Source organism: Anguilla anguilla, chromosome 4 (genome assembly GCF_013347855.1).
Source record: "Anguilla anguilla isolate fAngAng1 chromosome 4, fAngAng1.pri, whole genome shotgun sequence".
Classification (NCBI taxonomy): Eukaryota; Metazoa; Chordata; class Actinopteri; order Anguilliformes; family Anguillidae; genus Anguilla; species Anguilla anguilla.
The window spans coordinates 30,545,339-30,833,696 of NC_049204.1; the positions used below are offsets into that span (position 1 = coordinate 30,545,339).

Consider the following 288,358-nt stretch of genomic DNA (forward strand, 5'->3'; position numbering starts at 1 on the left):
AGTGCCTTAGACCACCCTTTTAAAGGTATACCTTAATTAAGGTATACCTTAGCTAACGAGACGCTGGGAAACAGCTCGAGACCTAAAGGAAGAGCTTAAGGTATACCTTACGACGCACGTAGCGCTAAGGAGACTGGGAAACGCAGCCCTGACCTGTTTACAAACAAGACCTGCAGCATTTATTTGCAGTACTGGTCTCTGCGAGCCCTCCCACTAGGCGTACATGCCCAATCAACTTGGTTCAAAGTCCCTCTATAATCCTTTAAAACTTTTATCAGGCTGTCCCTCTTCTTGGAATCTTCCATTTCGTCTCACCAGAGCTCCTGCGAGACAAAGCATATACCAAGACCTTCAGTAGCATAAAAATATCAGTGTAATCGTATTGCAAGCATACTCAACTCTACCAGAAGCCACATATTAACTCCACTTTCTTATACGCATTCATTTTCAAAAGAACTGCAGTATTGCAAGCGTGAGGCACCCGGATTGTAAATGGAGTCTTCTTTCTGACATTGTTCGTCCTCCAACATACTTGTTGTAATACCAAGGATATCAAACAGTTCAGTGAGATCGCGAGTTTTATAGCATTTCAAGTTCTTGCTTTTTTATTTAAACAACGACAGCAACAACCATGTCTAGAATGCTCACCAGAGACCTGCCGGACATAGAGGTACAAAAATTAATCTCTTGTCTCCGACCGTTTCTCTCTTTCTGTAGGCTACTAATCACGATTATTTCTTTATTTTTCAGATGTTCATGTATTTTAGGGTACACTACATTGTTTGCTATTGGTTGTAGCTACACATGTACTCGACGATGATATTATTTACAAATAGTCTGTAGTGTGTAGATATTAATGAAAAATAGTTTGCAGTTTGCTGTAGTAGCCTAATGCTTTTCCTGGTAGAGAAGATGATTTAACTTTTGCAGCGCTGAGTTCGAGAAATTAATGTCATGGCACTGCGCTGTCACTGTGAGACCGTTAATGTGACCAGCATAGTGTAAAAAGGATTGACGTGTTTTGATATTTTTAGCATTAACTAGGTAGGCGGACGCTGTATTCAGTTTTAGAAGGCACATAACTCGTCTTTTCAATCATGGCGTAGTTTTGCGTCCGATGTATATCTAAAGGAGCGCAGTGACAGCAATTTGCGGTGTCAACTGTGTTTTGTGACTCGTCTAATGCATTTACATACGTGATGCATGTCTCAACATATCAACCTGTATTAAAGTAGCCTACAGGTGACGCGTTGTTTCCAACATATACTGCTTTTTGCCCTTGCTTAGAATTCCTGAGTGACAGTATCAGCATAACGTAGCCTGCAACAGTGAGTGTAATCGTTCATGTTGGCTATTACATAATAATAATAATAATAATAATAATAATAATAATAGTAATTAGACATGTGGGGATACCAAAGATTGGTAGGCTACTGGCTATGATAAATGGGGGGGACGGTACCAGCCACAGCTATAGTGTTAGAACAAACTCAACAAGTTTTAAATCAGCACTGCCAGATGTTACTATCACAAGTACTACCAGTTCCATTACCACCACAACTAGCAGGTAATCATGATGCTTTCATAATCGCTATAAAAGTAAGGATTAGGACAATTATAATGTATTTATAGTTTTCACTTCTTCAAAAATTTGAACATTTAAACTAAGGGAGGAGAAACTGAAGTCAGTTTTCCCAGGGATATGAAAAAGGCTGCAAGTACACTGTAATGCAATTCACGTGTGCATGTAGTTATTACGCCATGCAGTACATGTGAAAGTCACATGATTATATTTAATGCCACTGTGAGGGAGGGCACACAAACACACTAATACTCGAACAAAATTCCCCATTGACTGTTAGAAGCAGGTATATACATAAGTCTGTGATTTAATACTCTCCAGTCCCAGTTGTGCAATACTCTGTACGGCCACCTGTAGTTTTTGTGTCACATTTTGTACTGTACGTATCACAAGGTTAATTCTGAGTAATAGCCAACTTACTCTTCTTTGTGGTTCAAGGCATCTTAACTCTCTATCAGCGGTGGGTGTAACCAAGATCGTTCTAGCTTTAAAATGGTAAAATAAGCATGTGATAAAAGCAAAAAAAACTATTTTCAATTTGTTTATATATATATATATATATATATATATATATATATATATATTATTTTTCATTTTATTTAGATTTTTCTTTTTGAGTGAATGTGCATTTGAAGGCTTGGAAACAGAATTTTTGCTTTTTTAGAAAAAAACAAAGGTTGTCATATGTGTGGGTACACAAGCAGTTTTCTTTAGAGATAATGTTGGATATACAGTAAGAAATGTCTCATGCCCACATAGTTCAGTGAACACAAATTCATAAATGGACACAAGGAAGCATTGTGAAGGGATGGTGGTGGTGCCTGGGTGCACAAAACTGTTGTTAACAAATGCATCTGTCCACTGTGTTACCAAAAACCTATACTTAGTAATGTCCAGTGTGTGTACTATGGCATTTAAGGTTAACTCTTGTTATGAAAGGACCTACAGATGAACCAAAAACACACTCACTTCCTCTTCATTAAACTTGGGCGTCAGTCTGAAGTAACTACCAATCTGAAAGTGTGCTTTATGCTTGTGCTGCATCTGGGAGTTTGAAAACGTCTAAGGCAAGCCTTGCACGTTCTGCCTAAGCCTCATCTTGAGCTTCTCTCACTTGTTCTCTCATTGGCTTGCACCTCCCTTTCTTGAGCCTCTATGTCTCTCCTGTTTTCTTACGGGATCTGGTAAGCGTAGATATTCCACAAGGACCTCAACGATGTCCAACTTCTTTCCATGAGGCTCTATATCTCAACTGCAAAATTTTCAGCTGCAGCAATCAATTGGTTCTTCTTGAACTTACTTAGGCCACTACGATAAATGTCACTTTGACAGAACTGCCATTGTTCCTTAATAGGCCAGTGCAGGCAAAATGAGTAGCTACTAGTCAGACTGCACATCGAGCCCAGCGGTGCACAACTCCGGTTCTGGAGGGCCGATCTGCGTGCTGGTTTTTGTTCCAACCGATTTCCATAGATATAGTTTTCCGACAGCTGTATAAACTACGCTGCTTCATTCCTGCACTTGAGCTCAGTAAAATCTCCAGGATACACTTGCAGTCTGCGGCTGTAGCTGGGTGCTTATACACATGTCGGATCAAGATATGATTGGGCTAATTAAATAAATGTTGGCAAATGTTCACACAAAATCTTGAAATGGATTGGCCCTTGTTGTGCACCCCTGATCTAGCCTTACTCATACACAACTTAGACTAACTCACTCCAAATTAGCCTGGCTAACAAGCCAGTTAACGAATAATGACTACTTATGTAAATTATGATAGACACACTTTCACTCACATGCCTTCACACATGTAAGTGTCCAAAGTGAACTGAACCTACCAAATACTAATAGCAATTCTCAACAGCCTGCTAATAAATGACAACCTGCTAAGTATGTGAGTCCATGACTGAGCCCCAAAAACTTATGAGAGGATCTGCTCCACTGCTGTCTAATCTAAAATTAACCAGAGCGCTTCCTTAACAATGTGTGTGTGTGTTTAATATATGTACATAGGTGGAAAACAGAAGAAATGAACTGGCTAGAGGTAGGGTGAATATGCCTATCCATCAAAACACTGCTTTTGTTCAAAAAAGTTTTATATTATGGCATCTGAGTGAGGGACTATGTGTCTTGACATGGGTTACTTAATAGTTTATGCAATGGTACATTCTTAGAAGGTAGTATGGGCTGGTCAGGTTAAATAGGATAAACCATTTTATAAGAATGCGCTTGTGTATGGACCATGAACAACTACAATTTGGTAATTAAACAATGCACTGAGGCCCTTATAGAGAAGAAATTGAGTTGGGTGTCCTGGTTATCACCAGGGGACTCATTTATAGAACTTTGCAGAGGTTATACACTAAAATGTTATGTACAAAATTAGAAAACTGAATGGTCAAAAATATAGATTTATGAAGTCATCCGTACACTCATCTGCACTTAGTTTTCTAACAATCAACTTGAAATTTTGTGTACGTGCACAAGCCTAGAATCCTGCCCTGTTAACTCCCACAATTAACCATAAATTGTTACTGGAAAGTCCAATGTGAATATGATATGCACATAAAGTTCATTGTCTGGGAAAATGGAGAAGTCAGACTGCAAAACAAAGAAGTGAAACTTCACTGAGTGTGAAATTGAGACCCTCGTGATGGAGGTAGATGCCAGACGGGCTATATTTTTTGGTGGAAATAATTTTGGCATAACCAATAAAAAAAAAACATTTGCGGAGTGGCAGCATGCTACCACAGCCAAACCATTTTGAAAATTAAAAAGAAGGGGTCTGATATTAAAGCAAAGAAATTGTTGTGCAATGGCAAAAAATGACAAAGCAAAAGTGCCTGGTACCAGTACCATTGGGGGGCTATGCCCCCCTCCCCCTTAATAGGTACTTCTCCCCCAAATTTCATGAGGTTTCGCTAGCATAGCCTGAAATGAATAATAACTGTTGCTATTAATTGAGCCACGACACTTATCTGCCCGTGATGAGACTTTATTCAAAATACGATCAGACATTATAATAGTCTATTGTCTGATTACACTGATATGTAACTTTCATCTTAAAGCGGCATAGTTCCACATAGTTACAAACATGAAAGATGGATGCATCTACACAGAAGTGGAATTAGCAGGGCTGCTGTGGGCAGCCATATGAGCAACCATGGGGGGCCCCAGAGTACTCAAACACTAACTTAGGCCTAATTTATGAAAAAACATTGTTTAACGAATGTTGGCAAGTGATATTGTGTATCTTTCGCGTAAAAAGAACAAACAAAAAAACAAATAATACGTATTTTTTTCATGAGAGTTGACATCGAAATTTATCTTTAAAATGGACTTGCTTCTCCTTCTTGTTGTTCTAAGTGTGAAACTATTTTACCCTCTGAGGCTTTAGGGGAAAAAACGCTAAGGTTGAGGGTCAGGCACTCTTCACGGTAAAAAGAAATTTCAGGATTTTTTTCGATATTGCTTGTGTCGAAAGTGCTGCGACGGAAATAACGATAGATTTACTCAGGAGCCACATCTGCCCAAAATGTAAACAAGTCAGGCAGTTTTCACGGTCGGGAAAAATGTTATGTTCAACGTGGTCATTTAGCTAGCCAAACAGTCAGTAACACGGATACTTCCTTTTTGACATTTAGGGATAATGTCAAGGAGGAAAGGTACTGTAAAAGCCAAAAAACCTTTTTTAAATGTGCCCAGCATTCCAAGGCTTGTTGTAAGATTCAGTAGCCAATCAGGACTTGAATACGAGTTTTTTGTAGAGTGCAAAAACTTTGATATTATTTATTTAAATTTAATTTGATTTAATGTAATTTAATTTTATTTATATTTATTTTGTTGTTGATGAAAACACAGCATTTCAAGACTGTACATTGTTGTCAGATTCTTTGTAAGACTCTGTTATGCTGTAAATAGTTGTTGATTTTTTAAAATATGTGTTGAATAAATGACTTATTTATAACAACATTCACATTGCGTAGTCATATTTTCAAATCTCCAGTCAGCTTTTAGCACCGACTTGCTATGGAATCTGTGTTATAGCTTTTTTTAATTCTCAATGCTGCGATTCCGTCCGTGATTCTGTTATCACAGAAACTAGAGGGCCCTACCTTAATGCTGCCATCAGTCTGTCGCTGGCCCGCGCCGGGCCCCCGTCAAAAAAGACACTTGGCCGCCGGCCCCCGTCAAAAGATACTTGCCGCCGGGCCTAACAACTTTTCTGGAGGAAACCCTGTTTACCTTACTTAGGCTACATCTTATTTCCGAGTTCCAGTACATACACTGCATTGGCGTTACAATTTTTGCTTCTAAGTAATGAGCCAGACCCACCTCATCCAAGCCTAGTCGTGATGCAACATTTTTAGAGTTTATGCTGCAATTTGTTCAAAAATAATTTTCCTGTTGTTTCAGGACATATTTTCACTGTGATGATAATGATCATTTAATGTGATATTTATTTACATCATTTGTCAGCATGTCTGGTTACTCACAGTTTCTTGAAGAACATTCATAGATTGATCAACATAGTATTGTTACTGTACTGTAGCGATAAAATTGTGAGTTAGTTACCTACTGGTAGCCTAATACAACTGATATATTTTATTATTATGAGACGGAGCAGTTGCCTATTAAATGAACTCTGTAAAAAAAACTCTGTAAATATATATAAATGCCAGTGTGCTTGTAATCAAGTAGTGTTCTATAGTTTCCTGTTGGTCGGGCGGGCTGGATGCTTAAAAATGGACTTTCAGACTAACACCAAAAAAAAACAGAAACTACTTACCTGGATGTTTCTCTGATAAAGGACATGGTTATTAGAAGGCTGCGTATTTTGATATGAAGTATAAGGAATTGAGTGTAATGTGTCTGTAGGGTATTTATCTTTATTTCACTGCTTTGCCAATTCCCACAGTCTCAAAAATGTGCGTACGCATGGGTCATGTAAATTTGTTTTTATGAATCCCAAATCTTCAGGGAAAGTGGTCTACATATCCTTTTTGTGTGTATACAGTGTTTATAAATGAGGCCCCAGAACTTGGAGATTTTATCGCCTCTCTGAAAAAGCACCAGGACACAACACCACAGGTGTACTGTAAACATTTTTAGTTGAAGATGAATGCATTAAACTTAAAATTAGTGTAATCTCTTGTGTTAAATTTAAATATCAGTTCAGCTTTTTTAATGTCCATTTATCCTCCTGAGACCCAGCAGAAAAAGTATTTAAATTTTTTGACATAATACGTGTCTTGGATGAATAAGGTGCAATTTTATAACACTGTTGGAGCCACAAACAGCAAAGACCATACAGCACAGCTGGGAGAACAATCAATGCATCTGTCAGGACAGTTTCGCAACCCAGAATGTGTCAAGGGTAAACACATGACCAGGACAAGGCCTGGTTTAATGTAGTAAAAAGCTACTACAGGCACCCCTGGATCAGATGGGAGCCTGGCTAAAATAAATGCCTACATTCTGAGCTGAAAAAAAAGCATACATTACATTTCTAAAAGTATGTGGACACCTGAACATCACACCCAAAAGTATTTGTTGAACATCAGGACGGAGTGTAGCACAGTGGGTAAGGAACTGGGCTTGTAACCGAAAGGTCGCAGGTTCGATTCCCGGGTAGGGCACTGCCGTTGTACCCTTGAGCAAGGTACTTAACCGAAATTGCTTCAGTATATATCCAGCTGTATAAATGGATACAATGTAAAAATGCTATGTAAAAAGTTGTGTAAGTCGCTCTGGATAAGAGCGTCTGCTAAATGCCTGTAATGTAATGTAACATCGCATTCCAAAACCGTGGGCATTAATATGGAGTTGGACCCCCTTTACTGCTGTAACAGCCTTCACTCTTTTTGAGACTACAGTCAGCATTCCAGTGCGTCCCCAAGGGGTTTGATGGGGTTGAGGTCAGAGCTCTGTGCAGGCCATTTTTTATGGACCTTGCTTTGTGCATGGGGACATTTTCATGCTGAAACAGGAAAGGACCTTACCCGAACTGTCTCTACAAAGTTGGAAGTGCACAATACTCTATAATGTCATTGTATGCTGTGACATTAAGATTTCCCTTCACTGGAACTAAGGGGCCTAGCACAAACCATGAAAAACAGCCCCAGACCATTATTCTTCCTTCATCCATTTGGCACTATTCGGGCCAGTACAGTTGGTACTATGCATTCCGCCAAACCCAGATTCATCTGTCAGACTGCCAGAAGAATGCATTTCCACTGCTCCAGTGGTGGTGTTCTTTGCACCACTCAAACGTGACCCATTGCTTCGCGACTGAGCTGTTGCTGCTCCTATATGTTTCCAATTCCAAATAAGAGCACTTACAGTTGAGTGAGGCAACTGTAGCTGGGCAGAAATTTGATTAACTGACTTGTTGGAAAGGTGGCCTCCTATGACAGCTGCATGTTGACAGTCACTGAGCTCTTAAATACTACCCATTGTACTGCCAATGTTTGTCAATGGGGATTGCATGGCTGTATCCTTGATTTTATGCACTTTCAGCTTTAAGTTAATGGATGTAAGTCATCCATATCCATAGCTGGATCTGCAGCTGCTCCTGGATAGCTGTCCAGCTGGATGGATCCTAATGTTATTTCATAAAATATTAGAGAAGTCATGATCCAGGATACTTCGATAGTCTCACCCACCAGATGGAGTAAACTTCAGTTAGAGCTCCCTGGGATAACTGGTTTTGGTACCCAGATAAACATATTCTGCAGGTTAACCCCTTCGAGAAAGCCCCTGAGTGGCCAGGATGCCAGTGACCTGAGATTGCTCAACTCAGACATTCACTGCTCCTGCAATCAAACTATGAGTGGAAACAACTCTGTGTTCTAGCTTTATTAGAAGACATCACATAACAACTATGCCAAATACTAGTTTATAAGTGTCACCATTGTCGCATTTATCTGAATAATAATCAGACTGATGACAAGGTTCAATAAAACAGAATTTATTAAACAAATGAGCAAACATTTAAACTAAAATCCTAAAAGTCTAAAGAAGGGAGTATATGGTATGTCTGTCTCTAGTCGTGTGTTCACCATCTCACATGGTGCGGGAGAACAGAAGGACTCCTATCTTGGAGCAAATTATGAGTCAGCTTTTAGCATGTTATGTTAAATAGGGCCTAGAAATCTGGCAAATGTACTACTGAATTTAGCTATGTCTAGCTAATCTCAGTGCACCTTTGCATTCCAAATACATGAGACCATACATAAAATGAGTATGTAATAGTGCAGGAGAGATTGCATGTACAGATCTAGGTTAAAAGGAAGGCCAATTGTAAGCTAATGTTAGTAATTGAGTTTATGTTAGCTATGCGGGCTAAGAGGCTGTAGCTAACAAATAAGTGATGTGATATAATCTAAACACAATATTACATCCAATCGATAACACACTTTTTTTGAAAGCAAAGAACAAACAGAAGTTTCCTAAGCTACTTAATGTCTGGATGTTTGCCAGTCTTACTGTGGGAGTGCAGATGGTTCTCTTTTGGCCTGTGCCGTTAGAGAGTGCCTTATGCATGTCTCTCCTGTTGAGAAGCAAAGAAAAGAATGGCAAAGATGAGAGATTCTACAGCTGTCTACAGGAAGTACTCAGTTCATGTGATCAGTGTGAGCTGTTGATCCAAAATATCACCCAGTCCTTACATAGGGATATGGAAGGGGGACCGGAATGTTCTGTGTGTGTGTTCACCAGCACACGTGCAAGAGAGAACAAAGGATACTGTGATGGAAGTATTTTCGAGCCTGTGCCTTGGCGCACGTTCCCTAGACAGCCTGGCCAGTAGAGAAGAGAGAGAAGAGAGCATTTCTGTCACACAGTATTGAATTGCAGTGGTGGAAACATAGACTGTAGAAAAATATGGACTAAGTCACTGTGACTTCACCAATAGGCTTAGTGAAAAGTGTTCTGGAGCCTGGGAAGTACAGTTTGTGGGTGCCACCATCTTGTATAAATTGGAGCCAGCGACTATGCTGTAGTTTTGGCTGCTTGGCTGGAAATCATAGCTGGGTCCGTCCTGCCTCACTTGAAATGTGGTTGAAGAGTTTTCTGTAGAATGCATGGAATTTGTGTGCAGAAGTTCATGCTAAAAGTTCTTTGGGTATGATAATATATGAAGGAGAAGGGCGATCAGAACAAGAGACTTGATAGTCAGGTCTTGGCTAGAGATAAATGGAAAGTTGTCAGTGAAAGTTGCATTAAAACTGTGAGTACTTGTGAATGAGGAGGGAAACTCATTAACAGGAGAAGAAAATGACTGCATGGTTGATGGAAAAATTAGTGATTGTGTTGCATTTTGTGTGTAAGTGGATGCATACAAAGAAAGACAAGAGATGAGAGCAATAAGCAATTAAGTCAGTGGTTATTCGAATCGCCTTCATTTTTGTAAGTTCTCATCTATAATATCATATTGCATTTTAGTGTTTGAACAGTTGTTTTTAGTTGCTCTTATAGTTTCAGCATTTGTCATAGAACACTGTCAGTTAATTATTAAATAGTGACTGACTAAGCACAGAGTGTGGACATGTGGTGCCTGCCTGTGGCATGTTTGCTGTGAGTATAACTATAAGGATTAGGATTAACTATCAGGAGTGAAGTTCAAGTTCCAAGTTTGGTTTTAACGAATGAGAGCAGTCCAAGGAGAGGGTGTCCCTGAAAGTGATGATATGAATGGAAATTAAGAAAGAAACGGTTTCTTGGAAGAAGCCATGCCTATTTTAGAGTAAAGATCTTGTCTCAGTTTTTTAAAATTAGTGTATGCTAGTCACAGTTCAATGTTAAATGTAAACACATTACATAAAAACATTAAACCAAATTTAAATGACCCTATAATCTGTAAATTCTGTTACAGACTTAATTGAAATACTGTTAGTTATTAAAAAAAATAAAAAAGTGTAAAATGACTATGGCAGTTGTTCATTTTATTTGATTTAAACAAGTAGCCTACTTGTGAGGAAACATTTTCATGAGGAACCTGGTGTGTGTGATATGGCTCATTTAAGCTTTTTTGACATAAAACCCAATTTGCACAATACTATACATAAAAAAATCCTAAAAGTGTAAGGTAGAAATGTAAGTTAAGAACTAGCCTAATCTATGCATTTTTTTCACTGGTTCATGAACTATGTCTGTATGTATAGAAATGTGGTGGCACCAGTATAAAAATGTATAATTTGCAATAAACCCCCCATATTCCCCTTTATTCATACCATATTTCTTCATATTGTCCAATCACTATCAAACTGTTTTGGTATTCACAATAAAAGGTACAAAAAATAGAATAAAATGAAATTGCAAGAACAGTATTTGTATACTACCTTGGCCTTCAGCTTGGATGCCTAACAATACAGTCAATGTTTGTAGCTAGGGAATCTAATGCCACTTTTAAAGGGGAAACAGAGGAATACGGGAAGACTTTCATTAGCATCTTTATTCATGGAGGAATGACAACAGTGATGTGACCTTGGTTTCATAGTGCTCTTAAAGATGCAGTCTAAATGACTCCTGTCTGCCATTGAAATGCCTTTCTAAATGTCATAATTATTGCCATCTCTGGAGCAATTAAAATGTCAATTTTTCTGTGCTTCTGTCAGATGTATTATTTTAATATCCCAGCTTATGAAAGTGCTAAATGTGGGCCTTTTGTGTGTATGTGTGGATTCATTAAAATCCTCCTGAATTGCCATTAGAAAGCAACCAGAGCATTACAACATTAAAAAAAGAGGTATATCTCTTATTACAGGCCCTTAGACAAACTGCAGCAACCCTCAAAATAGCACAGGAAAGCCTTGACGTGAAATTTCCTACATTTAATTAAAAATTAAATTGAGCATTAAGGAAATACTATTTCTCAACAAATATGTATATTTTTTGTATGTGGTTACACTATCTCTTTCTTTTTCTTTTCATTGTTGTAGTTACAAATTGTACCACAAACCAAAATGCTTTCAGAAGCGTGTCTGCTTTCAAGAAAATGCAAGTCCGCAGTTTTTACATGCAATTAAGTCTTCATTATATAACAGGATGTTATATAATATATATGTTACATGTTTGTACTTATTGTGTAACATTGCAATTGGGTAAAGGGCGGACGTTAGGTGGAAAGCCTCTTATTGCTTTGATTGAAAAGCTGTTTCAGTTCATGTATTACAGTATGCAGTAGAACATGGTTTAACATTTGTAGGAGTCAGCCTGTGATGGCACTGGCGTTTTTTCATAAATGTGTAGTACAGAACATGAGCGGCATACAAACAGATGTAGCAGTACAGTAATTGTACTTCAGCCCAAGTTTGGTTGGACTGCTCTTTTCATCAATCAACAAATCAGCGATGATCCTCAGCCTGTCATCAGTCAGGTGCGTCTCCGCAGTAATGCTGGCCTGTCATTTGAGACGGCCCCTGCACAGCCAGCCGAGTCCATGTCCTCCACCTTACGATTTACTGCCACCTTCGTCCCCTGGGGGACCACGCATTCACCTGATCACGTGACCTCTCTGTCTTATGCAATCTCCATCTACAAACTCAATCCCCATTAAAGTTCATACTGTGGGCCCCAGGGCCGAGCAGTTTGCTTACACACCTATAGAACATGTGACATATTGAATGTTTTTCACCGCAAAGAAGATAAGACCTTGCCTATCAAGCCTGATATCTCTACACTTCATTTACCTTCTTGCCTTTTTTTGCTAATTGTTTTGAGCCTTACGTGGCCAGGGACAGTTTCAAAGGCTACATAATGAGGCTTTGGGGTATATTACCGAGCACCAAATTAAACTCTATGACCGAATGTGTAGCTTGCTTCAGAAATCTTCACTATTCCCCTGTCTGACATTTAATAAACAGTAAGAGCACTGAAAATAGGACTCGAAACAGCCTGGTGTGTTATAGGTGTCCAGGTCTCGTGGATTAGAACATTGCTTGGGAATTGTATGGAACTGATTAATATTGTATTGTACTGGCTCCTTCTCAATTGTCTGAGTTCACACCAAGAAACCAAATGGCCTCAGATGTTGTGTTAACCCTTTCATGTAGCCTACATTACGTTATAAAACAATAATGAGAACAGAATCAAGACAGCATCTGATAATGTCATTTGAAGGCATATGCATTTCTGGTGATGTATTGTACTTTATATCTTTCTGATATCACTGTGTAATGCCTTATTTTTTAAATCCCACAAACTTGAAATGTAGCTAGACAAGTAAATAATATCTGAATTCACAATACTAATGAGATACCCAGTTAATCCTCTGTTCATATACAGTGGCATTTTCATTTTTATTTGCAGCTTTTTAATATAGAATCTTTTTCACAGTAGGGCTGCAATATAATTAAGTTACTATGAGTGAACAGTAATGGAGTTTGCTATTCACTCATCAGAGGTGTCCATACACAGGGAATGTTTGAATTTCAGAGACCAAAACTATTGCAAAACTATTGATTTCTGAATAGTTATCAAAAAAAAGTAGTGTGTTTGGGGAGGAACAGCAGCTGGAGGCTTTAAACCCTTAAAGCCCAATGGCTATGAAATTAGACATCTAAATACAAAATTGTCTTTCATTATTGCTTTTATCAGTCATTGATTGAAGGTGCAACACCATAACCCGTATACCATTGTAAAGCTCAGACTCTTAGCACTTCTGCAAAAAAACCCTGTCTCGATCGGTAAAGCCTCTAGAGATAAAAAAAGAAATAACAAGGCAGTTTCCTTCCCCAACAGAGAGCTGAAATTAACACCCCAGGTTGATGATTATGGTATTTTATAATCCAAAAACTGTCCACAACAAGTCAAACAACTGCTAATTCTGCAGTCATGGAAATGACATGATCAAAATCGCCCTCTGAGCCAGAAGCAATCGATCCACTCTTTGGACATAGGGTAGGAAAATGCTCAATGGAGTGTTTCCATTGAACCAAAAGTGTTTTCAGGAGCACATGAAAACAAGCATTTCTATGTACCTAAACAGAATTTCAAGTGCGAGAAGTGCCCTTTTTCAAAAAGAGCAACTTCTTGCCTTACAAACATTGAAAAAATTATTTTAATTAGACATTCTCATGTGGCGTAAATCCTTGAAAGCAACCTACTTCGTGAAAAAATCGACCCTCTTCATGATCTACCCATTTTTACCGCTGCTTGCAAACCCCGCATAAGTTACCTTACAGCCTTGTATTCAGCTTTTGGAATTTCTTTCCGGCTTCTTTCTAACAGCTATACATGAGAAATAAAACGGCTTGGTTTATTTCGTGGAAGGAATGCGACGGAACCCCACTTGTGATCTCTGTAATGTGATTGGTTTATTAATTTGGCCACATAAACATTTGATTGGCTTGTACAATTGGAGCGGTCAATGAAACATGGATGGATAGACCATCTATGACAGCGTTAATGTTTAAGCTTGTTCAGTTTGGCTCTCCATTCCTCCACAAAGGGGGTGTTCCTTGCTCCAAGCTAATACTTAATTGATCATGCAGAGAGTTCATTGCAGGGTCACAAGAGGAAGGGGACAGGTGCATACTTCCTTGGTTTACCAAAAAATGATGAACGTGACTCAGTCCCATGGCCTGGGAGCCAGAGGCCCCAAAGTTCCTGTGTATAGTTATACATTGTTACACTAGGGCAGGGATCATCAACTCTGGCCCTCGAATCCAAATCCAGCCCTGGTTTTCTTTTCTCCTGGGTAATTAGTGCTACTGATTGGACAGACTGTCTTCACACCTGACTCCCAGGCAAAGGGTGGATGGAAAACCAGCAGGTCTCAGCCCTCGAGGACTGTGAGATGCTGATCCCTGCACTAGAGTATCAGCCAATTTCTAGCAAATGGCTGACACCTTAGTTGATCCACTAGTGAACCATCAGAGACACAGCTAGTAACTCGTCTTTACCTGTACTCAGCTCTGCACCTACAATACTTGCTTCCGGCAGCATTGAACATTTTTTATTGTAGTCTGCTGCATCAACTATGATACATCGGTTTGTGTTCCCCCAAGTTTGAATCTCAGGATGAATCTAATTAATATTTGAATAACTCCTAGACTTGAAATTGCTATAAAAAAATTATATCAAGCTCATGAGATGACCAGGGCTGGGAGAGGCTAGGGCAGAAAAGGCTAAAGGGCTTTTAGCGGGCTGCTGCTTGCTGGAGAGTGAGCCTGCTAGAAATGGAGGCTTACATTCTTATTGGTCCATTTCTAACAGGACTTTAGCATTCTTTGTACCCTATGTGACTACTTGAATAAGTGTATTACTTAAAGGCCATTATGCAGCTTAGAGGCCATTATGTGGAGATCCACAGCTTCTTCATTGCTGGAAGTCTCTCAAAGTACCTCATCGCCCTGGTAGAGAGTTGTATTCTTACCCAATGTCTTCTGAGTGCTTATTCCTCCTCTAAAGTATGTAGGGAAGATACCATTCCCTTATTGATTTTGCTGAGTCACAATTGCTGTGACAACTACCATTTGAATGAAGGCCAATGTTCATGGAATTATGTATTTGTATGCTCACATAAATGTCTAATTATATATCATGATCCCCGGTTCATGCATACTTAAGTATTGTTTATTGTAAGGGACATTTTGTGTCACAGAGAAGGAACATCAAAGTTTTAAATTCATCTTTCAATGCATCATTTATTTTAGCTATAGCAACTTATAGTTATGGTAAGATAAATTAAATACACACCCAAGGACAAACTAGAGCAGTGTTACAATAAGGTCTATTCAGTACTTTTTTTCAAATGCTTGTTCAAATTAAGCAAGCCTTTTACACATACTATTTATAATGCAACACATGAATAAAGTGTATTATACATATACAAAAAAGCTTTTTTCCTGAGCATGAACATGTTAATTACTCTGTAATACATTACATTGCACTTATTTGGCAGACGCTTTTATCCAAATTGACGTAATTTTGTAAATACAGATCGGAAGGAAATTATTATTTTTTTGCTTATTACTGAATTGTTCCATAGCGAGGATGAGTACTCCATTCTGATTGGTCCTTCTTACTTTTTTAACAATTATCCCCTGCTTGGGGATTTCAATGGAAGAGTCAGCATCACCCATGACCTCTGCATCACCTACTTTTAGGCTAAACCAATCACAAAGTCTTTTGGACACATTCATGGTCAGACCACTCGCACCAGGTAGACATGTTCCTAATGCAGCAAACTGATCTCAAAATCATCCTCCACAGCAGGACTGACAGCAGAATAACGGCAAGCCCAATAGCTGCAACCTTCCATTCTTCCCTCACAAAATCCCTTTCCCACTTGCCCCAGTCCCACTCTACCCAGAAAAAAATGGGACAATATATAATATGAAGCACCCACCTGCAAAATCCATCAAGGCTCCTCTCTCCGGGGAAGGAGTGGACCTGGATAGGTAGCTCCATTTTCCGAAGGAAATCACCACCACACCCCTCCATCCAGACATATTTTTGTGGTCTATGGCTGTCAAGACGATCTTCCTCATTGAGCTCACCATTCCGTGGGAGGAGGGAGTTGAGGCTGCCAATGAACGGAAGAGGTTGAAGTACTCAGAACTGGCTGCTGAGTGCAAGGAGGCTGGCTGGAAGACCATAATCTACCCTGAACAGGTTAGATGCCGTGTCTGTCATCTCATTAACATTGTCGCTACTCCATGACATGGGCGTAACAGGGGCGAAACTTTGGAGGGTGACTCAGGAGCTTGAAGAAGAAGCTGAGAAGGTCAGCTTTTAGCTATTGCTGAGGAGGAAGGATAGGAGTTTGGGGAACAGGTAACCCGAAAGGCAGCCTCAGGGGGTGGCAGGGAGACGTCCCTGTCACTGCTTATCCACCAGGAGGTGTACTGGGCATAAAAAGCGAAACATCGATGAGTGGTGGTCCTCAGCTGATGACTCTGCAGTTGACCCTAGGGGACTGTAGGAGGTGCAGCTAGCAGCAATGCCTAGCCGAATGTAACACATACCTGTACATGCCTCAGCAAGGCAATGGACAGTGGAGCTCATGAAAAAGAACCTGACAGTGATGGGATAACAGCTGTAGTGGAAATAGTGGGAAACCTGCTATGCTCCAACAGCTCTATGCATTAATTTGCTTGTTCTGGAGGGTATTGTACAACAGGATATCAGGAATACAACTATTGTCATCTTGTAGTAGAACAAGGGTGACAGGAGTGATTGCAATAACTTGTGACATCTCTCTTCTTTGAGTTACTGGTAAGCTCTTCACAAGAGTGGTACTACACGGACAAATCCCTTTACAAAGGATTCACCCATAGTCACAGGCAGGGTTCAGGATTGGTAGATCCACTATAGGTGTTATTTTCAGAGAAGATTGATCCACTCTAGTTGGGATTCATTGACCTCACAAACGCCTTTGACCTTGTGAGCAGAAGCAGGCTTTTTAGTATGGGCAAAGGAATAGGTTAGCCCCCAAAACTACTCAGCATATTCCAGTCCTTCCACAGAAACATGCAATGCTCCATCCACTTTGATGGGTCGACATGAATCCCACTGAAAATCCAGGGAGGAGTAAAACAAGGATGTGTACTTGCTCCCATCTTCTTTATCCTCCTCTAGCATCAAGATTATGGACAATCAACTGAAGGAGTCTACCCCCACACAAGAATGGATGGAAAACTATTCAATCCTGCTTTCCTCAAATCAAAAAAAACAAGGTATGACTACTGCTTGTCTAGGTGCTACCATTTGCAGATGGAACTACACCCTGGAAGCCATTAGTACCTTCACCTACCTTAGGTCCACCATCACTGACAACCCATCACTTGATGCAGAACTCAGCAACCAGTTTGGAAAAGCAGTCACAACCTTCGACAATTGAAAGTTGGAGTATGGAACAACCATAACGTACCACAAATACAGGTATACTAAGCCTGTGGCATCAGTACAGTCCTGTACAGCAGCAGTGTGCTCCCACCAGGAGAGAAGACTCTTTCCATAAGCACTGCCAAATGTTCATAATGGAGAAATCCTTGGAAAACAATGTCATACTCACCCATACTGGATGACATAGATATCAAGCATGTACTCTCTCCTGAAGCAGAAATGTTTCTGCTGGCTAAGCCACGTCCATTGGAAGAAGGGTAAAAGAGTCACGAAGGTGATCTTCTATGGAGAACTCTCCTCTACAAAAGATCAACAGGCTACCCACACCACCATGCATCAAGACATGACCCCCAAGGTAAAAAGGAATCTGTGTTCTCACAAGACCAAAGACCACTGATCAGAAAGAATATATACAAGTTTGCAGGAGCTGTAGGGCTCATTTGGATTGCTGCATATGATTGCAAGAGTGGAACTGTCCTCAAGCTCTACATATATGTCAGTCCATGCCTCCAACTTCTCACCAATTTTGCTATTGTGCCAACTTTAAACCATACAGTGAAGACTGCAACATTTTAAGATAGCTCTAGTTAGCTAAATTAATTTACCTTTGTTAGATATTTGATTCACTAGCTGAACTACCAATCAGAGTGCTTTTGCATAGCAATAGTTAACCACCACTGACACCAAGATGTAATTTCAAAAGCATTACCTTCAATGAAGATTGTAACAAAAATGAGTTGTAGCCTATCTGTTTAACCAATTTTTATTCACAACTAAAATAAAAATTGGTTAAACAGTGCGCATGATGAGAAAAAATTAGTAAATACATTTTCCATGTCGCATAGATTAGGTAAAGACTAAATAAGAATATTATGTTCAATAAAATTGTTAGCTAGTGTTAGATATTTAGTTTTTAGATCACTGTCTTTAAGGAACAGCTGCTATTTGATCTGATAAACTCACTCTGTGTGAAGACAGGAATGTTACCTGTTTTTTCTCATTCTGTCCCCCCTCGATTTTGGGAGGTTATGGTCACACCGGAGATCTCTCCTAAGAATAATGTCCTAGAATTTTTCTAGAATTTTTTTCCTTGGAAGTTTCATTACCTTATTACCATGGGGACCAGAGACCCAGCTGGCTAAGGCTGGCTAATGTAAAGTATTGAATGCTAAGATTTGTTTGTTTGCTTGTCAAATTGTTAGTATATCACATTAAAATTCCTTGTAACGACACTTATTGTCCACAATAAATTTATTTAAGGTTTAATATTTTAATCACAATATTTATATAGATTTTTAGAAATACATTTTTTAGTAATTGTCGTTCAGGCGTGTCATGTGTGACCTATGATTTATGAAAAATACAAGTTATACCATATATTGCGATGTTGTTTAGAAAGCATACCGAGGTATGAAAAAATGATACATTATCATTTTATTCTTATTCACATATATGCTTCAGATTTTGGGGCTAATATGACAAATGTTGTAGGTGATCACATAAAATACCTCCTTTTATAAATGTAGTCTGATTTACTACCTTTACTGTACAAATTTAACCTTATCCTGAATCAAAATATAATTGTTTCTGAGTACTTAGCAAAATAGATCTCTGTGCAAACTCATTGCTTTAGTGATCTGTTTCTCTACCACTTTATGAAGTACAGTATATTGGGGACTGAATGATATTCTGATACTATATTTAATATTGCTGACCCAAAGGCTGTAGCTTTATTTCACTAACGGCAGATCAATATGTGGAAATTCCTGTATTGATTTCAGAAGACGACTAAGCGCATGACGAAGAATAGCCTGCTCATTTTTAACCATTCACCACCTCATAGCAGCACATAATTTCTTATCAAAGATGGGGCTTTATTTGGGAAGGGGTTAAGTTAAGGCAGGGGTACACAACAAGGGCTGATCCATTTCAGGATATTGTGCCAACTTCTGCTCTTAATTATTTAATGAGCTCCATCCTATCTTGATTGTATAAGCACCAGCTACAACTGCAGACTGCAGTTTTATAAATTGTACTGTCCTCAAATACAGGAGTAAGCCAGCATAGTTTATAGAGCTGTCAGAAAACTAAAACTAAGGTAATTGGTTGGAACAAAAACCAGAACACAGACCGGCCCTCCAGGACTGGAGTTGTGCACCCCTGAGTTAAGGGCTTTTGCATACTAAGTCCTGGTGGCTGCTTGTACTGCAAGACAAGAAGGTCAAGGTAATTTATTGCACAATATGGTGCAGCTATTGATTAGTCCAGAAAAGGCACATCACCCTTCTTTACTAATCATGGTAAGAACCTTTAGTGAACCAAATCTGTTTCTGAATAATAAATAAATGAATAAATAAAGCCAAAATCTAATGACTTGGTATTACACATACCAATTTTTAATGTCACCTTTCATGACACAAACATAAAATATCAAATTATGTCTGCTGTTTTTCTTAAAAATTTTGAAGTGTTATTTTGGGGCATGCATCATATCTTAATAAGGAGGGGAGTTTGCATACTTTGTGCAAAAGATGATATTGATCGTCCATCTGTTCATAGCCTAGTGATTGGTGAAGAGTGATAAACTCAAACACCAGGTTCCCTGTGGAATGATCCAAGACACACATATGATCCCAGTTTAAAATGCTATCTGCAAATCCCTTGTCGGGCTTTTTCTCTTGAATGAAAAGGTCAGGCAAACAAGAAGAGTTTTATATTGTTTGATAACACACAACCAGTGTTTAGCCATGTGACTGTCTAGCCATTGTGGTATTTTGTGATATATCTAGAGAATGCAGTGTGCCGACCATAACATTACATACGCTTTATGTTTAGTGACAGAGAATATTCCCTCAGTTTCTATTGTGTATTGTGTTCTACCTACACATAAACTGTGTTATTCTATTACGGTGTGAGACTATTGGTTTTCAGTCACACTCTGTGTAACTGAAGGCCAAATAACTGAGCCACACACAACTGCTCAAAGGGGGGTTCTTTAAAATTGCAAAGAGGCTCCATTTTAAAGGAGATATTGATTAAAATGTATAGATGGATGCTTTCTCTTCCTTGCTCAGTATTGATCTCATTGGCCAAGATGCATAACATTTGACATTGCTGAAAAGACTGGCTGCACCCTAATATAATTAATTCTAATGTGAAAAGGACTGTCTCTGTCCTCCTGAGTGTACTATAGAGTATACTGTAGAATTAGTTTAAGTTTATATATAATATATGTATTATTGTGTTTATAGGCTATATTCTTGCTTTTTCCCATTTATGTATTTAGTCATTTTGTAGGTGTAACAAACTTCTCTTCATATTAACGGCCAGCTTAGCTTTCTGAAGAATTTTATTTGGATTTTAATAATGACACAGGTCATCACACCTTGACACCAAACATCTGCAGGAAGTGAGTAAATATTTACACTAAAATTGCATTGTTGTTCATTCAATGTATAGGCTAATGCTAGATGTTGTTTGTACCTCATTACAAAATAACGAGGCACATTTTATAAGCTTGCGGTGTTTTCATTCTCAGATGTGATGCACTATTGTTGTCATTCCCTTACCTTTGCAAAATCAGATACCCAATGTTCGCCATTTGTTTTTTAAGTCAGGGGGTGGGGGTTTCCCTGCCAGGCAGTGTTTTAAAATAATGTTGTTTCCAATTGCACTGTGCCCTCAGCTACTGCAGTGCTGGTGTCTGTACCTGCTACATATTAATAATGATATGAATAATAGATGTCATCCATAATGCAGAAAGAAATCACTACTCTTTGAATATATGGGCACTCATGTGCACCGTGTATTACTAGATCTATCAGCAGGTGGACAGCTAGCTACAGGTTTAATTCTGGTATCTATTTTCCCATTTTACTTAAACATTTTGTAACAACTGTAGATTAGACTCTGTCAAACAGTATTAGGGTTTCCTTGGCTCCAACATGGATTTGTTTCTCTTGTACATTTTCCACTTGAAAGGAGAAGGTCAATATGTGGCTATATGTGAGACACTGCTGTAAATTAAAAATGAGAAAAAAAATTGGTTATTAAAAATAGTATTTACATAAATAAATGTAATAAATGGGCGGGGGGGGGGGGGGTTGCAAGTGTTAATAACAAACTGGCAAAATGAAAGTCTCATCTCTGCTGTGGCACATTGTTAATGTTTTCCCGAATTTTTGGGATAAACGTTCCAATTGTAAAACATAAATATTTTATCTAGCTGTGAGCTATGCATGCAAAATCATATACCATTTTCAGTAAAGCACCTGCCCATTTCCTGGGGTTTGTCATGGTTAGTCTCTGCAGAACGATCAATAAGCACTCATGTTCTCTCCATGGCTTCATTAGCTCCTCATCTTCCGCTGTCCACATCTAATGTGTGTTTTTTGCTCTTTTCCCATCATGTTTCCATTGTGTCTTTCATCTTCCATGGCTCCCTCACTATTTCTTGTTAAAAATAGCTGCTGGAATAGCAAGGGACACTGTAGGTGAAGTGTGGGTACTCTTCGAATGCCCTCACCCAGGAGCTAGTAACTTCTCTATGGACTGCAGGCCGCAGAGAATTACAGGAGGGCTACAGTAGTGTCAGTTGGTGTTCTCTGGGTGCATCAAAGAAAGGAGCTTTTGCAGGTCACCTGGAGTGGAAACCCTGCCTGAATTAGTTACCCTGTGCAATCACTTTATTTTCCAATTTATACAAGTTCTGAATTTGTAATTTGGAAAATAAAAATGCATTTTGTTATGATTTTAAATGACATATTTCTGCACAGGAGAGCTGGAGGTTGTCCCTATGATGAATGATAACAGGTTATCTAAACAGCCCAGTAAAAGTCCCCCTTCTAGCATTTATTCAGCTACCTAGCACAACATGGAGAACTATATGGAAAACAACACTGACTAACATCAGTGACTCTGACTCTAAATAATAGGATAGGAACGATTCAGCCATACATTTATGTGCCAATACCAGTTAGTCCCAGTTATAGGAATTTTGCAATCACCACCTCCGGGGGGGGGATCTGAAGCTATTAGTCTGCTGACTAAGCATTTGTCACAATGTTGACTATTGATATCCGGGAATTCTGTAACGCACCAGGAAGACTTTTACCAAAGTCATACTAATGACTTGCCCACAGAGCCACCTTGATGGCAGTACATTCCCAATTCTGCAGTCAGTACAGTTAAAGTGACAAGCAGGCAGGTCATCTGTATAACGAACCAGTTTTTAAAAAAAACAACATTTTTTTGTAAATTGCCTTTTTGATGCCTTTATGATGAATGCCTTCAAAGGCCAAAAACATATCCTTCAGTAGTGCCCAAAGCATGCTGGGATAGGCTCCAGCCTACCCGCAACCCTGACCAGGAATAAGAGAGTTAGATAATGGATGAATGGATATGTATAAGGGATATGTACAACTGGCCTTCTCCTGAAATGGATAAGATGGGTTTAAAAACATTGTACGATATATTGTATAAGGCTTTTAAACCCATCTTACCCATTTCAGGAGAAGGTCAGTTGTGCCCTGCCAATGTTCTAATATTCAGATAATGATGATATTTCTGTAGCTGGTGTCAGTATGGACAACTCAGCCAGTTTAGCCCAAAATTGAATCCAGTTTGTTTTTTTGAATCCAAAAATTGAATTGAATCCAAAAATTTCTTAGCCTACCAGCCATTTACTCATACAGTAACTTCAAGTAGCTTTCCACTACCCCTTTAAATCACAGAGGTTATATTTCAGTAGTTCTATCTAAGATTAAAATGTGTCTGCTTCCTTTGGTCATGGTGAATGGATATATTTTAGAGGATCTTCCATTGAGTCGCCTGGCTGCATATCACCAGTTATTTTTAAAAATGCAGTATGTAAATCTACAATGGCTTCCAGGTCAATGAGGCACTGCCAAGAAAAATAATGTGAGATTAATGAGGTTCAAACAGAGACTGTTTTGCTCTGGTTATACAGTCCCATTTAACTGTCATATAGCTTGTTCGTCCTGTGCTTTATTCAGGCTTGGCTTACATGAGTGTGCCTCACTTTGATCATTTTCTTCCTGATGCACATTCACTTCAGCACTTTTCTGATGGATTTGACACTCTGACATCCCTGTTTGCAAGTTCCCTGTTGGTGATTTCTCTGAACCTATTGTGCTTTGCATTCTTGCCCTTTTGTTTGATTGAGCGTTTGAAATATAACCATGACATCCGTGTTAGCAACAAAGTCAAGGTTCATTATATTTGACCTCTCCTCAATGCAGCTGGTGACTAGGTGGCGATCTTTATTCCAAAACAGGACGACAATTAATTTAAACATACTGTAGAATATAGATGAATGTATTACACATTGCTGGTCACAGTGGAATTAAACTGCTCTTTAAGCTGTTTCATTGACCCGCTTTTAAAATTACATCAACAAAAAATAGTTGATCAGAAATTAACACCATACATTTGTCTGGACTCCATGTACATTTTACATTTGCATCTCATGTCTAATAAAAAATAAAGGCTTTCACCTTGCATTGTTTTGGTGTTGCATGGCTGTATAGGAGGCCAGTGGCCATAAATAATTTTTCACATTATTGTTTTATAGAAAGAATTTGCAGTAACGGTTTTAAATGGCAATTTGTTTTCACATACGAGAGGGTGATTGTGTGGTCGCGCCATTTCATAAAAGTAATGCTTTACAGAAGCTAGTTTCATATTTTGCAGGGATCCTGCTATCCAAGGCTCATTATCGCCACAGGATTCCAGCGGAGTTGCATCTCCTTTTCTAAATGACCTTGCTGTTATTATCACCAAGTTTACCTTGAGGCCTTGGCATAAGTACATTGGCTTATCTAGACCACATTAAATAAAAATGCTCGAGTATTACAGTCCTCAACACACAATAAAACAAGAAGTGTATTTTCTTTGTTTCGGCGTGTATTTCACGTGGCGCTTTAACTACATTTTATTAGGTGTGAAATTAAAGAATTAATAGGATAATGGGATGATGTTTGGTGTTGCATAAAGTAGTTGCATCCCATGACATGAGTCACAGGGGCCTACCCTACTATTGGATAAAGAGAATTGATATCATATTGCCTTATGTATTATATGTGATAAATATAGGCTATGTGCAGTACATTCATAATGATAGAAGACATACATAACAATACATTACTCAGAATTTAAAAAAAAAATGTTTTGGAATGTAACCTAATTGATACTGTAACAAAAATAGGAATAAAATCAATTTGATGGCCAGCTCTCCTCTATTGTATGCATGGCTTAGTAGCGATGGACAAAATGTGTAATCTTGTCGGGCTGTCTGGCATGTTTATTTATTTAAATGTGACTCAGGGTGTTTCGTTTAAGGGTTGTTGACATCCAAAATGGAAAAATGGTTGTTGTTGTGCAGTCACACTCAGATAATCTGGTGTAAATCATGTACAAATATGCTTTTCACGCTCATTTTTTATATTTACAACTATGGTACAGTGCAGTGGGCGAATCACATGGAAGAAGAGTACCTTAATTGTACTGTAGAATTGGGCTTTATTAATGGCCAAAAGGAAAATTATTTGCCATCAGCTGCACTACAGATATAAATAAGAAGCAAGACAAACAAACAAGCAATCTAATATTCAGTATACAGACACCTACAGTGGGTCATACAAATAAACATTATTTTACAGTAAATGGAAATTATGAACCGAAAAGAGCAAAATAGGATCAGATCTTTTTCACCATATGCTTAGATTAATTTACTCACTCTCATGCTCATTCAAAGGGATTCTTTAAAAAATTACAGTCGAAAAATAGAAATAATTGAAAATGAATAATAGTTCAGATTTATTTTCATACAATGTTTTCCTGAGCATTACAAGAGTGTTCATGCTACTCGAGCAACTGCATGCAAAAAAATAATATTCCTATATTTTTCGATGGATAAATTCGGTTACCATTTTTAGATGATTCTGTTTTTGCATGCATTTTCATATGGGAACTAACAAGGAGGGAATCTGTCACTGAAGACAATCAAATCCATGATTTGTCTTGAGAGAAGCAAAGATAAATCTCCTTTCTTCATTACGGAAATAGCCTCAGGTACTTCAGGTACTGAGTGTGTGCCTTACCTCTTCCTCCATAAGAGTGATAAAAAAAGACAAATTCATGTATGCTTTAAAAGTAATTTATTCATTGGTTTAAGCTTCTTATCTCCTGGCATGGTGTCAAGGATCAGTAATACCATGGCTTTACCGTTGAGTGCCGTTGTTGGCTTTGGGTTCATTTGCTGTTATAATGTTTGCTACATTCGCAAACAGGTCCCACTCTCAGTACAGGAAACTCCATACAGCAGTGTGTGATAATGTGAGGTACATGTGCAGTACAGGCCCAGATGTTTGAAGCGTTTTGATTAATGCTCTACCAGTGCTTAGTATGTGCAAGTATTTTTGTGTCCATTACCCTATTATGGCCCACAAGGGCAATTAGGCTTCAAAAGCAGAAACACAAACATAAAGGTAAAAAAAGTGATTTTTTTTTTTTAAACCCTAAAGCAAATGCAAGAATGTAAACATATTGCAAGAGAAGTATACTGAAATATAGCTGCAAGCAGTTATGCTGGGTGCCAAGCACCGAGGGTGAGCAGCAGAGCATTGAGTGCAATTCATATCTTTCTGAGATTTCTGAAAAAAACATGTGGAACAATTTAGCTGCCGTCATACCACAGTTACGTTGCTGGGATGCACTGCATGCTGCAATAGGAGAGGGAGACAAGCAGAGTGTGCAAGGTTCAGTCCTTTGTTCATTCCTCCCTGGCACATAAACACATTAGGTCCTAATAGTGCTGGAGCACCAGCACATTTACTCCTCTGGAGCAAGAGTTTTTTCTCCCATTGCCCTCTGCTGCCCATGCTTACCTTTCTGCCTGTCCTGTTCTTGCCCACAAGTACTCATGTGATATCAAATACAAGTAAAGTACACTGGCTTTGATGATGGCTTTCTTCCCTGGGTTTAACCAAAGTTGGTTACATTGCCCGCACCACTCAGTGCATGTCCTTGATTATAGTCTTTGTGCATGTATTGTTACTCTAGGCTATATTCAGTCCAACTTTTGGCGACAGTGATTATTGAGAATAATTCCTTCCTCAGGTTGGTTTAAGATAGAGAAGTGAAGTTGCGATAGTGATGCTATGAATAATTTATTTATTAAGTAAAGCACTTGCATGTTTACAATCAGGGACATAATATAAACCCCAGGCCAACTGCTATAATGTAAGAATACTGTGCTTTCGTTAAGTGTAGGCTAGTGATTTAGACACACAGTTCACTCAGATTGGACAGCTATAATGTTAAACAAGTGCATGCATTCTCCAATATATGAATACATTTTATTTATTTATTGAAATTAAATTTTCAGCTAGTGAAAATGCCACTTTGGAAAATCACTAGCCACAATGGCTGGTGAGCCAAAAATTCTAATGTGAAGCCCTGTATTCAGCCAACTCTTGTTTCCCTGCATCAGCTGGCCCTCCCCCTCCCTCTCATAGCCAGGGTACTCAGAGCAGAGCAGGGAGGACAGTGCCTGACCATGGACATAATTTGAAGGATAGTTGTGCAACCATATTTGTGCCAGGTAGCCTAACACCAAATTTGGTCAAGTTTTTCAAATTTGGTCAAATGTAGCCGTTGTTATGCATCATTTCGTCAAAATAACATGTCCTCTGTCCTAACCAAGACTGCAAATTTTAGTGTACAAATTTTGTGTACAAATCAGGGACAGCTTGCATCACTGCCGAATCACTGCATGTTACTGCATCTTGCGCTTTGTGGTCATATATCCCCCCTTTTCCCTACTGCACAGTCTCTGGCTATTCTATTTGGGAGCTGAGCACTATTAGCACACCCTGTTGTTTTTAGTTTTTTCTTCTTCTAAATATTGATACCTACTGTACCTTAGTTATTTGTGAATATTTGAATACAGATATGAATATTCTATTTGGGAGCTGAGCACTATTAGCACACCCTGTTGTTTTTAGTTTTTTCTTCTTCTAAATATTGATACCTACTGTACCTTAGTTATTTGTGAATATTTGAATACAGATATGAATATTTGTATATGTTTTTTGGCATTCAGACAACAGTGCTAATTTGCTTGCAACATGCTGCTAGGTGGTTCAGGTTCTGTTTCTTACATGTTAATGGGATAGTTTCAACATGTAACAGCATTGACATGTATTTTCTGACTATGATACTTAACAACATTGCATATGGTGTAAACAAATGAGCTAATTTGCTCAATTTTTATGTCATTGTACAATGTTTCCCATCCACTGAGTGCTTTGGGGTTAAGCGGATTAAAAACTAGGACAGTTTCTTTCTGTAGTACTAGGGCATGGTGGTTGTGGTACTGACAGTTTCTACTCTATGTTAAAGTACATTTTTGAGAAGTATGATTTATGTGGGATTTATGTGGATTGAACACTGAAGAGAGGAAATGTGTATCTTCTCTGTGTGATGAGCAGTTGTCCTCAGGAAGAACTGCATTTATAATCCAGGAAAACAAGTATTTAACAATGTCCACTAGAGTTTAAAGCATTCTGTAGTGGCTGGAGGCTGCATTAAAATTAGTGGTTTATTAAATATTCACAAGCTTTGTTTTCTTGAAACAAGAAGGACAATAAAGAGACTTGAGCTATTGAACTTTGTTGATGAACATGAATAAGGCCCATTAGGTACTGTAACTAAAACGTGTTATAAAAATCAAGCTGATTGCACCAGATTTCCTTTTGAGAAACAATTGCAGCCCTCAGTAATTTAAAATGGTTTTTAAATCTGCTGCATAAAATTCTGTTAGTAACTGAAACAAAAACCTAACCACCGAATTTACTTCCACTAGGTGATGTGCATGACTTCTGTATTTCCTGTTTATTATTTGCAACAGGTGGAAAACAAGTGATACAATGAAACTGTGCCAGTAGAAAGAAACTGTGGATATGGAGTCAAAAATGGATATACCATAAGCAAGCTGCAGTACTTCACAAACATAAATGGAGATTATACAGAACCAAAGAGTAAAACAGGAGAAAAGAGACATATTGAAAAAATTATAAACATACATACTAGAAACTAGAAACATATTAGAAAATGTATTTCCTTACCACTTATTTACATTTAGTTTGAATTATGAACTGTGAACTAGCTTTGCTCTGTTTACGTAGTATTCAGGGCTCTACGATGCTCCAATTTTAGGATCATTTGCTCCTGAAAATTGTGTGCTGACTGGAGAAATAATTTAAGAGCACATCTACTAATTGTGATGCATTAGTATGCCCCTAAATTTTCCAACTTTAGAGCTCATGTGCTCATTGGAAAAAATGTTAGCATAGAGCCCTGGTTTGTCTTCTTGGGTTTCTGGAAGTATTAATGGGCAAGCATGGCAATATCAGAAAAAAAAAAAAGGTCTGTATGTCTTTTTATTTGTTAAGATGAAGTTAAACCAACCTATATGTAAACCTCTGCAGTACTAAGGATATTCATTTGAATTGTGTTTCTATTTCTGCAGAGCATCCTGGCTTTGAACCCTAGGGTGAAGAACCATGCTACGATCTATTCGACAACTTTGAAGCAAAAAGAGAAGAAGCACTGGAAACGAAACCCGGAGAAAAGCTGCGATGTGAGTGTCAGTTTGGGCCATCCGTTTTGAACCCTGTCTCAGCATATACATGTGTCTCTCAAAACATAAGACTGACCAAATCCGCTGGGCAAATAATAATTTATTTGAAGGTAAGGGACCACACGCTGGTCCCTTAATTTGCACAAAGCTAGCTGTTCTCATACTGCACAATCAGGAGAGTTTATTTGAGGTTTTATTTGTTTTGTTTGCCTCTGGCGTCACACGCACATGTGTATGTGTGATGGATTGTATTGGGATTCCATGTACATATTGCCTATGTATCTGAAATATCTCCCAAGACTAGACTGCAACTTAAGGGTTTTTTTTTTTTTCTTGGCAAGTGTTTGCAATGCCTCATCTGTTCTTAAGACAGCTGAGATTCCAGTTAATTTGATGGAGCCACAAAACAAGATGGAAGTGTTTGGGGGTGTGATTATCTACTCCCTACTGACTATACTAGTCTTAAGTATATATGCCTAATTTATCACAATCTGCGTTGGAGGTTTCAGGACTTATATTAAGAATTAGGCTCATCACATAAAGCAATTTACACAGAACTTAACATGCAGCTCTTATCCCCTATAACCACAGTGCCCTGGGATTCCTTTCCTAAGCACACATTTCAGTCTACTTGGAGCACTTGTGTAACTTGTGCTTATTGTGCACATTTGCTTGCAGTTCCATCCAATAATCAGTCAGTGTCTGCAGTCTTGAAATTATTTTTAAATTGATAGTATAGTGCTGCCTAAGTTTGATGTTTTTTGAAGATTAAAAAAAAAACATCCAACTTGACAATTTCCGTCCAAGTGTCTTTTCCTACATATGCCCAGAGAGATTGATTCCAATAATCATATTTTTCGTTATTGGTCTCTTGTAACTCTACATTTACTGTAACATCATGTTTTCCATATCACCCTTAATATGTAGGTCTGAAGAAGTGTGACCAGCTATCTTATGCTGAGTTATATTGTGAAACTTGAAAATACCTTTTGTCTCAAAATTGTACAAAGAAATTCATTTTATCGTTATCATTTAAAAGTTTGGGTTGTTAACTTACCCAGGGAGCAAAATGTATATGAATATATGCTACAGTGGTAGCTAGCCCATAGCTTTGTAGGGACGAACTGTGCTCAGATAGGCTAGTCTGACCCATTCTAGTCCATGTCATGGCAGGTGGAAGGAATCGTTTTTGCCTCTGGCCTTTATTGTTGGAAAATATGACATTTAAAGAACAATGTTATAATATGATTGTTTTGCCCTGAATACAGCCAGTTCTAGCCTCATTTCATGACATGTCCTTTGATGACGACCTCCTTCAGGAAAACAGATTTCAGTCAAATGGAAAGAATGGACCTGAGTGTACTCTGAGTCAGACTTTCTTAATACTTGGGCAGGAGAAATCCTGGGGCATTTTTAGTGTGTATTAAGGTTTTTATTTCCATCAGTTACCCTGGCTCATTTAGCTAATTAGCTGAATAAACAAATAAGAGTTTATTCATATGCTGAGAGGCCACAGTGAAATGTTCCTCATGGGTAAACAAGAACTTCAGCTGTCATTCATGAGTTTATCAAGGAATTTAACTAAGTATCAGATCATGTGTTAATTGTTAAGTGTGCAGTACTTAATTTGAGAAAGTACAGTTATATTTATATGGCTTCTTCCACCCATTATTTCTTTTTTCTATTTTATCTGCACTCCACAATTTTATATTTGCAATAATACAATTAACATGTGGTTAAAGTTCAGATTCTCAGATTCTATTAAAGGGTCTTGGGATCCTGGGGTGATTCCTTTTGGCCTTTTGCTCATGAAGGCTTCTGCAGACAGTAGTCACTGATGCCCTTTGCAGTAGCCCTTCCCTCCAAGTGGACCCAAGCTATGCCAGGAAAATGACCCCACAGTATAATAGTCACCTGACCCCCTCACCGTAGGGGGTCAAGCATTCAGGGCTGTACCGTTCTTTGGTGTATGCCACACATGCCCTTGCCCACTTGTTGAGAATATGGTGAAGGATGATTCATCTGATCAGATCAATTTTTTCCACCACATCTCTGTAGACCAATGCCTATGGGTTTTGCTCCACTGAACTCTCAAATGTGCATTCTTCTTTGTAATGAGGGGTTTATGCACTGCAACCCTCCTATTATATCCCTCTCTACGTAGTTGTAAATGGACTGTTCTTGCTGACACACTCTGTTCACAACCTGCATTGACATTCTTAGTCACCTGAGGAAGAGTTGCTGTTCTGGTTTTCCTTACATATCGCACTAATGCACGAGATCATGGTCATCAAATGTGCTCTTTCATCCACAATTTCAGACCCTATTTACTGATCTACTGAACTTCCCATAGATCTAAATGCAGATGTCACTTTGGTCACTGTTCCTATTGAAACACCAGTCAGTTGAGCTCTGTGACTGAAGCTCCTGCCATCCATGCTCCAATACTGAACCCTCTTTTAAAGTCACGTATATCTTTTCCTCTTTCCATCATAATCCAAAATCAAGGTCAACTGGGCCTGCTCAGTATTTTTATACAGATCATGATAGGACGTTATTTGTTTAATTGCATCATGCAGTCCATTTGTATGGAAGCATCTGCATTCATTATCTTTCTCATTTTTTCCGATTTTGTCTCATAATTTGTCACTCGTCTGCATATATATATATATATGTATCTGTGTGTGTGTGTGTTTGTGAATATTGATTGAATTCACCTGACAGTGTTTGAATAATTTATTTCATGTACATTGTTTGCATGACATTTATGTTCGGGAACAGCTGAAGTTTAAAACACAAAGGTTAGGACTAGGCTGTACCTGGAAAGGATATTGCACTTTCAACTCAGCGTGTAAAATAATTTTCTTGCCATTGAATGTTATGGATGAGACAACATTAATCGGTCTGCCAGGTTTATGTGTCACCATTGAAGAGAAATTGATTGGGTAAAATGAGGAACAAATGTTTCACTCAATCATTTTGAGATAAAAGTAAATGAATCATGCCTGTATTACCCCAGTAATGTAAAGACAGATTGCTCATTTCACGATTTGCATTTTGTGGAAGTGGGGATTGCCTCTCATTCTAAAATATTAAGATGTTAAAATAAAGTGGCCAGAATTGGTTTATCAGGGATTTCACCCTTGAAAGAGTTTACACAGATGATTCTGAGCCAAGTCCATACGTATAATATAGAAGCAAGTGCATGGTAGTGGTAATAATTAAGGCTGCTTGTTTGTCACGGAAGTCACGGGGTTCATGGATTCCATGATAATTGTCATTTATTTTGGCAGTTAGGTGAATTTCACCGGTTTTTAGTCATTTCCGTGATGTCTTCCGTTTTTTGACCTTTCTGTGATTTTTTTAGCAGTTTTGAATGATTGAATGTTATTTGTATATGCATATGCAATTTAATGATATTGCCAAATCCTGGGAGAAACTAAGTGCAACAATGTATACAGATACATTTAATAAATGTTTTTTTTAACACCTGATTTCTTCCAATTTTTCCAGTTTTTTGTGATTTTCAAATTTGCCGTGACTGCTCTGTGACTTCAGCCAGTTTTCTTCATGACCAGCAGCTAACCTTATTAATAAATCATGTATTTAATAATATGTTTAGTTAGCTTTAATTTTGAAGCATTGGCAGTTGTACTGGAAGTGCATTCATCTACGTGCATCAGGTTAGCACAGTCTTTAGGATCAGTTCACTTTTTAACGTCTCAGTTGATTCTCCTTTCCCAGTCAAAGTAATGGCTGCTCTACAGGGTCTCCCTCCCCAAATAAGCCAATATCTCACAATTCCTCATCTCTTCAACAGCTACGTATTACACCGGCATGAAATTCAAGACCTTGGTGCTTGCCTAACAAACAGGGGTACAGCTTCTCCCTAACTACTGCTCATGCCAGAGATGCATTATGAGCTCATGCCAGGGATGCATTATGTGTTATTATAGCGCCCTGAAATGGGGGGCTATATATAAAAAGGCCTGTAATTTATACATGTGATGCCTATATATATATATATATATATATATATATATATATGACCTGCAAATCTGTATTTTAACCACCTATAAATTGTTTGATTACAAATGTAAAATTGTGAAATTGAGAGCCAAATCAAGAAAAAATGTTTTTGTCAAACATTATGGATCACAATGTATTATTATTATTATTATTATTATTATTATTATTACATAATGAAGATGAAGTGTAATTTCAACATGACATGGATTGGGTAGTGATTGGAGGTCTGAGGAGGTTTTACTGGTGCATGTAAAAGAGGGAGACGTGGGATTGCTTTTGTCAGCTTGAACATGGATTTTCCATAACTTCAGCTGTCCCTTTCGTTCCCATCATTAGTGCAGGGCAAACTGTGACAGCATTAGCATTAGGACGGGGATGTATGGATTACACCAGAGGCACATCCTCCCACAAGGCCTTTAGAGGGGCGATAAAATTAATTATGGTGAAGCTTAATACAAATAAATCCGCTCTCCAAGCATTTTAACATGCCTCTTAACGTACAATAGGATATACGAAAAGTATGTTTTCTGCCTAGTCAGCTAAGTGTGTTTAACCGAATAGACTAATATCCTGAGTGGTTTCATGTAAAAACAGAGACTTTCAGTCTGTCATGGGGTTTCATTAATCAGATTATCTTAAGTCAGTTATGTGTGTCAGGTGAAGTGCATTCATTTTTGTAAACGTGTAATGAGGGAAATGGGAGAGGAATCCCTTTAACTCTTATCGCACATTCAAAGGAAACAGCACAGAGCCAAACCACTGACTATATGTTAACGACACACATTTGAAATGGAAATAGATAAACCTATATAATGAATAAACCATTTTTTCTATTATGTCTCATGTTTCACATTAATGAAGGGTGTAGTCGGGTATAGTGATACGATTTTGTCCTATAGTTTGAAAAACATGCTTAAAATTCAACATTTGTAGTAACTATGATTCATTATAGTTTACACTGACCCTAATCCTCTGCACCAAAACTGAACTAATCAAATTGATGAATTCAACTAAATAAACAAAAGACAAGATAAATTAAGCTTAGAGAATGGGAGAAAATAGGTGTAAGCATTAAAACTCAATTGTGAATGTACTCTTGTAAAAAAAACGTGAAAGAACCTGGTTGAGGGACATTTTCAATATGTCCACCAATTTTTCTTACCGCATTTATTTAAACAATCTCGCATGCTGTATATTTCTGAAAGCAACACAGAACAGGATTGCCCTTATTTAAGTATTGCAACATCCAATACAAGATTAATTCACAGTCTAAATGTTGAGGTATGATCTTTCAAAAACAGTCCGGTTGCTCAGACAGACAAGATTGTTGAGATTACCAGGGAATAATGTATCCCTCATCTTCTTGACAATGTTACCAGAGATTGAGAAATGTTTACAAGGTCACAGCTGTAGATATGGCCTGCCAATGTGCTGATGGGCATCTTGCCATCAACTCTACTTTTTTATTTCATGGCAAGAAAGCGACAATATCATACTCCCACTTACAATAGTTTAGCTGTACTGGCAGTTGAGTTTAACACTGGTACTGTAGCTTTGGCAGGTCAAACAGGGAAGTATGATCCATTATGATTTTAACAAAATTGCCACTTTGTTAATATTGATTCATTAATATTAAGGTGCTTACAGTGGTTTGCCTGTGTTTAAAATCATTTTAAGTGCCAGACTGTGAGATGTCAGATGGTTGACCTTTGGAGAAGGAAAGCTTTGCACGTATTACAGTAAGCACTTGCCTTTCAGGGCCTCCAACAGTACATTCATCATGTTCCTTCTTTCTCTGTGAATATTTCTTAAAACAAGTTGGGCTGTGTAAACGCGTGCCTCTCTCCCCAACCGAAAGAAGTGCTCGACCTTGAACACAAATCATCTTTGAAATGTATTGGCTTTTCTCTGACATGCAGTAATTCTTTGTAACCCCTGAGCTCAACCAGTGCAATAATTATCAATTTCCATATCATTGTTTTTATTGTTTCAGCAATAAAAAACAAAACATTTGTTCACACTACCCAAGCATTCCATATAGAATGTTAGCAGAATTCAATTTAAAAATCACTGACTTGCACTTTGGCTGCAATCATGTAAATTAGGTGTCAGTAAGAATCTGTGCTTTCCCTATTATTAAAAATAAAATGTGAGCTGCTCTGTCTTTTTTTTGTGCATTGAATACAACAGAATGAATGTTCTTCAATGCTTCTAGCAAAAACACTTTAGGGGATAAACAGTCTCTATATGGATAACATCACTTCCCTTCCAGTATTATATTAGTTTCACATATTTTATGTATGAAGCTCTTATGTACTTGGTGTAATGCTGCTGTAGTTTTAATAGATATGCCTTAAAGGTACAAGCAAGGGATTTCAACAGCGCATCTTCCTATGGCAATATTGTAATGTGTATAACCATTGCCATGTTACACAAACAAATAGAGAAATGTGGTTTAAATATTGTACAGTTGGAAGAGTAACATAGTATGCTGGGGTAATGTACAGTTCACAGTTCATTTGACGCAATGAATACAGACCTTCGACCCCTTGTCATTTCTTTTGCGTAACGCTGTGGTTTAGGGCAGTTTTGAAGTTCATGGTGGTTTTCAGTCACAGCCATTTAAGATAATAAGCCCCGTTCCGTCCTCTCAAATGTGGCAGGGATTACAAACTCTGCTCCTGCCATTGGTGGTCATTGAACCTGCCTTGATAAGGGGGGGTTTGTTTAGTGCAGCTTGAGATTTCGTACACGTGAGGACGTGCTGTTTGTGTGGCGAGCAGAGGGCAGAAAGGCCTGCCGCATTAATTGTGAGCGTGTCAATAACAGCAGAGTTCTGTCCGAACAGACACTTATCCCCAGGGTTGTGGAATTGATAAGAGAGTTGCCATGACAACTGCATGTTGGATGAAGGAGGGGCTTTTGTTTAGCCCACAAGTTCACAGTGTCAATTTTGCTTAATCAAACGCTGTCTAAAAGGATAGCATGTCATTTGCATGATGATTTAGAAAAAAAAAGGAAAGAAAAAAGAAAGGCCCGTTCGCTGCGGTTTTGGGTTTAAGAGAACCGAATAATTTTCCTGATCAGTGAAATGCTGCAGAGCTAAACAATTTTTTTTTTTTGCTTTCTTCATCTCTCTCTCTCTTCCCCTTTGTTTCATTTTGTTTATGGCAGAGCTGCGTGAAGCTGGAGAACAATTTTGATGACATCAAACACACGACTCTGAGTGAGCGCGGAGCACTTCGAGAAGCAATGAGGTAAGGCCAGGTCACCATGGCAACAGTCACAGATGTGGCAAAGAAAAAAAAGTCATTCTTTATTATTGGGGGAACAAATGAGTTTATTGTCACCATTCAGCTTTCCTCTCAGTGGTATTAATTTGTCAGCGGAGAAGTGTCCCTTGGGGCCTGACAGGGGGTTCTGAGGCTTTGGGGACTCTCTACACAGTGAAACACGTCAATGTTTAATTTGCTGTTCGGAAATACTTTGGGGCATCCCAGGAAGATATTGAAATGATTTGAGATGTGTGGCTCGTGGGCGCACTCCTTATGGTTGTGCTGTTTGTTTTTGTTTATTGGAAACAACTGTTTAATAATTGGTGGTGCTTAACCGTGTAATTAATAATATGTATATATAAGGGCATGTCATGTTTTTGGGACAAGGGGTCCCCTATTACAAATGGATCACACAATTCTGCATGCTGGATTTCAAGCAATGCTGTTTTATGAGCATAAAATAACCTGCAATTTGTATCTTCCTAATGGGAAAATGTCCTACTGTGGGAGTAGATTCATCAGCAGTTGACTAAAGCAGTTGGTGTTGTTTAGTTCATAGGTCACATTGATCAGATTTATGCTGCACAGTACAAGTTTTTTTTCTTGAGACTGTCTTTCTTTGGAAATGGTTCCTTTAAGTCCCTTTAAGGTTTCGTAGTTCAGAAGACGTGTTTATTTTTAAGGAAACCTGGAAACACAGCACCAGAGATTTTGATAGACATAGATAGACGTGACAGAGAATTGAGGTAACAGACATTTTTTGTCTGGCATGATGATGGATTGTTCAAATTTTTTTATCTGTAGAAAGGGTTGTGGATTTAAATCTAAAGGCATAATTTATTTCAGATATAGGATTGTGAAAAAATGAGTGGGAAGTATACCATTAATTAGCCATCCTTGTCTACTGAGCATCCTCAGTTCGAAATTCAGTATGGTATCCTGAAAAGCCTGAATAGTGTGTTACCCAAAGTGCTTAATTTATAGTACTGATACCTAAGTGACCTGAGTGGTAATTATTGAAAAGTATTCTCATATTTTTGTGCTGTATGTGCTATTAAAAAATGCAGTAATGCATTTTACAAGCATTACATGCATGCTGGATCTGGTATGCTGTCATGAGACTATTTATGATACATGATGTGAATTGTTTTTCCTTTTATAATAGATGATCCATAGAGCAAAGGGTTTCATACAGTTTCGTTATTAGCTGAAACACAGAGTTAAGCAATAGCTGTTATGGCACAATCTTGCTTAATCTCCTTAGCTTCATTAAAAATGATAGAGTAGGATTACTGTGAACTGCATGTAAATGAAACAATTCCAAATGAAATTGAAACAGCTCTGAGATAAATATATCACCCGGGAGAGACAAACTTAATCAGAATAGTAATTAATTGAAAACTTTTTGAAGAATTGTCTGTTGTTTGCCAGAATTATGAACACAGGCTTATACATAGTCATTTTCATAACATGTCGTGGCTGGAATTTTGACGGAGCTCAAACATTTCTTTACAGAGAGGGAAAAGAAAAGAAAAAAAAAATCACATGCACACGCCACCACCCGCACAAAGCGGAGAGCCACTTTCATTAACATTCAACTGATTTTAATTCCTTTTTAATCGACCCCCCACTGAGATCCGGAACAAATTTGATGAAAGATTCAGGTTTTCTAAAAGCTATTAATGTAGGACATCAAAGTCTAAACTGGAAGCCTTTATCTGCAAATGATCATAAGAAAGTAGAAGCGTCTGTGGTCTGGTCCTCAGGAGCGGTGGAATAGTTGAGCTCTGACATCTAGCTTCATTATTCATCTCGAGCCAGACAGGAGGCTCCAGATGAATACTCCTCACTAACAAACACAACTTCTATTCAATACTGAATCGGAACATATTTCTGAATACATTTCTATTAAATTAGACCTTGCCTTTTATATGGTGTCAGGTGGCAGGCCTGTATGTTGTGTTTCAGCCATGTTGTTTCTTGTGTGGTGAAAGTCCTGTCTTTCTTCAGGCCATGTGAGTAAAGGGAGGCTTGGACAGAGCATTAGAACTACCACAGAAAGGAGATTGTTCTCTCCCTCTGCAATCAAGCTTTGCACCCAATATGCTTTTCAGATAATTGGGCCGAAGGTCAAATACATGCTTTTTAAATGTGCTTCCTAATGGTACCTTTTTAAAGAAAAAATCAAATTGATGTCATTTTAATTTTCTTTTTTTCTAAACTTTCTAATCTCACATCGTATGGCTTTTCAGTGTAGATGTCATCTGTCAGAACCACAGTCACACTGGCTTTTGACATCTTTTCCAGTTGAAAGATTCTATACAAATAGTTCCTTCATTTATTTGATTGTCTCCATCTCAGGCAAATGTTTCTGATGTTAGAATTCTTTTTTACCTGGTCTCTGTGAAAAGAGCTTGGTGGTTAATTATAAGTCATGGCTGATAAAAGTTTCAGTGAAAAGGGAACAATGGTAGGCTGATGAACACATACTAAATGTTGTTTGTGTAAAATTATACTTTTGATACAGATGAAAGTAAATCATAGTTTGATTACATTTTATCAGACATCATCAAACCAGGGTGTGCACATTTATTCCTTATGTGCCCTGCAAGTGCACTCTGTCAATTGGAGCTACATTCACTTGTATGGAGGGAGGATGTATACAGAATATAGCCTACAGGAAGTGAGCAGTGGCAGGGTGCAGAGTCACTAAGATACCTCTTCATTTCCGGGCGGTCTTCACATTTTCATTTATATTTTGAAATTTAAGTTATAGGATTCATTTAAAATGTGTGATTCCACTGATTTTTATTAAATAAAAATAGCTTAACAGTATTACTGTCTCTTTGAGAATCAGTATGAATAAAAATGAATCAGAATGTCAAAATGAATATCGATAGACCTTCCTCCACAGGGCAGATGTAGGAGCATAAATTGAGATTAATACTTCATGGATATGCATGGCTCATCGCTAAATGATGTTCTGGCACATGTCATACTTAATCAGCTGTGCTGGTCATTCTGCTATTCTGTTGGAAATAACTCATGATAATAGTAGACACAAACCAATAGAAAAAACAAGCTAAATTTATATAAGAAAGATATGTGTCACAATAAATGCAATTAATGTGTGTCAGTAAACACAACTTGGATAGAGTGAATAGTTCTTAATGAACGAAACGATGGATAATTTAACTGATTATTGTTTGTTTTAAAATTTCAAATGTATTTGCAGTAGTAATTAAGTATTCTTTTATTACAGTTTTTTACAATTGCTAACAAGCGTTTACCTATACTTAAAGTTACAATCTCGAACATTTCAGTTTCGTTCTCTTTGGCGGTACCAATGGCGAGAAGCGGTAATTGCAGGTGTGTTTTTGGACCTCACTTCCCATAGATCCAACCGGATCCAACCAGTGTCGCCTGTGTGACGTCAGTCAGTTGGCACCTGGGCCTCGCCAACTATTACGCTTATTATTTACTGAATAAAAAATGGTTGTTATACAAGTAAGGTTATGTACATACTCATTCATTGTCTAACATTAGGCTAACTTAAGCTGTCTTTACACTGCCATGCCGGGTTAAAATGCTGTAGCAGACCTGGGGTAGAATTAGTGATGATCAATTTCCACAAACGTTCTTTATCCACCTTTTGCTTGGTATGAACATCTTTACACTGCAGAGAAGAATTCACGGGATTCGCTGTGGCTCGTGCAATTATGTATCTCGTGCATCATCATCGTGAATGATTGTTGTGTGATATTTTTGAAACAACTGCCCTGTTTCTGGTTTTGCTAGCTAAACTGTTCGAGAATAAAGCTGAGCTGGGTGATAAATTAGCAATCAGAATAAGAAGAATAAAACAAAAACAAAGGAGATTTCATCAAAAAAGGGCATCAAGGCTGAAGGAACATATGAGGAAGCGTAATAAAATAATAACAACGCTAATCCATACTGCCGTATTCTTTCATTTAGTTTTCTCCGGCTTGACATCTTTACGCAGAAATCAGACCCGGCTCTGCTCTACCTATACCCCGGCTTATATATTGATGAACTTGATGGCAATGTAAATAACGGTAACGTTAAGGCCAGTTAAGATCAATGATTCGCAACGAGACTAAACGGTTTTAGAATGTTGCAGAGAAAATTGCAGCGGTGTGAACTGGTTAGTTGCAGAGCCTCTGAAGCCGTTGCCTAGGGTCTCAAAAGACCCACCATGTCAAATCGCCAAGTGCAGTTTTAGAACGTTTACAATCAGACCTCTTGGAATTTTGCAAGTTGCATCCAGTCTCGTTGCAAATCATTGATCTGAACTGGCCTTTAGTTAGCTACATTGCAACGCTGCAACAAGGTAGCATTGCATTCGAGAGACAGTTTGCGAGGTCGGTACCGGTCGGTACCGGTCGGTAGCTAGCGTTTTTTCTAATTGTTAACTGACATTAGATTGTGTTAATTACATTAGCTGGCTAGCTAATGCAACGTTACCTGATATGAGAGATGGATACTGTGCGGAACGTTGTCTAAACTAATGTTGCCTTTATTGACATGGTCCGGTAGCTAGCGTTAGCCGTGCAAATAGCTATGTAATTTAGTAACGTTACATTGTCATCAGATGTAATACGAAATCTACATCAACAAATAATATGACCTCTCACGTTACACAAAAACTTATTAGGGTTCCATAACCCCCCCAGCTTTAATGCTAGCAGACACCGGAAAAAACTGTACGCCGCTCACACACAAGTGAGTTGAAGAGCAAGCCTGTTGCGTTAGCTCTGCCTACCCTCTCTGGCGGACCAACCACTGATGGGTGATGGAAAACGCGTCACTATCTATGCGCTGCTTGTGATTTTTTCCCGGGAATGTCGCCACAGACACCCAGTTCTTTAATCATAAATTATAATAATAATAATAATATAAATTAATATAATAATAGGCTCAATCACCATTGTGTTACCTAATTAATTAAGTGATAGATAGTGACTTAACAGAAATTTATTTTAATGAAAATCTTTAAGATTATTACTTTAAGATACTTTTTCTAAACTCTTAACACAGCAACACACCTACATCACACAATCAGCCAAATAGTTAATTTTCTGCTCAAAACCACATTTTGTTCATTAAATACCAACTATACATTTCAAAATGCAAAACAACTTTCTCTACATACACTAACTCTATCAAAACACGGCAAACCCGACTCAATATCAAATCAAAATGTCAAAACACTAGCACATGTTTTCTATCCAAGAGGAACATCTAGTCAATCATAGCACAACTTTCAAAATAGTAACAGTTGGCACATTACAAAAACTGCATTAATTTTCTTGTTTCATTTCTACCTGCATACAATAGACAGCATGAAATCCATTGTTTTTTATAATTCAGTTTCCTTTTCCTGTGAACCACTCTACATTTTTTGGTTGAGTGTCAAATGTGTGCATTTTTTGCAACATACTATCTATAAAAGTGAACGAGTCATCTTTACTTTATAGAATGTAGTAGAAAAAAATAGTAAGTGACATAATTGCTGCAGTAAAAGCTTTATTAGCAACATGAAATTGCTGCCAGTGATCAACAAAAAATCCAACATACATGGCCTTTGGTTTCCAAATGTGTAAAAATAAAATACACAATTACAGTAAATCAGCTATTTCTCAATGTTTCAATGATCTGTTCATTCAAAAATGCTTATCAGCTATTTCAATATAGCTTCTGAGCCACTGTTGTTGCAGAAGTAGAGGCTTTATACTATATTTAAGGTTTTGAACATTAGGTTTTCATTTCTGGCATGCTGTGTGCAAGCATTTGTAAACAAGACAAGAAAGGTCCATAATTTTGGTATTGGGTAAGCATGTATGTAAAGAAACTTTAAGCATTTTAGAAACATGTTAATTGACTGCATATTCTGTGAAAACAACATGAATTGTGTTAATGGTATGGTCCACAACAGACGGATGTTGTGCTAATTGTGTTTAGAGTTTTGAAAATGTGACTACAGATTGGACAAAAGGATGTTAGCGATTGTAAAAAACTGTAAAAAAATGCAGAATTATAATTTTTATTATGATCTCAATAAAAATCTCATTTGTGTTTGAGGGAGCTATCACGTGTTTGTTTGCAGTATTCGAAACCAAAAAATAATTTTAATAGAGCATGTTTTTATGACAAAGGGGCTGATGGGTTTCAAAGAAGAGTGGTAGAAAAATTTACCAGAAATCAATAGACACGTATGACATTTTGCCAGAGCGCTTTAGAGCCGCTGATTTGTTCTCGGTATAACTCCGTGCCTATCTATGTGATAAGATTCAATGGGAATGAATGAGCAGACCGTAGCGCTTTTTTCATCACAGCTACTGGCCTGAGAGCTGCCTAATATTAAAAGCCTGGGTTCTGATCTTTAAAACCCATTTATAAATGAGCGTGAAACATTAGTCGTTTTTCACAAGGAGAGAGGGATTCTTGTGTGGTTTGTCTCTGTCTCTCTCTCAGGGATGCTACTTGCATTCTGTGGTGATGTTGCTCATACAGAGGTGTTGAATCCAAGAATAATCAGCCTCGTGTTGTTTTGTTACCGTGACAGTCAATACATGTTGTAACCTGGTGTTGATGGGGGGAAAAAGTCCTGTAATCAAATCTGTTCTGTTAATAGTATAATAGATTCCATCTAGAGTTCATTATTAACCATATTACTTACCCATAATTGCTGTGCACTCCAGGTTGCTGTGTGTGTGTGTGCATGTGTGTATGTGTATGTGCACGCATGAGGTATTCCTACTCCAGAAAAGTGGTGGGCGCACTAAACCGAGAGAGGTCCTGTAGTAGTGTTCACATATTTTATAGCCGAGATATAGTCAAGATGTCTTTCTTGCCAGGTTTGTCTGTTTGTTATTCAGTGTTGTGGAGAGAGAGAGCACCTGTTGGCATTGTGAGCGTCACGGCCCTTTCCCTTTCATGTTGCTCATCATCAGCAAACACTGGGCAAAATTGAACTGTGTGAAAATGAATGTTTCATCATTGGCTTGGGGAGAAGCGCTGACCCCAGCTGGAGGAGGGCAGAGGGGGGCAGGCGTCCGTGTAGCCCGACAGTGCGGGGGCCTTAAAAGAAAGGTCATCAATCTGGTCCCATTAGCGGCGGCGGGGGCCGCTAATGCATGCCGTCACATGCCCCTGTGCCACGGAGAGACACACTTTGCGCGCCCGCGCCCCTCCTGATCAACCCGAGGCAGGACGGCGCCGACAGGACCGCGGCACAGACGCCGCCGGGCCCTCCGGTGACGGACGGCTGCCATCGGCCACATGAAAAGCTTGCGGACCTCGAATGTGTCTACAAGCCGTTATCTTTCTCCCCCCGCAATTGTAAACTGCTCCTACTACTGCTGTCAGCGTTCAGAGTATTTCTCTAAGATGAGTGATGAACTCGCTGGAGAGGCACTGACCTGGGAGCACCTTGTGCCACGGTGAATAGCAATGTGCCGTCCGATTGAATTCCCACATCTAGGCATTGGTACGTACTTGAATGACCTTTATTAATGCTCCATCTATGGACATTATCTGTTTCCCCCACTTCATACTTAAATTGTCAAGACTGTAACCTTCCCTGTAGAATGGTGTCTACTCGAAGGATATTATAGGAGAATATTATGGTTTTTTACCTTATAGACATTAATGTTTTTTTTCAAACCATAATGACCATAATGATGTGCGTGCGTGTGTATATATGTGTGTGTGTGTGTGTGTGTGTGTGTGTGAGTGAGTGAGTGTGCATGTGTGTATGTACGTGTGTGTGTGTGTGCATGTGTGTGCGTGCATGTGTGTATGTGTGTGCGCATGTGTGTACGTGTGTGTAAGGAATAAACCATGACAAGCCGTGTTCCTCGTGATTTATGTGCACACGTATGGTGGTAATGCAGCGCAAAGCTGAACGCTGAGTGTCATTCCCACCCCAGAAGTGTGTATACATAATGAGAACCACGCTGCTAGGAGTGCTTCATTCCACTTATACCACGCCACTTATCTCAAACACATATAGGATGACAAACATACAAAAAATAAAATATTTATCAAGCAAAAATCATCACACATTTTAGTGTGTGTGCTTCCGCTAAGCATTACAGTTCCTGCATTGTCACGATGCAGGAAGTACAGCATAACGCTATGTTTCTTGTGCAGCAGGCAGTGGCAAAACGCAGGTGTTGTACAAGCGATCAAAACAAAATGAGAAAGATATTTGGAAACTGCTTGAAAACACACATTTTCTTTCCTACCTTTTAGGCTGAATGTGGGTGTCCATAAAAAAGTAAGGACATTTCTTTCCATTTGATTACTTATTGATACCGTTTATGCTACCTGGGGCTGTAAACACACCTTTGTTTGGAGAATGCGGGGAGAAAATATCAAAATTTACTTGAGATAGATGTGTGTACCACTCAAGTGCCCTGCACTTTGGTTTTGGTACGTCTGTTGTTCTTTCATTGGTTCGATCAGGTCTCCCCACAGTTATCTTTGTTTTGCCGCATTTGCGCATGATATGTTCTGTCACTGACTGCCAGGCTGTGTTGCCTCTTCTTTGTGTGGCTGAATTGCCATTTGCAGGGTTGCATAGGACTTTATCTAATGCTATCTGTAATCTGAGCTGCTCTCTGCTGTCCTCTGCAGTTGATAATTATTATGATCGTTTTGTATTGGAAATCTCTGTTGCTGTGTGGAACTTGAGAGCAAAGCTCTATAAACTACAATGTCAAATAAAAACTTGCCATCTGATACAGGCACACGTATAGTTATTTTATTGAATTAATTTAACATTATTTATTTTCTTAGCCTGTCCTGGTTTAGTCATTTAAAAAAAAACATTCATTTGTGCATTCTTTAAAGCTTATCATGTGTGAAGATGATCAAAGAATGGAACAGTGCACTTTTTCCCAGGTCATCTTGGGAAGCAGGCAGCCTGTGCTGAAGCTTGGTTAAATTAGTGCTAGCCAAAAAAAGAGCTGCAATTAAGATGACAGCTGCACCTGTAAAAGGGGCTTCTTCACCTTACCTCCCTGCCACCTCCTACAGGGTCCCTAGAGCTGTCATTATGACTGTGTGCCTTCCTTTGACTGCTCCCAAATTGAGCTCTTTACTCCCCATGATACAGGAAGAAATACAGCTTCCATGTAGTGCTGCCATTCCATTAAATTCCTGTTTCTATCTCCACGCTGTGTGTATATATATATATATATATATATATATATATATATATATATTTATGTGTGTTTGTGTGTGTGCATATGTGTTTGTGTGTGCTTGTGTGTGTGCGCGTGTGCGTGTGCGTGAGAAAGCTGATGGCATTAGTAGCTATATAGTGGAGTGCAATTCAAAACATGTAAAATGTCAAGTTAACCCATTAATAGTGATTAAAATCCATACGATGGGATCCTGTGGCCTTCCATAAAAATGTAAGCAATAATAGTAGTTGTAATAATCGTAATCATCATCATCATCATCATGTGTATCACACTTCATCATAAAAAAGCAGGCCAAAGTGCTTTGCACAACCATAGAAATACCAAGATAAACACGATCGCATGAAATGAGTGACTGCTCTTCAACAAAGCAGCTTCGAGAAGGTTTTTTTTTTTCTTTCTGCAAATGGAAAACATTGCTGGCTCTAATACTATGACAGTCAAAATGAAAATGAAAAGTGTTGTGATAATGGAGAGGTGCTCCACTGCCTACAATCAGAGCTTTCTGAGACAAGCGGCGACTCCTCCTCCCCCTGCCCCTCCCCTTCTGCAAAACCTGCAGAGACTCTCAATCTCCTCGCTGCCAAGCTTGGAAAAGAGGGAAGCAGCAACAGAAAGGTCACAAAAGTCATCCCAAGAAGGGTACTGAAGAGTGCTTTACTGTCTCTGGGACGTTTTGTGGTGGCAAGGGGCCAAAAGAAATGCCTCTCCACATTTGGGCTGCTGCAGCACCCCCCCCCCCCACCCCTCCCCCATCGCTCCCCCCAGACATCAGTAATAGTGGACTGGATGAGAAAAAGGGCTAAGCCACTGAATCTCTGAATATTTTCAAGCCCAGAATCGCAAACTTCTCAAAGGCAGGGAGGAATGATATCTAACAAATTCACATCTGGCATTCATTTGATTGCATTCTTTATAAATGTACCAATTGTAAAAATAGTAATCTTCCCTTTATATGTTATCAGATACAGTTTAAGATACATGTGTAGACCTGTTTTGCCTTTCAATAAAAGTGAAGAGATTTGGAAGGATACACCTATTGCATCGCATTTCCATGGTGTGGTGTTTGTCCCCAGAGGCGTAGTGCACCAGCAAAAACCTTTGAGGGGGCACAAACTCAAACAAAATACGGAAGGGTTCATCCATCAATCCATCCATTATCTGACATACTTATTGCTGGTCAGGGTCGCGGGAGGGTGGGGTGTGCTAACTATCCCAGCATGCATTGGGCAAGAGGCAGGAATATTCCCTAGACAGGTCGCCAGTCCATCACAGGGCACACACACCATTCACTCACACTGATACCTAGGGGCATGTATTTCGCATGTTTACAGACAGTGACTAGTCACACTCACCACTCTAGAACTGCCTCAATGTGCGCTGCAAATCGGGTACCAACAAAGCTGTCCCAATCTTAAGGTGTTGTTATGGCCGCTCATTCCTATCTGGTCCTAATGTTAGTTGTGGGTCAAGGTGCAGCCCTGTCTCATTAATGTAAGATACACACACACAATTATTATCCCTGATGCCAACTGACTGGAGGAACAAGAAACATGGGGGAAAGGGGGTTTTGCCTGTGTGTTCAGCCTGATTTCGAGTAATACTTTTGGCTTGTATATTGGAGATCGTCATTCATACATAATATGTATGAATGATTATTAGAAATGACACATTAAAAAAAAAAAAATTCATTTTATATCTGAGAGAGGCCAAAAATAAAAAAAAATCTGAGGGCCGCCTCAGTTTGAGTGGGCAGGAGGCCTCTGTTTGTCCCTGCACTTTATGTGAATCAATGCAGGATGGCTGTGTCATAAGGACAGGCCATTCCCATGCAGTTTGTGCACTGTCCCGTAATTACTCTAAAAATAACGAAAACTGATTTGGAAAAATAAGCCTAAAACATTTGTTCTCCTACTTTCTCCACTCACACACAAACACACTTGCACACAACCCCCCCCCCCTCTCTTTCTCTCTCTTTCTCTCTCATCTCCCTTTGGTAACGCTTTGTCCATATTCTGTGCAGCTGTTAGATTTTCCTACCTGATCCTCTGTAGACCTCCACAGGACAGCTTTGACAGCTCTGACGGTTCCTGTGGTAACCCTTGAATACACCATAATCTCTGTTCACCTGGCTTTGATTCCCCGCTGGAGCCTCCAGATCTACACTGACATCATTAAATATGTGCTGGAAACTGTCACAGCAATGTTTCAGTATTTTTTGTATTTTGTACGGCATGCCTGCTCTGGTATTTATTTTTATTATTATTTTTTTTAAAAATTTGCCTGTGATGCTACCAAAAATAAACCTGGTGTGCATGTGGTAATTTGGATGCGTTGTATTCAGAAAAAAATACAACCTGTAACCTTTTCTAATGCATATTGCTTTATTATTTCCACGACAAGCCAACAAGCTGAATGCCTTCTTCTTCATCTCAATTTGAAGGTGCTTTGGATGTCACCATGTGCTAATTCCAATGTAGACACTGTTCGATTCATTATTTGGTCAGGATGTTATTTCATTCAGGAAGTAGGTTTTTCAGTCCACAGGAGGTTTGAAACAAGGTGGAAATAGGACATGGCAGTGTTGCTTATGCAGGGTGTATAGAGGGCTGTAGGTTAACTTCCTGTTGCCATTAATTTATGACCTATTATTTAAAAAAATTCAGAAATAGTGAATTTATCAGAAGAATGAGAGCGTTGACCAGTCTTTTCTTTGTTCGATTCTGAATTGAGAATCCCAATGCTTGAAAAACACAAAGAAATACAGAATACGCATACTTCAGATTGGTGGGGGAAGAAGGAATACAAAGCAGGCTTGTTTTTATTACTTAGTGATGCAGCCAGGAGGAATTCTCTTGAGTGTCACGTTAAAAAAGGATTTTTGAAGTATGAGATTAGATTCATGTCATGCACAATCACAAAGTGGAAAATAAGAGAGGTTTGATTTATTTATTTATTTTTTGTTTCAAGATGACAAAAAGGCAAAATTAAATTGAATATTCAAACCCTAGAGATTAATTTAGGATTTCTCCCTTTTAAAATATTTTGGTACTTTTTTCACTCTGCCATCTTCATATTGTTAACCATTCATATGCCATGGTGCCCTATCTTATGTCGTGGCTTACCCATATGGAACACTAGAAGTAAAAGTTGGCTGTACTCTTGTACTGTTTTAGCATATTCTAACACGAGGTAATCACATAGTTTAAGGGTTGATTTTTCACTCCCTTTTCAGATGATGACATATCAAATAAAGTGTCAGCTGTACTTATCAAGTGTATAATGACTGTAATGGTTTCATAGCTAAATTGTCATCACCAAGCATCAGGGGTGCCACCTATGATTTTGGGTCCCATGAAAATATCTCACATTGGGCCCCACAACCCCAGATAATCCTATGGTCTAATATTTTTGTGAGGGCCTTTGGAACTCCCTTGCCCCCTAATGGCACCCCTAAAGGGCTAAAATCTGGTTTAAGTCATGTCCACTTCAGTCATTTTTAATACGGAACCAGTAAGGTATTTAGAATTCTCATATGGCTGTATTGCAGTGGAACATTGCTGTTACATTGCTTGCTGGTTTAGTGGATTCTGTCATCCAGGAGGAATTACATGGTTTATGATGGATATATTATCAATTTACATGGCTGTTTGTTTACCAGACATTACTAAAGCAGTTTAGGCCAGGTACCTTGCTCAAGGGTAGAACAGCTTAACCCACCTAGAATTCAGCCTACATCCTTAAGGTTACAAGATGAATCATCAAACCGCTGCAGAGATTTAAATTATGCTTGCCCGTCAGCATTATATTCACATGGACTTTTTGGGGGGGTAGGGTGAAGGTAGCAACATTATTCATCCGCAGATGGTTATGATTATGTTTACACAAAGCTGATATTAATGTTGGAGGAATCAGGATAGTTTGAAGGGTACATTTCAGGGGATGAGGGCAAGAATACGACCATATCCCCCCTAGTCTACTGAACTGGGATGAAATATATTGTTCTGACAAAGAATTAGGCTACTCTATGGGAAAATTAATTAAACTGAGTGAAAGCAATAATTTGAATTGCGAATCCTCTTGAAAATCTGGAGTATTCTATTGAATTGCACATTTCTGACGCTGGGTCTATTTTGGATAGAAATAATAGAAATGAATGAACTAAAAGAGATAGTTACTTCAGCATATTGTGGAAATTCTACAAAAGAGTCACACAACAAATTGAAAGAATGTATTATCAGGAGGGTATACAAGAAATGCAGAGCTTTTTTTATTGCTGTGTGGCTACTCGACTCCTTTGTAGCCTGGTGTTCCAAACATACAGCAGCTGTCCAAATGGTGATTTGCTTCACATCATTGGTACTTTGTGCCCACTGTAACAACATTTAATATCATTTCCCCAAAGACCCCAAATTTTTAATATTACACGTTCAATAAATGTTAGGAGCATTGTTGTAACTGTGTACCAACCAGCAAATGTTATCTGGCTAATGTTAGTCAAGTTAGCTAGAGTAGTGATCATTTTATTCAGTAAAATATTGAGCCTGCCAGAGAAGTGATAATGTTAATTGAATTATATAGTCTCTTGTGTTACTGCACTTATTGTTTCTCTATGGATTTGATGTTATATTGCAGGATGGCAGCACAGATGCCAGGGGTGCACGGCTGCATTGCTGTCATTTAGAAAATGGCAGAAAAAGAGGGGGGCCAACATTGTTTGAATAAAAAAAGAAGTCTTCAGATAGGCTTTGAGTTCAGACTCCTTAAAACGCATCTTGATGCTATTTAAACTAACAGGAGCCTGCATTCTGTTTTGAGTTTGTGTACATTACTTTGTTGATGATACCACACATTTATGCTGTATTGCATGAGATGGAAGTACAGCTGGCATTGAATTGGTTAGCTTGGTTAGCATCAGCAGCAGTGGCATATAAACAGAGACGGTAGTTCATCCGCTTCAGTCCTACGCTATTTTTCATTGTTAAAAATATAACTACATAGGTCTTACCAGGATATTATTTGTAAGGGTGATTTGCGGTCACAAGTGCTCCCAAGCTTAATTTGCAGGTCTCGCCGTTTAAATTCCGGTCACCTGTATGACCATAACAGCCACAATTTTGAGCTCTGCTTCAGTATGTGACAATGTCTACAGGAAACAAAAAAAAATCTCTACAGTAACTTGATTTTATTATGCCCTGCAAACCACAGGTGCTGTGCCTAATGCGCAGAGCAGAAAAAAAGTCCCTTTGTGGACAGTGCTCTGTATGCCTGCCTGAATTGCTGTGACCTAGAGCAATTCTTGAACAAATAAGATTGCCTTTGTGTCCGCATTATTTTCTGTTGACATTTGCTAAGCACTCAGGCTGCTGGCTGGGGAGATAAATGAGGGTCTAAAATGTGGCTGTATCATCCAGTGTCTTTAATGTTACCTTGAGAGGGGAAGAGGGAAAAAAAAGACAATGGAATTGTTTCTTGCAGAAAATCAGCACTGCCTCACAGTGATGGCCATGTGGTTCAAAGGGTTTCCCATTATATTTATTTATTTATTTTCAGGCTCTCAAATGTAGAAAACAAAACATCTAAATAATGATATTGGTTATTATTATTGTACTTGGTATAATATAAAAAAAGAGTAAAATTAGACCTGTGGTTGTACAGTCAAGGAACGACTGTGTCTTACAGTAATTCTGATATTATTTTTTGTTTGATCTTGTATTTTCTATACTGCTTTTTATGTAAAGCAGTTTTATGTTTTATGCATATTTTTCTATAAGATGAATCTACATATGTATGTAGTACAGCGAAAAATAGGAAATATAAATAATTGTTGAATGCAATTATAGGCTGCCTTTTGTAGAAAAAATAGGGAACAAATGCCCTTCAGCAAAAAGAGAAAAGGAATTCATATATCATTTACCATTTTCTATACAAAAGTCAATTATTACACAAGCCCTTGCTTCATTCCCTTATTTCACAAATATGATGACATGAAGGTAATCATTGAACAAATTTAATTAGCTGCTGATTTCGTTTTATTAGTCGAAGACATTATGGCTCCCTGTAAAATATTTGTGTTATATGGTAAATTCTACAAATCTGCAATTAGCACTATTAAAGTATTCCAATAAATTAGAATAGCAGGTTTATCATTGCAGTTTTATGCGCAATGACTAGTATTCAACAGCTGCATCTTGAACACATTGTATAGATACATACTCATCAGCATCCGTCATGTTACAAAAAAAAAAAAAAGATATGTGTATGTGTGAACATTTGTGGGTGTGTGTGCGTGTGCGTGCGTGCGCATATGTAAATGCGCTTACATGCACAAGTGTGTATATGTACTTAAATGTGTGCATGTGTGTGTGTGTTTGCTTGCACATGTGTGTGTATGCACTTACGCGTGCGTGTGCGTTCGCGTATGCACTTACACGTGCCTTTGCAGTGTGTGTATGTGTGTGGTGAGGTGTTGTTGTGTCGCCTTGATTTCCCCCCCCCCCCCCCCAACAGTATTAATCATGCTGAGCCAGAGAAGAGACAGGATCATGCTTAATATCTCCGGTGCACTTTACTTTTGCATGGTATTCTCCAGCCATTGTGTCGCAGCTGTGCCATTTCCTTGGTAAAGCCACATTGCAATCTCCATTATGCTTTGGGCGAGGGATAATTTATTGTCAAATAAAAAAATAGGTCAACACTAATGTCACTTGATGATCAACCACCCAGGTTTAATAAAACATCTCGCCGGTGCATATTCCAGCACGGCGCAGGGTGTTTCAGTGGGACTACCTGGCTACAGCACTGCTGTAATTACCCCGCTGTCAGGGTGATAAGTGGTATTAATGGCTGCCTCGTGCACTTTAGTCTGCACTGAGCTTAGAGAATTGCGAGATGGGATTATTATAGGAGTCTGGCTGTAGCGGGTGCTGTTCTCTCTCTCTCTCTCTTTCTCTATCTCTCTCGCTGTCTCTTGCTCTCTCTCACTCTCTTTATCTCTCTGTATCTCACCTACTTAAATGAAAAAAAAAATCCTAAAATTGTGTTACTGTATCACCCTGGCTCATTAACTTCTGCCATTTCAACAGCTGTTTATTTGCTGAACCTGTTCAATAATGAAAGTGAATGTGCAGCCTGTGAACTCCCCCTGCTACTGGCTTGTCACGCGCCAATCACATGGACCAACAAAACAGGGTGCATCCATTTTGATTCCGCATGAATATTTAATTACCCTGCACTAAATTATCCTATTTATTATTTAAAATGGGTATTTCATTGTCTACCAATATGGTGCCTTCTAGCTGTTATGTAGTCACCGGAATTTATAACAGCATTACTCTTTGGTAGCAGTTGCTGAAGATGCATCTCACAGCGTAGCAAGAATCAGCTAGCCTTTTGTCTTGAGTGATGGCATTTCATTTCAGACCAAGGGCAGAAAACACATTAACCAGATACACCACTACTGTGCTGTAGGACTGTCAACTGGGCCAAAAAATGACATTTAAATATTGTATTGAAACAATAACGGTGATTTGTTTGCATTCTAATATTTGTTGCAAAAGCTGCATAATTATTACATTACCATGAAATATACTGTATAGTGTAGTTTTAGGTGCCTCCTTTTGTGCATGTTGTGTCCACAAGGAGATGCAAGAAGGGCACCAAGGCGAAGGAAGGTAAAGATCCACTAAAAGTCCTGACATAAATCATTGACAGACAGCGACAGAACAGAAAGCAGGGCTGGTTAGCCCTTATGTACTGTAGGTAAATTGACTGAGAATATTGTTGTTTGTAACGACAACCTGAAATAAGCAAAAAGCTAGACAATCACAGTATCACATAAAAACTGTCTAGATCATGTGTTGATTGAATTGATACTATATTTTAACCTTACAATTACACCCTTATTTTAATAAAGAGCACAACATTCTCATTCTCTTAGAATGTTCTCAAGAACAAAATTGGCTACGCCATGAAAATATCATGAAAACCAGGTCTGCTTCAGTTTGGCTGCCTAGCAAGATCCTTTTAAATATTATTTACCAAGAACACAAGATGATCTACTTGGTTAGAACAGCACATGTATTTACATTATTCAAAAAGTTAATTTGAATGATTTTTTTTTTCCTGTTTTAGGAAAATTCGAATTTTTTAACTAAATCTGACTACCCTACTGTGACGTATCCTTGCCTGCAGTCCATCCTCATCATGTTACCTGACCAAGAGGGGTCATTTCTTGCTATCATAAATTAAAAAACAAAAAAAACAACAACTTAAATGCAGTTGTTGATAACACACACCTGTGCAACCAAAATGTTATTTATTTATTTATTCATTTAATTGTACATGCAAGGTTTTCTAAGCTGCATGACTGGTTTAATTATAATTTTTAATCATTACATCATTTATTTATCTTATAGGTGCCTGAAATGCGCTGATGCTCCTTGTCAGAAAAGTTGCCCGACCAACCTGGACATAAAATTTTTCATCACCAGTATTGCAAACAAGGTAAGTTCTTCCTCTTTTCACAAGTGAATCATCCCTATATGCGTGAGGTCTTCACCTGCTAATACTGAAACTGACAGACACTTTATTTCACATTTTATGACTTTCTTTTTTCTAGGTTTGCTATTAATTCTAGCTTAATTACACAGTTACATCAATGAACAACAGTGACTGGTGAATGCCATGACTCAAAGGGTCAGTATTTTAGGTGTAGGCTACTCATTTAAATGGATGCATTTCATGGTTACTCTGGTGTTGTACATGTAGTAGACCTGTCTTTCATGTGTATGGTCTCTTCGGTAAGTGAACAGAAAGAGGCTTGAAATAATTACTGTAGGTTCTCTCTGCTTCTCTACTCAGAGGCCTCTGCCTGGATGTCCTCTGTTTTCGGAGTATCTCTTTATAAATCCTCAAATCAAAGTGCTCTTGCGTTTTGTGTCATTATTCACATAATATTGCATATCAAAGTTTTACCTAATATGTTTCACTTTTCAAATAGGTGGATTTAATTCATACGTAGGGCCAGACGTGCGTGCATAAAACTTGCAGGTCAAAATGCGCCCTGATGAGGGTATGTTGGTGCCCACGCAGTCTGCGTGAAATGAATGTCTTATTTACTAAGGCTACAGCTAATTGCGCAATCAGCGAATGGAACTGCCTACTAATCCCATTTTGCGAATGAAGCAGAGCTTAAAACGCGCAATTCAAAAAACATATTTTCAGTGTGTTGAATATCTTCATTGGATGTGGGGAATTTGATGTATCTTCTGGTGGGACGTAAGATCGTATCAAGAACTACAAACAGCGCATGACAAAATGTGAACTGCTGTGGCAACTGTTGTGGCACAATGGCAACTGTTGATTGAAATGATTCAGATGCAGAATTGTGTAATATTGAAAGGAGCTTGACTATTGCCAAGATGGAATGGGAACATTGTGTGGGTGGTTCTAGGTCATCTTTTGTTTCTCCCAGAATGGTAATTATGTCTATGGCTGGGTGTTTGTAACAGAAGTTTCAGGTGTCACTGATTCCATGATTTTTGTCCCTTTTTGGCAGTTCCGTGTTTTTTCATGATTTTTCGACAGTTTTGGATGGTAGCTATAATGCAGTCAGTTGTTGCAATACAATGTTTGATGTCCCTGCAACAGTCTAGATGCTGAGTGCTCCTTTTCCTGTAGTTACGGTAATCTCATCAGTGACACTGTAACCATGTTTTTTTATTATTTTATTTTTTCTATCAATGTTCTGTTAAAAGAAAAAAACATTCTTTCTCTATGCTCAACAAAAGGAATTAAATGCAGCAGCCTATCAATGCATTTATTTTTTTTAAACTTCAAGCACTGTTACTGTTACAACTGCGCATGCTATTGCAGTCATTTTGCACTGCTGCACATGAGATCTTGGTTAATTCAGTAAATATTTTTTAAAATTTCTGCCCTTTTTTCAGTTACAGTGTTTTTGAAAAACTTTTAAGTGAGTGCTCTGTGACTTTATTCAATATTTTCCGTGACAAACACCCAGCCGTAATTATTGTATGGTTGCTTAATCTGTACCGTTTATGATTTCTTTCTCAGGGAGTTGAAATAGTGTGATTCTTGTTGCAAAGGTTCTCTCAGTGCATCTTCAAGGCCTATGCAACTCATCTAGGCTTCCAGCCCTGTGCGTTTGTTCGATACATAAGACTGTCATAGCTGAAACTAGTTGCAAAAGGCGTAGTAAATCTGACCCATATTGTACAGTAGACCTAGCAACATAGTCAAGGACTAATTCAGTAAAAATTAATACAGCTCTTGATGTACAGTACTTGCTTGCCATAAGTATAGCTAAAATACCTCAGCTATCTCGATGATACAAAATAATAACGGCAAAGTTTCCAACTTGTAATTAACTTGGGCATTGCATACGTCATAAGAAATAATGTGTACATCTCACTCATCCAACAGCAAATAAAAGAAGATAAAATACTATTATCGCCTATTGTATCATAAATGTATTTAAAAAGACGTTGAGGCAAGTGCATGTTAAAATAAAGGTGAAACAATGGAATTGCCATGATGCAGTGGGCTTTCTTGGCAAATGACATTATTCCAAACTTTCTTCACTGACATGTCAGTGTCTTACCAAGGATAAAAGAGGTTATTGCTGGTGCCTGGCACAATATCCAGATATTAAGGCTTTTTCTTCATTCAGTCTAATTCTGTACATCACTTGCTCCTGTATGCATAGCCATGGGCTCAAGTACATTACTTTAAAAAGGACATCCTAACTGTTTTAAAATACAGTCAACAAAGTATAATTAACTAAAAGAAAAAATAAACCAATCGCCTGAAATGATTGACTTGAATATTGAATATTTTAATTGACAATTGTTGTGTACATCTTGAAATGTGAAGTTTTTTCTGATATTCTAATACTATAGTGCAGGCACAATTAAGAGCTGCACACACCTCAATGGTCACAATTAAATTCTTTAAAATATAACTCCATATGCTTATATTTTTTATGGACCTTGCCATGATTTTTTTCTGCGCTTTGGTACATAATATTTTATTGCAAGGAATAGCACTTTGAGTAAAACACTTGCTTCACCTCTGTATTGAGTTTGAAAATGAGAAGAATTGGAAATGAGATATTAAAGAGTCTTCTTACAGAGCTACTATTTCCTTCATGACTGTTAATTTGCCATGCTGGGGAACATTATAAAACCATCAAGGGTCTTTAATTCTTTTTCAAGCCGCAAACTCATTACCACACATATATTGCAGATTTGAGTTAAAATCCAATTCTTTTTATTTTAAGATAAGCAAAATTCAATTTCTCCTATCAACTGGATTATGATACATGAAGAAAAACGGTAATGTTGTCAGATCTCGCTTTGTCTTCCCTGAAATGTGTTTTCATTTAGTTTTGTTTTGACAGGTTCATAAGAGCAGAAGTTGTACCAGTTATAAATATAGACTTCCTAATTAAATGGCTAGAAAGACTTAATGGTTCTACTTTAATGAAGTACAACACAACTAATGGGAAATTGAGACTTTCAAAAGTGTTTAATCTCTTCCAATGATTGTCATACTTTTTCTTCCTATTTAAAGGTATGGTTAAAACAGGAGCATAGTCTTGTATGATGCAAAATGTGAAAATACTTTTCAGTTTCTGACAGATCTGATGTTTCTATGGGCAACAACAAACGAACGTGCTGAAGTGGGAAATGTCTTTTGAAAGTTGTTTCAGCACTTACATAGTTTGTTTTACAGAACCGACTATTCATAGACCTTGCACATTAATCCTAAAATCTCATGTTTATTCCTTCAATTCATTTATCTAGTCACACTTTCAACTTTTTACACTGAAAAGCCCCATAGATGGAGAAATTTAAAGATTATATATAGAGGTATGGTAACAGTAGAGTGAAATTAGTTATTTTTGCTATATGCTTAAGGCATTTAGATTTGAGATCGAAAGTTGAATATGAGACAAAAGGCAATCAGCTTTTTTAATGGTATTTACCTGCCTATATGCCTATATGTTTTACCATTTTGCAGAAAGGTCTGTTTTTGTGTTGAGTCCCTCCAATTTTGGCTGTGCAAAAGTTGACTGACAGATGTTTATTGTTGCTCAGGTGTTTCCTTTTGCTTGGTTTTTTCGCACATAAAAGAGCAGTGAGTGTCTAGTCTTGGATTTCGACTTTTTTCAAATGTGGAGATTGCTTTTGGAGGCCAAGGCATACACCATCATGAAGAACAAAGAACTAAGTATGGCTGAAAAACAACTAATCTGTGAGCTGAGAGACAGAAGAATTCATCAAGAAGGATAGCGCAAAAACTGGGTATATCAAGTACAGCAGTTTGGAGAGCAACCATGGTAACACTGTACAGGTTGGCAAAGGAAGACAACTGCAGTTGATGACAGGTGAATCTTAAGAGCTGTGAAGAAAAACCTAAAACATTGGTCAGTGACATCACCTGCAGTCTCCAGAGGATAGTGGTGAAAATATCACAAGCCATCATGCAGACTTTGTTAACAGAAGTATTGAGGCAACACTGCACAAAGCAAACCTTTCATCAGCAGCAAGAATTAAATGGCCAGATTAGAGTTTGCCAAAGAAGAAGAAGAGTTCTGGAACAAAGTTCTATGGACAGATGAGACCAAAATAAACTTTTACCAAAGTAATGAAAAGCCAGAACTAAGGAGAACGGTCCTTCCTTCCATCCAGCCCATGATCCAAAGCATAGCACTTCATCTGTGAAATTTGGAGGAGACCATGTCATGGGTTTGACATGTATGGCTGCTTCTGGAACAGGCTCACTCATCTTTATTGGTAATATAATGGAGGGTGGTAGTGGTAGGTTGAATTTGACAGAGTATAAACAGATTTTGTCTGGCTATGTACTAAGAAATTCATTAGCTGGCAGCAAGACAATGACCCCAAACACGCTGCCTATGCAACCAAAGTATTCATCAATGGAGAAAGGATATCAAATATTTGGTGATATCAGTGGGCCATAGAGTTGATGCAGTTTTTGCATTTAATGGCTCTGCATCTTAATATTAAACTTTATTGCTTTGATTTACTTTCAAGTTCATCTGTTAGCTTGCTTTTGCACAGCTGGAAATGGGGGAACTGAAATGTATACTCATACCATGAAAATAGAAGGTAATCTGATCTCAAATCCAAATCCAAATATACTGTATATCCCAGTTTTGTATGTGCTACATTAATATAAAGTGCAATGGCTAACTGGTATATAGAGTATGTTTCAAAAGCACCACACTTCATAGTAATTGACCTTTTTGAATGAATTACATTTTCAAATAACAAACAGGATTTGTATTTTTATAAATCATATTTGAAGCAAAAAACAGAATAAGCAATAGTTCATGATTCAATTTAGAGTCCTCTTTGTTGGTACAATTTGGACAGTAAATTGAATCATGAACTATGAAGAGCTGCCACACTGAAATTAACTAAAGACTGTAGGGTCTGAAGGAAACATAAAAAGAAAACCTGCGAGATGCATACATAACAAATCAATCCAACATTTACAAGGACAGTGTGATTTGTGTGAATGGTGGAATTGTGCAAAAAATGCCAGCATACACACCCCCACATGCATTATTTCTCTCTCTCCCACATACAGCTATGCAGACATGCGCACACACAATCACGCACACAAATATTGTGCACTCACACACATACACCGCACACACACATTCACATTATATTGCAATATAGATATGGCCACGTATTCCAGTCTAATCAGCTGTTTGTATGTTGCAGAACTACTACGGAGCAGCAAAGGCCATCCTGTCGGACAACCCCCTGGGCCTGACGTGCGGCATGGTTTGTCCCACCTCTGACCTCTGCGTGGGAGGCTGCAATCTGTATGCCTCAGAGGAGGGGCCCATTAACATCGGAGGACTGCAGCAGTTTGCAACTGAGGTAGGTGCCATGCTGAGGTCACCTGCTGTGGGCCGCCTCTCAGAACCTCTGCACATGCTGGGTCAAGGCAAGGTTTTATCCAGCTTAAATGCAATGCAAAAGTCTAGTGTGTGTGTGCATGCATGCGTGTGTGTGTGCATGTGCGTGTGCGTGTCTGTGCGTATGTGTGTGTGTGTGTGTGTGTGTGTGTGTGTTTACTAGGTTATACTTCACTTTTTGTGTCGTTCACAATCATAAGAACAGCAGCAGTAGTGGTGGCAGCTGTGGGAATACAAGGCAACATAAGCAGGCCTGTTTTATTCATTGAAGCAACCTGTTCGATTGGCTGTTTGTGTTCGGCAATCCGGCCCTGACATGCACCCATATTTCTATTTGGTTTGTCAGTTGTAACTTCTCCCATCTCTGTTTAGTTCACATAACCCTTGATGGAGTGGCACTCTTTAATATCAGGGTTATATTAATGGTGCCTCCGAAGCCTTTGTTACGCCATTCACTGGGTTGCTGTCTTTCAGTCGTTACCATTAGAGCAATAATTCTCCCTTATGCTATTGTACAGCCCGTGTCCTGCCATGATAAATGTCAGATTCGCCATTATAAACACACACTTACGCAAAATGAGGAAAAATCTGAATGAAAAGCCGGCTTACTCTAGATGTCAAAGATGTAGAAGATCTAGCTGTCTCAAAACAGAGGAGCAAATGATTGTGTTTGGTAACCAAATGAAAGAGACATTTTTTCTGTGTAAAATTCAAGATTTAATGCCAAATTAAATTATATTTATATTTGAAATGGTAGGCAAAAAATGACAAACAAAAATAATTTAAATAATGTGAAGATCTTTGTGGCCATTAGAAATAAAGGACATTTTTGTGTTTTTTCCTTATTTTTCATGTGCTGTAATCGTTATCTGAAATGACAGGTTTTTTTGTTCAGCTGCATGTTTTTGAGCTGCTATGTGCCATTTTTGTTTGATCTTCTGCAGGTGTTTTTCTTGGTTGAATAATGATTTAGACTACAGGTGTTTTTTTATGGTATGGTATTGAGGCAATCGGGTTTCTGTTCTTGCCATTGCTGTTGTAGGTTTTACTTAGTTCCATGGTAACTGCTAATTAAATGAAAATGTCAAAGATAGCGTGTGGGCTTGGATTGCTGTTTTTGACCTGCAGCCTTTTGTACCTTGTGTTCAGGATGCATTTTTTGGTCTTAATGATGACTTTCCTTCTTTAAAGCATGCTGTAAACTTTGCAAAATGCAATGTCCATATTCATCAGTGTCAGTCTGGCTTCATGCCTCATCATATCAGTGCCTTTATGAATCCACTGCTCACTAAAGCATAAAATAATGAGTTCATTTCATAATTTTAATTTCCTAATGAAAAACGTTGAAACTAAGAGCGTGTAAAGGGTTTAACATTTATATTATTTTGATCTACATTATGAATTGTTTTATTTACGTGTGTGTCTGAGTAGGGGCAATGAGTTAAGTTCTTCATTTAATATAGTAGTTCAGTTTACTTCATTCTTCATTCAGATAATCTATTTAAAACACAATAAAAGAGTAAGAGGATTTTATTGCATTATGGAAGTTCCCCCAAAGGGAGACATTGTTGCAGCTGTAAGCCAGAATTTAGGGGACATAAAAATTAAACATACAATGTATTAAATATTTGGCCACATACCAGAAAAAAAAAAAAAAAAACAGAACAAAACAAAAACAAATGCAATCTTTGCACATATGCACATTGTGAGTATATTATATATCTTGTCTCTCCCACAAAACAAAATGACAAAATTCATTATCACACAGAATGACTTACTGTATTACTTTTTTTTATTATATACAAGTATTAATGCAGATGAATAGTGAAAGAGTTCTGCTGGAGTGCCTTTACCAGTGTGGAATGTAGCCACCAGCCATATAGCCTTAATGTTCTCCATTCTTTATTTTACTGGGCTCTCCAAAGTGCTTTTCTACAGATTTTAATAAGCTACGAAGCAGCATTACAACATTTTTTTTCAGCATGGTTTCTTCAAGTCTGTTCCTGGCAACTAATCTTGATTCTTTACTGTTCCATCTCTTAAGATCTTCAGCAAGTTTCACTACCTCTTTAAGAATTAAAAGGAATAATTAGAAAATCAGCCATTCCTCCCCACCATCCATTGCCAGTGTGACTTATTATATATCTCTGTCTTAGTGGCAGCTCCTGTTTCCTTAAATGTGAAAGGTCAGGGTGGTTGTCAGGGTGATAATTAGATAACCCTAGAAGAGGGCCATCACCGTCCAGCTCTGTTCACCACAGCTCCTCCAGTCAGATAAAGACATTGCCTTTTTCAAGTAAGTGAGAAATATGGTATTTCTTATGAGTCTTTAATCACATCACTGGCTCAAGGGCACTTCAGGTAAATAGTGAGCCCCAAGAGTGCCAACGTGAGTCCGGCTTCAAAAAAAATCATGTAGGTAGCTGCATATAATCTCGTTTATTGTTCACATTTGAATGGAGGATGTGCTTGATTGACACTTCAATCTGCAAATACTGTATACACATTGTACTACATTTGCATGAATAAAAATGGCAATTTTGCTAGATGGTAATACAGTTTGGTTTAGAGCAGGAGACAATACATGAAAAGAAATACTTACAATGTGCATAGTTGACTTTTCCAAAAAAAAAAAAAAAAACACTTACTAGCCATTACCCGTCATTTACTTTGCGAAATTTCTTTCTCATTAAAAAATGGTAACAATTATTAATTGACGCATTTTATGTTCATGGCTCTTTCTAGATTTTTAGCAAGATGGGAATTCCTCAGGTACGAAATCCAGGGCTCCCACCAGCAGACCAGATGCCTGAGAGCTTCCACACCAAGATAGCCCTGATAGGCTGTGGACCTGCTAGCGTCAGCTGTGCCTCCTTTCTGGCTCGCCTGGGCTATGACAACCTCACCGTCTTCGAAAAGCAGAAGTACATCGGCGGATTAAGGTAAATGGTCAGCGTGGAGATTGTATGAACACCCTCTGGGTTTGTACTGTATCATGCTGCTCTCGCAGAAGGTTCTACGTGAAGGAACATTGTGAGTTGAACCACTTGTGTTTTAACGGTGTTCGGACCAGCCGGCCTTCTGGACTCATGAGTGAAATTCGGGAATTCATTACATTTTAATTCAGCTTGAGGAGGTAAGAGTGACATTGCCCAAAAAAACATTGTGTGCATGTGGCCATGTGGTTTTGGTCTGTGCAATTACATATTTTTCAGCTTCTGAGACTAAAACACATTGTGTTGTAGATAGTTGTGCCATTGTTACCATCCATGCACTCTAATGCAGTCTTGTGACTGCTGTATATCTCACAATGATCAGTAAACGTACAGAAATGTCTCTAAATGCCTTTCTCCTAGTACGTATGCATCCTTTGGAGCTGTAGTGTGCGTACCGTAACCGCGCAGCAGTGTTCTAGAAGGTAAAAACTTCAGCAATAAGGCTCATAAGTAATGGGTCACATTCTTCCTTCATACATCCCTTCTATTGTCTGCTTGGACGGCACCTTCGCATCTCTTGTTATACAGTTCAGTCAGCATATGCGCTTCTCAGGGGCTCCATAGCAATGTCCAAACCAGGTTTTCAAACCCACAAGCGTCAGGGAACAGAAATAAGGCTAGTAAGTTCGCTCTTGCTGGGGGAGATGTTTCATTCCAAAAAACATCAAATGGAATAGGAGAAAAGAATGGGTCCTGGATCAGTGGGGGGAAAAAAATCTTTGTTTTCTTTTTCTTTTTTTATACCTCTAACTTTGTATTCCGTGGGGGCGACTCCTTCTCAGAGTTCTTTTTTGGCGGTTTGTGCAGCACCGCTGAGATCCCCCAGTTCCGGCTGCCGTATGAGGTGGTGCAGTTCGAGATCGACCTGATGAAGGACCTGGGCGTGCAGGTAATGAGCATCAGAGAGCGGAGGAGGAGGCGTCGGGGGCTCAGAAAAGATCACCAGCCAAATGTCAGCCGCATTAATAAAGAACAATTAAAAGCTGCATTAGGCAAGCAGGCGGCGGCGACGTGTCCTCCGGCTCCAGGCCTTCGTCTGTCTGCCGTCTGAATGCCACTGTGGTGAGAAAGGGCAATCGATAGTCCTCATCCAGCATACCCACTCCTGATTAATTTTGTGGAAGAAATTCTGGAAGTTGGTGTAGGGAGGGGGGCGGTGGGTAAAGTAAATCTACATCCTCTTCTAGATAATTTCTCTTAAATTCTGTGTGTGTGTGTAATACACCTGTATATGTTTATGTGTCTTTAGAATGTAATATACAGAGGCTAGGCAAAATAATGGAAACATGAAAAACTAAATCACATTTACAAAGGAGGCTGCACAAGTCATATTAAGTTGAATGCTAATTGCAGTATGCGTCAGCGCTAGTGACCGTCATATGTTAGTTTCCAAAGGAACATAAGGTAACTTACGAAGTACCAAAGATGCCATATAGACAGTGCCTGAATTTAAGATGAATCGATCGCAAAAACTGCAAAATTATATGATGCGACAAGGAATACAGTGTCATTGATAGGGAAGGAAGATGCACACCCAAAAATATGGCAAAGTGGCGACTAATGGAGAGCAATCATAGAAAGAGAAAGATAGTCGCACACTCTATTATGCTCCAAAATAATTTATTACAAAAAAGTCTTTCAAGACAGCAGTGTATTTTTCATAGTGTACAGTGTGCAAATGCTGAGTGGAGTCCTCACTTATAAAAAGTGTAGGTGATTTGTAACGGGGGAACCTATGAGCTTGGATCATATAACAAGTTGTTATCTTAGGTAAAATATTGAATAATGTTTATACATACTTATATGTAACCAATCATCTGTGCAATGTAAGCCACAATTAAATAAGCAAAAAATAAATAGATTTTCAGAGGTCTGAGCATTCCTGGTAATGTTAAGAGGATAATATAAAAAGATGTTTCAGACAACATACTGAGTGCATCCATGATCATGATCAGCTCTGATCTTTTTTTTTAAGTACTTATTGCAGATAAACATTTTTAGTTTATCCACAATAAGTAAGTATTTAATGTAGATAGATAGTTAATTCAACATTTCTGTTATAACCAAACAACATGTGAAATAATTGCAGAAATGGTCGGAAGTCAAGGTCAATATTTAACCCATTGGGGGTCAGTGTTCTCAATTAAAAAATCCAATAGGTCTTCCTTTGTAATAAAAGGGTATCAAGGTCTCTTCCTCTCCTGGGAAGACACAGTTTCTCTATCCCAGTATATCTGAGGGATGAGATTGGATGATTGGCATCTATAAACTGAGCTGCTACTGGGTAATCCGTGTCTTGACGTCTTATTGTGCTTTTATGTCCAGCCATTCTTTGCTTAAGTTGTCTCGTTGTTTTACCGACGTCAGCTTTTCAGCAAGGACATTGGATCAAATAAATGACCCCTTTTTTGTTGCAAGAAATGACACCTGTTATTGGTATCTTTTTGCCTGAATGAGGATGCCTCAAAAATCAATTCTTATGGGTACTATTGCATTGCACACAAACGCCACATTTATACTTACCATCTGGAATAGGGACCAATAGCCTTTGGTTCGTAGATGTCTTAATTGTAGTATCGCCAATATTGCAGCCACATTTGAAAATATTATGACATAATGTCAAACATGACAGTATTGGGGCTGCAGGGTGACTCATTCGGTTAAGGTACCGTGCTGTGGTGTAAGGATGAACCCCACAGTCTTGGAGAAAATCCCTGTGGCTGGTGGCTGGTGGTGGCTGGTGGTGACTCAGAGCATATTTTGCGATCATGTTGGCCAGGGTATGGGAGGGTTCAGTCGGTTTGGGATCCAAACACAAACAAACTGCTTCAGCACGGAGGAACAATGTTTGCAGGTCGAAGCTCATCTACAGAGACAGACCATATTAACAAGATAGTTGCTAAAGACAAAAATTGTTTTATCATTATTTCATGCACAAGGTTAACACGAGGTCTTGAATATAATTTGTAGTTTGTTGCTGTTGTCTCTCAACACAAGGACAAAATAAGTATCAATACCAGTGAAGCAGGCCATCATAAGGCTGAAAGCTCTGAATAAATCAATCCAGAGAGATAGCCAAAACATTGGGTGTGTCAGAATCAACAGTTTTATTCATTGTTAGAAGGCAATAATTCATTGGTGAGCTCAACAGTAGCAAATGACCTGGTAGACCATGGAAGACTACTGTAGTGGATGACCGTAAAATGCTTTCACTTGTGAAGAAAAACCCCTTCTCAACTGTCAGACTGATCAAGAACACTCTCCAGGATGTAGGCATTGATGTGTCAAAGAGTACCGTAAAGAGAAGACTACCCCAGCATAACCTCAGAGGGTTCACTCAGAGGGTACATAAAAAACTGTGATAGAAAAACCAAAATGATAGGATGATGAAAGTGTGGAGAAAGAAAGGAACTGTTCATGAAGAATGGTCCAATATCCCACTACATACCGTTCAGAACTTCTGTGACCATTCCAAGATTTCAGGTATTCTAAAGTTGGAGGGTGGTCCTGTTCTTTATTATTGTTTTATTAATTTATATTAATTATTTGATATTCATACATTGTTATGGTGTTTCCATTATTTTGTCCAACCCCTGTAAATGTATACATTTTCTCAGGACCTAATTGTTTTTTTAAGAAATTTTTGATCTGTTTAAAGTGCAAATGTTTAAGCGTGAAAACTAAAACTGAATTAAATTTTCTTCAATGCTATCTGATTTACTGTAGTTTTAAAAACTTTTAAAACATTAACCTACCCTTATGTTTTGGAATATATTGTATTGATACTGCCAGATTAGGATTTGTATTGTACCATGGGGCATATGACTGTATACAGCACTAGGATGCTCTTTATATTGTAATCCCAGCCACATTTGAAAATTCACCAAACAAATTAATATCCTTTGTAGTTTTCTCCTGTTGTTTCTACATGCCTACATGTTGTTAAGGTGTCATGCACAGACATGTGATGTGTCCTTCTACAGGTTGTGTGTGAGAAAGGACTTGGCCAGGATGGGATGACTCTGGCTACTCTGAAAGAGGAGGGGTATGAGGCAGTCTTCATTGGAATCGGTTGGTTCTCTTAATTTTCTGTAACATTTTTAGATGTAACCTGAAGCCATTGTTGCGGTGACTGTACATTTTTGAACAGAGGCTAGAAAGTGACTGAGGAACAGCTCTTCTCAAAGGAGGCAATAAAGTCCTGAAAATACATCAAGAGAATTTGTGATTTGACTTTAGAGCGAGAGTTCTTGGTGCACCTGACAATTTCAAATCCCTTAAATAGTCTGATGCGTGCATCATTGGGGGCTTCTCAGAAACTGCATGCATTCTGCTCATTACAAAATAAACTTTCAGAGCTGATCACCAGTTTCAGTTCCTCTTCTCTGATGATCTTATTGAAAGTTTGGTGTAAAAACAGCATTTCTCTTCTTTTCTGCTAATTGGGTCTGAGTATAGGATTATTTTTCATTCCTGTTTTGATTTGTGAGGAATGTATAAGTAACTTTGCAGTATTCACCATGTTTGTAAAACATATTAGCTCTTTTCTGAGCTTCTGCTTTAGGACTTCCAATTTAGTTATTTTAGCCAACAGTGGATAAACTGTAAATGCTAAATTCTTAAACTACTCTTTCAGATAATACATATTCATATCTGCAAATATGGCCTCTATTTGGAGCAGTTTTTCATGTGACTGGCATACTGTACAATATATTTTTAGTCTTTGAATTAGTCTTTGATTGTCCTTGCTGTACTTATCTTGGCACAAGAAATTCACTTCATAAGCCCACACATACTAGCAACAGTGTTACTGGGTGTGATTTCTATTAACCACCTAAACTGTATTTATTTATTTATTTATTTATTTATTTTGATTTGGTTTAGGCTTAACGTATTGCCTTACTGAGTTTCAGGAATGTCCTTTGGTGATCATCAACACTTAGCTGCTATTTCTTATTAAAACAAAAGTTGCAGTATTTATGATATAATATATTTTGAATTGTGAATATAATTCAGGACGTGTATTTGACAAAGATAATTTTTGCTTCAATTATTTTTTCAGAAGTAAAAAAGAAAAAGAAGTAGAAGCAAATACAGTTGTGCTGTATTGATCTGAGAAAATCAAACATTCCTTGAAACTGGCTGTGTGCTCTCTCTTATTATAATGGAAAAGGGAAGCCATAAAAATCCTTTTTTCAAAATGGTCTAATCTTTTGATATGAGAGTCTTAATTATACAGAGTCATTTACTTTAACTATTTTGGGATTTTCTCAACAAAGAAAGCAGGAAAATGAAAGCACTGAGTGTTTGCCATTAATTTCTGTGATTTCATACTAGTGCTTCACAGGCTCTTTAAACGTCATCCTTAGTGATGATTGACATGCAAATTTCTCCTGGAACGTTCTAAATTGGGCGGCAGGTTGAAAAACGTAGATAAGGGCTTTTTTTCTGGCCTATAAACCTTGGAGGCAAGCTGTGAGGTTCAACAGCTTTAAGGAGCGGGTTAACCTCTTAATGTTTGCTATGTGGTGTGATCTACTGGAGAGACCTTACCTCAATTAAGATTTTGGCCCCATGAAGATGGCAAATTTATTTGGACAACATCATCCAAGGTGCTTGAATTTACTGAAAGCTTTTCATATCACACTGCTTTTAGTGATGAGGGAAACCTGCTTACTTGAACTGGAACATTGCAGAAGGACAGTGACATCATTCTGAAGGATGCTTTAAAATTTTACATAGAGCTTATACATTTATATGAACTGATTTTCAGTCCTATATTATGTTCAATGGGCGTGTCAATCATGTTGCTATCAGTCCAACACACATATTTAATATGTTTTATATGTGTTATTGCATCTAATCGGGCTGGGCCTATTTGTGATTTGCAGCTATCAGAAGCATGCTTCGCTTGAAAACGATGTGTTGCTGTTTCAGGGTAAAGCAGGACATTGTCTCATCACATTACGCTCTGAGATTATTTTCTTATTTTGGGACAAGGTTAATGAATATCCAGTAAAGAGGGCATTTATTGTTTCAGAGGTCTTTATTTATGTTAAATCCTAATGTACTTAGTGTGCTTCTGCATAATTTAACATCATGCCCTTGGTGCTTGTTCATCTTTGCTGGATTCATAAGGTTCAGAGGGGTCAGGGACTATGTTGTGAATGAAAGTCAGGACTCAGAATGGAGTGCTTCTTGCTCTTTGCATCGTGTGCTGATAGGTTGTGATAACGTGTGATTAACGAGTGGCAGGCCAGCAGAGAATGAAAACATCTGTAAGAGATGATTTATTATTTTCAGAGGTATTGCCTGCTCACTGTATCTTTGCAATTTAAGCCTGTGAATCAGAACAAAGTAAATGAGATACAACGTGAAAAATGAAAGGACTTTTTTTTTCCAGAGGAGGTGTCAGAAATGGGGTGTTATTGTTAAAATACACTTTGTCATGAGCTTTTTTCTTAACCTCGACACCCCCCCACCCCCCACCCCCCCCTCGATTTGGTGCTGAATACAAATGGTTTTTCAGGTCTATTAAACCAACAGTATGAGCTTGTGGCATCCATCAGCATAGACACAGATGAGGGCAGGGTTAATGTGCTGTAACTTTGCTTAGAAATCCTGCACAATCCCGCAGCATCCAGTTCACACAGAAAAGTTGTGATACACAATGAATCAGTATTGTTTTTAGTTACTTTATCAGAACAATGAAGTAGGTTTAAAGATGTGGCTGGTTAGGAAGCTGAAACTATGGGCAGAATGGAACAGTGTACTATATAGTATATACTGTAGTATGTATGCATGGTTTTATGGAAGGATTAAGTTGGATACAGTATACCGTGTATGTGTGTGTGTGTGTAGAATAGAATTTCTTTATTGTCATTGTACTGATGTGTACAATGAAATTCAGTGTGTGTGTGTGTGTGTGTGTTGTGTGTGTTTGTGTGTGACAGTTTTATATTCTTTGAAATTTTCTTTCCAAACACCTTGTTTGTTCATTCCTAATAAGGTAGTGTGAAAATATAATTGCTTCCTGTAGGAGCGACACAACATCTGGTCTGAGAACACACAGATAATGTGTAGTATCACATTAGAATGGCTGAATGCAGCTGTGTTTTAGTTTACAGGCAATATTGAAGTGTTGCTACTTAGGCTGAATTGTGAAGCATACTGCATTGTTATTGTTTCTTGTCTTCCCACTGTGATCATTTTTGGCTCTGCTTCTTGTTCCTTTGTATTTGATAAAGTGCAGTACTGACTTTCAGCCAGTTTGTAAAAGTAAAATATTTTATTTCATAAACATTTAAGACCAATTTAGATGATATAGTAAGATTTGAAATGGAAAATCCCCAGATCTCTAACTTATAGAAGCCACTATTTATCAGACTGACTCAGACAGGAGATTCCCTGTCACTAGCTGTCCACGGAAGTGTGAGAATTATTCCGTGTAGTCTGAAGATGTATATGTTACACAGGGACACGTTTTTCTAATGTCGATATTAATATATGAACTCAGAAGTTGTTTTTGTCATTCACTGAAATTGTTTGTTACTCAGTTGCGACTGCTGACTAAATGTCTCCCACAAAATAATGGCAGTACCTTTGTTCTACCAGTAGATAGAGAAAATGTTCTGTGACAGGATACCAGCAAATCATGCTGTATGTAACCTTTGACTGTTCCTGATCATCGTGTAAAGTTGCTGTAATTACAGGTAAATCACATCAATTGATTTTGTTGCTAGCTACTGAAGAATATTTACAGTGCCCATACATGGCTTCAATAGGATAATGCAACAAGTCTTGTTTATTAATTTGAAAGACACCTTACAGTAATTTGACTGCATAATTATGTTGGGGAAAGTACAAATATACATGGACTCTTGCCCATGTGTTGGCACATCAGATTCAGTTGCATATAAATATAAGTATATAAATGTTGGTGCTGTTCAATTTTCTGCTCTATGACTCTCATATCTCTATATGTAACAGAACAGCAATGTAATAAAACCACAAGGCATCCATCTTAAAACACTGCTAGCTTGCGACATGTCTAGCCCTGGCCTACTGAGCAGAATAGTGACATTTATTTTATCGATATTTTATCCTGTCAAATATCTACATTTAATAGCTATGTAAGTAACATTCTTGACACCTATTATGATAGTGCTGTGATAAAGCTTTGTGAGAACCAGTCAGATATACAGTTACTTCCAAGTATAATGATCCTCGAAAATTAATCAAAGAAAAACATTTTTAAAAAATATATATATTTATTTTGAAAGTCAAGGTTAAGGACAAATGGTGGTCCTTTGAGCATTCCTCTGGCTGTCTTGCAGCAGTGCTTCATAACGCAGGGTATGTGTGTGCAAGTTACTTAATCTAGTTTATTCTGTGATCATAGATGATCATGGATTATTCTCTGCAATCCAAGATGACAGCATGCTTACAGTATGTTGCTATGTAAAGATCTGGGAGACCTAGACACTTCTTATTCTTATTTAACATGTGTACCCATTTGTACTGCGGCTACAACGGCTGGATATTTCCTCACAAAATTACAATTATCTGCTTTTCTCAGTTCGGAAATTGTGATTCACACTTTAGAATTTGAACCTAGAACCTCTGGATTATAAACCCAAGTCCATAACCACTACATTGCACTTTCTACGTGTTTCTTCTCTCAGCCACTCTAGAAATAGTATTGTTTCACTAGCCTGTGCAACGTTAAATGTATAGAGATGCTGTTCAATTGAGCCTACTCTGAATAATCACACTTGCTTTATTTAGCATGCAAGAGGCAAAGCCAACAAATAGAAGTGGGAAAAAACATGGTTTCTTCATTTTATCCCAAAACTGTATTTTATATTTCCAACAGAGATGTTGAGTGTTTTGGGATAAACTAAAGAATACTGTGTTTGGGGGACACTATTCTGCAATATCTTTATTTTGATTTGTATTTTTTTTTATAATAGGCAGACCTGGTTGATTCAAAAAAACCTTTCAAGCACCTTTTTATTTAAAAGTTAATTTGTCAGTTGTTTGCTTGCATTCAGTTTTTGAATCATTGGCTTATGAGGTCCATTCATTCTCAAAATCACCACCATTTGAAGTCAGGGTTGTGTTTTTGTGCACTGAATGAATATATAGTCCTAGTTACCAAATGAACTCACAGTTTAAGCATGTGGTTGTATTGAGCACTGTTCAGGAGACAGAAAGTCTTTATGGCTGTATTTAAAGTTCCGTGAGATGGTTCATTGGTTGCCCTTACTATGGATCAGTGTTGTTTTTTTTGCCCATTTAAAGACGGTGGTTGGCATTGCATTTCTCAAGGAAATGGGGTGACTGTGATTAGAAAGCCAATACTGATTTTGAACAATGGTTCAACAATCAGGCATTATTTATCATTGTGTGATCTGTGGTCGAGGTGACTGCTGAAATGTATTGGTCTTCTCTACTTCTGAGAGTGGCTCACTAAGACTACAAAATCTAATTTTTTTGTCTAGCTACAAGAATTCAGCTGTTCTGTTCATTTAAATTACTGTTCAACGCTTATCCAATTCGGCAATCAAGTCAGTGGTTAATGACTGTAAAAATCCCATTCCGGTGTTCTTGTCCCATCAACAGCAACCCTATAGAGCACTGCTCACCACAGGCTTCGAGTTGCCATCCTGCACAAACACTTCCTGATGCATGGCCAGGTTGAACAATGAACTATCACATTTTTAGCAATACTGCCTGACGTACAGTACAGTCATAAGATCGTATTGTCACAATGCAACCATCAGACTTCATTCTGTCCTTCAGGCCTTTGTCATACAAGGTACAGAACACTCTATTGTGTAACTGTCATGTAAAGAATACATGTCTACAAGACAATTCAGTATTTTCATATTACAGTCTCAGAAATGCACAACTCAAATGCTTAGTGTATAAGGAATGGGAATATCAGCAGTCTGTTGAGTGTTCTGATTTTCCACAAGATCTCACTAGTATGAACACTTGTGTCCATGGGCTTTACGTGGTTAGGCCCAGGGTTAATTGTGAAGTATGGATAGAGTACATAACTTAAAATATGTATTTCTTAATGCATGTTACAAGTATTATGGCCCTAATAGACCTCTTACCACCAACTAAAAACCACCATTATTTTATAAATACATACTGGTTTGGTATAGACACAAACGTTTTTAGCCTGATCGTATATGGGAATAACCTAATATCTGTGTGTGAAATTATTGTCTAGTGGAAATCTTTTCACCAGTGCAACAAAATTACAAAAGAAAAACCATTTTGGTATATTGGTATTTCTGCAGTGTGTGTTTAGTCTCAAATTACCTCAGGTCACTAATATGGTTGAATTGAGTTTATTTTTCAAACATGTCATTTAAAGTACACATTCCCAGGAATAAGACACATCTATATTCATGTCTTCTCCCTAGCGAATAGTGTTCGTACAGTGTATCATAATCCTGCATTTTTAAACACATAGTCATTTGAAGCACATTCCCTCTTGAAAATATGTGCCTTGGTGCTTTAAAATTTACAGTTGTAGTTGCCATTATTTAACTATACATATTCATATTTTATGAGCTCTCACCCATAAAATAATATCCCCATTACACTGTGGTTTTTTTTTTTTTTACTATTTAATAGGGCAGTATAGCAGAAGGCAGATAACCCAGAGCATGGGATTACACTGCTCAAATGGTCCCATTTATTAAGCTATGATAACACTAATGTTCTTCTTAGATGTATAGCTTGTGTGACTTAGGCAGATCATGTAGTCAGCCTTAAGGATGTTTCATTGAACATTTAGCATGGCGGTGAGCCAGAATACATTTAGCCTAAACCCACATGACAAGCTGGTAATGAGATGATGATTGATAACCGTCATTCCCTCTGAGAATGGGCTGGGAAAGTATGTATAATATTTTAAATGGAGGAGTGGAGTTGGATTTCTTTTTGTCTTTTTTGCTGGTTTTATTTTTACAGATCAGAGGTACATTTGTAAGGACTGATTTGTACTATGTGATTGGTCACTTACATGTTTTTACAGCTCGCCTCATGTTTGCTTTTCAACAATATAAACGGAGTACTTTTTTGGCAGTCTACAATATAACCAACTATTCACTTGGTTACCCAAGCCAAGTGAATTGAGTGATGAAACATTGCCCAATCGATACAACAGTAAGGAAAAAGATGTAGTAGGGGGTGGCGAGCCTTTAATGTACTATCTATGGTCATAAAGGCCTGTTACTGTAAATACAATTGGAATGAACTGTAGGAAGCATGTTTAAAATGCATGGAGGGTGTATTTCTTCATGCTGCAAATGCATTATGCAAAGATGTATCATAACTGGCATTTGCAAAGAGAGTCTTTGGGAAACTTCATGCATGGTGTGTTTAGTACTTTTTATTTCTTCTCAAAATTCAGTATAGCCTCCATATTAAGGAAACTTCGGAACTCCGAAGTGTATTAATGCATTTCTCCATTATAATAAATAAATAAATGAATAAATCACCCTCAGTATCATGGCATCTCTGTAACCTCATATGAATCATTATAGCAGTGCTATAATGAGAAAACAGTAAACATACGATACATGGGGCTTTTTTTTGAAGAGGTTGAATAGGATCGGGAAAGCACAAGAAATGAAGTCCATTAATGCACTATGCAAAACAGAACTGAGACAGAGCACTTCCTTGAAATCTAATTATCTCTGAAGAGTGTGGGGTAAAGTTAATTGATTTTGACATAAGAGGGGTCAGTCTTTCACCTCCTCAGTCATTCTATGGCTTGAAATATGAGTCTTGTTTTCTGTCTAAATCAAATGGGGTTGGGATCTGATTGTTCTTTTTCAGCTCAAATTTTAAAGGTTATTTAAATCAAACGGAGCGTAATAAATCAGAGGCTAGCAAACTTTTGCCATGTACAGCTCCCCCATAATTGTCTTTCTAGCTGAATCCTTTAGTGATTGGACCAATCTATTAGCCAGCACTATTTGTGAGTTCACTGTTTCAGTATAAAGGTTAAGGAAAGATTTGAAATATTTGAATAGCTTCTTAAAGTGGAGAAAGGCCTCTGTTTGATTTAACTGCAATACACAACATTAGTGAATTTTTGTGAAAAATAAAAAGAAAGTGCATTGTGCTTTCATTAAATTGAAGTCAGTTTCACTGGTTAAATTTTTTTATTTTTTATAATGGCAAACAATGGCAATAGAAGGATTTAATAAAGTTTTGCTTATAAAAATAAAACTTGAATGTATTCTTTACAGTGTATGGTGGTATATAATTTTTTAGTGACATGAAATATGAATTGCCACACTATGCAATACATCCAAATACAATTGTGTGGAGCACTGCAGACGTAATGTGTTTACAGTGCTTTAGACTGATTCAACAAATGCAATGATGGATAACACTGTTACTGGATAAGGATAAGCCACTGGATAAGGTTAATATCAGGTAAATGGTGAGCATAGCAGTTAACTGTGTCCCCGACTGTGGTCTGTAAAATATAAGGGGGAATGGTATCCTGTTTTTTCTTTGTAAGATGGCTGTTTTTTTTCTCCCCCTTTTCCTACTGCACAGGGATCAATTTGTAGCATCCTCTATGGTTTCTGGAATGGAGAGGGGGAAGGGAGAAGAGAGAGGGCTACTGCATGGAGGTGGGAGGGAGTGGGGGTAGGGCTTCCGCGCTAAGGTGGGGGAGGAGGAGAGTGGGGGAGTGGAGCGGGGTGTTGCTTTTTTTTCTTCCCTGGTCAGGAAATGAAAATTGATCAGGAAGAGACACATGGGAGCAGGTTGTTGTATCAGAGCTCAATATGGTTAACAAGTATAGTGGCAAGGCTTGCGTTCAGCTCTACTGTGCACTTACAAGTTACACATTATTGAGCGCACCAGGCTTGCAGGCCTGGCTGATGACACAGTATGTTTGGGACCCCATCATTGAGGCCAGGGAAAGTTGTCACAGAGCTCGGCCACCTGGGCCACAAGCAGTGATCAGAAATAACATTTCAGCCTTCCCGCCCCAGTCCACTTGGGTAATTGTAGGTCTAGACAGATACAGTCAGTGAGTCAGTTAGTCAGACTTCTCAGGTATTTAACTCCTTACAGCGTAGTTTTCTTCAGAAAAAACGTTAAATATTTCATTATTATTATTTTATTCTGCTTTGTAGTGCACTAAAACATTTGAATCATTTGTCATATTGTTTAAACAGGTCTGCCGCAGGCTAACAAGCACAGAATCTTTGAAGGGCTGTCAATGGAGCAAGGATTTTTTACTTCCAAGGACTTCCTGCCATTGGTTGCCACGGCCAGCAAAATCGGTAACAACTGAACGCTTACAGAATGCCAATGTTGATTTAATATTATCAGAACGATTGTCCATATAAATAAAATAATACCTCTGAATTTGTCACAAGACACATTTTATTTTAATCAGTTTTTAAGACATGAGGTGTGAATTCACAGTTCAGAGTGTATTGATGAATAGTAAGTGAATGTGTGTTGGACAATGTATGAAATATATATTTTGCTTGTCATCCTCGTTCATATTAATATACAACTAGGAAAATGGAAAGTGGTTATCATAAAATAGAATCCGTTTATAAATGTTGATATCCTGAGGTTACATCCAGGCGATTAGCAAACGTGTAAAATAACAAAAAATTAGATTTTTGATATGGCCACTGAAATGAATTTGAAGCTGTAAAAAATGAATTGGAGCTTGCAGTAGTCATATATGAGGTACTTCTATTACACTTGCGTGCATAATTTTAAAATAAACACACCGTACACAAAATATTCTATCAGTGCAGCTACACATTGTTGTGTGGGAAACCCTTGTATGATTTCATGTGCGAAATGTATCAGATTACTGGAATAGAGCGGATTTTGATGGATTCAGTGGGATGTGATATCAGATGCTGAAATCATCTGTGTTCAATGTAGTCCGTAGTCATCCATATCCAAGATAAAATAAAAGCAGCTCTGCTGAAGGTACCAAGTATGAAATTACCTATACGAGGACATTTGAGAAAAAAAGAAGGAGTAAAACTGCTTCTCATTGAAGCAGAATAATTTGATAGTGACATGCTGTGTCGGCAGACTCGAAGATGCAATTTTACACTGCCTTAAGTACTAGTATCTGTTGAGCCGTTAAACAGAAACGGTTCCGCAGACACAAATCACATTCTTTTTTTCCCCTCCCTTTTGTCATATAGGGATGTGTAGCTGCCGGTCTCAGCTGCCAGACCTCAGCGGCACCGTCATCGTACTGGGCGCGGGCGACACGGCGTTCGACTGCGCCACCTCAGCCCTGCGCTGCGGCGCCCGCAGGGTCTTTGTGGTTTTCAGGAAGGGGTTCACAAACATCCGGGCCGTCCCCGAAGAGGTACAGCGTCAACACGGAGGCCCGTGCGACAGAGCTTATTAATATTTGGTCTGCTGAGCTAATGCGGTGGCAATGGGGTTTATTAAGACATCTTGTCTACGCTCTGCTGACACCTCTCTTGAGCCTGTCTCTTTCTCTCTCTCTCTCTCTCTCTCTCTCTCTCTCTCTCTCTCTCTCTCTGTCCTTATCTTTTTTGATCTCTTGCTCTTTTTCTCTATCGGTCTATTTTTTGCTCTCTATCTCTCACTTTTTCTCTTACTGTGTCTCTTGCTCTTTCTCTTGCTCTCTCACTCTTGCACTCTCTCTCTCTCTCTCTCTCGGTGGCAGAATTTGAGCTGTGGTAACTGGATGATATCTGTCAAAACCTCCATTCATAGAGGAAGAGCCCTACAAGCTTCACAGCAGTAGCTTTTTTTTTGGATCTATGGGAGAAACCCACTCATTGCTGTCTTTGGCAGTTATATGAAAGACTTGCCTCTGAGACCATGCATTGACTGATACAAAGGATTGCCTTATCTTTTGTGCAGTCATTGTTTCTCATCAAATTCATAGGTACTTGCCGATTAGATTGCTGAGAACTCTTGCGCTGTCAGTAATAGCCCTTGGTGGGTTTTCCTCACGAGCTTACTGATGGTTGTAGTATGCAGTATATGCTTAAAAGTGTACAGAGCTGATGCATTCTTTTCCATCTCATATTTGAGCCTTTTAACTGAATTTGTTGTAACTCAGTTATATTTGGAGATCAATCTTAGGTTCCTTCCTAATATATATATATATATATATATATATATACACGCTCACACACACACTATATATATATATATATATATATATATATATATATATATATATATACTTTTTTTCTTGAAAATATTTGAAATGAGGGTTCAAGTGTGTGTGTGAGCGTGTGTGGTATCATCCAATTTCAAAAAGCAAAATTTGATTTGGACCAAATTAAGTTAGGGAATGTGTTGATTATGTGATCACTGTGACTGCATGTTATATGTGAAAGTATATTTAGTGTCTTTGCAATTTATAGTTGATGATGATGATAGCACCTCATCCATTTGAAATTAATGGAATGACAAGGTAATTGAGTACAGATTTCCCCACAGGGCGATCAGGTTGCCATGTCACTGGTTTCCACAGGTTTTCTCTTGGTGATTTCACGCATTCGCACAGAGCGCAACAAAGTGAATTCTCCACATGAATGAAGGCAGCCCACTCTAGACTCCACATAGCCCTGCGTGGAATGACTAGATCCCTCTGCGCTGCCCTGGACATATGCATGGAAGATATTGGCCAGTGCTTCGCAATCCATCAAGTTAAATTAATGCTATGGCTCTCTCAGTTATTGTGAACATGTCTGAAAAAAAAACATGGACATATATGCTGTATCTCCACAACTAAATCCACGCTCTGTGTTACCATAGTTCACTCACCTGGAGCCATGTAAACTATATTAGTATAAACGAACTGGGCTGCCCAGATCACCTTATGCAATGTACAATATATTGTGCATGTGTATATTTTATTTGTATTTTATACTTTCATCTTATAGTAAAAAGTCAACAATCTACTTCATCATGTTTCTTCAAAGACATACATATTTGAAACTTCCTTGTTCCTATTCTCTACTTGCTTCTCTTGGCACTATAACCACATTTTTGTAGAAATGGCACATTTGAAAATAAGGTACCTATTCATAGCTGTTTCCTTTTTTCCCTTAAAGTGGCATACAGCTAGTGCACTATAATAATAAAGTGCATTTATTGGGCCTAAGTTTAAAAGTCTTGTAGGCATTGGGTACTTTCATGTAATGGAGAAAATTCAACGAGATTGCACCAGCTCTGTATGGATCTGAATCGAGATAGAAAAACTGTGGGGGAAGAGCAAGCCGTACTGTATTGTATAGTTGTATAGTACTGTATACTTTTTCAGCTGTTGTCCATATCTTGATAAATCAACTGAAATATGATTGACCATTACGATAGCCGCATAATGGTCACTCAGATTTCTCTTAAACAGCAAGGCATTGCAGACTTTTGCTGTTGACACTTCATGCTGTATTATTGCTGTATACTTGTCCTGATATTTTCTGTAAAAATACTAAGCCTGTCCTTCGTCCTTGGACAGCTATTTAGAAAGGAATGTATTGACTAAATACTCAAATAAGTATTCAAATAGAGTCTGCCTGATGTCATCTCCAAATAGAATCTGAAAATAATTAGATGTGTACTACTTCATCTCTTTTAACTTTCATCTCTTTGTGGCAATTCTTTAGATGGAGCTTGCAAAGGAGGAGAAGTGTGAGTTCCTACCCTTCCTGTCCCCTCGCGAGGTCATTGTGAAAAACGGCCGGGTGTCTTCCATGGAGTTCTGCCGGACTGAGCAGACCGAGTCTGGAGAGTGGGTCGAGGACGAGGAACAAACTGTGCGACTGAAAGCTGATTACATCATCAGCGCATTTGGCTCGATGTTGAATGACCCCAAAGGTAAGTGTTCATTCACGATGGTTTTATCTCAAGTATATTCTCTGAGCTCCATAATGTTTGGGACAAAGACACATTTTTTCTTTATTTCCCTCTGTACCCCGCAATTTTAGATTGGTTCTAGTTTTGACTCTGGCCTTTTGATTGCCTTGTTGTGCGAGTTGTGCAAATGAAAGTCAAGAAAGACATTATGAGGCTGAGAAAAAAGAAAAAACAGCCAGAAATATAGGCTAAACCATAGGCTAACCAAAATCAACTGTTTGTAATATCATTAAGAAGGAAGGGCCTCATTCACCAACTGTTCTTAAGAAGAATTTTCTTCTTAAAACCCACTTACGCAGTTTTCACGAAGCTTCTGACATTAACCAATGTTTTCTTATTTGGGATTTGTTCTTAGGTAAGAACAGAATCCACGCACACTCAAGAGCACACTTACTCACATTTGAGTGCTGACATGTTTGTGCAAAATAATTGGTTATTGCGTTTTCTTCAATTCTACAGTTGTATAATATTATAGGATTTAAATTACAATAATATTTTTGTCATTTATAATATTTTTTAATAATTATTTTCATTATTTTACAAAACATTAAGGTACCAGGTTCCACCTCAGAGGGTGGTTGCCTCAGCGGGAGTTCATCTGTAAATACATGATAAAAAACAAACCATTGTAGTGACCTTTTATTTTTGGGGGTTACAATTATGCAATCTTTGGTCTATACTGCAAAAGCAAATGTTTAAATTTTGAACACAAACTGAGCACTTAGGTAACTCTTTTTAAACACATGGACATGTTGAAGAAGAGAACAATTCAGAGGCGTCACTAGGGGGGTGACACCAAAATGACTGGCAATACATTTTTTGTGAATCGAAGGGTTTACTCCGATGCAGTTTACTGCCGGTTGATTTAATTAGCGGTATTAATGTGACGAGAAGCTCTTTGTCGTTTGAATGCATAACACGCAATTCCTTGCGCCCACTCCCACCAACATTTTTTTTTTTTTGCCTCAGATTTGATCAAACCATTTTTTTTTACTTCATCAGTTTCTTCACCCTTCTCCGGATACAGCGTTCACTGAACGAGTAATAGCATCCCATGCATCTTTTTTTGTGTTATTTTATATCCACTACTGACGCTACTAAATATGACAGGTCGTTTGCTGTTCACTTCCTGCAGCAATACCTCCACTTCAGAACTACTGAAGTTTTTCTTACGTTTGGAGTCCGATGCTTCACCTTCTTTAGATATTCGTTTCGACATTATTGACTTTGTTCGCTCTCAATTTTTCTTTTCGATTTCTGTGTGTGCACACGGCCCTGCAGTCTCATGCCCTTTTATGGGGATTGGCGGGGCGTTTACCTATGCTAATTAGGAACAACTGGCACGCGCTTTACATTTACGAGGACGATGGGATTCATCATTTTAAGAACACATGTGCGAACAATTCTGCGGTTTAAGAACACGTGGTGAATCTGACGTAGATTTTTCTTCTGACCTTTCTTAAGAACAAATTTAAGAAAAAACTTAGGAAGATATTGGTGAATGAGGCCCAAAGAGAGCACTGTTAAGCTCAGTAATTGCAAAGAATGTGATAGGCCAAGGAAGACCTCTATAATTGATTACCATAATGAAGGAAAACCCCAAATACCTGTGGGACAGATCGGAAACATTCTTCAAGAGGCAAGCGCGAATGTGTCAGCGACTACTTTCTACAGAAGTACATGATTAGAACTACAGAGGCTACATTGCAAGGTGCAAACCACTAGTTAGCCAGAATATGTGTGTGTGAATATGTGAATTGTTTGGTTAAAAAATCTAAAACTGGAGTACAGAGCCAAATTAAGAAATAAAATGTCTTAATTTGTCCCAAACATTATGGAACTCATTGTAGCTATAATAGAGCAATGGCGTGGTATAAAACCAGCTTCATTGCTGTTTGAGTAACTAATTTCAGTGAAAAGAAATATCCAAATACTGAATTAGCATATACTGCTCGGATTCAAGTCATAAGTAATATTGATGTGGTGGAAATATTTCAGCAGTGTAATTTTGCATAATGTGAATAATTTTATTTTTATACCAGCCAGCAGAAATAGGGAACTACTGTTTAAATGTCTGGAGTGCCAGTCTGGCGTAATGAATATTCGAACTGGGCTTGCAACTGAGGTTGTGCATTCGATTCCCAGGTGGGGCACTGCCATTGTACCCTTGAGCAAGGTACTTAACTCAAATTGCTTCAGTAAATATCCAACTGTGTAAATCCATTGTGTCTAAAGAATGTAAGCTGTGTAAGTTGCTTTGGACCATTTGCTGAATGTTGAAAAATTGAATGAGACAAATCTTGGGCTAAACAGGAGCTTTCAAGCTTTCACATTTAGCTCCCCCAATGTTGTCTTTCCAGTTTCACTGACAAATATTACCCAGCACTATGTGTTGTAACCAAAATAATGGTCTTGATTGCTACAAGATAGATTTTTACATTATACCTCATTTCACTGTACGTTCAAACATAATCTCAACTGTTGATCCTGTAACTTAAGTGCCATGGAATAAGGCATAAGGTTTCTGTTGTTATATGGTGTGCATAAGATCTGAAAGTTATCTGGAGATTTAATGCTTTATTTTATATTTAATACTAATATATTCATACATGCTTTAATACTAGATGCTAAAATATTGTCTTATGTATATATATAATAATTGACACATTATTAGCTATCAAGTAATATTTAATTACTCACATGATTCTGCAGTGTATGAACTGGAATGACAAATTAAACTTAAGTCATTTCACTGTACTTGTTTCTTAAGAATCCATTAAAGTATGTACAAATATATAGTTTTATGTATCAGCACAAACGTGTTATGCAAAAGTTCTCTCCAAAATTTTATTTTATTTTATTTTTTTTTAGCATTTTTTGACTTAACTGGTCTTTCAGCATACATATTCATTTTTTCGTGAGTCAGTTTGAATTCACTTTTGTTTGTGTCTGAGAACAGATCTCTAGTGAACCACATCCAGCTGGGGGACAGACACAGGTCATTCTCTGAATGTTGTACCTGCAATTATTCCTGGAGATTTTCTCAGCACCATCATTGAGAAAAGGCTCATGAATTTACCGTGGCTCATCTTATCTGTATTTAGCAGATTTTAGCAGGACTTTATGTGATATATATCCCTTGTCATCTCATCAAAATATGTGTGGGGCTTGAGAGAATGTAGTAAACCTATCCTTTATTATCAGAGCCAGACATAATAGCCTGCATGGTCTGTGTTTACATTTGGGAGCACACAGATGTGGAATGAGTAATGGTGAATACATCTCTCAGGTTGTGTTTTTAGAGTAAAAATTGACACACATGAGCACATGCTCATACATTCATAAACACTTCACGTCACGTGATCATTACATGCAATTAGTCTGCTCTCTTTGTCTTATTCTTATCCTCATATTAACCGGTGCTAATTTCTCAGTCTGCTAGTATCTTCGATTATAAATTGTGGATTGTGCTAGGGATCACTCATACGTTATGATGAATATGAAATATATTATTTTAGCTCTTAATTTTTGTTTGTACTGAATTAGCAAACTGATCAATTTCTTTTTAAGAAGGCAAGTGTTGTTTAATTTAGAAATACTATGACATACTATGGCAGTATGGTACTAAATTATTTTAGGTTTGTGCTTTCCCTTACTCTTGACTTGATTAATGTCTGATTATGGCTATATATTTTAACTAGCAGCACCTCCCATTCTTTTATAAAAATAATTATGTTGCAGTACAATTGGCAAACCTGGCATGATTGTTAATTAGAGACTTATTATGTAAACAGTTTCTAGTGTCGTGCTGTGGGCTCACTGTTGAATGGACTGTCCAGAGAGGACAACATCACTCTGATGAAATTGTTTAATCTGAAAATGCAGGAATTTTGCCATTTTTTTGCCCATGTCAACTGTTAAACTGTTTTTTGAATCACTCAATATGCTAATGCATATTTCTGCTATTTAACCAGGTGCAAATAATGCTATGCATGGATTCACAATTACTCACTTCTGTAAAACATACAGTACAGTATGTATGAAACTAAATGTTTGCATGCCTCACTTAGCTACAAAAATGAAATATATTACTTATCATCACCATTTTTAGCTTTAATAAAGTTAAAGAAAATTCCATTGCCACAAAATATTTACCAAAAAATATTTATTTTATTGTTTTAGAGTCAACATCTGCAGTTTCACAAAGGTGCCTGTGAATTTTAACTGACTTAGCAATCATTGACTGATCAATTACAGAACACTCAATGTTTCCAATTTGCAAAAGGTGTGGTTGGAATGAAGGAGGGCATTCTTATAATTAGCAATTATTCCGCAGGGTTAATTAAAACAAGAATAATTGCTGATAACAGACAGAGTTAAATGTTCTGCTTCACTACAAGCTAAGCTATTAGATTTGATAAGGGTGTATTCTGTTATGATGAATTTTTTGTACACTTCTAAATCTTGTTTCTTGTTTTCATGACAGCAAATCTCTGATTATCTTAAAGCAGAATGTGTGTGTGTGTGTGTGTGTGTCTGTGTCTGGACGCTTATACATGATGCATGGACTTTTATCCACTCATGTGTCCTTGATTCAATCAACATTTTCTCTTAACCTTCACTCATAATTAAATGCATGTTTTAAGTTATTTTTTTCTTTTTTTTTACAATGAAGGCTAGATTTAGGGAATCACAATTAATGGAAAAATGATTTCAGCATATTTCTTATTCAAAGTTAAGGACAAATGTTTATTACATACAGGCTTTTGTGTGTATATGTCTGTGCGTGGTTATGTGTGTGTGTGTGTGTGTGTGTGTGTGTGTGTGCATGTGTATGTGTACATGTGTATGTGTTTGTGCATGATTGTTCATGTCCATTTTCTGAACATTTGGGCATTGGGGTATACTTGCTTATGCTTCACATGTGGTCACTGGACAGTGCTGTGCATTTCGTACCACTTCATGTATTTTTCAGTACATATACAGACAACGTCTTTGGTATGGTGTTGTACTGTGTGCTATATGTTGTTGGAGTTGTGATGAGTTTTATTCTGTAAAAGGATGAAAAAGAAGCATTTTGCTGAGAAATGTGTTTTTGAGCACTCTGTATTCTTTCCTCTTTGAGATGTGAATTACTTATCCACTTAAGTGTCTTGTCAAGTCCGCAGGGGGAGTACAGCAGTGTATACAGGGCGAGAATAGCTGACATAGCTGGAAAGTCTGCTGGCAATCTAGAGGGTTGGCCCAATGCAGTGACACAATGATTAGATCCTTGGCAACAGCCCACCGATGGGCAAGGTTTAAGTTAACTGGGGATCAACCACATGCTCGCTGTCTTCACTCCTCCTGTAGCTCTGTCCAAAGGCACAAAAATGTGTCCAAGTTGAATTTTCAAGTGCTATATACTGTGTGTGGCCCGTAGGTTTACTTTGTTATCTTTCATTTTACTGTACACTTCATTCTACGTTTTTCTGCAGCAATAATGTCTCTAGCATATTTAATGAGGTCATGTTCGTGGTGTGAGTAGACAATACATTTGTCTGACAAATAATTTTCAAGCTTCAATGACCTGTTAATGACCTCTGCAGAATGTCAGAAATGTGAGTAATGTTTACCTGTGCCTAAATGATACCTTAAGGGACCGTGTATTTACATATATCTTTGTTTGTGCTGGTGAGAACTGTCCATTTGCATAAGGTGCATCCAGAGCTACAATAACAAGCTTTAAGCAGAGATTCAAGATCTGTGTGATCCCGTTTCCAATAAATTGGGACTGGCTTGCCTTATTTGAAGTAATATGCAATATTTCATTCATTTTCCCCATCCTTCAGCATCTATTAATAGAATGTTACCTAATATATGCTGAACACCAGTATTACGTATTTGTATGTCTCTTGTCTTTTCGTGGGGGAAGCTTTCAACTAAGTCATTGTCTTTTCCCTGTTCATAATACCCAGTGACTTTAATGTTTCCTCAGCATGCACATACAGTTACAATAAGTTATATTTTTACATGGCATGCGTTTGTTTTTCTTTGTTTTTTTTGTTGTGCAATTTGGAGTTCAATACATGAATTACATAGAGAAGATGTGTATTGTATTCAGACACTGTGGCTTGGAAAAAGAAATGGATTGTGTAGAGGTTTTTGTGTGTGTGTGTGTGTGCGTGTGTGCATGGGTGCGTGGGTGTGTGTGTGTGTGTGTGTGTGTGTGTGCATGCGTGCAATGGGGTGAGGCATTAAAATTCGCCATTAAATGCATATGGTGTTGACTTTTGGGATGTCTTCCATCCTCCTCACAGAGTGTGTAATGCTGATGCATGCCCCTTTGTACCACATAAGACAGCATGGATTCCTTCGGTTAATGGAGCCAGGAATCTGCACCTGCCAGAGAGGTTTCCTTCCAGAGGCAGTCAGTGGGCTCTCCGGAAGCCGCTTTATTTAAAGAGTAATCTCTCTGGAGTACTGAAGCCCTGTCACACTCGGTAGCCTCTCCACGGCAGACAGGGAGAAAAAAAAAACAGCAGGAGAAAAAAGAAACAAATTCCTTTACATGGAGAGGTTTTTTGTTGAAATGATGATAAAGGAGATTATCAGGGCTGGGCCTTGAAGAGGTGAGGACTGTTGTGGGGATTGGGGGGGGGGGGGGGGGGGGGGCATTCAGCGGAGACTGAAACAAGAATCAAGGTCTTGTCCTGCACCCCTGTCCCCCTTTGAGAGCACTAGTCCCTTTTACAATCTTGACACAGACTGGCAGTCCCCAATATTACATTACATTGCATTCACTTAGCAGATACTCTTATCCTCAGCTACTTAAAAAAGTGGAGAACGTCCGGAATCTCAGGAATACAATATTCAGCTCATAGCCATGGGGGCTGGCCAGGCCTCTTATTTCAATCTTACCATTAATTATGTCTTTTATTGTTTTTTTTCCCTCAATTATTTGCACAGATATGCGTCTGAACTCAGTGTAATTAAACAAGATAAACCTGATGGGGCATCTGTGATTTGGGTTTTGTGTTGCGACCAGTCAAGAGTTCAAGGTTTTCTTGAAAAACCGAGCAAAGCTGCTGACTGCAATGTATTTGTGATGGGTCTTTCAACAGCAATCAAGCCTGTGTTGTTTCTTTTCTCAATTTCCTCTAAATGAATCCATTCATCAAAGCAGGAGGTCTGTGTGCGTGTGTATTTATTCCAGCACAATGTGTATAATTGTGTTCATGGTTTTCACAATTTCTACTGTCCTTGCTGAAAGAATCGCAAATTGCCGTGGCAATACATTCTGTATTATCTGTAGAGGACAGTGCAATGTGAATTTTTTCTTATTCTGTCATTCATGGATTTCATTTTACAGCCTAAGTATTTGTTTTCTGAGACCTTACTCATTGTGTGAACGCAGAGGTGAAGCAATTTCAGTAATTCTAATAGTCTGTAATAAATCTTGTGCAAACCGCAACTCTGTATTTAATATTGTCCTCCTCATTGATAGATGTTGGGCATCGTCCATGCTGAAAAGCATTCCCCGGAAGATGAATTATATAGCCATGCACGTTTTAAAAAGCACACATTTTGTAATGTAGATCAGCTTGACAGAGTATCTCCTTGTAAATGTACAGTGAATAGAATGCGCCGTGAGGTTTTACATTAACCTAGCGGAGGGGGAAGAAAAGGTCTCTCTCTCCCTGCCATTTGCTTTCTCTGAAACATTTTCTGTGTGTGATTCCTGGCGCCTCAAGCTCCCCTCTCTGATTCCCGTCCGTGTAAACAGTGAAAGAAGCCATGGCTCCCATCAAGCTTAACCGATGGGGTCTCCCCGACCTGAACCCCGAGACCATGCAGACCAGTGAGCCGTGGGTGTTTGCCGGCGGTGACATCGCTGGCCTGGCCAACACCACCGTGGAGTCAGTGAACGACGGAAAGCAGGCTTCCTGGCACATCCACCGATACATCCAGGTGCCCCATCCCACGCTCCACTCATTTGCTCGCTTGTTGTTGCATTTGTGCTGATTCTGATAGACTGCAGCAGATGTTGAGAATTAGGCCTTTCGACACGGGAGAATATGAAAACCTGATTAATCACGAAGACAAAGTTACAAGGATAGATTCTTTTTTGAGACACGGTGTTCATATATACATGCTCATAGTTACACATGCACAGCCATATACTTATTTTATATTTGGATGTTCAGAAGTACTCTTCAAATCTTTTGCTCTTATTTTAATGAATGCTGTTGAATGACATGATCATAAAATTCTATCATTTTTTTGTACTTGTTAATCACATCAAGCTTGCAACTTATAATTATAACCTCTGTAACCTTTTTTTTTTTTACATTACATGACATTACATTTATTTAGCAGATGCTTTTAACCAAAGCGACATACAAAAGTGCAGTGTATTTTTAAAAATAGCATTTATCTTAGAAGGGCCTAATTCATAAAACATAAATAAAAATAGCTCTTTTCACATAGAACATAAAAAGGTACCTGAACATGGCCAACACAGTGCTTTAGCCTACTTTTTATATTAAAAGCTTAAACAACTGTTTTCTAAATATATTTTAATTAGAATCTATTATTCCAACTTTTTAACCATGGAAAACAGTTGTTACAATTAAGGCCATCATATATTCCTATTAAGCCCAGTTGATAAAAATGGATTGAAATACACAGTAGGCGAGCAATGTTTAGATTACACAAGCATACGGTTTATAATAAACACAACTTATAGTAAACACAATTCAGCACAATGAAGAATAAATATGAATTATTTTCAGATAAGAGATGCCTAAAACACACACAATTGCATACATACAGTTTGTGTCCATGCATGCTTGAGGCATTTTGTCTTAATAAAAAGGGTACAACTAGAACCCTCTCTGCACTGAGTATTTTGATATGAACAGAAAATCACAAGAGGGAATCGGAAATACTGAGGAAGAATGAAAGATGTATGTGTAAGTGTTAAATTATTTTAAGTGCTTGTCAAGTTATGTCACTAGTGTTTTTCCTATACCACGAGGTGTGGCTTCAGAAATAATATTTTATAAATGATAATGTTTGTTTATGAGCAATCTGCTATTGTTTACTAATATCAGGTCATTAATCTTTTAATTTCACATTAAAGTCAGTGCTTAAAAACAAAAGTGTCAGAAAAAATGTAATTTAAAGGTCCCCTCTGTAGTAAAGTTTTATCACAACTTTCAAAATGGCCACCATGAGATGGAATGTGAACTAAGTGTAAAACAATCTGATACCAATGCAACAAAATGTGGTAAAAGGTCAAAAGGTTGTACATTTTTATAGGTTAAGTATTTGATCTTGTTCCATGTTCAGTGTTCTATAATTTGATTAGATTTTTTTACCGATTAAACTATATAACAAATAAATTAATACATTTAAAATGCATTTAAATATATGTTTCATGTATGTGATAGGCTTATTGGAACAACTATGGGCTTAACTGGTATGCCAGGTGCCTATTTAAACCAGTTTGGACTTTTCACATATTTCATAATATTTGTCAATCTAAAATGTTAAAAAGGCAAGAAATTAATTAAACTTCAAATAACAAACTAAATTTAGATTTGGCTGGACTTAATAGGCACACTAACCTAATTCTACTTTGTTATTAGAGAGTATGGTATCCATTTAATTATTTCCATGTACTGACTGAACAGAAGCACATTTCTACTGTAAGAAACATAAAATGAAATCTGACATTTGTTTTAGCCATACTCACGGAAAAATTGAGCTTTTATAAGTGTAAATATATTTTATGACTTAAAACACAAGTTGTGATTTCTAATTTAAAAAAAAAAAACATAAGTTACTATTAAAAGAAATAAAGTTCATTGTAAGTTTTCAAGAATAAAAAATAGATGTTTTTTCTTTTACATTAAATTAGCTCCATAGTGCTAACAGCTCATCACACATTTACCATAAGGGACAGCCTACTATGGGAAGCATTCACTGCTTTTAGTTGGACGCTAAATAGAGAGCTTATTTTCCTATGCCATACCTCTAAGGCATTGGCAATAGAAGCTCATTTAACTTAATTAGATTGCTACTAGGAAGTACCTGCAGGTGAGAGCACTCTGTACCTTGTTTCAGTGGTGTCTGCCTGGGGACAGAGGGACATCAGAGAGAGAAAGGGATAGAGAAAGAGCCTTGGATTAAGCTAATGTGGAACAAGCCATCAACAATTCCCATGCTTTTAGAGAAATAAAATAAAATGAAATATAACATGAAAACCATGTATTGTGTGCACTCTGTTCTACCAACAGCCTCACTACTTACTTGTACATTACACATTTAAAATCAGTCTCCAGTTTATACGTTATATTGCCTTGCTTTGTCACAGGCACTAACAGCACCTACTGTATAGCTTTCTGTGTGAATGTCTGGGGTTATGTTTACTGACAGGACAGTTTACTGACATAAATATATGTTTTATTTACTGTAAATAATCACTCCTTACAAGTGCAACAAAAAAAGGCCATCCAAACTAAAATGACTACATATGAAAATGACAAATCTGATGTTTTCTAATTACATTTTTATTTTCCTTTTTTTATAACATGGGCAAAATGGGAATTGCATATTAAGATAATGTATAACAAGATGAGGCCACGCTTAAACCTTAGCAGAGCCAAATGCATTTTGTGTACTCTTATAAATTACGAGTTACACACAAATTTAAAGTGCCACTTTCAGGTGGCAGGTTGTTGGCAATCTGAAACAGTGCATTCCATAAACGTGGCCAGTAATTCTAGGCTCGTGGCTCACTCCTTGCATGGCAGTGATCTTGTCGAGATCTTTGACCTCCTAATCCTTCCATTTGGTTGAAATTATGCAGTGAGCTTGCAGTGTTTGCCAGGCCTCACCAGTTGGGGCCTAGGTTAATTGCTGGAAGGCAGCCGTGGTCAGGACAAAGGGAAGATAAGTATTTATTTGCCGATTAAATTACCACTTGGACAGAGGAAGGAAGGACAGTAGATTGCTTTGCTTTCACAGTAATGGACTAGAGACGGGGAAATGAATCAAGCAATTTGCAGGGAAGTTCACAGATTAATATCACAGTCAGTCAAAGATCACTTGAACCACAAGCCCTAACACTGGAATTATAATGGTTTACAACTGAAAGTATTACTTTTGACTTACAAAAAAGGGCATTAATGTAGTGATGTATCTGTCTTTATTGAGCTTGTGATATTTCTACTCTTAAGAAGCAACCCAGTTATATTAAAATAGCACAAAATGATCAGTTGCTTTTATCACTGTGAAACAAAATGAATTTGGCTACGGTGGAAGTGTTTGAATATAACTGGAGTGTAACCACACATTTTAGCTGTAATTCCCAAATGATGACACAGTTGGAAAGGGAATTAACCAGCCAGTGACTTGAGGAGTACTTTCATCTTTCCGTAGGATCAAATTTCATATATTAGCTTTTTGTTTTCTATTGAAAGTACATATCTGTTTACAGACTCCTGTGTGCCAGTCATGTTAGATGATAATTGTTAAGATATGTTGTTGATAGTTTTGAGCATCTAGCCCGAGGTGCCCTTTAAATGTGATGTAAATTCCTAAGGAGAACTGGCGGTTGCTGGAGAACCCTAGCTGTCATGCGTCTCAGCTTCCTCTCTGCTTGACACAGCCTTATTCATTATGCTGATGTGACATCATTACAGAAGCAATCATAGCGGCTTGATAAACGCTTTGCTAATTAAAGCGAGTACTGATGTATGACTGCCATTGACTGTCTTTGTATTTTGATCATGCAAGATAAACAAAGTGGCAGAATATTACAAAACCCATTTAAATTTTCAACCCTTTCCTGGGAGGCAGTTGGTACTGACCTAATCTTCAAAAGTGAGTTTGTATTTGTGTGTGTGTGTGTGTGTGTGTGTGTGTGTGTGTGTGCGTGTGCGTATGTGTGTACATGTGTGTGCGTGCGTGCTTAGGTGTGTGTGTGTGTATGTGTGTGTGAGGGTGCGTGCATATGTGTGCATGCATTTGTGCGTACGTGAATGTGTGCTTGTGTGTGTGCATGTTTATGTATGCTATTACTTTTGTGTTTTTTGGTAGGAGACATTAGTGTAGACTTTATTATAGTTAATATCTATATGTATTTTAAATTAGATCTGGGTTAAGTGGATATGCAGTCAGAACTGTAATGAACCATAAGGTATGTAAGGACACTCCATCGTAAAGTGGATAAAATACCCTACCTGCTATGGTAACACAGGTTTCAGGCTGTTTGAAGCCTTTTCCTGAGTTAGATTGTCAGTGGCTTATTAGGGATGAACTATTTTTGGTTAAGAAAAGAATGCATTTTCAAATTGATTCAAATGACATCATGTACAGAGGTAATTAAGACAAATTTATGGTTATTGGGCAAAGGGAGAGAATGAACAAAACATTATTTTGATACCTACACATGTCTTTGTCACGTTTGTCTATAGAGAAACTATAGAATGACCGTGTCTGATATAATAAAGCAAGGTCAAAAATAATTAGATGGATAAAGTGCATTGCACATATTCCCTCAACTGTGTGATTTAGACAGTCCAGATGAGCTCAAGAAATATGAGACTGCTGCTCCAATTCTCCAGGTTTAACAGAACGATTTGTATGCATAAGAAATGGGTATTTCTCATTGCGTATATATATATTTAATTTATTTGTTTTTATTGTGGTAAATAAGCTCATTCTAAATGACAGTCAGTCTTAACCTCGAAGGATTCTGCCTTCCCAGTAGGCTTGTTAATTGAAGTTAGTGTGGACTTAGTGTCATGCGTGCACTTGTTTGGCTTAGCATATGTCATGGGATTTTTAATATTCAGTGCTATCAGTACACCATCTAAACATCTACAGGTTATTTACAGGCTTCTGTAATTATTACAAATGGTGCAGTATTGTACTGTTATGATGTGCTGTTCTCATGGGACTTTACTCATAGCAGTGTATTTTGGAATGCAGGTCGCGTGACATATATTTTGGCTGATCTTTGACAGCCTTGTATTTACTCCTTGAAAACATGCTGAGGAATGTGGTATTTTACACATCCTGCATCAGCATTCAACAGTATCTCACCTAGTCGAAGACAGACATAAAAACGGATTATTCACAGGCCTTGTAACATAAAAAGATTATGTGTAAGCATTTTAAATGTATCTAATGTCAGACAGTTTGGAAATAATGCATTCAGTCAAAACCCCCAGAAAGTTCATTCCAAACATGGAAGCCCTACCAGCGAGGGAATTTCACGGATTTTCTGAAATGTACACGCGTAGCGGCTCAGCAGGGGTTTTTTTTTTTTTTTTTTTTTTTTGGGACGCCGTGTGTTATTGATTGGCGTGGCACAAAAGCAAGTGATGTTGATCAAAGTGTTTTTTCCCTGCCCGTTCCTTTACAGTCCAAACACAGCCAGACCGTGGACAGTGTGCCTCGGCTTCCTGTGTTCTACACGGCCATAGATGCGGTGGACATCAGCGTGGAGATGGTCGGGATCAAGTTCCCCAATCCCTTCGGCCTGGCCAGCGCTCCGCCCACCACGAGCACGGCCATGATCCGCAGGGCTTTCGAAGAGGGATGGGGTTTCGCTCTCACCAAGACCTTCTCTCTGGACAAGGTACCGGACTGCTCTGCCCAGCAAATCGATTTTTCTGTGCATTCCTGCGCCGTATTTGCAATTATCATGAAGTAAGAAATGAATTTAATTTAGGTTTTCGAGCATAAATTGCTTCTGATTCAAGGTCTCTTTAAAAAAATATGGAATATTTAATGAATCGGGGTAGACATAAAGATATAATATCCTGAAATGATGCGTGTTTGGGAAATTATCATTTTGTTAGACAAAAATAAAAAATAAAAAAACACACACAAGAGACACATAAACAGAAAATGTGAATACATATTGAGAAGAACAAGCCATTCAGCCCAGCTTGGCCCATCATTTACACTATCACTGTCAAAACAGAGCCGATGAACTGTGAGACAATAAAAACGTCTGAAACATCAAAGGTAGAAAATCCAATCAGCTCCTTTTAGAGTGCAAGGCATCTGCCTCGTTTAAAACTGTGCACACCCTCTTTCCCCGTCCAGCAGGAAAAAAAAAAAAAACAGTTTATTTATAACAGAGTTGTTTATTGAAGTTTTGTTTTAATTTACTTTCTAATTGTGGTTATGTGAAAATTAATCAGTAACATATGTTTGGTTGGTGCTAGCTGACATCCCTTGATTAGTGAAGCTCCAAATGGAAATTCAGCAGGGGACAAAACAAAAGAAAACACGCCCCCTGTACTGAATTGGAACAGGCATCTTTTTAGCTGCACTTTGAGGTTTCTCTGCTCTGCTTCCACAAAGTAAATGGAATTCTGATAAATTATTTTGTTATCTTGACCTGTAACCGTCTCCCTTGAAGCCAAATTTTAGCTGTGAAAAAAGTCTTGGAAAGAAGGATAATTATATTAAATGTACAAATTGCATGAACAGTTTGGGGTGCTTTTTTTGATGAAAATCCTTCACCCGTTTCATGGACCACCTCCCTGTCAGTTTGAAAAGGTCAGCTCTTTTAATTTTTTTTTTACATGGTTGAAGGAATTGGCCACGTTAATTAGTAAAGATAATATGAAATGAAGATGATACTTTCTCCCTGAATAATGAAGAATACAGTTGAGACTCTGTATGTACGTTTGTGGGTCCAGACTTTTTGTTTCAAAATATTTATTTCTCGATTTGACCGAGGTATTTGGCAGATGGAGGACTGAGAGTGAAAGAGAGGAGGATCGCAAGAGAACAGGGAGAAAGAGAGAGGGGTAGAGATTGCAAGCTGCCACATAAAATATTAACATTTCAGAATGCAGTTTTGATTAAGTGGAATACGCCTTGCTTGGGCCTACCAGGGGAGTTCAATGAGAATTAATACTCTCTCTGAACATCTGCTTGAAATGGTATTATCCCAACTCACACACACCATTGCTCCCAGGTCGGGCTTTGAGATTGACAGCTGCATATTGTGCCGATTTGGTCTCAAATACAGTATGTTTATGTGAACTTTGTTTCTTTTTTTGATTTTTGCACATGTGAGCATCTAACTCACCCCCGCCCCCACCCATCTTTATTCCTGACATTTGTAGATGCCAGATTGGGGTCTAATATACTGTTGCAGCTATTGGCTGTCAGCGTGCAGCGAAATACCAGCTGATATCTCAGTAAACAGAAATCATATTATTCTTTATTGTGTGTTCAGTCTGCAAGATTGTATAGGGCTTTCTTTGGGGAGATAGATAAAGAAGTTCTTAATGTCAATATGAACGAACAGGCGGCACTCTGCTATCATTATACTTAAACATGAGGGACTTCTTTTTTAATATCCTGTTTCGGTGGCATTGCTCGTCTATCAAAACATTACCGTGGTGTGGCATTGATAGCATTCAAGATGCACAGTGGATTGTCTATGGATATGAAAATCTTCACGGTCTGTGCCTCGTCTAGGAGTGGGTGTGCACAGAATCGCAAATTAGCTTGTGGGTCCGGTGGAGAAGAATGTCAGAAAGCTTGAACGTGCAAGCTGTACCATCATTAATTAGGATTAATGAACTGAATTGCATATGTAAATGTACTTATTTTCTGTGGGCTTTGTTGGACCTCGTGGGTTGAGGGGAAGGAGAAAAGAAAAGGAGTCTTAGAGGTGGTAATACAACCCCCCTCCCCCCAGCAAAAAGCAGCGCTGCTCAGAAAGAAGTGACCCATTTGCACTGTTCACGTTGCACCAAATATTGGACGTAGCGTCTCTGATTGATATGTTTAGATGGTCTCTGGTTAATTACAAAGCCTAAAGATCTGTTTCAGTGTAGTGCTTTGAGGCTGGAGTAAGGGCCAGTATTTGATGGAGCAGACCTCAGGGGCCCAATTAGACCTTTAACTGATCAGAGTGAGATGAATCACATGGTCATCCCTCTGCCCAGGGCGGAGTTGGGGCTGTTGTCAAGGAAATCTCATTCGCTGAGAACATACCTGGAACTGTTACCGGCAAGTTTTTGGTTGGCAGGACTTCATTTACACCCCAAAGGGAGTCCTGTTGGCCTCTGTTATATAGCTGTTGCCCCATAATGATGCCTTTTAAAAAAGTTTTAATCTATTTTTTTAAATTACCTGCAGCACTTTACAACACATTTGCAAGGAGTACACATACAGTTTATATGATTAAATAAGCTTTTCATGTCCAAGGAAAGAAGCACATTTTAATATATTTTTTAAAGGATATATTTCTATCTGTGTTTTATAGGGTACTCCACCATAAACCTTTCACTCGTCCCCGCTTTCGTGTTTATTTATTGTCCATTAATGTCAAAATATGCTCCTAAAAGTTTCTATGGACTTTAATTCGAACTACAAATTGTAGTTAATGAAACAGTGTGCATTAAGCTAGATGTTGTCAATTTTTAATCCTGTTTAAAATGTCTAGAAATGAAAGCAAACACTTTAAAAACAGGTATGTCATAAACATTTTTACCGGGTAGTGAATGCAGTGGATACATTTGGAGACATTTTAACTGAGATAATGTGGACTATGTAGCTCAGTGTGTTCACCATCCATGGGTTATTCTTTTCATGTGCTGAATAATTATTAATGTTTTTTTAAAGATGTCATATATACAGTAAATGCACTGTAGCTTCTCAGTACAGTAGAGTACTGCATCCACGTTGGACCACACCAGAGTGAAAGTTGCTTAATTCTGGCAAAAACATTCTTTCTGGCTTCTGACCCCACTCGCATTGTTTCATGGCTTGTGGTGGCACATACTAATCAACCTACTTTATTCACGGAATACAAGTTAGTTGCTTAATGTCTAAAGAAAATTAAAGCAGAGAAAGCTATACAGGTCTTGAGCTTGTTCTGGAATGTTGAGATTTACAGTAATTGAACATTAGTTTCTATGTAACACTGCAACAATAGGATGCAGTTTTCTCTTCTATTTGTATGAAAACACAAGAAACTGAAACTAAACTTTAAAATATTTTTTAAATAATTGCAGTTGCTATAGTAGGAAAACTGTTTACAACCAAATTATCTATATTGTGTTTTAGTGTTTGTTCATACCTGTGCATCATCATGCATCTTATAGTCAATAAACATACACGTCTGTTATTGCATAATAGCTTGCTGGAAGCAAATGAAACCTTTTATAAACTAACTGCACAAGTTTTAGCAATGATATTCAAATATAAAACCTTTTTGTCTGTAAACCCTGGCAGATTTAAATAAAAGGCTGTATTTATGACAAGCACAGGTGAGGTTGGCCTTGTCCTTTTGTTTTTTTTTTTATGTAAGCAAATGAAATAAGTGAACCAAAATGAACTACTTAATTTTGCATAATGTTGCCAGGAAAGTAGATGCCATCTTGAAGTAGCAACGGTCTATTTTCTCATGATTTAATATTGTTCTGTGCTGCAGAGAACACTGAACTGAATTTAACATGCTTGAAAATATGTGACCCAACAGAGCTTTTAGCTTGAAATGGTGGGTATTTTATAGAGTGCTCTGACCAATTGATCAGACGCATGAGTGTCAATCTTTTCATTTAAACTAATTTTCATTGGCTTGAAATTCTTACTTCCTGTCTCCGTATTGAGTGCTAGGAAAGAAGCCCTTACAGAGATAAGGCACTGGGTTAATCTGGACCTGATTCTATATGCAAGTGTCTTTTATTAAATCTGATTCAATGACCTACATTTCTGTTCTTCCGCTGGAATAATGTATATCATTAACACTGGACTTCTATGTTTACTAGGTATTTACTTACTGGTCACTATAGTTGTCAGATGCACATGTGGGTAAAAATAAATAGTCTATACATAGGTAGTGGCCAACAAGTATATGCAGAAAAATGTATAAATGAGGGACTGAGTATATTGAAAGTATGTGCTTCCGCAAGTGTGTGCTCCATGAGTTACTTAATCAAATAACACTGTATCAGCATGGGTCATGCAAAAACAAATGCTGGGCAGGTCGTGTTGCCAATAATTAGTGCTTGCAATAAGGCAAGATTTCAGTGACTTTGAAAGAGGGGTGATTGTTGTGGTACTTTTGGCTGGAGGTTCGTGGATGAAGACAGCTCTACATGCTGATGTTTCATGCGGAACGGTGTCTGAGATGGTGTGGGCACGGAATTCTGAGGGAAAGGCATCAGTAACAAAGGGCAACTGTGGTCATAGCACACACTCCTGGATTGTGATGACTGAGCTTTAGTTTGAGGTGTAAGGCAAAACCAGTGAGCAACTCTTGGTCAGTTAACTGAAAACTAGGGCATGAGCAGGCAGTTTCATCAAGAACAGTCTGAAGAACTCCATAGACAGAATACCATAGACAGGTCTCAGTCATGACAAATTCATATTTTACAGTGGTGCAACGACCACAGACAATGGACTAATGAGCAGTGTGAGAAATAATGTACAAATATAGTCAGATGAAATTGTACTTCACCATGCTTTTGACAAATGGGTTGAGTACATATGTGGAGCACACTCACGGAAGCCTACAGGCTTGGATGCACACTGACGGGTTGTGGTACTAATGTAGTGATATGGGGTACGTTGATATTGCCAAATGATGATTCTTCTTCTTCTTCTTCTTCTTCTGCTGTTGCTGCTGCTACTGCTGTGCTGTAGGTTTTATGGATAGGTGAATACTCAGTGGTTATGTTACGGAGTCATAACCTCCCTTCCAAAACCAGTCGAGTATATGAACTTCAAAATGACAATTTGCCCTTGTCTGTACCCAGTACTGTAACCCACTAGCCCACAGAGTGTAAAATGAATTCTTCCTGCTCCTTTTATTCTTTCCCACATGTCTTTTTTCCCCTTACATAAAGTTTACAGTAAATCAGCGCATGTTCAACTGTTTCTGGCACTGTAGTGTGGACAGTTGCCTGTTTTCCATTTCCCTAACATAATTATTGAATAGTTATGCCCTGAGTGACTTCACCTCAGGTTTGCAATTATAACCTCATTCTTCTGCACATCCCTTGGATTGCCCTCCCCCTTAACGAATGGCCTTATATTATGTGAATGCCATCAGAAGTTTTTTTGCCATCCTAAACTGATCGCTGCGCTAATGAGATCTTTCTCTTTTATAATATGGCACCTTTATAAAGTCACCTTCTCAAACCTCAGTGCCCCCTTTTTAATAGCTACTTCATTGTCTTTCATCCCCCATGTGTACTGGTATCCAACAAAACCAAACCTACCATACCCATCATGTGAAGTCTGTAAACTGCCGTGTGCCCCTCAGTGACCAGGGCCTGTCTTCATAGCACTGCGGTGGACAAGCCTTCCAGGCCGGGTGTGAAATCTGATCATATTACCACCCAGTCTGGTCTGACCTCCTCAGCCCACAGCAGTACTACAATGATGGCCACCATTTTTGCGGTATAGACCCACAAGTTATCCCTCAGCTTCTGAAACACTTTTGTCTCAAATACAGGCACACATTCCTGATCCTACCTTCTCTGTTCCTGGGTAGCACCATCCGTTTAAATAGATACTAACGCATAAAATTCCTGTTCAATATGTTTTCATATTCACCCCCCCCCCCCCCCCCCCCCCCCCCCGTGTCTCCAATTTCCTCTTTCTGCTGGATTGTCTGTCTGCACAAACAACAGCATTATGCAGTGGAAGTAGTGTTCTGGTTTGGAGTCAATGGAATTTTTTTCCAACATTTTCACAATTGAGCTATTTTACCCACACACTAAGCAAACAATATATTTTGCGATAATTCATTTGTAATGCCTTGGCAGTTTAGTGAAAAGTCTGATGAAAATGTAAATGTGACAATAAGTCAATTTTGTGAAAAATTGTTTTTTATAACGCTACCCCCTGGTCTACACGGCGCGGCCTTTTGCATATTTATGCAGTAGGCCTGAATTTATTTGGAAAGTTGCCTTTTTGAATAACGTAATGAATTTTTTGAATGCTCTCCCATTTTCTTACGTGACCGACAAACGGCTGGGTACCTAACTATCTTCATTTCAGGCTTGTTCTCAGTATTGTTGTATCACTTAATGACCTCTTTCGGTTTGAATATTAATATGAATATTCATAAAATAAGATTGTTCGGTTTCAATGCAATGCGTGTTCATTTCTCCAGTGTTTGCAGCCTGACTACAGCTTGCAGACATTTTTCAATGGCCTCTATTAAAAAGTGTGTCTTGTCATTTCCTCCTCCATCGTTCTTATTGTCCACTTCTATGACCAGTTGGCCACAATACAAAACCATGCTTTGGTGTTAGTTTTTATTGAGGAGAGTTCTGTTCTCCTCCTCTGCTGTCTGTCCCACATGGGGAGAGGAGCCGATCTCAATGTACACCTCCACTCCTGTTTATTTATTTCTCTCTCAGTGGTATGATCCAGTGAGAAGGTAACAGTGGAGTCTCCAGGGGCTGCTGCGTTTCTGAGTGAGTTTGATTTCACTGCAGAACAGTACATCTGCCTGGAGAATGCTATGTAAACACTGCAAATAAGAGGAGTAGAGTATGCATCACCCTTCTAAATACCACCCGAAACTTTCATCTTTATTTTATTGTATTTATTTTGGATTTTACGTTTTAGAAACGGCTTCCATGCCATTGCAGCGACGTGCTGAAGTGTCATTAGCATAGCAAGGACTTCATATTTTGCTTTCATAATTTGGTTGTGAAACATGCAGTTAACTTCCCTGCGCCTTCTGCACCTTGCAAAGAATTCTTGCTCAGTGCTCGCAGAGATCAAGGCATTGTCAGAGCCTGCCAAGGCGAAACCCTTTCCAGCAGTGTCCAGGGTAAGAGACACTGCGGAGGAGGATCTTATATTTAACAAACCCGCGTCTTTAACCGCACACGCGTCCGTATTAGTAATTATGCACAATGTTCTGCTGTGGTTTTTACACCCCGGATTTAAGTAAAATCATCGTAGGTGATTTTGACTCCAAAACCCCGGCGTAGGAAACGGGGACTGTCAAAGCAGTCAGTAAGATCTGAGAGGTGTTGACTAATTGCCTGCTAATTACACAGTAAATTGTCTAATTAAGCTGATGGTTAATTAGGGTAAGCTTGCACAGCAGTCTTGTGGAATTTTTGTCGGGTGCCTGGGAAGCAGCTTGTGTAATTGGCACACTGGCAGTGAGTAGCGGAGAACATGACACGGGGAAGCGGCGAGGCAGAGTGTGACAGATTCAGGATACACTGCAAACAGAGCTCTTGTCATGTGTGCGGGGAGAGTTCCTCATGCGCCCGGCGCTCAGCGGTGACAGTCGGCGGGCCCGGGCCCAAATTAGCAACGAGCCTTCCCCGCGACTCGCTTTGTCTTTCTTCCGCTCTGGAAGTTTGTTTTTTTTTTGGCCCGTACCCCAGCCGTCTTTTTTTCCGTTAAAGGTTGTAAACAAAAATCAGCACGATGCGATTTTGTTTGGTTTGTCATTCCTCGGTTTTTTTTTTCTTTTTTTTTTTTTTTGAGCGTGGTGGTATTTTCTTTTTTTTTTGTGACACTTCGATTAAGGTTGGCAAGCCCTCCTTATTGCACCACTTTTCCCAGATATCGCTTGCCTCTTTAGAAAGGCGCCACACCGCTGATGGGAATAAATGGCGTACTGTGAGTCAACATGGCATTATGCTTGCACTTTTACTCTGAGTCACTATTTAAAACTGAGGTTTGCGTCTGCTGAGCTGGTGCATTAATTATCGCTGGTAAAGTAGGTACGGGCAAGCCCTGCAAAGCCTGCCGCCGGGCTTGTCAGTGACTGAGAGAGACAGCAGGGCCACTTTGGGCAGAGATGCAACAGCTGTCCAGGTAGCCCATCTGGCCTTGACACGGCATCAGATAAGGCGCCGTGCTCGGATAGAGGCCGCAGCACTGGAGCCCCCCCTCGAAGAGACCGACTCTGGCCCAGGAACACGGAGACATGACACGCAGGCAGGTGATCTGCTCGATATCCTGCCGCCTGATCGATAGGGCAGCTCGGCGGGGCGCGCTGGACGCGAGCGCTGCTCCTACGCTGCTCCGCAGACCCGAGCGCGGCTGGAGGGAGGGGGGGTGGGTGGTGGAGTGGGGAGGGCGAGGGGCGCGGGTGTGCGGCCGCGGTCAGTGTCGCCACACTCCATCATCGGGTCCGGGGGCAGGGCGATATAGGTTAAAACATAACCTTTTAAAAAAAGAGCAAAAAAAAGAAAAAGAAAATAAGAGTCTATAGGACGTGACCCTTGTACGTGTCATCGGCAGACACGGTGCTTGCGCCAGCAGTCTCTGGTGCTGCATCGGGTGGCAGCGAGAGCACTTCGCTGGGTTCCTGAGGTTACAGACGTGCCTGGGCGAGACGTTGGGCGCTGTGGCGGAGGCCTAGCGGCGGGCGTGGAACAGCCGCCGAAACCAGCGTTGGACTCAGCTCAAGGCTTTGTGCCGCTGCCCTTCGCCACTCTGACACACCGGCCCCATAATTCCTCTGTCCCTCACCTCCTATCAAAGCAGCAGATGCGTGTGGCTCACGACCTCAGTGGACAGGGTAAAAGTGCTCCGCCCTAACAAGACGGTCCATCCAATGGGAACGTGCTGTAAAAGCCGGAACGGTGGCCCCTGTGGTTTGCCACGGGAATTATCTTTCCCCGCTAGTAGAAGGACGTCCCCCCTGTTTGTTTTTCTGACTGATCTGAAACCTCTGGTCTGGAAAAAATGAAAAACAGATTTGGCATAGAAAGCACCAGTCACAGACCACTGGCTTGTATTTATTTAACAAGCAAATTAGTGAAAGTGGAATTTATGCTGTCTGATAAAAAAAGCAGAATTTTCTAGCCTCATTAGCTTTGGTTACATGTTTACAGTATTTAAATATACCCATTAATTGGGAGATCAAAGTAGCAGTGACTATCTTCCATGGGTGAGAGGGCAGATAAATTGTGCTGTGAAATCAGCTTTGTTTCCTAATTTCCTGAAAACTGTTCATTTTGCCATGCATTTTAACTTTTATAACCTCATATACATATATATTTATGTATTAATTGAGCACATGCACCCATTAGGCCTCATACAGTGTACCATTTAACATTTGTTGAATTTGTTTTGTGTGCCAAAATTCTCTAAATATTTCTTCTTGTATTTCTGTATTCCATTGTAATATATGTGCTGCAGTCGGCACTGGTCTTTTACTCATCAATCACTGAGGTGAAATCAGTTGTAAGTCTGTGATGAGTCAGTGTTTGTAGTCATTCATAAACTTTTCCTATCGTGCTTGAAACCTTGGATTCATCAAACATGTTAGACAGTTTGGAGCCATCTCCCCCTCCCTTGTGTTTGGGAGTGCAGTTGTAGCTGCGGGTGTTTAAAAGACTACCATTTGTCTACACAATGTCTTGAAAATGTATGTGTGTCTACACACCACACATAGGCAATCATAGCATAGTGAAGTGATAGATCACTCAGGAAAGAAAAGGCACTGACGCCCATGTGTTAAATAGCATAACATGCCATTTGTTCCCACTTTGCTTCTTGCATCGATTCCAGCACTGTCACGGTTTTTGGAGGAGATAGAAGCTTGTGTTTGAGAGGTGAGAAGAACGTGTTCTCATCACTGAGGAGACAGGGGGAGGTCCTACAGCATGATTGGCAGGCGCCCAGTATCCATTGTCTTCAGGCACAGCTTCCCCCATTTGTGTCATTAGCATTTTCATTTTCAGGAACAAATGCTGGGAGGAAGTGTGCACACGCACATACACACATGCACCCGCACCCAATTCCAACCTGTGGTTTACGTTATTGATCTCAAGGAAAGAAAGCACATCCCAGAACATATTCTCTCAGCATGGCAGTTTGAAATAATGTTGCTTTTGGTAATTGGTATACAAAAGGAAGCTGCATGCGCAATTTATCACTACGCCTCTTTACCCTTTTTTCAACAACCTGAAGAATCTCAAATTGCACAACTGAGTTTTTTATATTATCTCGTGAAAAATCTGTGAGAAGCATTAATGACTAAGCTGACAGACAATATCCTTCTTCATTCATCAAAAGGGTCTTCATATCCTCTGCTTTGACATTAATATATTAAGCCTCTTTTGGGCAGGGCTTAAAATGCACCTTTAGAATGACTTTCACGTACACAGTAATTGCTGGCAAAATGGAACACATGTCTAGGCTTGCTGGGGATGTGTTGTGAAACTGTGCTCATTTTTGAAAGTATTTTTTTTAGGAAAAATACTGTTTTCGGAAGCACTAAAAAGCAAGACTGGTCTGCCATTTGTTCTTTTCTTGTTTCCGTTGATATCTTCGTACTTCTTATTCGATGCTGGCAGTTTTTTTTTTGTTTTTTGTTTTGTGAGACATCGGCAAAGAAAGATAATATGGTATATCTCTTTAAACTAGCTCTTAGAGTGATTTATCAAGGAGTTACCTAGAACTCATAGCCTACCAGATTTTCCTGTTTTAAAATTATGCCTTTGTTTTCTTAAAAAAATAAATACTTTAATGCATTAAATATTTGGAAATCATACACGCCCACACACCATGAGGATGCCTGTTAAATTTGATCCTTAAATAAAGAGTCGGGGGGGAAAGCCCTGTTCATTTCCATTCCTAAAGAACATGCCATTTATGAAAAAAGGGGGATAGTTGAAACTTCATATACCTTTTCTTACCTGTACCTTGACCAATGTTCTCATAATGTATGACATTTTTACTTGCTGCAAAGGAAAATGCATTAGCATTAAAGAGCATAACCTGTATTCCGCTTTATTGACATTTGACTTAATTTGAACCAGTGTCTCAGGATATCAGAATTCATTTAGATATTTGATTTCATGGAACAAATTTTTTAATGGCTTTTATGTGTCTTTCCAATTCCGTACAACAAAAGAAAAGTAGAGGTCTCGTACCAGATGGAGTAGTTCTTTTCCTAAAGAGAATTCTATTCACTCCTGCCATTGAAATTAAAGGCTGGTGCATATTGTATTCATGAATGCTTTCAGAGTGCAACACATAGTTGTCAAATACTTTATCAAGGCTAACACTGCTGGGTGCAGATTTGTTGGTTAGATGTGGTTTTTTGATTGAAGGTTTCTCAGATTTATAAGTGACGGCTATACAGAGAGGCTTACGAGGGTTGAGGTTATCTGTCAGAAATCTAAACTAACATCAGCATGGATAAATCCACATGCTGGCTTGTTGCAGTGTATGTGCACAACATTGAATTTTCCAGAAGGGATTAAAAGAAGCAGAGTTTGATTTAGAATAGCAGCTTTAATAGCTTCTTTCCCTTATCAATTTGACTTGTGTCTGGGAAACGGGCTGAAGAATTGTTTCGTCATTGATTGTGAATATGTTGTGTGGAAACTATTCCTTTTTATTTAGTCAAAAGACAAATCTACTTACGAGTAAAAACTTTATTTAGCAATGTGACATTTGTAGATTGTACCTGAATTGGCATGTAAATATTTGTAAACGGACAAAGTAGATGTCAGAAATATGCTTTATTTGGTTCATACTTTATTTGGTGTAAGGTGTTAAGCCCTGGAAATGTATTTCAGGCTGTGCAGAATGCCCGCTGTACCCTATGCAACAGAATTTTTTGTCTGCAAAATTATTTAATGATATGAATTAGGTGTAACAAAGTGGAGAATGTACTGTAGCATTTTATGTTGTTATGCCATAGCAGAAGATATACAGTGTATCAATAAATAATGTGCTGGAAAACTGTTTTCAAGGTAGTTGTGTAAAACATAAATCAAATAATGGTTTTGTCAGGAAGCCATATGGCCTTTTGTTAAATTGCATCATTGCTAGCAGGGATCAAAGTTGCCCCTTTGTTTGAGAGAGGTGGAGTCCTACGCACTGACAAAGATTTTCTTCAATACCTATTAATAGCTGTATCGGGGGGAGTCTTGTTATCCATGCAGTAGCTAGTGCCACACATCCACCCCCCTGCTCTGATGCGTGCTATAAACAACAGGATTAAATGATGGGCTACCAAGTGTTAGAGCTGCACTTTGAGGACAAAGATGAATGGTTTTCAGAACTCCAGAACTGCAACAGGGCCCTTTTTTCTGTAAGTTTCGGAAGCGGCGTGTTGGACGGGTGGGCTGTGGAGGTGAACTGAAACTGCCATGCTTTGATTTTTCTGTCATGGCTATTTATAATGATTAATGTCTGGACTTGGGCTCCTTGGTGTAATTATGGTACCTCAAGATTTCCGCAATAAGCAGAGAGCTTGACTAGCCCCACTGAACTGAGTGCTGTTCCGATACCCGTACATATGTCTTATATTCGATTTTAAGACCCCCCCAGCGTTTTAACTGTGACTTCATTCAGTTGCATGTTTATGTCATTTGCTGTTAACAGCAACCACTAATATTTTTGCACTCACAAATGAGAAAATTACCTTTATATAACTTTTGGTGTTTCCTCAATGACGATTGTATTTAAAGGCGTGAAAACCCCAACACAAAAGGATCTCGGGCCATTTTGATAAAATGTGGCACCATTATCACAATATGATATCAGCGCAGCATAATAGAAGTGCTATATTTCAGAGTCAGGTTATGTGATCATGACCCTCCAAGTAGATAATGGGGACATGCACAGAGCACTATTTTGTCTGTTTTGAATACTGGATCTCATAATAGGAAAAATCTGTAAAAAAACAAAAAAAAATCAGATCGTAATCGTTATAGTTGCAGGCAACTAGACAATGCCGTGTGTGTATGCATAAATATTTCTGCTAGCCACACTTAGCAGAAAGAAAGTAAAAGAAGCAATCTGCTAGATGAATGTAGGCGGCCGCACTACTGCTTGGAGGGTAAAGAATTCAGGTAATGACTGAAACATTTTGTCCAACTCCAGAGTGTTATTTTTGTTCTGATTGTGATTGAATGGAAAAATGAAAAGCAATTTGGCCCAGCCTGCAGCAACAATTCAAGGTCATGGGCATGCATGTTTTGTGTGGTTTTTTTGTTTTGTATTTTGTTTTTTTCACTTAATGCATGTTTAATCCCAGGGAAGTGTTAAGGGGGGAAACAGTGCTCTAATTAGTTTAGAATTTTAATGCTGCAGATGCGTGATTTTTTAAAACAAGTCAATATAATGCATTTTTTGTTTATTTTTATTTGAAAGTGTTCATTTCCCGATTTACACTTTTATTCTTTGGACCCAAAAGTCTAAGCTCTGGGATAGTCAAGGTTTCATCCAGGAAACCTTAAAAGAATCCATACAAGAATTGCGAGAGACATGCAGTTTTGTTTTAGAGTAGTAAAATATTTGATATGGTATTAGCGCTATCCTGTGGTTTAATGTGTGGGATTATCTTCTGTTCATTTGTATGTGCCATACTTGACCTTCTCTCGAAGGCAGAGGCAAGACAAGAAATGAGGACAAAGGATGAGGCCGAACAGGACCTTCTTCACGGCAGTGAAACATATGTTTTAAAAATACCACTTCATTTTAATGTGGTGAATGGAAGGAGAAAAAAGAAAAATACAAAGTTTGTTTAACATTCATTGGCATTAACCCAAACCTCCATGGATAATGACTGTTATAGTCTCAGTGATAATTGTGGTCGAATGATTTTCTGTGTCAGCTTTGAAAAAAAAAAAAAACAGCAGATGGAATTCCGAGTGTATTCAAATTTGAATAAGGCTTTGCCGTGATAAGGTCAATAAAGGGACGGATGTAACATCCATATAATGATTACTTAGAATGTAGCTCTGAAGTCAGCCAATCAGAGCACGGCTTTGTATGTGGCATGAAGTAGTACACAATATATGATTACTATTTATCTTCTGTGTTCCCCTTTCAAAAGGCTGTTTGCAGTACTGAGGGATTAGGAGCCTGTGCTGGTGTGATAAAACAGTTTGCTTAAAACATATAAGTAGCTGTTGAAGAATCAGACTATGTGTGAAGCGCAATATGCATGCCAAGGCTATTTTCCAACAGGTTACAGCATTTGAATGGACAGTTGGATAAGTCTATGCGCTAACAGATAGAATTACTTCATCGGTATTAAGTCGAAAAGGACTGGAAAGGGCTGTGTTATGTAGCAGCGGAGCTGAACGGAAATGGGAGAAAAAGGTGAATCTTTTCTGTGAATGTCTTACTGTAGTACATGCACTGTAGTCCCTATGCTGGAATACTGTATGCTAATGTTTCTGTGTGGAGCACAAGTAACATCCATCTGAGTTCATTTTTCTTGGGATGCATAGCACCAGAAAAGGGTGGAAAAATATAAAGCTTATCGCTCACCACTGTGTGTGACACCTATGTTTTTCTAATGTGCCATTTCTTTCCCTTTGGGCAATTTCATGGTTTCTAGTTGTTTAATATTAAAACTCTTGTTCAGAATTGTCCTGATAATAAATAATGCCAGGAGCTAAATGTTCCTGGGTCACGTCTTCATTAAATACAGACTTGCATATTTGCCCCCAAGTTCCTGGGATGCCCATCTCAATTCTGCATTGTAAATTGACTGGAGGGTGCTGTACCTCAGTTACAAAAAAAAAAAAAAAAAAAACTGTTTATGTCTTAATTCACCATTTACAGTCACATTCTAAATCTCCATTCAAGGGGGCGGGAATAGTTCTCTACCAGTGTTGTAAGACTGACATTTTTTTAAATTAGTTTTTTTGTTTTACTGTGGTTTGCATGTTATGGATATTTTGCAGCCATAAAGTAAATATCTCCGTAACGGACACCTTTTAAATCTAGAGTTTAAAGTTTAGCTCTTGGAACTAAAGTTTAGAATAGTATGTTTTATTTTTAAGTAACAAAACATTACAAATTAAATGGTATTACTTTGTATAGCAACAGAATTATAATAACAAGAAAGCTGATTGTATGAAATTGATTGCACTGATCAGTACTGTGTTTTCTAAATAAGAGAATCATGGCAATCATCTTGTTCATCTGCAATTCAAACACAGTTTGAGCTACAGTAATGAGTATGTAGTGACTGTGTCTTACAGATGTCTTCACCCCTTTCAGACATATGCCCAGAGTCAACTTTATTGAATAAAGGTGACTCAAAATATCCAGAAATTACATGTTCAGTAGATTGAATATCTCAGTACCTCTCCATGTTTTTGCAGTGCTTGATTCAGTAAATGTTGCTAGTCTACCACTAGATCAGAAAACAAACATAGGGCCCAGTTTGTCATAATGACATACATAAAATATACAGAAACCAAATGAGGGTTCTTGAAACATCAATATCTGGGGTTAGTTTATAACAATGATTGAGAGAACTGTTATCAAAACCCCCATCAATTTTAAACAATACATATTCTGTTCTCTTCTTCGGTTGGTGGTAGTAATCCTCTCACTTACCTGAACTGTTAAAGCCAAGCTAAAACCTTTTTTATATTGACCCATGGCTATAACAATGTTCCTATGACAATGTTAAATCTGCTTTGACTCCAACTCAGAGGGTAGCAGATGTGACAGGGTAACAAATGGGAAATCACAGGGAATTTACTTGCTGTGTGAATTACTCTCTCCAACAGTAGCATTTGGCAGATAAAGGGCTAGATAATCTCAGATTTTCGCATTGCTGTGCCTTATCAAACCTATGCAAATTAGGTCTAATTAGTGCTAATTAAGGTTTCTTGTCTGTCTGCTTGGAAAAATGTCCAAATGTTATGAAATTAAGTTTGTATGCTATTATCTTAATTGTTTTGTATTGGGTAGTTCCTAATTAAAATATGTAAATTGTTCATAATTGCTAAATAGCAATTGGCCATGTTTTTTATTACAGTAGGGAAGACCAAAATGTCAGTTCATCTCTAGCTATGATCTTTCTGACCAAGTTAAAGCTTCAAGGGATATTTCATGTTATACAAAGTAATATATAATTTTCTGAAAATATCACAAAAATATCCTGTACTTAATTACACATTTCTCCAGTTTATCATATTTATTGATATTCTTGTAAATAACCATAAACAAGCTGTAATACATGACAAGATTGGCCTTATGCAACCCAGGTACACATCACTTGCTTTTTAGAACTCCTGCGATACCGTTTTTAGCTTTCAACAAAGGGATGTGGCATTTTATTGTCGTCGTTGTTTCACTCTCTGCCAAAGCTATTAGCAGGTTGGTCAAAGCATTAGCTTGGTTTAATGCCAACTGCCTTTACTGCCTGCATTGTATGTGTGCAGCAGACTGATTGCAGCTGCAGAGGACTTCAGAAATGTTACACTTCACAAGAATCTAATTACTACTGGACAGTATGGCTATTTGGCAGAATTTTTGTGGAGGAAGCGCTTGCCAGCTGGTGATGTTTGATGTATGTTTTCAGAACACAGGGTACAATCTATCACAGAGTGAAGCGTTGTCAGGTGTGAAAAATCCATGTTTTCTGAGGTGAAGAGATTTTCATTCAGCAAAATAAAACCTTATGCTAGAGAGAGAGAGAGAGAGAGAGTGAGAGAGAGAGAGGTGGGAGAGAAATGGGTGAAAGAGGGAAAATAATATATAGTAATATTAGATTAATTTTGAACTGGTAGATGAATTTATTTTGTAATGTGTAAGATTTTTCTTTTGTGTGCTGATAGACTTCAAAGAACTTGTGTCTACTGTATGCATGATTAAATATGAATTCAGTTCAGCTTCAAAGCCCCTTGAAAAAAAATTACGTTATCAAATTTATGTCATGTATTTATGTAAAATATGACCATAATTGTCTTTTTATGGTGTTTTACGGAAAAATTATGAACTAGGAACATATGCCCAGTTAGAGGCTTTCATTACCTTGCGAGATCTTTGTATAATAACTAAAGTAGCAGGGCTATTAGCTGCTTTGGAGATATATTAGGTTTGTAAGATTAAATACCTTTAAGAATAACTTGGAATCACTACATAGTGGAAACAAACGCAAAATGTTGAGCTGTTTTTCCTGTTTCTTAGGATTTGGTCACAAACGTCTCTCCCCGAATTGTGCGTGGAACAACATCCGGCTACAACTTTGGCCCTGGTCAGGGGTCCTTCCTCAATATCGAGCTCATTAGTGAGAAGACTGCAGCATACTGGTGCCGAAGTGTGACTGAACTCAAAGCAGATTTCCCCAACAATGTAAGTTCTGTTACAACAGATTTTTCTTCTTCTTCTGCTCCTTCTTCTTCTTCTTCTTCTTCTTCTTCTCCTTCTCGTCCTCCTGCTCCACATCATTCTCCTCCTCCAGTTCCTCCTCCTTCTGCTCCTCTTCCTCCTCCTCCTCCCAGCAGGTTAGCCTTCATGTTACATGACATGAAATGTGTCTGTGACACAATTTAACAGCATAACGACCCTTCATAACAGCGTGCATTGTAGTTAATTTGTACAGACCTTATATGTGCTTCACTTTAATACTCAAGAGCCCCTGAAAGCATGTATTGACCATATTTATCCATTCTTCCACTCATTTTCGAAACCGCTTTCCCCTGCTCAGGGTCGCAGGCAGGCTGGAGCCTGTTCCAGTAGACATTGGGTGAAAGGCAGGAATACACCCTGACAGGTCACCAATGCATCGCAGAATTTCTGAAGAATATGCATACTTATTAGTAGAGGACTCTCTATAGAAACCAGTCCCTTTTAGGGTATGTGAATGGCTGTATAATGAATGTGAACATTCATTATACAGCAAACCTGAGGAGAAATTGCAGCCTGTTTCACTCGCCATGTTGCTCGGTACACTGTGGCCAGTTTCTTTTGTTTTTCTTAATATTCCTGTATGTTTCTGGGCACCCATTCAAAAGAGATCACTGCATTCATGACATATCAGTCAACATTTTTTCCTCTCATCATTTTCCTCCTCTCATAAAAGGTTCTGAAAATGATAAAGAACGTCATTCTTCTCATTCGTCTGTGTGTGTGTGTGTGTGTGTTTGTCTGAACTGAAAAACCAAGAACTGAAACAGGAAAATGATTTTTTGATGTCGCGAATGCCACCATTAAAAAGAATTACAAAAGCGGTGCACTGTACTAGCTTAGCGGAAACATCCTTTCATTTCCTCCCTCATCCTCGGCTTCAGAAATCAGCACAAACACGCAAAGCCCTTCCAAGCCTCTTTCTACAGATATAACTTAGCAGGAACAAAGCGTAGCACCAAGGTTTTTCGAATGAATGGGATTTTCAAGCGCGTCTCGCTCGGACACAAAAGCGGCGGCTGCGCTGGCTGCGCTGGGCTCTGCGCGCTGCGCCGGACGGCGGCGGGCTAGCGCAGGGGGTGCGCCGCGACTGATGATTCCCATTATTACCTTTGTCAACACGAGGCGAACGGCGGGGTCAGGGTGCTGCGTTATTCAGCACACTTGAGCTGCCTGGAGAGAGAGCTGTCCTCACAGCTCACGGCCCTGTCAGTAGGAAACAGAGCCAAGCTCATTTCAAATACTGCTACACAAACATTTGAAGGTCAGGTTCTTGCTTGTTAAAGGTATTCATGAAAACGGTGCGTGTGTGTGTGCGTGTGTGTGTGTGTGTGTGTGTTTTTGTTTGTTTGTTTTTTGTTTTGGTTCTATACTCGAGCATATTGAATTTGAAATGAAACAATGAATGTGAGGTTAAAGTGCACACTATCAGCATAGATTGCAGGGTATTTACATTCATATTGGATGATCCACGTAGGAATTACAACCCTTTTTATATAGTCCCCCCATTTTATATATACCAAGTATACATTATATAACACACACACATGCACAGAGACACACACACACACACACAAACACACATAGTCCCCCTGTTTTTTATATACTGAATATATATTATATAACACACACACATGCACACAGACACACACACATACACACGCACATGCACGCACGCACACACACACACACACACACACACACAACACACACACATTCTAGGCTATGTAGGTCATGGCTGTCATCCATATTGCAGTAATTGTATTTATCGTCCTTCAGATTTTTTCTCATTACACAGCACCAAGAGAATAGATTTATGGAAGGGGGGCGCTTTGTCCCCAATTTTTTAATATTCCCATATCTGCTCAGATTGACAGTTTCCAGGTGGTGAATTTCCCTGGAGATGCTGTGTTCTGGGTGTTGGTGGACAGCATCACTTACTTCAGTGCTCCATTATTAAATTGATAACAAGATAATTCCTGTGCTTCCCAGAGACATGACAGGGTTTACAATGGTTAACTCCCTGAACGAACAGCATTGGACGTTCCGTGTTGGCTCGTAATAAGCAGCATATTTTCATACATCAACTTTCCTTATTGCCCTTCTGGATTCCCACTTAAATTACAGGTGATCTGAAGATAAGTATATACTTTATTACTACATTGCCTTATGGACCACTTCATGGACTACGTCATCAAAAACATACGCATGCGTTTTGATAATGGAAGTATGCTTTGTTATGGAAACCGATGTGACAGGTTCATGAAATCCTCTACCAGAGGCGTTGCTAGACTTAATGCTCTATTGGGGCACAGGCCCCCAGCACTCTTATGACTGAAAATCAAGTTTAAATTTACACAAATTATAATAACAGTGACAGCGTCTTCATTTGGGATGTCATTACCTGTGGAGGAAACTGTATATCTTCAGGGAACTGTATACCATTACAAAAACATAAATACTATTTATCCTTATCTTAAAAATGTGTTTTTTTTTTTGGCAACGTAAGCTAATTAAAATGGCCTTCTGTCATTCCACCCAGGTCCACTATCGTTAAGTTGCCCCTCGTTATGTTGTCAGCAATCGCAAATAAATATATGTGCCATATTTATTCAATTTTACAACTACCCGGGAAGTAAGCTGTGATCCCATCTCATTGAGTCACATTGGCACTCGTCATGCCCCTGTAAACATGATCTGGTAACACCCCAGTCGGTTATACTGTAGGGATCTATAACATTTTTATTGGTCCGTAGGGTTTACTACAATAACTTGCCTGATTCACTCAGCTTGCTTTCCAGAATTGTTCTATTGCCAAAATGTGCATGCATCTTTGTTATGTCATTATCAGAGGGTCAAGCACCAAAGGTGCAAAGGAAATCTATTTCTTTAGTGGATTTTTTTCCTGCCATTTAGAAAAAACCGCTGGGTCAGTTTTTACCGAACTTTGATGCTACTGCAAACGGTTGAAAATCCAAGCTTTGACAGGCCCATACTCCTGAATCATTTAACCTAGCAACAGAACTATTTTTTGCTAGATTCCTCTCCTCTGATGAATAGTCACTACTCCGAAAGTGCATTGATTAGGTTTTTTTCAATTTACAATTTCTTGAAAAACTTTGAAAATCTATCTCCTCCTAGACACTTGGACCTATTGTCACTTGGAATATAGCATCCAATCACAAATATCTAAAATCTTAACGCAAAGAATAGCTTTAAAATGAATTTGCATGTGGGTGTGGCTTTTTGTCTAAAAGCTAATAATTTCCAAGCAGTTTGACAAAAAGTGATAAAACTTGGTGTATCCATTGACACATCAATCCTGAGGGCACCCTAAATAATTAGCCCAAATAAACCTATGGAGCTCAATAAATGTCAAAAATGTCAAAACGAATTTCTTGTAGACATTGAAACTTGCTCAGCTGACTAAATATCTCATTAGGAGTATGCCTTTGTATGTTTTTTTTTTTTGCGTTTGCATATGTATTTCTGACTTTTAGTGCTTGGCCCCCTTAATTGCTGTTTGCAATTTTTTTCCACATCTACCACCTCATTTTGAACAAATAATATCATAGATCCCCAAGTGTCTGAATTCATGGAAACACATGGCCACAAACTTTTTCATACTTCTTGGCATGTTTGATCTTCAGCATATCCCATGTAATTTTAATTTAGATAAAACTGGCCGACCATGCCCATGATACGTGTTTTGTCAACTTTCTGCCGATTTTGATTATAGTTGGTAGACAGCAATATTGTGGACAATCACACACAGCCTTTTCAGCTAAATACTTGTGCCTTTAAATCCAATAAACACCTACTTTGATATGCATGATATTTTTGCAGTCCATGACAAAGTATAAATTGCTACGATAAATTTTTGCTGAACAACAATTACTTTTCTGATAGAACTTAGTTCAAATACACATACTGCAATCCTTCTCTGTAAGCCCTCTCCTCTCCCCCACATTTATACTGGCAAGCATGACTGAATCCTCACCTATGTGTTTTTTTGAGCTAGAATGTATGTGTGTTGCATACAGTATGTATATGTATGTATGTCTCTCTCTAGGTACAATTCTCTTATGTCTTAGATTCTACCACATGGCTTTTGGTGAGCTCCAAGTGTGACCTTTCCCAGAAGAGGCTTCCATCTAGCCACTGAACAAAGAGGCTAAATCTGTGAGGTGACTGATTGACTGAAATCAGAGAAACCATCCAGACAATAACAATCTTTTGAGTTTCTCCTATTTCAGTCATTGAGTTCTAAAGCTCTGTTGTAGCTGGCATCTTGGTCAATGCTTTGACAATTGCCCTGTCATCTGGTTACTCATTTTGATGTAACAGTTGGTTGTGTCTTGGTTGTGCCATATTTTTTTTTGCTACAGTGAGCTTAACTTTGCTGCTAGGAAGGTTCAAGGCATTGTCAGTCTTTTTATTCTCCAACGTTTGCGTCCTAAGAACTTAATGACAGTGCGAATGATCTGATCTGCTGTTTAAGTTGTGCTGCCGACATTTATTATGCAATCGTGCAACTGAACATAAGTGGATTCAGAATCAACATAGGTGAACCTTGTTAACATATTAATGTGTACTCTCAAAAATGGAATACACCAGGATCAATTTATGTGGGTATTACAAAGAGGGTGAGTTAAATGATTTCAGGTTTTTATTTTAATATTATTTTTAAGTCATCTTAATACTATATTTCATTTTGACCTTATGAAGAGCTAATTATGTTGGGGTAGAAACACTTCCCATTTAAATATATTTAGGGGCCAAGCAACAAAGCTGTTAGGCACCCTATTTTATTGCTTAGGGTTATCATTGCGATATCTTCTGTCTTTTTTCAGTTCTGGCTAAACCACCTTGTCGCTTTTTACGAAACTTGGTACTTTGGTTGAGAGTGACTTCAGACAAGCAAATTGAGTGATTTTAGCCTCATTTGGCTTCTTGGTGGCACTACAAGAAACATTATGTTATGGTTCAAAAGTAACAGGATGCAACGTGGTCACAATATATTTACCCAAACATTGAAGTCGGCCTGGGTGATATACCACAACGATAATTATTGTATGCTAATTATCGAATTCTACAAATGCAATATCACAATTAAATAGCCAGAAGAGTAGAGGTCTTATGTTTCCATAAAAAAGTGACAGGCAGCATTAAGTTGTCAAGTGTCTCCTGCCTATTGAACACTATCTAGCAACTTTCCTTTAGAAAGAGAGCATGCTTAGTGTAGTTAATGTAATCTGTAAAAAAAAAAAAAAACTCATCCACCAGCCTTAGATCACTACTCGGTGCCTCTCTCTCTCTCTCTCTCTCTCTCTCTCTCTCTCTCTCTCTCTCTGGAAATCTCATAAAAGAGCAATTTATGCATTGATATGGAGTGTAATGTAAAGAGATTCTTCTTTGAACATTTCATTACCTTTGACAATCAAAATTCGACTTATATGGCTCCCCATGGATATCTCACCTGTGGCAATTCATTTGTGATGACAGTGATTGCCACAGTCGCGTAGAACATGACATTTTGGGGGTGAAATGCGTAGAAATTGTGGTGCATTGTGGCTGAAATCGGATGCAAAATCCACAATATGAACCTCAGAAGTCAGACAATTTACTGTAATGCAGAAACCCGGGGAAAAGTGCCTTTGGTTTAGAAGGCCTGTTAAGGCAGTGAAAGGTCCTGTGTTTCTCACCCACATACTGTAAATATCACATTGCTTTGTTTTTCTAGACAGGTTGCTTGTTAAGGAGTTTGAATTGCATGCACCACCATTCTCCCTCGGTGGTGGAATTAAAACCTGGTGGTTCTGTGTCCACTGGACTTTTCAGAAAAAAGGTTTTGATCAAAGGCATTGATTTTCTCCTAATATGAATGGTTCAAAGAACAAGGATTGCCGTAACTTCTTCTCATTTTTTCCATTGCTCAGTAGCCGGCTGAGTTATTTACCCTTTCAGCATGGTCTGAGTATTAACTATGAAGTTGTACAGTATTTCACTATATTAAAATGAGAAAATCACCAATCATTTACGATATGCAGCATGAGATTTACACTGTGTTGTGAAAGTTACTCTAACTGGTGCTTGTTATGGATGTAGTTAAATTGAGGCTGGCATTCAAATCATTTTGAATTTTGAGGGGGTCTGATGCAAACTGTAGGTTGCCCCTGGCAACCGGGAGTCCACTGATATCCTGTCCCTATGATTTGCAGCAGACACTGGTGTCTACATTCTGCAATAATGTAAAATGCAGCCTTTAAAGTGACATGTGGTGGGGGTTGGCATATTGAGAGCAGCTTAGCAGGACATACCTCTCAGATGTCCATACTTAGCACACATACCATCAAAAATGTGTGGGGGTCTATGTGCATGAATGTATGCTTGTGTGGATGTGTGCATGGCTGCATGTGTTTGCGTGTGCGATTGTCGTTTTGGGTCAACTTCACCATAGTGCAGTTTGGTGGTTAATGTGTTGTTGATTTGCCGGCCATCTTCCACCTCATTTCCATGGCTCTCCAGTGTAATTGCTGTACTTGGTGGAATGGCAACAGGACCAAACAAAATGCACGCTGACGATTTCAATCAGTCGAAGGCCAGCCCCTCTAGGTTGTGTGAATGCCACTTCACGTTCATCCCTCAAACTTTTTTTTTTTTTTTTAACTTATGCCAGTTCCTTCCTCTGTTTGTAGTTGCTGTTTTCATATTAAAGTCTTTACGTACTTTCGGTACCGCATGAATAATTTGTTCCTTTTCAATTGATTACATGTCAATATTTGCAGCTCCAGAATGTGTGGTGTTTTTTATTTGACTGGTATTACAAAATCCAAATACAGTTGAGCCATATGTCATAGCAAACAACTCCAACTGCCTTACTTTCACCTTATGAATAGAATGCAGAAATACATCAGAAATTGGATGTGGTGTTCTTTATTTTAATTCTGCCTGTTATGGCAAGTATTATGTATATGTCAATGATTTTTTTATTTTTTTATTATTTCATATATATTTATATGGGTTCCAGTGTAAGTCTTTTAAATTTTTGGTCCCTTTTTTGCAAGAACACACATACCACAAAGACTGATTTGTGAGGAATCTCACCATTTCATAATTTGATTGAGAGTTCTATTTTTTTCCCTTTATTATATAAATTCTGCTTGCTTATCCATGAATCCCAAAACATTAAATAGCAAATGTGCAGTATGTGAACGAACAGTCTTTGGGAATAAATGTGTTTGGACCTGCACTCCCTATTTGGCAAATGCAGGCCATATAAAATGCTGCTGATCAATGTGTACACGATGGAACAGAAATACTGTCTGTTTATTGTGAGCCAACGTCAGGCATGACGCAGGATGCCTAGCGATCCCTCTAAACAGACAGGCTACATATACAAGCTGTGGTTGTAGCAGCTCGTACAAGCGTGCTATGAAGTAGTGCATCTCTGTCAATCTGGTATCATTCATGCTGTGATCAAACTTGTTTTATAGTGTTAAAATCAAACATCTGTCGGCTGATATGTGTTGATAATGTGTGGACCTCTGGCAAGAGACAGCCGATCCTCAGTGAATGCCATGCATGCTGTATATCTACGTCTGTATATCGCCTGTTTAGTTTTGTGATTACTTAAAACTGAAGCGTAATAACAAGAACCACCTTTTATATTTCTTGTTTTATAGCCAGATTATTGTGTCTGGGGGAGAGAAAAAAGAAAATAACACAGTCTTATCCAGGGATACCACAAGGGCTCTTTACTAATACCATCACTCCAATGTTTTTATTGTTTTAATAATGCTTGCGCGCCAGTGGATTTGTCTTGATCCTGTAAATTATAAATATTGATTTTGTGACTTTGAGGGAGGAAGGACGAGGCAGGCGCCTTTAAAGACAAGATAATGGCTTTCAGATCCATTTTATAATGTGTTGAAACAAGACCTGGATTGTGAAGCATTTGTATGCGATAAAATGGACTCTTTTGTTTAAGTCCATCAGGTGAAATGCAGTGAATCAGTCATGGTTATTTACCTTCTCTTCTTCTCTCTCTCTCTCTCCCCCACCACCCAGATTCTCATTGCCAGCATAATGTGCAGTTATAACAAGGCGGACTGGACCGAACTTGCCAAAATGGCTGAGGTTTGTTCAATCTTTTCCCTACATTTGTGCATGTATTATTTATTATTTCTATTGCATATTGGTTTACTGTCTATTCTGAATGCATAGCCTTTCTCAGCTTGTTATTTGACCATTAATAAATATAAAAAACAATCTTTGTCACTTGAGTGAAGTGACCCTTATGAGACAAAAATAGTTTTTTGATTATATTTTATTTAGATATTAATTCCTGTCCTCTGGATGTAAATGTGCATTTTTGGGCACCATGCTTGCCTTTTCAGGTTTTGTTTGTGTCCAGCTGTTTATGAGATCATTCAAAAGCATGTGGTTTGTTGTTGAAATGATGCTAGTCAACAGTGTCTTAGTAGAGACTCTGTAAATAGGCAAACATACATATTCATAGTGTAAAGCCTCATTGATTTATTGAAAACATTTAGAATTAATTTAGTCATTGGGGCACAGAGATATACTGTTATCATGCACTATAATAAATCACAGTTTGTAACCAGAGGGAATATTTCTGTAGAAAAATATATTCTGACTTCACTTGATTCCACTCTGTTACCGACAGTAGCCTGTGTTTCGTTGCGAAAATCTATTTTCCTGGGCCCAGTTAAATTATTGTCAATTATTTGACAATTGGTCAAAGGGTATATGGTTTGTTTTTTAATGAAATAATATGTATTCAGTTGCCCTAAATACATGAATACTGTTCATAATTAAATAATATTGCGTAAAAATATATTTATTCAGCTTGGCTTAGTAAAATGTCTTGCTTTACTCATTCATGATCTTTAGAGACAGCACTGCTCTGCTTTTCTGAACACACAAAGATGGAGCTATGATACTGTTAAAACTGAAATACTTTAAATATTGAAATCCTGGGATGTTATCCTGGAAACTGAGAGCTCAACATTTAGTTCAATGTTTATCAAGCCCAAGTTGTGGGGAGCTGCCAAACAGTTGAAAGCATGAGACAGATGCTACTGTGGGAGTGAGGCAAGGATGCAAGGGCGGAGGTAATGGGGGATTTTTGAGGCCAGGCAACTTCAGGTCTTTCCATCTGTGAGCTGGGAGCTGTCCAAACTCGGCTCTCTCCTGGTGACTGCCATTGTTTACCCGGCCTTAACCGTTTCCAGCTTGGTACTTTCAGCAAACATGTGCTGTTTGGGTAAGATTTATGTCTCCTTGCTCCACAGTAGGCCTGATGTTTCCTAAAGAAATTGAGGAGGTGGGATTGTGACCTTGAATTAATTTTACAGTATACTTTTAGACTTTAGATGCTTCATTATTTGCAGAAAATGTCAAAAAGTAAATGTCTTTACGTCCATGTGCTAATTCTCCTATTGGTTTCATTGATTTGCCACTCTAGCACCTCGTTAAATTGGAATGTTTCTCAGCACACACACACACACACACACACGCACACACGCACGCACGCACGCACACACACGCAGTCTCACTCGTATGAAATGATCTGTTACCTGAGATGTGCCACATTCTGGCGAGCACATGAATTCACAGGCTTGGTGTCAGGGTGCCAGCATCTCCCCACTCTGCGTGTCCCTAGCTGAACTGCAACGTCGCGCTCGCTTTCGTTCTCCGCTTCCCCACAGTGCCGCCTCTGACCCTGATCTCTGGGCCGTCGTCTCTGCAGCTCGGCTGCTTAATATTTCATTTACTTTGTAAAAGCAGGCGGAGGCAGGTCATCTGCTTCGGGGAGAAGTCCTGGTGGAGGATCAGGGGATGGTTTTGGAGAGGCTAGTTTAACGGCCGCACTGCCGCTCTGTCGGGTAGGGGGAACTCGCTGCGGTTCAGCCCCTCGTCTTCCTCGCATCCGCGGCACTCTGTTCAACTACCTGCACAAGAACGGGGAAATAAAAGCCCGGTTGCCATGGAAACTCCATTTTCATGTAGCGTAAACCTTTCATTCCTTCTTTGAAATCTGTAAGGGGACGCTTAACATTGTTCCTTGCCTAAGGACGCTACTTAAAAGTTTTTTGTTTTGTTTTTTTTGTTGCAAAATAATTTTTTTAAACTGATATGTGACATATCAGTCTGAAGAACATCTACTAATTTCAGTCACTTAATTTCAGTATACATGTTCTTATCTAAAAAAAAAAATCTGATGGCTTTGCGGAAAATATGACATCGTACACACATTGAGCACAGGCTATAAATACTAAGTGAAATATTAGGTAATGTTTTAATTTGATTAGGTTTGGTGCAGTAAAGCACTGCTGGCGTGTGCCTGAAAACAGGACTAAAGCTCAAGACTGAAATGTACTGTATGCAGTTTGTGAGAGCAGTCTTTTCACTGCATCTCCGCAGTTAAGACTGTGTGAAATGGATGTGATGCCGCACAGACGTCTCACTCGCACGTGGAAGTGGTGGCATGAAAACACAGCTGCCTGCCTTTTTTCTTAGGCATTGTTAGCACTCAAAGCAGGGCTCTTGCCATAACAAGGCATGTAAATGACTGGGGAAAAAAACTGACAAGTGCTAAATGTTGCAATCAGGCCTTGTAGGAGCATTAACAGGAGCCCCAATAAAACGTGAAAGCTGCGTTTTAATCATTCCTAATTTTCCGTTTATGACAAGAGCAACATGTGGTCCCTCGGCTTCTGCTCCCGGCTTTAATGCGACTCCTCGTAAAGTGCTTTCAATCCAATCAAATCCAATCAGCTTCTTTCTGCGGTGACTGTAAATGCTGGCGGTCTGAGACGCAAGGTGTGGCAGCAGTGTATTAAGTCCCGGTGTTAAATCCCGGCATCCGGTGAAGGGCTTTGCCCTGGTCTTGTGCTCTGCTGTCGGAGGGCGCCTCTCGGGGGTGAGCTGGCCCGCACCGTGTCCTCTGGGGGCCCTTTGAAATGGGGATTTGCGTTTTTTTTTTCCATTGGATTTTCTACAGGCACACCTGGCCCTAGATCACTTGCTGTCGACCACGTCGGCCCCTAGACGCTATTGATTGCTCCTTCCGTACCGGTGTTCTGCTTTCTTCCAGTTAAGCCGGTGGTGGCTGAATCACATGTAATTTGTGTTGCGCTCATGTTGAGTTATAGCAATAACACGCTTTCTAAAAACGAGTCTCAGTCCGTTGGAACAAATGAAGGGTTTAGCTTTGGGTAACGATGTGCATCAATATACAGAATGAAGCTGTGCCGCGTGTCCCTGGCCCAGTGCTTTGTCTGAGGATCCCAGAGGAGCACACCTGTGGAATAGCTGCTTTTAACAAGCACCCACACCACCTGCAAGTGCTACAGCTAATGTTATCACATGAGTTTCACAGAGGCTGTCTTGGGTTTACAGAGCCCATCTTGGGTTTCTCACGGTAACACTTAAACCCCCGTACTGTACCTCTTTCTTGGTGCAGTGTTTATTTATGGGAGGTTCGTGTATAGGGAAACGTCCTTATTTCTGATGCTAAAGCATCGCACGAACGCGAGCGTACTTCCATACCTCTGCTTGGTCTGCCTTGGCCACCCTGAGAATGGTCCTGGCCCCAGCAGTGAAGCTCATAATTCAAACTTCAATTAGTGTAAACACACACGTACCACTGTGAGCCATTACGAGTGTATTATCTTGTTTTATTGTCTCAGACAAAGACTAGCAAACCGCAAATATTGGTTCTTTGCTGGGATGGTTCATATGAGCAAATGCGTTTGGCTTTGTGTGATTGGTTATGGTATGGTGGAGATTCAGCTGTATAGCAATACCCAGACCTCCCTCTGCATGTGTTACCAAAATAGAGCACGTGTTGTTTTTACTACAGTCATATGGCAACAGTTCTATGTGAGATGTTCTTTCAAAGGAACCTTCCCGTGGGGGACAGAATTGCCCATCTGACCAACACTGATGCAAATAATTGTACTGCAGGGATATATAATTTAATTTATTTATTTATATGTTTATTTATTTATTTACAGAACTGATAATCCATGTCAAAGGTAAAGTCTGAAGTCTGATAAATGTCTACTGAAGCCTCTGGCTCTTTTAAGGCACGCTATCTCCGGGTTTGCTCTCACTCGTCCCGCAGCATTTCCAGCTTCTTTCTGAATCGTTTCCTCCAGGAATAGCAGGACTGAGTGTGGAGCCGTGCTGTATATAAATATTAATGCAGCGCCGGCCCCTTTATTTCCTGTGCTTACGATCGCCTTCATAAAAGGCGCATTTAGAGTCATGCAGGCAAAAACGGGCATCCTCCATCATTTATGGGGCGAGCATCTACAGTATATGCTCAGGACGCCTGCTACAGTTTGTTTTAACACTCATGCTTGAAATGTCTTTCTGCTTTGATGGCATTGTAATGTACAGGTTTACAGCGGTTTCAATGAGCCCTTGGAGCCTCAGCTGGTGGCTGCTGGGGTAGGAGGAAGACTAACTTTCGCAATGAGGACACAACCGCCCCTGTGCGCATTTTTTCTCTGCTCTCTGGCCCGGATTTGGTTCTGTGCTTTTCTTTCTTCGTAAACTAAGCTGACAGTAATAACTATCGAACAGCCTTTTCCCCCATCCTTCACAGAGCATCAGAAAGCTCCTTACTGCGATCCAGAATGATAGCACTTAATTTTACATCTGTGTGCCTTTTATGTGGTCGGGGAGAAACCCCATTCCCCATAAAGGACTTACTGAGGAAGGGTGAAATTAAACATTATTGATAATTGGCTCTGGGATCTCCCCGCATTGTGTCCATTTTGTACCTGCATTGGCCTAATTGACCATGAAATCTGGTGCTTAATCCATGCTTGACACGAGCTCTACCACTCTTAAAGCTGACTGAGATAAATGGCTTTATCCTGCCACTTGCTCCTCTGCAGTTTGTAAGGCTAAAATGCTTATTATTCTTTTCCCCTCTAATGGCTGTCAGTTTGAGGAAAATCATAAATCTGTGGCCGGACTCAACTCTGGCAGGTCTGTAGAGCTTTTGTAATTGTTTAAATCCCTCTTCTGATGCATTTTAAAACCCTTCCGGAATTGTAATTGCCTGTCACACGCTTTTCCAGCTCAAACACTTTCAACTCCCCACTCCACCAGCATGCGTGTATATATAGCATCTTATTGGTAGCCAAGTGGAGCACTTATTTACCAGATCTATTTATAGCCTGGCGTTTTTTTTTGTTTTGTTTTTTCTTGTTTGGTTTTCATTCTTTGGTATTGCTCACTATGAATGCATGACTCAGCACTCACATTGCTCCCAGTGACTTCTCCTGCTCTCTCATCATCAGGTCATTCCGTTATTTATTCATGTTTCCATTTGTGGGCATGCCGTTGTGGTCGTTTTTCTGAAATGTATTTGCTGGGTTCAATGTCCACAGTGTCACAGAATGCATTCGCATGTAAGGGAAAATGCTTTTTTTTTTTTTTTTTTAAATATCATAAAATAAATATTCTTCCACAGCTTCCACATTGTTTGATATCTCCTGTTGTTTAAAAAATCCGCGTGCAGACACAAATAGAATTGATATTATTTGTTTGTGCTTTTGTATATATATATATATATTTTCCTCTCCGCTAAAGTGAATGTGAAGAACACATGGGGCTTGTCATGGGAATTAATTGCATTTTGTGACGCGGACGATACCCAGTGACAAACATGGAGGGTGACCCTAAAGGGCTCACACCCTTCATTTATGCTCTGCCTTTTTATTTAAAGAAATTTGACGATTTTGTGCACTCCTTTTTCTACAGGCCTCCAAAGCCGACGCCTTGGAGTTAAATTTGTCCTGTCCCCACGGAATGGGGGAAAGGGGCATGGGACTTGCCTGTGGACAGGTAAGGCCTGGACTTCGATGTCTGACTTTCTAGCAATACAGCACTCTGCACTTTCCCAACTACACACTCCTGGAACGGATGAATGTCACAATAAAACATGTTGGGCATCCTGAGAATAGCATGTTATTGCATTTAAGTTTTTTTTTCCTTCACCCGCCAGAATTCAGTTCTTAAATTTACAGTTTATTTATTTCAAATAGGTATTACACGAAGTTGGTTTTTTAGTCTTTTTTTGTTTTAACCTCATATTAAAATAATGTTATAGTAAGGATGTACTATCAGAGGACAGTTTATATGCAGTATACTCAGTTGTGCAGTTATACTGTTCCTTGAACTGTGGTAGAGTGATATGAAAGAACGTGGCGAGACAGTCAATGAAATGCATTTCAAAGTGAGCTCAAAGCAGGAGAATATGTATTAACGGATTTCTACTCCAGTGGAGCGTTTCTTTTTTTATTGTCTGAATAATTCCCCCTTTTTCCCCATTAACTGAAGCATTAACAGGATTTAATAATCCATAAATAATCTCCTTTGCCATTTGTAAACAATTGTCTTTCATGTGAGACATTTGTATTCTCATGATTTTGTGCAGCATTTGCACATCACTATAACTAATTCAGTCAGTGGTTACATATTTTATAAATGCACCCCTGATCATTGAATGTTAGATTTGAAATGTGTAAGAAGTAAAGTATAAGTGTTGACAAGGGCAATTTTGCTGTTGAGTCCAATGTTAGTCCATTAGCAAGTTGGACATTGCAGTTACAATTTGCTGCCAACGTATTTTTTTTTTCTGACTGATAGACATTTGCTTAATGTTACTAAAAATAAAGTGAGAGTGCCATGAAATGAGGAAGGTTTGGTGTGGGAGGCATTTGAAGCACAGCATTTGTAAGCTTATTTAATTCAGTATTCTGAATGTAAATTTCATTTAAACATTTTGATATTGCTTGTCGTAGTCACAGTACTGCTGAGGTAGGACTGGTCAAGTAGATGGCACAAACCAGCTCTGCTTTTCCACCTAAAGTGTCAGGTTGTTAAAACAACAAAGTCATTAATGCAAACTACTGCTCCTGGGTGAGTGGATGAAAGTGCCATTTAAACAGTGGCGTAGTCCAAACAGAACACGCTCAGGTTGCTATCATTTAGCAGTGTATGGTAATGCTGATGCATTTCCTATGTGAAAATACAGGCCTCGAAGCATTTTCAATGCAAATGTCTTCCTGAAATAGAAGGAAATTTCTGTGGAGGCTAGCTGCCGGGAACATGTTTTGAATTCAGCACCCCATTAAGATAATTCTCCTGTTCCAGATATGCGAGAGAGGTGCTCAAATAATATTTTTGGAGTGAGGAATGGGAATGAAAAATGATGGCTAAAACTTTCATTACACTTTTTTCCAAAATAAACTCGGTTGCAAGCAGACTGCGGTGTCTGTTTTGGACAGAAACGTGGTGCTGCGTAATAGCATGTCTTAAAGGCTTTATCTCGCTTGAAGTGGCAAAACAAAGGCATGATTTTCTACTTTACTATTCTAACTATTTATTATAGTCTAGGGACTAAAATGGTTCCCTTCTAAACAGGACACAATGCTATTTTCTTCCTGACCTGCCCGTAAATTACTAGAGTTATATCCTGTGCTTTAGATTTTCTGCTATAAGACATAAAGCTAATCAAAGTGCTTTGCCTGCAGGCAGGTAACCTCCCTGTGAACTAAAGAGAGGCAATATCGTTTAATCACACCATTTGGCACTTCTCCTCATCAGCTATGAAAAACATTAGCTTTGACTATATGGAAATAAGTGGAACATTGCTAAATAGCATGCTCATGTGCATTGTACCCACACACTTCTTTGCGTAAAGGTACACAATTTTAAAAGCCCCGCCCCCGAGCAGAAGATTTTTTTTGTTCATTATAGTATTTTTATGTAGGCACGAATGGCTACGCTTCAAAACGGAACTGTTTTCTAATAGATATGAAGGAATTTGCTATGTGTAACTTATTATTCGTAATTCAACGCATACTGTGGTTGTTATTTTAGCAGGGTATCCACTGAAGCTCCTCATTCAGTGGGGTTATCAAAGAAAGTCTGTTGAATCTTGCTCCATCCTCGTCTGCTTCAGCACCTTTGTAATTCTTATTTTATTCCTTTTATTTTCACACCAGAGCCTCCAATACAAAGCTCTAAAAGCTATTTTCAGTCCACCAAACAAGTCCCGGTGACAAGCTATTCCATCACTTGTCCTGCTAGAGTCTTGCTCTAACGAGAGCGGCAACCCCCCGCGATCTCGCGGCGCAAAATGTAAATTTCAGGTGTAACCTGCACTTCCCCCGCCATCTCTCAGCGGCCCTCACCCCGGCGCACCCCGCCTGTGGTAATACAGGTTTCCGCGCGGCTCAGCCTCCACCGCCGTCCGCACCGCCGAAACTAATCCTGAGCCGAGGGGCTCACGCCCTCCGGTGACAGCGTACCGCGCAGTAAAAAAAAGAAGAGAAAAAAAAGAATAATAATAATAATCCCAACAGAATCTCGGCCCTCCTCCTTTAATTACATACCAGACCTCCCCGTTCGCCGCGTGGCCCCTTGTCGGGTATTTGTGTCGGATCAGCAGGCTCCGCGTTCAAAGTTTCGGGGGGTTTTCGTTTTACGGCTGGCGGAAAAGCAGAAGGAAAATATTGAAATAATAATAACCTTTAGAGTAGCGTATTCGCCCGCGGAGGGCTACGCAGGGCCCCAGCTCTCAGGGAGGTGCGCTGAGGTAAGCCGCGAGCTTGCGTTTGTCCGTGTGCCCCCTAACGAGGGCTCGCAGCGCTGTCCCTGCGTAAGCGCGTGAGCGAGGTTCTTACATACACTGCCAGGTGGTCCGTTTTTTTTTTGAGTCAGTTTTTTTTTTTTTTTTTTTTTTTAAGGAGAGTGAACAGTCTGCCCTCCTTTTGTGTTCATTTTTTTTTTTTTGCTTTGTTCAGAAAGGGAGAACGCTGAGAGGAGCAACAGATAGAGAAGGGATCGCCGGTCAGAGGGCGAAATGACAGGGGATCAAACCCCCGCTCCTGTGGAGGTGGGGGGGGGGGATTTGTATATGACGTACGGACTGCGCCACACTTCTCTCCAGAGTGAGATGTTCTTAAGTGCAACGTGCGGAGGGATCGGACCGGGCCCCTGTCCACCCCATTGTCTCCTGGTCTTGAATGGCCGTCAGAGGCTGGCCTTTAGCAGGCTAATCTGGCCGTGTCTCAGAGGGAGAGAGCCCCCTCTGCGGCGACACAAAGTTCTAACAAACAGCATCTGTTTCCACTGCTGGTGCCTGGCGGAAGGCCACGCTCCCCTCCCCCCACCTCGCGTTATCGCGGACGTAATGCAATTTCCCATGGCTCTGCTGGGGGAAGGGATGTCGCGTGTGCGCGCTTTTGTGTACGCACGGGTGTGTGCGCCCGGATGTCTTCACGCGCTGTGTGACACAGTCGCACTGTACAGCTGAGAAACTGTAAGGAAACTTCATTTTCTCAAGATGGCTGGAATCCCTGCAGGACAGCCTTAGAAACCCTCTCCTTGTAGTAATCTAGTGCTGCCAAAACCACTGCAGTGCTGCCTCCTGACTTTTTGCGTGTCTGTATTTTGAATCTAGTACGCAGAATTTTTTCAGCTGTCCCACTGCAGTGCTACCAACTCCTCAAAAGAAATTCCATTTCATATTTAGATACGGTGAAAGCTCTGCATGTGGTAAAAGCTCTCTACATCACAGCAATGTTCTCTTTTGTTGCAATAAAACACAACAGAAACAAGCATTTCAAATATCATTTCAACATTGCTTAAAACATTTAACCAATTACATTATTATTATTATTATTAGTAGTAGTATTATTATTAGTATTATTGATCATAGTAGTACTTGTTGTAATAGTAGTATTAGAAGTCATAGTCATTTTATTACTTGTTATTTTATTATTATTGTACTTCCAATATTTTACAGTGTGAAAGCTCTAAAGAAATAAACAGCACCATTAAGCATCTGTGGGGAGCTAAGATTACCGCTCCTTTCAGCCACACAGATGGGAGTGGAACAGCCGAATCCAGCGTTTCAGTCTTGTTTATCCTCTTTTTAAGTCTGGAATAAATCATGGCAAATTGCTGTGGGTGACACTTATACAAGTGCATAGATCGAATATCTTCTCAAAATCCTGAGAATGAATTTCATAGTCTCCGGCGGAGTAACCTTTCTTGTCCTCCTCCCTGCCTTTGGAATACATTTGGCATATTTTAAACAGGAATATGCTTTCCCTACATGTGAGTAATGTGCACTTCCAAAGATACGCAACATTCACTTCTTATCTGTCAATAAATGGCTGAGAATGTTTAAGAGATGCCATTGAACCCCACTGCAGGACCAGGTATGGTATATTGAAGGTGGAAATATCTCATTTTCAACAGTCTCTTCATACAAATCAATTTTAGCTCACATGTTTCGAATCAAATGTTATTCAGCGCTAACCTTTAGCCTATGTTGCTCTAGAGCTGACCCCAAGGCTCTGGTTCATACAGAGACCTTGTAAATCTCAATTCTTTATACACGAGAGCAAAAAAAAACATCGCTCAGGGGGATATGTGCCAACAGTTATTGGATGTGTCAAAAACGAACCCTATTTTGAGAAAAAGAGAGAGTTGCTGAAGTGAAAAAGCGCGACGGGAGGCACTGTAACCTATAAATTGACAAGTTCCCATAGAACAGTATTTAGATTTTTTTCCTTTGCTGCATCGAATGCACTCTCTTAAAGGGTACACGTAAAAGGAAGCATAAAAAAAGCAATGTGATGTTCGACCCCTGAGCGCGTGTGGCTTTGTGAATATATATTCTGTGTTTTCCTGTATATAAAAGGCACAGAGCTGTGTTTCATTTTGATGGACGTGCGCAAGTCATTGAACGCTGAGAGCTTTCATTTGCTTCCAAGAGTTGGCTTGGTGTGGGTGCTTTGCCTCAACTGAATTAGCAATCAGCAACCTGTTTCCAAATAACAGGGACTGGGAAGCGGCGCTCGGGCTGGGAAATCCTGTTTCATTATTCATTAGATTAAATGGAAAGATCACAATTAAAATAAGAGCTAATGTCAACGTTCTGCCTCGCCGTTCAAGAAGAGCTGCCCACTTCCTGCCGCCGCTGCCGCCGCCGTCGTGTTCCCGCCTCAGCCTCGTTCTTGATGTTTGCTTTCGCCTTCATCTGCAACGGCCTTCGTCTGGCATTCTTCTGCAGCGGCACAAAGGCCCGCGTTATTACCGACGCGTACGGAAGCGCAGGAGAATACAGAGCCCCGTGTTTGTAGCGAATAGCTTTAAAGAGTTTGAAAGAAGAGTAAAAATGTCTGCGATTCCGCTCGCCGCTGCGGCTTCCTGTGATCCGATGCGCGCGGTTCCCGTAATAAGCCGCCCCGAATGTCTCTCTCTGCCCCATGCAGGAGCTGACAGATTGGCAGCATTAAATTCTGGTGCTTTCCTCGATGTGCAAAATACAACCACGATTAGTTTAGCGCTGAGTCCCTGTAACTGACCCATTTGAACAGGATCCGGAGCTGGTGCGGAACATCTGTCGCTGGGTCCGGCAAGCTGTCACCATCCCCTTCTTCGCCAAGCTAACCCCCAATGTCACCAACATCGTGGACATCGCCAGTGCCGCGCATGAAGGTAGCGGGCCCCTTATGTAATTACTGGCTGCGGAAGGAGGGTGATGCGGAGATCTCATGTATTCTGTTAATATCATGCAGCATGAAGCCTAAAGATTGCAATGCATCATACCAGCTGGAACCAGTTTTACTACTATAATGTATGTGTGTATGTTTTTAGATATATATGTGATATATGTATACATGACACATGTAATATATATTATGTAATTGTGTGTATTAGATTGTTACATTTGCTTTTAAGTGGGTTGTTACTGAAAAAATAATTATTTGGCAAATGAGCTCCGCTGCATTCCCAATGGAAAGCCTTCATTACTGTGCAAGAGTCATTGTGCCCCTTGTCTGCGGATGGGGAGGGAGGCATGCATTCGGAGTTTGGCACCTCTTACACTCTCCCCTCCTCGGTTTAACCACTAATGCCGTCCATGCAGGTGGCGCAGATGGCGTTACAGCAACCAACACCGTCTCGGGGCTGATGGGACTGAAAGCAGACGGCACACCCTGGCCGAGCATTGGCCAAGGCAAGCGGACCACATATGGCGGCGTGTCTGGTAGGTGTCACCTCACTCACTGCTCGCTGTTCCCTAAGAGGCGGCAGAGCCTCACTCGGGGGGCGGGGGGGAGGGGTTGGGGGGGTTGGTTGTCTCCAGTATTGTTCAGGCTTCCACCGGTCAGTGCCTCGAATAGAAGTGACAGATGGAACAGATTGAGTGTGAAAGTGCTGGTAATGCATGCTTTCTCTGCAGTGATGAAAGAGTGGGTACTGTAGAGCGAGAGGCAGGGAAAACACAATTTGTGCCTGCTCTCGTGTCCACGCTCAGGCTAAACTTACCATCCCCCTCCCCCCCCCCCCCTTTTTTTTTTTTTTACTGTGCTCTATTGTTGTAAACCGTTTTGTTTAAAAAGCACGGTTCTTCCTCTATTTATAAGGTGATTCGTTGCTGATTTGGAATCCATGGGAATTATGCTTCCCAGTCGTCCTAAAATGCCGTTCTGTAACCATGGCCCTATGTAAATGTATGGACTATAGAAAACTGCGTTCAATAGGCTCCTCGGGCTCCCCTGACGGGGCCTACACGTGCAGGCTGAGCAGTAATGCTGCACTTAGTAATGCGAGTCACTGGGGAAATCATTGATGAAGTTCAAACATAACACGGAGTGCATTTCCATGCATTAGTATTACTGTATGTGTACACCTTTGAGCCTTCAGCTTTATGCAAATGTTTAAAAAATGCATTCAGTAAACTGCACACAGCACAATGTAGACTAGACATTTTGCAATGTGAAATGTAGCACATTTTGCTTGAAAGGGAGCCTGCTCGCCTGTTAAAGCGCTAAGAGTTGGTGCTATATTTAGAGATTTTTCTTTTTCGTTTTTGTTGTCATTATGAGCATTTTGATTTTTGCTCATCTTTGTAAGAGTTTATTGCGAGCGACTGTGCATGACTGGAAGCCGAGAAGATCACAGAGAATAAAACGTGCCGCGGCATAGATGTGCTTTCTCTCATGTACAAAGCCAGTATCAATCATTTCCCCAGTGATTGCCAGTTTACTAAGTGCAGTGTTACTGGTGCTCAGACAGCTGTGGTCTGTTAGGTGAGAGAAGCCTTGGAAAAACTTAATTCTGCTGAGCCCTTTTTCTTTTTCCTCTCGTCCTGTGGGGCAGACTCCCTTTGTTATCCGGGAGCAGAATATGGTTGATGTGTAAGAATAATGATTTTGTTCAGTCACTCGTCTGGATAGCGACAATCTGGATGAGAATTCACGGAAGCATCGCGTTCTCGGAGTGTCCCTGCCGGTTTTATCTCAGCTGCAGCGCCCTGTCATGCACTTGCTGCCTTTGACAGTGGGATTTTTCTTTTTCTTCTTTTAAAAAAAAAATTCAGCATGAATCAAGAGTCTTTTATGTAAGGGAAACCTTGAAATCCCATGAAAGATGGGTTTTGTGACAGGAGGATGTGCTGCGATTGGCTTAGACATTGTTCTCCAGTTCAAGCCATACAATCCACTCATTGGTTTTCAGTTAGCCTTTAGCGCTTGCCTGTGTTGTGTGGTGGTAGAAGGGGGTGGGACCAAGTGTAACATGTGACTAATTGCTGAGAAAATGCGGTTTCTGAAGTTAGTTTCCTCTTGCGGTAAGTTAGTAGTACCTCTTCGAGTTTCATTTTGAATATTCTCTCTGGTGTGTGCAGAAGAGGGAAAGGGAATGCTAATGTGTGGTTTGGATCTTAAGTGCTGTGTTTTAATGGCAAGTCTTGAAACAAAGAGAGTCTTGTCGCTATGGGACAGACATTTTTTGTCAAAGCATACAGTAGCTCTTCACTAAGACTTAATAAAAGCAAGAGTTTCCCTATTCTTTCTGCAGCGGCACCTTTTTTCTACAGAAACTAAATGCACCATTGATCCTACAAGAAGAATTTCTTTTGAACTTGACTTTAGGTTTGATAAATTATAATATATGAGATATCAATACATTCTAAGGAGTGAAGACATTATGTCAGACATGGGCTTTGTAAGAGGTCTCCACAGCCGGTGATGCTGCATCAGTTGTGTCTTTTCTTCACAATTGGTCAGACTGAATGCATGTAGTCGTACTTTTTTGAAACAATCAATCTTGCTGTGCTGGTGTCTCCAGCATTGCTGAACTATGAGAAATGAAGTTCAGGCCCTTTTTGAAAGTCATATATTCTCAATCAGAAGACAAGGGGCAGACCATCAGTACCAAGGCAGCATTCTTCACATTTAAACTTTACAAGACCTGTACAGAACATATTAATTTGTTTGCTCCACAAACTTAGGAGCAGTGTTGCCTAGAAACTGTGCTGAAAAGATAACACTGGTAATTTTTTTCATTATCACTAACATATCATATGCAAAGACCAAACTGATAGTGTTTCTGTCCAACTCTCAATGAATTTATCCTGTGGACAATTATTGTCCATCTAGCCAACGCTGATATACCATTGTTAACAAGTCAATGAGATGCTTTTGAACCAGGCCTTTGTACTTTTTACTGAAACAACTTCATAAAGTGACCAAGATTGCTTTCTCAATATGTGGAAAGTATTTTGGCGTGGCACCAAAATACTGAAAATTGAACGCCATCGAAATTAACAGTCTTCTCTGCTTTGAAGTAAATTTGATTAAAAAAACTAGGCTGGCTATGTTTTTCGTGATATAGGTAGCATTTTCTGAAAATGAAAATATGTCTTTCCAAACTGTATTTAATAACGTCAGCAGATACAGTAACTGAAATTAATTGCTTTCCTGGTTGAATGCTAAATGGGGGAAATACCAAAAAGTACTCAGAGTTGGACAGAAAGATTTTCGGTTTTGGTATTTTCATAGGATATGTTGATGAATACTGAAAAATGAAAATTACCGGTGTTATCCCTTAATTCGTAAGTCAGGAGGTGCCAAAACAAGAAGTGTCCATGTAAACGAGGTAACCAAAGTTTCTCAGAGGTCCTGGAACACGAAAGTAAAATAAATGATGCTCGGCTTTTGTGGATCGAGGATTTCCACTGACTATCATAGATGCAACATTTACATTTTTTTTTCAAGAGTTGCCGGAACCACAGACATAGTTCCAAAATGCGGGCGGGCCAAAAATGAGAGGATCTGACACAGATCCGACACTGCCTAGAGGGGTAACAATTCCCCATAGAAATGGACCTCATTTTCCCCCTTTATAAGAGAGCCACAGCTGCCATTATTTGCCTGTATTTTCCTCCATCCGCATTTTTCCCTGTGCAGTTCTTACCAGTAAAGTATTAGCCTGTGTTGTTTCTGCTGTTTTCCCACACCATCCACCACATGTGGTGTCTCCGTAAGGTAGATCCCCGCTACTGAGCCTCCCTGCACCTGGATGCAGGTGAGCAGCTCTGCCGGCCTGGACCGGCACTGAGCGCCCCCTACAGGCACTGTTCCTAACAGGCCATCCCCGCCCTGGCGCACGGACCCTTCATCAACTCCCTCACGCCCGGCTGAACTCGGGCGGGAATCGCGGGACGTCCCCGGGCCAGGCAGACCCTTTAGCTTCCCCTTAGGGATCGAGGCCCAGCCCGGCCCGCGGTTCCAGCCTTTTCCCAGTTACGGAGGCGCGCACCCTCCAGGGCTCCACAGGCCAATGATGCAATGCGATGCACAGGCACTCTCCACATCAGAGTTCTCCCCCACGGCCGTTCAGCAGGCTGGCACAGGGAACCTGCTCAGCGCAGTTAATGCAGCAAAGACCCATCTCCAGGCATAGCTGCCTTCCTGATCCACTAACTGAAATCCCAGCCCCACATACTTTCAGAAGTGGTATCGCGCTCCCAAAAATGGATTTGGCTATTTTTAGAAAAAGTCAGGTAGCCAGACTACACTGCTAGTGGGATTTCATTCATATAAATACCAGGTTCTTTTTATAATTAAGGTAGAATATCAGGAGAGAAAACTTAATTTTTACAAGAGATTATCAGATGTCGAGAGATCTCTTTTTTGTGCATCCAATAACAAGTATTAACTCAGAAAGAAGTACTTGGAAGTTCTATCATCTTTATTTTGTCTTTGCTTTTCCACTGTATGCCATGTACTGATCCATCTTCATTTGCAGACAACACTTGTCATGGAAGCAAGCACTGTCACACAAGCATAACAGTGCGTATTAGAGAAGCTTAGGGTACATCAGAAACTATGGGGCTACAGTGAGAGGAACATGCCCCTTGTTGTGTCTCTGCTAAAAATAAATCAGAGAATGCGCTGCTGTTCTGCTAGGATTCAAACTTAACTTGCATCAGTTTCCGTTAGGCTTCAGCACAGCGCTGGCCCACGTGTTATTCAGCTATTATAGCCTTTTTTCAATAATTCATGTAAATGTGTTTTTTTTATTACCACGAGACATGGAATTTTTATAAGGGCTGTAGCTATCATATTCACATTTCATTGCTGTTGCATAGTTAATGCCACTTACGACACAACCCTTTACGCTCAGCGGCCGGCCGCGACGGCGGCGCGGTCCGCGCACGCACGCTCGCTCGCGCGGCGCGGTCCCGCTACCTTCCCCCCATCCCCGCGCCTTTCATTTCTTACTCGGGAACGGTATTGATGGCAAGGGAAGGAGAGGGGGGTCAGGAAGGCACCGCGCATTAAAAATTAATATAGAAACTATTGCGGCAGTATTTTATGTAAGCAAAACTACTCAATGTCATATTTTTCACATTTAAGTCGCGGCGGCCGGGTTCCCCGACGTCCCCGAGGAGCCGGGCGGCTGTGGGGCTGTGAGGCGGGCCGAGGCGCGGGCCGGCCATTGATCAGTGGCCGCCGCGGGGACGGCGCGCCTCTCGTTCCGCTTTCGGCTGTGCCGCCGCGCTCACTCTCATTTTGCTTTGGTCTTTATTTTATTCTTTTCTTTTGAAAGGATTTATATCCTGCGAGCGTGAAACATCCGAGCTCTATCAGGACACTGGGAGAAGGGGAAAGCGCAGTGCCGTATGTTTTATAGATGGTCAGCCGCTGTTTTTGGGTATGCTTACCAAATCGGTTCTTTATCTCTCGTTTTCGTTTTGACGTTCCTTGACACGAACAAATTTTTTTTTTGTGTGCTTTTTTGAGAAAAAAACTTGTCGTCCTTTACATAATGCAGAGGTCAGAAATAGATTCTGCGGCAGTTTTTTTGATGTTTACAGACAGCAGTATGGAAAGAAAGGTTTGCTTTTACTTATTTCGGCATGCTTAGAAGACAGAACACGTACGCATGCAGTACAGTACTGTACTGCACATCTCAAAACCTGCCATAGTGCTTTGCGTTATGCTGCAGTTTTTTTTTTGTTTTTTTTTTGTCCAGCCCGCCTCCATTAGTGCCATGTTTCTCCGAACAGAGCAGTGTAAATGCGCGGCTTCTCTCGCCTGGCTGCCGTTCCCCGTCGGCGCGGCCCGTGTCTTCCCCCTCCCCGCTGCGTCTGACAGTGGCTGATGTGTTCACAGCTGATCAGCATCATGTGCCGGGGAGATCAGAGCCCAGATAAAGACTATCTGACAGACATGCCGGCTCGCTCCTGCCTCACACAAATCTCCTGCACTTGTATTTACTATACGCCCAACAAAGCCCAGCGCTACAAAAATGTCATGTGCTTGATTTGAAGTATATGCCTGTCTAAAGACTGACATTTCAACTGAACATCTTTTTTTTTTTTTTTTTTTTTTGTCATAACATGCATAATTTTTTCACCTGACGCTTCTGCGTTGCCCTCGGAAACAGGTTCACTTACGCTACAGCGGCAACCGGCTTTATTGTACAGAGTGACTGTTTCCCCTTACCGTGAATGTGCTTGCATTAGGTGGAAGAGCCGCTTTTATGGACACGGAAAGAGGAGTTTTGCTGTCGATGTTGCTGTCGCTATTATTTCAGGCCACTGTACTTTAAATAAGCGCATGCTTTTAGCTTGAGATTAAATTCAATGTTTGTGGTGACCTTAGAGAAAATTTAATGGATGAGCATTGCACTCAAAAAAGTGCCATTCAGTAATATTGCCAGCAAATCCAACGGATCCATTTTATTAATTGCCCTCAAGTAAACTGCAATGTTGTTAGTATCCATGGTTCTATAGTGTGTTTCTTTCATTTAAAAGAGGCTGCTTTGTCTTATGTACTACTGATGAAATAGATTGTAGAGACCAAAGTGCTAAGCATTCTATTGATATTCAGTTTGTTAAAATAATTATTCCCAAATCTCTTAAATGAATGCCAGGTTTGTATATCAACAAATTGCAGTTGACAACCAGTTATATGAGGTTTTGAATGATGCGGAAACAGGTCATGCTGAACCTTTGTAACTATAGTGAACGATGGTCGATGGTTCCTGTAGAAACAACCCAGTTTTGGCTATTTGATTCAGATGTGGTGGCCTGAGTTTGCCAAATTCTGTGCTGTGTTTGGTTTTTTGCCAGTAAGGAGATGGAACTTACAAAACAAACTACAACAAACAAAAAAACTCACATGCTCACAGGTTGTGTCAGCAAATTATTTGAAAGAAAAATAAAACAGAGATATGTTGCTTGCTTAAGTATTCACATTTAATTTGGTGGAAGCACCCTTCACCACAATAACAGCTTTTAGTCTCTTTTGGCAGGTCTGTACCAGCTTGCACCCTGGCTGTGCCAGCTTGCACCCTGGCTGTACCAGCTTGCACCCTGGCTGTACCAGCTTACACCCTGGCTGTGCCAGCTCGCACCCTGGCTGTACCAGCTTGCACCCTGGCTGTACCAGCTTGCACACAGCTCTCTCAGGTCGCTCAGTCATTGCTTATTTACCACAACTTGTGTCACAGGTTTTTGATGGGGTTGAGGTCAGTACTTTTACTGCGCCACTTAAGGGCATTCATCTTTGTTATCCTGAGCTGCTCCAAATGTAGCTTTGGCCCTATGCTGTGGTTCACTGTCCTCCTGAATTTTTTTTTTTTACCTCAACTTTAGCAGGCATACTTTCATAACTGAAAAGTGTCAATGTGTCATAAATGATAGCTTGAAAGCAGCAGAATGTGAACATTTGCAAGGGTCTGGGTACTTTTGCAAGACACTGTATAAGCAGTAGACACAAGCCTGATTTAAACCGAAGGGGGGGTGGGTTTCCTCGGCGAAGCCCATTAACGCATGGACTCAAGAAGACTCCACTAAGGGTCAATGGGGTCCCGATATGCGGAGGCAAATCACCTCTACGTTTTTTGAAATGGTTCTTGCGGGGAAGGCTGGGAATTGAGGAAAGAGGAATGCAAATTCAATCTCAAAGTGTTCCGCTGAGTGAGGAAGAGCGAATTTTCATCCGCAGGAGAGATCCTTAACGCGCTCGTCATGCTTCTCGATTCTGATTTTTGAAAAAGGAGAGTGTTTCATTTTATTTTCTACGCAAAAAAATATATCGATCATTCCAAAATTAGGCAGCTTTTCGCTTCCCTTTTTTCCCTCCGCCCTGTTTGATTTAAGGTTCTGAACGTACATTAAAATGACGGTTGTGTTAATGAAGCTTCTTTCTCAGTGAAGCTTTGTCCCCAGAGGCACTTATTGTGTAGGATAATAATGGGCCCCTCTACGAAATACACACAACAGGAGAAGTGATTGGCATGGTAATATTTTTAAGGAGGGATTCATTCTAAAGGGTATTGTGAACGTGATCAGTCTGTAATGATGGAAAACGCAGCTTGTTAGACTCTGTGGAATTCTTCTCCAGCTGAAGCCTAATTCACACACCTTATGTTAAACCCCATTATATTTTCCCCGTATAAACTAATGAATGGATATGTTCTTCAGCTTTTACAGAATGGGAAGTGAAGGAGAGGGTGCAGGCACGGGGATATTGTAAACAGAGAAAGTGTTCCTCCTTTACCCACAATGGCATCTATTTGCAGGTCATAATAAATGCACAGCATCCTGAGAGCATCCGGAGGAGCAGAACCATTTTCAGATTTGCATTTTTATTCACTAAACAGAAACCTTCCCCTTTCCCACCCCCCCTCCCCATAATAAAACACTACAGTGTGACGCTATATTTCCTCAGTCTTAGATGCAAGCTTGTGGCTGTTTAATTTAGTGCTACACGTCTCAGTAATCCCCGTAACAGTCCGCCATGTTAGACGACCATGGTACAGTAAGTCTGATTAATTAAAAATGCCTGGCTGAGAACTGACTTCTCAGTGCTGTCAAGATTTCAATTTTATGTTAAATATTTTCTAAAGGCCAGACCCTTAAATCTCAGGGGCTGTACCAAGCAGTGAGCTGTGAATTTAACCATAGGCTAACTGCTAATGATAAGGACACAGTCCAAGATGAGGCGTGTGTAATACAGTCATTGGATTAGGCTATCAATCACTGATGTCTCTGGGGAGCAAGAGAGGAGACGAAACAGAGAAAAGAGAAATTAGGAAAAGAGCATGACCAGAATATTTTCCCTTTAGCTTTATCTGTCAGTTGAGCTGAGCTGTTTTCTGCGGGTAACATTTGCAGGTGTGAGACTACAGCCTTCAGGATGTGGAATTCAGAAGAGATCCATAGACTTAATTTGTCCATTGTTGCCCACAGCTTTAAAAAGTGTGTTCATGTGGCATTTTTGGAACCCAGACAGGGCGGTGGTGAACTCATGTGGATGTAATCTAAATTATTTGCCTTTTTTCTTTTTTCTCTTCCTCCAGAAGTACAAATTAGACATTATTCATATTACACATCTAACCATCCAGCAAGTACATGTTTATTTTATTCACTCTTAAGATATTAAACAAAAATCCATTTCAAGTGGTTTATGCTTTGTACAAAAATGGTCATGGTCATAAATTATCTCTGTTTTATGTTTTTATAGAAGTATATAAAACTTATGGAATTGAAAATATATGCGAAAGGCACAGATACGTCAAAATGAATTGTTGCTGTTTTATTGATGCATAATCAGCGGAGCTTGAGAAGTTCCTGTGTGGGCTGTTTTATTCAAATGAAAGTGCCTCTAAGTCTACACTGAAAAAGTAAAGGTGGCTAAAGGAGTGCTGGTTTTCTGTATTTGTTGAATTGCTTATGTTGTTTACAGACCTTGGCTGAGTCCTCTAATTCTCCTAAGTAGTGCTGCACGTTGCCCTGCTGTGTGCTATTCTGCTTTGTGTTTTGTGTTCTTTCATAAAAAATATATATATTTGAAGTTCTTTGAATCGGAAACAGCAGCAATGCGGGGCTTTGCAGAAGTGGTTTCTTTAATCTCAACTAGAGAACAATCATCACAGCATTCGTTAAAGCCTGGGGTTAGGGCCAATTGGGTAAGGCTCCGTGACGCACTCCCTGGAAAGCCAATATCGACGAGCATGCTCTGGCAAGTGAGATCAAGCTAGCTAAATTAGCACCGTCCACGTGGCTGCTTCAGCGCTGTAACCCGGGAAAGAAGCCTTGATCTCTGCACGTCGAGCGCCATCCCTTCTCTGAGCCGTGCTTACAATTCACCAGCGCCATGGATGATATCTGTAACCTGATGCCGTGGATGATATCTGTAATCTGAGATTTCGTCGTCAGCCGACACTCAGGTGTTTTGCCTAATATGGCAGTGCGTTACGCGGGCATACTAGATTTGCAAGCAGGTTTGACTTAGCCACCAATCTGTTTGAATAATTAGCAAGTGGAAGTAAAACAATGATGAGTAAAACAATGGTAACTGAGGCATAGAGTCACTGATAATGTTTAACCGAGGCCAGTTCTTTGACAGTCACTTTTAAACGTTTTTTTGTTTGTTTGTTTGTTTGTTTGTTTGTTTGCTTGTTGTTGTATTTAATCAAAACGTGAACTATTCTGTTTGTAACTTATAACATTTATCACACTGCAATTGTCCATTGCATTGTGTGAAGTGATATTTACATTCCCAGCAAGGCATGTTATGGTATGCTGTATTTACAATTAATCAAGTACATAACTGTACAGCAATATAGTGCAAAAAATGCTTCAGTTTGAATGTGGATATAAAATTGCCTCCAGATATGGCCTTCTCTTGGTTTCCCCCATTATCACTTATCTTTATATGTTTTCTTTTCTTTGTCCATGTCATGGCAACAGATCCAGTGTACTGTTACAGAATGAACAGTCAACAAAACAACTGCTGTATCAGTATCAGAAGGAAAAAAAAGGTCGAAAGCTGGTCATTGTTGGATGTATTCTTCAAGAATCAGACATTTCCACTGATATACTTTTACCTGGATAACCTGCATGATTCTTTTATTGGCCAATATATCTTTTACAATGAGCGGCACAGGCTGCACAAGCTCTTTACTATGCAGTTTAATTTGTTTTCACATATTGGTCTGTTGCAATTCACACATACACAACCAAAAATAAAAAAGGCTACTGTGCATATTTGGTTGGATATAACTCATTACTGAATGAGTTATACACTTCGATTTTCTTGGGTCCATACCATGGGCACATTAAAGTGTTTTAATTGTTAATACGCAAGACATTTTTGTGATTCATCATTGCCATAGATATTGCTGTAATGTCTGCATAGGGAAAAAGTATGATTCTTCTTTGACAATTGATGAGTCACAGAACACCCTCTGAAATGTAAGCATCACAGATTCACACCCTGGTGGACTACAGGGTGGTGCTGTAGGATACCCTTTATGGAACTGCCGTAATTCTAAGGAAATCGGCCCTTGTTTTGTGGAGTTTAGATGTATTATCGAAGCTTAGACACGCGTGGTCTGTAGCAGTTTCATTTTATTTTCTTGGATTTTTTTTTTGTGTATCGCTCATGCTGTGGATCCTTTGAGAAAATGAATGGTTCAATAACATTTGTGGTTTTTGCTCTTCCTCTGTTATTAGTCTCCAGTCTGTGCCTTATAAAACCCTCTGTCAAAGCCTCCGGAGTGGTAGACAAGGTAGACACAGTGGATGATCGCACAAAGTTCCCTTTGTGAAGTTCCCTCGCAAATATGTAACCAATGTAAACAAGTTTAAATTTTTAAAATATATATGTTGTGTTTAACTCTGCATTTCCCATTATAAGTTTGCCCCCAGACTGCTCTATATTCAGCTAATGTGTTTTAAAGGTTTTTTTAGGCGTTAGTGCAACTCAGCTCGAGTCTGTTTTGAAATGAATGGTTTGGTGCAGTGATTTAAAATTAGGGAAAAAGCTGCAAGCGTGCTTTAGTTATTTCTTTCTTTAATCCATGCAGGAAGGTTAAATTAGGAAAATAAATAAATAAGTAAGCTATTGGATCTGTTGTACTGGTGGATGCGAGTGGGAGTGGCCATGCATAATATTCCAACAAAGGAGAAAGGTTCAGCAATGAGTATTAGTTCCCAGTGTTTACACGTGTAAACACTCAAACCATGTAATTGCCTAATATAGGACAGGTGCTTTTAGAGATACGATTTCTGATAATTAAAGATTGCGTAAGCACACGCTGCAGATAACCAGCGTTAATTCCCGTTTTACAAAGCTCGATAGTTCACCATGACTCCAGCCTATTCCCAATGAAGGGAAATGCAGAATAACAAAAGGAAGTCCTTGCTGGCGACAGTCCTTCCAGTAACCAAACGAGCCGTGTGCATGTGTTGAAAGCCAGTGGCCTTTTCAGACCTGGAATACCAAGCACACGTATCAAATGCTGAATTATGCATCTTCAACCAAAGATAATAATCAGCGATATCAGTGCAGGGTTGCTTTGTCCTGTGGAACCGAAAAGGCCACAAGCTTGAAGAGCTTTATATTATTCTATTGAAATTGAAAGTTCTTCCTGAATTCGGTGGGATCTTTTAATCAATGAATTAATACAGACTTTTGCAGTCTTATTAAAACAGAACGAACCCCTGGCTTATCTTGGTTTTGGTAACTCTGTTCCAATAAGCTTCGCTTTGCTTTCTTTCCTTTTTTTTCCTCACTGTGAAAAGCTGAAATAGGAAAACATTGTCCTTTGAAATAAGAATCTTGCTCTCCTGCTGCAGAATTTCAGCATGTTCAAAACCCTGCTTACTGTGCAGTTCTGTTAAAACACTGTTTTATCAGGTAATTGTTTAAATGTAATGCCATCGCACCATCAAAAGAAAAGGTGAACCGATGACATTTTGAAAATGTCAGAATTATCTTTCCACTTTTATTACACTATGGTAAGAGGAAGAAGTACATTGAGGGCATTTCATCCCTGTTATTTTAACTGAAATTGGTTATTCAAATAAATTGCTTATTATCTTAATGTGACAGCACTGAAATACAGCTAATCAGTGTCAGGTTGAGTGTGGCTTGTTGTGGCCACCTATGGGCTGATGAGATGAAACGCAGGGAATTCTGGGGATATATGGTCATGTCCGGAAGGAGAGGGACCATGACCGTTGTTATCACTTTATGGTAACAGTGCGCGTCCATGTACCTGCTAAAGGTTATAACCCTGCGGCTTATTCTTTGATTTTTATTTATTTAAACCTTTGTCTGTATCCCATTTTATTTGGTACTGAATCCCATGCCATATGGCCTGCTGTAATTATCATTGGCCTGATATGAGTATTTTTGTTGGTTTGTTTGGCTAAATTTCATGAGATACTGCTCTTTTTCATAAATACTCTGATAGGACTCTGAGCCTCCATGCCCTGCCTGATTCAACTACATATTGGTGTGCTCAGAATTATTCATAAAAAATATTGCGTGAACGGACTGTCTGAGTAGTTCTCTCTGATTGGCTTGGCTGCTGTGCAGAGTAGTGTCTGACTGTACTAACCCGGGGTCTGAAATCCCACACACGCACGCGCGCGCACACACACACACACACACTCATGCACAAAACACTGGACACATTCCTGCCAATAACATGATAAGGATGCAGCTAACAAAGACAGTTATGTGTAGGTTGTCAAACACTTGGATAAGAACTACACTATGAGGCAGGGATGGTGTACTGAAACAAGGGCTGTCACAAGAGCTGTGGCAGTTCTGGGAAGGACAGCCAATGTGCTGTACAACAAAAATGTCCGGGAGCTATTGAATACAAAGCATGCAGTCATTCTTTTTAGTGTCTTGTCAGTCAGGGTATTGAGCCTTTGTTGTTGTAATAACCCCTACTGTGGTCAGAGATATACCTGTTCATTTTCTTGAATTAATTAGCACTGGCCCAGTGCTATTATGTTTTATAATACTAAAATCCGGCAACTTCCATTATCTGTTTATTTATTTTTAAGGATGCAGTTTTTGATAAGATAAATCATCATAGTTAAGATGAAAGGTTTCCCAGGGTCTTAAAAAACCCAAGTTTACTGTGATTAGGACTGGGTATTTATCAGTAACTTTCGTAAGTCATCTATCTTATGCATCCTACCAAAAACCTTCCCATACTTGTGAGATCATTGAGACGGCTGCCCATATTTTCAAGCATGCAAACCTGCGTAAATACATTTAGACTTCAGGTACCGTGTTAGAATGAGTTACAGCTGGGGTTGCTTTATTTCAAAATATGGACACTATGCAAATACACACACAGGCGCCATAGAGCGAGTTAAAGCGTGATTCAGATATAAGGTTTGGGCTGTCGAAACTGATCCCAGACCAGGGGTGGGTCGTGATGGGGGGCGGGTTGGTGGTGGTTAAGTGTAACAGTTCCTAACGGAAACAATGCAAAGATGGAATGTGTTGCTGGCTACACATTTATATTGTACGATTGGGAATTGTTTGAAATTTTTTGAAAACTGGACATTCCAGTCCAAAACCAGGCATCTGGCAACTTTAGCTACAATGCTTACTGGCAAAAGCTAAAATAACTGAGTGGATAGCTGCTTGCTGTCTAGCTTGGAAACTGAAATGAGTTTGACTAATAGCTTGATGGTAGTATTTCTACACATTGCTTACTTGTGTGCCTAATGTATTTGTCATAATTTACTTAAACCTACAGTATAAGAACTTTACAATAAAAAACCATGTTGTGCTCCATGAGGGCACCTCATCTTAATTTATTGATATAATTCCCTGGGTGTCTTGCAGTTTCACTCACAGTTTTTTTTGTTGTTAAGAAGTAGATAGACCTGTTGTCCATTGTGGGTAGCATTATCCAGAATACAAATTTTGTGAACCTCGTCCAAGAAATGATTTGCCCCTAGCAACCTTGGCTCTAAAAACTACAAACTGCATCATCCCTTGACTGAGGTATCTCTCTCTCTCTCTCTCTCTCTCTCTCTCTCTCTCTCTCCCTCTCTCTCTCCCTCTATCTCTCTCTCTCCCTCTCTCTCTCTCTCTCTCTCTCCATCTCTCTCCTCATCCATTTGATATTCATATTTTTGTGGAATTATTGCAATGTCACAATAGAGCATTAATGAATAATTCAACCCAAAGAACCATCAATTTCAAGGGACTGGAAAACCTTCATCAATGAGAAAGACAAAAGGAGGAAAAATGCATACATATTTATAGCATTAGCTGTCTACGGACAATATGCAAAAATAACTCTTGTGATTCAATTTATCCCCCATAATTCAGAATTGCATTAAAGAATTAATAAAGATCATTTAACATGCACGAAAAAAATCTCTGCGTCTTGACTAAGGTATCTCTCTTTCTCTCCCTCGCTCTCTCCCTCTCTCTCTTGCTCTCTCTCTCACACTCATTCCCTCTCTCTCTCTCTCTCTCTCTCTCTCTGTTGAGCACATGATGTTTGATACTGGGTAGCAGAATGAGTGTAGACAATGTGAAGCTGTGATCAATGAAAGGCAACCTGCTGGCTAAATGAGGTTAAACCTAATACGATAAACGCTTCCATCTGTTGGCATGATTGGGTGGAGGTTTTCATTCATTAGGGATACTGAAGCCCAGGTAAATAAATACATTCACTAACACAAGGACTAACAAATCTCAAAAAGGACCAAGCTCCAGAGTGTGTTTCTCCATATTTTCTCCCAAATGATCGCTTTTTTTTTTTTTTTTTTGCTTGCTTTGTGATGGAGCCTCATTGATGCCGGCCCCTGGCAGGAGGTCTGCAAGATCTTCGAAATGTTAACAATTCTAAAAACAACTCACCTTGATATCATCTGAGGAAAAAACAAAACAAAAAAAAAATCTCACACACACACATATATATATACACACACACATGCACGCACGCACAAGCAAACTAATTATTCATCACATGTAAAAACTGCAGTTGGGGTTAGAACAGTACATCAGTGGGAAATATACATCAGAATGAAAATTCAGCGTTTGTCTCCACATTTTAATAATCACTAAATTTAACATAATCTTTCCGGTTTTAATACTTGTGGAAAGCAGGCTGTGTATTGTGTTACTGCCGTGCCTTGAAAATCTCAGGGGGCACTACATTCAATTCACTACATCCGACTTTCAATTTTCTTTTTTCAAATTTCTGTTTTTAGGAAACGCCATCCGCCCCATCGCCCTGCGTGCAGTGTCCGCCATCGCCAAAGCCCTCCCTGGCTTCCCCATTCTGGCCACGGGGGGCATCGACTCCGCTGAGTCGGGCCTGCAGTTCCTCCACGCTGGTGCCTCCGTTCTGCAGGTAAGAGTCTGACTTAAGCCCCCTGAATTGCTTTATTCATTGGAAGGTCGATTCCATTCATGCAAAAATGATAACATTACCAATGCTCTCAGGTACAAGCTAGATGCCCTGTAAAATGTAATTTAAAACATGATAGAGACCCCAGAAATCTTTCTCAGAATATACAGTACTGTAGCTGCTGTCGTTACCCTGCGGAATGAATTATCCCATTAACGGGAAAGAATACAATTACTTCTGTACATGTTACAACACTCTAGTTGTGTAAAACAGTGACTAATTGACAATTAACTCCAAGTTTAGACTGCAAATGTTAAGCACCAGTACTGTTAGTTAGATATTGATGGCTAACAGGCCATTTACTATGTTTCAGCTGAAAGGAACCCACTGTCAGACAGCAATTATGTGTGCTTGTAAATGTTCTTACACGTCTACTGTAAATGTGGCTCGACACACATGAAAAACAGGAAAAACAATGATAATAAATTTTGCATTGTGTAGTTGCCACTCATTTAGCTTTTGTCTTATTTAGGTATCAGTATGATTTTAAATTTACTATGCTTTAATGGTTTGTGTGCAGGGATATTTTGGTTTTAGAATATGCATGCTACCTGACACACATCGCTGTGAGAAGGTGTTGCCTTTCTATGGTTTTAATGTTTAATGTTGTTAACAGTCCTCCTATGAATCCATTCATCTTTCTGCCTTGCACAGTTTTAACAATCCTTGTCTGAAGAAGGCCCTTAGAGATGCATTAAAAAAGAATTAAGAGTATTTTTTAAGATTTAGATCAGTTCACATTGGCATTTCCTCCAACGCACAAAAAGTTATTTATTATATGTAATTATTTTAGGTACATTATTTTTACTTTGACATAGGTTGTTAATTATAATTTTTCTTTCTTTGTATTTAAACAATTTCTGTTAGGGGAAAATAATAACTGCACTTGAAAATAAAGACACATTAGTTGGCTGTACCTAAATGAGTCGTACTGTGAGTGTGTGTGTGTGTGTGTGTGTGTGTTTGTGTGTGTGTTAATTATGCTGTAACATCACTTTTTTGTTAGCCAAACCTGAAATAACCCCTAAACCCACATGTGTGTAGAGTGTGCTGTAACATGACATTTTCTTTGCTTAACGAATACATATGGAATAGGTGTGGAGATTAGGAAACTCTTCCAGTGGATTACGTGATCATGTTAGTAGTCACATTAGTGTTTTAGTAGGCTACGTTCTAAAATAGCTGACACTGCAGGCTCTGTTCTATGGGAGACCAGGTTTGGCTAGGCCCACCTCACCATGTCTCAGGACTTTCTTGTTTGTAACTTACTAATCCTTTCTTGTAGTTTATTGTGCTATCAACCTTGCTACCATTTATACTTTGATTACCATACATTCCTTTTCAAGAGTCACCCTTGGTTGAAATAGTTCTATAGAATTCTGTTTTCAGCAATCAAACTCAGAAAACTGTAACACTGCACCCCACAATTGCTAAGAAACAGTAGGTAACTAGCCATGTCAAACTTTTAACAAATCCTTGCAGTAATTGTCATTAGAACCCACCAACAGATTTTTAATTGGAAAATTGATGCATAACCAGTGACTTATTTATTTCATGACTTTATTCAGGGATACTTTAATAAAAGTTGTGAATGAAAACAGAACTCATATCAGATGTGTGCCACAATACGTAGCTGAAGTTTGTCAGTGGATCTTACTAGCCAGAGCAAGAGTCGCTAAGGAAACTTGCAGCATAAGGAAAATAATTATTGTATTATTTCATAATATGCTTTCATAAGCACGTATAATATTGCATTTCATTGCTGGCAAAGCATAGGTAACTTGCTGTGATAGCTGTAGCATCGTTTATTTTAATGCATTTGTTCATCAAATTAACTAGCTAGCTGTAATGATCTGCAAGGGTTAGGCCTATACGCGATAATATTCAAGTCTACGACACCAATAAATTGTTAGCTATCAAGCATGCATGTGTTCAAGGATTAAAATAACAAATGATTATGATACTAACTGCCAAGGGTGAGCTGGTGCTAAATCAGGATATTTTTTTTTTCTTTGATTAATACGTACACTATAATTACTTTTTAAAAAAAACAGAAAAAAAAATACATTTTGCTCCCTGGCCCCCACTCTAAAAAAATGTCTTCCCCATCCCTGAGCCAAAACGTGAAGAACTTGCTTCACTGTGAAATAAAATGGGTCCATTCGTTACTTTGTTTTTTTTTTGTTTTTTTAAACTAATTAGGCTGAATGTCATCTCCAAATATGCTCCCTCCTCTCTTTGATTTGTTTCCAGTGATTTACAAGGAAGATAAAAAACACCATAAGCACAAAGACAGATATTTGAATTGTAGCAGCTCATACAGTAGGACTATTTCTCTGTGTCCCTAATTTCCCATGAACAGATGGAGCTTGGGACCTGTTTATTTTAAAAAAATGGAAAAGAGAAAATGAGAAATTATGGTGGAACTAAATGATTTAATAAAACAATATGTATTAATCCTAGCCATTAAAATCAGCAAGACTTGTCTTGTGAGGTGAAGCAAGATGGTAAGTGGTGTACAGAAGAATTATGGCTCCTGGGCAGACAGTGCGGGGTTCTGTGGGGGGAAATGTACAGCATTGTCTCAGAACCGAAGCTTGATTGATTTACAGAGGCAGCAGATGCATTCTTCTCAGAACAAACAAAATGATGAATGAAGTCCATTCATGGCATGCATTGATCTCGATTAGAGATTCACAACTGCCAGGTCCTCTGCTCCCTTTCAATTCCCGTGCTGTAATAGGGAGTGTTGAATTTGGACGATTGTTGAGGGGGAACCATTTTCTCGGCCTCTCTTCAAACCATGTCTGGGATGTCTGAAATGGCTGAGATTTTTGTTTCGCTCTTTTTTCTCTCGAGAAGATGAGGAAACACAAATTGTTTTTTGTGTGTGCAGTATCTCCGGCATGCGTTTTCAAAAAAATAAAAATAATGAAAACAAGCCTGAAAAAGAGCCTTTTGAGGGTAAAAAGCACTTCAGCCGCATAATAGAAACAAAACTATAAATAACCTTGCAGCATTATTAAAGCACATGCCACACAAAGGAGCTGCTGTGATCCACTTGTAGATCAATACACTGTAGTTAATTCATCGCCAAAAACATTAATTTGCAATTAAGCCCAGGGGGTTGGACCTCCTTGGTGTTACTATTGACTTCCGCATCCCAGTATCTCAGGGAATCATTACCTATTATTGACTGGCTTACTGTACATATGGAAAAACATGCGTGAATGGTGGTCTAGTTCGCATTAAATGTCAATTATTTCCATTTTTATTTCAAAAGGAACAGTCCCTGTATTTGTTAATTAAGAAATGTACAATGTATTTCTGGTTAAGCAGATCTAATCCTATATATCAAATTGAGTGATCCTTTACAATACCATTGAGAAAAATTTGTTTGGTTCTGGTCTCCACGCCATTAAAATCAAAGTTATTAAACTGTTATGTGTTCCACAGTGCAAATAACAACAGTAAATCACATCAAAACACAGCATCATCATGACAACAATAATAATCTAAATTAGTGCCTAAATGAGATGAGGATATAAACAGTGCAGTAGTCCATGAGTAGTAGTATTTGGACAGTGGCACATTTTTTGTTGTCTTGGCTTTGTACTCCAGCACATTGAATTAGAAATGAAATGGTAAACATGAGGTTGAAGTGCAAACTGTCAACTTTAATCTGAGGGTATTTATATCCATATTGAGTGAAACTTGTAGGAATTGCAGCCCTTTAAATACACAGTTCCCCTATTTAAGGGTGCCAAAAGTAATTGGACAAGTGGCTGCTCAGCTGTTTCTTTCTCGGCTGTGTGTTGTTGCATTGGTATTTCAGGCATGTGAAAGCTACAGAAGTTCTGGAATTGATTCTAGGTCTGGCATTTGTACACCTATAACATGAGGACCAACAAAGTGTCAATGCCAGTAAAGCAGACCAGCATAAGGCTGAAAAATCAGAATGCATTGATCAGCGACTTAGCCAAAGCATCAGATGTGTCAAAATCAACTGTCTCAAAACTAATTTGATTGCGCTTCACCTTGCTGTGGGACAATGACCCCAAACATACTGCTAAAGCAACCAAGGAGTTTTTCAAGGCCGAAGTGAAATATTCTTCACTAGTCCAGTCAATCTCCTGACCTGAATGCAATTTAACACTCATTTCACTTGCTGCAGACAAGGCTGAAGGCAAAAAGTCTATAAAACAAACAGGAACTGAAATGGCTGCAGCACAGGCCTGGCAAAGAATCAACGTTGAAGATATCCAGTATCTGGTGATGTCTATGGGTCGCAGGCTTCAGGCAGTCATTGAATGCAATGGATTTGCAATCATGTAGTAAATATGACAATTCTAAGGGAATGTACCACATGTGTACCAATGGATATGGACACAAACACAATCATTTTTTTGGATTATGTTTTTTTTTTGTTTTTTTACTTATGACTTATGATATGACATTTCTTTTTTTTAGTTCATGAATAATTAAAAAGGACAAATTGCATTTTAATTAAAACACTTTTTTCTCAGTGGATTAAGTTAGAGAATTTTTCTGTTTCAACGTGATGAATAACTCAATAGCTGGTAATTTTTTTTTTTTTTCTTTACACCCTATGTATATACTGGAAAATTCAAAGAAAATACCCTATAAAATACAAATGACATAAAATACAAATAATCTTCTGGAAATTACCAGCTATTTTGGTTAAGAGTCATCGCATTAGTTATATCTGCAAGTTTAGTTGGAAAAAAAAAGTTTTTCATACAGGAAATATGTAATTTAGAAAAAATGGACATTAGTTTTTGTTTTTTGTTTTTTTCATAATAAAATCATGTGTTGTCCACTTGTGCGCCAAGTATTATAATGTTAATTAATTTATTTTCTATAAGTACAGTCTGAAATAAGATATATCTTCAATAACCAATTTGCAGATAGATAACCCACTGTACACAATTCATGTAAGCAAGCCAAGGAGGGAAATACTGGTTTTGCATTCAAATCAACACTAGATAAAGCCATTTAATGCCAGTTAGAAAACTTAATTGTAGTGTCCTGCCTATATTTGAGGAACTCCATCGAACCATAGTCACCTCCATTATCTCCAAATGGGTAACATTTGGAACATTAATGAATCTTCTCAGGAGTGGCTAGCCTACCAAAATCTCTCTAAGAGCGCAGTGACAACTCATCCAGGAAGACAAAAAATATCCCAGAAGAACATCCAATGAACTGCAGGCCTCTCTAACCCTCAGCAAAGGTCAATGTTCATGACTTCAAAATACAAAATAGACTGGGCAAAAATTGGATTCATGGGAGAGTAACAAGGAGCAAAACGACTGCTAACCAAGAGAAACATCAATGCTCATCTCATCTCACATTTCCAAAAAAGCAGTTGGGGACTATCCTCAAGCCTTTTGCGATAATGTTCTATGGATATATGAGTCAAAAGTGGAACTTTTTTGGATGACATGATGAGTCCCATTGTGTCTGCTGTAAAGCAAATGCAACATCTCACAGTAAGAACATCATACCAACAGACAAACATGGTGATGATGGCATGATGGTGTGGGAATGCTTTGCTGCCTTGGGACCTGGATGACTTGCCATTAATGAAGGAACAATGAATTCTGCACCGTACCAGAAAATACTGAAGAAAATATCCAGTCATTTGTCCATGAGCTGAAGCTGAATCATAACTGGATAATGATGCGAGACCATGATCCAAAACACAAAATTAGATCCACACCTGAATGGCCGAAAAGAAACAAAATGAAAGTTTTGGAGTGGCCTAGTCGAAGTCCTGACTTGAACCCAATAGAGTTGCTGTGGGATCTGGAATGAGCAGTTCATGCTTGAAAACCTGCCCATTTGTCTGAATTAAAGCAGACAAATTTGAAAAACAGCAATGTGAAAAACTGATATCCAATTATAGGAAGTGTTTGGTTGCAGTTATTGTTGCTAAAGGTTTTGCGACCAGTTATTAAGTTTTAAGCGGCAATTACTTTTTCACATGGGTGTTTGATAACTTTTCATTAAATTAATGAAATCATTTTAAAATGTGTTTTGTATTTGCTCAGGTTCTCGTTGTCTAGTATTACCTTTTGTCAAAAAATCTGAAAGCATTCAGTGAGACAAATATGCAAAAACAGAGGAAATCAGGAAGGGGGCAAGTACATTTTCACAGCACTGTATTATGCTGCTACGCACTGTTATCATGTGTATATCCAAATTTATTTGCACCTCCCTTTTTGCCAAGAGATCAAGAGGTTTTATGATCTAATAATTGTTTTTTCTGCCTCCCCCCAACACTAGATTATGACATTGTTGCAATGGATTCAGGCGAGTGGATATGTCCACACCATTTTCATTGTGCAGGCCTTTAAGAGAGATGGAGCAATATTTCACTAATGGCTGAGCTAGTTCAGTCCTAATGATCCAGAGAGCAATTTCTGTCATTCCTGGTGCATGTAAACAGTTGTGAACCACAATAAAAGAACCATCATCAGGTTGTGGAGACTGACATATATTCTCAATAAACACAAAGAGTCGGAATGGTATCTATAGTTTGCCATTCATTGTTGGAGGTTGTTTTCTCCTGTGCTGTTCTCACATCTAAGTCATTTAGCAAGCACACTATTCAAGGCTTTAGATATCGATCAGGTATGCTCTCTGTTACTATGAATATAAATAAATGTATGCATCCACATACAGGCCATGGTAACAGGAACATTTATCTCTCTGCATTTAGTATTTTCTATCTGTGGCCCTTCAGGACAAAATCCCACTGGTTTTCAGTCCTTTGGTATATAGAACATACCATTCATGACAGGGTTCATGCATAGTCATTGTAGCATTTTTAGGCACAGCTGAATTAATCTTTCACTCTTTTGGGGAAAATGGTGTTCAGCTCAATGCTGGAATTTTATCACCAGGGGGAAAAAAGCTGACAGAGAGACTAGGGAGTCTAAAAGCATTTGAGATCTCAGAAGGAGTTGAAATCAATGCACTGCCACAGTTGCGGAGCAGATAAAAAGAGCCTGCTGTCTCAATTGCCTGGAAACTACTTAGAAATTCTCTCTTCAATTTATTTTTGGAGTCAGTTACATTAGCACTAAATGCAATGTACGAGGACATCACATCTTTGATGTTCTGAGGCAAATGAAAAGCACTAATGGAGATTCTCCTACAAAAACCAAGCTATGGGATTCACATTGTACACAGAAATCCATTTCTGGAGCAGAGAGAGGCTTTTTCTTAATTCTTTTTTTCTCTTCTTTCATTTGAATTAAACATAGAACATATTGCATGTGCACATTAATGATGACTGTAGATATATCCAGTTTAGCACCGTGATGCGTTCACTTTTCCCTTTTATTACGCAGATCAAGCACCGGCATTTTAAGCCAACCTATTGTTTTTGCTTTCCTCTGTTTTTTTTCATTTATTTTGCAAAATGCCAAAGCGGCTTTATGATGTCATTTTATAAGGATATTTAAAAACCCAAAGAAAATCTATTAAGGGCATTCCGAACAGAAGTTTGCATTTGACGTGTCTGTGGTTTAAGGAGAGGGCATCAGTGATTTAAAGTTTAAGTAAAACAAACAATACTGACCTAATTGTGGTTCAAGTTTAAGGGGTTCATTTGCTGGTGGCACTGATGACCATTTTTCCTCTTTTATGTTGTAGTTCCTATGGAACATGCAGTCGTGAAAGGTCTGCAATTCCCATCAGCTATCAGCTATCAGCTATCTTCAGAAGCCCAGAAAGGCGAGGTGAAAGTAGGCCAAAAATGACTTCATAATAACTTGTACGTTAGTTGGCAGTGTATGATAAACTTAGTTTTTGCCAACTTTTTCTGCAAGTATTTTTTTACCTTGCCTTTCAGGACCTGTCAGGTCAGACATACAACATCGTGCTGGCATTGGAGCAGGATGCCCATAGCCTAAAACAAATTCATGAAAGCAACCCAGATTTGCTTCATTTGCAAAAGAGCACTTAAATAGACTATTCCTATTATGAGTTTCAATTAGTGTGAGCAGAAGAATGGTGTGGAGCGCATGACACTAAGGCCAAGGTTTCCTTGACCTTATAATATAATATTATAATATATGTCATGGCGCTGTGATGGCGGGGGGCGGTTTGCAAAATCCACCGTAATAGACAACTACCATAGCCAGGGCTTACCACAAGCATGGTGGATTGAAAAAAAATAATTTAAAAATTGTCTTCAAATTGCTGTTTTTAAATAAACCAACTGACAACCAAGCTTGGATTTTGTGCTTGGAAGATTAGTCAAAGCAGGCTGTTTGTTGGCCTATGCCAGAATGCCACCCATGGTGCTGAAGACACAGAAGCCCCAGAAGACTCGTGGAAACACTTGATTTAAAGCTATAACCTACCTACACAATATCTCATAGCATGTTGCTTCACTGATTTACTTTTCAAGGACGAAAACCGACAATGATAGAAATTTATTCATGAGTCCTATTTTACTCAAAAATAAATAGCATATCCTGCAATGCATATAGTGTAAATCTGCTCTTTAAAATGTGTCTCCGAAGTATTAGCGTGCAGATGTCACACGCAGCTAAACCGCTTCGGAAAAATCAGCTCTTCTACCATTGATTGTCGTTTATAGGCTACCTATAACATCAAATGGTAGGCTATGCAGTCAACATCAAAATGGTCTTACAATAACTGAACTTTCAGTGGCAAAAGTGGCATGAAACACCACCTCCCCCCAAACCAAAAAATATTTTGCATTAAGTTATTTTTCATTGTCCAATGGTAATGTGTAGATGGATTCCTCATGCCAGGCTTTCCCAGTCTCATAAAAGTTTGTTATTCAGAATTGCATTTAGTTGCATTTATTCAGTTTTATTTTTTAACAGGTTAGGATACTCAAATTAGATGACTAGCTGAAAAATTTAGACTGCTTTCATCGATCTTCGTATTGCCTTCATATGCATTTCATTTTTGTCCTATATCTGTCATGAAATGTTTTTACCACATCAATGAAAATGTCCACACATTTCTGCTGGTAGTTATATTTGTCTGTGATAGAACTCTGCATTCATTTGACCTATATCAGCACATGACAGTATTATGCTGTTGCCACGGTTATGCACTAATTTGTTCAGGAGGCAATGTTCTGTTTTGGTGATCATATACAGATATAAATAAACATCTGTCACTCAAATATATTCATATGATTTGAATAAAATTAGTTGTAAACCATTTCATACTTACCAATAAAACAGACAAATATCTTCCAGTCATTTAACCATTATAAATATTTTGTTATTGCTATTATTAATAATAAAGGTACAGCAATCATTGATATCCATATTGATATGCATATGGTAGTGCTAATACCGTCATGAATATGTTTTGATTTTTATATCAAAACAATTGCTCCCATATATTAAAAAAATGATATAAGTTTATAAAATTATAAAATTAAGGTGACACATGCAAGAGCATCACCACTGAGAAAATAACAGCCTTTTAGCAATACGTATTTTCTAAAAAAGGAAATAATTTGAAATGCATTTGTTTAAATATACAGTACTATCCATTTACTGCCAACTTCTAACATATTTGTGATTTTATTTTGCCATAGTGTGCCCAGCTTTGTACCTTTATGTTATACCAACACAAATTGTACAGGTCTCATTTCATGTAATGGCAAGCTGCAGTCCTAATGCTTTACAGAACTGAACGCTTACTGAGAATTAAGGGGGGAACTATAATTATACCACCACAAAACTTTGGTGATTTGCAAGGTTTATTCCAAATTGAGAAATAAGCAGAGATATATCCAATTTATATCTACCAAAATTAGTCAACAGGATTTCTTTACACTTTACACTAATGTAAGTTTTTCAGGATTCCCACTGGCCCACATTCTGAGAAAAGTGAATGTTTCAAATTAAGCCATTTGAAAAGTCTTTCGAATGTACCAGCCACATTTCTGGATGAATTTTGATATACTTAAAATACCAATATGTGGTTACTCAAGAAAATATGTTATGTATTTGAAATAAAAATTAATTGGACCATTGTGTAGTCACACATTTTGAAAACGTCAAATGCTTAAAATATATTTAAAAACAAATTAATTTTAGTCAAGTGTGTGCATTCGTGTACGTGCATTTGTGCGTGTGTACGTGTGCATGTGTGTGTGGTCTGATGTGTATTTGTGCCAGGTCTGGTCTGTGTGTATGTGAAGGTTTTGTGTGTGTGCGCCTGTGCACATGGTATACATATATTTTTTTTTATTATTTATTGTCTATTTTTATTTTTAGTGTGTGCAAATACATGTGCAGTAAATTGTTATTAGTGACCAAATTGATGCATTGGAATATGGCCTGCAGTTGAAACCATTGGAAAAGTCACATTCCTCCTGTTTACACTCAAATAACCCTCAGAAAAATATCCTCAGATGTGCTCAATAATTGCTGTAAAAGCTTTTGGTCTGTGGGAGGCATAAACTCTCTAATTAATGCTTACTGTATTGCTCTGGAGAGCTGGGGTTTGTCTGGCGTAAATGAGCTTGGTGGTGGTGTGCTCATGAACACATTTTATCTCTCAGTTTTTCCTCCACATTTCTCACTCAACTGCAGTTTCACTCTGATTTCTGCTCTGAATTTTAATCATCCGCAGGGCCAATGTTTAGGTACCTTCTTATACGAGGAGTCTGCTTCTTGTTCAGCCTTATCATTCCTATTAGTTGGCATGTTTACAAGCCGGTCGTTAAATTGCCCCTCAATGTTTTTGCTGTATTTTTCTAACTGGAAATCAGACCCCCCCCCCCCATTCTTTTTTTTAATACCACACAAATACACTGACTTCTTTCTCATCAGATTGAATTTTTTTTTTTTTTTTTTGAAAAAACAACCTCTATGCAAATCAGAATCCTAATGAAAACATAGCTCAGAATAAGAATGTAGAATAAGCAAATCTATTTTCTCAGCATGGGTCTTTCTTGTTGAAAATGTGTTTTTAAAATAGATTGCAGACAAGAATGCACCATGAAGCAGTGTGAGTGTGAATGCTGTGGAGCTGTGAGGAAAGATATGACTTTAGTGTAGCCTGTTCCTCAGTCATGTACCTGCTACTGGGCTGTACATTTACTTCTAAGTAAATCTCTCTTAGCGTCTTTTTTGCCTTTGTTGTGAGACAGCCACTGAATGATTCAGTGAACTAAAAGGGTGAATATTTGTCAAAGGAAAGATCCTCTCATTTCCAACCTTTGAAACATATGTTTGATCCCCCTTACAACAGTAAAGACTCAGTGTATGATGCACATCACAGTATATTTTGTAGGCAGACACATCTGACCGTACTGTAAGAACCGCAACAGCTTTAATACACACTTTGCTTACATTAACTAAACCATCAGATTGATACATGCTACGTACATAACATCGATTTCTCAAGCAAGAGGATATTTCAGCTGAGATTAAAATTTCTACAGTGTCTATACAGTTTTGTTATTGTTTTCATCTGACCTCAAATTATTTCAGATGCTCTAGAAACAGAGAATTGTGCTACTCTGTGATTGTTACTCTGGAAATGGAATGGCAGTTTTGACATCTGTCAAGTGTCATCTTGGCAAGGCATGCCCCAAACCTATAGAGTACAGAGTTAGGCACGTTTTTGGGTTTACCGCAGATATTTAGCCATGGTGAATAGCAAAGTTTTATTGAGTCTTCCCATTGGTCAGTATATATTTAAACCAACATGCTTTAACCAATTACAGCATAAAATGCATAAACGTAAACGATTATAGAACGCACTGCCGAAGTGGAGTTACTCGCACTTAATACTAAAGGAGACTGGAACGTTCTGTAATGTTGTCATGACAACTGAGCCAGTGAAAGGGTCAAAGTTCAGTACAATTTAAGTCTCAATGATGAGCAAAATTGTGTTTGCAACGGTGGCAAATCATCCTTCGCTTTGGTATAAAGCAAAAAGTCATTGCGACTGACCATCAAATGTGATAATTGCTGGTGGAAATGACATACATGCTCAACTGTAAACTGTCCATTAATTGCCCTTTAGCACCACTGGTATTTTATTTTATTTTATTTTTTACATAAGAATGATGCCAAAAGAACAAAAAAATAAATTTTTGCTGCCATTACCGTACCTTGTTTGGTCATTTGATTGTTAGCTATTGCGTGCTAGCTAAATAATAATACCGAAAAGATGAATGCTGTTGCTTCTGCACATGTATAATTTATGTAGCCTACAAAAATGCATTTATAAAGTATATATATATATATATATATATATGTAAACCTGATGCAATATTGTTGGGGATAGCTCTGAGACAAGGACCGGGCATTTTGTAAAAATTAAACCAATTTTTTTGTTGTTGTAGTTCACTGTAGCATAACTGCTTGATGTGTGATCAGTCCACAGTTTTTATTATTTTTTGATTATGTTATGCCATACACCATAGTCCAACAACAAAACCCCTTTGCTACACCTGGTCAGTTCCTCACCCATGTTTAACTTGCTTGTCAGCTATAGACACAGTGATATCCCATTGGGATTTATTATTGTGGACATTATTTTGTGCAATCTGTACTTTCCCATGGGGAGCCATGACCATGTCCATAACTGTCTCCATTATGTGTCTCTGTACGTTTCTCCCCGGTTTATCTGTGTGTGCGTGCGTGCGTGCATCTATCCGTGCTAACAGGTATGCAGTGCTGTTCAGAATCAGGACTTCACCCTGATTGAGGATTACTGTCTGGGACTGAAGGCTCTCCTGTACTTGAAGAGCATTGAGGAGCTGCATGATTGGGATGGACAGTCCCCCCCGACCATGCGCCACCAGAAGGGTAAACCTGTCCCCAGACTGGAAGAGCTTGTGGGGAAGGTGAGTCACAGATTCCGTGATCACTGCCAGAGTGGTCCTATACCCATTTACTTAATATTGACTTAATTTGGGGGAATTCAAGAGAGTCAGTGTTCTGTCACTTCCTACTGTCCTGTCTGTCCTAAGGTCTTTCCAACCCAGTGCTTTCCAACATATTGTCGTATGTGCCTTGTATGATCAATACACATTTTATGCTCGTTAGTGATTAATAAAGTCAGTTATGTAAGGTAACTAACACAATTTTAAGCTGGTCTGATGTAGACAGGTGATATGCAATGATTAGCAAACGTGAGTCATAACCAGATACATTTTTCCATTTTAGCAAGACTAGGAGTCACATATAGTAGCTTAATCTGTATCTGGCCTGCAAAACATTGTTTCGGTTGACAACGAGATACGTAAAGGTTTAAATACAAAAAATGTAGCATATTGCAATCCATGTACAATGGACAGATTTTAATATGTAGGGCCATACAAAATGATATGCTGTTGATGATGATGAGAATAAAAAGCTGTTAGCAACACAGGTAATGAGCTGTATTGTACACTGCAGAAATTAGAAAATGATATTCCTTTATTGTCATCCTGCTAAGTTTTTTTTAACAAATAATTTTATCTACAAAAAAGATGGGTGTCAAAATTTCTGAGAGACTGAGATGTGCTTTGTAATTTTATTGTCAGTTAACCATTTCCTAGTTGATTTTGTGGTATTGTTTGTATTTTGTGGTGTTTTATTGTTGTCTAGTGGAAAGATCCATTTGCAGTTAAGTCACTTCCTAGTGAGAATACCAGGTTTTTGGCTGCTTGGTCTTGGAATTTGCTGCATGTCTATTGTTCTTAACAAGAGCCCTAGGACTCGTAGGTACAAAACAACCCCATAGTATCAATAGTATCAGTTTAGTCTCATCTGATCACAGTGCCTGTTTCCATTTGAAGTTCAGCATTACAAAATATAAGCACATTTTACACAGAATACTCAGAAACTCTGCTGCATGAAACCGCCACTAACTGAAGTTGTCTGCAGCATTTTATAAAACCACTGCTGTAGCACAGAACTATGCACTTACTCTTGTCTCAAAACCATCCATTAACATTGCATTAGCATTTGAAGAGTGGCACTAACCCGTCAATTACTGCTCTATTACAGTTTTATTATAGAACGACACCTGCCCATTCACACTGCCATATTGTTCTTAATATGGACTCCCGTATTAATTGCTGCTGCATTACTATAGACTTAAAATAAAAAAATTTCTTAAAAAAACCCATTCAACTTTTATTTTGGACCAAATTTTTAAAAAAAAGTTTCTTCTTCTTCTTCTAAAACTAGACAATGTAAATTTTGCAGGTCATTTTTATTTTTTGCATTGTGGTGTGTGGTGAACTTAGCTCAGCTTTACAAGGAACGTTTACTTGTCGACAGTAACTCCACAACCAAGGGGAAGTACATGTGCTCTGATTGTGTCACAGTAATAAAAGCTGTAAAAGGTCAAACATGCCAAGGTTGAATTATAGCAAACAGCAGAACATCACAACAACTGTCACAGCTGCCACCAATACAAGAGCACCGGTCTGAGGCGAAGAGTTTACATTGATTTTCTCATTATAAAATAAATAACTGAAATACAAATATTATGTGCTACCATAAGAATTATATAGAACCGTTTATATTATCTGGGAACAACAATGCAACAGTTTGTGTGGTTCCTGCTGTGTTCTGGGAATTTATTATATTTTAATATTTTTATTTTATTTTTCTACTGTTCAGGAAAAAAAAAAAAACCTGTTACTATTACATTTAATAGTGCTATTTTGAATAAATCACAGTGCATATTTCATTATTAGTTGTTTCTTTTATGTTCAGTTAAATAAAATAATAACAAATTGCCAGTTGCAGCAAATTAATAAACTTCAGTAAACGCCTTTGAAACCAAAGAATTATTAGCCTTTATCAGATCACAGCTATTCCACCGAAACTGCAATAGAATCGAGGCTTTGAAGCTCGCGTGCAGTCTCGTATGCACCGGCAGGGATTTAAGACAGCAGGACATCTCCTTGTGTGAGCAGACACAAGTTTAAATGCGAATGCCAAACAAGGTCACGGAATGCAGAAACAAAAGAGACTGGGGGAGAGCTAAGCATAAGCGATCCGCATCTCCGTGTTATTCCTGTTGAGCCCGACTGCGGCGAGGGGGGGTTGATTGGGGGGAGTGAGGTTCTGGAGAAAAGCTGTGTGATGTCATGGAGAAACATTGTGGCGCCAGAGGGGAAGAGATCCACACTGTGCTGGATACGCTCACGTCGGCGCAGCTTGACACAGGGAGTAGACTTATGCGGTGTGCGCGTGTCACTGAAAGGTTAAGACGAGGCACGCGGGGTGAGCCAGATCTGAGCAATGGCTTCATCTGTATTACGTTCCTGACTGGTATGCAGCGCTGAGAGAACGTGTGCCGTCCCGTCACCTGCACAGGTGTCCTTCACGTTCGACCTTTTGGCTAAAATTCCGCGCCTTTCCCAGCTCACCCCATATCCACAGAGCTCAGCTCCCCCTCTTCGTGCCTGCTAATTCAGCCAAGGATCGGATTCTGAAGCGCAGCGTTCGAAATGAAAAAGAACCCTAATCCGTAAGAAGGAAAAGATAAATGGCGGGAGGTTATTGAATTCCGCCATCGCTCGCCGACAGGGAGGCGGTAGGCCCACGCACGAGGTGCCAGGCTGGCCCCCGGGCGCGGAGACAGGCGGTGACAGGTGGCCTGCGGGCGTGCGGCGCGACCCGCCGGGGTGCGCGGATGCGGTTCCCGCCGAAATGGCGCAGACGCGGCGCGACGCGGGCCCACACAGCCGGATGCGCCGCGCGCAGCGGGAGGGCATCGCTTAACCTGCTGTCTGACTGAGGCAGAGCGAGAAGCGAAGGGGGGCGGGGGAGTCAGCGCCACCGCGCTTCGCCGGGAACAGCGCTGATAGGGGTCCCTTAAAGGAGTCCGCCGCTCGGATTCGTTTGATACGTACGTTACACGCTGCGTCTCCGTTCGAAGGTAGTCGCACTGCTTTCTTTAAAAGAGCCGCCCCTGTGATGAGTCGTCGTACCTCAAGGGATGAGCCGATTTTGAGTGCACTGTGCACACAGGTGCTTGGCAAAATACTTCTCAGAATGCACTGTTTTACAGTAAGAATTCCAAATCTCATAAGACAACACAGCTTTTGTCAAGAGATCAGTGTGACTGCTTTGATGCTGATAAAAAAAAATCTGATTAAAGAGGCTCTCAAAAATATACATTTGATGGAGAATTTGCTGAAGAATGTCAGGTAGTGTTAGGACTGAGCACACATCTAAAATGGGTGATATCATTGTTCTACTTTTATAGCATGCTTCTTTTCAGACATTCTATACCAAAATGGAGTTCACATTTACTTATTTATTTATTTATTTATTTATTTATTTAGTTAGTTATTTATCCATTCATGTATTGCTGTTTGACGGGAATAGTGGGCAGCTATTTGGCTGCCCCAGAATTATCAAGCTATCAAGCTAAATTTCATTAGTTGTCCCTGGGCAGGTAACAGTGAAAAATAAACAAATACAAATAAATAAAATACAGTTGTTCAATAGGTAATAGTCATACAGTCATTATATGTCAATGTTATTAGCTAGACAAACGTATCTCCATTATTAATAATACACACACTCATGCACACAGACGCACAGGACCCCCTACATAACTGTTTTGTAGTTGATTAATGATGGTATGATTGATTGAAAATTCTGATTGATCTTAATTCAATTGATCTATGTACTACACAATCACCTCTGGTGGACATTCTAGTTTTCCTAGGCTTGTCTGAACACTGTAAAATGAATAATTTCATTGGAGGAGGAGCAAGTTAACTTATGCATTGAGCAAGTATATGCAAGTTTATCAAAAGATTTTACTTCTTGATTCTATTACAGTAATGATAATTAGATGTCTTTTTGTCTGAATCAAAGTTTGATGTTTATTATTATTATTCTATGAAAGTGGTGGTAGTAGTAGTAGTAGTAGTAGTAGTAGTAGTAGTAGTAGTAGTAGTAGTTTTGCTATCATTATCTTTACAGGCAAAAAGTCATAGGTTATTACAAAAGAAAACATGACTCATGAATGGGAAGTGATGGTAAAATGTAGCAGCAGTCTTAAAGATGTGTGTATTGAGGAGATGACTAATACCAATAAGAGGCTCAGTAGTCTGATGTTAAAGACAGTTACAAACGCTGTTAGTCAGAGAATCACATGCCCACTGCATTTAATAACTGGAGGAGCCAGGATGTGAGTCAGCGCTCACCTTTCCTACAGGCAAATAAAACTGTGAAGACTGTCTCTCTATAAGAGTGTAACCATGGAGGATAACAAGGTGTGAGGCAGTAGAGATTATGGACAGGAACACGCTCTGCTGGAGCTTACAAAGGCTGCAGATGCAGGCTTCGTTCAGCAGAGAAATCTTAAGCTGTGCTGCAGAGGCATCGGAGAAACGCGGAGGGGCCCCCGGACCCCCCTGCTGCGTTTAAGCCTCTGTTTCTACTCCCCCGTCCCCTTTCATGGTCATGCCAAACAAGGAGCGGGAGTGCTTTGGCCTTGGGGGGCGGGCATCGAGGGGAATGGCAGTTCTTAAATGGCAGTTTGGCTGGCTGCGTGGCACGATGGGGTTTGGCAGGCTTGCGGTGGTAATGAAGCCTTCAGCTGGCCCAGCCTGCCTCTCTCTGCTGGGGGCCAGGACTGACTCAGAACTGCCTTTTACTCCTCTGAAAGTGTGTGCATGTGTGTGTGCGCATTTGTGCGTGTGTGTGTGCGTGTGTGTGTGTATGTGTGGGTGTGTGTGTGTGTACGTGCGTGTGTGTATGTGTGTGCATGTGCGTGTGTGTGCGTGTGCTGGTACGTGTGTTTCGGGGTGTGGAGATCTGGAAACAGATGGAAGAGGCTGTTTTAGAATGTCTGTGTTAAGCATCAGTAGACCATGTGGGCTATAGCCAATTAATTATAACATGGATGAGTGAGATGGAGTAATACTATTGTGATACCATCGGCAGTGAAGCAGCATAAGTTGTTGGTTGTTGCAAAATCATTGAAAGACAGGCATACAGTGCTCGTGTTTCTCAGTTTGGCACTGTTGCAAGCCGAAAGAATCCCCCGCACCCCCCCAATTGATTTCTTGGGTGACCTGCAGTCAAAATTGTAGAATGAAACATTTCTATTTCTGTTGTTATTTTTATTTTTCTTTGTTTTGGGGTTTTTTTTGATAAGTTGTAAAAAGGGAATGTACATGGTGCTTATCAGCTGAGGAGGTACTATCTTTAAAGTGGGGTTTCACCATCATTTGTCATTGATGGACTGTGTTGGCAGTAATGTCTTGCCAGGTTAGATATTCATGCCTGTGAACACGCCAGACAGTGAGCACCAGTGTACAGACTTGGCCCAGCCGTCATCATACTCATGGCATGAATTGTTGTTCTCATAAGTGTCACAGAGTAGTGATGCATTTTTCTTTCTTGGTGTTCACCTGTCTTAAGTAAAATAATGTCTTGTACTGCTCTTGCTATAAAGGTTATGTAGTTCCTAGTCACTGGAGCATAGCATGGCGTATCATGTCACAAATGACCTGTTAATAATCCTGGAAGGAAAACATTTTTAACAGTCTCATAAATCTGGAAAGTTTCTTTTTTTCTGGAATTGTGCAGTATAAAGATGGCACATTTCTCTGCATACTGAATCTTAGTATATAGACCTTACGTGTTTAAATCAAAATGGGTAGACATTTTATCCTAAGGAAAGAGAGCAAACTGATTTAAAGATTTTACAGTAATAATAACTGTCCTGTTGAAGTGCCAATTGAAGGTTATAAGCATGTACATGACAGAATATATTTTAGCAACATGCTTGTTTATTCTTCACACTCTATTGAGAGGGAAGGTAACACTAGACAATTTCATTTCAATGGACTTACCAATGAAATAGATAGAATTGGATGTCTGGCTTTGAGTTTTCCAGTGGGTATATCATGAAATGTACTGTATACAGGACACTGTCTACAGGAGATGGATTGAAGATCACAGCTTTGCCAGGTACAGCATGTCCCTGTATGTAGCTTGGATCGGGTACTGCTTTGAATTGTGTCCTTTGAAGTTTTTGTTAAAAAATATATTTTTATATATAATATATATATATGTAAGCAAAATAATGACAGAAGCGCAGTGACCTTATTCCGTTCTGTGTCACACCAAAGTCCATCTGCCATTTTTGTTAAAAAGTCAGAGTCCTTATCATCTCTTATCCACACAGTCAAACCTCCATTGCCACCAACTACGGTAAGATTCCGTTTTGCTCAGAGTGACTAATTTGCGAACACGTTTAATGGCCGTAAGGTTTGTGCAGGAAATGCAGGATTGCTTTTTGCATGTGTTAGAGCTGACGTGAGGCTGTCTTTGCCCAGGGGCACGAGCAGCGTTAAGATGGACAGTTATTGCCGTGGCGTCAAGCTTCTCTATGGGATCTTTCATTAGCTGCTCCCATATTTTGCCCCGGAGACAGAAGGCAATTGTCTTTTCGCCATGCTTTTGTTTGTTATTGGAAGACCACTGCTGAGAAGCTGTTAACCTGACTGTGTGAAGGAGGCTATTCCTCTTTTTGTAGTAGCAGGCACGTGGAGTTAGATTTGTAGCAACAAACCATTTCCATGTGGTCTTGATTTATCAAGAACAATTGAACACATTGAACAGCTGAGACAGAATTTCACCAACAGAGTCCTCTATGTCAGCATGCTTCATCTTTGGGAATAGAGGAAAATTTTGATGTCAGGGTGTTTTTGGTAAATTAATGATATTTGTTTATTTTAAGTTAACAGGGAGTTGAGCATTGCTGTTTGCTTTAAGCAATAATTTCACTTGGGCCACCTGATCATTTTAGACTAGGTGAGGTGGCTCTTAGACAGAAAGCTTTTTATAAAGATACTACCCCTGTTCAACTCAATTCAAATGCTTTGTTTTAAAGTTTATTTAGGCAATCTCAACAGTAATGATACATTTATTTAGGTGCTTAACAGATTAACCAGAAGAAAAAAAAAAACAGTCTTAAGATCAGTTATAGGTGTCCTGAATTAATGCGCACAATAGTTTGGAGAATGAAAATGTTTTCTTATTTGATTATATAAGTTTTTAAAAATCAGGGAGAGTTTTATTTTTGTTATACCAGTTATTGTTTTACATTATCTCATGAGAGGTTTTTTTAAACAATGATGAGCAGAGAAGTGCTGTAGCTTGATTAGCTTTATTTAACTAAGATTGACTGTTCAAATCAGAAAAATGGATTCATCTATAGACAACAACCGGTGTTATGCAACTTACCCATTTGGAGCTGCCATACCTGTCAATGCATATTTTATGAAGGCAGATATACATTTAGTTTATTTTGTGCTCCTCTAGTAGTTGTACCTTTATTTACAATTCTCAGGGGAAAAAAAGAGAAGTAACAATCAAACCGTATACGAGTCTTGTGTTTGGGAAAAAAAAACAAAAAAAAAACATTGCATCCAATTAGGAGTGCTTCTCTGATTGCTCAAGACACAGGCCTGGCAGCCTATGCACACCACCCCGTACTTCTCATTAAAGTGGCCACAGTTCACCAGCTCTGGTTGCTTTGAATGGACTCGCGTGAATTATTACACAACAAATAGGCTGCTATCATGCAGAACACAAGACAAGAAAAAGGCAGCTTTGTTTTAATGAGGCTAAGTGAATGTCTTTCTTGGCGCAGGGGCCAGGCTGTGGCCTTTGAGCAGAGCCCCCCACCCCCCACCTCCCCCAGACCCTCACCTCGCCCCCACTCCTCCCATCCTTCCCGTACAAACTCTGAGTCTCCAGTTTATGTTTATGGACCTATGAGGCTAATATACATTTTAATGCTCTTCAATAGGAAGGAAAAAAATACAGCTATTAGATTAGAACATGTGCTCTCCCTGTTAAATTAATGACAGCTGAACGCAGAGATAAATTTAGGTTTTCATATTTAATTATGGCACACTGCAGTAGTTTAGTGAGGATAAATCGCACAATTATTATGCTTCAGGGTTTTTCTTTTTTGACTCATGGTCTGATATCTTTCCTTAATAGCAATGTGCATTTCAGAGGGCAATAAACCTTATTGTTTTAATCATCAAGACATGCACTGAAAGGAGAGCCCACAAAGAGTAGGTTCAGACTTTGTAATTATGCTCTTGGGTAATGGCCTCAATGCTATATCTATCTATATCTACATTCATTTGCATTATATATACATGCCTTTGGTACCTTGAAACCACTTGTCTCTCTCTCAGATACACTGTTTGGAACAAGATAGAAATATTGCCTGGAAATGCAAACAAGCTTGTTTTTTTTGGTTCCTACCTTTTGTGATCATGTCTCAAAATGTGAATATGGAATACACATTTTCTGTGAAAATAATGTGTGGTCTATGAGTAAAACTGCCGAGAGCAGTAGCTAACAATCTAAAAAATTGTGTCACTTCATTAATTAACAACTTATAAAAATATTATAAGGCAATATGACTGTTTGCAGCTCCAATGTAAGCAGTGGAGTGAATAAAATTCAAAGAAATCAATTCTCACATGAAGGCTCCATTTAGAGCCAGTGTCTGTGGCCCACTTTGACATAAATGTGTGGTGATTGTGAGAATGATAAGAAACATGAGCACATTGAGCACTTTCAAAGTATTTCATGTTATTTAAAGTGGCTAAATCACTGTAAATTCATCTCCATCACATTTAGATGCATAACATTGTCAGTTCTCAATGTGCCACAATATTTTTTCCTAGCTCACCAAATCAATGAGTGCACCATACGCATCACAAATTGGGCGGACAGAGGGGGACACAACCCCTTCAATTTTTAACAATGGTCATTTTTTTTTGTAACCTGGACCACAAACTTATTGAGCGGTGCAAAAGTCTGCCGGTTGCCTGAGCCACTGTAGCTTGCTGCCCTTGATTCTGAATGACAAGAGCTCCCGCCCCTGACTTTGAATGACATGTTCTCCTGCCCCTCCGGTAGCTTGTCTTGTGCAAGAGGACCGCAGTCGCAACTGCGGACAGAATAGATCGGTAAGATGTAGAATTATGCGACTTCGCTGGTTTTGGCAGTGATAGTTTAAATGTCTGGTAGTGAGCTAGTGAGGAAAATAGCAAAGCAATTAATTTATAACGTAAATCAGAGTGCCTCATACAGGGTTAATCCTGCATAGAGAATTCTGATGCAGCTGCCTCGATCAAATTTTGTGCTGCCTCCACAAAATTCTGACCAGAGTCAGCACAGAAAACATAGCTAAAAGCGCCACACTCGGTGGATTTCTATCATTTGTAACTGCAATGGCGGCATTACTCCAATGTGGCGCTGTATCGTAATCAGCTCAGTGCATCAGGAACGCAAAGCTGCAGCTACCGTAGGCATGATCAGACGTCGCTCTGAGCTTGCTGTTTTCCGCCTCTGCATCATTTTAGCCAGGAAAATCCCTGGCCTTATAAACACAAAAGTAGATTTCAGTAGAGAAAATGGACCAGCAGAAAAGGTAGCCAAGTTGCCCAAGTTGGATGGCTTTTTTTTAAAAAGCATCAGCAGCTTGTATCTCAGGTGTGGCAAAACTTCTGTGTGACCACTAACAACAGTACTACTGCAAATATGTAAGATTTAAGATTAAGACAAAGCTTCAGATGTGCATAGCAAGTAGCATTGTTGGGCTGTATGAAGTTGTCCTCCTAAGCAGGGGTGTAGCTAGGCCTTCCGTAGTAAAATCATTACGAAGGGTAGCCATTTTCAACACTTCTAGCTGTTCATAGCTGCTCTGTGACTGGCAAGTTGGTTTCTAGCTGGAAAAGCTAGTCAAAGCTGGTTAAGCTGGCAGAGTAAGCTGGTGGTCAAACTGGTAGACTCACTGTCGGATTATATAGGCCTGTTCAGCTGATGAACAGCTAGTTGACTAGCAAAAAGTGTTGAAAGCACGGCTGAACCCAGTTTAACCACCTTAGGCTGGTTTGAGATGGAATTTTCAGCTGGGAAGTTGTCTTTACTATTTCTATTCTTTCTCTTTGACTAGTTTGTTGTAGCTGCAGGGACTTTTTTTTTTTGCCAACATCAAGCATAATTGCATAACCATGTGTGATGCATATCGGAGAAACGCTGTAATACTTTTATTTTCAGGCTGTCTAATCAATAAATGAAATTACAGAGAAGCCTTGCAAATGTTTTTATTACATACCTGCCCTGAAGAAACTAAATCCATCTGAATAGGGATATATAAATAATTTTATCTATTTGATATATGATACTATAACATGAAATATGTAGCTAGCTAAACTCATTACTAATAGGCTACATTTTTCAATATTTACAGTATCAAATACCCTTCTGTCATTTTGATTCTGCCACTGGGCCTGTACTCAAATGCCACAAATTTAAATGAAATAAAATAAGTGGCTTTTTCCCAAAAGATGATGTTATGGTCTCGTTTTCCTTAGAAATCACTATAATGCTGACCCCTTGTCTTGCATAGGCTATGCACAGTGACATTGCTATTCACTAGCACTTGTTAATCCCCCCCCCCCCCCCCCAAATCCATATCTCAGGGTGTTTCGTTGTTCGTTGTGCACTTTCCCCCTTATAGAAATTGAGCCCCTTGGAGCGCACATAGCCAAGTGTACGGTTATCGTACGGTTATGCACTTATCGTCGTACCATCGCGGCCTTCACACCAAATGAGAGCAAACCGATCTCAAAGATTTGTGTTAAATGTTCCAGACTGCATAGAGTGAACGTAGAGTGAACATGCTCTTGAAGGGAACCTGGCAAAGAGCCTGTCAGTAACCCTAAATATTCCTGAAAATGATTAGCTGAATTATATCTGCCAGTTTACTATAACTTCATTTATACTGATTATGTATGAAATTGATTTAGATTCATTAAGAAAAAGTCAGATTTTCCTCTACTACCAAATCTGGCATGGTGACACATCCCATGGACCGGTATAAATGCACTCCGCTTCATCAGGCTGTCATATGGTCTCCCTGTTGCACTATAAAATTAGTGCAGCCATGTTTTCTGGCTTGTCCTGCATACCACATTTTCTTCAACAGGCTTGTTTTTATGATTATTATTTACATTTTGATGTTCTTTTGTTCTGCTAAAGTCTTTCATTTTACGAGATTGTGTTTTCAAATTCAAAACTCTATTTGGGTTCAGTCCACAATTTTTGTAGACCAAATTTGACAATTAGTTTGCAGCTCCACTGACATATGGCTCATGTCTTGGCTGTAATGTAGAAGCTGTATGAAACATAGAGGCCTAGTTCAGTATCCTCACAGAAATACTACACTTGAAGAAAAAAAATCATCTTAACACAACAAAATTAAATGATATTTTCTGAAGTAGAAAATGTAGTATTAAAAAGCCACATTGACCTTGCATTCAACAGACAGCATATTTACATGAATGTTTAAAATTATTCACAACTGAAAAATTGTGCCTTTGTGTGTTTATCATTTATGGTGGTGGTCACAAATAATTCAGATATCAAAATAACAGAAATAAGCCCTTGACCACTACTAAGAACAGCAGAAAACAAGCAAACCGAAGTGCCAACAGCAAATATCATGTCTGGACTTACAATATAACACAGGAGGTTATCATGTAGAGGCTGGCTGGACAAGCTTGAAGCACTCTTGAAGTAGAGGGCTCATAGCAAACCAATACGTACACTGGCTGTATCCATCTCAGCATCTTCCAAAACGAAACAAAAAAAAAACAGGCACTGAAGGCTGTGTCTTTATAAAAGGCCTGACAAAGACGATGAATAATACCTGGGCTGATTAGCATTCAACCTCAGGTGTGTTTGCCTGTATACAAGGTCACCATTGTCCAGGGCCCTGAAAGCCTTCCAGGCTTCAGAGGGATTAGGAACAGCTGGCTGTAGCAACTGCTTGCACTCAAAACTCCAACCCCAAACCCTCTGAGCAAAAAAAAAATATATATATATATATATTTTTTTTTTAACAGTAATTATTTGTGATTGCGACTTTAATCTTTTTTCAATTGCAGGCATAAGCATGTCTTTCTCTCTATACATACTATGTGAGTGCGTGTGTCAAATTTGTAGTATGAACATAAATGAAATGTAATGCTGGTATATCAAATGAACTCATATTTTTAAATCCATGTCCATATTCATAAGTGAAAACATGCAGTATATGGAGTCTGATTCTAATGTATGCATTTCTTTACATCCTAGATAAACTGGGTAATTTAAACCAAAGGTCACGTTTTGCATGTTAGTCAAATGTGTTTCCACCTGTATTTATATACAGTATTTACACAGCACATAACTATACCATGCATTGGTCATTGAATTCGTACTAAAATCTTTATTTAAAAAAAAAATAAAGAAAAAAATAAATAAACAGTGGCACTGTACATTCAGTAAAATACATTTTCTAATGAAAAAGTTTAGCACTTATTTGCATGAAGTGTGACCACCCAAGTACTGCTGAATTCTAGCCCACGAGCCATCTGCAAGGAATTTTACTGCACTGGAACAATTTGAATGTTTTTGTGAACAGCTGTGATTGGTATAAAAAAAGATTATCAGGTTTGTAGAAATAACTATGAGATAAATGTCAACTGTTTTAATTGTCTGTGTGCAGATGCTCATTTTTATCACCAATATCCATGTTTGCTACTGTTTGGCTGATATTTCCCAGATGTAGTCTTTTTATTTTGGATTTTTCATCTTGTTCATCTGAATTTTTAGAAACAAGAACAATAATGCACATGGTCTTACCTTATACATTTTTACAAAATTATTTGGGTTACAAATGTGATGAAATATGTGGAAGACATTCTTACTACATTACTTTTACACAGGCTTTGTGCATTACATGGTGTCAAAAACACTTTCCAAAAACGTGTCTTTAATGATAATAGTTTGTGGATTTCTAATGTATTTGAAGCATTGATTTTGGTCAAACGAAGGCTAAGCTCGCTGGCGCTGTAAAGCCGCTAAAAATCCTTTGATCCAGAGACGGGCAAAAACATGAGCCAAAGAAAGGAAAGGATCCTCAGTGTTTACACATTTTTGTGTTTTCGCAACAACTGCATCGTGCACGGAGAACTGTCAGCCTCGGAGACCATTTCTGACATAACCCAGCTCAGCACCCCTTGTCTTTCCACACCAAAGGCATCCACTTCCCAGCCTATTTAACGGCTCTTCCCTTTTTCGGGTAACAGCATGCAGATTTCTCTCGCTCTAAATTGTCACGAATATGATGATCTGGGGAAATCACTGCAAGCGGGTGGCTCTCCACTCCGCGCATGCACCGGGAGGAAAATGAATGGCTCTCCGTACCAGTGTCCTCTCCTGCTGGGGGATTGTGGGCCGCCCTCCACCTGATGGAGCGCTGTGTGCGATGATAATGGTGCAACTGGGTGAACTCTTTATCAAATCGTTTCTCGGAGAACGACGCAAAATGGTGGAAGAGAATGAGAGAGGGGGAGAGGAGAGACATTAATTTTGCATTTGCACACATTCCGTGATGATACGTTTTATCACCCGTGTTGCTGCTGGGCGCATGCTTCCTCTGTCTGCCCTGTGGAGTGTGCTCGGGTCTGTTGTGTCTCAAGAGCTCGCCATAAAACTGCTACATATTTCTGTACACAGACGTTTTCTGTGCCTGCGTGGTGCTCAGCATCCCCAGTGACAGAGGTGCATTACCAAAGCTACTTTTTCTTCTTGTGTTGCTGGACCAGCAAGTACGGCACGAGTCAGTTTTTAAAGGATTTTTTTCTTGGAATACAGATAGATAATGGCTCACTAGATTAGAATGCTCTGTAATCAATGCAGTGTAAAAAGACATGCATCTGCCAATACAATTGGTGCCATAAATAAGATTGTACTGACACTAGCTGTGCATAGTTCTTGGTGTTTTTTTATATTACCCAGATCATGTACTTTAATGCCTTATGGATAGTCATTAAACATGGATTAGTACATTTTTTTGTGTTCAACAAAATTGAGAATTTTTTTTGCGAACTAAATTCAAAAAAGACCAAGACATCTGGCAAATTTTGATTGGTGTTTCTAAATTACTTGGTAGGTTTGTGACCTTATATATGAGTCAGGCTGTTCATAACTGCTTAGCTAATTATGTTGGATATTAGCACGCATGCTGACATCAGCTCTTTGTTGTTTATAGAGAAAGCTCTCCATACCTACCAAAGCATATGGAAGCATGCCTGTTAAATTGATTAGAAGTTTGAGCACACTTTCTGTTTGCTATCCATTCTCCTGCCTGTAAAACCTATTCAAAAGCTTTTTTTTATTTAGTAATGTCATTTTAGTTTAATCAAAGTGTTTAAAAATAGATGTCTCAATCTGGTGGTTTAATATGGTTCTGACTGATTACTTTACTTATTCATAACCTTGCAATTATTTTGACCTGGCACTGCAATAAATCTGGGTTATTTCCTTTTGTTTAATCTATGGTCACATACAGTAGCCTATCTAGTTTTAGTGTATGACAGCTGATTCATTGCATCTTCAGTTACACAGTGTTAACATATTTCCCAGGGCAAAAAAGGCCATTTGCGGGAGAAGCCGACTATTTTTTTTGCCTTAGTTTTGTTGGGAACAAACGGAAAAGTGATGCATCCCTATGCAATCCAATCAAAAACCAAGCTGTTTCTGCCAACATTTTGCGCTGTAATAACAGGGTTTTATTGGGTCTTAATTGTTAAAATGAAGTTTTTTTTACTGTTATTTTTATTGTTTTTGTTTTATTTGCTTATTTATTTATTTTACAGGTACAGAGTTACAGTCCATGTGCTTGTTTAACTGTTTCATAGGGGACAGATATAACAGGATAAACAGAAGCCAGATATATTTCATTTAATACTGGAAAATGAACAGTAGACATGTTATGTTCATATTAATTGTTTTGGTGATTATATTTATTCAATTAGAATGATTACATCTCCTGCACTGCTTTACAGCTGATTACATTATCTGTGTATGTGTTTCAGTTGTACAAAATACAATAGATATGCTTCAGTAAAAGCCAAGTTATTGGAATCCATACTGTGGTCTCTAATAATCTGTTTTCTTAACTGCATGATAGTCAATACTAAAATAGGTTGAGTGATTAAAGTGAAATGTAGGTCTCCCAGAGATGATGTCAGTTATGGATGATGATTTTTGGTTAACTACATTTAAGGGTGTGGTAGCTTGGTACTCCAAATTCATGCAATATTTTACTGTAGCAGAATTTCATCCTCTGTTTTAGGTTTAAGTCAACAGTAAATCTGGAAACATGGTTGGGCTGCCTATAGGGAGTGTGAAACCATTGCTCCCTTCACAATCCCCCATGTAGGATATCTTGGGTTAATTCTTAACATTATGCTCTACAAATCTCCATGAAGAGATAGTGAAAAAGAGTTGCTGAAAGATTCAGAGAAAGATTACTGAACAAACTACTTTTCACTGTCTATTATAGGTTACAGATTTCAAAAACATCTTTGTTTGTTTGTTGTTGCTGGGGTAATTGTATTTAATGAGTTGTAATGATAGAATTGACTTCTGACAACTTGGTCCCATACAGAGCTTGCCCAGTTTTGGTCCTTACCTGATTGAGAAGAAGAACGTCCTGGCAGAGTACAAACGGAACCTGATGGACATCAATGACAACATTGTGATTCCAAACGGTAACGTGCAGAAGAGCACCCCAAAGAAACCTGTCCCAGCTGTGAAGGTAAGGGACATGCAGATGTAAAAGCTATTCATTTTATAATTACACTCAACTTTGTGGAATATATGTGCAATGTCAATGAGTCGACTTTAAATTGCTGTTCTTGACTAAAATGATCATGAATAATATGTACTGTATTTCAGTTATGTGGGAAGGAAAACATAAAATATCTTCTGATCTATCAGACACTTGTCCAAACTCCCCAAGTCATAATTTTCTCTGCAAATATTGAAGACAAATGGAAAACCGCAACATGTACATTGAGTTTGCTGCAAAACTAGAATTTTATGGAATTTCCTTTGATTGGTTTTTCCTCAAATATTGCCACTTGCAGGACGTGATTGCCAGAGCTCTGAAACACATTGGTGCCTATGTGGATCTGAACAACAAGGAACAAGTGCAGGCATTGGTGGATGAGGAGATGTGCATCAACTGTGGGAAGTGCTACATGACCTGCAATGATTCGGGATACCAGGTAGACGGCTTGCAGCCTTGCCTGCTGTGCTCCCCTCCGGCGCAACCCTTAAAACCGCTTCACTGGCAGACCCCGCAACCTCTTCTCTCCCTGACGCAGCTGACAGGCAACCCTGTGAAAGCAGCTTGGCCACGTGCTGTAGAGTATACTGTCCTAGGGTCTCCATTCACGTGTCATGTCCTCGGTTCAAAGCACCTCCCAGCTCTTGGCCTGGAGTCAGCACGCTGAATGTAAAGCTCACAGCACTAGTCAAGTGTCGCGAGCTTTACTTGCATTCATCATAGATCCCTTGGCTCAGCACCTCTGCTAATTAGGTTCTGCGTACTTTTATTATTATTACCTGAGTCAGCATGCTACCATCAGAATGATTCTTACTGATTGGCACAGTACCCGTTTTTTATATCATACGAAACAGGAATTTAAAACAGTGAGAGAACTCCCTTCAGCAAAGGCCCTGTAGACATGGCAGTTTCTTGAGAAAAGGGAAGTGTGGAGTGAGGATGCTCTCATTGAGCATGGGACAGTTTGATCAAAATGTTTACCTCCAGTTTTCCTGGTAAATAAACATCCCTCCGTGATTTATCATACGTGTGTGATAAAGTACCGGTCCTCTTTTTTCAAAGCCATAATTGTTCATTGTGACGCTTATTGTTTGAGAAAGGATCGCTGAGCGGGATTACATATTATTAATGGTTTCTAATAAAGAGAGACATTCATCATTATAACAAGTCATGATCAAATCGTTGCCTCTGTAAGCAATGTAAACACTTGGCTTTATGACACAAAAGTGCAAACATGAGCAAATGTGCCCTCTACCAATGTACTGTTAATGTTTTCGTGGCGTGTGGATTGTTTTTTTATTTTTTATTTTTTTATTTTTTTATTTTTTTTACAGAAACCATTCTTGAAAATGGTCCATATGAGTTTGGATTTATTATTTACACACATTATTATTGAGAAGTATCCCCTCATAAATCATGTAATACATTCAAATTGTAAAAAAAAAAAAAAAATAGCCATAATAAATTGAAACATGTTGTAGCCACCTTATTACTAAGCATGCATGCTGTAAGACGTGTCTTGTGTGATTAATTATAGCTGCACATGTAACAGTGCTTTGTTTTGCTTGAGCAGCCGTAGCAGGAAGCCCTCCTACGGAGGGCCTAATAATTCTAATCTAATAGCCTCTGCCTTCTTTTTTTTCAGGCTATTACATTTGACCCCGAGACCCATTTTCCTGTAGTTACTGACAGCTGCACCGGTTGCACTCTGTGTCTGAGCGTGTGCCCCATCATCGACTGCATCAAAATGGTTGCCAGGACAACGCCTTACGTGCCGAAGAGAGGCCTCCCGCCTCAAGCTGTTGAGCCTGTTTGCTAAAGGAAGCAGAAAAAAAGGACCGAGCGTCTACTTCACAGCATTGATTCCACTCATAATTGCAGTGTGAAAAATTACCTTTATTATAAAAACGAATAATTAGTTTGTAGAAATAATTGCCTGATATTCCCAAGCCAATTATCCAGAAATAATTGTGCAAGCACAAATGGTTGCTTTATTTCTAAACAATAGCAGCAAGGTTTTTTGTTTTTGTTTTTTTGTTTTTTTCTTTCGAGGCTGCACTAATAAGACTGGTTTTCAGCAATGGATGACTATGTACTCTGCAGCCTATGCCACAGACTAGTTTTACAATTTTTACAAGCATGATGAGGACAATCCCTTCACAACCATACAGCTGTAAAGTAAGACAGTGGGCCCTATTTTGGTGACAACGTAAGCACAAATGCACCTGGGCTCAAGTGTTATTGTTATTTTCTATTTCAAACTGAATATTCTTTGCCTGTGCCAGGTTTTGTGGTCTGGATGCATTGTTGTCAGTCTCTGCATTGTGAGCACTTTCCCCTTTGTTAATTTGGAAAAACCAGGCAGTAACACATAATTTGATCACAATAGTAGTCATTAAGCATTATCAGTTATATGTTTGTGCACTATTAAACATTTGATACTAATTCACGTCTTAATAATGTATCATTCCATGCTCCAATCTAATTAATTGCTATCACTTACTTTCAATTAAATATGAAATAAACTTTTTTTAGACCTTTGTCACAGATTCTTTGAATTATTTAATTGACATGTGCTGTTCAAATTCCTATGGATAATCTAGTTATTGTTCTAGTCAATAGGTTAATTTATTCCCTTAACTTGGTTCCAATGCTTTTGTGTTATTGTATTGTGGTGGTTGGCATTGTGGTGAAATTTAGGAAGGCTTCAAAATGACTGCCTATCACAGTTTTTGAAACCATGTTCAGTGCTGGATTCAATAGGAAGTTGTTGAACATGGTTACAGACTATGCTTAGTATGGATGCACATAAAGAATTAACATTGTTTAAAAGGCATGGACACAAATAAGCCATTCACATGTTTTAAAAGGCATGTGTGTACAAGGACTAGCTGTCATTTTAAAATATGAAGTATTTCTGTTAATCCTGATTGTTGTACAATTAATCTTTAGAAATGATCATCAAAAACTTTTAGTTAATTTTCAATGTGCAGTGAAAAGCAAATGGAGTAGCTGCTTGTCAATGTTCAAAATAAATATTTAATAACATGCATGTCGTGTTGTCTTGATTTGACCTCCACAGTATTATTGATTATAAATAGTCTAATTATTTCTGCTACAGTTATCCAGTTTAGTCAATTTTAGATTAGCATTTAATAAAATATTGAAAAGCACGGAGGAACAACATACACTATGCCTAAATTATGTAATTTTATTTTTCAGATGCAGACTGAATACAAATATTTTTCCTAATCATACATTTTGGTAGAATTATACATTATACATTTTTTAAATTTTTATCCACAGCTTACAGGTTTAAAAAATTGCAATTAGGGACATTTTTGAATCTGTACTTTGCTTAATATAACATGATGAATTCATCAGATGAATTTTCCATGAACGGAAAAAAAATAAAATGTTAAATTATTTTTTAAAATATATTTGCTACTGATTAAATGTTATTTTCTTTCTGCATTGTTGTCAAATCATGAAATCACTACTCATCAAATAATTTCATAGAAACGTAGCATACTATCCTAAACTTACCATACCAAACAGGAAAGAAATGGTTCAGTAATTCTCATTTTTGATGGATCAAAATGATTATTGCTCCTCAGAAACTTTGTATCTGTCGTGGTGTGTATCTCCCCAAACTCATTCTGGCCTTGTGACTGGATAAGAAGTGTACGGGTGTTGTTTCATAGTTCCGTGGTTGGAAATTCCAGTGCCATGAAAATTAAAATGCATTAGCATTCCTCCAAAATATCCAAGATTCCACTTCTTAAGAGTCATAAATATGTTGCATGTCATGTATGCCCTTCAATACCCATAGTTCCTGTCAGTAATAGAAAAATAAATGTTATAATAAATAAAATATAGATTGGACATGGAGTTTCTTTAAGTGAAAAACTGTTAGAATCTGTTTATATTAAATTTATTTCTGGGCCAATAGTCCCAAGATTGATTTACTGAGGAAGGGTTTTTTACTGACTCTGGTAAGCACTGAGGGGAAATCATATTTAGTCAGAATGCATAATTTAATGCATATTTTTTCATTTTCGGGTCAAACATGGTAAGCCTGTAAATGAAGAGAATGCATCTTGAGCACAGTTTAACATAAGGCCAACACATGGTATGTTTTCTCATTAATGCAAGAGTGAGTATTGATCCGTTATCCTGCGTTTGGAATTCTGCCAAGAATCAAAACAAATCCAATTAAAATGATCAGGTTTCACGGCACACTCCAGCAATCGTGCTACTGCAGAATCCCTGTGAAGACCGAAAATAAGAAAGTAAAAATATCATATTTTTTTCAGAATGAAACAGGACTGGGTTCCATTTCAGTTCATGAATATGATGCTCTACATAGCCATGATTACATGTTCCTTATTATCAATAATAGTAATACCAGAATGACACCTTTTGATCGCTTGACTAAGTCAACAAATGCAATATGTTTGTGATCTGGATGATTGGACTTGTATTCCCCCCCCCCCCCCCCCCCCCCCCCCACCTTTAGGAGCTCTCTAGCGCCACTCTGTGGGCTAAACAGAGCCACATTGTTGTTGTGCGATCCTGTCATCTGTGAACCATGTGATGTGATATTTTGTAAAATAATCTAGTCACAAGCATAAACCCAAATGCAAGTTCATTAGGTTGTTAAATTTGCTCATAGTTTCATATATCAACTTTCTTTTGATCACCTTTGTGGAGCTTGTTCTATTGACATGGCCTACCAAATTTCATATAAACCTGTCAATTAAAAAAAAAGAAAAAAAAAATCAAAATGGTGGATAATCCAATATGGCAGCCTTTTTTGTCAGGAGCAGGGGAGCTTGATACCAAAGGTGAAATAGGGTGTTAGGGCTGGCCTTTTAAATTTTTTACATTTTGTCATCTGCTCAAATGGCCAACTTCCCGGGGTTTTTGAGGATTTGAATTGTAGGTTCTTTGAAAGAAATGCTGAATTTTGATTGGTAAAAATGTCATATTGATTATTCATTAATGTATCACCTGAAAATCTATAAAACATGTTACAAAGTATATATTAGCCAAATTTTCTATTGGTAGGTACGACACATAATGTGAGATGTTTTTGGGTGCATCCCAGTATTCCGTGCCCAGGAAACCAATCTTTGTGTCCTCCTTCCCTCCAATGTCCCAATATTGGAGGAGTCAAGAGAAGTGCACAGAACTGTAATGGCAATCCGGCTGCAAACACATCTCCTCCCCTCTATTCATCCACATACTTCCGGGTAGGAGGCAAGTGGTAGTGGGGGAGCGGAGGAAAGGAGGTGAGGAGTGAAAAGTAATGGGACGCACCTGCTGTCTGGCAATAGGGTGGCAGTGTAGCATGTAAGTGACCTTGGGCTTAAAACAATTGTGTAAAGCAAAAAATACACTTCAATTAAATCTAAAGTAGCTAGTACAACGGCATTACGACTCTAGGGATTGTATGTGTGTATACTGCCTGATTTAATTAAAAAAAAACAGAAAAACATTCAATTTATTTTCCTCTTCAGCTGGAACTATATGCAAGGGCACATGCAGCTCGAGACAGATATATTAAAGGAAAGAAGTGGATTCCTGTTTCATGTGAGAGAAGCACCTCAAAGCAGCAACAAATGGATGGGACTGAAAATGGTTCCTGCTTGTGCAGTCCCAACTTTCTGGGAAAATCAATCAAAAGATCTTCATTTCACTTTCACCTACTACCTTTTGACAACTCAGATCTATTGAAAATGTAGCTAGTGGTCCTCAAATGGGTTGTCAGCATGCCAGCTCAGCTTTCCTATTCAGCATTCCTCTTTGACTTCTCAACCTCTCTGTTAGAACTCCTCACCCGTAAATTCAGGCTTGAATTAATAATGTTCTGCAATGTAGCTGAAACTCTTCTGTTTTGTAGTCCGACATAATTGTTTCTTCAATTTCAATATAAAAGTAGCTTGTTTATTGTTAGGTTTATACACAAGAGCTTGTGCTACTTATGAACTGAAAAGTACCGGCATGAAATAAAAACATATGTATATGCATGATTGAGAATAAATGCTATAAAATAAATGTGTTCATACATATAGCCTCTGGAAACAAAATTGCTTACCAACTTTACTGGACTTGCTCTAGGTGTATTTTCTTACTTTAAAGCACAAACCTGCTGACACCTCTCCAACTAACAGGTCATGTTAGGGCTGGTCAAAACATACACTAAAACAGAAATAATACCATCCCTTTAAGATAATTAGGTACAGCATCAATTGTTTTGTCATTGATGAGTTGTTCTTTTTAAAAAAAAACAGACCCAGCAACAGGCAAAGAAAAAAAAACACAAGCTTTTGCTTGTTCTAGACCTTGGTGATGCCTTGTTTAACCACACCTACTTCTGACATTTCTTGGGGTCTTGGATGGAAATTTATGCTATACACATTCACACAGAGCAAAGCTTTTTAATGGAAAGCATTAAAACATTACATATGCAGGAGATAACATTACTTGATATCTGCCTGAAGTGACTGGCAACCTTTTCGAATCCTGACGAAAAGTATCGTTTTGGTTTTTGAGGAACCATTTACTGTTATGGAGTGAAATGCCAACATTCTAAACAGTAGTCAAGGTATTTTATTGTTAATCTTAAGAACCTTTACTATGTACAATATATGAATATTTGAATGACAATGATCTATCCACTGACCAGAGAAAATGCTAAGTATGTGGTCTTTACTTGCCATATTTCACCATGTCAAATATGCTAATGAAAACTGTCAGCAACATGCATTCACTTTATGAGAACTGCAAGATCTAAGCTTTCAGCATGTTGAAAAACGAAGCTTTCACGTCACCGGTGTGTTTGTGGGAGTGCCCCAAGGTTTTTGAAAGGTAAGCATACACTGGAAATGCGGATCCTGTCAATTGTATATCAGAGAAAACCACTGTTGTCAAAATTACACAGACCTTTTAATGAATTTTGTAGCGCAAGCCTTCTGATTTTTCCACTGCTGTTGCCTGGTCACCATGGAAACAAAGCATTAACCATTGAAACTCTGTCATTTGTTTAGAGAAGTGGTGATAAGTTTTAGCTAGATTCATATATATTGCAGTTATGATCCTCAATGCAATCAAGGTGCAGGGCTCTGAAACTGAATGCTAGACCCATTTTTCAGTGGGTGGAAAGGGACAAAAGTATTTGGGAAACTGGACTGTTTTCCCCCTACCAATTTGTTGAACATGTCTTCCCCTTGTCTCGCTTTTTATTCTCTGTAGGTTCAGGTCAGTGATAAATTGTTACTCTAAGTTTGACATTTGGAACTTCCAGGATGGTGTGGGAGATGATTGGGGGGGGGGGGGGTTGTATCAAAAAATTCTCATGTCATTCCCGCAGTGGGTTGGGAATGAATTTAATTCCAGACAGCCCTTCTGAATCTCTCCGGATATGTTCCAAACCAAAGCACTTGCGCATTGTCAGACAGGGCCCTTCAGTGTCTGACAGATGTTTCCTCAGTGTTTCAGATTTATTTAAAAAAAAAAAAGAGTTCAGTGCACTGTTCAGTGTAAGCTTCTGGGAGACAACCAAATGTTCAACATTCATGAGAAAGAGAACATGTATCTGAGCCACTTCTGTGGATTGCAACACAGATGCAGATTTCCTTCAATATCACCATTGTACAACAATGTTCTCTTGCTGTGATGTACATTGTATTTAAAAACAAAGATAGAGCTTACATTACAAAACATTTTTTTAAAATCATAGGGCATTTATAATTGGTGTTTTAATTAGTTATAATTCTTAAGTTATGCATATTGATTCTTGTCTTGTCTTTATTTGAACCACATCAGTTTGTCAGCGCCAGTGTTGAGCCAAGATGGGAGGTGACATGTATTGTTTATTTCCTCCTTGGCACCATTTTCATCTGGGCTCTCTGATTTGACAGGGGCAGACAGAAAGATAAGAGAATATATTTCTGCTGCTACGCTTCAAAAGGACGTCTTCTAGCTATAGAATACCCAGTCTACTGTATAATAGACTATTTTCATTCTACTGTGGGTATGTGTATGGAGAGACCCATCTCCTCTACAAATGGGAAGAGAAGGTTGGCCCGGGTAATGGCTTGATTTTTAAAGTTTTGCTGAATCTAGGCGGATGGAGATTGCCTTTCAATTGCAGTTTTTTAACTTCAGGTTCCATGGTTTTCATTCCTGTGGAACTAAACTATGTGTTGTCTTGAACCAAGGATCAGGCTGAGAAGGGTTTCTGTTTGGTTCTTGTGATGAGGATTGAAGAGAGGACCCCATGCCACAGTGGAGAAGAACAGTTTCGATAGAAGAAAAAAAAATTCAATTTACAAAAGCACATTCACCATTGAGCACTCTACAACAGCTTCACTAACTTTCTTGTATATTTTGTATGCATATTTTATGAAAGCAAACTGGTGCAGTCATTCTTTGTCCATTATTATCTGTTTATTGCAATGTTGGCCTTTTAAAGTCAAAGTTCAAAGTTCTTTATTCAGGGGAGAAATAATGTTTGCGAAGTCTGAGTGTGTGAAATAATCGCTTTGTGTAATAATAATCAGACTTTGTGTCCTATATTATACAGAAAAAATTAAGCAGGAACAACCTGTATTCTCTTTTTGCTTGCCACAGAATGGCTTTTGCTTCTGAGCCATCCACCAGTCACATCCAGTACAACTAGCAAGCCTCTTTATCTTCTGCATTGCACTGGACTTCCTTTTCCTCTCTGATTGCAATTAGTAAATTATGTACTTGGACTTTGGCCAGTCGTGCAAGATTAAATTATTCATTGATGTTAATAGATGGCGCCCTCTTCCTCTGCACATCCTCGAGAAATAATATTGACCTTTTCCGCTGGAGCATGGCATCAGGAGCTCGGCGCTATTAAAACAAATAATGACAAATAAGTCATTCAAGTGCTGTTCTACATCACATTCATATGTGCTTGTCAATGGACAGACGCGCAGGCACAACAAAATGGATCTCTGCTGAATTGTGTGTCTCCTAAAAATAGTTCTCTGACCTTTAATATCTTCCAAGACGTTACCTTAGACAAATAAATGCAAGGAAAGGTTAACTACCAGCTCCTGTACAGGTATGTTAATTGTCGCAAGAATACAATAAACAGTAAAATGTAATGTCTCATATGTATGTATACAATAAGTAAAGCCATTAGAATGAAATAAATCCCTTACAATTAGATGTTCAGAAATAGACAGGGGTTGGGGAATTAGACTGGAAGTGGAGTCTTTAATGATAGCAGCTTCTAAGGACTGCATCTTACTAGGCTTAATGTGCCCATTACTAAAGGTGATGTAATCCCTAGGAATAAGCTTTTAAGAGACTGGTATCAAAGACCTTGGTCTTTCACCATAGTGGCCTCTCTTACTGGGAGTGGTACGGTTGGCAGTCTGGTTACAAAGGTTACCTCAGAGTCAATCGCAAAAGAAAAGCCAGAATATATTATTCAAATAAGAGACACATAAGAGGTTCAGTGTAGTCTTTGCATACCAAGGTGACAGATGAGCTGGAGATGTGTCTAGACAGCGCCAGATTTAGTCACCCTTTGCTCTCAGATGAACCTACGTCTCTTAGAAATGTATCTGAAAATTGTATACTCTGCACTCCATTAGAGGGCGCTGTTTCATCAAGTCCCAAAGAGAGATAAGCAGATTGATGGAGAGTGACAGCAGATTCCCCTCTTTGCAAAGCGGCACAACCTCAGCCTCCCATTAATTACACAGATTCTCTAATTGTTGCAATCACAAGTAATTTAATACATGATGTAAACTGTTACCTTGCTTTCAGCAATTTGCCAGCCAACCAATCATTGTATCCCGGTGAGAAAAGAAAGATTGGTATAATGTCTGCTGGAAGCAGACAGAGAGATAAAACCATTTCATTGTAAGGAGGTGCCTTCACACATCCTGGTAATGAGAATGTGGTTTTGGTTCTCTTAAGAGGGTGCTAAATGTGTATATTTGCATGCTGTAGAAACTGTATATTAATATATCACTTCTTTAGATCATTGCCCCAATGTGAACACATAGCACAGCCCATAGGGATTTCAGAATTGTGCAACAGATATAATTATGTCCTCAGCTGTTGTACTGGAACGTTTGCGCCATTGTAAAGTGCTACGGCCGGTTTTTGATTAAATAAGGTGTAGTGCAGCATGAACATAAATAAAGATCAAGTGTGCCTTGATTATTCAGCTTACAATACGGTCATTTTCCCTTTTATACACTGGAACTGTGTTACTGTCTGAATTTCATATGGCAGAAAATATAACATCATTTTTTCTATGGATACCCCTCGCATGGAGAACTCCAGAAGTGTTCCTTCTGCATGCAGATTCAAACCCAGAGGAAAGAGGCATCTCTGACAGTCGGAAACACCCTGTGCGTGACCACATGCAAATTTCAGTAATAGACAATAAGCTCCCCATCCACGGTTTTTTCTGCCCAATGATGCATGATGCTGTGTATTACATTACTTCATGGATTTGCATTTCGGGTCCCTGGCAAGTATTTTAATAAGGCACAAACTGATGAAGTCCTGCAGTGAGGGTACAGTGACACAATAACAGCTTGTCAACAGACACTGAAATAACTGTCTGTCATGAGAAACAAACACACACACACGCACGCATGCACACACACGTACGTACACACACACACACATTCATTTTTCTTCTTTTTTTCACTTTTTCGCAGATAGAACATCTCCAAAAGACTATCTTGCAGTTTCTACAAAATTGTCCTTGGTTTGCATTACATTGCCTATTCAGTTTGATAGCATGCAAGCTATTGGTCTGCAAAGATTAACAGAGGTCAGTACATATGAATTGCCTTGGAAGGCACGTTCCTGGATGTTGAAAAAGCACTTTTGACATACAGTTCTGCAATACTCATTAACATGGTGAGAGACAGTCATTTACTGTACGAATGGAAAACATACATTTAACCGTTTCGCACGCAAGTTCTTAAATATTTCCAGTGGCCACAAAGTGTTTTAGTGTTTGCACCAGCTGTGCTTGAATTCAAATATAACATCACTCTAGCCTTTGCATGGTTGAAGTTGCCTTTGAAATGAGTGCTGATAATTATTGTTATAATAATAATAATAATAATAATAATAACAATATTTCGTGGGTTTGAATGCCGGCTTGGGGCTTTCTGTGTGGAGTTTACATGTTCTCCTCGTGCCCGTGTGGGTTTACTCCGGGTACTCCGGTTTCCTCCCACAGTCCAAAGACCAGGATAAGCGAATATAGATAATGGATGGATGGATGGATTATTTGCATGTTTTAAAATACTTGTTAGAAACTATTTATTCCAATTCTACCAGACATTGTAATGAACACCTGTGATGTTTGTAAAGTACTTGTTTTGAAGGTTCTACGAATCATGATATGCTAAAATAAAGCTAAAACATCAGTGCAGCCATATAATGTTGTCTATTCCAGCCAAAGATGACAACATGCCTAAGATTGCTCTCTTGTTTTGGAAAATCTTCTTAAAAGACTTGATGGGGAATTGATAGGAGTAATCATTGAGAGTAATGTACAAGTAAAGCGGTGAATTTCTATCACGTGTCATCTTTGGTTGAATGTGGGAAAAGGAGATGACAGTGCCACAAAACAGTATTACTGTCAAATTATTGTCAACTTTTACAGAATGTTTCGTTGATTATTTTGATCACTGACTGTCATGTTTGCCATGATGTGATACATTGTAAATTATAAGCACTGCTAGATTGTTTATATTATGTTTTTTACCAGCCCATAGTTAGCTCATTTTGACAGCTTGGTTAGGCATCTAACCTCAACTAGGTTAACTGTATCGCCTGGCAACTGTTGCTACCACTGAGCAAGTGTGGACGTTTGAACGTCTGCATAAACAAATAAATGCTCACGTTGAGGACATAAAGACCGGTGTTGTAAAGAGTATATTTGGTGCCGTGTGTTGTGAAAAGTAAATGTTTAGTCGTAGAAAGAACGCGGTTTAGCCCAAACGCTGATCGTCGCATCATGCGTACATAGACGTTCTAATCTTGTGTTTTAATCACACTGGACCACTCTAGCGCCGTAACACCCGTGTGACCACAGACACCAAAGGGTCAATATGAGACATTGTACTTATGATCATCAGTGAGTTTAACTCATATTCATTAAAAAATAAAAATAAGATACATTTTTTTTAAAAGCAGGGATCTTGTAGTCTTGAACTATGTGACGTGCAGCTCTGTGAAAAATAAATCATGTTTCTCAGCGCTCCGCTTTCTTTGTACAGTATTATTGCCTTTGAGCCTGAACATAACAATGACCATGAAAGCAAATTAACATATTATCACAGTGGCAAATGGGGGCCATCTTGAAGAGTGGAGAGAATGCTAACCTTGAACCCTGGTAATTGGTAGTACCAGGAGTTTTGCTTGGAGAGCATTATAAGCTCCTGTGTACAGAAGCATATCTAATGATGAAGCAACTGCGTGTCATCATCGCTAAAAAATGAAGGATGGCTTCACTGAATATTATACCTCAAACACATACCCTTGCTTTTAAAATGTGAGTTTTTTTTATAATAAATAGAATACGTAAATAATGCAATCCCACTATGTTAGCCTCTATGTAGGATGTTTTAGAAATTATCATGAGGGATGGAGAAGTTCTAGAAAAAAAAGAATAATAATAAAGACAATTTTGGCAATAGGATCAATAGCTAGGGACACCAGTTTGTCTTCAAGATGTGACCTGCAGGGATTTAAACTTGTATTTCAGTGCTTATTCTCCAGGGGTCTCCATAGGCACTCCAACGGCACAGTGATTAATCGTATAATTGAGTATCTAATTGAGACAATTATAAAAACAATTAGTTTGTCTAATATGAAGAGAGTTAAAAAAAAAAAGTGAACACTGAAGTTTAGATGCTACAAAAAACATGGTCCTGACTCCTGGTCCTGGAGAGCCATAGGATCAGCTGGCTTTTGTAGTAACTCGACACTTGAGTAGCACTGATGGAGAGGGATTATACAGTTAATTCAGGTTACCTGGTTTCTTGGGTCTGAATTGTAAGGAAAAAACACAAAACAACAGACTCTGTGGCTTTCCAGAACCAGGACTGAGTATCACTGCAGTAAAAAGAGAAATGCAACCATATAAAGCTGGGGTGTCCATTTTTATCTGAAAAGGAATGATGTGGTTGTGGGTTTTTGTTTCAGCCCAGCATTAAGACACACAATTATACGTAAAGTCTTGATTGAAGACCATGATTAGTTAATTAGTTGAATCATGAGTTGGCCTTTCTGTGTGGACTTTGCATGTTCTACTCATGTCTGCGTGGGTTTTCCCTGAGTACTCCGGTTTCCTCCCACAGTCCAAAGACATGCAGGTACAGTATGTTAATTGGAGTCTCTAAATTGTCCATAGGTATGAGTGTGTGAGTGAATGGTGTCTGTGCCCTGCGATGGATTGACGGCCTGTCCAGGGTGTATTCCTGCCTCTCACCCAATGCATGCTAGGATAGGCTCCAGCACCCCGTGTGACCCTGCCCAGGATAAGTGGGTATAGATAATGGATGGATGGATAATGAGTAAATTTTTTTATTTGCAAGTTAAATGTTATATAACTACTCTAATTTTTAATGTGGGCATTTCCCTTGGCTTCTAACAAAATCATACCACTGTACAACACTTAAAAATACTGCAGCAAGTCCACGGTAGTAAAAATTGGAATCATGGAATGGATAGTTGAGTGAGCAAGTCAAGAGACACCAGTGACATACATCCTCATACATACAAAAATAGCCTTAGCAAATGCAAGGGGTCAGTCATGTGATCCAGCAAACAATCAAGTGGAAGAAGGCTATGTTTGGCTAATGAGATCTGACTGATTTCTGATTTTCAGAATCTAATCACAGTGTCCAATTCTGGGCATCACAATGTAGAAAAATATAGAAGCTCATGAAATGTAAAATTTACAAGGAAAGACGCAAGATGTAAGCTCCTTTGGCTCTGCAAAAAAAGACTTGGGCTGGGGGGGGGGGGGGGGGGGGCGGGATTTGATTTAGCTCGCCTTTGAAAAGAGATTATTAAAGTGGGCTATAAAAGATACTTCAAGGGCCCGTCAGCTGAAAAAGGGGACAAAGGTGGAAATTAGTAAAATTATGCAGTGATATAAATTATTTTTACGCAGCAGCTTGCCAGTGTGTGGAACAGCTTGTTAGTTCACTTAGCAGCAGTAGAGAAGTTTGGAGTGTTCGAGAACAGGCTTGACCCAGTTCTAGATTCTCTCTAGACAAAAGGCAAAATGACAAGCTATGATAGACTGAATGCCCTGTTGTCAACGTCAAACATTATGTTCTTGACAGAACCTTTGCGCCATAGGATACAACAACTTTTTCAACTGATCAGAGGCTAATGCCTCCTCTTTCACACACCAGCTTCTTGAGTTCCTCACATGACAGGAACTGTGTTCATTTTCTGGCTTCACCTTTGTCCTCCACTAATGGAGGTATTCACTGGGGGAGGAGGGAGGGGGGTGTTCTGTCCATCACTTTAATTATCTGGAGCCCTGGAAGGTATATTCACTGTGAGAAGAAGAGGTGGTCCCTTTTTTTCTTTCACAAAGGCTAAACACATCCTCAAAAAGATTCCCCTCGAAGAACAGCACCCACGAGAATTACCTCCGTGCTACCTGTTTCCTATTCTCAGTAGGAGAGCTTTGATCACATCATGTCTCCCCAAACATCTCTTTAAGGCTGTAGGAGTCCTTTCACAGTTGTCTTCTTGAGCGGATCTACAGTTGTCTTGTCAAGTAGTTGTAATTGCTTTTCTTCCTTTGCGCTCTGTCTTTTTTGTTGTTAAGTTCACCACCATGTTAATCTTCCTGACAAAGTGGATTACAGTGGATAAACCCATTACCTTTGACTGTACATTGCATTCCTTTTTCTCCTGTGTTATCTTTTGTCCACTCTCTCAATGTTAAGCTGCTCTTCATCTGTTGGCTGTAAGTTAACACTGTTCTGATTCATTTAGGTTATGTGTTAATTTGTTAACAGGTACCACCACTGTTGCAGCACAGAGTGAAGTCAGGGTTAGCAAGGGAACATCGCTGTGAACTAGAAAATTATGACATGCTTCTGTTCAGACTGAACTAGGATTAAGTTATTATTATTATTATTATTATTATTATTATTATTATAAATGATAGACATTTTCATTAAGATTTACAATAATAAAATGCAACAGTCCTGTAAATGAGGATCAAGTTGAAAAAGTGATGGCATTGCGTCTATCATGGTAGCAATAATTCAGAACATAAAAGCAATGCTACTTTCAACGGTATTCATATACCCAAATAAATCAACCCAAATATCGTGTGCCTTAAAGATCAGAAAAAAAAAATCTTTAAATACTTGTGGGGCTTGATAATAATATCTCAAGAGCTATAAGTTATCTACCTCGTTTCTAAAATATTTTGTAGACACGTGTATGTAATACAGATACAAAATGTGTAACACACATTTTATATCAGTGTAATAATGCCCAATTTTATGTCATAGCGCTGTCTAAATCAGACCGCACAAATAATTGTAGTACAGCTTACCTTATGTTATATATTATGTATTGAATCTGCTAGTGAAGGTTGTACTATGTTTTAATTCAAACAGATAATTAATATTCACTTTTTAAAAAAAATGTGCATTGTGGAGCCATTCCGAAGAACCGTAATGATGTCCCTCCAATCACAGAGACAGAGCATGAAATCCAGTTTGTTCTGTTAATGGAATCAGCTCATGGGAAGGAGGGCGTCTGTGGCATTATGTCCCCGCTAATTTAATTTTGCCAGCTCTCCAGCGGGCACGGCTTCTGCTGAATGCCACCGGGCGTCAGCTGCCTGGGAGGCAGCCTGCTCATCCAGGGCTTGGCTCCGCGCTTTGGGAAACTTTGTCAAAATCTGTTGGAATTTTATAGTTGCAATAGGTGTGGATATTAGGGTTTTTTTGTTCGAAAAGGCTCTTTTTTTTTTTTTTCAAATGCCTCGCAATGACCTCGCACTTCATGTGAAATGCCTGATTCTTTTTTTTTATTTTTTATTTTTTTGGGCGGGAGATCGGAGGGAACCCTTTTAGCCACTTACACCCCAGCATGTCCCAGAGCCATCAATTAATAATCAAGCTGCAGCTGGTCGCACATGCTCGACTGTGGCCGCCCGGGCCCCCGGAATGGGCCGTTTTTCCTTTTAGAGCCCAGTGTAAAGCAGATGTTTTCAAAGTGGTCCCTTGATAGAAGCAGAGATAAATGGTAATGGAAGTGATTACCTCAGAGGGAAAATGGACCTCTCTGCCATAGAGGGCCTGGCAGGACTGGCCTGGGCTGATGGAGACGTCAGGAGTGCAAGCGTTAGGGAGGCTTTCACTGATTTATGCCTTTGTGCTCATCTCAGGAGAACCGGGACCGGCCCCCCTCCACTGGAAGGGCCTCGCGGTTCACACACAATCACTCCATTCCTTCACTTCGCCCAGCCTCTTCGTCAAGACTGCCATGTCACGTTTTTATGTCATTCAATTCTGAAAAACAAAATTGACAATATGTAGAAATATTACGTATATGATTTCATGCAGAGGGACAACGCAGCAATGAAAGTAAAGCCTGTTACTTTAAAAAGAAAAAAAGACGATGCTAATGTGGATTTAGAAGAGCATAAAAATTAGCTTTTGTTTTGTTTTTTTACTTCCTACCATTAAGTACAAAAGAGCGTCGCGGACATAAATCCCTTTTATAGATGTGTATGAATAGCGCGGGCCCGTAATGGGCCGGCTTGGTGCGCAGCCAGGGGAGCGGCGCAATGTTGTATGGAATGATGTACGGCCAGATGGAGAGGTTCTGCTGCGCAGTCAATGATCCAGAGCAGAGGAACCTCCGGGAAGACGCAGCGCTGTTGATCCACGGCCCGCTGCTGGATGCTGAGAGAGAGAAAAGGAGCTCGCGCTCGCACGCTGAGCGCTACATCCGCCACGCGGGGACGGAGAATACCCGGAGGATTATCTCCCTCCTCCCTGCTCCAGCGGCCGGAGAAGCCGGCGGCCACTTAGCTGCGAGCTCAGGGGGTGTCGCGCCCCGCAGATACCCTCTGAGCATAGCAAAATACACCTCGCCGCAATTTCCAAACATAATGCGTTTGGCCAGTAATCTACACGATCGCGGTGTGCGGCGCTCGTTCTGTCTGGTCTTATCATACATCAAAACACCGCCTCCATGAAATTAAAAAACCTGTGCTGCAGGGGTTATGTCTCTAAATTACTTTTTTTGATTTTTTTTTCTACCCTGCAAAACATGGGGCATTTTTCATTTGTATGTTTTCACCATTGTCTAGTTTAAGAACAGAAAATTTATTGTAAAATACCCTATTGTCTTTCATGCCACGTTCAAGTCAGGGACTGATCTAACATAGAAAATGAAATCTGAACTGTTTCATCATTCAGGCTAATATTTCAGTGGGATCTGTTGTTATTCATTGGCTAAGCAGATGCCTTAATCCATATATTTTTGTGCAAAGAGCACTTTGCATTATATCTTTTTTCTTTTTCATGTGCTTTCAGCAGTTTTCATAACTGATGGTCTATATTATTAATGACAGAATACAATCGTTCTTCATCTTCTTCTTCCTTTTCTTTTGTTATTATTATTATTATTATTATTATCATCATTATCATTTCAGTGCTTCCTTTATAGAAGCTAGTGGCAATGGGTACAACTAAACAAAATCCAAATATATGCAATAATGTACATATGGAAAACATTATGGCTTCTCTTTGAGAACAGCAAGAAGGAAAGCAATCTGTTTGAAAAAAAAAAACATACAAAAAAAAAAACAAACAAAAAAAAACCCATGAGCAATAATGCATTGTAGAAGGCATTAAAGTTTCACTGTTTTGAAAATGCAAACTCATAATAATTGCAATGTTCCAAGTGGTGAAATCATGCTATTTTTCCTGATGACTGTGCGCCTTTAATGAAAATATGTGAAATAAAAAGATTTTTTTTCAAGTGTTTAGTTTTATTTCATTGGAATAACTTTATTGCCGACCACTGGAACATATCCAGTGGTATCATGCCTCATCCAGGGGATGCCCTGTAGCCTCCCCCAGACCTCATTCCAGGCGAAGTGGAGCGTTTATAAAACAACAGTATCACTCTACATCATTTTATTACATTCCCCTTTTCCTATTATTACAATATTACTATGGTCTTGCGTCACATGGGGAGCACTGCAGCTGAAGTATCCGCTCTCTCATACAATCGTCCATGAGATCGTGACTGGTTTCCACACAACAACCTGCACAATGTACCACAGAAGACAGAGTGCTGATCGGAGGACACAGGCATATCTCTAGCCTCAAATGGAACATACTGAGTGGCTAGATGGTGGTAACTCTCTGAACTGCGGCTGCTTAAAACCTATCCAACCCCAGTGGGGTGAAGCCAGTTGTGACTACAGCAGACTCCTGTCATAGCCGGTTAATTACACGACTGTGCTCAACATGCTGGCAAATGTTTTCTTCACTGTCAGCCATGTACTTTTGCTCAGCACTTTAGATTGTAATCATTGCCATAATAATTAATTTATACCATGGACTGCTGTGCTTGTTTGTTTGTTTTTAATAGAACACTATATAAATGTGAAATTTGTTATGAAGCTTCAGTTTAAAATCAAAGGTAGAGGGAGGGATATTTATTGAAGAACTGATTATGTTTTAAGGAATGTCACCATGATAATCATCTCTGTTGCGTTCCTACTGTATAGAAAAATTTTATATCAACTATATAAACATCTGTTAGATTCCTTAATAAACACATTTTAATGATTGACAAACAATACACGTTGGTACTACTGCAGTCCATCCCATTTTGTAAAAAATAAAAAATGAAACAACCTTTTGCACCCAATTTAAATTAGCAGAATATTTTTTTTCCTGATTTTAATGATCAGGGTCCGAGGTCATTTGTATCTGCCACGTGGATAAAGGAAATATGCTGTACATGGTATTTGATGTTCTTTGGATATGTTGCTTTGCATAGTTATAAACATGTAAAATATTTCACTAAAGCGGTGGAAATAGGTAAAGATTAATGTTCATTGTGATCTCAACTCATTAGTGGAAAGTTTTTGGGAAAAAACTTCAGTTTAATATTTTTTCAAGGAAGGCTTGGCGTTTAAAAATAACTTTGACAAGATTTGAAGATTAAGGAGAAAAATATTATCCTCCATCAGATCTTTTATCGCAAGCCACATTTCCTAGATATTGTAAACAGGTAAACATTGTAATTAAAAGTCACCCATTGCCTAGTGTGTGAGTCACCCATTGCCCAATGTGTGAGTCACCCATTGCCCAGTGTGTGAGTCACCCATTGCCCAGTGAGTGATTCACCCATTGCCCAGTGTATGAGTCACCCATTGCCTAGTGTGATTCACCCATTGCTCAGTGTGTGAGTCACCCATTGCCTAGTGTGTGAGTAACCCATTGCCCAGTGAGTGATTCACCCAGTGCCCAGTGTGTGAGTCACCCATTGCCCAGTGTGTGAGTCACCCATTGCCCAGTGTGTGAGTCACCCATTGCCCAGTGTGTGAGTCATCCATTGCCTAGTGTGAGTCACCCATTGCCCAGTGTGTGAGTCACCCATTGCCCAGTGAGTGATTCACACATTGCCCAGTGTGTGAGTCACCCATTGCCTAGTGTGTGATTCGCCCATTGCCCAGTGTGTGAGTCATCCATTGCCTAGTGTGAGTCACCCATTGCCCAGTGTGTGAGTCACCCATTGCCTAGTGTATGAGTCACCCATTGCCTAGTGTGAGTCACCCATTGCCCAGTGTGTGAGTCACCCATTGCCTAGTGTTTGAGTCACCCATTGCCCAGTGAGTGATTCACCCAGTGCCCAGTGTGTGAGTCAACCATTGCCCAGTGAGTGATTCACCCATTGCCCAGTGTGTGAGTCACCCATTGCCTAGTGTGTGATTCACCCATTGCCCAGTGTGTGAGGCACCCATTGCCTAGTGTGTGAGTCACCCATTGCCCAGTGAGTGATTCACCCAGTGCCCAGTGTGTGAGTCACCCATTGCCCAGTGAGTGATTCACCCATTGCCCAGTGTGTGAGTCACCCATTGCCTAGTGTGTGAGTCACCTATTGCCTAGTGTGTGAGTCACCCATTGCCCAGTGAGTGATTCACCCATTGCCTAGTGTTTGAGTCACCCATTGCCCAGTGAATGATTCACCCAGTGCCCAGTGTGTGAGTCAACCATTGCCCAGTGAGTGATTCACCCATTGCCCAGTGTGTGAGTCACCCATTGCCTAGTGTGTGATTCACCCATTGCCCAGTGTGTGAGGCACCCATTGCCTAGTGTGTGAGTCACCCATTGCCCAGTGAGTGATTCACCCAGTGCCCAGTGTGTGAGTCACCCATTGCCCAGTGAGTGATTCACCCATTGCCCAGTGTGTGAGTCACCCATTGCCTAGTGTGTGAGTCACCTATTGCCTAGTGTGTGAGTCACCCATTGCCCAGTGTGTGATTCACCCGCTGCCCAGTGTGTGATTCACCCCTTGGCCTGTGTATGATACACCCATTGGCCAGTGTGTGATATACTCATTGGTGTGTGATTTACGCTGCTCTTCCAGAAAAATTAAAAAAAACTCAATGAATGGTTATGAGGGAAGAGAGTAAATCATACTTTTCATGACATGACTGTATCAATTAATATTGTTTTAAAAAATAATTTGAAGCAATATTAACATTCAACAAGTTTAATAATAAAAAGTTGAGAATGTTTTTTATGCTGAAAATACCAGCCTGCTGTGTCAAAGGCCTGGTTTAGTTCTTCCTAGGGAGTGTGTGGAATGTTGAAGAATATGTGTTTTGAATTCAGAAACATCTATCAGTGCTGTTGGAAATTCCCTTAGATGCAAGCCCAGATAGAGAACCTGATTAGGTGTGCCGTGGAACTGGAAGAGGGCTTCATGAATACACATTAGTATGGACAAAGACAAACAGGTGAACAAAAGGTCTGGAGCACCATTTCTTGAAACAGGATTCAAAGTCAAATGTATTGGATTGCAAATTCAGAAATAATGAGAATATGTGTTGCATATATTTTGCCTTTTGAAGAAACCACAATACTATCTTCGGGTATGTCATTGCAAAAGAACTGCAATTATTTACTTTAGAGATCATATAAATAATGAGATATGCAAGCATGTGTGGAGGTTCTATATATAAAATGTACTAAAATGTCTACAGGGTCTGCATAAGGACAATGGAAGTAAAGGAAGCCATTATGAGGCTAAGAAACATGAAAAAAAAATTTTGAACAGTCAGAGACATAGACCAAACCTTAGTGCTCAGTAATCGCAAAGGGCCTGGTAAACTAAGGATGAACTCTACAGTCTATTCATCTGTCTGACAGATCAGAAACACTCTTCAGGGGGCAGGCGTGGATGTGACAGCAACTACAGTCTGCAGAAGATTTCAAGAAGAGAACTACAGAGGCTACACTGCAAGATGCTAACCACCAGTAAAAACAGGATGGCCAGGTTACAGTGTGCTAAGAAGTATCTAAAAGAACCTGCAAAGTTCGGGAAAAAAGGTCTTTTGGACAGATGATACCAAGATTCACTTGTATAAGAGTGATGGCAAGAGCAAAATATGGAGGCCAAATGCAACCTCCCAAGCCCATCCCCCTTATCTGTGAAACATGGTGGTAGGAGTGTTATGGTTTGGGCATACATAGCTGCCACATGTACTGGCTCACTTGTCTTCACTGACAATGTAACTGCTGACAGCAGCAGGGGAATTCATTTTGAAGTGAAGGATTTTATCTCCTCAAGTTCAAACAAATGCCTTCCAACTCATTGGACGGCACCACATCCTACAGCAAAACAATGATCCCAAACATACTGCTAAAGCAACAAAGGAGTTTTTCTAAGCCAAACACTGGAAAATTCATGACTGGCCAAGTCATTCACATGATCTGAATCCAATTGAACATGTTTCATATTCTGAAGAGAATATCTAAGGCAGCTAGCCCCTAAAATCAGCAGGAAACAAGCAATCATTGCATGCAAAGAATATATGACAGAGTACTAACGATGACTACTTTCATTTACATAAGATTGATATGCCTCAAACATTATGATACCCTGGAATGGGGGGCTATGTCTAAAATGTGCAGTCATTTCTACAAAAAAAAAAAATGCAAAAAAGTGCATAAAAATACCCTTAAATATATATATATATATGCAGGCTGTAACCGTGTTTACTGGATAATCCTCTCTGATTTCTCCATTCACCCACAACTGCATATTAGACATAGTGCTAAGTTGTGCTCAGAGAATATTAATATCGAAACATAAATATTTCAATAGTGCATGCAATCTGAGTTTTTCCTGTGTAATTACCATTTGCATTAGGGGCACATCTTGTTTAATGAGATTTATATTGCAAAAAGTGATTTCATTCACAGAGACATCACAGCAAGGTTTTTGGGTGTCTGTGCAAATAGTAATGAGGCCATTAATGTCTGGTGTGTGCTGGCCATGTATACTAACTGCAGTATTTGTAGTTTTGTAGCTATTTTAAACACCTTCCTTTTATAGTCCATGATAAACCGATACATTATATTTTTTTCGTTGTACTTGGAAAAAAAGGAAAAATGGGATCCATTAATGCAAGACCTCATGCAATTTCTCAACAAGTTTCTGTAGTCTAATGCACTCAATTAGAAACAGCAAATATACATTTCTCTACACAGCACAGACTCGACAGGAGGCTGAATTAAATTACTGTCTCACCAGAAAGAAACTGCTTCACTTTGAGCAAACATCACATTTTCACTTTGTAACTGAAAATTGTAATGAGACAAACTTGAATATTCCCACGAATAAATACGAATTCATCAGGTGGTTGAAATACTTTAATGGGGTGATGAATGATGGTGTCTTCAGCTTGAAATCCTCTTGGAGGGTTTCCAGACATGGATCCTAATGAGTGATCTACTTCTCAATATTTTTCAGAACAATTTAATTGCTGATGTCAATTAAAGTAGTAGTTTTTTCTCTCTCATTTAAGGAAGAACATTTCTCTCCAAGTGCTAGTGAGTACTTTAGTTCCCTAAACAGGCATTGTTGATTAGCTTCACTGTTGCCACCATGGAACCAACATTTCACTACATTGTGGAAAATAGTCACATGTCACATGTCTTAAAATGTGATTGTTGGACAGCATATTTTGCCATTAGTAACATGATAACTTGACTAAAGTATCAGCCAATTGTATTTTGGTTCAACCTTAAACCTTACAAACAATCAACCACTTTACATACAGAAACACAAATCTTCCTGGGAAACTAAATGATGTAGATTAAAAGAAATTAACCTATGTGAGTGATTTTTTTCTTGTTATTATATATGTATTCACCGTGTAAAATGAAAATTGAAAAAATATATATATATGTGGGTCTTGGCAACCAGAAAAACAAAGCATAAAACCATTCAAATGTGATGAAATCTGATATGTTTATTGGTGTTTGCAGCTATTAAGAACATTATTACAGTAGATGTCTAATTTTTGTTTTATATGTAATTGTAAGATAGAGTTATACGATCTAGCAAAAAATACTGTTATGCACTTCCTTATTTGTTCTTCTTATTGTGATGGTTCTTATTATTATGATGGTGCTTATTATCATTATTATTATTATTAGTAGTAGTAGTAGTTACAGTAGTAGCAGTAATAGTAGCAGCAGTATCATTAGTTTATTTAGCATTATGTTTTATCTGTCTACTTTTCTTTTACCATTTCTTTTGCCAGTTGACAGTTCTGGGGTGGACCATTTATGACTTTATTGATTTTAATGCACAGAATGTTACATTAGTAGATCTATTTATTCAGGTCAAATATTTGTTCAATGGGCCTCAAAATTTAATTTGCACGGAGCTGAAGCACAGATCCCACCCTCCGAATAATCAGAGCCAACAGAGCCGACGAGTGACTGCATAGCCAAAAGCTTGGAGGAATGGTTCAATTGCACCCTGAACTCCAGCAGGATCTGTGTTCATATTGCCTTTTTGAATATATTGATAGGGTTGTGTTATTTGGTCTTATTTCTATGGCTCTTGAGGAAAATGACAGGTCCTAGGCTGTTCAGCGGTGATATTAAATTGATTATTTTCTGCTAATTAGTAAGGCAGCATTTTGCTAAACCTTGTTCCCTTGATTTGTCCCTGATGAAGCCAGCAAATGATGGGATTCATAATGAATTCTGTTCTAAAGCTCCCAAAATCCAGGGGCTAAATATATTTGATGTTTTACTGTAATCCCAATTCAGTTTTTATTATCCCAGTCTAAGAGCTCTTGTGTTAATTCTTCTCTAATGTTTTCTGTTAACATTGGCAGACTAATATGAAGTAACTCTCCAGCATTAGGGCTTGTAGCAGCAAGAGACATGATCAATAACAGGGATGCCATAATTGTGTTATCATTGATCCTTAAAGACAGAGCTGAAATAATGTGTTTTACAGTAATATGCACAATATTCCTTTCCAATGTCAGCTGCCCTCAAGCTTGAAATGAGGATAATGTTTTTATTTTTGCAGCATGCAATCCTGTTGTTCCATAATGTTTTGTTTTGTTTCAAGTTTGGGCTTAATTTTATGTTTTAAAGAGCACAAACAAAAGGTCAAAATATGTCAGAAGCAATTTGTCAACTTAATTAACCTTTTACAAATTTTATTTTGTCCCCCGTCCCCCTGCTCCTTTATTCTCCAAATTTGGAAATCCCAGTCATACTTACACTCCAACACCCATTGCAACCTCCATTGCGCAGACAAGCATGTGTGTGCAATGTCAGTCACTGCATCAGTACTCGTATTGCAGTCCACAAGTGTGGCTCACACAGACAAGAGATGGAGGAAGACACTTCTCATGCAGCTTAGCAGGTGAACTTGCAATAACCCGATCAGCCAGTAGGGGTTGCTGGTGCGTGATGACTTGCTGCCGTCCTGGGAGGCTGAAACCTTTCCATCCTTGGGTGAGGCTAGAGCCCATTGTGCATTGGCCTGTGTCAGCTGCTGGCCACACACTGCAATTTGACAGTGGAGCGTGGGGTCCATCCATGCTCTAGAACAGTGCCTTACAGGATGAGCTTCTGCTCCTAATAACTGACAATATTGTGAATTATGAGCATCTGTTGCAGCTTAGGTTCTTTTCAGTGTTGCTCACTTATATATCAAAACCAACAAAGTGGATCTTCACATTGGCCTTTGGTGTTCATTTTAAATAGCAAAATTTGATTACACTTAGTCATCCTAGAAGAAAAATTCTAAATCTAAGAGACATGTTTTCTGATGTCAAAGTATCATTGCTCTTCATTTCATGTGAAATCAACTTCAAAGTGCTAACTTATAAGGCCATGTTACAAAATGTGAAACAATCTGTGAGGTTTTCTTTGTTGGGTGTTCAGTGTAAAATTACATTTTATTAGATGATTGATTGATGGTGCAATAAGTCCTCCTAAGGCCTGTTTACTGTTTGTGTAACTCATAACCACCATGGTATCCAGTAAAAACCAAAATGTCTTGTGGTTATGCCATCACTCTGTTCAAAATTACATACATGAAAGTTTGAAAAATAGCTTTTTACCAACCAAACACACTTTTATTGAATTGCCTTAAAGCAATTTTGGTGTAATCCCAAATTTACGGCTAAAGGAGTTAGAACATGAAAAGTCTGTTGCATGAGTTGAGCCATATTGATTCAGCAAAGGGCAGGCAGGCCTGACTAATGCTGTTATGCTTCAATTTGTTGGCAACTCGTGTAAGCCTCTATGCTGGTGATATTAATAAACATTCATAAACACTAGGCATGCACCAAGCTGCAGTTGCAGAAGGCATTGAAATATCAGGAAAATGTCTGATCTCTTAAGAGCTCGTCTTCTTTGCCACACAGTCTTATCCACAACCAGCAGCGAGAATGCACTGTTCAGGTCTTTTATTTGTCCAGATTACTCATGGAGACATCTGTAGTATCTGCGGTTCCCTGGAGTGTGTACAGACAAGGAGCTCAAAGCAATCAGCTAAACAGAGTTTGACACCGTCTTCATGGCTAATAATTTGAGTCCAGGAAGCCTGTGAGCCGGGCTGATCGGGCAAGAGGGAGCTCCACACACCGTGCCTCTTTGACTCGGTCATTAGAGAAAATGAAGTGGCAAACTTGGCTGCGTGGGAGAAAAGGAACAATTAGGCAGGCAATTTCCACTGGTTGCTGATAAAGGGCCTCCACATAAAGCAATAATACGATTCATGTAAGTTCTGAATGTTGAAGTCGGTGCCTGGATCGGGCTGTTAGCCCGAGAGCACAATCAAAGAGGATTTGGATCAAATTATAAGAAAATATTAAGACGCGATACTATCTGTAATGCATTTCTGGAGGAAGCTTTGCTCTCTCAGCTCCATCAGGTCCCTGGACCAGTATATCAAGCTCGTTTCGTTCTGTAATACATCCTTTGGGGAAATTAGATCACCAACAGTGACCTCACCTTATGCGCTCATTCCCGAGTGAAAATGGCCCTCAGAGGGCATTAAGACCATTGTCCATATGGCATTTGACCAATAATCTTCTCATTAAATAAATCACTTTAGAATCACCGCATAAATGATGTACATAATTACCAATTCACTTCTTCTTCATTTTTGAATGTACCGTCATATATATATATATAGTTTGAATTCGTGAACCATAAATTTTACGATTTGCCTTTCACTTTTCATTTGACAGCATCAAAAGCTGAATATTTCTGAAGGGAGAAAAACTTAAAAGTGTTATACATTCCGTATGAATCTTTGTACAAGAAAATGATATACTGTAATGTGCCTTAAACTGTAGCAGTTTAGAAAATCAAGCAAATCAAAACGATGTCTACTGTACAGAGAAAAACTCAGTTGAAGCACCGTTGCCGTGTATATAGCATCACCTATTTCATTCTTAAATAACATTTGCAAGTTACATGTTACAAATATACACTTCAGCACTGACAGGGTGAATTAAATTGTATTCTGTGTGCTGTTAACATCATGATGGCACAAATTTCTATTTCTATAATTTCTAATATACTGTATGTTTCCTTTCACAGAAGAGAAAAACTTATGCGCATGATTATTTGGACTGAAGAAAGAAATGGAATGGAAATAGAAGGTTGGTACCTCATAATGCCAACACTGTCTTGGTTTTATTGCATGTCACAGTTACATGTCTATTTAAGAAGTTGGTGTTGTGTGGGTTCAATTTTCACACTTTATTAGACACAGACCAGCGCACAAATGAAGGCAATTCGTGAAACGTTTAAAAGTAGAAATTTCAAAGTATTCTTCTGAATTCTTTTTATCCGTTTAAGTGCATTTTTTTTATTTAGCATTCAGTATTTTTCATGTTTTTTTAGTTGAGCAAGTTTTTAGTTTTCTCATGATTAAAGAAATCAGACAAAGTCTCTAAATTAAACATTAATTCACATACAGACAGTCATACAATATCGTGCATGCCTTTCATCAAATCAAAGGTCTACCTGAAGCCAAACTACATGGAGTTTAACCGCATTTTATGTTCTTTGCACTAGGTATGTACTTTCAACCTCAACATGATTAACAAAAAAAAAAAAAAAAAAGATTTTTGTACTTTATTTTTAAAGAGAGGGCTTTTTTCTTGTCTTCAGAAAGAAGTTAATTGAAGGCAGGGAGTTCTCTTTCAGGGCATAAAAACATTGAAGTGCTGTGCTCCAACAAACAATAACCAGAAAATCTTTAGTCAGCAAAGTGCTATGGTAAGATATACAGGTTAGACAGGATTGACAAACTGTTTGATTTCTTGATCTGTGGACTGAAATTTCCGTTTGTTTGACTCTTGAGGTTGATCCCACCTATTAATGCCCTCTGGCACCCTTTTCATGTGACATTAAACCGATGCCATTGGGAATGAAGAGGATATGAGTGATATCTACGAGGGGGGAAAAAAACAATGCATGACAACAGACATCTCAACACAAGTGAGATTATCCATGTCAAGGAAACATCACAGCCTGTGACATGTGGCTTGGGGGAAAGCTAAGAAATTAATATAGCTCTCATATTGACGGCAGACTGCAAAGGCCCCAGGCAGAATTCTCGCACAAACACAATGCAATACCCACGTATGGGTCTTCATAGCTCTAACACGCACACAAAAAAGAAAAATATTAAATAAAATACAATTTTTGAAATTGAAATAAATAATCTCTGGGGCAGAAAAAATCCTGCAGTTAATTGTTTCCTTTACAGTGTTTCCCTTAGTAAGAGCCTAGCTGTATTGCATCAGCCAACAAAAGACAATCCCCCACCCCTTTCCAACCTTCACATAAATTATTTAAATAACTGTAAGATGGAAGTCATTTGCATACAGATAAAAGGCAGTTTAATATTGTAAATAACCATTTTATTGAGCAATCTAAAAGATTTTGCTGTAATCTGGAAATAAATGTCTTCTCTGGGTTTTCCCGAACCAAGCGATTGAGCTGGGGGGAGGAGGATGTTCCAGGGAATGGAGGTGCGTGCATCCGCTGACCTCTTAGTAATTAATGGATTATTTACGCATTCACGCTCCCGCTGTCCCCAATCACAGTGGCTCATTTACACTCTGACCTCCACCCGGCAATGAGTTCTCACCGGCCTGACCTCCCTGCCCAATGCCGTCCACAAGCTTGTCAACTGAAGACAGGGTGGGAGGGGTTCATCTGTCATCGGCATGCACCTCACCACACCCACACCGCACGGCATGGGGATGGTAGACAGTCCTAATACAACAGCGTGGTAAAGGGCAAGTCGAATTAAACTGTGGACCACTGTGCAGTGTTTTCTGGGAGGCTAGATTTTTGTTGCTGGCCTTCGTCCAAAAGGAAGGCAATGTATAAAAGCACAAAAGGTTTTATAGCTGGCTCTGAATGTAGGATGGAAGGTTCTAGTTGTTTCTGTCTTCCTCTGAAGCGTGTTAAATCAGTCAGTGAGATTTTTTTCATGGTAAAATCAGCAATTACTGCTTTTGTTGTGTTTTTTTTTTTCCTAGTGTTTGAATGTGAATGCATAGTCCATTGAGCTTTTATGTAAAAAAAAATATATAGACTTCAATCTTTCAAGGTGGAGTTTTACAAAAATATACTGTAGTAATCTTTGTGTAGATGATACACATGATCCTCAGTGTATTACACACACATTTTATATATTTTAATTTCAACCAAATGAAAAGATTAAATATTTAAAGCTTTCTTTGAGGAAATGGCGTTCCACCAAGTTGTGCAAGCAGGTCTCATACACCAGGAGAATGGATGGGGGGTTGGGGTGACTGTAAATTCTCCTGCTCTTGTAGCATGTACGTTGTTGATTGTTTCAGTTTTGTTTATCATGTACACAGCATTGTTTGCCTATCTTACGCACAGATACATTCTATTAAATGTATTCATTTTATGGTATTCAGAAAGATTAAGTTCATATTTTCAAGCAGCTTTTATTTTTAATTGGTACATATTGTTTATTAGGTTCTGCATTTTCAGTGATCAAGCATAACCAAGTATTTAAACATATTACTGAGAACAGTTGATATGAATAGAACAGAAAACACTGATCCCAAAAGGTAAGATGAGCAGCACCAGACATGCAGTGTCGACATGCTGTTTCAATGTTAGCTACAACACAAAGGAACATGGACTTCACAGTCTAGTGTACAAAACACACAATCATAATGGTGGAAATAAACAAAGGGCACATTAGATTAATAACACTTGTGTATTATACATGCAGACTGTGCTGATGAAACACAACATTTTAAAGACTTCACACACAAACAAAGGCTCACATAAGCAAGCACATGAACTGGCACAAAAAAACATCTGATTTCATTGCTTGGGGATTTAGAATCTACAGCATTCTGGATAAATGTTAATAATATCTTTGAACATAAGCATAGTTCAAAGCACACATGACTAATTTAGAATAAAATGTTAAGCGATATTTTATAAACTTTCCAGCAACTGCATGCATTTGTTTCCTCACCCTTTCCACCTCAGCTGATATATGGTGTGCATGTTGGTAGAAAAAGCCGGCTTTGAATCACCCTGGATTGTACAGCACATAACTGGTGGTGGCTGAGGTGAATTTTTCCATTAAATCTATTATTGTTATTATTAAATGCTTTTATTTTATTTTATTGTTTTACCTGGCAAGACCACTGCCAGTCAATTTGCAGAAACAGTCTAGCACAAAAGCATCCTAATGGCTTCTGTTTGAGGGAGTTTCTCTCAAGGCGGCAAGAAGACGGAGCTAGCAACAAGCGGTCATGATATTCCTTGACCTCAGTGCTTGGCGACAGTGGTCACCATGGCGATCCACGACACACTGCTACAGGGGGAGGGGAACAGTGCAACAGTGGGGCCCGGCATAAAAAGACACAGGCGCCATCCCCCTGAAAAGAACACAATCCAAATCAATACTGTCATTATCAGCCGGAGCGGGCTGAATTAGATGTCACAGCACCTGGGGCAGGGAGCTGACATACATGAAGATTATGAGTGCGCATGATGGATCGGGACAGCCTGCCCCTTTAAAAGCAGAAATTGCCTGGCTGCAGCCAGTATGGATTAACAGTTACACTTTCTGCTATGCGCTGATGATCAAGTAGTGAACTTAGCAAATGGAATACAATATCAAACAGTGCGTAGAGTTCTGTGTCTCTATGAAAGGCGATTGGACTGGCAGAGCAGCAACGGATGGCTGAATGGTGCAGTCACTGCTGAGTACGGGGACATTTATAGAGAACTGCACAAGACAATTACTGTAGGAGTCTCACATGAGGCACCACTAGAGTCTACAACACTTCTGAAATATTTTTTGTCTCCCATGCCGTGCTCACTAATTTATTCATATAGACTACTGGGTATACAAATATGACACTATATCCTTTTCTGTTTTCGGTGCACAATGTCTGAGCCATTACACTACCTGTGGATGTTAAAAGCATAGGCCTTTTACACCCTTTATTTCAATTTCTGGTACAGGAATGTAACTAGATCATGGAATTATTTATTTAATGTCTTGGTAAAATAGGCCTTGTGCCCTCTGACTTATGACCTGTTTCATTATTGTTTGAATGGGACTGGTTAGATACATGATAAAACAATATAACTGGGTCCTAAATGGTATTAAATAATGCAGTGCTTCTACAATTTCTAATCCCACTATCAATTTGATAAAGTAAAGATAGGGGCAGAAACCTAGTGTAACATTAATTTTTAATCTTCCTAAGGAAATTGGGTGGATGTTATGACCTGACCAGAAGGAAAGGGTAGCATTGTATAAAGTCATTGCCAAATTTTGAACATTCTTGAACATTACTTAAATCTTGAACGGTCATTCTAGCTACAGGTTGATACTACGAAAAAGGATACATTATCACACACCAGTCCAAAGTGAAAAGTTTGTTTTCACTTAATAAATAAAAAATAAATGTCCCTGATAAAAAAAGAAATAAAATAAATGGAAGGTTAGAGACAGAATGTTTTCATGTTCACATGGTTACCCTTGCTTCAAGGTTATGTTATGACAGTGCAACAATTATACTGTTGGAATCAATATTATACAATGTTCATGTAATTTATTTGTGAAAATGTTTTATTCCCACAGCACAAATCATAAATCATAAATCTAGCAGTTATAAAGTAATATCAATAAAATATTTATGTGCATTAGGAATTGCAAACAAAAAGAAAATAATTTTAAAAATATTAAATGTGTAAAAGAAAATGTTTGTAATTTATACAACGTCGTAGCCTATGAAATTTCCTTTAATTCAATCATCGGTAAATATAGACTTGTTGTTTACATGCGTACAATGAACGTAATGACAGGAAGATAATTTTTACATGAGACAGTTTGGCATATTACAGAAGTGATTATAAAAGCAAACTCTATAGAGGATTTGCTTATATTTTATATAACAGGCAGAGCATCGTTAATGAAAATACAATGAGCTAGATCAAAGAGATTTTTCCTTCAAATGTAATTTTGTCCTTCTTTTATTCCCAGTATGCAATGGCCAATCATGTATATGGATCTCATTGGCATACCTCCATTATCACTATGGGAGAGACAAGTACAGTACATGCTCTCTTCAGAAAGCATGTGATGCCAAGCTATTGCTTACAGTATCACATCGATGCTGGACTCTCACAGACTTGATCCCTAGGAAGATGCTTCATGTCCATCTTAACAGGTAGACCAGTGTGGGTCACTGGTAATCGATGAGGCACTGTCATCCCAGCCAACAGAAACCCTCCCATCCCTGGGTTTGCACAGCAGCTAATTGTGCAGGGATTTGATAGCAGACCACCGAGCCCATCCATGCAATAGGTACCTTAAAGAGAACGAGGCACTCAGAAGCCCCTTGGAATTGTTGTTTTTAGTAAAACCATGACATCCAGAAAAAAATGAAAACACTTTCCACGTTGAAAGGTTCTAACATTTGGCTTTCTACTGGATTATTTTCTTGAGACAGTGGAGCATCATTCATTGACTGAAAAATAATCGAAATTAATTTTACCAGATATTTTCTTCAAAGCAATCGATAGACCAAACAAAAAACTATCATCTGACATACATATAAAGAAAACAAAAAAACATGTGAACATTTAAGAATTGGTTCCACAAGGGTCTCGGATATGTTTTTCTGGCATGCACTCATACCCTTAGAAGGTGAAATTGATGTCAATCCTTACTTAATGGTCCACCCCTGGTCATGATAAAGCATTTTTCTTTCTGCAGAGGCCTCCCCATCCACAGAGAAGACAATTTCCCCTTTCCAAGGATCATGACACTGAAGTTATACATGTCATTCTCAGTCACCAGATCTGGGCCAAACTGAGCATTAATGAAATATTCTGACTTTTTTGTGAAAGAGCAGCATGGATTCAAGGCTCATACAAGCTGCACTGTCTACACATTGATATACATCAAAGTGATACACACAACGCAAGTACCTTTACAGTGATCTTTCCATACTTTTGTTCACTACTACTACGACTACTACTACTACTACTACAAATAATAATAATAATATAAGCCATGAAGACTCCCCTCTTGCCTCGTGTCAAAAATAACTTTTGAGGGGAGGGAAAAATTCATCACTTTAGTTTGAGAAGTTTCTCATTGGAGGATATGTAACTAAATCTCTTCAGACCCCTGCCAAATTTACATGAGTACAAACAAAATGTCACATGATGACAATAGTTAAAAGATGGATGCACATGATCCAAATGCGTTTCAAGTGCTAATGGCCTTTTTACTTAAACTCTGTAAATATCCTGTGTATCTCCTTGATATAAAATAATATCCAGCTCATCATTGCCACAGCACAATATGCCGTAATTATAGGTGAGCCTGATGGCCCACACAGTAATAGCGCCTCTTAATCATCACCTCCCTCTGGGGAAGGGTACTCTCTATGAGACCCTGGGAACTCAGTGCCCAGCTCCAGAATGAGCACAAAGCACGGCTTTGCAGACTTGTTCATATCTGTGCAAGTGCACTCAGGCCAGCAGCTCTTATGAAAGAGAACTTAGTAGCAAGAGGACAGGAACAGGCCTCTGTTTTATGCTGCCACATCTAAAGCAACCAAATATTGACAGCAGATGCACTGCAATTTATCACCAAATTCAAAGTATAGCAAAAAAAATGGTAAGAATTTTTTATAGGCTAATATGTGTACTAGAGCAGTTTTATTTTAGATATCCTGTCATTTTTCTGACCTATTGTGTGAAAAATAAAATGCATGGCATTCATCTGAGGACATGACCCCCATGAAAGAGTTATAATCCTACCCTCACTCCACAGAAAAGTATAATATGTCATATAATTTGATTGAATCAATCATGGTTGTAGCCCCCTAATTCCTACGTCCAATGACAACTAAAGTAGGTCTCTTGTGCTCACTTCTAGTTCCTTTCTTGACAACTACTTAAATGCAAAAGGTTCAAGTCAGAAAAGAGCACCGTCCTCAAACCGATACACCCAGCGTCTGATCTTATTCAAATGTATTATTCAGATTCTCGGAAGCAGGAAAATAAAGAGAAAGTCATTATGTTTAATCTTCCTGAACCATGCAGTAAAACATCAGTGATACAATAGAAAGCATTCAAATCTGAAATAGATAGAATTCACTTTGTTCAATTGAATTAGGACAGGTAAACTTTGGACCGCTACAGCATTGATTTTTATGGTGCAATGAAAGGTTAATTTTATTACCAAAGTAATAAGAAGGTCAAAAGGGGGTTTCAATTCGTTTCTTTATTTTTTTGCAAAGAAAAATACAAGATTGCTTAATGTTAGAGTTTCTTCAGAGAAGACAGATTCTTAATCCTCTGTCACATACCAGTAAAAATTGAATTTGCTCTTTTCCAAATGTGGAAATATAGTGTATTGACTTTACACTTATTCAATAGGCGTCCCGTGTAACTGTGTTGTCATGCCTTGCTACACTTTTTATATGCTCAGCTGTAAAATCTGTATGTTTGTACTGGGGGTAAATATACTGACATTTTGTGAGAATGATTCACGCCTTTCATTAGATCTTAAATGGTTTAGAGAGGGGAGCTTACCACTTATCCTTGATTGCAACCCTTATGGCTTTACTGATCTTTATGATCTTTCTTTTCCTTTAAAACATTGACTATTTGTTTGCAATGGAAAAAAGGTACATTTGAAAAAAAAAATTCAGTTTAATGACTGTATTTATTTTATATCATACTCAACATACAACACAGTGAATGAACAAAGCTCATTTCTGGTTTTATTAAAAAAGAAAGCTACTTATAATTACAGACAATCACAGTGGCCAAACCTTAACATTGCTTTATTGGTATATTAAACATTTCTTAATTGTGAATTTCACAGTTTTTCACACGTGATTAGGAACTTTATTACACAATTATCTACTCGACTAGTACACAAACAATGGTAGTTTCCATTGGGCACATACACAGAATTATGAATTGACATTCTTTTAAATCAGTGCTAATGTACACATAACTACTGAGATACAGACTAATTACAGTACAGTTCTCTTCACTGGACTTATGGTTTGAGGCGGAAGAAGAGAGTCTCCTTACAGTGACAGACCTGTTCTGACAAAAACATCATTTTATTTTTAAAAATAAACTCATTTTTAAATAACGTTTTAGAGAAAAAAACTGAGAGACAAAAGCACCACATTGATGGACAGCCGTGGAAGATCCTTTTCCTCCGAACACTGAGCAGTAGCCCTCACTGTAACCCAGTCAGCCACCACTAGAATTGGATGATGAATGATTTCCTAGACTCCATCAGTGAAGACAAACTGCATGCGGTTTAGTGCTTGTGATCCTCTCCTTTATCGTTTGCATAAATATACCTTCAGGCCCAGTCCTGCCAAGCTGTTGAGCTGGGTCTGACTGGCACATATCGCCCACCAGGGTGATGCACAACAGCTGTTTGGCTCCGCAAGGCTTGCTGTACAACAGTTGAGGAGGAGAAGCGATGATGGTTTAGTCAGTTAAACCAGGGATCGTTAGCTGACCAGCTTGAAAATGCGTGATTTGGAATTTGTCCAGGACACTGCAGTTTAGTTATCACCCTATTTTTTTGTGAACTCCATTGTATCTTTAGTATATTATCGTTATTGTACTATATGTGGTTATTAGTATCAACAGGACCTTTGAGATTGCTGTGTTGCTTAGTAATCCTCTTTTCAAAGAAGTTATCTTAATGATTCTTTTTATACCAGAGACACAATGTTCCACTGAATTGTGGATACATTAAATGAACATACAACCTCAAAGCCCATTTCATTAAAATATAATATGCAGTTTGCCTCAATAGGGAAATTTCTTTGCTGAGTGGGTGTTAGGTAATGAGCTATCACTCCAAAAGCATCTCGTCTGCAAATCATAATCATACATTTAGGTGCATTAAACTTCGCATTGCACCCACCAGTTACTCCCAATATGTGATTCCTGCTTGGGACTTGGGTGATGGCACGCTGACAGCCACTATCCTTGGTAATAAAACTGCCAGACAACCAGCTGGGTAGCTGGAAAATTGTTCCTACATTAGACTAGCTAATGTGCAGTTGAACATGCTAGTTAGCAAATGTTAACACTTCTTGCTAATTCTGTCATGAATGTTAGCGAGCTAGATGCCTAAATCAAAGCTTTTTTAGATGAATACCTTGTCCAAGCTAGCTAGATAGCATACTCCATCCAACGGCAGTACACCATCAACCTGAATCCGCTTGTCTGATTGGTTGGAAGAACAGGCACTGACCCTGCCCACCAGAGCATTCCCAACCATTCGACAGTTACGGATACCATTTTACTGTACCAAGTCCACAAATCTTTTGCCCAAGGTTCACTGAATAATTTGGTGCAAAAGTCAAGAGTGCTGAATCCACCAGTTCAACACTGACAAAAACAATATGTAATCAACAGGAGCATATTTAGCGTCCTGTAATAAATGGATTTGTTTGCAGTGCCCTGTACTGCAAACAAACAGATACTGCAAACAAATCTACCGACTTGTGAAACCATTTACAGAGTCCATCCACAGATTTTTTAACCTAACCTATTCACAGATTTGCGCAACTTTTACTACAAAAATGCAGAATGTCAGCACTGCGCTATTTGCAAGTAGTAAACAAGTTATTTTGTTTAGCCTACTGATGGCCTTGGTGCAGTTTATTGCTATAAACTTTACGGCAAAGATATGGTTTAAGAATCAGCCCGGTCCAAATATTGGGAAATAAAGAGATTTTTTTCCCTTATGATGTTTTGATGACTCATCATTTACAGTATGCCAAAATCAAGATTACGGTATGAACATATTTCTAATACAGATTAATAGGCATAAATTGTCAGTAACAGGCCGTCTGGGTAGTGTAGAGATAAAAGCACCACCGCAGAGACCCGGGTTCAATTTCCGGCAGCGGTACTGTTGGTCAGACATTCCTACGAACACAATTGGCAATGTTCGCGGGTGGGAAGCCGGTGAGGTATGAGTCCTGATCGTTGCATTAGCAACTCCTACTGGTTTGTTGGGGCCCCTGTTCAGCAGGGAGGGGATCTGGGGGAGATAGCGTGAACCTCCATGCGCGTTACGGTCTCCCAACTCCTTGCTGTCAGGTGAAAAAGAAGCGGCTGGCGACTCCACATGTATCGGAGGAGGCATGTGATAGAGTACACCCTCCCCAGACCGACAGAGGATAGCGCATCGACCAGGACTGTGATACACATGGGGAATTGGTATAACGACTAAAAATAGGGGAATAAATGGGAGGAAATGGCAAAAAAATAAATAAATAAATAAAACTGTCAGTAACAAGGACTATTGGTTATCGGTCATGACAGGGAAATGATCATCGGTTATCAGATCAGCTAAAATTTTGACATTGGTGCATCTCTAATTAACATTCTTATTACATTACCAGCACAACAGAAATAACTTGTCTTGAACAAGCATTAGCCTATTTTTCTTATCTGATATGGAAAATATTTTTCCTGCTTCTTCTCATTTTTCTCCCAGATTTGGAGGGCCAACCCTACACCAATTGCATCCTAGATCAGGGACAAGTATGGTACCATATTAATCCAGAGGGTCTGATTGAATTGCATATGCCCCTGAGCAGTGAAAGTGCATTTTATTAAATCGCTTTGTAAGAGTCTGTGCTGTATAGGTATAGGGTATACCCTGTACACTTGGAAGTTGGTGGATAAACCATTTATCCCAAACCATTTATCCAAATTTATGTTTTTTGCAAGCAGTATTATTATATATAAACTTGCACACAAAAATAAAATAGAAAAATAGAAGGTGTACATATAAATACTGTGAAAAGCACCTGTTATTGTCATTGAATCATTAAAATACCATTCCTGTCTTTTTAAATCTGTTATATGTTTGATGTGATGGTTCTGAGATTAGTTTACATCACCTGTAGGATTCCTAATTGATCCTTACATTTTTAAAGGAAAGTGCATGACAGAATAAATCATTATGTTGCTTTCACCAATCCCCACATAGTGTTTCCATTAAGATTTATGTTTGACACAGAGTTTCCTTATGTACGTCCTTCACTGGTAATGACAGCCAACATCATGTTATGACAGGAAACATTCGCAGTGACACCATAAACCGTGCAGGTCAGTTGGTGTGATATGTATATTTAAATTTTTACAGGAAAAGAAAAACGGGAGCTCGCACTCAGAAAAAAAAAAAGATACTTTAATATATCATAAATATCTTGGCAATAACCCTTAAGTTTTTCTTTTCCTATAGGCACTTTGAGCAGCCTACGCACCACATAATTACATATATTTAGTTTGATTCTGGGGTGCGGGTTGATCATTTTCATTTTATTTTTTATAGCAAGCAATGATAAAACACTATAGACATATCAGTGTTGACAATGACCGCATATCCGTTGCAAACATTACAATTTAAGATTCATGGTAAATGTTTTTGAAATGATGGGGGTGGGGGCGGGGGTGTAAATCAGTGCAACCGAACGTTTCCTTATATGTCATTTGAGCAGTGGTCTAGAGAAATGCATCATGCTGTCAAAACAGAGTGCAGAAAGTTGCCAGCAGCCAGCAACAATCTCAGAGGGAAGTAAGGACAAAGCAGAAGGGACATCCAGACTGTTCTGTACAGCAGAGTACAAGCCTTCCCTAAGAGCATAACAAGCAACGTCTGCCACAGTCTGTAAGCACCACTTTGCATCTCATTTACTGGACAACACATCCAAAGATTTCACTTCATTGAAACTTTTTACCAATATTTTTTATCCTTATTATTGACACATATATAGTAAAATAAGTTTCCAAATATTAGTCTTTTCTATTTCTACCCTGAAGACAGTCTATTTGCATTGTGTTCTTACATGTATTTTTTATGCTTTTCCCCTAATTTCCCCCTATTTTGGAATGCCCAGTCAAACACAGCTGTGATCATGCTATAATCTCCGCAGCCAATGCAGGAGAGTGTAGGCAAGCACACACTCTCCTCTGAAGCCTGTGATGTCACCAGCTGTTTCTTTTCACACCACAGCCTGCAAGCTAAGCTGAAGAGAGTCAGAGGAAGACACTCTGGCCCTATTTTGGTGACAATGCTTGTGCAAACATGCCTGGACACAAGTGGAATAGCTAGTTTCGTCTGAACAAGTAGAATATTTTTTGCCAGGACAAGGTTTGGTAGTTTCATGGTTTGAAGTAATCCCGTTTGCATGGGTTGGATGTGGTGGTGATTAATGCATTTGCACTTAACCCAGCACAAACCATTGTCCTCTTTTCATGGCATTATAGTGGCACCACAAATATGAATGCATGAACACAACATAGATGCAAGAAATATTTTATTTCAGTTTGACTATTTGAAATGCAATCTGTGTTCACGTATGTAGTCCAATGCCAACTATTCAGGCATTGCACCTATGTGGAGTCATTGCTACACTACTTCAATGAGAGGCGCAAGGTAGGAGGGAAAAAGGAAAAAATAGCTGGAACAGGGAACCCAAACCTGACCAAACCTAAAAACTAAACTGTGGCCAAACTAACAAGTTTCACTTTTTGTCCAAGACCAGCAAGGTAACTTAAACACACAAACACAGTAATTTGAATAAAGTTTTTTCTTTATGCGTAAAACAGAGAGTAAATAACATAGGGAACACAAAATATCCAAATGTATTAACAATATAAACAATACAAACACTATAAAGCTTTGCAAATTATCTAGTGTCATGAATGTAATGTCAAGTGAATTTAATCTTAATTATGCCTGGCGGAAATTTGTTGTGCAGACAAGGAGATAATTCTTGATAATATTTTTTAATGAAACACTGAAAATATACCATTATGAAATATCATAGTCAAATATCATTGTTATGCTTTATTAAAACATTTCATTCTGTATTTCTATTGTGCAATGAATTCTAGGGGAACACTTAGGTTATATTTGTTTAACCTAGCATATTAAACTGGACGACTCTTGTTTAAGAAATGGGGATAAATTACATCATTTGCCAATATCCCCAATAACTATATAAACACAACTCATTTCATGGAAGTATTCTGCACTTTTAATATTTTGATAAATATCTAAAGTGGATCATATCAAAACCTTAATTAAGCTTCTCTTAGGGCTTACATTTCTGATGGGATTTTGCTTCATATTGAAACTTCAAGTAGACTAATCCTTTGCCACCAAGGATGATGCTTTTGTCTGACTCACTCTCAAATAAGAGGGTTATGTTACTCTGCACTAAAGAACAGTTTTAAGAGCAAGCTGTGCTTATTGGGTGCATTTTAAAATTGTGTTATTGGCAACACAAAAATAAGAGCACATACACAAGTGAGTACTTTGACATTAATATCACCAAAGTGAAAGCTCTCAACAAGCCTACAGAAAAACTTTGAAACAATTATCATTTCAGAAAGTAGGGAAAGTTTTTAAAAGTGATCCAACTTTATTGAAGGAAATGTTACATGCAAATTTTCAACAAATTGCATCATTTCAGTATTTTTTTGTTCAAAAAACAAAACAGTCCAGCCAGTGAAACAATCCAGCAACCTTTTTTTGATTTTGATATGGTGTAAGGAAACAGATGTCTAAACCATGATTCATGGGTTAGACAAAGTATTGATTTGGTCTCGGTCCATGTTCTGATTTATAGTGTCATTTTTTATTTTTTTTTATAAAGGTAGATAGAGAGCACAAGCATTCTGCTTTAAGTGTGCAAAATAAAAGCAGCGTTGCACCGTGATGAATCGCACCATACAGATCTCGGGTCCACGGAAGGCTGGGGAATTGTCTTCATCAGACACAAGCAGACAGGACGTCCATCATGGAAGGCCGGTACGCGGACTTGACTCAAGGATTTCAAAGTAACTCAAAAAGTTCAGGGGAGAAGAGCAAACTTCATTTGCTTGCTCCATTTCAAAATCACAAACATTCAACATAAGCAACTCTATTACATAAAAATGGACCTAAAAACCCACTTTCATTGAATAATGATTACAGCAGCGAGAAAATGTGTGACCGAATTCACTGGAAAACACAATGCCTTGCATGGACCCATTGTACGCTGGTACTAATATGGACAGATAGGACTAATTTATCTGTAATATTAAATCCAGCATAGACATGAACTCTAGGTCTAGCAATATAAAATGAACTAAAATGAACAGGTCAAAGGATTAAGAGTAGTTTTAACACACATTAATCTAGTCGACTCATAAATGTATGAGGATTTGTTCAAATTCAGCAATAACTTATATAGATGTATATTTTTACACCAGTTCATGGGCATCAATTCACAGCAGAAACTGCTGAACCTCTGATCTTCATACCATCTGGATAGTCCGATAGCCGATACTGATTATACTGAAGCATCCATACAACATAATCAAATTTGTACACCATCTGCTTCAAACTCGTCTTGGAACCCAGACGGTCAGATCAAGAGATCTCAAAATTCTCACTAAACCGTCAGAGAAAAGCATGTACAGTAACCGCAAAGAGCATACCATTTTAGACACAGGACAAAATCTCAGTAGGGTGTAGGGTTGTGTAGGACTGATGTTTTTGCTACACACCTGTTCTTGCTATTCAATCATATCCACATTATAGCTTATGCCCTAAATCAGAGGTGTAGATTTATGAAGGTTCACAGTATCTGCAGGCTTTTGGTTTTCTTTCCGTCAGCAAGAGTGCAGGCCTTGGAAACGAGGTACAGGTATTCCTTAACTAATCAACGACAAATTAAGCACTTCTGGTTCACCTTAACACTGAGAGCAGTATGTACACTGATCAGTGACTAGCCCATTATATAAATATGCACAGATATATATGTATTTCTCAGTATGCGTGTACTGGGAGTGATTAGATATCTTCATTATATTAGAAACGTAACAAAAAATATTTTTTATTTTAAGAATCAAACAAAAATGCTCAAAATGCTGCACAAGCTTGTTTTTTTTTTTTTAGCCCTGAGAGAGAGGGTTGAACAGACAGGCCTCTACAGCAGAAAGGTGAGATGGATTTGCAGCAGAGAAGCATGAGACCCTAGGAGACTGATTAGTAGATACAACTGAAGAGACAAAACAGAGAGTAAGGTAGGTAGGTAGGCAGATCAGTTCGAAGCAAGAGAACAGCAGGGTGGGAAATCATTTTCCAAAATTTAGCTTTTTCCCCCCCCTTTTTGGTCGTTTCGCTCGCCACATCCCCAAACTTGATCGATGACGAACGATTTATTGAAACAAGGTGTGCCTTTCCCACCCTGGCGGAGGACATGGTATCAGAAGCGGAGTGGGGTGGTGAACGAGAGAAGAGAGAGAGGCGGTATAGAGACAGAAGAGGTGAACACAGAGCTACAGAAGTGTTTATTGAGCATGCTACAGAGGTAAAGCAGAGTACACGCAAAGAGAGAAATCAAACACAGCCATCAAACCTCCCGACTTGTTAGAAAAATTAACTTTTAATTGTGCCGCTTCCAAACTATACTGAATTTTACATTTCTAAAGATGTAAAAACTCAACTAATATAGAAAATATACATGATTTTTTTTTCCTCAAGACAGCCATAGTTTTTATTATTATTCTTAGATACACCACCAACTGTATCTGGGAAGTGTAGGGTGGGGTTTTTTTGAGGGGAGGGGTGGGGGGGTGGGGTGCCATGGAATCATTCCTGAAACAAGGGTGGATACAGCTGCAATCAAGTAACCCTCCAGAGAATTCTCTTGTAAAATCTGAGCTATGTTTGCTATAAAGTCTGAATGCTTATTTTTGAAATACAAAATATTTGAGGTTCAAAAAAGGATTTTTTTTTTAGCCTTTTTTTTTTTTACAATGCAATGTAAATTAAGACTAAAGGCACATAAACTTTGGTCCCACCAGGTTGTCCTCTTCAGAAAACTGCCACACGATGACATCACTACAGGCTCACTTCTGTTAGCTTTTTACAAATGCATGCGACAGCAGTTTGTCCCAGAACTAATTAGACCAGTCAGTACATGCTCAGAAAACCACAGCCATTTCAAATCTTGAATAAAAACTAAAAAATGGCAATAAATGCACATAGGGAAGGTTGAACAACACCAAAAGTATATTCAGTCACAAGCAACATTTATACTATAAATTTCAGCGGTGGGTGCGGTGTGTAAACAAGGCTTTTAAAAGGTTAAAATGATCTTACTGCAATTAAATCCAGGTTAAAACTTTACCTTCAGTTGTCATGATAAAGCCAATCAGTATGCATTACAAAATCATGGTATTTTCAAGTGTCACCCTTCACTCCCATTTTTTTTTCCATTCCTCATTCCTTAACCAAGATGAATTTAAAAAGGGAAACAAAAAAAGGTAAAATTAGTTCAAAGCTAAACAAAAATACACTTTCAAGTGGTAGAACTTCACAAACTGTACAGATAAACAAGGAAAATTTTTTTTTACAAATCAACATCAAAATACCATCAGATCCAATGTGCCTAAATAGCCGACTACTATCAGTTGTACAGATGTAAAAGTGATGACACTATTTTATCAAGTAAGGCACATATTGTCAACTAATTATAATAGAGAGGACCCAACTTGCTTCCTTCATATGAAGAAATGGGAAGAGGTTAATGGCTGACTTAACATAAAGAAGGGAGGGTAGGTAGGAATTGTCTTGTGAAAGCACACTAGTATAACCATTTTCTCAAAAGTGTTTTTTTTTCTTTTCTTGATGATCCTGATTTTCTTAAGGAATGACTGATGCAACTTAATATGCCAAACTGGTCCCCAGTGTCCGGAAAGAGTCAATGGGTAACGCTGATAGACAGCATGAAGACATGGATAGCATCATTGCTGTGTTCAGATGGTCGATTTGGAGAAGGAGACCCTCAGGTGATGGTTGTCACCCATGTTATAATTGTGGAGGTCTATCAGGGCCTGTATCGCTTCCTCAACAGTCGACATTTGCAACAGCGCCATTTTGTGATCTCTGCAGAAAAACAAACAGTGAGTTACGATTAGATGGAAAAAGTAGTTCATGGAACTGAAAACAGGTGTGTTCTCTCGCAGCCTTTTCTTAGGAAGGTTCCTGACTTTCAGCTAAAAACGACTGAAACAAGACCAGGTCAAAACCTAGTATATGGCTGGACCTAACACACTTCATCCGGCCAACCAATGGTGTAACTTCATAACTCGGCCGACCAACAGTGTAACTTCATCACTCAGTGACTCAGTCACAGACATTCGCGTTTATAGGGCTGGCCCCGCTGTTGCGGTCCAACCAAAAATAGTTCAAGGTCAAGGTCTTACTGGAAAAATTTGAAGGCTTTCACAGTGCCACCGGTGTTGGAGAACAGTAGTCTGAGGTCTTCTTCGGTTACGTCTTGCCTGCGAAAGGGAGACGCGTTAGCATTAAGACCGCACACAAATGGGACTTCTACGCACACGACCCAGTCATTACTCACGGGATATTAGACAGATGGAGGGTTGCGGATGGAGGAAAGATGTTCTGGAAGTTCTTCGACCCAGGCTTTTTGAAGCGATGTAATGGAGAGTTTGTGAAGTCTTTCGTCAGCCCTTGGTCGTCCAGCCCTTCCCTCGGTAACTGTACCGTTTGGTGCTTCGACAAAGTCACCCGGATGATTTTTCCATACATCTTCTGACCGTTTAGATGACTCATCGCTGATACAGAAACATAAATAATTACTATTTCACAATCACATTTTTTTGGGACTACAGCTAGAGGCTCTTTCTTCGGAACAGTTATAAATTGCATAAGCTGTAACAACCTACACACAGACTCTTTATAAACAGAATCTTACCTAATTGGGCTTGATTTGCATCTGCCATTTGTATAAGTGCACTGTCTTTCTTATTGTAGAGTATCTTCACGCGTTGAGCATCACCATAAACACCTTTAATTATGGAGAAGCAGTAAAGAGGAAGACAAATGGATATTGGCGAACAGTTAGCAAGGAAGATGCTGAAATGTAGATATAGTAAAGATGTAACATTCACTTAAAGGAATGAAAAAAGTTCTGAACAGACATTTGACAAGAAAGATACACCCCCAAAACAGGTTTTGTGAAATGGTAAATAAAACTACATGCAAAGTAATTTAACCATGCATTAACATGAACAGTCCATGAACAGACTCCAGAGCCAGAGAGGCAAAATCAAACCAGAAGTATAAAAAACAAAATTACGACAACTACAAGCCCAAACACTTGCTACAAATTAATTTAAATGAAATAAATAATAATAATAATAATCATAATAAGCAAATAAATATAAAGTAGTGCTAACGATAACATACCGAAGAGGGTAAACAGACTTTGGGGCGTAACCATCTTTAGAAGGAGAGAACAGCAAGCAGCGTAAGACAGGAGAGAGAAGAGTCGAGGAAGAGCGAAGATGAACAGGTCATCCATAACGAGGGGCGGTTTCCGTAGAATGGTGAGGTGGTCATGGATCATGGTTCAAGGCAGTTAATCGGGGCAAGTTGGTCCGAGGAATATTTTGTTCAGGCAAAAAGCATGAACCGGGGTGGGGGTTCAGTGGGGTCAAGTAATGAAAAAGAAGAGGGAGATGGGAACAAAGGGGCGAGAGGAGGGGAGGAAGGAGGGAGGGGAGGGGCAGAGCAATGCAGAATAAAACAAAAGGGTAGGGGAACAAAAAAAATAAATTTAGGTCAGTATACAGGAAATGCAGGAGTTTGGTCAGAAAATGGCCGCTTTACATTTTATATATACACACACACATATGAAAACAATTATGTCAAATGTAGTCACCCAAGACAAAGATGGGCAAAATACATTGATATGAACAAATAATAACAGGTTATAATAATGAGGAAAGATAAGGGCATGTGACCGAAACAGAAGTTTAGGGCTGAATAGCTGAAGCGAGGCCACGCATGAAATGCTGGTATGTGCTTAAAGAAAGTGCACTAGCATCAGTCTCTGCCATGAAGCTGTACAGGAAAATCCACCTTGCAAAGTTATTTTGCATAATGTTTGACCCCCGCAAATTATTATTTTTAATACTCTAGAGCAGGGGACAGAAACTTTGATCCTGGAGGGCCGCAGTCTCTGCTGGTTTTCGTAATTTCCTTTATTAGGCCTTCGAAACGAGGCGTGTAGACTCTTTAGCCAATCGATGACTTAAATGAAGCACTTAAATGCAGGGACGCATCGAAAAACAGCCAACACAGCGCCTCTCCAGGATTCGAGTTTGAGATGCCTGCTCTACAGCAAGAGTCTCCCACATTTCACAGCAGCTTCCAAAGCACAGAGAAAAGGAAAGCCAGAGAGACAAGGCCAGGAATTAATGGGCATCAGTCAATACAAAGTCACACAAAAAGAATGGAAAAGTCTGAGGCAACAATTAAGCAGGAGGACAGGAGAGAGAGAGGCTGTGTGTTTATGAGGCAGTGACCAAAATTTGCAAGGAAAACAAAGACGGGAGGGTGGGAAGGACCCCTTATCAAATCTCATGGAGAGAACCTCGGAGGAACAATGGATTGACAGAAGTGCTCATACTGAAAGAAACAGGCCAGAACAAAGGCAAGCGACAAGAATAAAAGGCTAAGGACAAAGTATAAATAAAGGAACAAAAACTATTGTTCATTATCATTGTATTAAATATGATATATTATATAAGAACCATTAATGAATTTGGAAAGGTTAGCACAGACATGGTCAACGGAAAAAGCCCTATACATAAAAAGCACTTTTCCAATATCAAGTGTTTTACTACAGAGTTTTTTTTTAATTTACATGTTTTACATATGCATAAAAAGGTTCATTTTTTAGTAATATAATTGACCACTATGACCTGTTAAACTAGTAAAATTCCATCCAAAAATACACAAGTTCCGCCCATGGTATTTGTACACAAATACTCAAGGACAAAATGACAGAGGCGTCTAAGGCCAAGCAGCAGAAGCAGAATTATCGGGCAGGCAGTGTGGAGATATACTGACCTCTTCATTGAGATTGCTAACTAGCAGCACGCCACTCGAACCCGAATGACCCGACAGTGCCACCCTCCCTGCAGCTGCGGCAGCGGCGGCCGCCGCGCTCAGTGGACTCAGGGCTCCTGCAACGGCAAAAGGCGATCAGGCGGGGGCGCCGTTCCCCCTGGGGGAGGCGTGGGGGGTCGGAGGCATGCCAGAACGACTCAGTCTGAGCTGTGGCAATGCCCTGTTACCTAACGCTCCTATGTCCACCACGACAAGACAAACGGACACGCGTGTGCGTGCACACGTGCGCACACAGACATGCGCACTCTCGCTCGCTCGCAACCTATTCCACCGCAACTCTGCTCAATGTAGCTTTCAAAGCTCTCTCTCTCTCTCAATGCAATCCCTACAACAGTCATCACAGCTGCAAGAGAGACAGGGTGTTAGATGGCAGGTTAATCTGTTTCTGATCGGGTTATGTGGTTAGGTTGGACTGGAATTTGGTACAGAAATGTTAGGCAACTTTGGTGTTAGTTTCCAGTATGTAATTGCCTGAACCATATAAACACCTTGGCTCACTTAAGAACCTCTCTGCCAACACCTACGGGTGAGCCGTAGGGCAAGTAAGACCTGCAGTAAAAATTGCTAAGAACAAAATTTGCCCGCGACAATTACTGAAATTTATTTCCTCAAAAGGTGTTTGAAAGTTACAGTATTCGTTCAGGCATACGTCACTACGATGCAAAGCTGTGCAACACGCATTTTGAGATGCAGTTAACAAAACAAACCAAAAAAAATTTAAAAATGAAACATTTACTGCAGAGACAAAGCTACACTTGCTCATGTTCTTCAGAATGACAGAAATGGTGTTAGCAACAGAAAGAAAGAATAGATCATAATGGAAGTATAGGTACCTCCACCCTGCGCAAAGCCAAGAGAAGACGGAAACCCTCCACCACTAGAATAGGGAGCTACCATTCCAGATGGAGTACCTAAGGGAAATGTGTGCATTAAATTCCTTTGACAGAGGGAGCTTTTCTTCTTCTTCTTCTTTTTTGTCTACTACATTATAGTACGACAAAACAAATTCACTGGCCAAGTATAATTCTCAATCAGCATTACATTACGTCCCCCTAAAGACTGTTTAAACGTTCGCCCAATTACCTCTAAGGCTCCTCTGGCATGCGAGGAGCGGGCCTATAAATCAACCCAAATTCCATTATTTTCTCTCCTTCTTTTTGCCCATCACACCGCTTCTTCACCTCCATTTCAAACAGTCCAGTACATCTATCCCAGGCAGGGGAAAGTCGCGCAAAAAGAAAACTAATCTCCGCGACGTTCCTTTTTTTTTTTTTTTGGCCGGGGAGTTGGATCCCGCTCTCGTTCGATGCCTCCGGGGGGAGGCGAACGCGACGGGGTCGTGGCGGAAAGGCGTCGAGGAATTTAAGGGCAGGCCGGGACGTGAAAGTTTAAATTTGTTAAGGTAGCCATGGACGTGGTTAGTAAGCGACAGGCTGACAGGCCTGAGCCTCTGAGCCCTTGGTGACGGGGTAACGGACGGGGGGGAGTCCGGCCTTCCCGCTTACCGAGCAGGGAGGTGGAGTCCTTGTTGAAGGCTGCGGTGACCGACGGGTCCACGGCGGGCTGGCCGTCCCCCGCGGGCAGCTCAGGCCGGGTGTAGTCCCGGCTCTTGTCGTTGTTGTACTTGACGTTCAGGTTGACCAGCTTGGAGAAGTCGATGCGCAGCGTGCAGCAGGCGTTGTAGATGTTCTGGCCGTCCAGGGCCTAACACAGCAGAAGGGGAGCAACTGAGCACGGCTCCCTTAACAGCCTTCCCGTCGCTTCGGTAACGGAGATAAAAGGGAGGGGGGGAGGAGGGTGATGTTTCCTCCGAGCTCACTCACCAGTTTGGCTTGCTGAGCGTTCACGGGATCGTTAAACTGCAGCAAGGCTTGAAACTGATTGTTCTTTGTGAATGTGATGATCTTCATGACCGTTCCGAACTTTGAAAAGATCTACCAATGAGAGGGGGGGGGGGGCGCGGTTATTAGCGCAACAAACAGTTCTGCACACAAGGATATCTTTCAAAAGAATTGAGCCAAAGCTAAACAGCCTACAGAAAAGAGAAAAGAGAGGGAAAACTAGTTTATTCTAGTTAAGCTGGCAGCAATGAAATCACACGTAATGAGCATTTAAGTGTAGGACAATAACGGGCTTGTTTGAAATGCCTTTAAATCCGCACTTTTGTGGAAATAAAGGGTTTTAATGCTCGGTAATTAGCTTCATCAATACCGTGACTGACATTTTCCCCGGCTGCATAATGCGCGCCGCCCCTGGACGGCTCTGCGCAGCGCTAGCCGGCTGCAGACCCTGGAGCAGCACATCAGCATCTGCTTAAATTAGGCCCTCCGCCTATGCGAATCCATCTAGTTAAGGACCGCGGCGCACTCGCGCGCCGCTAGGGAAGCGCCGTTCCATTAGCGAGGCCGAGAGAATAAAAGACGGCGGCTAACCCGCGTCCTTTCGCAACCCCAACCGTTCATTTCTGGAGGCCCGAGCGTAGGGGAACGTCCTTCGGAGGTCCCTGGGCGTCACAAACCTGCCCGTTCCGCTCCGCCCGATCTGCGCCATGTCCGCCGCCGTCGCGTCAGAAAGCGAGCGGCGAGAGGGCGGGCCTGACCGAGCCCGAGGTTGCGGCTGGAGGAGAGCGTCAACTCGCCAGACCCATACCCAAACGCACATGTAGTGAGCTCCACTACGGGCAACTGAAACATCCCGAAAAAAAAGGCAACGATAAGTAAGTCCACCAACCTGCTGAAGGACGTCCAGAGTGACGGGGTAGAACATGTTGTCGATGATTATTCTGAGCACGGGGCTCGGGGCGGGAGTTAGCGCGCTCTCGCTGGCCGTCGAGCCCGACGTGGGCGTTCCTCCTGCCTGGACAGCCGACACAGCCTGAAGGACAGCTTGAGCTCGCTTCCAGAGAGGAGACAGACACATGGCCCGAGTGAAGCTAGCCAGCTTAGCCCAACAGGCCGGCAATGTGGTCAAATGGCAACTGCTGAAAAATGGCCTGCACGCTTAACTAACAAAGGAACCGTTTAAACCACCCATAACATTGTAGTCGTAACATTACTACCACTAGACGGATCCAGAGCCCAGCTTACTACAGCGGGTTACCTCAAATTCTGCTTTATAAGCTCTTGGAACCGTATGGTAGCACACAACACTTATTGGATGCTAACAATTTTGATAGGATGCAAGTTCTTGTTACCATGGATAACAAGTAATACAAATTTGCTTTGCACTATGGGGTCCCAGATTTAGGGATTAAACTGAATGAAAGACACCAATTGACAAATTTGACCTTGGTACCGAATGTATGGGAATGCATAAAAAGCCAAATAACTGAATGCAATATAAACCTGCAATGGTTTGAGTGATCAAATGCACGATAAATATAGTAAAATATTTTACAAATTTAGAAAAGTTGACTTTGAACTATAAACAAATGATGTTAGAACCATTTCACAACATGCCAAAACACTAACTTTCTAAACTTGACTTGGTAGTCAATGGCAATAATAGTACTTCAGGAGCATGCAGTCTTAGCCCAAACTTCAGTACTCAACACTCACACCCTCTACTCATGTTGTCGCTTCATTCTCCAAAAGAGAAATTATCTTTCCGTGTTCCATCAATGGAGGATTCAACCAGTTTCCTTTTTGCTGACTACATTTTCCGTGTTCAGTGTAGTGTAGCCCACATCCAACACCTGTTTTTTAGTCTGCGATTACTTTCATAAATGACTGCGGTGATTCCCTTCACTTTTTTTTAAAGCATAGACATATTATTTTAATAACTTCCATGATTACTCTGTAAATGTGCAAGTCTTTTGCCAGAACTTAGCATCAACAGCATTGCCATTTGAGTGGGGAACCCATTATGACCACAGATAAGCCAGTGTGCTGGACGTACAGGGGCTGGATATGCAGTTTAGCAAGTTCTGAAGTAATCAAATCATTTGACAGCAATCTCTCTTATATAGCTGAACTAGACCAACGCTGCTGTAATTAACTAACAGAAACACAAACTTCCCTGAGGCTGCAAACCATCGGTTTCTAGACTCAATACTAGACCGTTGGTGCATCAACAAATCCATGTTTTTTTAAGGCCGGCGCACTGGTAAGTCCCATACGCTACTCACGGGCTGCAATGTGAATGTTCTCACCTGGTTTCCGGCGCTGTCGGTCTTCAGCTCTTTGTGATTGGAGTACTGGATGAAAACGGGAACGTTGCGCACGTGAGGCGTGACGGCAGTGTAGTAGTTCACCATCGTCATGGCCGCCTCCTCCGTCCCGAGCTCCAAGAATGCCTGCAAGGCAAATGGCCGTCGTTGTACTTGGCACACCCACAGATATCAAAGACAGAGTTCATAAGCAGGTCCGTATTTTAGCAGAAGGCAGTCTGATTAAAAAAACCCTTCGAGTTGAGGTGTCTGGCATGTGGCAAGCGCAGGAGTCAAGAAAAGATTCAAAAGCAAAAACTGAGAGTGGATTAAAAATTCAAATTCACTAGAGCGCTAACAAACATTTGCCAACAGCCAACAATTTCCCATTCTACACCGTCCAAGAATGGCATTAGCATTCTGGATTTCAGCACATGAAGTGCCCAAATGAGAGCAAAGATGAGAGGCGTGCGTTTCATCGGTAAGCCACGCACCTGATTTTTCCCTTTGAGCGTTAGGATGTTGGTGACTTTCCCGAAAGGCAGCCCCAGGGCAATGACCTCCGTCTCTGACACTTCGTTGGGCAGCTTTCGGATGTGGAGGACACGGGAGGGGGGGCAGTCCATTCTGTCTTCCACTCTTAGCTTTTTGCTGTCATTTCCATTGGCTAGGAGTTAAAGAATGCAATGAGGAAGCATGTCAGGCACCTTGAAACAGGCTGGTCTTCTGTACACTCAGACACATCTGCTATAAACTGACAAACCTTCAGTATTTAGGAAACAAAATGTCACATACCAATTACACAGTATTTTTTAAAGTGCAGCAAAATTTCAGATTAGCCTTTCCTCTAGTGTAGTCTGATGTTATGACACCCAGTCCTGCTCATTTTAATCATACAGTGGATGTAAACTGTTAGATCACCTCCTGTGATTGTGTTACCCATAAAATGATTTCGTGCAAAATGACTGTCAGATGTGAGCTGAAAGATTATTTCACATGAACATAAATTCATATAACAAAAAAAAGATATTTTTGGCCTAGTAAAGGATTACAAATTAAAACATTTCCTGCTACATGGAAGCAGAAATAGGGATTTGGACCACCCAACAGTACCCTGTAGGCCTGTGCCACTGGGGCAATGTCCTTCATCAGTCTGTGAGAAAGGAGACTAACACCTGTATCCTCTAAAGCGTGTGCTGCCAGCTGCCGCTAGTTTTAAAACTCTGCAGACCGCCGGTGGAGCTGTGAAGTCGCCGTGATGGGGGACCACACTTTACGTGCAGCTGGCGCAGGTGGAACGTAGCGCCTGAACAACAGCCCGGCAGCGGCGGCAAAGCCACCGGGCGTATCGCCACGCTGGAAACCCCCACCGGCGGCAGCACAGGCTACAGTGACCAGCCCCTCTCTCACACTCCTGACAAATAATGTTTGAAAATATTCCAGGCAGTGTGCCCATTGCAATGCACCGTCTACAACGAGTGCAGGTTCACTGGTGCACTCATGAATTCTGCTTTCTTTCCAGGTACGTGGCGAGACTGAGAGGTTCACATAGCCAGCTAATATTACGCTAATATTAAGTGTCATTCCCACTTCTGAACAACATTCGAATCACAATTCGCTAAACAAATAGCAGTGTTACAGTAAACAGTGTACCAGCCAACTAGTATTACAACAGTCTTGTCCAGCCAATAAAGACAATTTCATAAGTGACAAAAATTACGTAATCGGCAGAAACAATGACATTCAACCATCTCTCATGAGTCCATTATGAGCAAAGGTTTGGACTCGACCCTGCCCAGCCCTAGACCACGCCCCCAGTTCAGCCAGTCAACATAAAATCAAAACATAAAAAAGTCTGTTAAAAATCACAAGACAATAAGTATCTTCTGAAAGTTCTTAATAAAAGGCAAAGCATATATAATCAATCTTGCGTGTGTAGGAGCGCACCTACAAAAAAGCAAAGCGTTACTGGTAAATGTCTTCCCTGCAGATGATACCATACAAGGACTGCACTTTTTCCAGCAGGACCAAAACAATGAGAGGACACAGAGGAAAGCAGGACCATGGAAAAATTTTTATATTTTTTTCCCTTAACGCTGCTGAAAGGGCAAAGGACTACATTTCTCTGAATTGTGGGGGGAAGCGGGAGACTTACCAGTGACAATATTGCTCATGCCAGAGCTCGGACTGCTGTACAGACTGCTAGACAGCAGCTCGTCTGATCCTCTCTGCAAAGAGGAGACACCATTTCCACAGTAAGGCCCGGATGAAATACAGCTCTCCGAAGACAGTTTGAGGAAACGACGACATAAAACACTGGCTGCGTTGCACCCTTTGTGTTGTTTTAATCTTGCAAGTCTAAGGTGTCAGATGGTGTAATTTCATCGGGAGCCTCTGTTCTCCCCAAAGACAGCGAGCTGTCCGGGCTTCAGTCACCGACATGCTCAGAGCGCCGCTAAAAGTGACTTATGGGTGAACGGGCAAATGTGGAGCCATTACAAACCTAACTTTCTAATAGGACATCTTGGTTTTGTCTGTGAGTGAATTCCACTAAATTGTTCTTTATCGCTTACGTTTTTATGGTCGCAATAAATTGACTGCGAACCCCTTAAGGCCACATCCCACAAATAAATTGAATGTAATAACGCTACCTCTGACGAAAAAACCTCTCTCTGCCTACACCAATGCATGCTGGGAAATAACTGCAGCAAATAAGTTCCTTAAACCTAACTCGGGGAAAATACAGGCATCAAATATAAATAAAACAAATGCGCTGTAGCATAGAAACTACAGATGGCCTATGCCATTATAGCAAATTCTATTTTTCATATCAATTCCTTGAGAATGAAAGTCAATATTATTTTTCAAGACATTATTTTACTGGTGCAAAAGTGAATTAGGAAATCTGACAACAGAAATGATTTATAAAAACAGAACCATCTCGAGCCAGTTTTAGCAGTTTCTCAGTTAGCAACATTCTAACATTGAAATAGAACTAGCCCCATGTTCATTCAAACAAGCCAAATGTTCATACACTCAACCTCCCATAGGCAAAACCTTTATATATAAAATAGACATTACATTCTCCAAAATACAGCAATTTCATTTCATTCAAACAAATATGAGTATAGGCTACAGCAAAATTTTAGAATCTGGTTCATCGAAACTAAATTACAAATCTTGACTATATTCTTGATCTAAATGTAAACATTGCCCAATTACACAATGCACAATACACAAAACATGCCTGGCATACCATGACCGTACCACCAATCGACTATTAATACCTATTGCTACTTCTAAAAAGACTGCATTGGAAAGTTACGTTACTTACTTTGACCTAGTACTAACTACAGAGTGCACACAAGAGATTAATTTTAATTAACAGTTTAAGTTACCCCTGGAACCAGATGACTAGTTTCATGACACCCCTTCTGCCAAAAACCAGGTTTATAAAGTAATTTTATTTTCTAAGGGAAAAAATTAATACAAAATGAACAATTTGTCCGAACTGTATTGGTTATTGAGAAGCTTTGTTGGCAATAATCGGTTTATGTGTCCTCAACTATCCTTAAACAAGTATTTTGTCACTATAATACAACCATACTAATCATACTAAAATAATCAAATTATTAGTTTCTGTATTTTTATCAGAGCTGCTTTTATTTCAGGCTATTTCATAGTTCCTGTCTGTCTACATTTTATTAGCTTTTAAAAGGCTGCTTGCCCAAGAGCAGTTTCCAGTGATGACAATTAGCTGCAGTATTCCTTTTTAGCTATTAAGTAAAAACAATCCAAAATTTTTTTATAGGAACCCATTAATACAATTTATACCAGGACATTGTACACTATCGTTGCTTGTGAATTGTGGAACAAAAAATCCCTAACTAAAAAGGCTGAGAATAAAAATACAATTTGCCTAGTGCTTTAGCATTTCTTACAAACAAAATGTTTGATGTATTTTTTAAAGCTATTTATAGATTTTTATTTTGAAATCAACATGACTTAGTGTGCAAGTACACACTGATACTGAAGTTCACCAATAAAAAAAAATTAAGGTGGCAGAAATGTTTTTACCATTTACCCGTTCATTCACATGGTTTACAATTACTTTCTCTATTATTGACTGATATGACACAAGAGAGCCCAGACACAACAATACTGTGTTTTAAAACAGTGGCTGAGTTCAAGTCATTCACCAGACTACCTGCAGTAGAGACAGAAGAGGAACAACTAACACAATGATTATTCCACATAATCTAAAAAGCAACCTTCCAACTCAAATGGGGTGCATGCAAATTTAAACAGCAGCCATACTTCTTGTATTAGTTAAAAGGTTTCTTAACACGACAGTATGGCTGAGCTGGTATTAAAATGTGGATAGTCTGTATACCCTGCAGGAGATTACGCAGTTAGAGGTTTTATGTGTGTGTGTGTGTGTGTGTGTGTTTGTGTGAGTGTTAATTCTTTAATGGCTAGAAAAAAACAAAAGCCTACATCAACATCATTAAAATGGCCTATAATTCATTGAATTAAACAACATTAGTATTAATTATGCTATTATTAAACACTAACAATGGACTTTGGACAAACTCAAACATAAGCAAAGCTCTATTTTCATAAAGTGAATGCAAATTTAAAAATCAATGCTGTTATTCAAACATGTATACCATTAACAATGTCAATATAAAATATCAATATTGCAAAGAAGCTAATAAGACAAATATTTAACAAAAACCACACAAAACAAGCTACAGGGTAAATAAAAGTTCTGAGTCAAAGCAGACAGATCATACAAATACTTAAACATAACATTTTAAAAACAACAAGCATTGCAAGTTTTAAGGGAATCAAAGTAAAATCTAGGTAATTTTAAATATATAAAACTTAACTTATTTACAAATAGCCTAAGCGATAAAAATAACAGTCTTGACACTTCAAATTGCTTGTGTTCCCCGTTTACGTTAACTTCTATGGACGTTTATTTCCGTTAGGATTAAAATTAAAATGTACCTGAACTGATGCTCTTCTGGCTTTTGACTTACACACATAATCACCCATTCTCAAAAAAATCCTACTTTGACTAACTACATAATAAACAATGGAAGAAGGTTACCTTTGATCAAATCCCCTCTTTCTAATATAGCGCTGTTGCGGTTAGGATTTGTTTACAACACGGTTCTATGCTGGCTCAACACCGCAATTTTGCGGTGGTCACGGTGTTGAGCCTCATCTTTTTTGTGCCTTTTTGTGCCTACGTATATATTGACTCAGCAGCGACTGGCGAGCTGAAAATTGGTGGGGCGCAAAACTTTCCTTTAAAGTAATCATTGATCTCAAACTGTTTTAATTAGCCTAATTTTCAGTGATTAACAAGCATGCGACCGATCTGACTAATCAATTGGAAAGTGACACACAGCTTCTTTGCATTGTGTTAGGGAGATTAAATGAAAAATGCGATTATAAAGATCTGTTTTAATCACTAGGCAGTGGCGGAAACTTCTCGATTTTCTGACATTCTTGATCTTGCTTTTAATGTCCTCTTTTACTTTTTCGTACGTTTTTGGGACCGCTGTTTGAGAGAAATATGTCCTGCTTGGCAACTCATACTGCTTGTCAAAGTTTTGGAGCATGGACTTGAAAGCAGACTTCTCTACCATACGAAACGGAGCCATTTCTGATACGAGAAAGCGAGTGACGAAGTCTATCAGACTTTTATGTCGATTGCTGCCGTGCGCATACTTAGTCACTCGAGCAAACGCCTTGGCCACCCCTATCTGTCGGCTAGGTCCGCCAGCAATGGCTTGTGCAGCCCCTGAAGCTGTTGTGGCTTCCATGTTGACACTGGGTTCCATGGCTCCAAGATGATTTCTTAAGTTAGACGTGTTTCCCCGCTTCACCAAAATCTTTTTACCGCAAAGGCGGCACACGGCCTCATCAATATTAGCTGGCTTTCCGTTTTCGTTTGGTATAAAGCCGAAATGTGCCCAAATCCGGGACGTAATATTTGGTTTTTGTACGAGCCCCATCTTTACTTTTTCAACGTCTCTCAAGAAGCACGAGAATGCAACGAGATGTCTGAGAAGGAAATAAAATTATTGTTGAAGTGTTGTTTTCATTAGGCTAAGAGTTTATTGTGAAGATTGAAATACATACACGCGTTTATTTAGCAAAGAAGTGGAAAACAAATAATGGAAAAAAATTGACAACTGTGGGTGTGCGGTTATTTGGCATCAACCCGCGAGTTCTTGACACCACCGAGGTGTTGCAATGTTGCGGTTACCGTTACAGTCCTATCTAATACTATAAGTTGAGCCTGGCAGGGTGAAACTGGATATGCGAGGTGAAAATTGTCATGGGGGTTGTGATTGCAAGTTTAAGTTTAAAAAAATATTCTGCTCGAAGTGTGCCGTTTATGCATGCTATCATAAACTATAAAAGCCCATGCTTTTTTTTTTGCCATTTTTCTCCCATTTTCTTCCCAATTTAGTCGTTATACCAATTCCCTGTGTGAATCACAGTCCTGGTTGATCCGCTATCCTCTGTTAGTCTGGGGAGGGTGTAGACTACCACATGCCTCCTCCAATACATGTGGAGTCGCCAGACGCTTCTTTTCACCTGACAGCGAGGAGTTTCACTGGGAGAACGTAATGCGTGCGGAGGTTCACGCTATCTCCCCCAGATCCCCTCCCTGCTGAACAGGCGCCCCGACCAACCAGTAGGAGTTGCTAATGCAATGATCAGGACTCATACCTCACCGGCTTCCCACTCCAATGTTTTGCACTCACAGAGCAGACATGCTCAGTACAGGCTTACTTTGAGGTGCTTCATAGTTTATGTTGGGCATGCCAGCTAGAAATGTAGGCCTAATGGATTTTCAAGTGGAACAATCCAATACTTACATTACAATAGTCTGTAGACAACATATTTTAAAGTGCACAGATAATCACACAAACTTAATTAGGCTATGTTTTTCTAATATGTCATAGAAATATTTATTCTGAAATTCAAGTAGCAAATGTCAAAACCAAACCACATGCTCAACTTTTTAAGTATGCGACTTGTGCATTGAAGACATATCACTGATATGAAAAATGAATGAAATTGTCCCACGCCAAACATTTTTCACAACAAGTTCCATAGTCCACTTTGTCAATGTGTAGTCCTTGGCTCCATTGTATGTTCTTCACTACCAAGTATCACCCGATATGCCACCAGGAGCTTTCGGCTTCACATCTTTAAATATTGATAAAAACTAAGCCTGGTCATTATGCACAAAGCATTTGATCTTGGAAGCTTTTGCCAGTTTTATTTTATTTCGCAATCTCTGCTTTTCAAATCTGTACTACTATCTACAATATTTGCCACATTTAAGAAAAACGTACTGCAAATTTTCCCATAGTATAAAAGGAAAAAAGAAACTAAGGATGTCTGATTCAACATGTAATCTGCAATGCCTGTACAAATGGTCTTTAACAGAACATCTTTGCCAATATCCCTTACAACTAGACTTGAAACCCCTTCAGTGGATATTAAACCTAAATACATTAACATTACATGTTAAGATGCACCATAGTTTGGTAACGTTGCTTCTAATATCTGAAAAGTACGGAGGCCTCTGGATGAGAGCACTGGATGACCGTTTCAACTGACAGAGTTCAAGTCTTACATTACAGTTTAGACAACAAATAGGAATGCTCACCTTTACGCCAACAGCAACATCACTGACAATGCTGTAAAAAAAGAAACAATATTGTGATTTACAGCCACTGCACTACCGCAAGCGTTCAAATTTGTTTAAAAATGTGACAGAATACATATGCTGATGGCTGGATATTCAGGCACGTTTTCCTATGCGAAATGATCTGCCAACTTTTTAAACAAGCTTGAAAGCAACCAGGAGCTAACGTTACGTATAGCTGTGATTGCTTAAATGAAATACACAAGAGACGTCTTACCCAACGATAGCTGTCACATGTCAAAACTGGAAGCTTACAGCTGGCAAGTGAGCAAACCCCTTCAGTGTACTTTCACGGCAGCCTGATAGACTAACGTTCTCATTAAGATAGTAGTTTGTGATTATACGTGGAAATACGATTTCATTTTTGCTGGTTAACATTGTTTAATATCGTAAAATCACGTCCATTATAAACATCACTAAATAGACCAATGTTTGTTAGGAGATCCATTAGCTGCAAACATCAAGTCTGTTTAAGCTAGCTGGTACCTGGAAAGGGCCTTGCTCTCCCAGTTGAGGAGTGTGCTAGCTAGCCTGGCTGGCTGTGTGCCCGCACAGGCCTGTCTCCATATGGCCTTCTTCTGCAGCTCCTACCGCGCAACTTTACTACTGATGCTATCGAATTAGCTAACTAGCTGGCTAGCGACGACCAAGTACATTCGCTACAACATGAGTGGTGCTCAAGTGGACATAGATTGCACTGACTGAGCACACTAGACAGCGTAATGCACCGATTTTCAGACTCCTGCAAGCTATGCACGGAAAATGCATCCTACTTGACTGCGGGGCTAACATTTCGTTAGCTTAGGTGGTTGAGTAGAGCTAGAGAATATGCATCTTTTCCGGAAAGGTAAGAAGAGGTGTAGCTGGCTAGTTTACCAACTATTGAGGAGACATAATTTTGTGGCGAACGTTATCTAGCCAACTAGACATGCTCAGCTCAAAACTCCACATGCAAACATCAAAGTTTAACTACCTATCTACTTAATGCAATATAATCACTAGAAAGGATTAAACCTCAACCCTTAAAACAAAGCAACTGCGCCCTTTGGCTTTAGAGCTAGTTAGCTAGCTAACTACATAGCTTGCAAGTGATACCTAGCTATAGACCACGTAGAATAAGTAAAAGCGTGACATTGATTTCTCAAATTTTAAACAGCAGCGATGACTCAAGACTAAGTTAGATACTTAGTTGAGTGGGTATTACAATATCTTCGCCAGGGAGCAACAGTTCACAGAAAAGTAAGTTACAATTCGAGCTAAGGTTGGTTGCTAGCTGGTTCGCTAACCCACTCAGCCAGCTATCTAGCTAACAGGTACCATATGTAGCTAGCTAGTTGCATTACACTTCGTGCTTTAAGAGATCTGGCTACGTATGGAAAACGATATTCACGATCATTTCAACCCGAAGTATCAACTAAATGAACACAATACAAACATACCCGTCCATTGCCGGAGAATCTGTCCCTACGACAAGACCTTCAGTACAGTTCCTCAGCCAACAGCACACAAGACGACAAAATGGAGGTGGAAGACTACACGGAAATGGCCGAACAGAGCCGAATCACTTACGGGAATTAGAGCGGAAATTGGATGGACTCGGACCTACAGTATGATTATGACAGCAAGTACCACAGATGCTGTAATAAGCTACCAGATATGTCACTGCTTACAATTCTTCAGGGAATCAGGTCTGCAAATGTATCTGGATGGTAGCAGCTTGTCCTTCCAGTTGGGTTTTTGTAAAAGTTTAATGTTTTTCACCACACTTTCATTACTTCACACAATTGAAGCAAAGTGGGGTTAGGAGTACTAGTTCTATAGTCCTGGTTGCAAACGATTTTGCATAATCTTAGTGCCCACTCATTATGCTAAAGTACTATATAACTGAAGATGCTAAAATATGCAAGTGACAGCTTCTTCAAAGGATTTATTTCTGCAAGAGTTTCCACCTATTAAATTATACAGAGTCAGAGACCTATAGTCTCATGATGAAACATCAGTATCTTCAACTTCCACTGTAACTGATTTACCTCACTCACTTGAGTTTCTGAACCTTGAGATCTATGCAGAATATGCTGTGTATTTGGAAAGTATTCACACGCTTTAACTTTTTTCCATATTTCTTTTTCCTATTACAGCTTCACATTCATGATGTAAACATAGAAATTGTGTTGGTGAAGGGGGAAGTATTTCAATGTAATTTTAATCTGATTAATTCACCACATTCATGATGCAAACATATTTTCTACTATAAACTGTTCTGTTTATGAAAAAATGTATTTTGATAATGTTTTTTTAAATATATTTTATTTCTGTATTTTTACAAAAATGAAAGACATATATTGCACTTATATTTACAAATGTATTCACTCCCAACTCTAGATGATGGGTTGTGTTTTGTTTGCACCCAACATCAGTGCTTTGCTTTCAGGCCAAAAAGCTCAACTTTAGTGTCATCAGACCACAAAATCGTCCAGGTCAGGCTGTCATGTGGATCTGGCAAATTTCAGGCATGACTTAATGTTGGTCTTTCTGACAAGTGGTTTCCATCTAGCCTTCAAAGAACCCAGATATGTGAGATGCTGAAGATATCGTTGATCTCTGGACAGTTTCTCCCATTTCAGGCAATCAACTATACAACTCTGTCAGTGTTGCAGCTGGCCTCTTGGCACTCCTCTGACTGCCGTTCTTGTCTGGCTGCTCAGTTTGGTAAGACAGCCTGATATTGGTACTGTATGGGTAGGGCCATAGCTTCCAATTTCTTAGAATGGACTTAACGGTGCTCATTGAAAGGCTCACAGCTTTGTCAATCTTTTTTATTGCATTCTCAAGATTTTTTTCCTCCTCATAATTTCATCACAAAGTTCCACGAGCAGTTCATCGGTCTTCATGACAGCATGTCTGATTTGATCTATTGTTTAATTTGTAAGGGCTCACAAATGAAACAGTGAGTTAGGGATATTTATTCTGCAATTGAACACTGGTGGATTCAGAATCAACATTGCTAACATTTGAAGTGTGATTTCTCAAGAAAATGGAATACACTTGGTCCAATTAAGTTTAGTAATACAAAGGGGTTAATAATTATCAGTGAAGACATTTTCAGGTTGTTATTTTTTTAATATAACTCTGAAGGGCTCAAAATACTTTATGTAATTTAGATATTATACAAATGTATCTATCCATGAGTAAAAATAAATAAATCAAACAAACAGTCATTATAATCATATGGAAAATGACCAGTGTTTTGACTGCAAAATGCAGTATGCTCTGTACAAGCTGAGGGAACTGATATCTAGTGAACTATACTAGCCATTACATTGAGCTTACATTGTGCTGGACATTCAAACAACTTGATGAACTAGATGCTATCCTTCTGTAAACAGGTAGCTAGGACCAGTTTAGAAAAGTGCACGTTTCATCTTCATACAGTAACTGATATTTTATCTACTGCATCATTCAATATCCCTGTAAAGTGACCTACGTTCTTGAATATAATTTCAAATTAATTAATTTCAGTCCCTAGAAAACATTTTTGAACAATAATTTTTAAAGAAAGTTTGATCCTTTCAAAATAATTGGTTGGAATGTTTTTCATTTTTGTATTATTTGAATAATTCATCAGTATACAATTAATCAGTCACACCGTATAAAGTGTAATAATTGGAGGGTTCAAATTGTCAAAAAACAAACCACAAAAAACAATTAGTCATAGTAAGATACCAGCTGAAAATTTAAAGTGTCTCTGTGGTATCCAAGAGCATTAAATGTAATATTACTAGAAGTTAAGTCTACTTCCAATTTCTGCTAGTTAAACTATTTTTTGGAATTTTAGAATTCCTAATGATTTATTTAAGGGTGGGAGTGCTGTTATACTGTGTATACTGTGTTTCATCACAGCTGTGATTTGATCGGAAGGCACTGGGTGCAGAATTTTGCAAGTGTGCAATATTTCGCATGACACCGGGACTCAGACACAACAGGCATAGTAACTGTGGGCTCAGTAACATAATTTATGTTTAAACTTCTATTGTCATCAGTTGGAAGAAAGCAAACGTCATGTTATAAAATGTATCCACTTCGTTAAAATCTGGCTAGTTATCTAACATAAAAAATGCAAATTGATCACGGCCAGTGATGATGGCTGAGTGATGTAATCAGCAGTCATGAAATGTGTTGCGGCCAATCACAATATGTGGTCGGAACTAACTGGTGTATAATATTTAGTTTCTGTAGCTAATAAGATAAGGACCAGTTTGTCTTTTTCCCCTGAAAAAAGTAGGTAAACTGTATGCTTTATATTTGAAAATCATAGCAATGTCGTTAAGTTAATAAACACAAGGTAGGCATTGCTTTGGCAATTATTGAGCTGTGCATGTATAATAATAATAATAATAATAATAATGAAATGGCATACAATTTGTAACTGTCACACTTGCATTGATTGTCAAAAAAATGAATGGGGCAAAAATAGTGGGAGAGAAAGATAACGCACTGATTTAAATTTCATTAAAGAGTATAGGTGGGAGTTGTATATGTTTTCATGAAATATGTCAGGACCCTTATAATATATTTTATGTGGCATTTGCTATTTTCTTTCAGTGAAAGCATAAAGGGGTGCACATATATTAAATTTGCATGGATGAGCTCATATCAGTTCATTATTATACTAATCAGGCAGGGGCTAAGCTGAAACTGAATTTCACATTACTTTATCACTCAGGATGACGTTATACCTCTATACTTTATTTGCAAAGCTTTAATTATTGCTCTTGAATCCCTTTGTTCCTCTGGCTATTTATGCAAACACAATATACATTTTGCCCCAGCTGTCAGATATTGATAACATCACAGAGGCTGTGTGTCAATTTATGTTCCGGACTCTTAAAAACTGTCAAGTGGGATGCTGACAGCTCATTCTTCTGTTGTCTCCTGTGGCAATGGTAAACAGTCCAATAAACCGCAGGGGTTATCTTCAAATCCCAAAGCTGCTAGAGCAAAGCCATTTGCACAGGTACAACACCATCCATCAGATTCAAGCGCATTCATTTCATCACAGGTGCAGGGAGACTGGCTAGCGGTAAAGTAGTGTAATCGCTTTCTTCTCAAGAATTTGTTGCATGCATAGAAAATTGTTCATTCAGTCTTGTTTGCTTTAGTGGGTTTTGCTCAATTTCATAGGTAACCCATTTCCAGTATGACAAAAATTTGTGGGCTGGACTATTTATTTCAAGTTGTGTGATATTTGTGATTAAACCTGAAATGTCCTCCTGCAGCTGTCTTAAGATCACATTGGTATGCTTGCAGCAGCCTATGAAAGCCCTCCTGTTCTCCTGGTATCATTTATTGGGTAGTGATGCAGACAATTTTTCAGCAATGGATCTGCGTCACCACTCCATCACTGAATGGGCACCTTGGTGTCATCAGTGCGTCCACTCCGCAGAGCACAGGCCTACGAGCCGAATCTCTTTCGCTGACAGGCGGACCCGGATCGTTATTCCTCCGCTCTGTCATGCTGGCTGACTGACTGCTGACTCCAGATGTCTGAGGCAGTAGAGTGAACTTTCTTCTCTTTCCTGGAGGAGGAAGAAGAAAAGAGTTCTGAGGCTCAATCTATGGCAGCAGGTCAATTAAATAGAAATGGTAACGAGATATCTGTGTGTAGGCTTTAGTCTAAAAGTAGGAGCAAGAGTCATACTATGCATTGGAATGATTAAATAAGAAATCACCTCAGGATATTAAATGCTTAGGTGCTGTGAATTGTGAAAAATGAATAAAAAATATATGGTGCCACTTCATAGCCTTGGACAATGTGTCCATCAGCTTTCTGGAGAGAAAGGAAGAAAATCTGTGCAAATCAATATTCCATGACACTAAACACACATCTTTACCCCAAAGGCTATTTATTACATTCCATTTATTTAGCAGACGCTTTTATCCAAAGTGACGTACAAAAGTGCATTTCATGGTTATGGACAACTACAAAACACAGGTTCAATAAGGCACAATACTCATTTCGTACAGCTATTTCTAGCCAAGAACACAGTTCAGTTCACACAGTGAACAGTATTCTGACATAACTTATGCCAAGCCAAACTAGGGAGAAGAACAAGCTACAATATTAGGACTAATACAAATTACCAAAAGTGCTAGAATGGGGGTAAATGTAACATGAGTGTCATGAAAGGGGGGATTTGAAGTGAAATGATATACAGAGTCGTGGCAGTTAGTCCAGGTAGTCTGAAGAGATGCGTCTTCAGATCACGGCGGAAGATGGGTAGTGAGGTTCAAAGAGGGACAGGGAATTCGTTCCACCATTGGGGAGCTATTTATAATGTTGTACATATAAGGTATTTGTAATTCACTGGGATCCATGACCATAGCTACAGTCTCATCATAGAATAAACAAGATGCCATACATAGTGTCACAAGTATAAGACATAGTGTCACAAGTGTAAGAACTCATACATAGTGTCTCAAGTATAAGAACTCATACATAGAGTCACAAGTATAAGAACTCATACATAGAGTCACAAGTATAAGTATAAGCCATAGTTTCACAAGTATAAGAACTCATGCATAGTGTCTCAAGTATAAGAACTCATACATAGTGTCACAAGCATAAGAACTGAAAAATAATGTCACAAGTATAATTCTTCCAAAGGAAACCTCGTAGCTGTAGATCCATCATGCAGTTAAGCCAGAAATTACAAAAGGAAAGGCTATGCATATCATTAGTCTTGATAGACATACGTCATGTAACTCCAGCTTTTTGCAACTTCACGCCCCAAGTGAAGTTAAGTGCTTCTATTTTAAAAGACCTGGGACTTAATTAAAAATGACATCTCCCAAAACACTTGGTTGTACTTTCAATGCTGGCATGTTGAAATTAGCGTTGAGAGCCCCAGAGTGCAAAGAAAATAGGAAAACTGTCAACTGCTCTTCAAATCACCTCCATCAGTCCGTGCTAAACAAATAACAGCCTGCTGACATACAGTAGCATTAACAATGCATTAAACCAAATATCTTTCTTATTAGTACATCAAATCAGGCTAATCAGATCTCCATCTTACGAAAAGCATCACTATACCTTGATGCAGCATAGTACTGAATGAACAAACTGAATGTTGGTACTTTTTTGGCAAACACCTGTATATCTTCCCACACGTCATGGATGTCCTTAATCTTTGTAATTCCACAGAACCCTATTTTTATAGACTGGTTATTTAAAAATAAAAAAAGATACAGAAATAACATGAATGAAAAAAATTAACAGTATGAGGAGGTTTCAAGAAATGACACGTTATTTATTTATTTAGCTATTTCTTTATTTAATTAGGTGATACTGCCTGCAGTTCACTGATTTGGGTTCAGGTTGTGCATTGTACCCTTTTGGAATTCTTTATTGAATTCTTTATTTTTAATGAGACAAACTGCAAAAAGATATCACGTAAAAGTCTAAAAGTGATATGTGGCACTACTCACCTAAAAACAAATAAATAAGCAAGCAAATGGCTGTACAAGACTGGCGTGAAATGGTGTCAGGAAAACCTGAAGGGACTGTGTGCCAAGATTGCATGTTGTTGAAACTGTGGTATCACACAGAATGTACTCTGTCAGGTTGAGCATGCATTCCATACTGCTGAAAGATCCAGCTCTCTGGAGCAGGACAGTGTAATGACTTATTTGTTCAAAGAGGCAGTGTCGCCATCTGTAACCAGCTCTACCTCCAGATGGTGCCCTACAGCAACTTGGTGGGACAAGCCCATGACTACGTGACTAGTTCAATGGAAATTATTTAATTAGGGCGTGGTGCATCTTTTCTATTTTTTTTTTTACTACATAATCTTTTGTTGGGTTTAGATTAACAGTTCACAGTGAAGAGTTTCCCATGCATTCCATTAAAAACAACAGAAATTTGTCTTAATAAGTCCAGAAGGGCGCATTTAATGTTCAATTTTGACATAATAACACATTATGGAAATTAGGTTGTCAAAGGAGACTAGAGTCTGGCAAGAAATAAAAGCGTCAAATATGACTGACTAATAAATTAATATTTGTTAACAGCATCACTGTACTTAAAGCTGTGTGTGTTTGCTCAAATAGAAAACCTAAGGCTCTCTATTGAATAGTAAAGAGACACACGGATTCTGTCTGAAATAAACCCATTTTTCTCCATTGAATTAATAACGAGGTAAAAGACATCAATTTGCTGGTCTGACGATTAACAACAGTTGTCTTAACCGCACATGCACGCACACACACACACACACGCACGTGCGCACACGCACACGCATGCATACGCACACACACACACACACACACACATTCCCTTATGTAGCTTCCTTATGTGACTGTAGATGGTCACACCTTCCTCTCTGTGCTGGCAGAGTCCAGCCCCCTTCTGTTGCACACTGGTTAGGTGGCAAGCACTCCTTGTGATGGAAATGACATGTCTGTGCAGCTCCTGGCCCTGAGCATTTGTATTACACAAGAGTATTTTGTGATTGCCATCCATATTAAAACCATGATAATCAGGGACAGAGTGTGTGAATGTGGGTCCTGGACTGAATTCTATGCATCTCTATGAGCAGGCGTTTCTCTTGTGTTTCTCTGTGTATAACTGTGGGTGAGAAGTGTGTGTGTGTGTGTGTGTGTGTGTGTGTGTGTGTGTGCGTGTGTGTGTGTGTGTGTGAGTGCGTGCATATAATCAAATTTTTTTTAAAATGTTATAATCTTTGTTCTTAATCTTGCCTTTGGATTTGCAGTTAACTTTGCCAGGTTGTAAATGACTCTAAACACAGAATTTGCATAAAACTCAATTTTAGATATCACCATTGAATTCTAACAAACACACACAAAAATGACATCATTTCATTAACGTCATCTCTGAAATATATCAAAAACACTAATGGTTGAGGTCACTGTGATGTGTTCCCCACTGAAAGTCACATACATGAACCAGCACTTTTTATCCTCCCAGTTTATCACAATTTTTAATACCCAGTTTGTCTGTGTTTATGTTCATGACCTTAACATTCACTGCCAATTCTGTTGTCAATTATGGGGAAGCACAAGCATTCACCCTCCTCCAAAACCTGTGATGTCAAGTCAATGTCTTTTCAGTATTCAGCCCTCTTGTCAAGCCTGCACAGACACTGATTATATTTACGTGCACACCAATGTCCAATTTTCACCTGAATATTCAAGTATTCTCACTATGATATGTATCATGCTTACACCTTATGAAATATATTATTATATGTCACACCTGGACATAAACTTATGTCAGCATGTCCTATTTTCGACGGAATCTCAGGTCATGATTATTTGTCTAGCTTACCATAAAGGTGAATCCAAAAAATAAGCAATTTTAAAGCAGCTATTTAAGTTATGGTTACAAGAATATGGAGTTTATAATGGTAAATGGACTGCATTTATATAGCGCTTTTATCCAAAGTGCTTTACAATTGATGCCTCTCATTCACCCATTCACACACACACACACTCACACACCAACGGTGAAAGGCTCCCATGCAAGGCACCAATCAGCTCATTGGGAGCAATTAGGGGTTAGGTGTCTTGCTCGGGGACACTTTGACACGCCCAGGGTGGGGGATCGAACCGGCAACCCTCCGACTGCGAGACAAACGCTCTACCTCCTGAGCTACGTCACCCTGATTATGCTCCTAGTCAACTTATATTTGGGTTATTAGCTTATATATAATATAATTGAACATAGTCAATGAGTCAGAGGAAGACACTTTATCTGTAGGTTATGTACACAGACTGTGAGTCCCAGATTTACCACAGGGGCTCCTAGCATACAGTGATGAACAGATGTCCCACTGATTGAAGTCTCTTCCCTGAATAATGCTACAGCCAATTATGCAGCACCTTGTGGAGCTGCCAGTCAAAACTGGTGAAGTTATGGACAATTTATATCACCAGACCATGGGGTCATCCATGTGCCCTGTACCTTCATTTATAAAACCATGATATGGTTATACTTCTCCCATAGTGATGTTTAAAGCTTTCTTAAAACCTTGGTCCCCAGTGGAATACCATCCCTGATGCCAGGAAACAATTAACTGTACAGGTATCAGTCCACTGGTATGCTGAGAAATGAATTTTCCATAAAGATGTTTTCTTTTGTTCTATGGCAGAAATGACCACGTGCCATTCCTCTGTGAAACAATTCAATATTTAAGAAAATTCACCTGCTGATTTAAAGATTTTTGGTCTCTCAATTTATTTTTTCTTAATAAATGTGGGCAAATAAGCAAATAAACAAGAAAAAAAAGGGGAAACAGAAAATTGTTATACATATGCACAGTAATTAACATGTAAAAGGTAAAATCAGGGTTTTATTGCATAAGAACTTGGAATGGAATAGATTCTTATATAATTTTGTTTATTGCTTTGTCAACAGGACTATTTGGTTGGACACAATCCTGAAACTTAATTGAATGAGTTGCCTGTCCAATGACAACAGCAGCCATTAAAGTATAAATAACATTGACCTATGAATGTCATTAAAAATGTTTTCTTCTTCCACGTTATGATAAAGAAGATACTCGCTGAGGTTTTGAAAAAAAATGGACATTTGCTCAAGGCAAATTTTTAATATTATAAATCTAAATTTCATAAAGCATGAAGTGCTAGAAATATGTCTCCACAGAATGCATCATCAGGTTTGACTATTAATGCAGTTCTGTGACTGAGCTGCATTCATTTTTCAGCATTGATGGATTTTTTGAAAAAGCAAAAATGACAAGCATACTGTAAGACTACTGTAGTGTTGATTGGCCCACTAGTCTAGAACTGTTCTTTTCAAAAACAGACTTAATGATGCATTCTGTTTGGACACACCCGATCCAACTACCTCCTCCTTTGTTGGATTTTAATTATATTTTACAAATTTTTCACTGCACATTTTTATTTTATTTTATTGTTTTGGCTCAGCGTAATATGACAAAACTATATTTAATTGTAACTAAAAGGCAATATATTTTTAATACTTGCCCAGAATGGTTACTCCTGCTCTGTAAATTTAAGAATTGCAATTTAGCTAGCAATGCTGCAATTCTGGCTTCCATAAGAACTGACTGATGCTCTGCATTGATTCAATAAATTAGTAATGTCTAGCACCTTCTGGGTTTCAGTTCAAAAAGAAAGTATTTCTTTTAATGGAGGATCATTTGCACTATAAATCCCTTGTTACGTTATGTTTCTTTGTCCAGAATCTCCATGGTAGCTATCCAATCAGAATTTTGTAACTTTTTTTATCAATCCCTTTTGTTCTTTACTGTTCTCGCTCAAAAAGAGACTAGTCCATTTTGTATTCATTAGATGTCCTGAACTGACAGCACTTCAGAATAAATGCCTCGCTTTGAGAAAGAAACAGAGAGCTCACACAAAGAGGTACTGTCCCCTCTAACAGTCTGTGGTATGGGGAACAGCTATGGATGGTGGTCTTCCGTGAATATTCTACTGTTTGCATTGAGGTCACGTTTCTTTGACCTTGGTGTTCTTAAGCTATTTGGTCAGGAGTGGCATTTCCTCAATATTATGCTGGAATCTTGGGGGGAATTCAGAAATGGCAACAAAGAGCTAGCTCGCCAAAGATGTTGAAAGCATTTTCCGCAGGGAATGTATTTTTGAGTCCTATAGGAAAGGTAGCACTCTATCCAGTTACCCCTTGTAAATTTAGTAAATGAGCTGAGTTTGCTACTATTGCTCAAATGTATCTTATGGTTAATTTAAAATCAACAAAAATACTTCTCGTCCTAGGAAAATGTATGTGATATGCAATATATTATTTAAAATAAATAATATTTATACATAGAAAGTAATAATAATAATAATAATAATAATAATAATGTATTATTATTATTATTATTATTATTATTATTATTATTATTATTATTATTATTATATGCATGCTTTTAAATAAACATTAAGCCATGTAGAGACAAGGGAACTGGCATTGCAGAAGATTATAGTGCAGACCATATTTTTAACACTGGCTTTTGCAACTAGACAAGAGACTGCAGGTTTACGCTATGTGGACAGTAGCACAACTGTGGAGTGGCATCCAGCCTGCAATAAGTGCAACATTTTGTCTCTGTATGATTGCCTCAGACATTACAGACAAGCATCTCGCATGATGCAGTGAGCACTTACTGCATTGGGAATGATATATCGTCAATGGACAGAATGAAGGGCGTGCATATGGCCAGTCACTCTAATAGCTCCCCATTAATGATGAAACGATGCCAGTCTTCTCTCCCGCACCTAAAATAGCATTGCATGGCTGTGATTATAAACTCGTATTGATTTCCAATTTTCAACATACATGTTTTTGAGACTCGGGAGTCCTCTGCACCAGTGCATTGGTATCAGTCCAACAGAGATGAATCAATGTGTTGATGGCCAAGCCGGCCTGCAATATTCCCCGACTCCAGATCCAATTTGGCCCTACATTGAAAATATCTCTCACATATTTTCTGTCCAGTTGATCTTGCCGTCAGTCACCTAAGTGCCCGGAAAATTAAGCACAGGGCTCAATGCGCTACAGATGATTGCACTGATACTGAATGAGTTTTGTCTGTGATAGTAAGCCATTAATAACATTTACTTAACAGGATGCTATTTATGTATACTTCTTAGCTGATTTAAAAATACATTGTCTGCACTGTCAATATACAGCACTATGTAATAGATGCATGAATGCCCCTGCATAGATCAAATACAATAAGGAATACATTTTGCTGTCAGCAAGTCATTTTAAAATTGTAAAGCTTTTTACTGTTACAATTACAGTACAATATGATCTTAAATGTCCTCCTAATTTAAATGTTTAATGATTCAGTGTAACTACACTTGAAGTGGTGGAATGAGCTTTATAATGCTGTCACTGCTACTAATGAAGAAGTTACGGCAGACATTTATGGTACAACTGTATCTAAATTTTGTGTCACTTTACTTAAAGTGGTGTGGAAAACATGATGCCATTGTAAGTGGTTATAATTAGGATCGCCGTGTTTTTTTCCAAAGCAGTTTTTTCTCCTTTTGCATTTCAGTCATCCTTCAGCATGAGGTCAGTGGATGATTCTTTGATTGCACATGTTAGACAATTATCACATTACACCTCCCAGTCATCCACATTGATAAGTCAATTGCCACTAACAATGATTGATAGTAGTGTTCCCCCACACTTTCGCTTGCTGCATTCATCGTGGTTATTAAAACCACAGACATTAATCACACATTAAAAGTGCAGTTACATCACATGTACAAAGAATTATAAATAGAAGCTTGTCCAAATAAATGAAACAGCTTGCAGCAAGCATAGGCTAATTAAAATGAAATAGAAATGTAAGGTTTAAACTTATATCCTCTGTCATTGCTTGATGATGGTTGCTGTAAACTTGTCCATGTGAAGAGATACCGATTTCTGCATCGACAGAGTTGGTTGGAATGAACAAATATTATTTTTCTTTCTGCATAGTAATTGAAAAGATTTTCTTTAATCCCAGAACTCCCCCAGTGTCATAGAAGTGCTTTTGTGCAAATAATTTGTAATTGACGAATATAGGAGAACAGTTCTTGTCAAATCCTGGAATTGAGTCCAGAGGGAGTTTTGTCCAGCCAAGCATGCATACTTGCTTGAGGTCACAACCCCTAACAACCCTAGCCTCAAGGATTTTGCCTGCTGGTTGAAAAATATGATATCTTTTGGAGTGCATTGGGGTTGTAATACATTTCTCTGCAACTTCTCTGTAGGTTTTGACGCATTGGCTATTCATTGTTTTGACTGCAATTTACTGCTGAACCAATGGTTGGTATTCATTTTTAGTTGTTGAGCCTTATTGTATGTTTCATGTACTGAGATTTCTCTAACCAGCAGATCATTTCAATGAGGCTTTTTGTTGTGTTCCACTTTTAAAGTAAGCTGTGGCCATAAACCCTTGTCATACAACTCCCTGAGCTGTTTCAGTACAGCAATATTTGTTGAGATGTAATTTCTCTAGGGCCACAAATCTGGAATAGAAATTCAGATTATGGGAATGGTACGACACAGCAGAATACCAACTGCCCCATCTTGTTTTGAATGGCTCAGGTGGGAGTTGTTTTTGTAGACTTGAGCCTTGCTTTGTCCTTGCATTTCTTAGAAGCATAGTGTAGTGCAACTTTGTGCTTAGAAAATGCTTATATCTCTGTCAACAACACTCACAAGTTATACTACATGGCCAAAAGTATGTGGGCACCTGACATCCGACATTTCATCAGAAATTATGAGCATTAATATGGAATTGGTCCACCCTTTGCTGCTATAACAATCTCTACTCTTCTGGGAAGGTTTTATACTAGATGTTGGAGCACTTTTGCTGGGATTTGCTTCCATTCAGCCAGATGAGCATTAGGCCTGGCTCACAGTTCGCTTTCCAATTGATCCCAATTGTTAGATGGGGTTGAGATGAGGGCTCTGTGCAGGTCAGTCAAGTTCTTCACACTGTTCTAGACAAAACCATTTCTATACTGACCTTGCTGTATGCCTAGGGGCATTGTCATGTCATCTGACCTGAATTTCTTGGGGCAAACTTTCACAATTGTAAGGTATTAAAACTTTCTCATGAGCATAAACATTAGCTTAAATTTGCCACTAGCATTCGCCAACATTAGCTAACAGAATTAATGGTAGTCCGCAGTAAAGAGAAATGATTGCCAAAAGAGTTTCATTTTACACATTTGGCAGTAACTCATGGCAGTAGTCATGTAACTGTCACAGTTGAATATTACAATGACATAATTATAATGTCTAATTATAATATAATGTCAGGTAACTAGCTAGCTAATTATCTAAATTTTTATTTTGGTTTTTCAAGCTAACATAGTTCAGTGTAACACTGAAAAGCTAGCTGCAGAAACTTTTTAAAATTTGTATATTAATTGGCTATGTAGATAGCTAGATTGTTACTTTGTAGTTTTTGAATTTCTCTGTAGTGTCATAATCTTTTCAGTGACTAGGAATAGGATTTTATGACAGATATATTACATTTGTGTGCTTATGGAATATGTCAGAAATAATTAAGTCACTAATGGAGTTCAAGGTCTTATTATCACAGTTGATATAAAGTATTATGGAACTAAAGCTAGGAGTTCTTATGATGCATTCTGTACAACAGTCCATTGAAGTATCATCAATAACTTAACTTTTTTTAATTTCCTTCTGAGGGTTTTGTATTTTGGCAACATGGGTTTGTTAAATGAACTGTTCACCAGAGAAAGGCAATGAACACTTAATTCAATAATCTTCTCTACAAGGTCAGGGACAGTCAAAGGCTTGTATGGAGAGCTGCACAGGTAACTTTTCCCCTGAACTGAAGAAGGAACAGTACCTAAAGACCCTTGTTGCTATGCATGGAATGAATCAGTTGTGAAAACAATCTAACAGTGTTCTCAGTGTATTACACTCACTGTATGTGACGAAAGGTAATAAATGAATTTCTTTTATTGGGCCATGTTGGGGCTGTCATTGCAATTTGTAGTACCTTTGCAAGAAAAGAAATATTCTCCCTTATTCCTTTCTCTGCTCCACATCCGTTTTGTGGGACCAGGCTAATCATTGCTTTTTCTATTACCCTGCATGCTATCTGCAGAGCTGAACACTGAAGCGTTGAGACAGAGAGGGGGAATTGGAACGGGGTCCATTTTTTGAAAATTGATCCAATTTCGAAATTTTCAAATCGCCCTTTTAGGATCCCATCCCCTGCCAGTAGAAAGCGATGCCTGGACACTTACAGAGCTGTGTAATTATGTCTCTCCTTCATGTGACCTGTGTAATATTGGTACAGCTGAAGCATAGGATGCCTGATGACTATGGAAATGAGGTGACACTGAGCACTGCAAACTGTCTGTTTTCTCCTGTGACCTGGCACCTCTACAAAATCATCTCAATACACTGATTATAATTTTTTGTATGGGTGTGTGTATATATACAGTATATATACCCAGTGAGCTCCATAATGTTTTGGATATATATATATATATATATATATATATATATATATATATATTGATTTGGCTCTGCACTCCACAATTTTAGATTTGTAAGCAAACAATTCACAGGTGCTTGTGGTGCAGATTCTCAGATTTTATTAATGCATATTTTATACATTTTGGTTTTACCATGTAGAAATTACAGAACTTTTTATACATAGTCCTACATTTAAGGGCACCATTGGGACAAACGGCTTTACAGGTGTTTCTGATTAGTCAGGTGTGTTCAATTGCTTCCTTAGTGCACACACTTTTAGTAACTAGCCTTGATTCTAGGCTTTTGATTGCCTTTAGAGTGTGTTATTAGCATTTATCAACATAAGGACCAGAGTTGTGCCAATGAAAGTAAAAAAAGACATTATGAGGCTGAGAAATAAGAAACAAATAGTCTGAAACATAAGCCAAACCATAGGCTCAAAAATTAACTGCTTGGAACAGTCTTAAGAAGAAAGAGAGCATGGTATGCCAAAGAAGACCTCTACTTAATAATGCTCACCAAAATGAAAAAAAACCCTCAAGCAGCTGTTCAACAGATCAGAAACACTCTTGAAGAGGCTGGCCTGGATGTGTCCGTGACTAGTGTCCATAGAAGACTTCACGAACAGAACTGGGGAGGCTACACTGAACAATGCAAACCTCTAGTGAGCTGTAAATACAAGATGGCTAACAGTTTGTGGAAAATGTACCTAAAAGAGCCTGCAGAGTTCTGGAAAAAGGTTTTGTGGACAGATGAGTCCAAGATGCACTTGTATCAGACTGATGGCATGATCTAAGTATGGAGGCCAAAAAGAACTACCCAAGATCTAAAGCACCCCCCCCCCCATCTGTGAAGCATGGCAGTGGGGGTGTTATAGTTTGGGCTTGTATGGCTGCCACAGGTTCTGGCTCACTTGTCTTCATTGATTATGTAACTGCTGATGAATGAATTCTGAAGTGTACGGAAGCATCTTATCTGCTCAAGATAAACCAAATGCCTCCAAACTCATTATATGGCACTTCACCCTACAGCAAGACAATGATCATAAACATGCTGCTAAAGCAAGGAGTTTTTCAAAGCCAAAAACTGGAAAATTCCTGACTGGCTAAGCCATTCACCCAATCTGAATCCAATTGGTGAAGAGAAAACTAAAGGCATCTAGCTCATGAAACAAGCAGAATCTGAAAATGGCTACAGTACAGGCCTGGGAAAGCATCACCAGAGAAGATGCACCTGCTGATGTCTATAGGTCACATAATTCAAGCAGACATTGCATTCAAATGAAATGTGAGTGCTAAATATGACTACTTTCATCGACATAACATTAATATGTCCAAAATATAATGATTCCCTGCAATTGGAGGGGGGAGCACTATATATAAAAAGTGTTGTTTCTAGATTTCTACATGGTGAAACCAAAGTGTATAAAAATACAAATCTAACATTGTGGAGCACAGATCAAGAAAAAAATATATGTCCCAAACATTATGAAGCTCACTGTATACACACACACAAACACACTTATGTTTGTGTACACATGTACTGCACAGTTACTACACAGCCACTAAACAGTCTTTAGCTATTGGCCAGTTGAGTTTGACTTCCAGGGGATGTGGCATTGAAATTGCAGATAAAACAGATTAATCATGTCACTCTCCCTTCTGCCATAACTTCATGTGAGGCCCGTGTGTAAGGTGAATAGTGAGATGGTGTGGCTGTGGTTCATAATAGCGTATATAAAGAGGTGCATGCTCTGATCTAGTGACACACACACACACACACGCACACACACACACAAACATGCGCATGTTTACACACGCGTGCACACAGACACATCCCGCAGACAGGAAAAACAAAAGCGGCGCAGCGTCTTTGAGGTTGGCTCGAAGCAGCTGCAGGGAAATTAGATTCGGTCTTTGCCAGAGAGTGACTCAAGACTTCAACAGAAGGCAGAGCTGACAAAGTGGAAAGCAGGAGTGTACCTATTACTGTGTGAGGACAGGCAGATTGGGGCACTGACCTCTGTGAGCCACACTAAACACAGCAATCAGAAGAAATCTGAGGGCAAAATAACTTTTGTGATGAGGGGTGAGCTTCAGAAGGTACAGTGCTACAAATAAATAAATAAATAAATAAATAACAATAAAATATTATTATGTGATGTGATGGCCCCTTCAGTAAAAACATAATACTATCTGCATTTCATTACAGAGTCTATGCCCTAGGCACCCCCGTTGTCATTTTTACTGACTATAGAATTGTTGTGGCTGCGTTTGCCTTTTTGCATATAACATAATGAACAGCCAATGATTTATATGGATGCGTCTGTCACCTGCTTAATCATGACACCAAAACATTCACAATAAGAAAGAATCTGTATTTTGGCAAAATGTAGTAAAGGGTGTGAAATAGCAAATGCAGTCTAGGAAGACAGGAAGACCAGTAGACCAGTAGACAGGAAGTAAGTGTGGTGATTACAGCAGACAGGGAGGACTGGGAGAGAAATATAACAGGAAGTCTGTGTACTGAACAGTACCACTCACTAGTACATTGGTTTGAGTGTTTTCCAGCAACCTTGAGTGGGGTCAAAAGTACAGTATGTACAGATATACCTCACGTCAATATGTGAAGTAAATCAGATGCGGCTGTTGTCATTGGTAGATGAAACTGCTGGAAAGCCGCGTTTCCACCCAAAGTACCCGGAACTTTTAGTCCCAGGAACTACTTTTCAAGAAACTAAAAGGTTCCTTCAGCCCATTGCTGTCTGCGTTTCCACCACGGTCTAAAGACTCGAGAAGATTAGGCAAATGAGTCCGCTGACGTATGAAAAAGTGACGGCTGTTTTACACGTCATTTTTGCACGAGACTATACAACAACTATGACGCCATATAAAGCGACAGACAAGCATCATTATTTATGCGACACTGCAACAACAGTAAGCATGGAGGAGATTCAAGTTGTGCTGCTGTTGATCGTGATTTACTGCTTTGCAAATGGGGTCACTGAGTCAACGCTGGAAAGAGACGAGCAGTAGTAGCAAAGCGGATTCAAAACGCCCGGAATGCTAGCCTTAAAGCAAGTAAACGGATTTTACGAGCTATTGCGGAGATTGACCGTGAGATGACTGAGACGGACTCACTTTATGGCTAGAATTACGGGCATTTTGAATCCGCTTTGCTCCTACTGCTCGTCACTTTTCCAGTGTTGTCTCAGTGGGGCTTGCATTTCTGATTTCTTCTGTAACTCCAAGTTGATGTGTCGAAGCACAATGAACAAAAAACAAACTGGTTTGCGGCTGCAGATTTTTTTAAAAATGGCAGTTGAAATAAAAGGCTGCGAGTACTCAACCAATCAGAAATGTTCAGCGCTGCAAACCCCACCCCCAAAGTTCCTGTACTTTTGGAAAGTACTACCCCCTGAGCAGGGACTTTTTGGGGGGAGTAAAATAATGTCCCTGGAACTTAATTTAGACCCTGGTCCCTGCGGTGGAAATGCACTGAGTTCCTCAAAAGGTTCCTAGTTCCTGGGGAAAGTTCCTGCGGTGGAAACACGGCTTAAGTTACACAATGGGATAAATGAAAAATACCTGAAATATCACAATGCAAGACAAAAACAGTGTGAATTAAAGTTAATGTCTATGAAGGTTTACTTTCAGTTACTGCTTGCTCTAAAAGCACAATTACGACAGGGTGAAAGTTTGATGTTGTTGACTTCCCATTATTGTAGAGGTAAGGGGCGTGGGGGGAGGTGGTATGGGGTGTAGAGGTGTCTGGTACATGCTTAGACAAAGGTGAATTAATTCACACAATACGTGCGCTCTTTTCAACACAAATCCATTTCAACAGTACTTCACACCTCTGTTTCCACTCTGATGCCAGCGACATTGTTCGTTTGTCGTACTTTGTTTCTGGGTACTGAGCCACATCCTCTGGGGAATGATCAGGTAAGTTCTACTTAACACTGCAACATCGCCACAGTTGAACAACATTTTTACCCCATTTAACTTGAGCTGTAAACCAAAGGCCAACATCATTATGTTGTGTATGTTCGCCTGTGCTGCTGACAGCCTTAGCGTAAAATCTTTTCTATAATTTTCAATGGTGAAAAACTTGTCCCATCTGTTTGCCAAAGATTTATCATGAAAGGACTGTGCCATAAAGAGAGCTAATGGATGAGAGAAGAAAACGATTGCAGGAGGTGAAGGTGCCTAATATCATACAAACTCCTCTAAATCATAATTTAATTTATGTTTTTAATCCTCTCTCCCCAACGACTCGCAGTTCTTGCAGCTTGAAGCCAATGCTTCATAATCAGGTCTTTTTTGGAATTTTTAACAGCATCAGTCAAATGACCAGACCCATGTGACCACCTGCACACCACATTCAGATTACATTAATAGTAATCAGGGGCCATTTCCATGTCATGAATATGCAGGTGTACTCAGATGCCATTTGAGAAATTATCAGTGCACCTGCTAATTACCACACAGGAAGGTATAATTCCTTAATGTTCAGCTGATTACCAAGATGCCTGAATGAAAGGTGATCTGGATAATTGAGGGTGCCAAAAGCCACTCAAACAAAAGCTCTCCATCCCACAAGTAAATAAGAATGAATGAATGAATGAATGAATGAATAAATAAATAAATAAATAAATCTTCACATTTGTATTTGTTCATCTGTCTGCCTAGAAGGCAGCATGTCACAAGGAATATTTCACATACTATATAATTCTACGCAGCTCTAGTTAGTCTTCAGTCTTTGTTGAGGGGATGCGATTATAGTCGTCTTCAAATATTCTTATTCTGCCACATTCCATTTATACAACCGTTTCATTAGTCCTTAACCCAATTCTTTGGCAATAGTTTGTGCATGCAAATTATTCAAATAATACATTAACCCCATCTTCAAACTCAGGGACATGTGTCTTTATCAGTGAAAGCAATTCTTTCCAGGACAAACTTCAAAGTTGAGCATTTTACTAATACCTGTTTCTAAAAATTACAAATTCATCCTTGCCTGCAATGTCCCTAGGCACTGTAATACAAAGGGAATTACTAATGTTAATTTTAAATTTGTCATGTGGGGTGCAGCGTTTATGTCTCCATCTCATCAGCATTTAAATTGGAGCATGTCTTAGAAAGAGGCTCTTCCGAAAGACACATGTTAATAGTTTATGTTCCTTTACAACTTTTGTCCTGTTAGCTAAGTATTTCCCTCTCATCTTGCATTACAAACAGCTACCTGAAGTCTTGTGTCATATTTCCAATACCTTTACCCCTGGTTCTTTGACTACTGCTAAGAGATGATGTGTGATTTTATTTGATAGTTATGTTTTACTTTTTCATCAATAATTACTTGTAAAAGAGCATTGCTGTTTTGTTAGTCATTTCTCTGACAGCCTGAGAAGGATTTTTTATTAGCAGTGTACAAGAACCAGACTGAATTTTAATGAAGGTTTAACAAGAGCATATTAAACTCTTGATAAATGCCATTACTTGGGCTCAATCAAAACAATAATGCAAGTGTTGTATAGGTGGTTATATCCACCATGGCTTGGTTTAATGAGGTTATCTTGGTTGCTGACTGAGAGATGTATTACCATAATTGTTAAAGCAAGTGCAAATGATGCAGTACATCTTGTCTAGTTTATTTTTCTTTCATCTTTTTCACTCTTAATCAAAATCTATGAATGACTATTCTCGGGTAATTGCACGGTATTTTGTGATTAATGAAATTCTGATTAAAATCCTCGCCTTCAGTTGTTCAAACCAAACAATTGTAAACAATGTTGCTTGATCACTGACATTATTCTGCGTTACGGACCACTTCGACCAGAGTCACAATGGGTCGTTTTTACTGGTGAAAAATCCTTTTTGAAATATTTAAGCAGAGACACTGGTACATCTTAGATGTGCAAGCTTCTCCACAATATGCGATTCCCAAATCATTATCATAGAAGCTGATGGAACAACTTGAGTAGGTCATGATGATTAATGCACCGAAATATTATACTTTGTGAAATATTTCTCAATGAGAACCCTGTTGTGCTTATGTATTATATTTTAATGGCCTAATTAAATATACTTTTTTTTTTTAATGCACACCATAAATGAGGTCCAGGATGATATTGTTTTAGTTCAGTTTCATTAATAGTAACAATAATTTTAAAAAAGGTAAGGGCGATACAAAAACATTTTTGAAATGAAATCACCAGCTTGCATGAACTTGTTCAATGTCTGGTGTATCCCTATCGCTTTTGCACATTCATTTATTTATTTATTTATTTATCTTTTTACATGAATAAACTACACTTATATTTTCTCGGTATCGTCATCATTTGCGGATGGTAACCACAGGCTACCTCGCATGTATATGCCCTGAATGAATACACAATACATATGTGGAGTGTAGCGTGATGTGTGCGTGCTTGCAGGGGGTTGGGGATTTTCTTCAGGAAAATATCGCTGGATGGCATTTACATTATATATTTTTTAAAACGCTTCAAATTAAAACTCAATTTCACTACTGTGAAAAATTGCCGTTCATGATATAAGCATTTCAGTTTAAAGTGAGCACAGATTATTCAGAGTGAGAGTTAATGTCAAGCTTTTAACTTTCCGTTCAGTTTCGCCGAGCAATTAATCATAACTCCATCTTCAGCCGGAAGACCCAAGACAGATTAATCATTTCACATACTTGTGTGTTTAGCTGTAATAATTTGGCTCTATCATGCTGAGACAGATTCAGTGGTGATTTATGCCTTCGGTTTCCACAAAGCTCAGACACAGACTGATCGTGGTACTGTACTGCTTTAGCTCAAGAACAGTTTAGCTCAGTTATAACAACAATACTGATCTCAGTGCTGATCTGCAGATGGTCATTTTCACATTTATGAAATTAAACAAAATACAAAATAAATGTAACAGTCGACATGAGGGGCAGAACTAATCTTTAATTTATTTATTTATCTATTGGCCCTGCATTCTCATTCGCTGTACTGTACATGCCATATAAGGTCTGTAGAATTAAACTCAATGCAGTATCACAAATCTTTATATTTGAAGGTGGTGCATCAACACAGATTATCTCTGATATATATATATATATATATAAATAACAAGCTGATGTATGTTATTTTACATAATACATGGGCAATTGCGTAGTGAGTCGTGATATGATGACAGAAGTGTCATTTTCAAATGAAACAAATTGCAGTTTCGACCTGCAATGCTGCTGTGACCATTATATCAGGAAATGGCATAATCTGGATTAACATTATATCATGAAATAGCATTTGCTGATAATAAAAGTTCTGGACAAATAAGACAGCAGTAGGCTTGCATATGGCAAGGAATATATAGACTATATGATTCCAAACAAGTGACCTCAAAGACAAAACACTTTTCCGCATAAGTGACAGAAAAACGTATTTCACTGGTCCAAATGATCTCTAGTACAGTATATGTGGTTAATTAGAGGAAATAAGTAAGTAAATAAATAAATAATCAAGCATTGGTGGACCTTTTGAAAGCAGACATTGTTCCAGTACTGATTACTGTGATTCATTGCTGATGAAGATTTATATTTCTGAAACATGCATTTTACAAGCAGATTGTGTCTGAACAACTTGAACCTACTCCACATTTTCGTTAGAGGTAAGGCAATAAATAAATAAATAACTAAATAAATAAATAAATAAATAAAATATCTCTTTAACATATATAGAACATAACTAAGCTTCGAAAGACATGTTGAAGAATCCACACATACATTGTTTTGTTGGGAGGCCTTGCCACAATGCCTTGAACCAAGGCCTGTTTGTAACTACAGGCACATTTCTAGGTTGTGTTTTGCTTTTTATTAGCTAAAAGAGGACTGGACTGCAGGGATACTCATAGTCAGCAGTACCGCTGCTTTTCTCTTCTGTCTGATAGTCCATCATCCAGTAATGTCACTAATTGGACAGAGATTGCACTCAACTGGTGCGTCACGTTTAAATCAGTCCGATTAGGGGGGAGGAATGAAAACCAGCAGTACCACTGGCCCCGAGGGCCAGATTTCAGTATCCCTGCTTTGGTGTTTTTTTTTTTTCTCTCATATATCTTTCTTTCAGGATGAGTGTAGAATGCAAATGAAATGAACCCCTTTTGTGTCTGACATTAGGAAATTATTAACAGGAGAAATGTGCAGTTAATTGTGATACTCAGTATGCTTTCCAATAGAACTTACAGTCCTCTCCAAACTATACGATCAGCTTCTTACTGATTATAATAGATTAATTGATTACTTAGCGGTGATGTCATGTTGTTTGTGGTTAATGAAGCTTAAATCTCAATTGGCTTGTATAGTCAATGCCATTTCCGCCATTTCTGGCAAATGCAACCTGAACAAAACACATCTCTTTATTTAAACGCAATCGGGGCTTTGTAAATGTAAGGTGGGTTCCCACAGGTTTTTAACATCATCGATATCCTCTGTTTTATCATTTGCAAGTCTTTAAGGTGGTTCATAAACAAAGAGCGTGGTAACACAAATATCATATGCTAGTCAGTGTTTGTAAATAAGTGGAGATATTATTGGCATATTATAAATAACTAGGAGATTGTTTATTTTTCTGCTGCTTAATTGGCAAAATGTAAGCAATATCAGCCTACCTTACTGATGAAGTCATATTTATGTAAGCCTAAATGTTATCAGCTCCCAGTTATTTTACCATCCCTTTACTGACATTATTTACAAATAATTTGTCAATGTTCAACTGAATTGACATTCATCCACTGTATGGAGCAGAATTATGCTGTACTAGAAAAATAAGATCAGTGAGATCTAATGTTGTAATGGTCCACATTTATGGCAGCTTTATTCAAAGTATGTTCACAAGAGTCTTACAATTAAATGGCTCTATGCATTCACTCTGTATACAGTTTGCAACTCAGACACAATCTAGCACAGTAGCCTACACTGACAAAGTAATCACTGAAAAGAAATGCCCTCAGAGGTAATAGTAATCACATCCAAACCATCCATTTAAATGACTTATGTGCACAGGTAATAATTACATTTCCAGATGTCTTCTGGTTATGCTAGTTCACTCCAAACTGTAGAATATATCAGCAAGGTTGATGCCATCAAACACATCATACTATACACGTGTAACTCTGCTAATTTGCATGCAGTGCTTTCATTGGTTTTATTCCCTGCTCGTTATATTTTACCACCAGGAACAAGTACAATGAGCAGACACTGTCAAACTCATCATTCGACTCCTACCTTTATGAATCAGTAAATAATTCCAGTGCAGAGGTTTGGCTAGAACACAGCTGCTACCATCAGTGTTTATGAACAACTGTCACTTTCATTTGAGAACATGGTAATTAGCTACTCAGCAAGAGAAATATCAAGTTTGCTACTCAAATCAAAATTAATCGCGTGTTTTTTTTAAGATTATCAAGTGCCATCAAACCAGTCAGCAAATGCAACGGTTTAATGGATCAGGCATGGTTATTAGCAGACAGAATAATTATTTCTCAATTAACTGGACATAACATAGTAGAACATAATGAAAACCAACAATTATTCCTTCTTTTGTTTGAATATGTACACGCTCAGTTATAATGATCTCTGTTGAAATCTCAGATACAATGTAGTGATTTCACACTGTGCATCATTCACATTTTTTTTAAAATTATCACTAATAGAAATTATGCAGATGGGAAAACAAATATTTTCCTCAGCTTAGTTAAACAAAATGCCCTTTGCAACAGCCCAGGTGGTTTATGATTTCTCTGTTTAAATGTCAAGGCAAACTTGCATTCTGCCTTGTTTATCTAACCATCTCAAACCTGTCACAGGAGTTACAAGCCTTACATTTTATGTGTCTATAATAGGGTAGCCTTTTTGGTTTGAGCAGTGTTCCAGAACCGCTTTGTCATTTGACTTTTAAAAGCACATGACAGATGGGTTTGTTCAACAGCTCCAAATTAAACTGAAAATTGAATCATTCAAAGTTCTGTATATTGCAATATAACTTGGAGCAATTTTTTAAAGGATTGCAGTAGTTTGCTGGACCTCACAATGAACTCAAAAAAGCTGTTACATATTCAGATTATGCCTCCCATAAACATTTATAGGGTCCTCTTTTCTAAGAGCTTACTCTATTTTATCTTATAATTCTGTGTCACCATAAATAAATCAGATGACATGTTTGGATAGATTGAATAGAAATTTGTTAGTATTAACCGACATTTAATTCTGGAATTACAGTGCAGTCCAGTACAGTGCAAGGTTACAGACGTTGAATAGTTTGCTGTCTTTATCAGATAGCATCTATTATATGTGTTCCTCAGGCACAGGGGATACTGTGTGAATCTAAAAGGCTTCAAAGTAGCCTTTCAGAATCTCTAGCTTTCAAAACATTTCATAACAGACATCACTGCTGTAGGACTACACAGAATTGTCATATCACACAGGCATTTTGAAAGGAATGGTAAAATGAAATGCACTGCAAGGCCTTGGAAACCAACAAGGTCTATCATCTGAAAAAATGCTCCTACATTAAACAAGTGGAATATTTGAATCACATTTGCATGGACAGCAGAAGAAAATTGGTATTGGATACAGAATTGAAGAAACCAATCGGTACTGAACAGAAATAAAGTAGACACATGTCCTTCAGTGTGACAAAAATTAGGAGGGCAGGATTTTAAAGCTTGAGAAGTATTTCAGTATTGTTCGCTCTTACAATAAGAAAATAAATTATACTTGCTGGAATTAATCTCTTCCTGTTCATAGCTAAAGGCATGTATCTGACCTTTACTTATGGGCCATTGATTGTACATGCAACATAATTTAGTTTGCTGACAGCAATCATCTCACTTTTCATTAAAAATGCTTTAAATCCTCACCACTGTTTGCCTGCACAATGGATTTGTATGTGGTGTGCCAGCGTCACATTTACAAGGTGCCTGTAATTTATGATTGTGTGAGAGGTCTGCTAGCATCTAGATATTAAATGTATTTTTCTTACTTGTTTTGTAACAGCACCGTGTAGCCTTTGTAATCAGGAGCCAGAGATCACCATCTTCCTTTCAAGTAGCTTTCATCTCTCTTCTCTGTCAGTCACTCCTAGTAAAAGAGTCACTCTCTCTGTAACCTATGGAAAGGGACCTCTCGCTGCAATCGAAGTCGTTTTTCTTCTTTTCACTCCCCTTCTTTTCCTTGCCGCTGTGGGGTCACAGCAAGCTGTGGTCTTTAGTTTAAAGCAGATTATTCAAGGACACACACACATCACTGAATAGTGCAAGCATAGAAATATACACACAGCAGAGACTGTAGGGGGCATTTTAAGGTTGGAGGGGAATCTTCAGATTGAAGGTCAAACTTAAAGTTCCTTTCCACAGTCAACTTGAGGCACAGGACAGTAATAGATAAATATATGAAAGGACTGTAAGGACACACGGTTAGCCACTGATAATTAGGTAAATGATTTTCTCATTGCTCTACATATACACATAATCTGTAATGAACATAAAGGAATGTTGGATTTGTGCAGAACAAAGTTTTAGCTAAACAAGCCAATGCAAAAATAAAGTGTATAACCTGCATATATTTATTCTTTACTGAAAAGTCCAGAATATTCAATATTTAGCTTACTACATCATATAATTACTTACAAGCCCAAGGCAACTGAGAAGTCTGTACTGTAAGTGTACGATCAAATAACTAATAATGCTATATGCATATCTAGTGTTTAAACAAAAAGCAGCGTTCCTACAGTATTGGGTTAAAAGTGTGATACTTAGGTCAACATACTCAGGCTCTCTGAGTTATACTGAACTACACTTGATTGATCCAGTACTTCTCTGCCTGTGTGGATTTTCCTCAGGCAATTCAGTTTTCTGCGCATTTATTTCATTCATATTCTAAAGATGTATCCCAGGTTCACTCCAGAAAGGAGTTCTATCAAAATCAAAACCAAACGACAAAAGGAAAAATTTGTATGGAAAAGGTTAGCAAACACTTAATTTCATAAATCAGTTATTAAATGGATTACTGTCCAGATTCATTGTTTGAGGTTGTGTGTTTCTCATACTAGACACATGGAATAGCAGTTTGCAATTTACAGAGGATGTACAGAGGATAAGAACAAAGGGCCTGTGAACTCTGGGCCTCATTCACCAATATCTTCCTAAGTTTTTTCTTAAATTTGTTCTTAAGAATGATCCTAAGAAAAGTCTACTCCAGATTCACGATGTGTTCTTAAGCCGCAGAATTGTTTGCACATGTGTTCTTAAAATGGTGAATCCTATTGTCCTCGTAAATGCAAAGCGCATGCCAGTTGTTCCTAATTAGCATAGGTAAACGCCCCGCCAATCCTCATAAAAGGGCATGAGACTGCAGGGCTGTGTGCACACACAGATATCGAAAAGATACGTTGAGAGCGAACGAAGTCAATAATGCCCAAACGAAAATCTAAAGACGGTGGAGCACCGGACTCCAAACGTAAGAAAAATGTTAGTAGTTCTGAAGTGTAGATATTGCTGTGGGAAATGAATAGCAAACGACCTGTCATATTTGGTAGCGTCAGTAGTGGATATAAAATAACACAAAAAAATATGCATGGGATGCCATTACTCGTTCAGTGAACGATGTATCCGGAGAAGGGCGCACAACTGATGAAGTAAAAAAAAATGGTTTAATGTCAAATCTGAGACAAAAATTTTAAAAAATGCTGGTGGGCATGGGCGCAAGGAATTGCGTGTTGTGCATTCAAACGACAAAGCGCTTCTCGTCATATTAATACCGCTAATTTAATCAACCGGCAGTAAACTGCATCGGAGTAAACCCGTAGCTGCACTGCACAAAAAATATATTGCCAGTCATTTTGGTGTCACCCCCTTAGTGACGACCCTGAATAAGTGTTCTCTTCTTCAACATGTCCATGTGTTTAAAAAGTGTTACCTAAGTGCTTAGTTTGTATTCAAAATTTAAACATTTGTTTTTGTAGTATAGACCAAACATTGCATATTTGAAACCCCCAAAAATAAAAGGTCACTACAATGGTTTGTTTTTATCATGTATTTACAGATGAACTCCCGCTGAGGCAACCACCCTCTGAGGTGGAACCTGGCACCTTAATGCTTTGTAAAATAATGAAAATAATTATTTAAAAATATTATAAATGATAAAAATATTATTGTAATTTAAATCCTATAATATTATACAACCGAAGAATTGAAGAAAACGCAATAACTCAAATGTGCGTAAGTGTGCTCGAGTGTGCGTAGATTCTGTTCTTACCTAAGAACAAATCCCAAATAAGAAAACATTGGTGAATGTCAGACTCTTCGTGAAAACTACGTAAGTGGGTTTTAAGAAGAAAATTCTTCTTAAGAACAGTTGGTGAATGAGGCCCTTTGTTCTCAACATGCTTTAACCCACAAGATCTCTGGCTTTAGTGGCCTGTGTTTCTGTTACACAGTCCTCACAAAGGGCATGTGAACTGTGTTATCAACATGCATTAACCCAGGAGATCTCTGGCTTTAATGGCCTGTGTGTCTGTTATACAGTCCTTAACCCACTACCCCCTGGAATCAACATTAGAAGCACATTGCTTTAAACTGTCTTTTTCCCCTATATTTTAATGTGTGTGTGTGTGTGTGTGTGTGTGTGTGTGTGCGTGTGTACATTTGTGTGCTTTGCTTAGTTTTTTTTTTTTTACATCTGGGTTTCTTAATTCCCTCTGACATCGGCTGTGTGGAACAATATTGCGAACCTTTTGTTGAATATCTCCTCTGAAACCGTTTTCTTCCTATGCAATCTCCATAAAGCTCCCCAGTAGAACATTCGCCACAATAATTTGTGACAGGATTTCTCAGGCTATTAGCTGTGGTGCTTCCAGGAGGCGCGGGGGCCGAGGCGACTCTCTCAGCGGCCCAGCTGTTATCTCAACACCAGGGGAGGTGCAGAAGAGTGCACAATCCGCCTCTGGCAACAGTAAACTTGCCTTTTCTTCATGAAATGCAGCATCTCATTTCAAAGCTGCAGGAATTGCTCAGGGGAGCCACCGAGCAACACTCAAATCTGCCACTGCAAGTTTATTGCACTGTTTCCTCTCGAGGTACAAGGAAGGGATGGAGTCACCAAAAAATCAGTGCATTTTAGATACAATACCTTGCGCAAAAGGTTTATGAATGTACCCTTTGCATATATCAAGAATTCAATCTCCATCTAAGCAAAACGTTCAGTCATGCATAGGGTATCATAACAAATTCAAGACTTCAGCACAACTTTTAAAAAGCAAAAATAAGGATTTAAAACACCATCACAAAGATTCATCATAATCTTATGTACAAAATATGTACAGGTGACTGGTTGTTAACCACCATTAGTAGATATATTCCTTGTACATAAATTATCATTTTGATGAATTATGGAAAGAGTTTTGCTATCATATCTTACTTAATCAATCTTGGGACTGTCTAAATCAGAATTACAATTATGATTTAGCCTCTGGGGGTGACGCAAATAGTCCTGTGAATCAGAAGTACCCCAGCGGATGTAAGCATACCATATCCACCCGAGGACATTCCTTTTGTCCTGCTGTGCTGTGTGGAGTTTACAGACAAACAGGTTTACAGTATAGAATCATATGTAGAAGCGGGATGATTGATTTGGCCAAAAATGTACTGTGCAAAATTTCTCTGTGGTGCTGGAGTAAAATAAGTATTGGTTCTCGTTTGTCAGAACGCACACGCGAGAACAGGAGAGAACGCCTCAACAACAACAGTCATCCTCCCCCACTAACTTATAGTGGGAATAGTTGAGCCATTAAGCATGTCAGGTGACACAGTCCACAGAGGGATTCATTAAAATCTGAAATTAGGAAGGGTGATGCTCGACAGAAGAGCCACATTCAGCACGAGATGTTCCGCTGATGATCAGACACCTTCTAATCCTTCAGCTTCATAAAGCTGTCACTCAAGTGGAGGGATATAGAGGAATGGTATATTGTTCGTGAGGTGCTAGAATGTAGGGTTTAGTGGTTTTTTCGAAAAAAGAGGATTGTCACATCGTGACAAAGTGTCAGGAGGGGATAATCTCTTAATGATCGCGGAATGCGTAAATGCGCTGTGGAGCGGCATCCTTGAAAGTAGGCGATTTCACAATTTTTTTATTTTTTATTCTGTCTGTACCTTTGTGTTCTCTCACACCCAATGGAGACGCCTGATCACAGCACATCTAAATAAACATTGCTCTTAAACATTGCTATCAACTCCCTCGACTTCACAGTTTCCTAAACAGCTGCGGCAACAATTCAGTGCCCCCCCACCCCCCCCAATCCCCCCGTGTTGCCTCACAGATCTGTCAAGAAAACAAAAGAAAAAGATAGACTATTCCCCATAGTTACACAGACATTTACTTTAACAGATGATTTAATATTCTATATAGATGACAGCAGCTGGTTCTAAAGACAGCTATTGGGCATGGCAGAGTCAAGAATCAACAGGGACTTTAGAGGAGGTTCTGTAGGACTGCAATAATAGTAAATAATAATAGGAGTACACTGCTCTCAAAATATTTAATGATCTATAAATAGTGATATAAACTTCCTGCCATACCTCTACTCGCATGACTTATGACAAGTAATAGCTTTAGACAGGAGCTCCAGATCCCCTGCCCCTCTAGTTTAACTGACTCCAGAGGCCTACAATTCTCTCTCCTTATGTGTGGTAGTCATATTAAAAAACAACTTGTCTATGAAAATAAGCTTCAGGGTTGTTTGTTTCTCTCGCTCTCCTGCTCTTAGTCTCTCTTGTTTTCATTTTCTTTCTTTCTTCCTATTCTGTTGGCCACACAATATGTTTTAACGCAAGGACAAAAATACATGTATAATATGACACAATCCATAATTTTCTCCAAGTGGATAACACCATTATCACACTGACAAAAACCTTTTGCTGCGTTTGGTAGCCTATTTGATGACCAATCGTGCCTCTTTTATGATTATAATTGAAATTGCATTGTACTAATTGCTATTTAAGAATCATCTTTTACAAATGGTGATAACATTGTAAATCATCTTATACACATGACCAGGTTAAATTGACTCCCCATTGTCTACCAAAAGATCTAGAGAGGAATCTACTTCTGATGTCATAACCATCAGAGAGCATTTTATTTTAAGAGCTCCTGCCTGTCCTTATTAAAGGGCTATGAGAAGCTGGAAGCGTTTGTATATGGTCATATATTTCAGTTTGCTCTGGTAACCTCAAACATGGCAACACAAGCTTGACAATCTCAAGTGTATTGTTGCCTTCAGTGGCTCTGAAATCCATTTTCCCCTGACAATCAGCCTGTAATGAAGTTCCTACAGAAGCATCAATAGGTCTTCAAGTTAACCAAAGGGTCTAGTTTGTGCAGCACTGGTATAAGCCTGAAAATCATTTCATTTAAAGTTAATGGAGCAAAAATGTAATTTTTCTCTCTCAAGCGAACATGGATGCAAAATAGCGAATTCTGGGAGATTGCCCACACCGCCTTTATATATGTGCATTCTGCTTGAGTGTGTCTCCTCTGTGCCTGCCCCGACGTCATTCCCCGAGACCTTACAGAAAAGCCCATGTGAAATGGTATTGATCTGAAAATTACTGGCCTGCATATTCACACCATCTGTTCTGCTAACTGCAAATGCCAGATAACGTTTTTGTGATGAGAACAGAGTGATATTTCCCCCCCGGTTCAGACTGCAGATATGTGTAAGCAGAAGCAAAAATGAGCCTTAAGGTTTTCTGAATTCACATTAGCAGCGGAGTGAAAGTTTAAGAAAGGTAAATACTAGAGCCCTGGGAATGTATGCAAAAGAGGGGAAAAGGACATTGAAAAGAGGAAATCAATGTGTATTCACTTCACATTCTTACACCTATTTCCCCAAATTTAATATCAGGAATTTTCACGGTAAACATCCAAAAAGAAATATTTTTCTTCAGTTCGTATAGCCTTCATACAGATAGCAAGGCATGCAGGTGTGAGTCCAAATCCATGCTGTTCAAATAAAGCAAATAGTAGTTATTTACCCCCTCCTTTCTTAAGATATTAAAAAGCTGTCCACAATAGACTGAATCCATCATAAAATGATCATCTAGTGTGCTAGCAGGATGATAACCTTGGAATGAGCAGATTGTCATTGATATTCCTCTCAGCTTCTCCCAAGTGTGGGTAGTGTGTGACACAGTCTGGGTGGGTGGGTGGGGGGTGGGGGAATCAGAACCAAGTCTGGTTCCATGACTGTGCAGTGAGGTTTATATCCTCACATGGGCCTGGTAGGGGAGGGGGTTCAGTCTACTCCCCACGCAGTCTGCTCCGCCCGTCGCGGGGCCACCTACCCGCTGCTTGTTATCCTGTCGAGCAAGGTAGTGTGTGACAGCCTGATAATCCACACAGATTTGTGCTGTTGACCCTGATGCGATCACACATTCTGCTTGCTTGAGAAGCTCCAACATCTGCTCTTCTGCCGCTGCTTCTGTCGGCATTGGAAACAATTTGCAGAGCGTGCACTGAAAAAACTGAAAATGGAGTTTCTCAGGTAGTTTGTCAGTAAGTTTTTTTTTGTTTTCAGTTTTTTGTCTTTGATAGCCATTGAAATCCAGCCTTGTATTTTATCATTTCTTTTTTTACCTTTAATTTCACATACATTTTGTTGTATCGCATTGTGTAGGGAGTAGACTGGAGAAGAGCTCTGCTGGATTGCGAGGGGGAATTGAACGTGAATGTCCCGGTCTGCCTGGAATCGCTCGACCAGCAGAAACACTCCTTCGCTTAACTGCAGTCAAGTGGCAGGAAGCAGGCGAGGGCCACAGCACATCACGAATTCCGCTCAGGATCGATGGAACATTTATAATAACATGCTTTCTCTCAGGAAGAGGTTAATGAAAAAGCTAAATGTGATCGATGCATTTGCATTATACTGATGCATTTGCATTGATAGGGATCTAATGCATAGCATTTAATACAAACGGGCTGAAAATCAAACATCAACACATAGATATATTAATTTTGGCAAATAAGGTACTTCAAACAGAATATGAATGTCTTTAACTCGTCAAGATGGTCATTGCAACATATATGTAAACTGCAAAATGTCATTAACATACAGTGTTGTTTCACCCTGTATTGGCTTACCATTTTATGTAAAACATATAATATTGAATTGGATTTTGTGCTTGATTTGAATAGATTAAAATTAAATCTTGGTATGCACAGTAATGCGGTCTCTCGTTCCTGATCAAAAGGTGTTATTGGGGATGCCTTTAGGTACAGTTGAGCCAAAAAAGTGTTCAGTATTCTGCGGTAGGATCTGCAGAGGAAATTGTTGAAATAATAACAGCAGTTGGCACACGCCACATTTCTGTGCCTCAAACCAGCCTGGGCCTTCACTAAAACACTTAGAGCAACTGTACAGGAATAGAAATCTGGTTATGCCTATTATCGTCATGGAAACTAGGCAGACGGCGGCACAAATCCACACGCCCTCTTCCCCACCACAAAAAATAGCTGTTCATAGATTCTGCAGAAAGTGCAGGCATTATTGTGCTGGAGTCATTCCAAGAGCCCCCTCAGCCCCCTCCACCTCAACGCATACACACACTCGCACACACACGCACACACATGCGCACGCATACACAACTACCACTGTCTTTATCAACATATAGACAGAGTTCCCTCTGTTGGCAGGTGGTGGTATGACACTGCCATTGTTCAGTCACACAGCAGTACTGATGTAGAATCCTCTCTTGACCTGCTGTAAATCCCTCTGACTCCTGGGGAAAAACAGGATGTGCAACACCTGAGACAAGCGACAGTTGCATCCTACCATCTTCAGGGTTTCAAGCTGACATCTGGACACTAATCACCTACAGATGACAAAAATGTTAATTAAAGCTAACATAATCAAATTCGATCCATATGGTCTTGCCCTGATTAAAGCACACGTGTTCTATACCATATTACTTTCACATCATTATTGATTTTTATGCAGTACTGTGAGCATTACAGCACTAAAATAGAAATACAAATACAACGGAGGCATTTCTAGTTCATGTTTTTGGGTGACAGTGAAAGAAACAGCTATACACAAAGAGCTCCATAATGTTTGGGACAGATATTTTTTCCTGAGTTGGCTCTGTACTCAACAATTGTAAATTGATAATTAAACAATTCATGTGGTTAAAGTGATTCTCAGATTTGTGTGATTCTCAGATTTTATTAAAGAAAGTTTTATATATTTTGGTTTCACCATGTAGAAATTACAGCACTTTTTATACCTAGCGCCCATCCCCCACCCCCATCCCCCACCCCCATTTCAGGGCACCATGATGTTTGACTTCACAGGTATTTCTGCTCAGTCAGGGGTGTTTAATTGCTTCCTTAGAGCAGTTATAAGAGACCTGTCAGTATCTAGTCTTGATTCTAAGCTTTTGATTACCTTTGGAGTCTGTTATTGGCATTTGTCAACATGAGGACTAAAGTTGTGCCAATGAAAATCAAAGAAGCGATTATGAGACTGACAAATAATAAAAACTGTCAGAGACATAGGCCAGACCTTAGGCTTGCCAAAATCAACGGTTTGGAACATCATTAAGAAGAAAAAGTGCACTGGTTAGCTCAGTAATCACAAAGGGCCTGGCAGGCCAAGGAAGACCTCTACAGTTGATTACCAAATTCACACCATAATGAAGAAAAGCCTCCAGACACCTGTCCAACAAATCGGAAACACTCTTCAGGGGGCAGGCCTGGATGTGTCAGTGACTACTGTCTGCAGAAGACTTCACAAAAGAACCACTGAGGCTGCACTGCAAGATGCAAACCACTAGTAAGCTGCAAAAACAAGATAGCCAGGTTACAGCTAGCTAAGAATTACCTAAAAGAGCTTGCAGAGTTCTGGAAAGAGATTTTTTGGACAGATGAGACCAATATTCACCTGTGATGGCAAGAGCAAAGTGTGGAGGCCAAAATGAACTGGCCAAGATCAAAATAGTTAGTCTTGCCTTATCAATGGAAAAGATACGTTGTGTAGCTACTCTTGCTGCATGCACTTAGCAGTGCCACTTCTCATGGTTGCCTGGCAACAGGTGCACCACCAGTTTTCGTTTACTCTTCTCGTCTCACTCTCAGCTTCAGCAAGTAGCGAGTCGCTCTCTTCCTGCCCATGTCTTCTCAACCTTTATACTCTAAGCTCCTCATCCATATATATGGGTTCAAACATATAACCCTCAGCATCATTTGAAAACGAAAGTCATTGTCACTATAGTTGTCATGGCTACTTGAAATCTTCAAACACCATGCACAAAAACTAGTGAATCTGTGTCACCTGCTAACTTTGTTTACAAAGATGACGCTATCAGCCATTTTCAAGCAACTGCTATCAGTTGTCATGCAACCCGGAGTAGTAACTCTCGTGAAGTTCAATGGCATTGATAGGGCAAGTGGTCCTAAACGAATAAAAAATATTGTTTTTTGTTTTTGTTTTTTTGCTATATTGGTACATTTTGATTGCAATATATGTATCTATGCAAGCAAATAAACATATGGCAGTTTATTTCTGTTTTCTTTTTTAAATAGGTGTTAGGTGGTGATTCTCAGCCATCGTTATATCAATATTGTTTAGCTAACAAAGCAGAAGGCTAAGAGAGAATGAGCTCTGCATACTCGAGCCCGATATGTCCCCCAATTTATCGCGTTATTTGCAATGAATAGCTCGGCAGACTTGGGTCGAAAAAATGTGAACTATCCCTTTAAATAAAAGCTGAGAATTTGCACTTTATCCACATGTGAATTATCTGATCACAAATCTAAAATTGTGGCATACACAGCCAAACCAAGAGGGTATGGACTTTTTTTTACAGACTACTGTCCAGCATAGCTACCTAGCTAACATTAACTAGTTTAGAGCAAAAAAAAAAAAAAAAAAAAAAAACATCAACTAAGACCACAACTCAGTGCATTCATAGTCAAGACTGTAGCAATATTTGGAAGAAATAATTATTTTTACAATGTGTGAGAACAGTACTGGCCCATTTTTTTGAAAAAACAGCACAGCACTTAAACCAGTATTTATTTATTATCTGCCATTAACAAATACTTATGTAGTTGGTTCACATGTTGCGTGGCTAAATTTCACCATGCTGACATAGATTTGGGAGTGGGTCAGAAGAGGAGGAAGCATAAAGTCTAGCGAAAATACATATGGACATGGCAAAGCCGTACATATTACTGCTTGTAACATTTCAATTCTTTACATTGTGTTTGTTCATTTACATTTTTGATATTGTTATATTCACATTGGTGGTAAGACACCATTGTTAGCCTTTGCTAATAATGCTCAGCATATTTGTATGGAGGGCTGAATAGCTGTTAGTATAGGGCCATTGTAAGCATACCCTGGGCAGTGGCATAGTGGCTTGTAGTGGCATGATTTGTTAGAATTCATCCCACTCACAAAGAAATTGAGTGTCTTTCAAGAGGTTTGTGCTATGAGGGCATTTCACATACTGTAGTATAAGTGTTCATAGGTGGCTCAGTCATATGTTATGTTTGATGCACTGGATTACAGTGAAGGTACAACATCACTAACAGATTTGTACTGAAATATATAATTTACAGTAACGCAAAATTGAGACATTTTGGATAGATTTGGAGACACAAAGGGACACCAGGGTAGGCTGCTTATTTTTTGCTTCATAGATCTTTAGTAGCTCTGCATATCACTCTCAGGTTTTTTAAAATATGTTATCTATCAGTATTTTATTTCAAACTAAAGGAGAGTAACATAATTTTTGCATTTTTGCACTTCATTTCTGCCTAAATTATGAATATAAACTAATCTAAATTGGTGTATAAATGGTATGTCTCTTGCTTTATTTGAGCCATTTTCCAAGCCTCGCATGATGTGAAGTCTTGATGCTCACATCTGGAGTTATAAAGCCTTGAATAGAACACTACCTAAATGGGTGAGGATTGGCCAGATTTGGCATCTGCACAAAGGGGTTAAAGGGGAAAATACATGGGAATTCAAGGCTTTACATATCTTTGAAAAGTACATTCAAGACATTTATGACAAGAATACATGCATATTTAATGTATGTAGAATTAATCATTATTATGAAATCAGAGGTATTTCAATGCCCGTGTCAGCTCAAGTTTTCAATCCATTAATGGAAGAAAGGAAAATACTGGGATGATTTACATCGTTTCTGAGAACTTTTAAGAGCTTGAAATTTCTGAAATGCTGCCAGGTTTACCTAACAATAGCAGCTGACAGCCAGTAAAAAAAAAAAACATACTACAGCTAAATAGCTAAAATTATAAACAAAATAATTGTCAAGATAAGACCGTGTATGATTTCTCAATTAGCGCAAGCATTCACTTTCATTTTCATTCATAAATGATTTTTTTTTTATCATAGCATTTTCTAATTTAACATTCTTGTTCTCAATTGGCTGTTTAGCACTGCAGAATGACATAGAATATTCCAGTTGTGAAATTCCATTTGCAAGTGCTATGGTTATAAAGAATGACCCAGAGGCAAAGAAAATCAGTGTGGGCAGAAAATTTGGAGCTGCAGGTAAGACATAGCTCCTTTTTGTGCATGATGCACAAGCTTTGCATAAATTCTTAAATCTCCTAAATTTATTTTGACTAGTTGACTGATGAGTTTACTAGTGTTGGCTCAAATAGGTTGCAGGCATGAGGTGTTGCAGGAGAAGCAAAAGTTGATCAGGTCTTATATTTGGGTTAAATCTGATTTCACGCATCCTGGGCATGCTGGAAGGCATCAAATACTGAAACTGGAAGGCATCAAATACTGAAACAAATAAGACGTAAACCCAGCTGTGAGTTGCTTGGAGTGCAGCCTGAACTGAATGCAAGAAGAACGTTTCAGAAATGAGGCTATTTATTGTCGCTGATTAATATGCAGTACTGCCTTTGATACAGTTTATTTATTTAAATGTCAGTTGTTTATATTCAGGGATATTTTTCATAGGCATTGCTTTCAGACCTGAGCTAAAAATGAAGTAACATGTTAGGTAAAAATGAATCCTTCATTCTTATTTTTAATTTTTAAATGATTTCCCCCCATTTTCTCTCCGATTTGTAATGGCCAATAATAAACAGCTACAATCCTGATTTCAACTGATGCCAGTCAATATGGGAGGGAGTAGACAAACAAACACAGATGAAGCATTCTGATGGTGCCAGCTGCTTCTTTTCACATTTTAACCCACAGGCCAAGCTTGCACAGACATGAGTCAGAGGACGAGGCACTCAATCAATCAGCAGGAGTCACTAGAGGACAATAAGATGTAGACTCCAGCTGATTGAACCCTCCCGAACCCTGGGAGATGCTGCAACAAAATTAAGCATCGCCCTGCAGGGCTACTGGCCACAGTCAGCACTGACAGAGTTGGGATTCAATCCACTAAAACAGTGGCAGATTTCCTAGGATGAATCCAAGGATTGAATGGCTCCACCATTCAGCAGTTTAAGTTAGATACCAAACGTGTGGTTTACTAGGAAGACATGTACACGCTAACATGTATGCTTCAAGGGAGAATTCAATTAGACCATGTTTGGTATTGAGCATGGCACTGAGTATTCTCTCAATGTTATTTGCACAATATTTGTCCTTATTGTCACTAACTCAGAGGACAGAGCTATGTTTAAAATAGTTCAAGTGTAATATGTATTTGAATTTAAAGTTCAGAACAAGCAGCCTCTGTGGTTCGATTCCGCCATTTGCTCACCATCTTCATCAGGTTAGGGTTCTCTCCCATCTATCAGCTGCGGTTCCCCAATGAGGAAATGTAGTCCCTCATCACTGCAAAGAGCTGGCCGATATTGGAAGAGCTTTTTAATAAACTTGATTTTGTCTCATTGAAGATGAAGGGAGCAACGACGGTGCGGACAGAAGTCCTCCGTTCACTACTGGTTGGATCTTGATCGAAAGCGGAAGTGATCCTGACATATTTGTTTTCTTTTGTCGAGCGCTTGTCAGCCATTCATCACGAAGTTGATTCATTTGGACTTATAAGAAGGCTGCTGGTTTTGATTGGAGGCTGGAGGAAGACACAGTAAATAAGCAGAACGGTTAATTGCAGGGCCAAGTTAATGAACCTGTCCATTCCACATGTCTTATCTCAAGAATGTGTCTCCCTCCAGGCATTTATGAACAGAGAGGAAGGGGCGATTGAACAGATGAGTGATGGATTTATTGACTAATCGATTGATGTGCGCTGTGTTATTACGACGTGCAAGGTCCCCCTGCTCTGCTAAGAATCCCATTTGCTCTGGTATGGTCCAATCAATAGATGGGCAGATATTAAAATCCAACTATCTCTGATTACATAGAGACAGAAGGACAACCCCTGGAGTTTGATATTCTACCACAAAGACTTGTGTATTATTATTTTTTTTCTGTACAAATATAGAGGGTGAAATGTGAAGATAAAAAGTAATTGGAATCAATGAACACAAAGCAAATACAAGGCTTTGTACATACTCCATGGACTGTTCAGTCACCCATGTAATCCTACTCAGATCAGCACTTCCTGTTCTAAGGACAGCTCCCTGCTCCAGCCTGTAAGCTGTGATTTTTTCCTCTCCAATACATACCATCACAAATTTTTAATTGCCCGTATTTAATGCTGTGTCTACGTCTTTACTTGTACAGGAGTTGTGTATATGCCTCAGCTAGAGGAGTGTAGATAAGCTCAAAAATATTGTTTGCTTGGCATTTAAATAGAAATGCTAATCATCCATAAAGTTTGGAAAACCTGGACTCCTTATGTGTTTTGAATTCCAAATAGTATGAATACCTTTCAGTTATTGTTCAGTAAAATCCAGAAAATTAAATCATTGGTTCCTTGCACTAAAATTATTCATTTAAGCATTTCACACCCCATAAACAATTACTGTATAAGAGTGCATACCTAAAAGGTACAGCATGAAAAAACACTTGATTCTCATTTCTTTCAAATCACGATTCTTCAGCAGTCATTTAGTTAAATAAGCTTTTGCCAGGTATGCTTTTACAATGTTTTTTCCAGGTATCGAGCACCACATTTTTTCAGTGTTCCTGCCATGAATCATAATGTCTTCAAAAAACGTTACGGCGCATTTCCCATCCCACTGTACTCAGAACCAACGTGCCCAGCACGCTGATGAAACAATAAGGGAAGATCAAAGTTTTGGACGTTTTCAGAAGAAGATTGTACGGCGTGACATCAAGGAACTCGTACAAAGTGGACGGCGTGTGACACCTGAAGCCCTCATTCATTAGGGGCTTCCTGGTCTCCCCTCAGAATTAGGCCTCTGCCATTTCCCTCTGGGAGAGTTTTGTTTCTTGATGTTCCAAGTCGATTAGGAGACAAAACAGGGCCTCTGTGATAATTAAAAAGGACCAGGTGTTGGGAGAGTAAATAGCAGTGGAGGAGATAGAAGAGGGCTGAGATTACTCATCCAAACCTTCACACTCATAAAGCCAGAGAGGCACAGGGACATTAAACTAATGGAGATTTACTCACACTGAACTCAGGGGATGCTGGACGTCACTCTCATTCCTGGGCCATGAGAGGCTCATTGCTGTAAACCCGTCCTTCTGTGACCATCATCTCTGGCGTGCACTTTTTTTTTTTTAGTAAAAGACAGTAATCACGTAAAGGAAAATAAGACTTTGTCAGACATCACTCTCTTTCCTTGGCTATCTTCTCTATTGTCAGACAGAGGAAGTACATGAAATTCCATTAAAGCGTAACACTATAAAACATAAATCACTGACTACAATACACATTGCCAAGTGACAGACAAGGAAATAACTCTCTTTCTGAGTCCTGCAGACATCTGTGCACTATTTTGCTACAGTAATCTTTCTGAGTTGCCCTTAAAGGGAGACATGTATTTAAACATTTATAAATTTTTAACACTTTCTCAATGCATGCTTTTAAATATATTCTACCATATATTTACCAGAACTTCTAATATAAACCATGCTGAAATTGACTTTTTATTCTTCCCTTAAAATAATTACAGTAATACAGCATAAAGACATAATCACCAAAAAAAAAAGAAACAAAAAATACTTAAAAAAGAAATCATACTCATAAATCATAAAATACATTTTAAAAAACCCCAAAATAATGATCAAACTGGGCTGTATGGAATACACAAGACATATGGATAGAACCACAGAAAATGACACATTGTAGATTTTTTTCAGCAACATGAATGTGCATATTTTAATATGAGAATACAGCCTAAAATACAGTATATACTTTTGAATATAGTCTGAGCTTCTCTTGGAGTGCCCCACCCCTCTGTGTCCTAGAGTAAGAGGTACTATTGCAACAGAATGTTTGTCAGTATCTGTTAACAAGCTAGTTTAGCTGTAACCAGCTACAAGGATGTTCTCAAGTCACAAGTGACCATCACTGTCAGCAGCAAACACTGTGTAGTGTCACCTAACAGAATAATGCCACATACTGTAGGTATGATTTTATTTTTGTTGACCCAGGATAAAATAATAGTCTGTATGAACACAGCCTATTTGAACCACAAAATGGTTCCTTTTGTAGGCAACATATGAAGCTAATTTAGAGGATTATTGGTCCAAACTGTGTTGTTAACTGAATAATTAGGTTTTTATTGCAACATACATGCACTTCATGCCGTTCCCTAAGTTTATGGTGGTAGTAATCTGTCTAATATTTGGCTGGTTATTAGGTTTTAAATATTTTAAAATGTCTTCATTGACACTTTTAAAATAATCAGTTTTGTTTTTGGCCAAATGTATTAGGTAGTAGGGATGGTGCCAAATACAAACGCTATATTCAGCAACATTCGAACAATGCATTCCCCCCAAATGTTTTTTCATTCCCAATGACTATTTAGAATTGTGGAAACATGCCAACATCTGATAGACAGCAGTGACAGTGATTAAATGTTGGAATAGTAGTAGGAATTATGTAAAATTGACAACTATGGAGGGCAGGCCAAAATCACAGGAAATCATGCCTCATACCATAAATGGTTCAACTGATCTGTGACCAAGATCAGAGCTGGTGTTGATTTGTCTGGGCTTTGAAATCCCACCCCAACGTGCTTACCACAATTTCGGATCACTTTTATGTAACACTATACAACATCAATCACTACCAACAATAGTTGATGTGCTCACACATTTCATCATTCAGAAAAAAATGTCAGACAGCAGAACTGAAATCCTGCTGGTGCAAATTTACATTAAAAATAGGCAGCGCAGTCTATATAGCTAGATTCATTTTTGAAAGTTATAAAACGTACCTTCATGAAATTTGACAAGCTTGGCAAAACCACCATTTTTTTTATTTTGCAATAGAATGCATATCAAGCTTTGTACCACAATCTCACAGACATCATAGGTCAGAGGTCAGCAATTGGTCGCCGGGGCATAATGTCAGTAAGCATATGATCCGGCTAGGCCATTTCAATTGTACACATTTTCCAAATTGACCATGGTTTTGCTCATAATGACAATTTACAATCGACCATCTTAATCTGTCAAAATACTTCATAAATTACAATTGCAATTAAAATATATTTATTTTTCATTGTCACTTCCCAAACTGGAATCAATTCAAGCTATTATTTTTACAACACTGCACTGCCTGATGGAGAACCTGTAGATGTCTAACCTATAATCAACACCCCTAACTTAGCAAACTAAGTTTGTTATACTTTTTTTTTTAAGTCTGAAATGAAAAGTTGCTGAAGATTTTTTCTGAACTCCAGATTGCATTGTACTGACATAATTGTTAACTGTACAGAATGTTTACCATTTCTAATTTAAGGAGCAATTCACAGAGCTAAAAATACAGGTGGGAATTGCTGTCTACATTCATTTGAACAGCGAAGATGTGTTTTATACACGTTTTGTTTTCTCTCTTTCTTACAATCTTGCCTGTATGTTTGCGAGCTGACATTATGGAAGGGAAATGTCAAGACACAGAGACAGACAGGCTTGACGTGGGTTGAAGTGAGATGGCACATACGCTGTAGAAAAGAACATTTCAAAAACAGAAGAAGAAAGCCAAGAATGAACTAGAGGCCATATAGAGTAGGACAGAGGGAGTGGTGCTGAACTGTGCAGGGACCCAACAGTAGCATCACTGGGAAACCCCCACTGTGACCTTGCATCATTATCCTCCTCTGGAAATCAGTAGTAAGAGGGGGAAGAAACAATGCTATTGACCAAACACAAAGGGTGGCTAGTCTGTGCCACAGTCTTTAGCCAGGAGGAATTTTACAGATAATCTCTGATTTCTGGATCATCAGTACACCTTCTCGGCACCCTACCCATACACACACACCTCTGGCTACTCTCAGTAAGACACAGATTCAGGCCCCAGCCTGAATCATGACCCAGTCAATATTTCAAATGAACCCTGATCTGCTACAGATCTGTAATGTACATTCACTGATGCGGTGATCCATCATTAAAAAGATATATTTTTTAAGCAATCATTTCATAATATTTCTTTTACACAGAACAATGCTTTTTGAAGCCATCGATTGCACATTATTTGTGCCCTGAGACGTGTGGTTTTATAGTCATGATTGTGCTGGAAAACGCAATTTATTTTCATAAGGTATTGTCCAGCTGGGCCCAATCAATTGTATTAGGGGCAATTCTGGGTTAGCGATGGTAAAATTAAAGTGGTTGTAAGTGAGGTTTAGCATTGGTAACTGGCGGTCAGTGGTATTTGAGGATGTGTAATGGTTACCATTGTAAATCTGACCTTTTAAACCACTATAATGAAAAATGCATCAACGACCAAGCTAAATATTTCTTTGGGTCACGGTTGCTGCTAAAGATCCAAACAGATGTAAATTGAAAACTTGCTGAGATGGATTACTTTGGATTAAATAATTAAGCAGGAGGGAATCATACCTTACAAATATGAACCAGACTATGCTGCAGCAGATTCAGGATACAAAGGAGTCTGGATAGTGGAACAGCAATATTTCAGAGATGGGAATTTGTGATCTGATACAGACAGAACTAAAAACATGTTTGCCTACTAATCAACGTAAAAATTAAAAACTATCCACAATGTAATTTCCCATATAGCTGTAAAAATTTAATTGTTTAGCAGACTTTAGCAAGGAATGATAGCAAATGACATGGCTAACTAACAAGTTCATAAATTCTCATTTAAAACTAGTAAGCTAGCCTGGTCATTGCTTAGTCTAATATTATTGAGGAAAGAATGCACATTTTATATCTAGAAGGTACCATGTATTAGTCACTACCTAGCTAGATAACATCCTGTGTTTTTCATTTTTGGCTACTTTCATCACAGTTAAGACATAATGGAATGAAATCCGTAGTGAGCATAATCAGCACTGTTTATGTTCATTATAGGCTTGTGTAATATTTGTATTGATATGGTGTCGAAAATGGTGTCGATTTGCTTAAAATGACAGTGAAATGTGTCATAATGCAGGCATATTCATGGCCTGAATTTTAACACTTTTATCATAACAAATTAGGTACTTCTGTAGATTTGCTAAACTTGAATAGTATAAGCATGCAGAATGTCTCAAACAAGGAATGTGCTAGCTAGCTAAACCATTTCTAAATATGTTCCAGAATCAGCATGTTTAACAGATGTCCTTACATGACAGGGAGGGTGCCAAACTTCCACTTTGCATTGCTCTGTTTACTGTATTAGCAGTTAATTTAGGACAAATATTACAAATGGGATATTACAAATACATATTAGTGATGAGCAGAGATAACATTATCTGTATCTTTTCAACCGACAAAATGATAGTATGTTTGTATTCAGTATGGGGGCAAGCACCAAAAAACTTTGGAGAGGATGGGGACTTTCACAGTTACATGCATCTATTACTGTGTTGCGAAAATGCATTAGAACACATCTGATTGCGTGCAACAAATTAACGTCATTTGATTTTTTGTCTAATACTCACTTCCTCCGCAGATCTCATTTCCCATCTCTTATAAATATCAACTTTGAGAGAAAATATCTTTGTATGTGTGTGCAGTTCCAGATGTGGTATTCACATTCGGATACACCTGCAATATACATTCACATGTACTGTATCACCTGATCTGATTTCATTTGTACACCATATAGCTACATAGGAGGGCATAATCTCTGTTGTCTACAAGTGTTGAGCTATTTTGTGTGAAGAAAATAGTCCTGCAGCTTAAAGCATCAATACCATCTACCTAAACACACCCCTCTCTTGAAACAGTGGTATTCAGTTGAATGTAAATTCATTAATGAAAATCATTGCAGCCAATCCCCTGTATACTGAAAACAGTCAACCCAAGAGCAAACTATCTAACAGTGTACTCCATTGTGTTTGTAAATAAAGGGCCTCTGCTTTATATTAAATAAAAAATAATATTAATTTTCCAAAACAAATTACAATTAAATAACAAATTCTTAATTTACCATTGTTTACGTTCATGGTTCTTTTTTTTCCAGGGACGATTCGCTTGAATTTGAACTGTTTCTTTTTATGTTAAGTGGATGCTTTTCATTCAGGGTAACTTGCCGTGACAGAACTAGTGGCACAGTTGTCTTCACCAGGCCTGGCCTTTATACTGCCCACTGAGAAAGTGTTATTAGGATGGCAGGTATGCCATCCCGCTCAGTTAAGGCTTGGTGGGGTGGCAGGCCCCGTACCTATACAGCACCTTAGAGTTTTGCACTTTTCAGGGTTTCCCACAGAAATAATCACAATGACCACAGACTCTCAGCCCTTAAAAATAAAAATAAAAATTCTGTACCTTCTGACCTCATGTCAACAGACAGAATTCACAAACAACTTCACACGACCATACAATAAAGCCCAAAACTTAGGGTATATAGTGTTTTTTCCTGCCGATTACAGCTTCACAAATGCCCCAAGCCAACAAAGAATACATTTCCCCATTGGACATTTAGCAACATCAGCCAACAAAAACATGAAATACACACAAAAAATAGGATATAGAATTGCACATGTTTAAAAAAAAAAAAAAAAAAAAAAACTTCTTCTCAGGTTCAAATCTTTGGGGGAAACTCATTTATGAATGACTCATGTCTGAAATCCAAATAAAACACACCCACACTTTATACATTTTTGCTTTCACCATTTTGACCAAGTTTATTGTCAGCTAGCTTGCTAAAAAAGTTGATAGACCGAGTGTATAACATTCGTACAGACGGCTGTGAAATGAATTACCAAAATCTGTCTTACAATTTGGTCCAATAGGTAATGTTACTGGTCAAATGGAAATCTGCAAAAAATAATGACTTCTTCATAGCATGTATATTGATTTTCTTTAAGTGAGAATGGTCAAATGTTCCACTGTGACTTTCTACACGTTACCTACCTTTTAACTAGGCTACTGTAGCTACCCTGCATCAATACATTCCTAAATTAATGTTACCTATGCCTATAGGTCCTCTATACATAGCCTACAGGTCTGGTAGGTCTGTCATGTAGGCTACACAATGCCCCATTAAAAACACTTCCATTTAAAAATATGACCGATTTTTTAATTTATATGCATCCATGCCTGTGTTTCTTTCAGCTGGAATGTATGTGTGCTTGCATGTATTTATTTATTTATGTTTATGCATGTCACTCATCGCTTACATTCATATGCATTAATATTATCACTTACTCTTAACAAACACAGTACAAAAAGAAATGATCTCTGAAGAAAAATACATTTTCAACATACAAAAAAGTTACTTGAAATAATTTAGGAAACATTGGGTAGCATTGCTTTGGAATACTGCTTATTTCATTTGTGTGAGCTAAGAAATATCTATATTGTTTCTTGTAGCTTGGTCTAATTTTTATATCAATACTTTTAATGGCAGGCTCAGATTTTACAAGTTTGAATTAATGACTTACAGACAGTGCTTTTTATGTGTGACTTGGAATTTTTTGTATGTTGCAAACATGTTTTTCTTCAGTGTTACAGCCTGGTCTAGGGTCAGACCATAGCAGGATGAATGATAAGGGAAATGTGTGGGGAATGGGTAAGAGAAATGTAATGGAAACCGACCAGAAACTCTGGTCCCTATCTGCCTATCTAAATTAAACTGAAAACTGGTTAGTCTTCGAAGGGTACTGGGCACGGGGTGGCTTTGAACACTGAGCTGCGGACAGTTAGTCAGTATTCTGAAACCAAAAGTTCGAATAGCTTACCCCCAACGGAGGGTTAAATCTCCACACAGAGTACCTTCAAAAGTAATAAAGAAAAAATAACAAAGCAAAATAACAAAGTGTGCGTCCTGTTGGAAGAATTTGTACCGGATTTGTATTTCTAACCGGAGCACTATACGGCGAGCAGAGGGCACAATGAGAGTTGAGGTCGAAAATGAGCGAATGGTCAAACACGATATCTAATCAGTAAAGGGCTAGACGGGAATCGGAAATAAACTAAAAGAGGGTCAAATACGCTAAGTCAAATGAAGCAATCACTATACACAACACATCAAGCACAAGTTCAAAGAGCTAGTCTCCCCTGGTAACTGCGGCTTCTTCAAGCCAAGTAACCGGTGACAGAAACAGCCAATCAAATGAAACACACATGCAAAAGAGAAATGTAAACACAAACTTATGATGGGGGTCATAACATTCGGATTCACATTTTACGCAACAAGCTCTTGTGTATATTATATTAAACCATTGGCTTTTATTTTCAAAATCAATTGCACATGGATTTTCAGAATAGCAGAATAGAGTTTTCTCTGTTGTTCTTTCTGTTTGTTTCTTTGTAAGACTATTTAATTGACCAGAAACATTTGATATATGTTTCCTTTGGATATCTGTGCCATGTTGTACATCCATCTTCAGAGCCTGTATATCTAATCTTCTGTCTAAAACATGTACTTAACGGCTTGCTGTTCAATGTAAACACACCGTTCTGCCTTTCACAGAACCAAAGTCTCCATGTTTAAAGCTCTCTCTCCTGAAAACAGGGTGAAATGGAGGCTGGAGAAGAAGAGGGGAAGCATCCCCGTCCAGAGTATTTGAGTGGGGCGGGGGGAATGTAAATGTCACTGAGTGACTTGGACCCTCGGGTGAGCGGAGCAAGTGGTGGTGAGCACTGGAAGCAGGGCGGGTGCTTTAAGCAGCTTAGCCTTCATCATCCTGCACTGACTCCCTGTGATTATGCCCACTGCAGAGCTAGCCCGAATCTGGCCCTGGCATCGATGATGTACATTTCAAATGGTAATGTGTTGTCCCACTTGTATATCAATTGACCCGGTGAATCGCAAAGAGCCAGTACATATATGTAAGAGAGTAACTTGGCAGTTGCAGGAGCATTAGCTTGCACCTGCTCACCAACGTGCATAAGGACAGTAAGGGCAATCAAGAGCAAATAACAGAATTTTCCTTTTCAGTTCAGACACACACACACGCATACACACACACACACCCACACACACACACAAACTGTGCAGTGCAAGTGAACATAAGGACACATACTTGCATTGTCAAAAATGGCAGTGTGCATTTATGTGCACTTCAAAGCTAATCAGGAGACAATGGCCCAAATGAACCAAAAAAAAAAAAAACACTTTCTTGGAGAGCGTACACAACTAGCAGCTTATTAACTTAATTATTTTCATTGTTTGAATAGGCACTAATTACGATGTAGGGTAACACTTCACTCCCTACACATATCAACTGGCTCTTTCGTTGCAGCTTTTAAGTTTACAACAGTGTTGCATTCACTAAGACATTCCAACGCATTTGACTGTCATTTTAACAGAATATACGTTACTGCTTAAAGCTTCTGAAAAAAAATCACCACCTTCACTGCAGCTTATTTCCTTTAGAATAAGCACAAGGCCATTTCGGGATTGGCTATTTGTCTACAGATTAATACAAAACAAGCAATCTGCACAATAATTGTGGCTGAATTACAGCGAAGCACATTAATAATTGATCGGATAATAGCTGGGAAGCAAAGCACTGAATACTGAAAGGCTATTTCAGTGCACTGTGCTCAAGTCTTAATTGAAGTCTGACACATTTTCAGATAGTATGCTGTGTGCTGTGGCCCTTAATGACAGCATTATGTGCCTGGCCCCATCCCATAGACAGGCAGTTCTAGACATCAATGTGCTTGCTGGTTTAACTCTCTAACATACTCTCATTTCTCCCTTAATTATGGTTGTGTTTAATAACCCACTAAATAATGCATATCAGTGTGAAGGTAGTGGTGACATCCATACAGACCCAGTATCCCTCATACTTACTCAGAAAAGAGCTTGTGAATGTTTGTTTTGTAAAGTGGACAGATTGCATGCCTTTTTCCCCTTCAGATGCCAGTAGGGTACTGCAGGTTTCTGTATGCAGTTATTATGTTCACTGGGGGAAAAGTAAGCACTGAGAATGCCCGCTACTTTGAGAACAGACCATTGTGTTTCTGAAGGAGTGCAAGCAAGTTCAAGTAATGAAAAAAAGCTCATTGCGAGCTTATATGAAGAATCTGAAAAACAAAACTTCAATATCAGAGTGACTCGATACACTACTGCCTTTTTTATTTGCGCTTTCAACCATATTCCTACATCTTTAAATCAAGTATTGTGGAACTACATGAGTCATGCAGTGTCACAGAATCACCCCCTCCTTTAAATTTAACAAAGCCATGATTCATTGAAATGTTACAGTGAAGATAAAAATCAGTGTGTAAATTAGTAAATGCTGAATGTTATTTTGAATATAAAAGCTTAGATAAATGCTCTATACTGGTTTTCTGGGAGCTTCTGACCTATGTTGAACTGTAACAAAAACCAATATAGAGAATGAGCTGACTGAAAAGTCTGTCAGACAATGTTTGAAATGTGTTATGTAACATGAATGAATGAATGGCACTGACATCCAGAGTACATTGTGTATTCAGTCACCTCCATGGCAATTTGTCAAATTGCACCCTAATTGTTTTCCCTCCAATGGCATTGGTGATTGTGAAAAGAAACAGGCATGATGACAATATGCCTTGACTGTACAATCTGTACTTTCTCCAAACCAAGAGAATATGAATAATAGTAAGGTTGCTGAATGGAGGTTTCTTGAAGATGTAACAATAGGCAGCCTCAGAGAACTGACATCTTGAGATCAAGGCAGACTTTCCTTCATACAGGGACATCATATGCCGTCCATCAACATCATTACAAGGCCATGCTCCCATTCAAAATGGGCTATTTTCACCTATTATTAATGTTCCTTGTATTGTAAAAATAACACGTGTCCAATTTTCTAATGTTTTTTTTTGTTTGTTTTTTTTAAAGCCTGAAGACCCATAGGCTACCCTGCTCTGCAAGTGCTGCATAGCAAGACTGTGGTAAATTGTTTGTAATTGCTTGGCAGACCTTGTATATATGATTTAGGATTATTATTTAGGATTATGTTAATTTGTCCAATTACTTATGGTTCCCTAAAATGGGGGAGGACTGTGAATAAAAATGGTTGTAATTCCTACGCAGATTATTTAAATACCCTCAAATTAGAGTTGACAGACCTCATATTCCTTGTTTTATTTCAAATCCAATGTGTTGGATTACAGAGCCAAAAGAACAAAAATTGTGTCACTGCCCATATACTTACAGAGCACGCTGTATATACAGTATATATGTAAAATCTTTTAACTTTTGAACATGTGTCTGCACAAGAATAAACAGGTTTATGTAATGGATAGTTTATCATTCATAGTCTATATTAATATATGTTCATTGGGCATGCTCAGAGAATGCAGCAGCAGGCAATGGCCTTCTGCTCTTGTGTGAGATTTAGACATTTAGGCTCCTCCATGATGCAGAAAAGGGAGAAACTGTCATTTGAAATAAAGAAGAAAAAAACTCACACAGACATTCTAGTATTCTGGTTCGTTCCAGATGTGAAAATAAATAGATATTAAACTGTCAGTCAACAAAATAACTCAGATATCCATTTTTGGTGCAGGGATGATGTCCCCGGTGCCCAGATGGACACAGGTGTTTAAGTCTTATGAAAAGCCATGGGCCTATAGTGACTTCAATTACGGCTTTGTGGCGACCGTGGATATTCCTCTTGCTGTGAGTGACCATGTTTCATCATTCAGCCCCTTGGTTTGTCACAAATGGCTCAGGCAAGCATTGCTTGGTCCACAGAGAGTTGTGCAGCAAATTTCAAATTTCACCAAGACGGGTACGGCGTTTTAATGAGGACACTGAGTGCTTTCTTCTTAAAGTGTTTGTCTCCCCCATCCCCCTCTAAACTTGGTCCCTGTGCTGAATTCAATCTGCCTCACTCACACCAATAACCACAGTCTCGAAAACAGGGAGATTGAGAGCAGACAAACAACTCCTCTGGAATGAATGTACAAGGGCAAGTCAAAAAGATGGAGCACATCAGCAGGAGTCTACACATTTAACTCCATTCAGCTTTTTTACTAAAACTAAGCCGAATGCTAATAATATGATAAACAATAATAGTAACTGGAAATGGGTAGTCATTTTTACATCATTATTTTACATTACTGCTCTTCTATATGATAATGTATAGATTAATTTCTTAAAAGGACATGTTTCTTTGTGAACAGGTGCAGAATATCAGCAACAATGTCATATTAATTGTTCAACAAAAATCCCTCCACCAGAGTGCATCAGGGAACATAATTCAGCCAAATTCATAATTACAACAAGCGATAATGAGCCTCATCAGGAACAAGCAGCACATAGTGTATGTTTTTGTAATAGCAATATTTAGCACATGCATTTTGTAACTCCGTTTGCTTGGCTCTTTTGAAATTCGCTTTCTGTCAAGGAAACTCCAAGGTTTCGCGGTTCTTTACCAGTGAAGCAGAGTGTATTGTGCAAGTTAGTGAAAAGCCTGTCACAAACACACAATGCACCTAGGAATCATTTTGTGTTATACTCTGAGGAATGTAATTTCAGTGGGAGAAATGTGATTCTGTATTCATGAATTGTACAAAAAAGACTGCATATCTAATCTGACTTTTTTCAATCAAGTTCCCTTCTATTTTTCGCGGGTGTGTTTTCATTTATTTCCCTATTTTCTCAGCAGCCAGTAGTCAGTAGCCGACACTGCAGAATTAGAATTGAACATATATTTAAAAAAATAAAGTGGCTCTGTAAATTCTTGTTTTATGAATAACGCCCTGTTGCCACATGGTTGGTGTGCCAGTGTGGAATTATTGTCTTGACAAGGTAACGTGTGACCCAGCACTACTACGTGCCCTGTACCTTTGATTAATGCGCTTGTGCCTCAGAAGCCAGATGGGGGAACACAGGCCGGCGTGTAATGTGGCTAACTGGACCGAGAAGGGGAGAGCTCCCGCCCATCAGGGGTTTCGCACATCATCCGTCAACAGCAAAGGAATAACCAGGACCTGCGAGCTCGGCGCATGAGCCACATAGTGCTGCGCGGTTGACGACTCCGAGACCTTGTCAGGTGTGATACACATGTCCCCGGACCGAGGGAGGGAAGTAAGTGGCTTACTCTCCCCTGTCGCGCCGCCGGTCCCGGAGTTTGAGAGCGATACTCTCTGGCTGTGATGTCACCGGTCGCCGGCTTAGCCTTCCAGTGAGTTCCCTGCAGATGAAGCAGATTATCATGACACAAACTCATTCACTGAAGTTGCTAAATACAAAAGAAGTCACCGGATACCAGCGTGTAATGAAATTGATTTTCTTCACTGTAGCACTGAGGGATGATAGCTTGTTACCTTGCCAGGTGGCTTGACTTACTTGCAGAAAAGCCTTAAAATAATACAGAGGCTCCGCATCAGTTTATTAAAATTGTATGAAATGCAGATGAGAAAGTGTCAGGGAGCCAGAGTTATTCAAAGTGTGCCATAATCTTGTAGGGACTGATCTTTTAAGGTCTTTGTGCCCTGTTGAAATATTCATGCTGTGCTTTACTCTGCAGTTGGGGTCTTCTGCAGAATTGAACATTGGAAGTTGAGTCTGTAGTAATACAAATGGCTTATTATTGACCAGCTACTTTATGAGTTCAATAACACAGAATGGATTCTGAATAAACCTTATTTTCTTTCATTGCAGGGACAGAAGGGCCGGATCTTTCCTAACACGTGTCCCTGTGCTCTTTTTCTAATTGCATATGTCTTAAAGTTGAATGAGGGAAA

The 288,358-nt window shown here is 38.9% G+C and overlaps 2 protein-coding genes across 3 annotated transcripts; one reads left to right on the plus strand and one right to left on the minus strand.

The window, feature by feature from the left end:
• The first annotated feature begins 260 nt into the window (after positions 1-260).
• dpyda.1 (dihydropyrimidine dehydrogenase a, tandem duplicate 1) lies at positions 261-178,064 on the plus strand. Its single transcript, XM_035414829.1, has 23 exons — positions 261-670; positions 28,986-29,096; positions 36,300-36,382; positions 54,048-54,135; positions 59,412-59,573; positions 62,357-62,553; positions 63,415-63,496; positions 66,591-66,678; positions 75,831-75,938; positions 76,836-77,005; positions 79,290-79,500; positions 87,305-87,489; positions 92,957-93,172; positions 110,458-110,622; positions 118,747-118,815; positions 124,483-124,566; positions 130,119-130,239; positions 130,670-130,789; positions 146,087-146,229; positions 158,996-159,175; positions 174,832-174,981; positions 175,313-175,453; positions 176,660-178,064. The coding sequence occupies exons 1-23, from the start codon at positions 632-634 to the stop codon at positions 176,831-176,833; spliced, it is 3,087 nt and encodes a 1,028-aa protein (XP_035270720.1). The 5' UTR covers positions 261-631; the 3' UTR covers positions 176,834-178,064.
• A 39,460-nt stretch (positions 178,065-217,524) lies between these two features.
• Positions 217,525-235,666, minus strand: ptbp2a (polypyrimidine tract binding protein 2a). 2 transcript variants are annotated; one of them, XM_035414853.1, is made up of 15 exons: positions 235,529-235,666; positions 234,051-234,081; positions 228,504-228,576; positions 226,843-227,015; positions 226,352-226,495; positions 224,932-225,096; positions 224,025-224,135; positions 223,707-223,905; positions 223,035-223,112; positions 222,142-222,257; positions 220,474-220,507; positions 219,980-220,072; positions 219,623-219,839; positions 219,468-219,545; positions 217,525-219,147 (listed from the first exon to the last, which is right to left on the minus strand). In XM_035414853.1, exons 1-15 carry the CDS (start codon positions 235,534-235,536, stop codon positions 219,018-219,020), a joined length of 1,650 nt encoding a protein of 549 aa, XP_035270744.1. In that variant the 5' UTR covers positions 235,537-235,666; the 3' UTR covers positions 217,525-219,017. The 2 variants fall into 2 exon arrangements, with proteins under 2 accessions (XP_035270744.1, XP_035270745.1); XM_035414854.1 differs by lacking the exon at positions 223,035-223,112.
• Positions 235,667-288,358: the final 52,692 nt, after the last annotated feature.

What these genes read in the sequence shown, in the direction of transcription:
- dpyda.1 (XM_035414829.1), top strand. Translation starts at nt 632, where the DNA reads ATGTCTAGAATGCTCACCAGAGACCTGCCGGACATAGAG. An exon ending in TGCAGCAGTTTGCAACTGAG is followed by an intron (nt 59,574 to 62,356) that starts GTAGGTGCCATG and finishes GGCTCTTTCTAG; the next exon opens with ATTTTTAGCAAGATGGGAAT. An exon ending in AAGCAGATTTCCCCAACAAT is followed by an intron (nt 110,623 to 118,746) that starts GTAAGTTCTGTT and finishes CCCACCACCCAG; the next exon opens with ATTCTCATTGCCAGCATAAT.
- ptbp2a (XM_035414853.1), bottom strand. An exon ending in CTCTGGACGTCCTTCAGCAG is followed by an intron (nt 224,136 to 224,931) that starts GTTGGTGGACTT and finishes TCTCATTGGTAG; the next exon opens with ATCTTTTCAAAGTTCGGAAC. An exon ending in CTCCATCTGTCTAATATCCC is followed by an intron (nt 219,546 to 219,622) that starts GTGAGTAATGAC and finishes TCCCTTTCGCAG; the next exon opens with GCAAGACGTAACCGAAGAAG.